This window comes from Prionailurus viverrinus, chromosome D1 (genome assembly GCF_022837055.1).
Source record: "Prionailurus viverrinus isolate Anna chromosome D1, UM_Priviv_1.0, whole genome shotgun sequence".
NCBI lineage: Eukaryota > Metazoa > Chordata > Mammalia > Carnivora > Felidae > Prionailurus > Prionailurus viverrinus.
The window spans coordinates 38,965,756-39,228,205 of NC_062570.1; the positions used below are offsets into that span (position 1 = coordinate 38,965,756).

Below are 262,450 nucleotides of genomic sequence, written 5' to 3' on the forward strand. Positions count from 1 at the left end.
GGCCCGGGGACCAGATGGTGACCCAGACTCGAGGTGCAGGGAAGGCATTTCTTATTTTCTCATCCCAAGGGCTTCTTCTCCTCAACTGAGAGCTGAGCCAGAGAAAATTAGGTCAACTAGCAGCCAGAGACATGATTTCCAGTCGAGAGAAGGGACTTTCAGACAAAAATGCAGACTCTCTGGAGCTCAAGTCACCTGGTTTGGAGGAGCTTTTGTGCCCTTTTAGGAAATCCATGCGATGTATTTGAAGGAGCACTAGACCAGGAGTCAGGAAAAGTGGGGTATAGTGCCGGTTACTAGCCAAGCAGCCTGAGATTAGACAAGTCTCTTACCCTCCCAAGGACTCAGTGCCTCACCTACTGGTGGGAGAAAACATGGCCTGAGCAGCAGTCGGGCTGAGGATCGAACCGGAGGGGAAACGTGTACAGCGTTCTTTGTGGACGCGTGACATAAACAAAACATTTTCAAGCACTTCGCATCCCTCAAAGAAGACGTGTTGTTTAAAACAGGCGGTGGCCAGTCTGGTGGCAGGAAGCAAATGCCACCCTCTGAGCAGGCAGCGGTTAGATGGCCCAGAAGGCACACAGTCTGGCCTTGGTGTTCCGCTCATTCTGGTTACTGGGTCTGGAGTCACACAGCTGGCTTGCAACTCTGCAGAGAACCCGAGTCAGTCTATGCACAGAGCGCACTGACAAAAAAAAATTTTTTTTAATTTTATTTGGTTTTTTTTTTTCAACGTTTTTCTTAATTTATTTTTGGGACAGAGAGACAGAGCATGAACGGGCGAGGGGCAGAGAGAGAGGGAGACACAGAATCGGAAACAGGCTCCAGGCTCCGAGCCATCAGCCCAGAGTGGGGCTCGAACTCACGGACCGCGAGATCGTGACCTGGCTGAAGTCGGACGCTTAACCGACTGCGCCACCCAGGCGCCCCTAATTTTTTTTGTTTTTGAGAGAGCACAAGTGGGGGAGGGGCAGAGAGAGGGAGACAGAGGATCTGAAGCAGGCTCTGGGCTGAAAGCAGTGAGCCTGATGTGGGGCTCGAAGCCACAAACTGTGAGATCATGACCTGAGCTGAAATCGAGACGCTTAACTGACTAAGCCTCCCAGGCGCCCCTCAGAGAACAAATTGATTGGGCCAGGTCACTCCGACAGCTCTCCATTCTCTGCATGGAATCGGTCAAGCTGCCTCTGGGGCAGGATTGCATCGACAGGCTGAGCATCGGCTGGGAAACCTCACCTGACGCAGTGCCAGGGTATAGAAAAGCTGGGAACCCAGGAGCTGAAACCACAGATTTAAAGGTGGCCATTTTTAGAAAATATTTTTAGGTTTATTTATTTATATTGAGAGAGAAAGAAGAAGGGAGAGAGAGCAAGCTGGGGAGTGGCAGACAGAGAGGGGGAGAGAGAGAGAGAATCCCAAGCGGGCTCTGTGCGGTCAGCGTAGAGCCCGACGCAGGGCTCAATCAATCCCACGAACCGTGAGATCATGACCTGAGCCCAAACCAAGAGTCAGATGCTTAACCGACTGAGTTACCTAGGTGCCCCCAAAGGCGGCCAATCTAAGTGCACAGTGTGGAAGAGATCACTGGCCGTTACCAGCCTCACAATAATAGCGTTTACGGATATCGTTATTTCTTGAGTGCTCATCACGTACCCGGTGCTGCTGTGCCAAGTTCTTTACAAACATCTCCTCCTTGAATTCCCTGCAAACCTGCAAGAAGCCATTGCCATTTTACCTGTGAGAACGCCGGAGCTCAGAGCGGTTTAGGTAACGTGGCCAGAGTGGCACAGGCAAGAGAGCTGGAATTCGAATTCGGGTACACGTGACACCCAAGACCGAGCTCTGAATCACTGTGTCAGCGAGCCCCAGTCAGTAGCGGGCACCGGATTCACCTGCAAGCCTTGCTGAGACCAGAGCTTCTGAGCTCCGTGCCCAGAAAGGCACGGGCTCTCCGTGCCCAGATTCGGGGAGTCTGGGGAGGGCCTGGGGATCTCGAACAGGCTCCCCGTTGCCGCCGCCGGCTCTGGGGAGCAGCACGAGGTCGTGCGCCATGCCAAGCGCTTCTCAGACTGCAGGGGAGTCCAGCAGCAGGGCCCTGCTGTGCACGGGCTGCCGGAAGGGCCCCCCCCCCCCCGGCCTCAACACCCTTTCCAGAAGTGAATTTCCCCCTTCAGAAGCCTCGCCTGAGCTAGAGCTGGCAAACATAGGGGCTGTCAGCTCCTCGTTCACCTGATGCCTGATCTGTTAGGTCATTAACCTCAGAAGTGCCAGGACCTGGAAGGATCCTCTTATGGAACCTCGCAAACGGGAGGGAGCTCTGGGGTTCCCCTGCTGTCTCCTCATGGGGATGTCACCAGAGCCGGCACAATAGGCCGTCAATGATCCCAGGCTCGAGGTGCGCATTGCTGTGGTAGGAGACAGTCTTGTGAGCCTGGCCGAAGGGTCTTCAGAGGCTCCGTCCCCGCCTTGTTTTGTGGACTAGCTGGCTGTTCGCGTCAAGTTCATCCCGCCCCACTCCCAAATGCTCGAACTTCTGTCTTAGCCTCCGGTAGCCAGTCAAATGTAGTGAATTAATAGATATGTCCGCAGTCTAACTTCTGCATGAAGGTCAGAGATACAGGACGATAGTCAAAACCCACGCTGCACAGAAAACAGCAGAGCACTCCAAAGACAGGCTTTTCCCGCTTTGCCCTTTTCTGAAATACCGGCTGACATCAAGTAGCATCATTTTGCCATGAAAAGGACAAGAAACACCTTCAGCCTTTATATAGGCTTCAGACAGACAGACAGACACACACTGTCATCCGAGCCCACGTGTCCTCAGCACTCCCATCGGGCCACCACCAGGGAGGCTCAGGGTCACTGCAGGGGGGCCAGCCCCCCCCCCCCCCAACAGTCTTGTCTCTGCTCACCTCCACCCCACCTGAGCCCTTTCCACCACGGCCACACAGAGGCCTTGTCGTGACCTGGAGCTCTGCTAACAGAAAGACTGTGACGGCTCCTAGATGTTAACGACCCCACAGTAACCCCTCATCTCAATCTTCCTCCTTCCTGGACTTTTGCTTTCGTGCATGCGCCTCCCCTGTCCCGGCCCTCATCAAAATCTCCGTGTCCACACTCCTGTGTTCTCCCCACCTCCCATCTCTCAGCTCGTCTTCATGTCCCCTGTCCCCTGCACTGCGGTGTTGATCCTGTGGACCGTCACTAACTTGACCGTTGACACTTGTTTGGCACTCCTCTGGCAGAACTCTGACTCTGGATGATGTCGGTCCATCCGATTTCCCCTTTCTTACTCTCAGACCTCAGAACATGGCAAGAGACCGTCATACTCAAGTGCAGATTGAGGTCATTGCAAATGAATACAAGGTCTCCCAATTCGGAAGGGCCTCGGTGCTATCTGGCAAGGCCTTGACAGGCCCCTAGTAAGCAGCTCAGTCCCAGGCCACAGCCCTCCCACACGCAACGCTGGTACAAATGACAAAGTCGCCCCTTTTTATGGGCTACGCACAATGTAGGGCTGGGTGCGGGGCTGGGATTGCTTTGGAAGAATATCTTTGCAAAATTCAAACCTGCACACCCGCACTGGCCCTGCCTTTTCTATGTTTTTAAATTGTTTAACGTTTTTATTGAAAAGTTAAGTTCAATAAAGTTATTTATTTGTCTTTATTTTTGGGAGACAGAGAGAGACAGAATGTGAGTGGGGGCAGAGAGACAGGGAGACACAGAATCCAAAGCAGCTCCGGGCCCTGAGCTGTCAGCACAGAGCCTGATGCGGGGCTGGAACCCACGAACACGAGATCATGACCTGAGCCGAAGTCAGACACTTAACAGACTGAGCCACCCAGGCGCCCCTGCTCTGCCTTTTCTAGTCCCTTCAGTAGCTGTTTGAGAACTTTCTTCTGGCCATCACTTCCACTGACAACCTTGCCTTTACTTGATGGGGTAGAGACCACCAAGTATGCTCCCCATAAATTCCCCTTCCCCATTTTTTAAAGTTTATTTATTTATCTCGAAAGAGAGAGAGAGAACATGTCTGTATGTGCGCATAGGGGAAGGGCAGAGAGAGAGAGAGGGAGAGAGAGAATTCCAAGCAGGCTCCTCTCTGTCAGCAAGGATCCCTACTAGGGGCTCGATCCCACAAACACTGAGATGACGGCCTGAGCAGAAATCAAGAGTTGGACGCTTAACACACTGAGCCACCCGGGCGCCCCTCTCTTCCCCATTCTTAACAAATCTGTCTGTACGTGCACGCTCGCCCTTCTCCTTTTTCTTCCGTTATCAAAAGAAGCGTCTCTCCTACTCATTAAAACAAATCCTGTGTTTGTGGTTCCCTTTCTCCCTCTCCCTCCCTCTCCCTCCTCCTCCCTGAACCATCTTTCTAGTTGTTTCTCTTCCCATCCCACCCGGATTTCAATACATCCAAACCTCTTCCATTAAAACAAGACTTCTGGGGCACCTGGGTGGCTCAGTCGGTTAAGCGTCCGACTTCGGCTCAGGTCATGATCTCGCGGTTCATGATTTCAAGCCCTGCGTCGGGCTCTGTGCTGATGGCTCAGAGCCTGGAGCCTGTTTTGGATTCTGTGTCTCCCTCTCTCTCTGACCCTCCCCCCTTCATGCTCTGTCTCTCTGTGTCTCAAAAATAAATAAACGTTAAAAAAAATTAAAAAAAAAAAAAACAAACAAGACTTCTGCCCCATCTTCCATGCAACCCAGCCACTGCCCTATTGCCCTTTCTTCCTTTAGCCAATACAATCACGTTAGGATAATAAAGCTTTTCAAACAGAATAGAACGCTGTCCACTCATGCACCATCTTATTTCCAGCCAGGCTTCTCGAAAGAGTGACTGGTCCTTACAACCCCCTCCTTCCATAACCCCTGAGATCTGGGGTTCCCCCTCAATACTCCAGTGAAACTGGATCCTCTGGTATTTCCATTGACCTGACAGCCAAGTCTACCAAACACTTTCCAGTTTGTAGCTCCCTGCACACCTCTTTCCCCTTCAATTCTCTGTCCTTCCTTGCTTATATGTTGTGGTTTCTCCCAGCTTTACTGCTACTGGTCGGGCTCCTCTTAGCTCTGCTTGTCCCCTAAATGTTCCATTGGATCCTATGTATTTTTTTTTTTTAACGTTTATTTATTTTTGAGACAGAGAGAGACAGAGCATGAACGGGGGAGGGGCAGAGAGAGAGGGAGACACAGAATCAGAAGCAGGCTCCGGGCTCTGAGCTCTGAGCCATCAGCCCAGAGCCCGACACGGGGCTCGAACTCACGGACCGCAAGATCGTGACCTGGGCTGAAGTCGGCCGCTTAACCGACTGAGCCACCCAGGCACCCTCATTGGATCCTATCTTTACCTTTCTCCCTCTTATTCTTCCCCCAAGCATTTCCTGACATCCCACCACCCCCCACATTGAGTAAGACACCTCTTTCCCTTGTTTCGAGAGCCCCCAACCCACCGAATTATACCTGCCTGGTTAATTATTGCCATTCTGGAATAAACTATGAATTCCTCAAGGTCAGGAGCCCTATTTTTATTGATATATTACCAGCGCCCAGCCTAGTTTCTAGCTCACAGTAGGGCCCAGTAAATAAATGTTGGGGCCGCCTGGGTGGCTCAGTCGGTTAAGCAACCAACCTCGGCTCAGGTCATGATCTCATGGTTCGTGGGTTCAAGCCCCACTTCGGGCTCTGTGCTGACAGCTCGGAGCCTGGAGCCAGCTTCGGATTCTGTGTCTCCCTCTCTCTGCCCCTTCCCTGTTGTGCTCTGTCTGTGTCTCTCTCAAAAATAAATAAACATTTTTAAAAACAATTTAAATAAGTGTTGAGTGGAAGTCCTTCAATACTGATGTCGGGAGAACAGGCCCATTCCCACCAGTGAAAATCACATCACCAAAACTGTGTGAGGGGATGTCTCCAGCTTGGCTCTGAGGGGGAGCAAACCGAAACAACTCTTCATTGTCCCTGCCAATTGGGGCACGAATAGGGAAAAGTCCAGAGAGTTCCCAAGCCTCATTTAAGCGCAGAATTTCAGAGCTTCCCAAAATAGTAAAAGCATTCATGCTAGAGGGATGGATTTGTGTTTCAGACGCTCACTCTGTTCCTGGTCCCCAGGCCACGGAGGCCAACGAGCCACAATGAGACCCGGAGATGGGAAAGAAGAGGAAGCACTGAGGACAGAGAGTTTTCACAAATCGCAAGGAACTGAATGGGACCAGTATTTCCCCGTGTGAGTTCTGAGGCTAGGAGACTCCCCTCCGAGTCCAGCTGCCCCGACCTCAGGTCAGCCGGTTTCTCTATAAGGCCTGGGGTGCGGATCACTGTTTCGCGGACTTTGTTAAATTGCTAAATTACCAAATTTTTCTGTGGAGCTCAGCTGTGAGACCCAGCCGGTGCTGGGGATCCTGGATCGGTTCTGGGGGACAGAAGGCTGGAAGCCAAGTTGGGGATTACGAAGCCACAGCACGTAATGAAAACAACTGCCACTTACTGAGGCCCTCCTATGTGCCAGGCACCGAACCAGGCTCTCTGCATAGCCTCAGTGCTCCAACGAGCCAGCAAAGCAGCTTGTTATTGAGAACGGCATCCGGGACACCCAGACCATCCCGATGCCTCCACATGGCTGCTTGGCCATATTTGGAAAGCACCCCCGTCGCCATCATCTTTGGTTTTTAAAAAATTCTCTGAGCTAGGCGCGGGGCAGCGTTCCCCTTGCACAAGGAGAAAACAACAGTAGAGAGCATCTGTAGGACAATGCAGGTGACGGAGTCAGATATGGGCCCGCCTGCACCGTCTGCCTCTAGGGCTGGGGCTCCCTTTGCACTGTACCTGTCCCGAGGGGGTTGTCCCCACTGACCCATGGCATTTCTAGATGGGTCTAGATTTCCCACTGACTCACAAGTGTGATTAAGGGCACAGCGTTCAGAAGAAAGCTGAATTTCTTCGCTTGTCAGGACTTTAAGGTGACCTTTAAACAAGCAGCCAGCTGGGTTCTTAGTTCACAGTAATTTAGAACGGTTTAATGCAGAGGTTTTGAAAGCACAGATGAACACAGAGAGAAATATTTTGCAGGCGCAGTTCCCAGAAACAGCCAGAGGAGAAACCGGAGCTCCCAGGGGGCGTGGGGCTGGGTCAGGAAGCCGGCCCAGATCTCTGCTGCCACCAGCTTCTCATCCCCAGAGTCAGGCAATCCTTGTCCCTCCTGGCCCTTTCCCACACTGACTTTCCGCTTCCTCCAGGCGGCAGGGTGGGGGGGGGGGAGCCCAGGGTCTCCTCTGGCCTCCTGATCTTGGACCGGGATGGGGAGGAAGAAGGCGGAGGGTGTGTGTGTCCAAATGCTCTGCCCATGGGAAAGAGGAGGGGGTGTGGGAGAGGGAAGCAAGGAACTCATTCACTGCTCTGTGCTGTAGCAGGCTGGCTGCCTCGTGTTATTTCGTGTCCCGTGCTGTATACAAGGGTCCTACGGGGCAGCTGGATCTGCTCCCATTTCAGAATGAGGAGACTGGGGCTCAGGCCTGGGCAGGGTATAATGTGAGGACTAGGGCACAACTATGAAGTGGAAGGGCTGGATTTAGGACGTGTCTAGTTTAAACTCTATACTCAAAGCAAACCTCTTTCTCCTGAGGATCTTTCTGGGTATTCGTTGAAGTATATGCAAGCCCAGCACTGTGCATGGTGCCTGACCCCAATCCCGCCCCCCCTGCCCCGCCTCTCCCGGCAGTACTCTGAACATGAGAGCACACTCTCCCTGCCCCGCGCTCTGGACTTGCCTCTTCCGTCTGGTCTTCTGTCTTGCTGTTCTTGAACATTTGGGAGAGTCACGGAATTCCCAAACACAGCAAACCTGTCTCTCAGCCCTTCTTCCCACCCGGCCTCCCTCCTTACATATAATACCCTGTGCTCATCCCCAAAAGTACCCTCCTTAATACCCATCACCCATCTAGCCCATCCCCCCACCCACCGCCCCTCCAGCAGCCCTCAGTTTGTTCCTCTGTATTTAAGAGTCTCTTATGGCTTGTCTCCCTCTCTGTTTTTATCTTATCTTTGCTTCCCTTCCTCTATGATCATCTGTTGCGTTTCTTAAATTCCGCATGCGAGTGAAATCATACGGTATTTTCCTTTCTCTGACTGACTTATTTCACTTGGCTCAATACCTTCCAGTTCCATCCATGTTGTCGCCAATGGCAAAACCTTAATGGAGAAAAGGCAGAAGCAAAGCAGGGAAATTATTGATTGGCTCTAGCGTAAAGCCTAGCTGGCTATTCGCGATCACCTGCCCTTAGGTTTTGATTTCATAACCTTGAGGCAGTGACAGGCTTAGATTTTGGTTTGCTTACTTAGAACTCCGCAACCTTAGAGCCACCTCAGTCTAATGGCCCCTCGGTTTTATTAATACCACACCACTCATCTTTGAAGGCTCGACTCAAGGGTTGGTACCTCTGTGATGCCTTTCCTTATCTCACCGTTCACTCAAAGATAGAATGGATTCTTTCCCTCTTAAGCCCCCACTGTGGCCTGTTCAGCTTTCCACCATAATATGTGTAATATCTTGTTTCTCTTGTATTTACAGACCCATCTCTCCCATCAGATTATAAGCCCTTTAGGACAGGGACAATATAGTGCATAGATTTTGGGACTTTTGCAACCTTTTTCAGGGGACTTACTAGGTGCCATTTTAATTTAAAAACACATGTTAGTGCACAGATGCTATATTGACATGTGTTCACTGCAAAAACTTGAAGCAATAAAGATAACAAGAAATTCCTTTTTGACCCCAATTCAATCTCACTACCCTTCCCTGAGTAATCAATATGGTATACATACTTCCAGGCCTTTCTCTGTGCCTTTACATACCTCACCTACAAACATAGAGAAGTGTATACTCTTGAGGTAGTACGTAAAAACAGAATTGTATTATTAACTGCTTTACAACATGCCTTTTTTTCACTTAAAAATGTCTTCCAGGCATCTTAACAAGTCAATACGCATAGGTCTGCCCGATCCATGGTAAATGCCAGTATTCCACAGTGTGAAGAGGCCACAGTGGATTTAACTAGTTCTCCATTAATAGACATTCATGTGGTTTCCAATATTTTGCTATTATAAGTAGTACTGCAATGAATATCCTAGGACATCCCTCTCAGAATACAAGGCTGAGTGTTTCTCTATGTCAGGGTCTCTCAACCAAACTGTATATTGGACTCACCGGGGGAGCTTTTAAAAAATGAACATACATCCAACAATCCTCCATGGAGTATGAACAAATCAAATCCAGTACGAGATAAGGAGAATTACACACCACAACCACGTGGATACAAAGCCAACTCACTATTCCAAATGAATTCCACATGCTAGAAACAACGAGAGGAAAAATCATGGAATCCTATCAAGAGATGCAGAGAAGTGTTTGACAACGCACTTTGGGGTTCAACACCCATTCATGATAAAAAGTCTCAGAAAACTAAGGGTAGAGAGAAGCTTCCTTAGCTTGATAAAGAAAATCTACGAAAACCTGCAACTAACATCAGACTTAACGGTGGGAAACTAGATGTTTCCCCCTAAGATCAAGAACAAGGTGAGGATGCCCTCAGTCATTACTCCTGTCAACATTGCACTGCAAGTCCTAGCTAAAGTCATAAGGCAGGAAAGGGAAATAAAAGGAATACGGATTGGGAAGAAAGAAAACTTTCTTCATTTGCAGATGATGTCTGTGTAGAAAATCCCAAAGAATCCACAGAAAACTTCTGAAACTAAGAAATGACTATAGTAAGCTTGCAAGGTACAAAATCAATTGCTTCCCTATATAGTAACAATAAATGATTGGATTTTAAAATAAAAAATGAACATCATTTACATTAGCATGAAAGAAAGAAAAAAAGGAAGAAAGAAAGGAAGAGAGAAAGAGAGAAAAGAAGAAAGAAAGAAAGAAAGAAGAAAGAAGGAAGAAAGAAAGAAAGAGAAGAAAGAAAGAAAACAGAAAAGAAAAAAGAAAAGGAAATGGCTGTAAATATAACAAAATTTGTGAAAGATCTATATGCATCTATCACCCAATGCAGATGATAAAAATATAAGAACTAAATAAATGAGAAATATGCTATGTGCATGGGTAGGAAGTCTTCAATAATGTTAAAATGTCAGGTCTTTGCAACTTGATCTATAGATTTGATGCAATCTCAGTGAAAATCCCAGCAATTTATTTGTGCATATCAATAAACTGATTCTCAACTTTATATGGGAAGGGAAAAGACTGTGAATAGCCCACACAATCCTAAGGTGGGACAAAGTTGGTGAACCAACTCTACCCAATATTAAGCCTAACTATAATCTATAGCAATCAAGACTGTGGTATTGATACAAAGAACCGAAAAATAGATCAATGGGACAGAATAGGCCAAAAAGAGACCCACACAAATACAGTCCACTGATGCTTGACAAAGGAGCAAGGCAATTCAACGGAGAAAGGAATGTCTTCTGAACAAATAGTGGGGAATGATGGGACACCCATATGCAAAAAAAAAAAAAAAAAAATGGATCCAAAGTAGACTACATCTTTCACAAAAATTAACTCAGAATAGGTCATAGACCTAAGTGTAAAATGCAAAACTATAAAACTTCCAGAAGATAGCCTAGGAGAAAATCAGGGTGAGCTCGGGCTTGACTTTGTAGATACGACACCAAAAGCACAATTCCTAAACGATTTAACAAAAAGATGGTCATTACAACCAAAAACTTCTGCTCTGTGGAAGACACTGTGAAGAGAGTGAAAAGACACGCACAGACTGGGAGAAAAATCTCTGCAAAATGCATATCCATTGCCTGAAATACTCAAAGAACTCTTGACGTTCAACAGCAAGGGAGGAATCTAATTTTTAAGGGACCAAAAATCTAAATAGACACCTCCCTAAAGAAGACATACAGATGGGGAAGAAACATACGGAAACACGCTCGACGTGATACGTCCCTAGGGAATTGCAACTCAAAACAAGACAACACTACAGACCAATTAGAATGGCTGAAACCCAAAACACTGACAGCAGCAGATGCTTGCAAGGAGGTGACACAACAGAAACTCTCGTTTATTGCTGTTGGGAATGCAAAATGGTACAGCCACTCTAGGAGACAATTTGGCAATTTCTCGCAAAGCTCAACATAAGCGTGCCATATGATCCAGCCATGATTAGGCTCCCAGATATTTACCCAAAGGAGTGAAAACTTATGTCCACACAAAAACTGCACATGAATGTTTATGGCAGCTTTCAACTTGGAAGCAGCAAAGATGTCCTTGCACAGGTGACTGAGCAAACAAAACCATTTCACATCCACACAGTGGAATAGAGCGCAGCCACAAGGAGAAATGAGCTATCAAGCAATGAAGGGACATGGAGAAACCTTGAGTGCTAAGTGACAGAAGCCAGTCCGCAAAGGCTGCATGCCGTACGAGTCCAACTTTAGGATATTGTCGCCATCGCCGCTGCCATCGTCATCATCATCATCATCATGTTTGCAGGCCCATACCGAGTTCAGAAGGCACCACACCGCAGCGGTGATCCCATCTCATTCGCACAAGGATCCCACAGACAGGAGAGGAGAGGTCTTGATCCCAGTTCACAGATGAGGGAGCTGTGATTTGGGAGAGGGCCCTGCTTAAGGTCCCACAGCTGGTAGCAAAATCACATCTCTCCATCCCAGATCTTCTATTACACGTCCTTGCCTCCAGTCCAGCCTCCGAGGCCTTGACTAGGCCTCAGACGATGGTGGGGGGGAGGGTGCCGGGGTATGTGACCATGGGACTTGATGCGTCATCCTGGAGAGGAGTGTAGAAGACAGTGTGGAAGAGAGTGGATTCAGGGGTTCCCTGTTCTCTCTGGGACCCGGATCAGCACTGCTCTCCCTCGATCCCTCCCTGTGGCAGGCGCTGACACTCGCAGCAGCACCCAGAGACAAGACAGCAGGATGCTTATTACTTATGTACTGAGAGCACATCAGCAGATTCCTTCTACTCCACTTGCCGGGAGAGGGTAGGTCAAGATGTGCCAACCTCTGCCCTATCGGCCCTGGGGGCTGATTCGCTGGCCACAGACGTGCCCGCTTGCAGAAAGCAGAGAGAGGATTTTCTTTAGGTAAGAGAGTTCCCCTGAGATGTCCATAAATGGACACAGTGGAGCTTTGCTAAGGAAATGTACAGAGGGGCGGGGAACGGGAAAGAGGAGAGAGTCTCTTTCACTAGCCTCTGGTCACCATGGCAACATTGTCACCTTAAAAGAAGCATAACTGATCATTTTAAGTCGGAGGGGTTTTGTTTGTATGTTTGTTGTTGTTGTTTTAACAAATATAAACATCCACTGGATTCCAGCCTCTTCCATAGATGGAATTCTGGAATACACGAATGGAAGGGTGAGTCTCAATACCCAGGCATAGAGTCTTGGTGACAAATGTGTATCTGAGCCTGGAAACCCCTGATTTAATCCCCTGACTCAGAACATGCTTTTTTTTTTTTTAAATGTTTATTTTATTTTTGACAGAGACAGAGACAGAATGCGAGTGGGTTAGAGGCAGAGAGAGAGGGAGACACAGAAGCAGAAGCAGGCTCCAGGCTCTGAGCTGTCAGCACAGAGCCCGAGGCGGGGCTCGAACTCCCGCTGTGAGATCATGACCTGAGGTGAAATCGGACACCCAACCGACTGAGCCACTCAGGCGCCCCCATGCTTTTTTTTTTTTTTAAATGTTTATTCATTTTTTTTCTGAGAGAGGAAGCATGAGTGGGGGAGGGTCAGAGAGAGAGAGAGGGGGACAGAGGACCCAAAGCAGGCTCTGAGCTGTCAGCAGCGAGCCCAGTGTAGGGTTCAAACTCACAAACTGTGAGATCATGACCTGAGCTGAAGTCGGATGCTCAACCCACTGAGCCACCCACGCGCCCCAGATCATACTTTTAAAAACTGTTGAACCTGTTGGTGGGAACTGAAAGAGCCGTATCTTGAAAGCTCCCACAGGGAATGACTGGGGGCAGGAGGGGTGGGTCTGGCCTTCCCAGAAGAAGCAGCGGGGCTCACCTACCAGTGATGGGAGGCAGGCAGACCTCACAGCTATGAACAAGGATGCAAAGAAGCAACTGTGTGGGACCTGTGGTGGGCTGAGTAATGCCCCCCCCAAAGATGCCCACACCCCAAACCCTGGATTTATGAAGATGTTACCGTGGCAAAGGCACTTTGCAATCGTAACTAAGGCTCTTGAGACGGGGGAGGGATCATCCTAGGTTATCCTGGTGGCTCAAAACAATCACAAGAGTCCTTATAAGAGGAAGGCAGGAGGATCAGAGTCAGAGAAGGTTATGTGACAACAGAGGAGAGGAAAACAAAGATAAAGAAATATGACAAAATGGAAGCAGGGGCCACACGCCGAACATTGCAAGCAACTTCTAGTGGCTGGAAAAGGCAAGAAGACAAATTCTCCCCCAGAGCCCGCAGAGGGAGCACAGCCCTGTCAATACCTTCGTTCTGGGCTTGTGACCTCCGGAACAGTAAGAGAAGAAATGTGTGCTGTTTTAAGCCACCGAGTTCGTGGTAATTTGTTACAGCAGCATTAGGGGACTCATAAGGGACTGATTTTCAGTCATGGCATGAGCCACTGTCACAGAAGCAAAAGGACCAGCCAACAAGGGCCCATCGGTGAATGATCAGACTCTGAACCTCCATGTGCCTGGCATCTGACGGCAAGACGGGCCCCTTGGAATGAGCAAGGCTATGCTGGACCAGGGAAAGGACGCTTGGGCTATGGCCCTCGGGCGAAGCACGCAGTGCTCGGGAGCTTCCTTTCCACAGAAAGGCAGAGGGGCGCGGATAGGGAAGGGGAACATGAGGTTTTTTAGAACGCTCACCATCATCAGAAGTATCAAGTGGCTTTCCTCATCCGTGCAAACAGTAGGGGAGGGAAAACAGAACAACTCAGGGAGGCAACTGTGGTCAGTACTCACCAACAAATGTGATCAGCTAATCTCCTCTGCAAAGTTAGGGTGGCCATTAAGTTTGGAAACAGTCACATTCCTGTAGTGTATTTTTTTTTAACGTTTATTTATTTTTAAGACAGAGAGAGACAGAGCATGAACGGGGGAGGGTCAGAGAGAGGGAGACACAGAATCTGAAACAGGCTCCAGGCTCTGAGCTGTCAGCACAGAGCCCGACGCGGGGCTCGAACTCACGGACTGCGAGATCATGACCTGAGCCGAAGTCGGCCGCTCAACCGACTGAGCCACCCAGGCGCCCCTCTTGTAGTGTATTTTTTAGCCGGTTGTTATGCACATGCACGCATTCGTAGGTACCTCCTATCTCCAGAATCTGTCTTTCATCCACATACACATGTCTCTCTTAGCTGGGGCCATCCTCATTTGTTATTTTAGGTATGGTAACAACCTCCAACTGGTCCTCCACTCTGGCTGTCCTCAATTCCATCCTCTCCATTCTTTCCAGAATGCTAATCTTACTCCATCATCTCCTAGATACAAACCTTTCCATGGCTTCCCGTTGCCCTCAGGATAAAAGTCAAAATCCTTCACTTCTCTGGACTAAGGTCCTCCAGGGCAGTGGTTTTCATTGGTTCAAGTAGAATTCTCCAGCATGAGAACAGGGCTAGGCCCCTACCTCATGGTACAGGGCTGTCCTATGGGAACCTCCAGACCTCATCTTCCTTGACTTCATTTTGAGACCACTCCAGCCGTGCTAAATACCGCTGATTCCTCAGCGGAGAGCTGTGCCCCATTTCCTGGGTCTCCGGGTCCCACTCCCTTGAGTCGTAGCCTCCCATTTACCCTTGAGGAGTTAAATATCCCCATGTGTTCAGAGGCCGGCCCTAATCTCTAGGTTAAGATCTCAGAGTTTTAAGTTCTTACAGTGCCTTGCACTTCCTCTCCCATGACTCTAATCACGCTTTACTTTAACAACCTGTATGCTCAGGCTTCTCAGCCTTAGCACTATTGACATTCGGGACCAGATAAGTCTTTGTTGGGGGGGGGGGGTCCTCCTGTGCCTTGCAGGATGTCGAGCAGCATTCCTGTACCAGCCCCCTCCCAAGTCACAATAATCAAAAATGTCTGCGGACATTGCCAAATGTGCCCTGGGAGGCAAAATGGCCCCTGTTGAGAACCACTGCTGTATGAAAGTAGGGTCTATAATTATCTTGTTCACCTTGGCATTCCTAACGTCTGGCAAAGTACCTGGGTCACAGCAGGCACTACCAACTAGTTGAGTTATGAAAACTCATGGGTACCCATGCCTTTGTAGCCACTGAACATGATTTTATACGTCCTCCAGGCTGGCATACAGATGCATGCCCCTTCCCCTCCAGGGTCCTCTCTGTCCTAGGAAGTTTTTTTTTTTAAAGGCTTTCCCTGGGGTGCTGGTCAACCTCTGAATCCAGATGAGGATTATAGACATTCTACCGATCTTAAAAATCTGTATCCCCCCGCCCCCAATATTATACCCTCGCTGACGGATGGCTAGTTAGGTGAGCTCTGAGCCCTATACATTAAGGATTCAGCATACTAAAAAGCCATTTGAAATCATGGAAAAGCTCAGCAACCCCAGGACTCAGTTCTACCATCCAAAGCTCTGTGCCCTTGGGCAATTCACTCTCTGGGCCTCAGTTATTTCAGCTGGAAAATAAAGAGCTTGGCCTGGGAGATCAGCAGCTTTTTCTAAACATCTGGAAAGCTGTCCTTAAGAAAATGGCATTATGGAAACTACCGACGAATAATAGAACACCTAAGAAAAAAAAAATCTTAGAAAAGGAAGCAGTCCGTCAAGTCCAGTCTCCCCCATCCCCCCAGGATGCTCTGCTGTTCCCGATGGGATGTGCACTGCTCTGACTTTGTATTACGACGTCTACATCAGGTTAGTTCTGCAGCTGGATCAGGAACCCCCTGTGTGGGATCAGGCAGGAACGCTGTGGTGTTCTTCTTCACACCCTTCCAGACACATTTATTTGTGTTACTCAGAGCTTGTCGTGAGCAACAGTCACTATAGGCACCCACACATTGCCCATGCATAGGCGGAGCTCTGCACACGTCCATAGTGACTCATTTAATCCTCCCACCAGCTCACAAGGTAGGATCTGTTGTTATCTCCACTTTACAGGTGTGGAAACTGAGGCACAAGACACTGAAGAAACTTACCCAACTTTCACAGTTGGTAGACAGACAAGCCCGCACTCCAGCCCAGGCAGAAGGGCTCCAGCGTGCACCCACATGGTCTCGAGTAGCTGTTCAGTCAATACCCGGTGACCAGTCAATCGGCTGAATGAATCAATCTGTCAGGAGAGGCCTTCAGGCCTCAGGACAGGCCCCAAACTCTGCACAGAGCCAGGGAAAACACACTGCGGGAAAGGCATCCGGGGAAAGTGCTGGCCACCCCAAGAGGTATGTTTTTAAATAGTTAGAAAGTAGGACACCCATAATTCACAGGCTCCCACATGCACACCTAGTACTTAAACTTACCAAGATTATATAACCAGCCAAGCACAGACACCCTGGCCTCAGTGAAACCAGCAGTGCCCCGACTGAACCCCCAAAAACCCATATCTCCCAAAGCTTCATTCATGCTCAGATTCAGGAGAAATTCCAAGTATTCATTTCGGAGATTTAAAGGAAACAAGCAAAAAGAAAGCCTTCCCGGCTGGCTGCGTGGGGATTTTCTCCCCAAACGGAACACACGTAATGACCCACATCAGTTATTCACCATGTGCGAAGGGGCAGCCTAGAGGCAGTGACGTGAGCCTGTGGCCCAGCTACACTGTTCACCAGCTGGGGCATTTGTTTTGATTGATTGATTGAAGTTTATTTATTTATTTATTTATTTATTTTTAAATTTTTTTTAAACATTTATTCATTTTTTGAGAGACAGAGACAGAGCGTGAGCGGGGGAGGGGCGGAGAGAGAGGGAGACAGAATCTGAAGTAGGCTCCAGGCTCTGAGCCGTCAGCACAGAGCCCGAGGCGGGGCTCGAACTCACAAACCGCGAGATCATGACCTAAGCCGAAGTCGGACACTTAACCGACTGAGCCACCCAGGCACCCCTGAACTTTATTTATTTTAAGAGGGAGAGAGAGCAAGCATGCATGTGCACACACGAGAACTGGGGAGGGGCAGAGAGAGAGGGAGAGAGAGAATCCGAAGCAGGCTCTGCACTGTCAGTGTGGAGCCTGACGTAGGGCTCGATCCCATGAACTGTGAGCCAAGATCAAGAGTTGGATGCTTAGCCAGCTAAGCCAGCCAGGCGCCCCAGCTGTGAAATTTATATGCCGAGGCTCCGGGTGTGTGGCATCACACTAGTGATAGTACTGTCGACCTCATCGAGCTTGGGAGGATGAAATGTCTGTGAAAGTGACGGAGTGGGCGTGGTCGGAATGGTTCACCTTGTCTGCCCCCTCCCTCACGGGCGTGGAGACTCCAGCTGGTGGTCGGTGCCTGCACCTGTCAGTCCATCCTGTGAGAGGCTTTTCCTGCCTATTGCCTGAAACTGCCCTTTTTAATTCAGGATGTCCTCAGAACTGCAAAGGGACCAATGGAGCAGAAACAAGCCCGTATTGTGGAGTCACTGTGGCCTGTCTTATGAAATCTGGGTTGGCGATCGCGTGGTAGCTCAGAGCACGGGCCAGGAGTCAGGCAGGCCCGGGCCGAGTATCAGCCCTGCCATCACATGTCTTCAGGCAAATGACCAACCCGCCTAGGTCACAGTTTCCTGTCCCCTACAATGCGAATGCTGATAGTAACCACTTCACAGGGCTTCCGTGAGCATTAAACGTGAGAGTGTCGGTGCATTTCTTAGCCGGGTCAGCATCCCGGTCATCATGGGAATGTACAGACATCTGCACTCAGCGCACAAGCAGCAGAGGGCAAATTCCAAGCCTCTGAAACGAGCCTCCCCTGGTGAGGCAAGCGGCTCGGGGTGCGCACGTCCACCCTGTCTCTGGGTCCCTCACCAGGCCAGACCCCATCCTGGAACACATCCGTCCGCAGCAGGGAGGACTTCCTTGAGTCACGGTGGGTCGGCGGCTGCAGATAGTTGGGGTCTCCGGACAGTCAATGGTTTGCTGTCTTTGCTGTGCCAACGTTAACAATGGCACATACTTCCGTTGCTCTGGCTCATTCCGTTCCCGTTTGCAACTGCACAGCCACTCACTGAAAGGCATGTTGGAGGGGCGCCTGAGTGGGTCAGTCAGTTAAGCATCCGACTGTCGATTTCGGCTCAGGTCATGATCTTACAGTGGTGAGATCGAGCCCCGCGGCAGGCTGTGCGCTGAGTGAGGAGGGTGCCTGGGATTCTCTCTCCCCCTCTCTCCCTGCCCCTCCCCTGCTCGTCCTCTCTCTCTCTCTCTCCCAAAATAAATAAGTAAACATTACAAAATAAATAAATAAAAGGCAATGTTGGAGATGCCTTTAATCACCCTAGTGTCTTGCCAAAGGCCTGGATCAAAAGAGGTGCTCCATTAATATTTACTGAACAAACTACCTCCTACAAAATGCTTACAAATACCCGCACCAAGTGTCTGCTGCAGCTATAGTGGAAGAAGTTTCCTAGACTTCTCGGCACTGCCTGGTTTCTCAGGAGACTTTTTTCTTCCCTGGGCATCAAACGTACTTAAATGCTGCAGCTAGAGCTAAAAAGAACTTGTTCCCTTTCGATAAAATGTAGCTTCGTCCTCATTTTTCAGCTTAACCGTTTCATCTTCAGTATGAGGGGATTTCAAATGTACTTTGAAAACTGGGAAGACCCATAAAAGCATAATTGCTACTGTTTCATGTAACAAACTAATAGAGGTTTCAGGCAAAAGGAGCCTGGGTCCCTGCTAGTCCTGATTTTCCAAAGGTCTAACCATTTTTTTACACGGGTTCGGTGTAGCAAAGTTATATTTGAAAGAAACAAAGAAAGAGAAACACAAGATCAAGAATGCTTTTGAGTGATTCACTGAACAGTAGTTTGCTAGGAGTCGCATTCCTGCAGGCAGCAGACCTCAGTCACATCAGTGAACGGGTAAACCAGAAGCTCTCACCAGGCTGGAGCTCCCCATTTGCTCTGGCTGAAGTCAGTATTTAGAAAATACGAAGCACAGGGGTGCCTGGGTGGCTCAGTCCGTTGAGAGGGTGACTCTTGATTTCGGCTTAGAAAGATCGAACCCTGCATTGGGCTCTGCACTGACAGCGTGGAGCCTGCTTGGGATTTTCTCCCTCTCTCTCTGCCCCTCCCCCACCTTCAAATAAATAAACATTAAAAAAAAAAAAAAGAATATACAAAACACATCTTACCCATCTCCGTGATGCTAAGCATCTCTCATACAATGGCCACAGGGATCGTTCTAAAACAGATCCAGTCGTGACTCCTGGGACACTGCTCCTCTGGTTTTCCTTCTACCATTTTTTTTTTTAACATTTATTTATTTTTGAGAGACAGAGAGAGACAGAGCAGGAGCAGGGGAGGGGCAGAGAGAGAGGGAGACACAGAATCTGAAACAGGCTCCAGGCTCTGAGCCATCAGCACAGAGCCCGACGTGGGGCTTGAACTCATAAACCATGAGATCATGACCTGAGCCGAAATCAGACTCTTAACCGACTGAGCCACCCAGGTGCCCCTCCATCTACCATTTTGATTTTCCTTCTCTGTTGCTATCAAAAGCTCACCTGTCATCAGCCCTTTCCGTGGAGTTCATCAGGGCTTCGGCCTAAGCCCTTTCCAACACGTCTTCCTTGTGCTCTTCTCCAATAGTTTCAAGTATATCTAGAGGCTTAATTCCCACCTACAAAGAGATGACCCAGTTATTTCTAACTCCGGTCCAGATATCTCCTCTGACCTCTAGATGAACTCATTCAATTGCTTGCTTGAGGCCTTCACTTAAATATTTCCATGGCATCTCAACCTTCATTTCATCTTCAACACATGAACACTGTTCATCTTCAACACAAACTCATGGTACTTTTTTTTTTTTTCAGTGTTGTAGCCAATGACCCTGCCAATTGTCTGGCTGCAGGAGCGAGACCCAACTGTCACCTCCCGCACAGTCCTTTCCCTCCAGCCCCATGTCTGACCATCATCAAGCTTCCTCTCCTTCTCCATCACTACTGCTCTGGAGCAAATGTCCATGATTTGTCTCTTAGGCTATTACAACAGCCTTTCAACAGATTTCCATTTTTCCCCCTGAATTGCAGATCTGATCAGGTTACCAACTCTCAACAACTATTAAAAAGAAAAATCTTTTCCCAGGACTCCCTGAAAATAAAGATCACCTGGAAAATCTTTTAAAACAGTTTCTGGGGACCCAATACATATTTATGGAATTAGAATCTCCAGGATAGCTGCTTAATAATCTGTTTACTAAATAACCACCCCAGTAATTCTCACTGTCAACAAGTTTGAGGCTCTAAAATGGCCCATGTGACCTGCAGTGTGTCCACAGCCCTGGGTCCTGCCTGCTTTTGGGGTCTTACTTTCCTCTGCACAAACTTTTCCCCAGAGCTCCAGCCTTCCTTGCCTTCTTTCGTTTATTCAGTGTAACACGCTGTCTTGTACCCCCTGGCCTTTGAGGAGGGTGTATTCCACTCTTGCTGGAAGCATCTGAGCTCTATGGATCTCCGACACAGAAAACCCACAGCTTAGACGTCTCGCTAAATCTCTTTGGGCGGCGATAACAAAATACTATGGCCTGGATGATTTATTTCTGTTCTGGAGGCTGGGAAGTCCAAGATCCAGCAGCTGGCAAATTCAGTGTCTGGTAAGGCCCAAATTCCTGGTCCATAGATAGCACCTTTTTACTGCGTCCTCACACCGTGGAATAGGCAAAGAAACTGTCTAAGGTCTCTTTTCTAAGAGGCACTAATCCCAATCATGAGACCTTCACCTTCATGACTTAATTCACCTCCCAAAGGCCCTGCCTCCTAATACCATCACTTGGGAGGTTTCAATATAGGATTTTGAGGGAAACACAAACATTCAGAGCACAGCACTCCCCAGTCTTTTATCAGATCAGTTACCCCCAATGCCTGTAAGCTCACTTGGTAGAGGGCTGTAGATAGGGTTTCACTGGCAACCAATAAATACAACCTCCCACATTTATCTTAACTGTCCTTTCCAAGAAAATAGGACCCCAAAGTCATTTTCTTGTCGATTGGTCTCTTAAAGCCAATTCATTTTGCACCAGGCACAATGCTGTTTTATTTATTTATTTATTTATTTAATGTTTATTTTTGAGAGAGAGAGAGAGAGCATGAGTGGGGGAGGAGCAGAGAGAGAGGGAGACACAGAATCTGAAGCAGGCTCCAGGCTCCGAGCTGTCAGCGCAGAGCCGGACGCGGGGCCTGAACCCACAAACCGTGAGATCATGACCTGAGATGAAGTCGGACGCTTAACTGACTAAGCCACCCGGGCGCCCCAATGCTGTTTTATTTAAAGTTAGCCTAAGCACCATACCGATGTCATCCTCCTTCTTTCTTCCTTCGGAGAGAGATTATGTCAATGCTTTTAGTTCTCCCTTGCTTGAGCAAAAAATAAATTCAGCGTGGTTTTCCCAATTTTAACAGTTTGAATATGCTTCCCACTTCCCACCTCCCCTTCAAAGGCTTCCTGTGGCCTTGGCTGGTCTTTCCCAACTCACCCTTCATTCACCTTAGCTCGTTGCCAATTCCCCAGAGAAGTATCTCAGAGCCCCTGAAAGGCCTCCTCATTCCCAGTGCCCTTCACAGTGGGATTTTTACACTCCTTTGCAAGGGCGGTATTTGAAAGCTGTCCTGCCCTAGACCATAAGCTCCAGGAGGGCAGAATCCTCCTGTTCTCACTCTCTACTGCTGGTCCAGCACTGGGCCAGGCAAGCCTCCCACAGGTGAGAAGCCTCCATATTCCTTGAATGAATGAATGAATGAATGAAGCTCTCCCTTTGTTTTAAAATATCCAGTGATTCGTCATTGCCTGTGGATAAAGGATGAACCCCTTCCTACTCCAAAATGAACATAAAAACATCCATGATGCTGCTTCAGATGTCTTACAGCCTGGCCTCCTCCGTTCATGCCCCAGCACTCCCCTTACTATTCTCCTCTCCTTCCCTTCTTGTTACCACCGTCCATCATTTCCTATGACTCATTCATGACTTAGAAAAAATACAGAAGAACATGTTAAAACCCACACTCTGGGGATGCAATAAGTGAAATCTCGATGCCAAGGAAATCATATAAAATGGATGACCCAATTCCTTCAAAAAATTAGCTGCTGGATTGGGGGTGGTTGGTGGGTAGGGGGAGAAGGGATGGGGAGGCAACATGTAGATTAAGAGATTTAAAAACACATCAGCCAAGGGGCGCCTGTGTGGCTCAGTCAGTTAAGTGTCTGACTTCCGCTCAGGTCATGATCTCATGGTTCGTGAGTTTGAGCCCCGTGTTGGGCTCTGTGCTGACAACCCGGAGCCTGGAGCCTGCTTCGGATTCTGTGTCTCCCTCTCTCTCTGCCCCACCCCTATTTATACTCTGTCTCTCAAAAATGAATAAACGTTAAAAATTTTTTTTAAAAAACACACCAGCCGATCACAGTGAGTGCACCTTGCTTGGACCCAGGTTCAAACCAACGGTAAAAAATAAACATTGATTACATTTCTGGGACAAATGGAAGTTTGAACCCTTCCCATTTGGTATCAGGAAACCACAGAGATTCTTTAGGTGATATTAGTATTGTGATTGTATTTTTTTTTAATATCTTTATCTTTCAGGGAGACATCCTGAAATATTTATGGATTAAATGACATCATGTCTGGGAGTCGCTTCAAGATGATCCAAAAAGGGGGAAATCGATGAGGATCTGGATGAAGGGATAAAGACAGAGGAGGTGGGTTTGATCCAAGCGTGCAAAGGCAGAAGTGGCCAGGCCTTCCTTCCCTAGGCTTGGGAGGCCAGTCCACCCTCCGTGTAGAGGGGAGGTCCCTGGGGACCCACCCTCTGCCAACAGGGCCCCCACTCCCTCCCTCTGAGCCCCACCTGAACTCACTCTCAACCTGCCCATTGACACAGAGACAAAAGCAGACATTCGCCTGCTCGTCTGTAAGTGCAACTTCATCATTCTTAGGACGAAGTCCAGACCCATTGGTGTGGCCCACGGAGCCCCTTCCACGTTCCCCATGTCATCTCCCACACGGCACCCCGGCCCTCCCCTGGCTCTGCCTGCTTCTTTCCCTGGAACCTGTCTGGTTCCCCCAAGCTCTCCCGGGGGCTTTCTCCACCTCCTCCCACTCCCCACCCATCTCTCCAAATCTCGGTTTAGGTGTTATCTATTCCAGGAAGCCTCCCTCAGAGGCAGACTGGGCACTGGGTGACCCAGATCCCCTTTCTAGGAAGGTCCTGCCACTGGTCACGGTGATGCATCTGCAGACAGCATCAGCTCTCAGTTCTTTGCAGCCTCCATATTTAGTGGCCAAGCAAGGCGGAGGCAGGGGAAGGCCCAGCATTGTCCACTGACTGGGGCCCTGTGACAGGCAGTCTTCTCTCCAGAGTCCCACGCCCGGCTGGCCGAGGCTTTGTTGGCATTGCATTGCCTCGGCCCAATCCCGCCTCTCCCGTCTCCTTTACACAATTGTCATCCCACTAAACATCCTGCGCTCTAAACTCTGTCTCAGCATCTTGTGACCGAGAACCCAACTTGCCATCCTGTCTCATCGAAACTGCTCAAAAGCATAACGTTGCACAAAAATAAAAATGGCTGCACTAATGCTTCAACGAGGCTTGATTTTGGACTAAGCAACCTTTTCCCTGTCTTGCTCACACCTCCCCTCCTCGCTTCCTAGCCTTTTGCTTCAGGAACCTGGTACCACGTGGAAAATAACCAGGGGGCTGGCGGTAGGTACACAGTCCTGCTGAAACTAGCTACGGGTTGTCAAACTCCCCGGAGCCCCTCCTCCCAGAAGGCTCGCAGTTTTTGAAGACCTTGGCCTGTCGCGGCCTTCTTTCCCTGGCAAAGCAATAAAGCTATTATCGTTCCTCTTCGTCTGAAACTCTGTCTTCGTGTTATATTTTGCTTCCGAAGCGTGGAGGCTGGTTTCCCATACATTATCCCACACCTCCTTCTGGCCCCGGTCTGGGTAAATGGCTCTTCTAGTTAATTGGAGAACAAGCCTTTTCTCATTCCTTTGTGTCACTTTCTCTTCCCGCCCCTGCATCATAACCGTTGACGTAAGAGTCTGTATCCCACACTGAACCAGAAGTCCACCAGACAGGCCTGCCTTGGTGTGCTTGGGACCCAGGACCATTCCCCGGCGAGCAGGAAGCTGGAAATCAGTATCCGAATCCCACCATTCCTGGTATTCATAAATGACTTTGAGATCCTCCTCCTGTTGGCCTGCTCAGTCATTGATAATGAAACGAAAGCATCGGCGTTTCCAAGCCTCAAGAAGACTTCGGCAGGAAGCAGCATTTTTCCAAAGAGGTGGATCCTTCAGAGAACCTTGCTAAAATGAGGTCTGCGGTGGGTGTAGCCATTCTTTGGGTCTATTAATAAATAAGTTTGTCACCTAGGCAAGACATCTGGGGACATTATCCTACAGATATGTTCAAAGAAGAGTTTTTAAAACGCTCATAAAAGCGGAACAGTGACTGGAAAAAGACATTCCCTGGGGAACGGAAACGCTGGGGATATATATACATATATATATAAGCCTTCCAGCATTTCCTTTAATAGCCAAGAGGCTCTCTGGGGCCATTTTAAGCCCATTTTCCCTAAGTAATGTGCAGCCAGAAAGAGGCTGCCTGGATTCTTCCTTAGTAGCTGTGGGAGAATCAGGGCACAGAGAGAAAACCTTCTGTTTTATCTCTGTATGCTCTCCTCTCTTTCCTAGGCCACCCCTCCCCTACAAGAACACCTGCCAAATCTCTGTAGCACAAAATTAGTAATAATAATACCCTGACATTTATTCAGTACTCAGTGGGTGCCGGGCCTATACCGGGGAACTCACTGTGGGTTGTCTGGGTAAACAGGTTGCAGGTTGCCAGCAGCAACCCTGAGGGACTAATGTCATCCCCAAACAGATGCAGAAGCTGAAACTCAGAGGTTGAGTTGCCCAACCCTTGTAGGAACTTTGAAAGCGAGGAAGGTGTGAAGCTAGGTATGCGTGACGCCATCGTCCATCCTCTGGGGCCACGGGTAGAATCACCTTGCAGAGTCAGTGCCTGTCTTATCTGTCTTATGGACAGAGGCTGCTCTTAGAGGCGAGACGAGACACGGCAAGGGTGGGGAGGGGGCAGGGGAGTGGGGATGAGGCAGCTGCTGCCCTAGGCCTATGCTCTGCTGTGTCAGCAGAGCCCCAGTATATAGAAGTCCTGGAGGCCTGCCTCCTAGGATTTTCTGAAATATGCTAAATGCATTAAAAGTTCTGGGACTGATTCCAGTGTGTGTGGGTGTTAGTTTCCACATACTGCCCAGCCATTCTCAGGACACCAGCTGGGTGTCCTACAATGTAGCTCAATTCTGATGCTAACTACTCAGACTCCAGTTTGAGGGTTTGGTCCTACGGGACTGTGCCCGCCCCCTGCCCCTCCCCCTCCAGATGCCAGTCGCAAACCCAGGTTATCACTTTGTGCTTCTGACCAACTGGCTACAGCTTGGAGGTGCTAGTGACCCCCTCCTAGGGCTTGTTAAGTTTGCTAGAGCAGATTTCGGACACTCGTCCAGGTTCTAAATCAGAGGTTCCCATGACTTTCTTCTTGGGCTCAAGCAATTTGCTAGAACAGCTCCCTCACAAAACTCAGGAAACCTTTTACTCATTAGATTACCAACTTACTACAAAGGGTATTAGAAGATTCTGGTCAATAGCTAGATGAAGAGGGGTGCCTAGGTGGTCAGTTGGTTAAGCGTCCGACTCTTGATCTCGGCTCTGGTCATGATCTCAGGGTTCGTGAGCTTAAGTCCCGCGTCGGGCTCTGAGCTGGTAAGGTGGATCCTGCTTGGGATTCTGTCTTTCCCTCTCTGTGCCCTTCCCTCTTTTATACTCTCTCTCTCAAAATAAATAAACTGAAAAAAATAGCTACATGAAGAGATACTTAAGGCGAGGTCCTCAATAAAGGAGCTCTGTCCTCATGGGGTTTACTTGGAGATGTCCTCGTTCCCAATCTGGAAGCTCTCCAAACCTCCTCCTCTGGGGTTTTATGGAGGCTTGATTACATCACGAGCCAGTCCCCAGCCCCTCGTCAATCCCCAGAGGTCAAGTGGGTAGGACTGGAAGTTCCAACCATCTACTCCGGACTGGTTCTCCTGGCAATGAGCCCCCATCCTTAGGTGCTTTCCAGAAGTCACCTCATTAACATAAACCCAGTTGTGGTGAAAAGGGGCTTGCTAGGAACGACAAGACACCCATTTTTACCTTTACGGCTCTGTTTTCAGGAACTGAGGACAAGAGACCAAATATTGAAACCAAAGATGCTTCCATTGCTCTTATCTCTTAGGCAATCTCAAGGACTTGGGGAGCTGTGAGCCAGGAACAGTGGATGAGGACCAAGTGACGTGAGAAATACATTTTGGTCATCTGAGGGACCAAATAGGTATTTCCTATAAATCGCAATATCGCATGCATCTTCTGGGAGTTAGAGCAGTTGGGCAAGAGCAGCAGAGAGGAGGCATAATGTAATGGAAGAGAGCATTACACCTGATTAAATCCCAGGATAGCCAGTTCCTGGTCATGTGACTCTGACCTTGCCTCATTTCCTCATCTGTAAATGGGGGGTGGTTTTGTACCTTACACGTAGGACTGAGCGGTTTAAATCAATTAGTAATTCATGTACAGTGCACCATAAATGGTGGTTCCCTTCTCATCAGCATATGGTCTCTCCACAACCCCACGGAAAACTCACAGTGAGTGACCAGTGGAGACTTGGATGAACCTCGGGGCCTCTGAGAGAGGTGATTCTATGGTCACCTCCATTTTGCCCTCCAGACATCAGAAGATGACAGCAAGGCCTCAGTTATGTCTTCCCTGGTTGCTATGACTGTATAAAGGGTTGAAGGTTGGACAGGTGCCAGGAGCAAGCATTCATTGGTTAGCAGGGTTTCCAAGTCAGGATCCGGGAGAGAATGGTGGTCATTGCCACGGTCTGCCACGCGAGGGCGCCGCTGTCAGAGCCGCAAGCCCTGAGGGCGCCCAGTCAGTTCCTCTAGTTACCTATTTTTTAAAGGCGGAACAGGTGGTCAACTTCTTGGTGATACTTCCATGTCATATGCAGGCAGAATGTCTTTCCAAAATAATTTTTCCCGACGTCCGAATGCACTGATCAATTTCAAGGTTTTGACCTAGTTATTTCGAGGCAAATTTCCAAAGAATCAGTAAGGCTTACCAATCACTTTCTGAGAGTAGCTTGACTCAGAGAAGGAAGGGCTAGGAGAGTGATGAGAACGGATGCAGGGTGGGTTGGGGTAGGATTCACGGGAGGACAGGTCACTGGAAAGGGAGGAGCAGAGGAAACTGAACACAAGTCCCGGCGCCAGTCCAACTCTTCCTCCACTGTGATGAGAAAAACACACAGGACTTAAAAGAGTTCCCATTATCCCACTTATGGCTGGGCAGGGGAAAGGGAGGGAGGGGGTGCACGTCCTTCAGGGACAAGCCCCCTCCCCACCACTGATTTTCAGTATTTCCATCTCACCTCAAGAAGAAAACCCCTCCCCCTGGGTCTTAAGCAATAGCTCTTTCCTATTTACCTGTTCAAACCTGTGAGCAAGTTGGACAGGGAAACAGCACCACCTCCATTCTATCAGAAACTGAGCTTCAGAGAGCCCAGTGACCTTCTCCAGATCATTCAGCTAGTGAATGACAGAATCAGTTTGGACCCAGGTCTGTGTGACTCATCCTGAGCAGTATGGTTGCACAGGTTGTGCATTATACAATTGTAAGAAGGGACATGCACTTAGGGGTCTCCCTAGATGTGTAGATATATGTTTTCCAAAAAATAGCAATCAAGGGTCTTGAGTGAAGGTACCCTTTTCCTAATTTTTCAAAGTTACCATTTGAGCCCTCAGAAGTCCTAGCATGGCTTCAATCATTCCTCTGTCTATAAGTGGAGCCAATGGGCTGTTTCTGAAGTCTGGAAGATCACCTTGAGGGCTGCCCCTGCCCAGTTGGCCTCCTCATGCGCTAGTGCTCAGGCTAATTCCAAAGTCGACTGAGAACCTTCTGAATCCCAGCTAGGACTCTGGGTAGGGATAGAGACTGGAGGTCAGAGGAAGATGCCCTTTGGTGAAGAAGAATTTGGTAATAATAATAATAATAGAAAGAAAAGAATCCATTCTCTACTGACCAGGAAAGGAACAGAAGCACCAGTAAGGTAATAAGAACATGGATTCTGACACCAGCCTGTGGACCAAATCTGGGCTCTACCACTTACTAGCTGTCTGGCAGGCAGTAAGCTCCTTAGCTTCTCTGAGCCTCAGTTTCCTCATCTGCAAATGGTGGGTAAGGAGGGGTTGCACATTTTCAAAGATTGTTGTGAGTATGAAATGAAATAAAGCATGCAGAGAGGGCTTGACATAGTGCTGGGCACAGTCAGGGCTCTGCAGATTTCAGCCGCCATCATTGCTATTGGATATCAGGTCAGCAATCAGAGATGCAAACCCAGAGAGTGGGGCTGGGAGCGTGGAAGTCACGGACCTGGAGCTGAGGACCCCTCTGCAGTCCTGGTCGCAGCCTGAGGAGACTGGGCAGCTGGCGAAAGCGAGCCTCATTCCACCAAGGCCCATCCAAGACATCCCACCCCCAACTCTTAGTAGGCAAGGCGTTGAGAGAGACGAGCTGTCCTGGGTGCTGACCCTTCCAAGCTCTGCCCTGCCCAGTCCTACTAAGTATGCCAAGAATGCAAGGTCCTGACTGCTCTTTGCCCAGACCAGTTTTTCAAGATTGTGTTTGCAGCAAGCCAGCACCCTAGAGGGATGACGTAATGTCTCCCACCCGATGGAGAACAGGCATGCTTGCCGCTCTGTAGAAAAGCAGTAGCTTCCTCAAGGTTAGTGATCCTCAGCTTTGACGCAAACCCACTTTCGAGGACAACATCGATCTGTGTGACTTGGGACCAGAGGAGACTGATGCCAACATGATGCTCACACTGCTTTGCGTGCCACAAATAACCAAGTCCTTTGTCGCTGACCCAGGACTGCCACGTCTTCTGCCAGGACCCACGAAAGCGTATCAGGCTAGCTTATTATCTCCAAAGGAGATCTCCCAGGGCTTTGGGAGCCTTCTGCTTGGAAGGAGGGGCGGTGGGGGGTGGGGGGCGGTGTCATTTAGATATTGTTTTTATTATTGAAGCTGTGTCTGACTCTCAAACACATTAGGGGCAGCGTAAGAGGAAAAAAACACATTGAAATTCATCAACGCGGCTGCCCCTCCCCACAAAAGTCCGCTTGGCACCAACACAACCTTGGATGGGGCTTTTGGAGGCAGGCAGGCAGGTGGGTTCGCCCTGGCCTCGGGGAGCAGCAGGCAGGGATGCTTTATTGATACGCAGTGGTCAGCCTCTCCTGCACCCAGGAATGGGGCTGAGGCTGAGTGGCTTGAATTTCCAGGGGTTTGAAAATTATCCCATGTCACGAATCTTCAGCATCAGTAAAGATGAAGGTAGGGAGGGGTGCCTGGGTGGCTCAGTCGGTTGAGCGTCCGACTTCGGCTCAGGTCGTGATCTCATGGTCCGTGAGTTCAAGCCCCACATCGGGCTCTGTGCTGACGGCTCAGAGCCTGGAGCCTCCTTCGGATTCTGGGTCTCCCTCTCTCTCTGCCCCTCCCCAGCTCATGCTCTCTCTCTGTCAAAAATAAATAAACATTAAAAAAAATTTTTTTTTTAAGATGAAGGTAAGGATTTGAAATCACAACTATCAAGGGTCCCCTGTTTTTCTTTTATTAGCCATTCTGTGTGTGTGGGCTTTGCTGTGAACCGCCTGGAACCCTTGTGGGAAAGACGAGAGATAAAAAAACAAGCTGACCAGCAAACGTCAGCAAGACAAAAAAGCCCACATTCAGATTCTTCTGATCAATGCTGGTGAAGTTCCAGGGATGTGAGAAAAGGGATTGACCCGGATTTTCGGAACATGAAGTTGGCCTGCTCTTTGAAAGCTGTGCGTAAACACAGGTTCTGTAAAACTCCCACTTGAAACGCACCGGTGGGAAGTAAGGGACGTGCCCTTGTCATGGTGCTCCCGAGAGGGACACGGCCTCCCATCAGGAAGGCTGCGGTTTATTTGTTTTTAATTTTTTTTAACGTTTATTTATTTTTGAGAGGCAGAGAAAGACAGAGCACAAGGGGGGAGGGGCAGAGAGAGAGGGAGACCCAGAATCCGAAGCAGGCTCCAGGCTCTGAGCTGTCAGCACAGAACCCAATGCGGGGCTCGAACCCGAGAACCGTGAGAGCATAACCTGAGCCAAAGTCAGATGTTTAACTGACTGAGCCACCCAGGTGCCCTGGAAGTCTGCGGTTTAAAGCCAGGCCTACCTGTATGTAGCCTTTAATGTGGATTTTTGTTTTTCAAAAGGGAAAGGAAAGGAGCAAAAGGTGAATTTAGCTCCAAGATAGCCTGCGGAGTTGATAATATAGGAAGAAGGGAGGGGGATTCTCACACTCAGCGGGTCTTAACCCAGGGAGGGCGGGGGAGGGGTGGTCCACAGTGAGGACACCCAAGAGTCTGGCTTTGAAGTGTTTGGAAGGAAGGTTCCACGGAAGGCTGAGGGGTGAGGCCATGATCTCTAAGGATCCTTACTGCGGGGCGTGGGAGGCGGGCTGCTGCAGCTGGTCCAAAAACCCTCTCATGTGAACATCACTCAGGGCTTGGAGTGATGGCTCACCCTGGGGACCAGACCAGCCAGCCAGCTCGGGCAGGGGGAGGCACGTTTTACTTCACAGAACCGAATCACCAAAACACCAGAACAGCAGTGCCCCTGGGGGGGAGGGGACCATGGGCAGGAACTCAGCTGGGGTGCTCCCAGGGGCTGGTCCTCTCCACCCTCTCTCAGCCCTTCTCCGTGACCCTGGGCACCTGCCCTCCGGAGCCTAGCTCCACTTCCAGAGAAGGGGTGCGGAGGGGGTGAAGAATGTCACGGAGGACTTGGTAACTGAACGGCCCCGCCCCGATGCCTGTGTCATCTGAGGTGAGCAGGAACTTAGCCTGGGTCAGTGGCCACAGAAGCAGGTGTGGCCTGGGCATGCCAGCCCCACCAGGCCACGGGACTAGAGTCCCCAGAAGAGGGGGTCCTGGGCACTCCAGGAACAGCGGATGCCCCCCACCGTGTGTAAACCAAAGGGAAGGGCCACCCTTCCAAGCTCTGGGGTCTCGGCTCCCTGCTCACTCTTCCGAAAGTACCCGTGGAAGCTTCTATGAAGCCTGCCAAGCCCTCTGGGGAGCTCCAGGCATCCCTTCACCCTGGCCTCAGGGCTGATTCCTTGCAGTCACTTGCCCTGTGGTCGGAGAAGAAGCTTCTCCATGGAACTTTAGCAGCAGCAGGATGATACTTCATGCGGGGCACTTCTCCCGGGTGATGAGAGACTCTGCACAGGGGCTCAGCTGGTAAAAAGAAAAAAAAAAAAAAAAAAAGGCCTAATTTGGAGTCGAAGGCAGGTCCCTCCTCTCAGGTGCCTCCCTGAGCACCTGCTCCTTTCGAAGCAGAAGTGGGGTTGGCCGGGCAGGTGGTAAAAATGCTGACCACTGCGGGGGGCTCCTTCTTCCTCGTTTGCAGCTCCTTTTCCAACCCAAAGTGCCCAGGCCTACATCCAGAGCCCCGCCCGGCATCACTGGGACGCAGCCATGTGGGCTCCGACTCAGGCCATCGGTGGCATCCCTGGCTTTGGGGCCAGTGTCCATGAAGCTGCACTGTGTCTGCACACTCTTCCGTCTGCCCCTCACCCCACTCCCCATTTCGTCTTCGTTTATCCCCTGCAAGTGGCTGGGCGGAGTAACCCGCCCCCACCCCCACAAGGCGAGTATAAACAAGCCGCTCTTGTCCCTGGGCAGAAAACGATGCAGATCCCCAGAGCATGAGATCTCCCGGTGCACAAGTCAATGCCACGGAGCCGCTGGCACCAGCCTCCTGGCAAGTAACAGTGGCTGCAGCCGGCAGGTGCTGCTTCTGCGCCACGGTGTGCACGGAGACCGCCCAGGCTTGTCTTACACTCCTGCTGAGAACCTCGTGTTACAGAGGAGGACACTGAGGCACCGAAAGGTTAAGTGACTGGCTCAAGTCCACACAGCTAGTGAGTCGTGGGGCTGGGTTCCAGCCCAGCCTGTCCGAGGGGGCTTTCCTAACCGCCCCGTGGCCGGTGCTGCCCCATGAGAGCGGGGGGGTGGGGGTGGGGGGAGCATCAATTCATCGGTTCCTGTTATCATGGTGGATGGGGAAAAAGGCAGGAAAGTGGGGGCCACGGGGTGACGTCCCCTCTGCGATGCTATTCAATTCCTTGAATTCCTTATTCAATTAATAATAATACCTGTCTCACAAGGTTATTGTGAAATTAACTTAGGGCACGTGAAGTGCATCTCCCAGAGCCTGGCACTCGGCAAGTGCCAGCTGATAGCTCTGACTCCCGGGTATTTGTGGCGACTGCCACAGGAAACGCTGGTCACCTGTCACCTGTGATGCAGATACAAGGTCTTCAAGATCTTCAAGAACTGTTCATCTTCAAGATCTGGCCTTTAAGATCTGTTGGTTCAGCCTCCTCTTCAGCTCATAAATCGCCCTCCCTTTTTAGTGGTGATAGCATTCTGGGGCAGAATAATGACCTTTGAACTAGCCTGCGTCCGTGGTTTCCTTCCCACGGCTGAGGTGGCAGCAGGGAGAGGGAAAGATGCCCGGGGGCCACCGGCCTTGCACCCGGAATCCAGCCCCATTGCTGCTTGGTGTATGGCTTTAGGCAGACCACTTAACCTCTCCAAGCCCTCCTGGGATTTCCTGGGTGTAAAGGAGACAGGATTAATACCTCCCTCTTGGGGCACCTGAGTGGCTCAGTCGTTAAGCGTCCAACTCTTGATTTTGGCTCAGGTCATGATCCTGCGGTTCATGCGATCAAGCCCTGGGTGGGGATCTGTGGGGATTTGCTTCCTCCCTTCCTCTCTCTGCCCACAGACACGAAGCTCTGCTTAGTTGAGCGCCTGACTGACCCACGCCAAGCCCATCGCCTCTCCGTTTACTGATACCCGGGCAGGGAGGGGTGCAGGGCTCTGAAAAGATGCCCACACTGCATCAGCACAGGTGGCCGGACTGTGCTAAGAGGGCTGCAGGAGGGCCCAGCTCTAACCTGGCTCTGCGGGCATTTCACCATGACCTTGGGAAATTGCCCCTATTTTCTGCCTGGTTTCTCCCAGCTGTGTAGAAATGAATCATGATAGCTGTCTCTAGGCAGTGTTACTAGCATAAAAGACCTACTTAGGCTCTCTCGAAGGAAGGCATTGCATCCAACGGGAGGGATTGTTACTGCGTAGAGATTTCGCATTTGCCTGGTCACTCACTGAATGCCCGGCATCTCTGTGCAGAAGACAGATGCCGGTGGTGGTGCTTCTTATTTGTTCATTTCCAGAAGCCCTAACGCTGTGGGCTTTCATCCCCCCCCCCCCCCCCGCCCCTCCCAGAACACTATGCTGGTCTCGATCGAGAGGCACACACGACTGGAGAAGTGGCTGGCTTTGCATTTCTGCTTATGACTTCCGTTCGTTACTGACACCCCACATCGGCGGTGCGCGCCCGGCGAGCCGTGGCAGGCGCCCGAGCCTGGGTTCACGAACGCAGAGAGGAGCCGCAGGGACGGGACAGAGTGGAGAAATGGGAAAGGGGGGTTTGTCGGGATGTCAACTGTTGACATCTAATTAAAACAACTTTCTAAACATAAGTAAAGATACTTATAGTTACTGCCTCGGACTACCTCCCTTCCAAGTAAAATCAGATGGAGACGATAAGTAGATGAGAGAGAAAGGAGGGCAGAGGCCACCACCGGCTCCTGCTGGACCCCTCCCAGGGGCTCTCAGTGGGACAGGACAGCAGATGGTCTCGGCTGGTGGTGGTGGCACTCTTAGAGCTCACACGAGAGGGAAAAGATTGGGTCTGGGCTCTCTAAACGTGTCCCCACTTCCAGCCTGCCGCATGCAAACTCCGGCGGTGCCTGGGTCTGCTCGCCCCTTGGGGGCTGGGGACCACCACGCGTGACTGGGCACCGTCAGCTGAATTCCCTCTGGATGCCGAGGGTGGCGGTATCTGAACAGGTATGTCCAGGGATCTTGGCGTACATGCCCCGACGAGGAGCACATTATCTCCTATACGTGTCTTCTGACCTCACGCAAACATGGGGGATGCATGATGTCGTGGGAAAATCTTGACTTCTCACCACCCCAGCCTGGGCTCAGCCTCCGCTCTGGCACTTACGTGGGTAAGTGTGGACCGTGGGTCATGTGCTTCCTTGCCCTGATCTCCCTGTACTTGCTGTCCTGATGGATGTAAAATGCTTGGCACACAGTAGGTGGCCAGCTCTCCTCAGGGCAGGGATCTCCAGAGCAATCTGCACCCTCTGGCTTCCCTCCCCACCACCCCCTGCCCAGGATCGGAAATGGGCTGGGCACATCATTAATTTTCCGTTGTAAACTGACAAGTGAATCACGAATCGGTGTTCTGTTTACAGGCTATCCTAAAGCTAAATATTTGCAAAAAGCTGAAAGACAGTCTGCAAAACGCAAGTGCCAGGGACAAAGGAGGGACCGATGCCATCAATGTCACTGAACACAGCCAGACCGGGGCTGGCTCTGAGTTGATTATGCCAGGAAAATGTGTTCTTCTCTAGGTCAGAAGGTAGAACATTGGATGGAAAATCAGCTCCTCTGTCAGAGACTGAGGTTTTCTGGATAGAAACAGGCCAGGCCAGGCCAGACTGGGCCTGAGCCATCAGCTGGGGCCATGGCACGGTCAAGTCCTTGGGATCCCAATGTCATCACATTAATCACCAGTTGTGCTTGGACAGGCAAGTGGAAAAGCTACGAGGCACTGGAGGAATCAGAGACGGCCCTTGGTCAAGGCTGACATGTATTGCAAGTTTCGGCCTCTTAGAAGAAAAACTGCACGTCTCCCCAGTGTCCTCACGCCCCTAGCTCTCCTTTAACTGCTGGGGGAATTGCCGTGGAAAAGCTGGGTAGCAGCGAAGGAGCACGCTCCAGATTTCAGTAAACCCCCCCTCTTCCACACAAAGGAGCATTATGCAGCCACCAAAGATAAGAAGAAAGTATAAGTTGGTAGAGAAATCTGCCTATGATCTAGGCAGTTTGAAAAGCTGCCTTTGAAAAGCAAGTTTTGCTTGAGTTTGAAAAGCAAGTTAGATGAGGGCCACCCGGGGGGCTCAGTCAGTTAAGCGTCTGACTTCGGCTCAGGTCGTGATCTCGCGGTTCATGGGTTCGAGCCCCGCATTGGGCTCTGTGCTGACAGCTCAGAGCCTGGAGCCTGCTTCGGATTCTGTGTCTCCCTCTCTCTCTGCCCCACCCCTGCTTGGACTATGTCTCTCTCTCTCTCTCTCTCTCTCTCTCCTCAAAAATAAAAAAAACATTAAAAAAATTTTAAGAAGCAAGTTGGATGAAATAGCATGATCTTATTTTTAAAATTAATATCCGTTCATACAGAGCTATGAGCCTGGCTCTATGGTTGTATACAACAGTTAACAATGGTGACTCACAGGGGTTTAGAGGAGACAGTGACTTCTCTGTTGCACACTGTGTATCATTTGTTTATATAACAAATGTGCATTACTTGCATAATTTTTTTTAAATTTTTTAAATGTTTATTTATTTTTGAGAGAGAGACAGAGCATGAGTGGGGGAGGAGCAGAGAGAGAGGGAGACACAGAATCCGAAGCAGGCTCCAGGCTCTGAGCTGTCAGCACAGAGCCCAATGCGGGGCTCGAACCCACGAACCGTGAGATCATGACCTGAGCCGAAGTCCGACGCTCAACCGACTGAGCCACCCAGGTGCCCCTACCTGCATAATTTTTTTTTTTTCAATGTTTATTTATTTTTGGGACAGAGAGAGACAGAGCATGAACGGGGGAGGGGCAGAGAGAGAGGGAGACACAGAATCGGAAACAGGCTCCAGGCTCTGAGCCATCAGCCCAGAGCCTGACGCGGGGCTCGAACTCACAGACCGTGAGATCGTGACCTGGCTGAAGTCGGACGCTTAACCGACTGCGCCACCCAGGCGCCCCTACCTGCATAATTTTTAAGAAAGATTTTTACTTTAGGTTCCTCTTCCAGTTTCCCTGAAAACATTCACTGATCAGAGGCTTGGGGTAATTCACATTCAGCACAAATTTTAATGAGCAGCTACTCCGGACCCCAGACAGAGGAGCGGACAGACATCCATGCCGGAGGATGCCACGATGCTCAGGGCTGTCACGCATGGGGGGGCCTCTGGTGTGCAGGCACGTTACAACTCTTTTCTCATTCAATCCTTAGGGTTGACTCATTCAGTCAGCAAACATTCCAGCACCCACTCTGTGTCAGGACATGCGCTAGGTCCCTGATTCCCATTAGTGAAGAAATAGACATGGTACCCGCTCCAAATCATCTTACAAATGAGACATTTTGAGGACGTAAGCGACTTTGTTAAGATGACTCAGCTCAGAATGGAAGAGGGGCAATTAGTTGTGACCCTGGTGATCTGGAACACCTCCCTGAGGGAACACAGCATCTGAGCCCCACCTGAAAGAATGAATAAGGCTTGGACAGATGAGAAGGAACTCCAAGCCAAAGGACCTTGTGAGCAGGGGCCAAAATGAAGATGCAGAGAGCAGATGTGGGCCGCGGTGGTGATTCCAGAGTGACTTGAGGGCAGGGTGGGAAGGGAAGCAGAGGAACCAGCCCGGGGAACGGGCCAAGGTCATTGTGTAGGGCATGGACGCCTTATTAGCAGTTTCAGCTTTATCCTGAAGGCCACAGAGAACTCAGAATTTTGTTGTTTCCCTCAAGGGGGTGATGTGATCAGACAAGCTTTAGAAAGCTTGAAGGGAACGGTGCGGCCCAGAGTCTCTGGAGCCAGTCTGCCTGGGTTTGGATCCCAGCCCGGCCGCTCACAAACTCTAGAGTTTTGGGCATGAGACTGAACTTTCCTGCCTCTTGGGTTCTCCCACAGTAACATGGGGAGGGACCAATAGAGCCAGTCTCAGAGTGATTGTAAGAATTCAATGTCCGTAATACAGGCAAGGGTGACAGGAGTGTTGGATGCACGATGATGATAAGCCAATGTCAGTCATTACTCTCATTTCTCTGTGTCTGTGTCAAGGATGGAGTGGATGAGATGGGAGGCGGGAGGTGACTGCAACTGTCTGAGTGAGATGAGGTCTTTTTAAAAAATCCTTATTTATTTATTTTGAGAGAGACCGGGGAGGGGCAGAGAGCAAGGGAGGGAGAGAATCCCAAGCAGGCTCCACACCACCAGTGCAGAGCCTGACACGGGGCTCAAAATCATGAACAGTGTGATCATGACCTGAGCCGAAATCAACAGTCAGATGCTCAGACGGAGCCACCTGGGCGCCCTTGAGATATGAGGTCTTGAACTGTGAGGAAACAAGATGGGAAGGCAGGTGGGCAGGACAGGGGAATGGCTGGCCGGCCAAGAGGGAGGGTTGGGGAGGAGCCCACCCTTGTGCGGCCACAAGCAGGACAGTGAATGTGGCAGGGAAGGCGCCAGGTTTGGGCTGAGGCCACGTTTCGGGTGACTGGGAAACCCACACAACGCATAGAAGTCATTCAGTACAATCAAGGATTTCCTATGACCAAAAAACAAAGGCTCGGCATCTCTGGACTGCAAATTCTGAGGTCTTAGGACGTGGCTGAGAAAAAACAAGAATGGGACCCCCAACCCAAGAGCAGGCCCTGTGACAGCATCTGCTGCAGGGTCCGTTCTCCCCCTGTAGTGCCCACCAGGTGCACCCTGTGCTAACAGAGTCAGGTCGCTCTGATTTAAGTCTGTCTCTTACAAACAGACCGGAGGCTTTGATCCAGCCTCTCCGTCCGGTTCGGGCCTTCTGCCGGAGAAACCACATTTCCAGAAAGAGCCTCAAAAATGCTTTTCCCCCCTTTTTATTTAATATTTATTTATTTTGGGGGGGGGGGGGGAGAATCCCAAGCAGGCTCCATGCTGTCAGTGCAGAGCCCAACATGGGTCTTGATCCCACAACCCTTGGGATCATGACCTGAGCCAAAATCAAGACTAGGATACTTAACCAACTGAGCCACCTGGACGCCCCCAAAATGTTTCTTTCAGTTAGCCATGTGCCTACCGATTCTCTTTAGAGCCATTGAAAACAAAAACAAGCAAACAGACGTTAAAAATAAAAAGCCACGAAAGTCCAAGGCCACAACACAGTACATGAAGAATGGGGGTGTAGAAACGAGCAGGCCTGGGCCGGATGCTAGGGAAGAAGCACGCACTGTGCTTCTGGTGAGCCCACGTCCTCGTCTGAAACTCCGGTCACGATGTATGGGAACACCTACCTTGGGGGCTGTTCAGGCTAAGTGATATTCAAAAGCCAACTCAATAAACGTGAGGTCTTCTCTCCCTCACACAGAGGGGTGAAGCCAATCAAGGTGTAAAGTCACGTATTCTTATTTTCCAATCAGAGGAGTAGGAGTCACATCATGTTTCTCCAAATTATTGACGCCGTTGTCTGTGAAAGCTACATTCTCTGTATACGCATCGGGGCCTTGGGAGGGGGCACCCTTTGACCAAAATCCACACCAGACAGGAAGGGCCTCTCCCGGGCAGAGAAGGGAAGAGGTTGGAGGGTCAAGAGAGCTCAGCCTCACCTGGGCACGGTATCGGACGTCTGCCGGGCGGGAACACGCGGTTAAGCTTGATAAAACGGTGACAGAAACAACAAAACAGCAGCACTGTTTAATGATAGAAAGCTCCCTTTATTTCATCATTACAGACTCTTTTTTTAAGAAAGGAATTTCAGGGTTCCTGATTCATTTCTCATTTGGGGACAACTCCTCATTGTGATGAGCCTGGGCGATCTAAAAGGCACCGTTCCCCTGCCACCCGTGTGTGGAGGCCCCAGCCCGGGATCTCGGGACAGGGGCGACGTTCCTTCAGGGTACCATGGTGCGTGGGGCAGCCACATAGAACTGGTGGGTGGAGGGGTCTCTCCTGCGGTGTACAAGCGGCCGAGAAAGGCCAGAGCTCCGGGGGGCCTCGCGTGAGCTGCCGGCACTTGGTCAGGGTGGGGAGATGGCGGAGGCGGATGCGGGCTTCGAAGGGTCCTTAATCTGAGCCCCAAATCAGGTGCAGTCGTCAGGCTGTCCTCCCAGGCACACGGGGGCTACAGAGCTGCGAAGTTTATCCTCTTGGCTGCACGGTTTCTATCCTCGTGTGTGCAGAGATCTGGGGGCCCTGCAGGGAACCCCTCTGCAGGGCAGGGAAGACCCCAAGCCGATGGGGGTGTGTGTGAGCCCTCCCGCCTCCCCTCACCTACCCCCCCTCCCCCTTTTACTGCAAGCGCATGGACTCTGTGTCAGGCGGACCTGGGTTCAAATCCCGCTCTGCAATCTTCACGTTACTTGCTCAAGGTTCAGTCTGTTTCCTCGTCTTTCAAGTGGAGATAATCAGGCTGTTGTGAGGACCGAGGAGGTGATGCACGTTCAGTCATACCAGCCATCACTGGGGAACTAGAGGAGCGTCCCTTGCCCTCCCTGAGCTCACTTCCAGGAAGTTCCTCCCATGCGAGGGCCCAGGGTGGGTGAGGAGAGAGGCTCCCCAGCAGAGGCATGACCAGAGGACAAGCAGAGGAGAGGTCCTCTGGATCAGCGTCCCCAGAGTCACTCTCTCTTTGGGAGGGGGCTTCTTGTGGGGACTCTCACAGCACTTATTCAGTTCTCCTGCCTCAGCCGCTCTGACTCCCACCCGGATGGCACCAGGTCACCATATGACCCCTTGTGTTTCCTGTGACCCCAAGACCCAAACAAGGCAGATCCGTCGTGAGGTGCAAAGACGCATCCGACTCCATCCCGGACTTAGCCGTTTGGGTTAATTTTCCGAGTGACCGTGGTCGCCGACAGACTCGGAACCCAGGATCCCCAGGGGAGGACACTCAGATGTGATCAAAGTCACACTGCCTCCCCGGGCCCAGCCTCCCTGCATTTCCCCTTTCCTGGTTTGTCTGGAGGAGCTGGGAGTGGGCGGACGGCAAGCTCCAGTGGTCTGGATGACTCATTTCCTTCTCAGAGTCAAGAGCGGGTGTCTGTGGAGGCACGAGGCCCACGAGGGGGGGCACTGGATGCCTCTGGAAGCAGAACAGCAGGTGACGCTGCCTCCGAGCAGAGAAATGACATTAAAGTCAACAAGTACATGAGCCTTTTGGGAAAGAAAAGAGCAAGCGCCAGGGAAAGAAGAGCCATTTTATCCCTTTATTATATACAATATTAAGGCACAAGTTTAAGCAGCAAAGAATAGGAAAATCTTTGGCTGACCAACAGTGTCAACGTTTGCTGTGGGGGACACACTGCGTTCTTGGATTTCCCCCCCACCCCCACCCCCATACACAGACCCCCTGGCTGGGCAGCTCTGCGTACCCTCCCCCCCTTCAATATAGACCAGTGAGGTGCCAAGATGTCACGCTAGAGTCCGCTGGAGGGAACCGAGCACTCTGCCACCAAGCACAGCAACCACGTACGTGGCGGGCGGAGAGGGTGACGGCCCTAGGGCCGTCCGAGTTCTGGCTAAGGTCGGTGCGCGTGCCGGCCCTCGTTTCACAGAATTTCACACAGATCCTGCCAGTGCCCCCTTGAGGAGGGGGCCCCACTGTCCCTCCACCAAAGGGGAAAACACCTTAATTCAAAGAAAACCACTGTGGATAAATGTGCTCACATTCCGGTTAGTAATAAATACTTGCAGGTGTCTAGATGCAAACAGAATCCTAGGCAAAATCACATGTAATTTGGGGCAGCAACAGTTTGGGAGCTGATACAAGAAAATGCTGTGTATGTACCTCCTTACATTGAGAGCAGGAGTTTCATTCTGTGACGAAGCCAAGTTTTATGACAAAGAAACACCCCAGTCATTGCTTAACACGACAATAACATGCACTTAAGTATACATGGGCTTTACAGAGCACTAAGGAATATGCACTTCTGTCTGCGTGTATGCAAAGATGTGAACGCGTAACAAGGCATGGCAAGAGAAAAGATTTTTAAAAGCAAACCCACCAGAAGTTACACGTACTGATGACTACCGTCCTCCTCAGAAGAGGCCCCTTGGAGAGGCGCTAGGAGTCCAAAGACTCATTCCAAGGAACATTTTTGGGATTTCCTTTTTAAATGCTGTGGCCTTAATCACCCATCTTTATTTATTCAACTGGGATTATTTCCACACTTAAATCCATCCTCAAAGGATGAAGATTTCTCCTCTGGAAGGATAATTAAAGGAACGTGCTAGGCCCCAAAGGCCGTTCTAACAGAGGCGTTCGCAAACTGTTTCCACTCGAGCAGCGGGGCGGTGATGGGTACAGTCCCCCACAGGGTCACCGTTTGAGGAAGGGGTGACATGAAACATTTGGATCTTCCGGATTTTAAGAAAGGAAACCCGACGCACAACCTTGTGCTCAAACCTCATATGTTCGCACTGACATATACACAGGTCTTTGTATATCATTAAATTACTAAGCAAGAAAAGGATATACTACTTAAAAGGAAGAGTGAAAGTTGCTCATTAGTTCCAGAAGAAATCCGTTTACTGAAATGCTGACCTTTACATGCTCCCAGTTGGTCAGCTTCTGGAAGCTTCTTAATTACTCCACCCATCTCCTATGGAGCCACGCATCAGAGGCAAGCTGATTAAACGAACCTCACATTGAATAAAGACATTTTGAACACATCGATTAATTAGCAAGAAAGAAGAAAAGAAAAGCAATATTTATAAAGCATCTACCCTGGCTGCCTCTGGCTTGAGGAAGCCAACCGTGGGCTGGATACTCTCTGGCTCGGCGATGGCTTTACCATTTAGGGATATCTGCAGGTTCCCACTTACCACGGCCACGGAACTCCTTCGCTCAGGAGTACAAGTTCATTTGCAGCAGCACACAGAAGCATGCTCCCCCGACTCCAAGTGCAGACTGGAGCAGGACTTTGGTTTTGGAAAACACACCTTTTCTCGGTATCCGACCCGAGCCCTGTGCAGTCAGGTGCCCGACGCGTTCCCAAGAGCTACCCTGCAGGACTGAAGAGAGAACGGCCCCACTGCTCTCTGCCCTCTGACCAAAGCCCTGCGTGAGACGCGGCGGCCTTGTCCTGCAGGTCTGCCTGGAACGGGCCAAATTCAACAGTCACTGGCAACCAATCTCTGGGAGGCAGAAGAAAAGCCAAGGGAAGAAAATACTAATGCACTTGCTCTGAAATGAGTTGCTGGATTCTCAACAACACCTCTTCCATATGATACCCTGGTCAGCATGCAGAAACTGCTAGACAACCCATTCCAGGAGGAAGCAGAATTACTCTGGCATGTCTTCACACAAAGCCAAAGCCTTTACCCTCCCCTGGGACAGGACTCGTGAGTTCCATAATCAGACACCACTGGGAAGTCCAGGCCTCTGGACAACGTGCCAAGCGTTTTTAGATGGATTTTGTAAACTTGCATGGGATAGAACATGAAGGCTTCCCTCTGTACCTCGTGTTTATGGGCAATTCTAGGAGTTCTGAGCTTCTAGTCCTATTTCTTAGCTCCCAAGAGGTGTGGCAGGTGTAGGGGTGCGTGTGTGCGTGTGTGTGCACGCGCACATCGCAGACGAGGCAGAGCGGGCCAAGGCGCGACATGAAAGATGGCTACCACCCAGCCAAGCAAAACTCCCAGTCCAGCCTGTGATGGAGCACAGCTCCTCTCTCAGGCCTTTGGTTCAGACGCCACTACTGTGAGGCTTTGGGGAGGGACTGAACCTCCCTGAGCCCTGGTTTCCTCCTCTGTGAAATAAGGAGAAACTAGCCTTGGCCCTCCGGGTGGCTCAGAGACTCGTTAAAAGGTACTTACCACCCTGCCTGCATATAGTCAGCACTAAAAAACAGAGCTGGCATTATTTTTCTGAAAATCAAATGAGATAAAGGATGGTAAACTGCAGAACGCAGAGCAGGGGCTCAGTATTTGCAATCCCTTTCTCCTATGTGCAAGCAAGGCTTCGAGAAAGCTGCAAACATAAAAAGCCAGCATCAGGGGTACCTGATGGGGCAGGAAATCTCCCAGAAAAGAAAAAAGCCCCACATCTGAAAGCTAGAGATTCCTTTTCTTACGGAGGAGTCTTAGCGAGTTGGAAGAAATAAGACTGACGGAGACCACAGCACGCTGAAAAAAAACCAGTGATGTTGTTTGCGTTTGTATTAGACAATTAACACTCTGGATCTGGGCAAGCGAGACTGGTGCCCGCAGGTGCCAAAGGGTGTGTTGCAACAGAAAGATGGGGCTTGGGGAGACTGAGGCTGTGGCTCTCGCTTTTACCCATGTCTAGGGGAGACAGCCCAAGTTTGGGGTGGCCCAGGTGTGGGTAGTGGAGGCTGGCAGAGAAGACTCGCCCTCTTATCTCCAGACTCTTTCATGCCCAGTCCGTTCCCAACATTCATCGGGGCTCAAAATATCCTTAAGAGAAACAGCTGCAATCACCTAAGCTTCACCACCGGTAAAAAGTGATGGGGAGCAAAGATTGGGACGGTGCCTCCTGTGCCCCATCCCCGCCCGCATCCACACTCGCACAAGCCCGGGGCATTAGGCAGGCTGCTCGGCCCCCAGAACCGCTCTGGGCCCCCAGAACCGCTCTGGCTTCCCGGGGCGGACGGGACTCGAGGAGGAGGAGGAGGAGGAGGCAAGAGGCGGGAAGCACCCAGCGCCCAGAGCCCAGCAGAGAGCAGAGCTCAGGAAGAGTCAGTGCTGCAATGTCACACTCACTATGCCCCCTCTGGCCGAGGCCACAGATTTCCTCCCTCCCCCTCTCCAGTCCGCACCCGGGTCCTCCTTCTGCCATTTCAATCTGGGGAGGCTACGACACCACCCACCTTGCACTTGGAAGACCAGCTCTAAAATAAGCCAGCCAAGCAAAACTCCCTGAGGAGTGTGGTCTTCAGGGCTCCGTTCAGGTGGGACTTGAGAAAGCCTCAGACCCATGCCCTTTTTCTTCCTTCCCTTAAGCGAGCACAAGGGGAAGGACCTGGGATACAAGGATCCAGCTGATCTGGAGGGAGAAAAATATCAGGACCCCGCAAGAGCATCTGACAACCTGATCAGCTTCTCGTCTTTCCTGCCTAGTACCTCTTAGATGTGTCAGACATGCCACCACACACAGGGGTCAGAAGCTCACCACCTTGCCCACTCCCGGCTCTTCAACATGGTGCTTCCGTCTTACTTTGGTCAACTTGTCCCAGAAGGAAGCCTCGAAAAACGTGCCCGCACCGTAGATATACTGGCCGGTTAGGTTACAAAGCAAGCTCACGACAGAGAACGTCTTCCATGTTTTCACTGACGTGTCACCACGGAAATCTATGTGCTCATCAACAGCGACCAGAAGGGTGCGAGAGGGTGGAGACGATGGGGAGTATGTGCACGAGCCACAAATTCTAGAAAGTGGGACAAGCTGCCTGGTGAGACTCTGGATGCCACCAAGTCAAGAGTCCTCCATTTCCTGGAGGGCAGTCCTGAAAAGTCTTAGCCCAACAGAGCAACGGGGTGGAAACGGCAAGGTCTATGCAAGGGAGCTGATGTGAGAGAGAAAAGCCAGGGCCTCAAGCTGAATGCGATGTGTCACAAGGACCATGGGATCTTGCGCCTGATCAAAACTTACCTAGTTCACAGTCACAGTGAGATTAAGGGCTGCAGCCCAAAGACTCCAGAGTGGAGAAAGCAGCCAGGCAGCCAGCATACGGCTCTGTCCCACTGGTCACTATTAAACAGAGATCATGATGCTGCTCTCGTAAATCCCAGACCTAAGGAATTCTGCTGTGTCTTATTAACAAGAAAAAAAAAAAAAACAAGTGAATGAAAAGAAGAGTAAAGTGAAAGAGAATGAAGCAGAGGAAGAGACGAACTCAGAGCAGTTAGGGAGTTTGAGCACCAAAATCATAATGCTCCCATCCTGTTTTGTATTTTTACAAAACAGAATCCAGAAAAGCTAAGAAGCCCCAGAATCTCCTGAAAACCCAAACCAGGCAGATAGTTAGGTGAGAACCGCCTTCTTAATTCCCTTCACCCAAGGACACTTCTTCTCACTGCCACACCCGCACACATTCACAGGACACCCTGGATGGCGCAGGTGATGTTACATTATGCCGAGATGGGCTCTCTGAGACTTCTAGGAGGTTCTTCTTAATAAAAACAAACATGCTAAGAGGCAAGGAGAATGGGGCTGTTTCAAGGAAGATCCACGTTCAGGTTTATATGTTTATAACCAAAGAGCAGGTGAACACAGACCCCCCCCCCCCCAGAGATACATTTTCTATACAATGAAAATCCCACTTCCTGTGACTTCCTTGTTTCCAGACCTACACGTGTCTTCTCTCTTCCACCATAGGCAATACAAATCCATACGAGTGTCTTCACGTAGGTCTTCTGAATTTTTCTTTTAACATTTATAAAAAGTGTCCTCACTAAATTTAAAATCTTTATCAGTTCATATCATTCCTGGTTTCCCATCCACAACTTTCTTGATCTGTCTCCTCCCTCTCGACCACGTTCCTCATTCGTCAAGGTCCCACTACAGAATTCCGCGGGGACGCCAGTGTTAGATGAGGACTTCCATCATCTCTCCGTCAGGGAACTCGGGCTTGTGGAGCAAGCTGCTGACGCGGCCTTTGTGGTCGGGGGACTTCCCGTGGCCAGGAGGGTTCTCTGCCAAACAGAAAGGGACATCAGCAGCCTGCCCTGCAGAGGGGCCGGGCCAGGCCGGCTCTTTCTAAAAGGAAAGCATTACCAATACCCACACTCAGCACCAGCGTTTGTAGGTGAGGCCACAGAACCCGGCCCCTAGTGGAGAAAAGCAGAATGATGGGCCCCGGGATTTAGATGCAAGTCTCAGAGCCAGGGTGCTGATGGGAAGGGGTAAGTGGGTGAAGCGGGCGTGGGGCTGTGTGCCCAGAGCCCCCACGGTGCTCTCCCTCCACTCTATGCAAAACCACCAAGCGCTGCACCTACAAGCCAGGTCCTTTCACATGCTCCTTGCCTTCCTTGGAAAAGTACGTCTTGAGAACTGAATGTTCGAAAAATGACAATGCTGTGTTTACCCGCCTATTTTGGAGGATGCAAAGAAAGCAGCCCCGTGGAGGACATGGTTACTTTATGCCCCTGAGAGCCCCACACTCTCCAAAGAACGCAAGAGGACTATCCCATGACTGAGATTGGTCCAAAGGCACGTCTGGTCTTTGCCCAGACGCCTCTGGACTCAGGGCCAGCCCACCCCACGCAGGCTGTTTTTTACTTTAAAGCACCTCATTAGTGCTGGCCTGAGTGATGGGCCAGAAGTCGACCTGCCCTGTAGTTAAATCTGCCTTCTCCTTCAGGCAGGAGAGTACCCCAACCTTGAATCCCTGATGAGTAAACCTCTCGAAGGCAACATCTATGTACCGGGTGCCTGGCTAGCTCCCAAACAGGCTTTGGGGAACTGATTCCCTCACACCCCGCAGTGGGTCCATTTTCACCCCTCTGGGAAAGGGCTGATCACAAGCGTGTGTTAAAAGGGTACATTCAAGTTGTGTACTCATGTAAATGGTAATAAATTAAAAGCATCTACACACATTTCATTCCCGTAAGAATACAGTGCATGAGGGTAAGCATAATCATTCAAAAACCCCAGAGAGCGAGAGCCGATGAGACCCCTGCTCCCTCCCTAGCTCCCAACCAAAGGCTGGCTCCCTCTCAGGCCAGAGTTGTGGGCTTGTCTAAGGATGAGCGGAGCTAAGAACTTCCTACCTGGTTTCTCTGCAGGTCCTTTGGCCACCGGGTGTTTCAGGACCGGGCTGTTGGAAGGGGTGACGCTCAGCCTGCCACGGTTGGGCAGAGAGGCCATGCTGGGCCAGAAGAGTTCGGCGCTCTTGTCCGTCTGGGTGCTGCTGTCCTTGCTGCCCGTCTTAGCGTGGGCACTGCTGGCCGAGGCGGTGGAGGCTGCGGGGGACAGCGCCGTGGTGGAGGCCGTTGAAGTGTGCTCAGGGAGGTCCTTCCCCAGCAGCAACCCTGAGGGCGCAAACACAGCTTTTTCAATGCCATTCTTTTCTTTTCTTTTTTTTTTTTTTTTTAATGTTTATTTATTTTTGAGAGAGACAGCACAAGCAGAACAGGGGCAGAGAGAGAGGGAAACACAGAATCCGGAGCAGGCTCCAGGCTCTGAGCTGTCAGCACAGGGTTCGACACGGGGCTCGAACCCACGAGCCACGAGATCGTGACTTGAGCCAAAGTCGGCCACTTAACCTACTGAGCCACCCAAGCGCCCCTCAATCCCATTCTTTAAACAAAAACAAACAGAACCCCCCCCCCCCCAAGTCTTGGACATGATTTCCTTCTTGACTGAGGACTGCTTCCTTCATTCACTTACTCATTTACCAAATGCATTTATAAGCACTTCTTATGTGCTTGATCAAATGACAGCGCTGAGAAAATTAAAAAAATAAAAAGATTAAAAAAACTACTCCCTTCTCTAAAACTATACAGGTTTTTTTGGGGAGGAGAGAAGTTGTTAAGTAAACTGCTTATGATGTAATATGATGAACAGTAGGATAAAATTATGCCCAACATAATCTTAAAATAAAAAAAAAAAGAAAATTAAAATTTTGTAAATAAAGAAGAAAAAGAGTTGCCTAATAGCCAGTTTTGAGGGACAGGGGCATTCCTGGAAGGCTTTCTAGAACGAAGCTATAACAGGCCCAGGAGGGCTCGCCTTGAGCAGCAGGTATGTGCTGAGGACACACTGAAGGCTCCTTTGATCTGACACATGGTCCCGGTGACCCGCACTCTGTTGAGCGGTCCACAACACCGCCCCACTCTTGGTGGCCCCCGGCAGGCGCAGGTTCAAAAACAAACATGCTTCCCAGTCAGGGCAACACTTGTGCACATTACTCTCCAGAGGCGATCCCTTGCAGTGAGGGGACAGCCACGGCCCCCAGGAAGCGGGAAGCCAGCTAGGCTTCTAGACAGAGCCACTTAAAGTTTATTTTTTATTTATTTTTGAGAGAGAGAGACAGAACACAAGCAGAGGAGGTGCAGAGAGAGAGGGAGACACAGAATCCAGAGTAAACTCCTGGCTCTGCGCTGTCAGCACAGAGCCCGACACGGGGCTCAAACCCGCGAACTGTGAGATCATGACCTGAGCCGAAGTTGGACGCTTAACTGACTGAGCCACCCAGGTGCCCCTGGACAGGGCCACGGAGCCCTCTTCCTCCTCTCTGTCCCAACAGCAGGCTGGGGTGGAAAGGGGACATGCTGGCCAAGAGAAAACCTTTGTGTTCCTCAACGGTGAAATACAGCACACATTCAGGAATGTGCCGGCACTCCACAACACTAGCCTATAGAAAAGGCGGTGAGCACACTCAAGGATCTGTTCGCCAGGGCTATGTCAAGGTGCCCACTCCTAACACAACGCAGGGCAATTCAGTTTGCCCACAGCGGTGCTTCTCCAAATGCAACTTGCACGGCAAATACTTGGATACATTGTTAAGATAAAGATTTGGTTCACTGGGCGGGGCCTGGGATTCTGCTTCCCTGAGGAGCCCCTCAGAGACCCGACCAGAGGCCGCTGCTGGTCCCCGGACTGCATTCTGAGGGACAAGCGTCTTCGGCTAGGTGCTTCACACGCATCAGCTCGCTTTTTATCTTACAGCGCTCCTCTGACACAGGTCCTGCTGTTTTCTTCTGTTTTACAGAAAAGGACACAGGAGCTCAGAGAAATTAACACCTCCATGGCTAAGAAGTAGCAGAAACGGGACTCAAGTGCAGCTGGACCTGACTTCAAGTCCAACGTGCATTCCTCCCCGCTCATCACCCTGCCTGTCGAACCTCCACAGTCCGATGGGGGACGTTCTGGTGGAACTGAGTCGCTCACCAGTCACCCCGCTGGGGAGCCCCGAGCCTGCAGGAAGGTAGACGCCGTCACCTCCACCTGCTTCCAGAGCCCACGGGGCAAGAGACGGCAGAAACATTTTGGGAACTGTGAATGCGTGCCCCTGCCCAGCCCCTCCGAGAGGCCCCTTCTGTTTTCCTGTGATGTGACCCCAATCACAACAATGAGGAAGAATACCCGTGCGGAGAACACAGCAACTCGTCCTGCGGGCCGGGTCCTCAGGCTCCCGGGCCCGGTTTAGGCTTGCCGAATGCCAGCGGCCACAGGCACAGACACCAGGGAAACGCCTGCCTGGCTGGATGTCACCAACTGCCTGTGCCAGCAAGGGCTCCATCACAGCCCAGCCCACCTCAGACTCCTTCACCAGACCTGACCGAGCACTGCCCCCAGGCTCTGTTAACTGGGGTAGGGAGCTACGTGTCCTCGGGAGGGTCTTTGGTGATCCTAGCTGCTGTCCACATGTCCTCTCTGAAGTACATTTCCTTGGAGGGGAGGGGCCGCTGAACTGCCTTGTGGAAGGACTTCAAACAGAGACTCTGGGCACCTTTGATCCCCCGACTCTGTCAGGCCCACCCTGGAAGGTCTCCCCTTGGCACAAAGCAGCCAGGCTCCTCTGGGGTTCCATGCTGAGGGAAACTGGCTCTCAGCTCCACAGATAAACAAAACACACCGGGACCCAGGGAAAGGCATCAAAGGGCCAGACCCTGGGAGCTGCCGGAGCGCCGGGGAGGAGCGAGGAGGACGGGTCTCTGGGGGTGCTGCTGCTTCCTCTCCAGCCTCAGCTACCTCAGTCAGCGGGCCTGCCCTCACCCTAGGAACCCTGCTGTGGCTAAGACCACATCTGGAGAACTCGCCCCGAAATTGTGCCCGTGCAACCACAGCACCATGAAAACTACCACCACCCACCCCGTACGCTCGAGAGCACCATTCCACAGCACCGTCTCCCATCCGGCCCTCACCTCAGCCGCACGGTACAAAGCAGGGCAGACAAGGCCTTGCTTTCCCAGACGCAGGAGCAGAGGTGGAGCCAACCTCAAGGCCCGACGGCCCCGGGCTTTTCCCATTGGAACGTGTTGTGTTGTAAGCGGTCACTTCAACTTTCAGCAATAATGATGATAATCATGACGTGAATCAACCCACGGCTAAATGCTACCCCTGGAGGACAGCTTTGTTTCCATATAGCTCATTTAATTTCTCCAAGCAAGTAGGAGTGGTTATCCTCCCCAGTTCACACACGAATAAACAGACTCAGAGATACTCGCTGACATTTCTGTGTCCCATGAGGGGCAGAGGCAGCGTGCCACAAAAGGGTCAGGACCCTTTCCTCCGGATGCGCTACCCTCACCACATGTCTGCAGCTCCTGCTTTTCCGACCCTGGCCCGAAGGAGGCACGGGGCTCACCTATGCTCCCCTTCCAGGTCTTCTCCTCCTTCTTCTCCTCGGCCAACTGGCCGCTGGTGAGGGAAGTCTGGCGGGAGTGTATCCCGGTGGCCGCAGCAATGGACGGCACGGAGCGGGCAGGCCGCAGGCTCGAGGAGTCCGTCTTCCCGGCATCTTTACGGGATCGCTGCTGAAGGACCTTAATCATGGCATCCTTCTCTATGATTTTGGCATGGAGATTTTTAATACTGTACAACAAAACCAAACCAAACAGTCATCATCGAAAGCTATTTGGCTGGAAGAATTTGAAACGTTTCTCTCAGGCTGCCCCAGGGACTCGAACTGTAACCCAGGGACGAAGAGCTAAGTGCATGGTGAGTCTTGGGCACTTACGATCTGCAAATGGTAGAAGATGGACCTTTCGTGGTAGACCAGAGGGTGCACCTTCTCTGGCCTCTCAGGGGACTCTGCGCCCTCCTGGGATCCGAGGACAGCCAGGCAGAATGGCTGTGGCCTCCCAGCAGGGACCCCTTCCCCCCTCCCCACCCCCCCCACCCCCCGCCCCAGGCCAAGGTGCGCTCAGGGACCAAGTCAGAGGGTCTTGGGTCCCGGTGGCAGGGGCGGGAGGGGCAGCATGGAAACTCGGAAACCCTGAAGCCTTACCCAGGGTGGGCGTTCCACTAAAGTCAATTTCCCCATTTTCTGAGGAACGAAAAGAAAAGATGGACGGGTTTTCTGGGAAAAGGCTATTTTCTCCCCTCATGGCCAGAACTGAGGGTCAGAAAGTGCTACGTGTCTCTTCGTGACTCGGCTCGTGACTGGGCCTGTCAGCTGTTCAGAACAGGGAGGGGCCGGTGGGCCCCGTGGGGACCTTGAGGAGAGTGGCCACAGGGGAGCCCGGTGGCGCAGCCAGGCACAGGGCTGTCCCTTACGTGTACTCCATGTCCTGACACCTCCTGGTGGCCTGTGCCACGTCCTCCTCCTCCTGCCAGATGTGCACCTCCAGCGAGCTCTCGCCGTAGCTGCCGTTCCTCGAGTGGTTGATGATCGTGGTGTCCCTGGGAACACAGGACACACACAGACAGTGAGGCAGGTGCCCCCGGGGAGGCGCCCGAGGGCACCACACGAAGGTCTCTCTCCACAAACTCCTTCACCACCTGAGTCCTCTCCTAAACCCTGGCCAATGCTCCCCCTAAACCCGACAGATGAAGACAGTGTCCAGGGAAAACGAAATCAAGTCCGCAAATCAAAACTCCCTGCCCCTTCTACTAACGGCATTGTGCATTAAGCTATTTGGCATGCAGTGGACCCCAGACATCGGGTGCTGTTGTTACTGTACTGGTGTATCTCCATTTATTCTCTTCCATACTTATGCATTCTCAATCACAGGCAAAGTTTTATTTCCATTTCTCCCCCACCCAGCAGTGATTTCCGTATTTTACAGCAAGAAGGAGACTCAGCACAGACATGAAACGGACGCTGGTCCTCCCGGATGGTGAGGCTCAGCTGGAATCTTCCTTCACGCTTGCAGGCTAGCTCACTTCTAGTTTTCTGAGCCTCTGCCTAGGATTCAGGTCCGCTCAGTGTGACAGTCGTGCTGGGGAGCAGGGCAGAGGATGAAGGCGGCACACGCCTGTCCTCAGAAAGTCCAATTAAGAAGGTGAGCAAGGGCGGGGCACCTGGGTGGCTCAGTCGGTTCAGTGGCTGACTTTGGCTCAGGTCATGATCTTGCAGTTGGTGAGTTCAAGCCCCGCGTCAGGCTCTGTGCTGACAAGCTCCGAGCCTGGAGCCTGCTTCGGATTCTGTGTCTCCCTCTCTCTCTCTGACCCTCCCCTCCCCCACTCACACTCTGTGTCTCTCTCTCTCTCAAAAACAAATAAACATTAAAAAAAAAAAAAAAGAAGGTGAGCAAGGGAAGGGACAGACAAGGTGAATGAAAATGCTGGAAGCAGGCGTCTGTCTGAAAACAACTGGTCAAAGATCACTCTTCCTGTCACTGGTTTTGGTAATTTATTACTCCTAATTAACCATGATCAGTAAAAACAAGATAACTGATGGGGCACCTAGGTGGCTCAGTCAGTTGAGCGTCCAACTTCAGCTCAGGTCATGATCTCACGGTTTGTGAGTTCGAGCCCCGCATTAGGCTCTCTGCTGTCAGCACAGGGCCCGCTTCGGATCCTCTGTCTCCCTCTCTCTCTGCCCCTCTCCCACTTGCACTCTTTCTTAAAAATAAATGAACAGTTAAGAAAAAGATAACTGAGCCACCTGAAAGTCATCTGAGTATATCTCAGAGCGAAAGGTGTAGTAATGTCTCTGATCAGTGAATGTTACATTGATAAGAAAGGATCTAGCCGAAGATTTCACATCTCTTCAGCTTCATATTCCAATGGCACAGTCATATTTAAAATCTGAACAGCTCTTTTCTAGAACACTCAAAACCAGCAACGAGAACGCCTTCTTTCAGCTCTGTGACGACAGCCAGCAACGGATGAGCATTTCCTTTCTGCCAGGGACGGGGTAAGGCACGCTGCACGCGGCCTCTCACATGGTCCTTATAGCAACCTGTGCAGTTGGCATGACTGTGTCCTTTTACAGGTGAACCAATAGGTTAGGTGACTTTGTGAGAACACTCAGCGAAGGTGGAGCCAGATTCAAATCCCGAGGTTCCCTCCATGCCCTCAGCTACCACTCGACACCACCAAAGCTTCCGCGTCTTTGTGAAGAAGGCCCCAGCAAAAAGGCATGAAGAGAATATAAACCAATGAATATAAACATGACAGTGTGTGGCATTTGTGTGAAATGTGGCTGAAAACAACCACAGGGCCAACTAACACAGAAAATAAGCAAAAGCTTTAAACAAACTGACAGACAAAAGAGCACTTGGGAAGAAGGGCTCTGGAGCACCAGGGGTTGATGGGCGGGGGTTTCTGCTGTGTCGTCACATGGGCAGAATTTTGAAGCCAGTTCTGCAGGTTATGGATTCACCCTGGAGTGCACAAAAGTCATCAACACAGAAATTGGTGGCGAGGAAACATTTCCAACCGAGTGGCTTTGGGCAAATTCATACAGAGCCAGAGACAAATTAAAACATTTGTGTTTATACTGTCAAGTAAGGACAGCAAGAACAATCAGATCAAAACAAGTTAGAAAGTGTAAACACACTACAAGGCTCTCGAAAAAATATTTCGTTGCATCGAAATCTGTAAAAAGCTTCAAAACCATAAAAAGGCCCAACCTCTCAAAATTCTGATCGTTGGTGCCAAAATGCACCAAGATGGGAAAATCACTCGGTATTACAAAAATAAATTTTTAAAAATTCACTGCTTTGTAAATGTGAAGCATGCATCAGAGGCTGGCAAGTTACAAAACCAGCGGCTGGTCATTTTTACCGGTTCACAGGCAGCCATTCAGCATCAAGACGAGAGCTCAGAATTTTGGCCTTCCTCAAAAATTCATTTTCCTTTTCTCCCTTTCTATCAAGAGGAAAGCAGTGCAAAATTACAAAGGTTTTCCTTGAAAAGAACATCAAGACTGGAGTGACTACCTGACCTCCTCTGAACTGACTTTCCCCAAGGCCGTGGGAGGGAGTGGTGGGGAAAGGGAAGGTAATTTCCACAGAATTAGTAGATACTCAGTAAATACACACCTCTGGCAGCAAAGAAGCGGGGAATGGAGGGATGGTGGAAGGAGCTTTGATTCACCTGCCCATCTGCGACTCCAAACAGGGCAGAAGACAGCGGCGGGGCTGGTAAACCCCACAGGACTCCCGTTCTTTGAGGGCAACAGACCAATTTCTCCTGCCTGGACGATGACGAGTAAGGCAGGGCCTAGCACAGGCGAGTGGCTGAAGGTGGACTCTGGTCCGACACCCCCCCCCCCCCCAAACGGTCCCCCTCTGGTACCCACCACAGGGCGCTTCTGATTTGACATCCCAGTTACACTTGTCCTCTCAGGGCCCAGGATCCCCCCCACACACATCTAACCTGATAAAACAGCAGAAGCGGAGACAACATGGACCCTTGTGGGGTCCCCACGTGTGCCCTGCTGTGGGGCTTTGGTGTCCTCGGCCAGCGGAATGTGCTGTGGCTCTCTGCTCGTAAGTAGCCAAGAATTATAATCTCCCTTCCGGGGATCGGGTGAGTTTTGAATGAAGTAAGGACTCCTGGAAAGGCTTAGGCAGAATCACACCTACGGGCAGCAGTCGAGGCAGAAGCCTTGAATGTGGGTGTCCTGCCTACGCGGCGTGCTCTCCGTCAAAACGACACGGCGTGAACGACTCCCAGGGCAATCACCGACAGCTGTGCGTTAGCCCAAATCTGGCAGAGAAGGCCAAATCCCCCTGTCGCTTAACGACGGTCTGCGTTCTTCCTCCAGATACAGAGGTGACTCAGCAGTGCCTCAGAACACGAAAGGCTGAACGTAAAAGCCTCTCAACTACGTAAAAATCAAGGCTTCGCGGTTCTCACCCACGGGCACGAGGACTGAACTGGAGGCTGCAGATTCCTCCAGGTCTCGGGCCGCGACTCAGGCTCCGTCACACGACGTGCCTCGCGCTGGTCTATTCCTGCTCCCAAGTCTCACTCAGAGGGGCTTAGGTGGGCTCTTTTCCCTCAAGGCACAGACATACGTAGGCAACACGTGAGCCCTAGAAAATGACCCCCAGTAGTCATTTTCCACACGGGTCTGCAGGTCTCCCCAGGTACCAGTGTGTGGCACCCAGTGAAGGCACCTGTGTCCTTGTGGGTGGCACTGGTCTCTCTCTCCAAGTCCCTGGAGGTAACATCTGGGGTGCTGGGGGGGGGTCTTCTCTACATGAGTTATGAGACCTTACAGAGCACCCCCATATGCCCTCCACCCCGACAGGCCTTCTCTCCCTCGTTGAAGAAACAGCACATCCCCCCAAATGTGGGACTGACCAGATGATCGGGTTGCATCCCGAGTCTTTACTCCTCACCTGGTTCAGATCCCACCCTCCCAGATGGTATAACTACAGCCTGTATGTATCAAGTCCAGTTCTATGGGTGCTCCTTTGCGATTTGAGGATCTCTTCCATATATGTTGACCCCAAACATGGAAAAATCCCAAATGACTCTGAATTAAATGCCCACAGCATCTACGGGCCCACAAAAAACTGGCGGGGGAGGGGTGGGGAGGCAGTGGGGGCCCTGGCTGGTGGTGGGATGCACGGCCACTCAGGTCCGGGCTACCACATGCACAGGTGAGACCCTGCTCATACAGACAAGCTGACGGTTCAACAGAACTCCTTCGGGAATTATAGAGCATCCTGAGCTAATTTTTTAAAAACGGTTATTTGTTTCGAGAGCGAGCGAGCGAGCGTGTGAACAGGAGAGGGGCACCAAGAGTGGGAGAAAGAGAGACTCCCAAGCAGGCTCCGAGCTGCCAGCACAGAGCCCGACGGTGGGTCCCCCTGTTAGAGAACAGCCTCAAATACCCTTTCGCCACACCCTGCTGGAGGCCCACAGAGTTCTCCGCTGCGTGGATGTCCTTGCAGTGTGTGAACGAGTCCCCCGGCCGCACCGCAGGCCGGCCTCACCTCTCAGCCACGGCAGTGGCTGCGGCATTCATGGCGAAGTGGCGGATGGTACTCTCCTCCAGATACTTCTGTTCCCACTTGGTCATGTCGGCCTCCAGGGCCAGGATCCGTTCCTCCTTCTCCCTCACAAGTTCCATGAGGGCTGGGGCATTATACTCCGGCACGCTGGCTGGCTGGCCGTTCCCATGTTTCTGCAGAAGCAGGAGAAAGAACACCTGGATCCAGGAAAGGGCCAGACCGTGCACACGGTGTGCAGCGCGCACGCTTCGCGCCCATCCCGCGGCACGTTCCCACGCCGCCCTCACGCTCTCTGCTGCCTCTCCGGCGCGGGTAACCCAGACTCGACAGCTCCCACCGCCAGGCCGCCTCACCTCCCAAAGTCTCCATCTCATTGCACTCTCACGGAAGAGCCTGGGAGACAACATCCTCCCAGTGTTAGAGATGACGGAACGAGGCCTCTGAGAGGCGAAATGAACTGTTCGGTTATCCCTCGGCTACTCAGGAGGAGGGTCGCACCGGGGGGACTGTCTGGCCACACAGCTCGGCACGACTACAAGCGGCTTGTCCGGCGTCCTGCCGTTCGTTTATCCCAAGAGCGAAAACAGGAACTAGGGCTTGGCCTGCTGGGCTAGGGCATTTTCCCTGGGGGCCAAGGAAGTGGTTCCCACTGTCTGTTGCCCCTGGAGGCTGGGAGATAAGATGTAAAGGCAAAGGAAGAGGGAGCCAGATGCCCTGAGGTACATGTCCCCCCACACTTCCCATCTGGGACACAGAGCAAGGAGTGCTTGCGCCACAGAGGGGCCTCAGAATCAAATAAGATAGTGCATATGAAAGCACTTAATGCATCTGAAAGGGCCAGCCAAAGTAAAGTGCTACCAGAAACCTCCAATGCAAGTCGAGCTGGTCAGCCCTTTCTTTTCATCTGTGTCTGGAAGATAGGAAGTAAAGCGGTGGTCACAAGCCGAGGATACTGACATTTCAGATTCCCCCCCCCCCCCCCCCCCCCCGCTTTTGACTCAGGGATACTATTTCCTCTGAACAGCACGACTTCCAGGACGGCGGGGTTTTGAGGAAGTTCTGCCTTCAGGAGAGAATTTCGCCCCAGTTATTCTACGTCCTGGGACGCACACTGCCCTCGTGTTTTCCAGCGATCACAAACTGTAAATGGCAGGGCTGGTTGCAAGGTGAGGGGTACCTGAACACTTTACCCTGAGGCACACCCACTACCCAAAGCAACAGCTCGCACGCGAGCTGCAGTCACAAGAGTCCAATCCTACCACAGAGGTGACAGCAAGTGGGCCCAGGGGCTTTCTAGAACCCATATGTTTCTAGTCAGTTTTTTAAAGCTATAATTACAAATATTCTAGAATCTGGTGGTTGCTTGCCAGCAACCAACGGTTACGCAAGAATGGAGCAGAAAGCACGTAACTGTCCTCATCAACCTGTACAGGAAGCCGCTGAACCCCCCCCGCCCCCCTCTGGCCAGGCACTGGCCTCAAGCAGGGGGACAAATGAACCCGTCCATCGAGATGAGAGGCTCCCCTGCTGTTAGAAACTCTCTAAGAACAATATCCCACAGCCTGGCTAAGCTGCTATCTCTGCTTGTCATTTTCTAAATCCCTTGTTGACGTCACTGCAGCTGGCTTATTTCTGCAACATCCTTCTGACCTCCCATGAGATCACGGCACCTCTTCCCAGGGCCCTTCATTCAGGTCATAAAGAGTTATCTAAATAAATGCATGAATTTCAATGTTCAAGAACACAGAGATAGCACGGTCTAATGGGTACATATCCGGGCCAGAAAAACAGGTTGAGGGTCAGGTGGGCCAGCTTCTGCTGCCCACTCACTAGTCCACAATATTTACTGAACACATACCCTCTGCTTGGGGATACCACAGTGAACAATACACATACAATCCTTTGTCCTTCGTGTTTTCACCTGGGAGAAATGTCCTAATTAGCTAATGACCTTGGGGTGGCCTCTTAACTGCCCTGTGCCTAATTTTCCTCTTCAAGAGCATCCCCCCCACCCCCACCTTCTCTCTTTTATCTCCTAGGACTGCTGTGGTAGCAAGACGTGAAAATTATTTTGAGCTCTTTGCAAGAAAGATAAAATTGTGAATTCTTAAAAATGTTCATTTCCCTTCCTCTTACCTTCATTTCTCCTTTACCTCGTCTCAGCCTCAAATGATGCTAAGTACTATTTTACCTCCCAAGGTGGAGAGGGAGTACTTATAATAACAAAGATAATGGAGTTGAGTCTGCTTTCACAGCACTCAAAATAGAAGATCCAAGGATAAGGAATCTAACTGTAGGGTGTGGGTGGCACATTAACTGAAAAAGAAACTTCTTTTTTGCTCTGAGTATTGAGACGTGCCCTTTTTGTCAGCCAAAAGCTCGTAAGTATCCACCGGGTGCCAGCACAGTACCAGGCACCAGAGAAGCCTGCCCGCAGTGTGGGGAGGTTAAGATCTCAGTAACTGAGAAGAACTGAAGGGTGGACCTTAAGTACCAGGGAATATGGCACAGGTCAGATGGATGTGAAGTCCAGAGACAGACTCACCCTTCCTATGAGCCATCAACTAAGCCAAGATGGCGGGAGGCTGGGTGGGTTCCTTAATTTTCTGGGCAATCTCACTAACACCTCCTTCCCTGGCCAAGTACACACACCCAGAGGGAAATGTGTGCGCCTGCCATGGGAAAGAGCTGAGCTGGACTGAACAGATGCTTTCAAGTGTTTTCAAGTATTCCAACCACAACCACTATGCTCTATCCAGCAGATAATTCCATGGAGCCCTGTCTAGTGTTTCCCTGGTTCCCAACTTAGAACACACCCTTCACCAGCTGCAGAGAGGGCTCAGCCCACTGGCTGAGGACACACAAGCCCAGGCTCTCTCTAGAGCCGGGGGCCTTTGACCAGCGTGTAATGGAGCCCAGCCCAGCTGCAGAACTTTCCGGCATGACTTTTCCCCTTGCTGAGGCACACACGGGCCCTAGGCTGGTGCGTTGTACTCTAAGCTATTAACAGCAAAGTCATATGGACAGCTGTTATTGGCAGAAAGAAGGAAAGGCAAAACTAGGAGCTTATGGCCAATATTATAGTCTAGTGATAGTCCTGAATCCTTCCTCTCTTTTCCTCTCAACACTCACCGGTGACCACGCCCTACTAATTTCACCCTCTTACTGACTCCCCCTTAGAGTCCCACCCACAGCCTGGCTCCCTTAACTTCAGCATTCACCCCTCCAGACCCTCCCAGAGGGCTCTTTCTCCAGTCTTGTACCATGTTCCTCTCTGCCTTAAACACCCTCCAGTCACTGGTTCTCTGCTGACTACAGGAAAAAGTACAATCTCTCAACCTGACCAAATGCCCCCTCACAAGCCACCTCGCTGCATTCTCCCCCGGCTAGCTGTACCCAGCCGTCCGGAACTCGCCCCGCTGTTTCGTACCTCTCTCCCCTACGCAAAATCCTCCTCCTATCTCTGATGTTCTTTCCCCGGAATGTCCAACGAACTCATCTCTTCAAAGTCCAACTCAAGGGTCCCCCTCTGTGAGGCTGTCTACAGCCACATTCCGCTGTGCCCTGCGCCCCGGTGGCCACCACTTTCTCTCTTTTGTCACTGCAATGCGCGGACTGCCTGGTTCCTCCACTGGCTGCTACGTTGGCTCACTGGGGATGGAGTTGTCATTCACCAAGGCACAGTGCATAGCCTGAAGCACAGCAGGTGCTGGCTGCAGAACAGGTGCTGGGTGGATGTGTGGCCCCGGCCTCACCTGCTGGGCTCTCAGCCTCACCTGCTGGGTCCCCGGCCTCACCTGCTGGGTTCTCAGCCTCACCTGCTGCGTTCTCAGCGCATCCAGCTCTCTCTCCAGCCAGGTCCGCAGTCTCCGCTCCATCTGCTCTCGCTTCTCACACGCAGACTGCAGCTGGCTCAGGGCCTGCTGGAGCTTCTCAACCTTCTCCACATAGGCTTGCTTCTCTCGTAGCTGAGCAGGGGACAGTGAAGAGCAGCAGAGAACTCAGACCGGCAGCACTCAAAGCTGGGGTGGAGGTGGGGGGCTGGATTACCTGGGGTCCTATCTGAACTGCAAGTGCATGTGCCTTCCCTACCGCCATCCCCCTGGTGTGCTGGGGCAGAAAGGGTTCAGACAAAGGCCACCAGGAATTAAAGACCCTACTAGGGCGCCCGCTTTCAGTAGCGTGTATAGCTCTGAGCTCCATCCTTGGTAATCGCTTAACGATCACAGCGTTTGCAGACACTGAAAAGGAAGCCAGTAAAGAGTTTTCAGTGCCACAAGGAAAACCTTGTTCTATAACGTGAAGTAAAAAACCCAGAATCAAAAACTATATACGTGCTCACAACTCTGCCTGCCCATCTATCTACTGTCTATGCATAAAAAAAGACTGGAAGGGGCACCTGGGTAGCTCAGTCAGGTAAGCGTCCCACTCTTGATTTGGGCTCCGGTCATGATCTCATGGAGGTTCGTGGGATGGAACCCCGTGTCGGACTCTGTGCTGACAGCTTGGAGCCTGCTTTGGATTCTCTCTCCCTCTCTTTCTGCCCCTCCCCCACTCATGCTTGCTCTCTCTCTCAAAATAAATAGGTAAATAAATTAAAAAAAAAAAAAAGACTGGACGGTTAAGCAGCCGACTTGGGCTCAGGTCATGATCTCGCAGTCCGAGAGTTCGAGCCCCGTGTCGGGCTCTGTGCTGACAGCTCGGAGCCTGGAGCCTGCTTTGGATTCTGTGTACCCCCCTCTCTCTGCCCCTCCTCCACTCGTGCCCTGTCTCGCTCTGTCTCTCAAAAATAAATACATGTTTAAAAAAATTTTTTTAATTAAAAAAAAACTGGAAATTACTTAAAAGCATCACCATGTTTATGTGTATGGCACAACAGTAGCTTCTCATCTTCCTTATTCTTTTCTGCAATTTTCAAATCTTCTATAATAACTGTAGGTGTATGTATACATGCATGTGTACCCATTTGTGTGTGAATAAATATAAAATGTCCTATTCAGATATTTGTGGAGTAACTTTCTCCTAAAAGACTTCAGAGCCCTTTACAGAGGAGTACTTAACAGCCCCAAAGACTACCGTAAACTGAGGAGACGGAAACTAAGGTAAAAAGGATTTATGTAAACGTCCCATCAGGCACAGATTCAGAATCATGAAAACTTTGTTTTCTTCCAATTAGGAGTCTGGCCCGTGTCCACAAATCCCAGGCCCAATTCTAACTTTCTGGGAAATGGCTCATGCCAAAAACCAGGCTGAGGTGTTGACTTGATCTGGTTGTGGGTGAGAAGACACCAGATGGTATTTCCTGTCTGCACCTGGGTGTGCTGATGCCTTGCAGGTGATTCAGATCCTGAGTTCAACCCACGATTGCACCGGCAAGCTGGAACATGCTAGTGATTTAAGAGCTTGCTGCAAAAGGCGGTTTCTCAACTTAGCACACAGCACCGTATTGAGCTATACCTGTATCCCAGCCAAAGCCACTGAAATAAAATGGAGGTGCTTCTGACCTTTCGTGGCAGGGGGATAGGGGGCAGCAACCTTACAGCCTTCTCTAAACCTGCTCTTGGCATCAGTGTCCATCAAACTCTTTCCTTCACTGTGCTTTTGATGACTTGTTTCAACCAAACAGACACTGAAGGACCCACTAACTGCAGGTTCCTGTGCCAGAAGAGGACTGATCTGAGGAAACATTTTGTGAGTATCATTCATACACTACTTACAGCACATCCTACACTGTATACAGTTTTCTGCGCGTGCAGCCATTCGAACAGAAGGGCCATGAGATCTGTTCATTGTGGTCCCTGTTGGGCAGAGGACACAGTATGTCCCTAATGCCTGCAACAGTACCTGACATCCTGCAAAGTACTCAACAAATGTTTGCTAAACAGAGAATTGCTATTCCTAATCAATAGCAAGTTCCTTGAAGGCACGGATCTGTCTCTTTCACCTTTGTATCAGCCTTAAGTCTAGCAATGAGGATATTAGGTTGAGTGTGATTAAGAGTAACAGTTAAGGGGTGCCTGGGTAGCTCAGTCAGTTAAGCGAGTGACTCTTGATTTTGGCTCAGGTCGTGATCTCATGGTTCATGAGTTTGAGCCTCACGTGGGGCTCTGCTCTGACAGTGTAGAGCCTGCTTGGGATTCTCTCTCTCCCTCTCTCTCGGCCCCTCCCCCACTGCCCTCTCTGCCTCAAACTAAATAAATAACATTAAAAAAAAAGAATAACAGTTTTAGCAGCCAACATTTTTGGAGCTTCTCCATACCAAGCATGTGCTCTACATGCAATTATCTCGTTGAATCCTCCTGATGACAGTAAGAACACAACTGCTGTATTATCTCCATTTAAGAGAGAGAAGACTGAGGACTGAAGAGGTCACAGGACTTGCTCAAGGTCACAGACTGACACATCATAGGGTCAGGGTTCTAATTCACCATAGTCTGGCTCTGGAGTCAAAGAAGTCAGGGTAAGCACTCAATATGAGCTATCTGAACTGAATGAAGACCTTTCAAAAGAAACTTTAATGAGAACAGGGAGTCATGCTGGAAGGGGGACAAAGAGATTTTGGAGGAGCTCCATGCAATCAAAGACCTTCTGTAACAACAAGAAAAGATCCATACCAGTGATTATAAAAAACCTGTCTTTAGGGAACTCACAATTAGCTTGTATTTTATTAGAAATATTACAATGAAAAGATTTAAAAATTTTTAATTCTCTTTGGCTCCATATATGGAGATGGAGCCTGAATAAGAAATTTCAGTGACAACTTTAATGAGGAGTCCTGGCCTCCCTTTCTCCAAACAGACCTTGTGTCCTTGAGGGATTAAGGTCGCTGTCTGCAGCAAATGTACTTCCTACTTAATGAGTGGCAACAGAGAATCCTCTGGGACTGCTGCTTGGGGTCCTCATGCTAGTCTTAAAATTGCGGTTTCTGCAGAGGCGCCTGGACGGCTCCGTCGGTTAAGCGTCCAACTCTTGATGTCGGCTCAGATCAGGATCTCACGGTTCATGAGACTGAGCCTCGAGACGGGCTCTGTGGCACTGATCCTGCTTGGGATTCTTCCTCCCTCTCTCTCTCTGCCTCCTCCCACCCTCTCTCACGTGCACACTTGCTCTCTCTCTCTCTCTCTCAAAAATAAACATTTTTGTAAGTTGCAGTTTCTATATTAGGATTCATGGGTTTAAAAGGCTTCTAATGGGCAAGACCTTTGTTGATTTAACAGTCTCCCCCTTCAGCTGCTTGAACCTTGAAGCCGAAGGTGCTGGGACACCTGGGTTACCCAGCGTCAGGACATGTCTTCTGAAGGAGCGGCTTTTCGTTTTCAGCCACAGTTGGATTGACAAGAGCACTGTTTTCTGCGTGCCAAGCACCCAGGTCAGTACTTTGTGTGGAATATGAGCTTCTATTTTCCACGTGGCTCTGGGCAGGGCAGCCCCCGTAACAGTGGGGATTTGCCACCTCAGAGAGCCCACAGGGGTGGTCCAGAAGGCTCCCATCTACCTGCCCGGGCCTCTCCTTTCCTGCCACCGCATCCACAGCCTGAACCTCAGAAATGGCCGTTCAAGTCCTGAACCTCAGAAATGGCCGTTCAAGTTCTTCCACAGTAGGCTGGAAAGCAAAGTCTACCTCACAAAACTTAATCTAAAGGGTTGATTTAATCAGAGACCGCTACATCCATAATGCTTGAGAGGGCTCAAAATTTCCTGCATTAGGGGAGTCAACTGCCCAGCTGAGCCAACTTCTGGAAACTGGAGCCTGGTTTGCTGAATGCCACCTCCACTTTTGGGGGGACACTTTTGCCCCCTCCCTTTTTTTTTTTATTAATGCAATCAAAAGCCCAGAGACAGAGCAGATAAACTCTTTTTTTTTTTTAAATGGTTAGTCTCTTTTCTCCACAGGCACCAGTGGTTTCCAATCCCTCCATTTATTTCCAGCCCTGGACACCTGCCCACCAATGGGCGGCAGGCTGGCTTTCAGGCGGAAAGTGTGCTCTCTCACGGCTGTCTTTCATACTCTGCCTAGTTCTGGGCTGTATAAACTGTGTTTGTATGAACTTTTATTTGGGAGGCCTCCTACATCCCTCCCCCTGACTTAACGCCTTGGAGTTGGCTCCGGGCAGGGGTGCTGGTTAGGAAAACGAAGCAGAGGCCCTCAGGGTTATGTCTTCACCCCGTCTCACCTCCTCCTCCAGCTTGATGACCCTGGCCTGGGCGTTGCTCAGAGCCTGGTCCAGGATCTCGATGTGTCTCCGGTGGTCCTCACTCGCGGTCCGCACTGCTGCTAACTCCATTTCCAACTTCTCCTTCTCCTTCAAGAATTCTTTGTCTAAAAGGGAGACAAGAACAAAACCACCTCTATCAGAAAGCCCTCACCCTCTGGGCTCACGGCCAGTCTACATCTGGCAAGGATTAGAAACAAAAAAGCCTGCAGAGAGCAGAGGGTTGAATTACTGCTTTTGCTCCCTCTTAATAGCGGTGATGTGTGCGGTAAGGATTTGCTCAAAAACCGCTGTTAACTCTCGATACATTTCGGCTCACAGTTCCAGAGATGAACGGTACACAAAGAACCAGTGACCCACGTTCTCTGTAACTCACTTCTGTACAACATTTACTTTAATGCTTCACATTAGCCTTGTACCTACGATTTCATTTTATGTTCAAACCTCCCCTGCTTCTGTCTTCTGAACCAGTGATGAAAGGGCAGGCAGGACCAACAATAATACTAATATTCTCATTCACAGAAAAATAAACCAAGGCCCAGAGGGTTCAGCTCTTTGGCTGAGGCCAAGAACAGAGGGGAGCTCTAACCCAGGCCTCCAATCTTGGGCTGCATCCTCTTCCTGTACGACCCAGACCCCCACGTTTTCTCCTAATTCTGTTCAAGAGGGGAAAGGGAAATTGCTTTGGATTTAGGGACACTGCTTTGGATTTAGGAAACTGTTTTCTTCTCATTCAGGGGCAGTATATCTGATGGCAATCACTGTCTCTTTGCACACGGACAGCAAGGGCCACCCTGCATTCAGTAGCTTCCACACCACCTTCCGGTAGACTGACCACCACGTTAGTTTAAGCAGGGATGGCCAGTGGTGTCACGGGAACAGTATTACTCATCGGAGACATTTTCCCTGTTAACAAAAGCAATACATTTTATTTTGAAAATAAATCCGAATCTTTGGTCACGTTGTACGTAATATGGAAAAACTTGAATGAACTCAACGTGAAAGATTAAGGGATTGGGTAAATAAACTACTTAAAACCCTCCAATAGCCTAGGTTGCATCCATTAAAAATTAAATAAGATATTATTAGTGACACGGAAAACCACTTCATTATTGAAAAAAAGTGGTTACATAAATCCTACTCATGCTATTCCATCATTGTGAAAAACAAGGCATATGCAACAGCAGCGGCGAGAGTTAGAAGCTGATTTCAACGGGCCCGCGTCACTCGAATGCTTCAGATAGGTTATCGGGATCCTTCGGCAACCATGGTCCGGAAGCTACACCAGCGGGTGCCCATGGTTTCACTCATTCGTATTTCCTCGTAGAGTCATCCATTAATTCAACAAAGAGTTATCAAACACTAAGGACCAGCCTAGTGGGCATGGAAGCAATGGAAAAAATGCTGTGCTTAAGGAGCAGGAAACGTGCTTTTGAATACAGGGCAGGAGAATAAAAAAGACACTTTAAGCCTACAAATAAGCATTAACAAACTCATAATTTTAGAGCCGGAAGGGATCATAGGAAATACCCCCTCTGGTTCTGCCTGCTACTTTATGAGTGCAAAAAGGAAAGCCCAAGAACGAAGGCACTTGTCCAAGGTCCCCCTGCCAGCTGGCACAGAGAGAGAGCCCAAACCCGGGTCTCCTGATGTCTCAGCACAATGTCCTTCCCCCTTGACTACACTGCCCCTGCACTGTGAGGTCACGGTGACAGGATCCGAGTGCAAGCAGAACAGCTTTGGAACTGGCAGCCTGGGTAGCCTTGTACAGCTAAGTGGCAGAAACAATGGCATCCCCTGGAAACAAAATGAAGCCACGAAGATCCTGACCCCGAACACAGAATTACTTGTGGGCTATTTGTGTGCCTCCTGGCAATGGCCAACTGACCTCCCCACTTCTCCCTTTCAGCGGCATCTGACACTTCTTTCCCAATCAGTGGAGAACGGCCACGCGAAAGGCCCAAACGAATGGGTCAGTAGCAGCCCACTGGCTCTGCGCCCCACCATCCACAGCCCTGAACAACCCAGAGCATTTCACTCTTTCTATGCAAAGTCAATGACATCTGAACACTAGCTCCATGGTTTTGGGCAACATCTCAACAGGCAGGGTGCCCACTTGCCTTGTCCAGGCTCTGGAGGGCACCCAGGAGTTACTCAGCATGCTTGGGAATGAAACGCTGGATTTCAGGGCTTCTGTCTGCTTATCAGCCTAAGCGTAAAAGTTTTTCTCTTTGTTGAGGGCAGCCAAGGACATGTTGATTTTGACCAGAAGAGAGTAAAACGATAGACTGAGCTCAAGATTAGAAGCCGCTCGAGTTCGGCAAATTGATGATCACCATTTTTTCTGTGTCACAAGGACAGCTATTCATATTTCTGATTAAGTATCCTTCCCCTCCTATACACACACACACACACACAGAGGCAGACACACTGGATTCTAGCATTTACTATTTACTTGACATCATACTGTGGTTAAGGCATGGACCTCAACATCAGAAAAGAACTAGATTCAAATCCCAAGTTCACCACTTTCCAGTTATGAGGTCTCAAGCATGGTTAACCTCTCTCTGAGACTCAGCTCCCTCATGTAATCAAATCACCTAATGGAACTATCCGATGAGAGAGATAGCACCTATATCACAGTGTTATCAAACATGACTCTGTTGGTAGAGATGAGGCATATAAAGCCTGAATATCCTAGATATCTGTTTTGATCATTATTGACTCCCTGAGCCTAGAAGAGTGCCTGGCTCAATATCATTGAATGAATGGATGAATTTCTACTATGCGGCAAGTTCACTGCCAACCATATAATAAACGGTAGTTAGTTCTCGTTAGCTGCTAGCTATCTCCTGACAGCCTTTGTTCCACAGCTGTCCACTCTGCCACTGAAGCCATGCTGACCATGGATGTCCCTGGTTCCCTTCTCTGTTGAGGCTCCCTGAACCCCACACGTTGTACCACCGGACTAAGACGTAGGTATTGAATGAAGACTCCGTTAGCTCTGGACTGCTTTGCTGTCCTCTGAAACTCACACGTCGAAACATCTCTATTGATGACCTTAAATTTCAGGCTGCAGCAATATCACTTAGTATCACTCACACTGGCTCAGAACTTCTTGTCCACTGATAGGACAATGTTCTCAACAGCAGCAACAGTAACAAACTCTGCTCATGTTTGTTGAACCCGAACTGTGTTCCAAGAATGGGGACTTAATTCCCTCTAACTATTCCCATTATTCTAAATTTACTGTGTAATTATTATTCCTGTTACTATTTCCACTTTCCAAATAAGTCACATGCCCACAGGAGCGGGACGACTCTGTCAACGGCTGAGGCAGAAAGTGCTTTTGTGCCGAACTCAAGTTCACAAGCATGGTGCTATGTGCCTCGCCTGTGCAAGCAGGCAGAGAGAAGTGCAGAATACAAGACGCAGAAAGTACCGGAGAGCTCCATGATGCTCATTATGGAAGACACTTAAGTATGTCACAGGCCATATCACATTTCTCCAAAGACAGAAATCCCATCCACATGTATATCCATTTGTAAATATTAATTAATTAAGCATCTATTACATGGAGGCATCAGAGAGTACCGTGAAAAGCTTGGTTCTAGAAGCAAATTGCCTGGATTCATGTCCAGATCTACCACTTACAGTTCTGAGACTTTGGGGGTAAATGAACCTCTTTGTGCTTCAGCTTCCTTGCCTTTAAAGTGAGGATCACAATAGTACCTACATGGAAAATGCATATGGTATGGAGCAGGGCGCCTGGGTGGTCCAGTCAGTTGAGCATCTGACTTCGGCTCAGTTTGTGATCTCATAGTTCGTAAGTTGGAGCCCTGTGTTGGGCTCTCTGCTGTCAGTGCAGAGCCTGGAGCCCGCTTTGGATCCTCTGCCCCCTTACCCCCCTTTCTGTCCCTCCTCTGATTGTGCGCTCTCTCTCTCTCTCAAAAACAAACATTAAAAAAAGTAAGTACCCGGTAAATGTCAACTATGATCATGCTGTGGTTATTGTTGGTGTTCCTAAAACTGTGATAAATTCGGGGGCTGCGAGATGAGTAGGTTGTAGCGTTTTCCTCTCAGTCAGGCAGGAAGACACAAGGACACACGCAAAGGCAATGTGACAGGTCACACTAACATGCTTGCACAGGTGCTGTGAGAACACAGAGAGAACATCTAATTCAGGCTAGTGTGTGAGGAGAGGGGTATCAAGGCAGTGAGCCTGTGGGGGCGCGTGCTGGCTGTGCCCCTGGAGACACAGGACTGAGGGGTGTCAGAGCTATTCTAAAAGGTCCTCTCTTGGGAGATGCCAAGGAAGAGCCCCATGGGTGAAACCACTGCATAAGAGAGTCACTTCAGCTTATTATTAGTTAAGCCCCATGGGGTATCTCAAGAAATACCAGCCTCACACTGAATTTTTGGTTGGGCTCCAACGTATATACTGAGAATTCCTAGAACAGGCAAGTTGACACAAGAGAACTCTTGCCCAGAATGGTCCGTTTACTCAGTGGATATGAATTACCCTGAACTGCGTGGAGCAGCGGGTTGTTTAGCACATGGCCCCAAGCCCATTTACACAGAGGATGTCTGCTCATACACTGTTTACTCTGGAAACCACAGCGGTGGCACGGCTTTGCCAGGCTAGCCTGGTTCGATTCCGGCACTTTCACACACTGGTTCACCTTGGACACGTGAGATGTCCTGGACTCCATCTCCTCAAAAGGAACAAACAAGATCCACTTTGCGTGACCGATGTGAGGATTAGAGTGGCTATCCGCAAAATACCTCCCACGGGGCTTGGCACATAACAGGTACTCGATAAATAACAACACAAGCTGACGTCTTACTGGGGGCTTACCATGTCTCAGGCACCATGTCTTCTGCTTTATAGCAGGACCTCACTCAATCCTCCTAACAACTTTGTTCGACAACTGAGAAAACCAAAGCCAAGTGAGCTGTGACACTAGTACAGATCAAACGGTAGTCGCTTCTTTGCCGCCACCCACAAGGTTAGTGTCTTTCCTAAGGAAAGTGCAAATGTGGACGCAAACTAGAACTGGCCCGATAATTCAAAGATGCTCCCTCCTCTCCATCTTACCTTCTCCTCTGCCAGTTCTAGGGAAGGTCCAAAGTGGACAGTCTGTTGAAAGTGTTTCTGCAATTGCTACCTGAGTCAGCTCGACAGCCGACTGAGCCATGGGATGGTGAGTGTGTGTTGGGAAATACAGAGGATGGGGTACGTGGGTGGGACCTGACAGTGGGGGTGCCACGGCGCCGTGCGCCACACTGCTAGTTTAGAATTCGGTGCTCCAACTTATGGCTGGAGTTCATGCGGGAGCAAAGCTGTGACCTGGCTCTTCTCAACAGGCATTAATTTCTAGGCCTTTCCTGATGTATGGGTTTTTGATGAGCTTTTACCCTGAAGCCAATATAGCTGGAGGGGCAGGAGAGACCAGCTGCTGCCAGCGTGGCCGAGGGTTGACTAATTTACTGGAAGGTGTGGAAGGTAAAAGATAAGTCTTCCTTTCTCCATTCTCTCCTTGCAGCCAGAACCAAGGTTTAACCCATTCCCTGGCTGGTTCTGTGGGGATTTAGATCTGTCCTGGATTGGGTGCACATTCGTGTGTGTATGTGCATAGATATAAACACAGACCAAGCCAATTCTGTTCGAGTTCCAGATCCCATGTGCTCACACAGACGCACACAACTAGCCCATTAACTGGCTGGTTCTGTGCGGTTATTTCCCTGGTACTTCTCAAGGAAGATTCTTGTTGCCCTGCATGTGGCAAGAGGACGCAGTGGTGATGGAGCAAAGGGAGGAGAAGGCAGGCACGGCCCAACACACCCTCTGAAATGCCAACAACCTGCACTCTCGTTCTGACTGATGAGACTGATTGTAGGAGTACAGCATCTGGCTGCTCTGAGTAACGAGAACGTAAAGGACGCTACCAGAGAACAGGCCATGGACAGTGGGAGTCAGAGGAGATGGGGCTGACAGTCCCCAGGCCCTCTGTACCACAGCAGAGGGCCCACGTCCAGCACCCGTGGGACAGGGCCTGCAAGAGGCAAGTGCTTCCTCACTGGCTCTCCATGGAGCAGCCAACTTTCATAGACCTGGTTTAGACAACACTCAGTTTAGAAGAGCCATTTCTACAGTGCTCTACCCACAGAGCTAATCTGGCAAGTTGCCATGAGTGCCCTACAAAGCCCCCCTCATCTGTCCCTGCCTAGTACTCCCCATTTGAGGGGGTCAAACCTGAAGGGCCACGTGCCCAACCTAGGCCAGTCAGAGTCTCTCGTCCGGGAACATGCAAGTGGGAGCCATGGAGAGGCGTGATGCTGACGTGGTAACCCAACTCTTAGGCTAGCAGCCGTATTCCAGCATGTGCTTTGGAGACATGGAGAAAGCCATTCTCTAGAGAATGAAGAATCAAGCAGGTGAACATAAGGGTGGATGAGAATCCACGGTGAGAGAGGGAGGAAAACAGAGCTGTACAGACAAACATAAACCCTTAAATGCAAACTATGCCTTGATTTATGGAAACCCCGGCCCCTGACTATACTTCCTGCCTGAGGGCTCCATTGCACACAGATGCACTTAGAAAATAGCCCTCTTATTTGGGCTTTAGCTACTAGCTCAGGCACATTTTACTTTTCATAATGAAAGATCACTAAGACACTCTACTCTTCTTTCTTTATACGTCCACACCCTTCTCCACCAAGAAAGGACTTGGTAGTTTGGTTAACACCTTAGGAGGATGCTGACTAACAGTAATGGCGTCAATTCTGTTAACTAGAAACTCCTCTGCACCGCTAATGAAACAGATTCCCTCTTGCAAAAACGTGTCCAAATACTTATTTGCCATATTCTCTCCCTAAAGTTTCTTCGCCTGTTTCTTCTCCTCTAGGATGCTTCGGCTCTGGATTCCCTGGCCCCGTATCTTATTAACACTGAACAGATGTTGGGGAGAACTCTATTCCAAGGGCCAGCTACAAGCTATGAGGTAAGGGAAGAGTCAAATCCTTTTGGAAGTCCCGTTGACGCTAAGAGTAATTTCTTTTTTCTGAGGTCGTGTGAGTGCAAAGACAACAGGAGGTATTTCATTTAGTTCCCTATTTGCAAATTATTCAGGTTCATTCTGCCTCAGAGATATTTTACACGGGAGTGCATTCTTGACATCTGCCCTCACCCCCTCACCTCAGTTTGAGAGTCAGACTGATGAACCCAGAAAGGGACCCCCCCCCGCCCCCTGCCAAACAGGGTGCTATTTACATTATAGAAGAGTGAGCTCTTGACATGAGACTTATTTGATGTAAAAGATGAAAGATGGGGCGCCTGGGTGGCTCAGTCAGTTAAGCATCAGACTTCGGCTCAGATCATGATCTCGTGGTCCGTGAGTTCGAGCCCCGTGTCAGGCTCTGTGCTGACAGCTCGGAGACTGGAGCCTGCTCCGGATTCTGCGTCTCCCCCTCTCTCTCTACCCCTCCCCCCGCTCATGCTCTGTCTCTTTTTCTCTCCTCAAAATAAATAAACATTAAGAAAAAAAAAAGATGAAAGATGATCCCCCTTTCAAAGCCACGCTAACTAATTCAGAGATGAAAAAGCAATGCAAAGCTGACCCCATAAGCTGCTTTTCTGGCTTTTTGCTGTCTTTGTAAAATCGGCTGATACGGTTTCTCAGGTAAGGAAACTTGTCATCTCAGGAAAGGGTCTTCAGCTCTGGCAGCCACAGTGTGCAAGTGCGGGTTGCCATGGTTCCGCCGGGCGAGTGGAGACAGAGGAGAGGGTGTGAGTGGGCGGCTAAGTAGGTCTGTTGACACACACACTGAACAGTCCGGTGGGGGCTTGTTTTACATGGCTCCGACAGTGAACTGTTTTCAAATGAATTCTCAATAGGGAAGTTAAGATCGGGAGTTCAAACCCCACTGTTCTGCAGAGCCTGGGCAGAGAGAGATGGGGAGGGGAGAGCAGGGATGTGGGGGGCCAAGTAGGAAGGAGGCGGTTCTGAAAAAGGCACCCCGGCCCAATTTAATTAAATTTCTTTCAATTTACAAGGAAAAACAGTTTCCCTTTCACATTGTACTATGGCAGCAAAATTACTCTAAAATACTAATCAGTTTTCAAGGCCCACCCTGAAGGTTACAGGCTGCATGAAGCTTTTCTGATTCCTTCCATAAAACAGATCTTTCCTGAACGAGAGAGCCCGAACACATACACTTTGCTGGGGGGGGGGGGGGGGAGGGAGGGGAGAAGGGCGGGGGGGGGGGGGCAGCAGGTGTGGGGAGTGGTCTTAATGAGCCCGTACCATATTCTGCCTTGTAGTCCACACACAGTGGCCGGTGTCTGTCTAGAATCTTCCTAGCGGGCTTACTTTGTACCACATTTGTAGGATTCTAAGAACCTAAGAAAACACGAGTTTCCTAGGTAAAGCTGTGGCAGGTTTAGGCAACAGCTTACTGAGCAAGACAATGCTTCTGATACACGATCAAGTTCTAACTCAGTCTTTAAAACTTTTTAAAAAATGGGGGCACCTGAGTGGCTCAGTGGGTTAAGCGGCCGACTTCGGCTCAGGTCATGATCTCGTGGTCCCTGATTTCGAGCCCTGCATCGGGCTCTGTGCTGACAGCTCAGAGCCTGGAGCCTGCTTCGGATTCTGTGTCTCCCTCTCTCTCTGTCCCTCCCCCATTCGCATTCTGTCTCTCTCTGCCTTTCAAAAATGAATAAATGTTAAAAAAAAATTTTTTAAACTTTAAAAAAAATGAAAGTTTCAGATACTTCTCACTGGAAGGAGACAAAACCTAACCAGAAAATATTCTATTCATCTAATGAAGGAAAACAATACAGTTTGGTCTTAACATACTTAAATTTTTGTTACTTTATAGAAGTTATCCGTTGCATGTTAATATCCAGGCCTCAAAGTGAGTTTGCAGCGCCGAAAGTAAGCTACCTTAGCTATGATGTGGTAAAAATATTTGAATATCAGTAGTCCTTTTCAATATAATTTTCCTTTTTTTTTTAGTGTTTATTTTTGACAGAGAAAGACAGACACAGAGAGAGATAGAGCACGAGCAGGGGAGGGGCAGAGACACGGAGACCCAGAAACCTAAGCAGGGTCCAGGCTCTGAGCTGTCAGTACAAAGCCCGACGCGGGGCTCAAACTCACAGACTGTGAGATCATGACCTGAGCCGAAGTCGGAAGCTTAACCAACGGAGCCACCCAGGTGCCCCAATATAATTTTCTATAAATACAGTCCTCTTAAATAAAACATAATCTCTTAAAATATAATGTTCCCTACTACAGTCATTCTTCCTGTTGCATTTCAATCTTGGAAACTGTACTTACACATTTAGGTATAATTTACAGGTGCTGGTTTTTTTAACCTACCTAAATTTATGACCCATGCAGCTTGCTAACTTGCTTGACTGAGTAAACACCCCTGCATCTGCTCAGCTTCCAAATGTACTGTTCAACTTGCCACTTTATTTATTTATTTTTTTACTTGAAATAAAAATGTACTGCTACTCCTGTATCATTGCCGATGGCAAAACGGCAAATTCGGCAATGAATAATGCCACATAAATATAGGATACACCGGGCGTGTGGTTTTGACTGCACGCATATTTCGTGAATCAATTATAAACCAAATTTTCTCTAACCACCAGAGAACAGAAGTCCGTTTCTTATTTTTGTCTTTTCTTAATATAAAAAGATGAACCACAGACACTTCTGTTCAGTGTGGCTCCCCGTGTAGAAAACATCCATAAAACCTGGACATAACACAGAGAGCAATGATGTGAATGCGGTGGAAAGGGATGCAAGCAGACACATGGGGGGAGGCGAGGGAAAGGACTACAAGGTCTACATGTGCTGGACCTTGACTGAGGTGGTTGCTTCATCTCCTCACACTATACACCTGATATGTGTAAATTTTATTATACATATATATATATACACATTATATACTTATGTCTGTTTGAATTAAGACATTAATTATAGCATCATTAGAACATGTACATATAGAAAGCTATGGTTTTAAATAGGCCCTTTAGGGGGGCGCCTGGGTGGCTCAGTCGGTTAAGCGTCCGACTTCGGCTCAGGTTCGTGGTTCGTGGGTTCAAGCCCCACATCGGGCTCTGTGCTGACAGCTCGGAGCCTGGAGCCTGCTTCGGATTCTGTGTCTCCCTCTCTCTCTGCGCCTCCCCCACTCATGCTCTGTCTCTCTCTCTGTCAAAAATAAATAAACATTAAAAAAAAATTTTTTTAATGGATGCTTTGAATGGCAGCTAAGACACCAAGGCCTGGCCCAGGTGGGCATTTATGCTGAGGAAGTTGTTTTCCCTGGGGAATCAAGTGGTCCCTTCTAGGACTGATCGAGGGGAAAGAAATGTGTTGCCTGCAATTACATCTTCTGCCTTCCTTATTTTTAATGGTCTAAGACCAGAGTTTCTGGACTTAAAACAAACATTTTGTCCCCTCAAAGTTCTCTGATTCCATTGAGATCCAGCTGTATATGCTCTCACTACAATCCATGGACCAAAAATAGTTTTGAAAACGAATTGTCAGGAGATGCACCGCAGAATTACCCACTGTTAGGCTGCTTATTTTGTATCATCTCAAGAACAAAAAGTTTAATTTCATAGATATTTTGAGATATCTTTTTTTTTTAGACTCTAAGTTCTATTCTAGTCTCAATGATTCTTTTGTTTTTGTATTTGAAGAGAGATTCTGGATTATCCAACAAGGCCTTCTGTTATAACTGGCGGGGGTTCAAAGATAGATATAGAAGTCGGAAGTCCAGAAGATTAATTCCAGTAGTTAGAACTTACTCGAGAAGACCCAAGCATTATTATCATAAGTCACGGTGCTGGCCTAAATAATTTGTGACCAAATAACAATTCTAGAAAGGGACTGTTTGTCTGCCCTACTATCCCGGATTCTTCTTGAGGTAAAAATGTGAAATCTTTCATCACCCCCAGGGCCCAAAGAGATGACCTTTGCAGAAGGGGAAGAAAAAACATAATGAGGAAGCTCTAATTGTCATCGTGGTTTAAGCCTTTAAACACCTACGGGGCCTTGGGCAAACCACTGGACCGTGCTTGGCTGAGGTTTTTTCGTTAGTAAAACATGCAGGCTACACTCAATGTGTCCTAAAGTCACTGGGAGTCCCCCGCTGCCACCCTTCACATTACAACCTCTCTCTCCACCTCCCAGTATATAAAAAGGGCATCCCACGCCAGCTCAGTATGTTTGGGCTCCAGACTCAGAATGACCTGGGTTCAAAACCTGTCTGCCCCACTTACCACCCTGTATGACCACGGACAAGCTACTTAACCTTCCTGTGCCTCAGAGTCCTCATCTGCAAAATACCTAGAATACAGACCTGACAGGTTGTTTGGAGGATGAAAATACGCAATGTACCTACAGAGGCTAGCAGAGTGTGTGGCACACAGTAAGTGCTCAATTAACGCAGGCAGCTGTCACTGTTCTTCCACACAGGCTGGCCTGAACCAGGACCCGCAGGACAGATTAAAGGAGGCAAACTGCACCCGTACCTGAGGATAAACTTTTAACCGTCAGCTCAGCAGCCTCTGAAGACCCTGTCACTCACAGCAGCAATCAGATGGCCTTTTAATGAGCTTCGGTTCAGAGGATACATGCATTGCTCCTGACCAGATTTGTGACCTTCGAGGCCCTCTCCAAGATCTGCAGACCTCATCTCCCAGGAGGCTGCTTAGGGCAGGAATTTCTGGCACTGATGGGAAAGGCACCCCTAAGACCTCACTATCCGGGCAGTTACCTACCATTAACCATTGGCTAATCCTGCCCAGCCCTCCATCATTATCAAATTCCTGATCCTCACTGGGAGCTAAGCCTTGTGTCTGCATTTCTACGTGTCTCGGTTTATCTAAAATGATAATCATCATGCTTCCCTGATTCGGGATTAAGTAAAAGAGGACTGTGAAACTCCCAGGAAAGCAAATAACAATTACATCTTGATTTATTAGTTAGGACAATTCACAAAGTGAGATCTAGGGAATGCTTCAGGAGGGTTTCATTTTCCATGCTCCTTTTACTGAGGTTCCTTCTTTTTCTTTCCTTCCATGACTAATACCTGGGATAGAGGTCAGCACACTACGACCTATGAACCAAATCCCACAGCCTCATTCTGTAAATCAGGTTTCATTGGAACTCAGCCACACCCACGTGCTTATGGACCATCTATGGCAGCTTGCAGACTACAGGCACAGAGTGGAGCAGTTGTGGCCCCTGAGGTTAAAATTATTTACCCATCTGGCCCTTTACAGAAAGAGTCTGCTGACCTGTGGCCTAGAATACAACTCGTACAGAGGAAATAGCCAATAACTGCTTAGTTAAATGAGAATCATCATCATTTTATTCAGTAGCCAACAAATATTTTAATTTTTTTTTTTTTACATTTATTTATTTTTGAGAGACAGAAAGAGACAAGAGTGTGAGCAGGGGAGGGGCAGAGAGAGAGGGAGACACAGAATCAGAAGCAGGCTCCAGGCTCCGAGCTGTCAGCATGGAGCCCGACGTGAGGCTCGAACCCACAAACTGTGAGATCATGACCTGAGCCGAAGTTGGACGCTTAACTGACTGAGCCACCCAGGTGCCCCATCAACAAATATTTATTAAATGACTCTAAGTGCCAGGCACTGTACCAGGGTCTGGAGATAAATGAGCTGGGACTACAACAGTGAGGGTGACTGACAGGGCCCCAACCCTCACGCTGCATACAGTTTAGGAAGGGAAGACAGACCATGACCATCCCCACAGTTATTTATGTACAACCGTAATGGGCGTTTACAAGGGAAAAAGTACCAGGCGTGGGAGGAGGATATAAAAGGAAGACTTCACCCTATTCTCAAAGACTTCTCTGGCAATTGCCTTTTGAGCTGAGACCTGAGATCCTGGATTTCCTGGTTCTGAACTGCCAGGGAAAGCGAGGGTTTCCTGATGGCACATGAAATGCAAATGGACTTCAGCATGTTTTTCGTTTTGTGCTCAGTCCATCCGTCCATCTACGTATTAGTACAAGAAACATGGACCCTAATAAAGTCAAAGACATTTGATTTTTCAGTCCCCTAACAGGAATGCCAAGGAGCTACACGGCTTGAAAACCAACAATGTGAAACTCATAACCCACATTCAGTTGTGAGAGGCCGGTGTGAACACATGATCAAGAGGCAGTTCTTTAATCAGCTCTGGTTCTTTAAACACAGAAAATCAGCCAAATTGAATAATGTTAATTTTCACACTTGGGGAGACTTGATTGAACGTCAACAGATGCCCTGCAGCCTGGGCGTGCTGCTGGTTGTCATGTAGGTTTGAAGTTTCTCAGTGCTGCCTGTCAAGGTTGATCGAGTGGTGTGAGCATGCACATGCTCTGCTTTCCAAATTCAGCAAGGCATTCTTTGGGAAGGCAGCCCATCGCCCCGCCCTGAAAACTGGCAGGTCCTTCCAGAGAACGCGAGTGCTGGAACTGATGGAGGATGCACAGATGCACGCGCCACAGAAGTAATGCAGAATAAATGCATTTTATAAAGTCTTTGCATTTCCCGTCACTGGTTATCCCACAGAGCTCTGTTGGTTGAATTAGATTTATTCTATTTCTTTAGATGAAATGGAGGTACAGGGAGATTAAGCATCTATCTTCAAGTCACTGAGTACGATAGTGAGGGACCAGGATTCAGATCATGCAGCACCCGATCCACGATTATTTGCTTGAGCTTGTACCCACAAAACCTTTGATATTAAGGACTGCACAGTCCTATTAAACATAGGGATCGTCTCTAAGGAGCATCGGTTAATTCAGGGCAGGACCATTTTCTCAACTTAAATGACATTGCCTTGGCAGGTTTCATGGACAAGTCCTTCCTCTTCACGCAGGCACTGATCTGTGGTGTCTGGAATGGCCTATGGATTGGTCAGCATAAACATCTGGCCGACTGCTACAAAATGGTCAACTCTCATCTCCAACACAACCACAACGGAGTAAAAGAGAAGGAGTCAAGGGAACCAAAGTCAACTCTATTAATACCAATGTTCAGGAACAATACTATTAAATATTACTGTCCTTATTAGTAAAAGATTCCCCTTACCTGGATATCCTCCTACCTGGAAAAAAAGGAAGGAGGGAAAGAACAAGGCTAAAAGGGAATTTGAGCATTTTTAAATTGCTCCTATTCTGATAGTTCTTTTTAATAATTTGCCTAATGTCTCAAAAATAACTGAGGATAACCCAGGTTATCTCCAAACATGACTGGGAGATAGCTGAAAAGAACATTTCGATATGGATGCTCCATCAGGAGAATTTCTAGCCTAATGTTACAAGGATTTCCCACTTTTATTCATTCCCTCAATACACACTTACTGAGTGCCAGGAACATAAAAAGGTTCAAGGGCTTGTAGTGCGGGTTGGAGATGGGTACTGTTGACTATTGGTAGAGAATGCCTACAGCTCTCCCACCTAGAAGAGGAGATCCATGCAAATAAATCGCACCCATATGGAATGCCAGTAAACACTGCAGTAGGGGCTCAGGAGAAGCTGTGGGCACCGGCAGGCCCAGAGGAGGGGTAAACCAGTGCACCCATAACCTAACCTGTCTTTCCCAATGAAACCTGATGGGAACTCACAATTCGAGGAAATGAAACCCAATGAGGATTCAGAACAATCTCCTCATGCTCTACGTGGGTCAGCTGAACCAATGTTTCTGTCATTGTAAATTCTGCTTGGTGTTTCACACAAGCCCTTGCAGGAAATACAAACATCTCAGAGGGATGTTCTTGCAGGAAATTATGGTAGTTTCCTTTATATGCTACAAAAGACAGAAAATCAAAGTACCTAAAACAGGATTTAAGAGTAAGATGATGATTACAAGACACATGGAAAATGGCAAATTACTGTTATTTCTAAAATACGTTGGTCACACACATTTTTTTTGTTAATTTCCAAACCCATGAGAATTATAAGAAAAATCAAATCCATATGGTTCTGACTTAGGTACACTAATTTTTCAACAACTTGGACAAATAACGGAGTGTTCAAAACCTTTTTTTTTTTTTTTTAAGAGAGGGACACCATTTAACAGCCAGAATCTAACTTATAACAGACTGAAATTTAACCAAATATGCTCGACCTGTAGGGTCTAAAGAACCCTGGAGGGGCAGAGATAAGTTCTCGCACACCATGGGACATGACTGGTTTCATCCTGGAATAACACACATACTCCAGAGCTAACCAGCTCCCACTCAACCCGAGAACGTAGTGAGATCATCTCTACTAGTCTAGTTTCCATGGATCTAATATTTCATTTTGGGTTTTCTGGCCTAATGGCATGGGAATTCTGCAGAGCTAACAATTTTCAGAGAGAAAAAAGAGTTAAGCCGTTGTACTTATGGAGAAGACAGAGCTAAGAATGACGACAAACATTCCCGGGGCTCTGCCTTTGGTGGGCAGTGGCCTGCCTCTGCTGTACGTGTGTGCGCACGCGTGAGGACGTGCACAAATGCATGTGCGTGACAGACAAATACATGAATGGGAAGACCAGGGGTCCCAGTAAGTTAAAGACATTAAACGGGACAAAGAAGCCCCAGTTTCGCGCAGACAAAATAGGGATTGGCTAGATGCCCTGTTTTTCAGGAGAATTTGTTTGCAAAAATATTTAGAAAAATAAACGAGCAAACCCAGAAATCAACCAAATAAAATTTGGTTTTATCTGAATTCCTCCAAAGACAGGGATGCAACACCATGAGGTGATAGAGAAAAACAACTCCGCGCAGTCACCAAACTCCTAAGCACTTAATTAAGTGCAGTTTTTAATACCGACAGATTTCACGATCAAGGGAGGCTCAATAATCACCCTGTTTAATGTTCGTTTCAATCTGAAGAGCTACGTAGTGACCACCCTGGCAGTCCACCGAGGTCTTCATCAGGCTCCAACTTAAGAGCAGAGAGTTCAGGCCTCAAAGGAAAACTCCCCTGGGCAGCAGAGAGATTTAGTGATCTGGCCAGGAAGGAGTTTCTCCCTCTATTATTAGAGAGAGCTTTACAGAAATCCTACTGACCAATGTACTGCAAGAGTTCCTTGGGTGTTCTTGGACCTGAACTCCTAGATCCAACAAGAACACCTAGCAAAAAAAAAAAAAAAAAAAAAAAAAATCAAACATACCAGACTCTACTTTCCCCTTCCCTCCAGTGTCTCCATTGGCCAAGGTGTTTGTCAGGGGCTTGGCGACTTAGCCTTAGCTCGCTGCCTTGTGTTACTCAGAGAAGTCACTACTATTTGGTCTGCAGTCTTGCTTTCTCTTAGCCACGGGCTAGAATCTCAAAAGATTCATTTGAAAAGGATGGCTGCTTTTGTGTGTGCAATGCTTATAATTATGATTACTAAGCATTGAAAAAGCATTCCAGGGGTGCCTGGGTGGCTCAGTCAGTTGGGTGTCCGACTTCGACTCAGGTCATGATCTCACAGTTCGTGGGTGCGAGCCCCACGTCGGGCTCGGTGCTAACAGCTCGGCGCCTGGAGCCTGCTTCTGATTCTGCGTCTCCCTTTCTCTCTGCCTTTCCCCTGCTCGCATTCTGTCTCTCCCTCTCTCAAAAATAAAACATTAAAAAAAAACTTAAGAAGTATTCCAATAATAGAACTTCTAAAACAATACACGGATAATGGAACACATTAATAACGATGAGGAGGGGTAGTCATGCCTGCCATTCTGTGCCCACATGCTGAAGCCTGCCAAGGGGCAGTGCCCATCACCAGCCTTCTGGGCATGTCTGCCCCTACTGTTACACCTGCTCATCTAGCGAGGGGCCGCAGCATGAGATGACTCAACGTGCTCAAACCATTCCTCATTATCTAATCCCAACATGCTACTCCTGCTTTTTACTGGTAAAGGGTGACCATCCATCTTATTGCTCAGTCACCCCTTTCTCTCACGCTCTCACTGCCATTACTCAATTGGCCACCGAATCCTACTAATTTCGTCACTTACTTCTCTCTCCTCTACCCTCCATCACTATTTCTGTTTTAGTTCAGGACCTCTTGTCTAGATCCTAAAATACCTGGAAATTAGTCTTCTTACCTCTAGGTTAGTCCTTCGTGAATTTCTCCTTTACTGTGCCTCCCTAACTAGCTTCCGAAATATAATAAGCCTTGCAAACAGTGAAATCATAAACACATCTGAAGAAAACATAGGTGAATATTTTTATAATCTTGGTGAGCGACAACCATCTCTAAACATGATATAACACCTTGATGGCATAAATAAGGTTACTTAAAAAAAATCTCCTGTAGGGGCGCCTGGGTGGCGCAGTCGGTTAAGCGTCCGACTTCAGCCAGGTCACGATCTCGCGGTCCGTGAGTTCGAGCCCCGCGTCAGGCTCTGGGCTGATGGCTCGGAGCCTGGAGCCTGTTTCCGATTCTGTGTCTCCCTCTCTCTCTGCCCCTCCCCCGTTCATGCTCTGTCTCTCTCTGTCCCAAAAATAAATAAAAAAACGTTGAAAAAAAATTTTTAAAAAAATCTCCTGTAACATAAAGAACACTGTAATCGAAGATTAAAAAACAACTGAGGAAAATATCGGCAACATGTAGAGTACATGCTAATTTCCTTAGTTTACAAAGAGTTCTTACAACTCACTAAGAAAAAAAAAAAACCTACCTGCAAATTTGAAATAACATCTCAAGTCCATCTCTTGCCACACCAGGAGAGGAAAAGCTAACGCAAATAATTATAAAGCTGTGATAAAGGCACAAGTGTCCTATAAAGAGTAGGCTTTGAAAACTTTGTTAGATATCACTGGTAGCAAACCTGCTTCAAATGCCCTGATTCAATTACATTACACATCAACACTGAGATACCTTCAAGCAGTTGAAAAATGTCTCTGGGCACTCTTGTTTATGCCTTTGGAACACAGTGGAGCATGTTTGCACAGAACAAATCATTCCCTGTAAAGCTAGAGGCCCTCTTTGCCTGCGTTATTAATGTCTTAGCTTTCAGCCAGGAGGTTCAAGTCTTCAGGAACATTTCTCAGCTCACACAGCACCAAATCTTATTATTCCATCAGCACAGTCTGGGCTGGGAGGCTGGAGCTTAATGCCCATCAGATGAAACTAATTGGCTTTTCCATTTTCACTTAAACTATGTGACAAAATAACATCCCCTGACAAGAAGGCAGGGTACCAGCAGGGTGACATTGCTCACGTGACTGCCAAAGACACGCACTCCACCTAGGCACATGGTCATCCAAAAGCAAGGTGTTACAATCCTAAACGCAAATAGTACAGGTGACTCTTTTTTTTTTTTTTTTTTTTTTTTTAACGAAAGCTCAGATGAGATGGTGGATGGACTGCACCCATTAGAAGAAATAATATTTGTTAGGAGAGTGAGTAATTCAAGACGCTGACGTAGTTTTTTTTATGTAAATCTGGAACACAGGCCAATTCACCTATTGCCAGACACCCAAGGAATCGGAGGCAAAATCCCTTGACGGGGTTAAGTGTCCATTTCCCAAAACAGAATTAAAAAACTGAAGCTGAGACAAATAAATGGGGTGGTCCCAAGAGTAAATTTGGGGGAAACAACGGAAATTGAACCCAACCAAAGAGTACTGGGAATTAGAAAATTGAACCAACTATTTCCCAGCCTTGAAAACGTAGGGCTGTACTCAGGACCCAAGCATCAGAACACCACCATTATACAAGGGATGGCCAGTGTCTGGATACACAGGACTTACTGAGACTTATGATACAGAAATAAATTTGATTTTCTAAACAGCTTAACTGGATTTTTACATTTCTGACATACAATGGATTTGCAGGAATTCAAACCATGACCGATGGTTTCTCAAAACCCATTTGTTTCTATCTTTTGCCTCTGGTAAAATGAATAAAATATTCTCCCAATGAAGCCAAAGGCACAGGAAGCCACTGAAGATTTTATTCTGCGCTGCGCTGGGCTCAGTGGCTTTTGGAAACGGGCACCACATACGAAGATACAAGGTGAGGCCCTTCGGTGACTCGATGCTGCCAGAGGCGGCCAGGCCGGAAGTGCTGAACCTAAGGAGCACAGAACATGCCAGGAGGACCCAATCCTGCCACGAGCCTCCTTCCCTCTCCGTGGAGCAAAAGAGTTGTGCCTGACTGAAAGTGGTGAGTGTCAGGAAAGACTGCCATGTTGCTTCTCTGGGAGGATATTAGAGACAAACTGTAGGTCAGAAGGACAGAATACACATTGCCGAAATAAAACAAATCAACCTTGGCTTCATCTCTGGCAGACGTAGAAGGGCCTCCTCCGAGGCCCAACAGCTCATTCACTAAGTGAACGAACCAGAAGCCAACGACCTACTTACAAACCTGCTTAAAACTAGTAAGATTCTTTCCGCAGGCCCCCAGTTTTTAGGAATACCAATGTCGGGACAGATAAATGTTGGAGACTCACTCTGGGAAGCATAAAGCCCCTCTGCGGCTCTGTCTTCGTGCCCGTCGTAGTCCCTGCTGGACAGTTGCCTGTTGGCGGTCTCCAGTCGATCTGCGTGCAAAGAGGAAATGGTCACAAAGAAATGCATATGGATCTAAGACACCATCCAAACAAGAAATGACGTGGGTGCCAGGAGCTGGGTATGCAGAGATGCTCAGGCAGGGGCCCCAAAGTGAGTAACTCTTGGGGAGGGGCAGTGTGCTCCCAAACACCCAAAGGAAAGTCTCCAGAGGGCACGCTGTGTGCCTTCATGCCATCTGATGTCAGGGTAGGCAGCGGCGCGAGGCAGCCGAGCACAGGTTCTGAGAACTGCATCACTCATCACTGCCTGCAAGGCCGGCAAACCTCTGTTTTGAAGCCCCTGAAAAGGGGTTAAGTCTCCTTGGCCTCAAACCCAGCCCTAGTTCTATCCCTCACCACCAGCCCTGTGGTTAGCCAGGGACAGCTGCCCGTAGCTGGGAAGCAAAAAATAGAAATAACAATTCAAGAAATACCAAACGTTTTTTTTAAAAGTCAAAATGACCTAATGGATAAAGAGTCTACCTACGAGGTTCCATGTCTGCTCAAACTGCTTGGTTAAGTCTTCACTTTCTCAGTGAAATAACTCAGAAGAAGTCTTTGTTGGACGTGCACGAGTCCCAAGACAAAAGGATTTGTAGGAATAGGAAAGGGAGGCTCTAGGTCCTGGAGACCGCCATTAGGACATTATTTTGGCAGCCGAGGCAATTGAAAAATGGCTTAGTTGACTGAAAGACAAGGAAAATTTTAGGGGTTGAATCATTCTGCGTGTTGGAGACTGCCAAGATCCCGCTGCAGGTGGCTTCCAGCTTTCGGGGAGTTTATATATATCTACATTTATCACAACTGTGGGCTTTTTTTTTTTCCCCCCTCCAAGAGGGATGCTGTCTAGCTCCATCTTCTCTACTCTATCTAGCAAGCGCGGAGCGGTGGCTTTCAAAGAATGCCACCCAATGACTCAGCCCGATGTGGGAAGGGTTGTGCATCAAACATTCGCCTTTGCGTAGTCACAAATCACTGAGTACTTGTATTTTATTATTTTTTTTAAATTTTGAAGTGATGTTTTTATTTTTATCTTACTGAATAAATTTGCCATGGACTAGCAAGTACTTTTAAAGCGGAGAAGGAGCTGCACACACACTCCCTCCCTTTCATGGGCTCGTGCACGGAGGCCGCCATTTCTCAGACCCAGTGCTGCAACCCACAGCCCACAACCTACAAAGGAGAAAGGAACAATCCTGCTCTTTGAGTGCCCCTGCCCCGCGTGGTTGGACTTTCCAGGACCATCGGACAGTGTGGACCTGAGGCCAGGCAGCCAGCTACAAGGGAGTCTAGGGCAGAGAGTGTGTGGGTGGAGCTGGACATGCCTCGCAGGTCTCTGTTGAAATCATGAAGTCTTCGGATCTCGCCTTCCAGTTTGTTTCGCATCGCCTTGTCCAGCGATTCTCGCTTGGTAGTAGACTTGACCAGGCTCTCATAGGCTTCTGAAATCCTCTGAAGCTCTTTTTCAAACTGAAAGAAAGAAGTGGCATGAAAGTCGGATTCCTGGCATGCCCACGGGTGCCTCTGTGACACTGATTCTTTAGCATTCCGAGTGCGAAGGCTCTGTCTTGGGTGCAGTCTGCCTGCCCCTCCAGTCGCACACCTCCCCAAACGCGTAATCGGTTCCACTCCCTCTCTGCCCTCTAAGGGCCACGTTAGGACTCTGTAAACAGCAGGTTCACAAGGCTGGCTGGACTGCCTAATGTCACCTTGTAGAAGTTTCTCTGTACACTTACCAGGAAGGGGTGAATGTAAACATAAGTTCAACCTCCTATATTTTGTAAGGCAATTTGCAACTATTTTTCTTCTTCTCACTTTAGGTAAGGGAAAAGTATTCATGTGCAGAAAAACTAAAGGGCCACAGCTAGAACCCACATTTCCAGGCTACAAGTGCAGTGGTCTTCCAGAGCCCCTCCTACCCGGCCCCAAAGGAACATCAAATCCACGCAAGGAGAGGCATCATTACTCAGCATGTTGACCCCTTTGTCTGTGAACTTACCCACATAAGGACAAAGGACTCGGATCTAATCATATACAAATGCACCACAGGAAACCTCTTTATGTGAAGGAATTGAACGATATGGGGTTAGAACCATTCTTTTTCCATTTTTATTTTTTTTTTTTTAGTTTTTTTTTTCAACGTTTATTTATTTTGGGGACAGAGAGAGACGGAGCATGAACAGGGGAGGGGCAGAGAGAGAGGGAGACACAGAATCGGAAACAGGCTCCAGGCTCTGAGCCATCAGCCCAGAGCCTGACGCGGGGCTCGAACTCACAGACCGCGAGATCGTGACCTGGCTGAAGTCGGACGCTTAACCGACTGCGCCACCCAGGCGCCCCATCTTTTTCCATTTTTCAAGAAGTCAAGAGGTGTGCCTGTAATCTCGGGCGCAGGTAAATCTATAACAAGTAGCCGTACCTGCTCTAACAGGAGTCTCCTCTAACAGCATGCTTTCCAGGTAGGTGTCAACAACCCCCATTTTATTGCTGTGTAACATGCACGCAGGAGAAGGGAACACGGAACATTGATGAACTGCTGCTCCGAGTCAGAAGAAGCAGAGGCCCAGTGGGGAGGGCTGAAGCACTAGCGCCCCTCACTGGGCACCAAGAGACCTGCATTGTGTTTTCGGTCCCTTCACAGGAGACCTTGTGTCACCATGAGCCAGGCACCCTAACTGCCGGTACCTCAGCTGCTCCGATCAGAAAGTCCCTGCTGGGACCCCTGTAAATAATGCACGTCCTGACATAACAGACATCTCTCGCACATTTTCGATGTGTCCTTGTGCCAAGGATACAGAAATTAGTAAGATAATTCCCGGTCTTTGGGAGCTCAGTCTAGTGTCGGCCTCTCCCCAGGCACGTGCACTTCTCCAAAGCAATGGGAACCGGGGGGTGGTGGTTCTGTAATGCTCTGACAGCCTAGCGATAAAGTCATTAATTCTGCAGGGGTGAGAAATGGTTTCTTTAGAAAAGATATCAGGGAAAACGCCACTTAAAATGAGTCTTGAAGGATGCACAGAGTTTGCCCAAGCAGAAAAGGCCAAATGGCTTTGGTGTTGTGGTCAGAAGACAGGGCGTGAGCCACAGCACAGGGCCACAAGAGAAAGTGCATGTCTGTGACATGACAGGTAGTCCAGGGATGAGAGCCAGACATGAGGGCGGGAGCTAGTCCCGAAGGAAGGACTTCAGGGGTGAGGGGGAATTACAGGGGTAAGGAGGGTTGGGGAACGGAGGGGTATCTAAGCAGCTGGGCAGCATGACCTTATCTGAGGCTTTATAGAGATACAAAAGGGAGAGGGGGTGGGGGGGACGTAGGGGTTGGGGGAGAGTGTAGGGAGAGGAAACAGGAGAAAACAAGTCCAGGTAAGAAGCTAACGTAAATAGTTCAATGACAGATGACAAGGGTAGGGAATTATGACAACTGAAAAGGCAAATTCCAATGACACTGAGGAGTGGAGTCAATAGGGCACAGGGAGTGGTCGGGATGGCAAAGGAGAAGGAAATCAAAGACAACGTAGACATTCGGATCTGGGAAGACAGAGTAGTAAGACTTAACCAAAGTAAGTGATTCTAAGAGAAACGGGCTTAGCAAAGCCAAGGAAAGCGGCCTGGTTTGGGAGGCACCGACCTCCCTGCAGAACAGCAGGCAAGGATTTCCAGGTAGCAGGTAGAGATACAGGTCTGGAAGCCCGGAGAGCGGCTCGTTCACTGGGTCCCGATGACAGCTGATGTCATACAGCGGGGACGACTTAGGGAGATTGACAGAAGACGACAGGGCCAAGGAGGGGGCGTCAACCCTGTGCAGTACGTGGGGCAGAGGAGCCACTGGACAAGAATGAAGCTGGGGGTGCCACAATCTTACGAAGAGAGAATGTGGTCAGTGCCCCAGAGGTTACAATGGAGCCGAGAAGACACGTCCGAGAAGAGGCCAGTGAAGAGGTGTGGAGAGCATCAGGGCTTCTGTGGGATGGAGGAGCCAAATGCCAAGGCCCCTCTGGGCACCGTGTTATTCTCCCAAAGGCCTCCGGCTACCAGAGTCGATTCTCTCAGAGTCCCCTCATTTCAATAGGCCTTTCTGTTTCTTCCCAAGATCTCCTGAGCTGTTGGGAATATGGCAGCCAGAGAAGGGCACATCCTGACTCCTGTTCCTAGCCCTCCCCCAAATCATGTTCCTTCCTTTTAATTTTGTCTGCAGAAGAGTTGGCTTTGAAACATATCACCATTTCTATGCTAATTTCATCTATAAAAGATGGCCTTTGTTTTCAGACAGATGGGCATGCCTCAGGGACCGTCCCCTTGAGGGCCAGAGGGCATCACCTAGTGCTGGGAAGCCTAGGGCAGCACAGACCCTGAGGGAGGCATCCCCCCTGAGGTGCTCAGTGCTTCAAGTCCAGGACAACGAAGAAGTCAAGCCAGAAACTGTCCTCAACTACACCGGCCACTGGAACTTCGCTCCAGCTGCTCTCACGGACTTCCATCTGCAGGATTCATCTGACTGGAATTCGGTTGTGCACGTGAACTTTACATCCCTGATTTGACTGTCAGCTCCTCGAGTGCAGAAAATAAGCCCTTACCGCCCTAAAACTCTGCCCTGCCCACGACAAAAATACAGACCGATCCATTAATCTTTAAATGTTGTAAGTTCCCAAAGACAGACTTGGGCACTGATGAACCATACCCGATTGTGGATTCTTTCCTTTCACTGAAAGAGCTGCCCTCTGCATACTATAAAAGGAAACTAACTGGGGGATCCCTGTGACAGCATGGTTTGCTATCTTAAATACTAAAACAACGAAGAACTGGGATACGGTTAACTCGACTATAGCTTCCAAGTGAGAAAGGGTAAGGGTTTCAGTTCAGTACAAGGTATTTCCTGATGGAGACGTTAGTCTCCTTCAGTGTGGTGAGGGAGGACAGAGCTATGACTCAATGTAGGAAGTTTAGGAGATGCAGCTTTTGATTCCACATAAGGGATTATTTCCTAACTACTTTTGTTTTCCAGAAGGACGCCCGGTAGGGAGCTTCTCTCCTCTGTAGGCATTCAAGTAAAAAATGCGAGCTCTCCTTTCAGGCACATGAAGCAAGGATTCCTCAAGAGTGGGAAGCTAGACTAGAATCATTTTAAGAATTTTAAGTCTAAAGCTCTATGATTTGACTGCACACTCCTTCAGAACGGGAACCCCATACCCATCGTGTCCAGAACATCTGAATCCCCCTGATATTTGTTAAAGATAAAGGGAAGGTTGGACAGGCTATGCAAACACCTGGGCTAGTGATGGTCCGAGTACGATCCTCTGAACACAGCTCTGGGTTTGCCTTCACAGCCCCTATTTTCCCTTCCAGCTGGATGTCAGGAAGCTCTTAGGCCAAGCCGCAGAGCCCCTGAAAGCACACAGAGAGACGCTTGCCCCAGGAACAGAACTATGAGCAGAGTGAGAAGCCCGGAGAAAATCTCAGCCACTCCAAGCTCTAGATACTGGTGTTTCCCTGTGCCCCTTCATGTGCACAGTCCAGAGACCCACAGGACAAAGACTGGCCTTCCGTCCAAGCGGCAGACGACCCAGTCAAAGCCACCGCTACTGCGCTGACAAAAGAGGGTCTCCCCTAAAGCAAGCCTGGGGGAGCCATAAATACCTGGCCCTTTCCCTTCAAATGCCCATCTGTGCCCTGACGGCTTCTGAGGCCAACCCTCTCAACAGCCCACAGTCTAGTCCTGCTAGAAACTCTGTCCATTAATTAGGTTTCAGGGAAACTGGGAGGAAAGAGAAGCAAAATGAGCGACCCAGAGGAAAAACTAAAAACAGCCACTCCTTCTGGGGGTCCTCAACCATCATTCCAACACCAACAGCGATAATCACCACCTTGCGCCTCTCTGGAAACAGGGGCTTCCTATCTAGGCCGCGCTCCGGCAGGCTCTGCGTTTAGTTGTTCTTCCCTGCTGTGTTCCTGGCACGGGATGCAGAGGGTAAGCCCTGTAATTAAAAATTCATCTATTTCTGGTTTTGCCCTTACCATGAATCTCTGCGAGCGCTCTCAACGCTGTGAGGGCCCCGGGATGGATGTTCCTGTCGGCACAGGGCGCCCACATCCTCCGGCACAGTTCGTGTCTCCACCCAAAGCTGGGTCATCCTCACTGCCAAGTGAGGTCGTCACCTCATCCGACAGTCCTCTCCCCAGGCCTGCCGACACACAGCCGAGCAGTGCGGCCGATGCGGAGGCAACACCTGGGGCAAGGCCGACCTCGGGGACACAAGCCACGAAATGTTAAGGTGCAGATTGCAGGCAGCCCTTGTGTCTCTCAGTCCCAGTTGTTGACAACAGCTGGGGAACTCGTGATGAATACGGCAAGTATCCACCAAAATCTGGGTGTTCAAACTGGCAATTCCAGTTTGACATATGGCTGATTAAGGGCACGTAATAATTATAGAACCATTTACAATATTCAAGGGACTGAAGGAGTTTTGAGTTCCAGAAAGGAAACAGCTTTTGATTTTTCCTTTCTTGGTCATCAGAATCCTTTTGGCTGTGAAGTTTAATAATCACCCCCTGTGCAGGGAAACTGAGTCACCGGGAGATTGATTTTGTTTTTCAAAACAGAAATGTGCGCTGAAATCAAGAAAGAGATGTGCGTGGGGCACCTGGGTGGCTCAGTCGGCTGGGCGTCCGACTCTTGATTTTGGCTCAGGTCATGACGCCAGGGTGATGGGATTGAGCCCTGCTGAAGGTTCTCTTTCTCTGTCTCCCTCCCTCTGCCCCTCTGCCTCTCTCTCTCTCTAAATCTCTAAAGTAAATTAAAAAAAAAAAAAAAAAAAAAAAACCCACAAAGATCTTCACGCAAAAAGACCCAGAACTGAACTGCCCTCAGCTGGGTCTGCGTAACTCCTGGACATGTCTGCCATACGGCTTCGTTGGGGAGAAGAATTCGTTATTTCCCAGGAGGGGCTGAGTAGCTCCTTCCCAGTGTTCGACTGCACCCGGAAGGAAGTTGCCCCAGGACGTGTCAGACACAAGTTTGGGCCTGAGCAGTGACTTACAACCAAGGCCACGAGACAGCATGCTGGTTTCCCAGCTTGTACGGTCCGAGCAGGGTGGGAGTGAGGCCGCCACCTTCAGGCAGCCCATTTGTTTTTGGCTCTCATCTTCTCCCTCCAGGAAAGGCATCTGGAGCTCTCTGGACCAAGTCTGGTCTTGACTCCAGGGAGCTCCAGACCTCTTCAGTGGAAGCTCTGCACAAACGTGCTGAAGCAGATTCTGTCTGTGAACATTTGCACCACCAAACCCACTGCTCCCCACTGGGTACCACCAGGAAATCAGAGGCGCCCACTACTCTGAAAACCGGACCAGCGACAAAGACTCCACCTTACCTGAGAGGTGAACGCTAAATGGGCCAACCGGGAGCATTAACTGACATATGGAACCAAACGGCAAGGCTCCTGCAGTCAGGCAGGGTTTATATTCCTACCTTTTCTATTTATAAAAGCCCCTGATTGTCCACGACAGAGCCAGGGACTCAGACTCTTACAAGATCACTTCTACCACACATGCCCCCTCGCCTCCAGAAAGGAAGCTAGTGCCCTGTGGCTCTGCTACCCTAAAACATCCTATCGCCCTTTGCCCCCTCACCTCTTCTGTTCTACCACAAGCATTTCTGGTGCTGACACATGGGGGTGGGCGGTCACCATGAAATCACTGCCTACCACAGTTCATCTTGCATAAAGTCTTCCTGACTGTGGCTCTCGGCATAAAGCCCTAAGAATGAAGGCAGCCACACCCTCTAATATTCCCGCTGTCCTCCTGGGGAAATACTACCCACCTCTGAGTCCCAGGTCCAGGGCCACCCTCACTGTACCTTCTATAACCACCTGACACCCTACAGCAGGTGTTAGCTTAGGCAACCCTCCCCCTTTTGGACGGTAAGCTCCTCCAAGGCAGGGCCTGTGTCCTCTTTATTCATCTCCCTAAAGCTTTGCACGGTGCCTGGAATACATGGGGGTCGCTGCTGGCGAGTCAAGCAGCGGGGAAACAACTCTGTCCCTTCCCCTGTCCTTCCCTCCGGAAGTCACCTACCTTATGGAGCTTGTCGGCATTGTCGTAGTAACCCTGAAGCTCCTGGTGCAGCACGCGGTTCTCCTCGGTCAGGATCTCCACCATCTGCTGGGCTCGCTCCACGATGGCGAACGCATCCGGCCCGAGCTGCTGGCTGGGGGAGGCGGCGGGCGGGGGCTGCGGGGCCGCCAGGGTCATGGGCAGCGCGAGCGGCACGGACACGGAGTGCAGCGGCCCGCCGGCGGAGGGGTTCTGGGAGGACATCGGGCTGTGCGGCTGCACTGTCGACGGGAAAGGGAGCTGGCAGGGGCGGCTGCAAGGGAAGTGGACACCGGTCATCACACCCGAGAAACGGGAGCAGGGGGGTGGGGCGGGGGGGGGGGGGGGAGTCACAACAGGACGCGTCCTAGCGACTGGCCTGGGCTACCAGAGGCCATCAGCGCACATCTGGGTGCTGGCGCCAGTAGAGCAGGTTGGGTCCTTCACCCACAGGCATTTAATGCGTTCTCCCTCTAATCAGCACTGTTCTGGTCGCGGCGGATACAAGGTCCCTGCTCTCGTGAGGCTTACATGTTCGGGGACAAGCTGATCGGCCAGGTAGAGCAGAGTAATGTGACTGTGAGTGGCTACATGCCTAGTTCGTACAGAGAGGTCAGGGAGGGAGACGTGGGTGCTTGCGTTGAAGTCTGAATGACAGCTAAGAAGGACCCTGCGGAAAGGAGGAGGAAAAGGAGTCTCCCAGGTAGGGGAATCAGCTAGGGCACGGGGCCCAGGTCAGGATTTAGCACAGGCACCAATGAGTACGAAAGAGAGCGCACACGCAAATACCGAGTAGAGTCTGCAAGTAGTGTGAGATATGACCAGAGCCACGAGCAAAGGCCTTTGTCAGCCAAGGCCAGCCCTTGGTGTAGACCGCGGCCGCAGAGGAGCTGCCCCACTGACTGGTCTGCAGATGGGATGCAGTGGCAAAATGCATGAAGGGCGCCCGCAGGGAGGCCTGAGCGTGGTCTAGGTGAGAACCGTGAAGTCTCACAGGGCGGCAGCGGCAGAGAAATCATGGATGGATTGGGGATATGGCTGGATAAATCATGGACAGGGAGAGAGAAGGTGAGGAAAATTTAAAAATTACTCCTGGGGGCGCCTGGGTGGCTCAGTCGGTTAAGCATCTGGCTCTTGATTTCTGCTCAGGTCATGATCTCACAGTTCGTAGGTTCGAGCCCCGCATTGGACTCCTGGCTGACAGCATGCAGCTTGCTTGGGACTCTCTCTCTCTCTCTCTGCCTCCGCCCCTGCCCCTCTCATGCTGTCTCTCTCTCTCTCAACATAAATAAAGGTTAAACAACATTACTCCTAAATTTGGGGCTTTACACACATGGACAGAGGTACCATCCAGTGAAATGGACAAGTCTTGGGGAAGGGACAAATCTTTTGTTTTGATTTGCCAGGGTGAGGAGGTCTGGGGATCTTAGCCATATAATAAAGATAGTTCCGGGGCACCTGGGTGGCGCAGTCGGTTAAGCATCCGACTTCAGCCAGGTCACGATCTCGCAGTCCGTGAGTTCGAGCCCCGCGTCAGGCTCTGGGCTGATGGCTCAGAGCCTGGAGCCTGTTTCCGATTCTGTGTCTCCCTCTCTCTCTGCCCCTCCCCCGTTCATGCTCTGTCTCTCTCTGTCCCAAAAATAAATAAAACGTTGGAAAAAAAAAAAAAAAAAAAAGATGGTTCCAAGCCCAGGCACTAGCTTATCTGAAATCTTGGGCTGCCCTCTCTGACTTCACTCCCTAACAATCCCCTCCTCACTTCTCTGTTCCGTAAGAATCATCGCATTTTCTCTCAGCCTAAGCCAAGGGCTCCTACCAACAACTCACGCAGGTATTAGCACCAAAGACAGTCATGGTGGCCAGTTCTCCAACTACGGCTGTCTTTCTTCTGCAGACTCAGGAAGACAACTTTTCTTGTTGACCTCCCTAACCTTTAGGATTCAGTCTGGGAACTGGAGTGAGCAGAATGGTCAGCAACCCTAAACCACCCACATTCTGTATCCCAGGGCAGAGTCCTCTGGAGATCCCGCTACTTTCCAATCCTTGACACTCAGCCCCTGTCACCTCCCCTTATTCCTGGCCAGCCGGAGCCAAAGCCCCCACTTTCCCCAGGAGACTGTGTGGCCTTCTATTTTCCTTTTAGGTATACTTGCTGGAATGTTTTTGGACCCTGTCAGGCTCCGTGCCGCTTATTTTGTAAGCATATCATACAGTCAGGAGCCCTCCGAATGCCGACTCCTGGCACCTAAATGTCAAACTCTAGAAGAAAATTTGAGAAGGGCCACCTTAGCCCTCCCTGCACGGATATGCAGACGTTCGTAAAGACGACCTCAGAAGAAATGCAGGAGAGCCCGACAACGTGACCTACCACAGGCCTCGCTTTGGCAACAAACACCAGAGCCTCGCACCTAGGCTCAGGAGGGATTGCCCAACTAGGTTTCCTTAGGCCTTCAGTCAGGAAGCCCCTTCTATTTCCTGTTGAAATGGCTGGGATCTGAGTTCTGCAACGCCTGGTGGAGAACGATGGAGCTCAGTTGGGTTCTTTATTCCTTAAGTGGGCTCCACCTTCCAGCCATCCTCAGAGTTCAGAAGGAGTGTTGTCACGGAGGGGGGGGGGGGATGTAAACCACCCCTCCTCCCTCCCTCTCCATACCTGTGACATAGCTACCTGCCCGTCTCTTCAGAAATAAAACGCTTCGGCGTTTTGATGAATTTGTGCCCCTTCCACAATGAAGCGTGTATATGACTATGTGTCGTCCTGTGTGTATGAGGTCCAACTCCGTGGCAAGAGTGGAAAGGCTCTGAGTGTCATACTCCCTTCCCGCTTCATCCAAGGCAAGGGACACATGTGGCGTGTCTCCTTGGAGGTGAGGTGGGTACAGATGAACCTATCACCTGCTCTCCAAACCATGGGGCTTCCCTTTGACCCAGGCAGCTTCGGACTAGGGCTTCTATCTTTTAACATTTATTAAGCTCTGGGATTTGGGACTCACTCTGGTCAGTGGTAGGCTTATCTTCTCATCTTTCTCTGATATATAACAAAAAGGAAGTGTTTTCTGAATGTCAGCCTAAGTTACCCATGATGGTGACTAGTTACCTGAGTGGCAATGCAGGAAAAGGGTGTTTGCCAAAGTCAGGCGACAGAAAAGAACTTAGAGAGAGACAGAGCATGAACGGGGGAGGGGCAGAGAGAGAGGGAGACACAGAATCGGAAACTGGCTCCAGGCTCCGAGCCATCAACCCAGAGCCTGACGCGGGGCTCGAACTCCCGGACCGCGAGATCGTGACCTGGCTGAAGTCGGACGCTTAACCGACTGCGCCACCCAGGCGCCCCAAGAACTTACTTTTTCAAAATGGGAACTCTTCTACTAAAGAGAACATTGGCCGCATAAATAACTCCGTTACACATTCGATAAACACCACATTACAATGGATGATGTGCAGGTAGGTCAGCAAACTTCTATTCATTGGCTCCACTACTCAGCCAACGCGTTGGTGGGCTCAACGATCTGTACAAGGCAGATGTGGGTTTAGTGTGAATGAGGGGGACACGGTGTTGGGACAGAACAGGAAAATGTCACATGAGATCATACTAAAAACCACCTACCCTTAGCTTACAAAGATAATGCTGTTGATTGGCCATGACCCTGGCAATGGGGACACAGAGAAAAGGGAAAAGGACAAGATGGGAACCAACAGTTAAATGAGAAACACCTGTGAACAGAATGCGACGCTACAGGGATTTGTGCACCTCTTTCCCCTGCAGGTTGTGAAGTCAGAGAGCTAGCTTATTTGACACCATGCGTCTTGGGTTTCCTGGGACAATGCACAACTTAGCTCGATGCTAAAGGACTTAGGGAGCTAATAATATGTACAAAGCCAGGCACAAAGGAAGTACTGGTCAAATAGTTAGCCATAATCACCATTAACTATTATCACCTGAATCCCACAGCCCTTAATACAAATCCTCCCACCGAGCAACGCATGCGTAAGTCCCAATAAATTTTTTTCTGTTATGGCTAATACTTATTAGCATTTTTTGCATTTATAACTGCCTTATAAAATAGGTATCAATGTCAGACTACTTAGATGAGAAAAACAAAGCGCAGGATGGTAACTTACAAAATATAACAGAGATAATAGGAACATAAAGAAGACCCAAGTCCAGGCTTTTGATTTCCAGAGTCCATGCAGTTCACTATTTCCCTATACTGGCGAGAACAGGGAGGGAAGGCGGCCACCCTTTGGTTCTTTGCTCCTGGGTTCCCGTGGCCTTGTCGGAGCAACCATACCATGGGGGTGTCCATGATCCACACCCTAACACCAAGCATCACAGCTTCTGTAGGCTCGAGCAGCCTCCGGGGAAGCAGGAAGGCTGGAAATCTGCTTCTGAGTTGTTCTCTTGGACTGTTCCTTACATTCAACATTATCAGCTTCCACGGGCTAATGTCCTGTCTACAGAGAGCGTTCTACTGGCACTTATTGGGGGCCTAGGCTATCTGGGAGGCACCACATTTCATCACCTTACCTAATGCTCACAAAAACTGAGGCCAGTACCATGAACCAGGTCCCGCTCCTTTCTGAAGGAATGCAACGAGCCTTGGAACGCCACAGAAAGTGACCTTTTTCCATCTGCCACCGAACCGACCAGTTACTTAAATATGTCTGAGCAAAGCTGAAAAAGCCTCTTGTCCCCAAGTCCACAGTGATGTATTAAAAAAAGAAAAAAAAAAAAAGAATCATAGCATTTAAAGAGTCACATCTTGACGAAAGAAGGGTCATGTAGGGAAGCCTTGTAGACTGGTCCTCCATCATCAATGACTCTGGACCATGCTGCCCGTAGCCTGACCCCAGAATTTGCTCCCCATTTCTTTCCTCCAAGCTTACAACATGCCTAAATCACAATCCTGACAACCTACAATCACTGGACTATATCATGTCTTTTGTTCTCCTGAATTTGTATTTAAATATATTATTATTTAATTTTTCATACATGAGCCTTTTCTCCCAAATTTTTAGCATGTATCTTTTTTTTTTTTAATTTTTTTTTTCAACGTTTATTCATTTTTGGGACAGAGAGAGACAGAGCATGAACGGGGGAGGGGCAGAGAGAGAGGGAGACACAGAATCGGAAACAGGCTCCAGGCTCTGAGCCATCAGCCCAGAGCCCGACGCGGGGCTCGAACCCACGGACCGCGAGATCGTGACCTGGCTGAAGTCGGACGCTCAACCGACTGCGCCACCCAGGCGCCCTAGCATGTATCTTTTTTGAGGGTAGAAAATTATGACTTCTATTAAGTTGGTACTCCATACATTTGTGTCAACTGATTTAGCCCCTAAGCCCAAGAGCAAGTTGGGAGACCATATATGCTTGATGAGCTTTCAAATAATGGCTAAGCCTTCAACATTACGCTATTAAAGAGGAGACCTCTGGTGTTTAGATTGGCTCTGGATAATTGGTTCATGACAGAATCTCAAGTCATGAGATTGCCAATATAATAAATAACATGGCTCCGTGTTATTGCCCTTCTTATGTATTTGGGGTCACAAAATGCAGCTCAAAATGGGAGCGACGATGTTATTTGGACTGCGGAAACAAGGTCACTGAGGGCATCTAATCAACAATCCATTTGTTCCTCTGTGCCTACTGCAAACCTTCACAGACGAACTTATTTAAACTTTCGTATTTGTTAGCGCCTGTCCGTAAATGCACCACATTAGCATTTTACGTCAACTGCATCACTTAATTCTTACAATCTTGGGCATTCACTGATCTCATGCCATACATTATCCTACTTTTAAAGTATGCAACCTTCAGGATTCACAAAGCAGAGACTTCAAGGCCTTTAGAAAGCCAAAAAATGGACTTTGAACCGGGCTTGAAATCACCCTCCTTGCACCACACGAGGGCTAACTCCCATGTTAGTACAAGAGAGCACTGCTCTTTAGTATGGGGTATCCTTTTTCTGCTTCGACTTCTTTCTAACCAGGTACCCGTGGAAAAGTTTTTAACTTCCTCACCTTTAAGTGATGATGATAATATCCACCTGACAGGGTGGTGGTGAGAATTCAGTGAGATAAGGAATACAAAGCATTGCACACAGTGTCTCTCTTTAGGGAAGTACTTAATACCTGTTAGCCTCTCTTATCACGCACCGCCAATAGGTGTTAGGAGAAAGGCAAGAGGTACCACCCTTGAATGTCCCTTCGCCTTCAAACACCACGGTCCCTAATCCTCAAGCTCAGTAAGGGATCAAGGCACACTCCAGCCCACAGAATCTCCGACTTCTGAGCAGCTGTCCCGCAGCGGGATGCAGAATGAGAGCATCATGTCAAGGTAGTGCCTGGACCCATCAGGACATTCTCTCTCGGACACGGCCCTCCCTCCTTCTGGACTTGTGCTGTCCCAAAGAGTAGCCAGGAGCCACAAGGGCTACCAAACACCTGAAATGTGGCAAGTCTGGATTGAAATGCGCAAGAAGGGTAGAACGTGCATCAAAATCTGAGGACTTAGGACAAGGCATGTAAAAGAGCTCATTAATAGCTTTTTGTTTTATGTCGGTTATCTGTTGAAATGACAACAGTTTTAACTAACTAAAACATGTTTTTAAAGATAGGTTTTTAATGGGTTAACTAAACTAGGTTTGAAAATTAACTTGACTTGTCTTCTTTCAACTCTTAAGAAAACATGGCTGCTAGAACATTTCTAAGCAGACACGTATGGCTCACACTGTCCTTCTGCTGGACAGCACTGCTGAAGACCCTGCTATAACGTCCACCAAAAGGCCTCATTTTGGAGATAATTCCAGAATTCAGTGACTGTCAGAGCAATTCATGCAAACAGATCAGCAGTCCCCTCTCTGCGGTCCCCGCATCCCCAAGCAGCAAGGGTGATCAGCAAGCTATATCCAACGTATGAAACTGTATGTTCATCTGCAATTAGGCCATCCTGCGAACATTTATAAATCTGGCTTTTGTGATGGACAAAATGTTTCAAACCATGATACGAAAATAAACATCAGTGGATAAATGGATGGAGGATGTAATCAAGGAATTCAAAAGAGAAAATGCAGACGGCTAAATACGTTTTCCAAAGCAAAGTTATTAATAGAGAAATAAAATCAAAATAACCTTTTTCAGCTTACTGACATTAACAATTCAGTTTAACAAGTTCTAACTGAGTCCCTAAGAAAGGATTTTTGTTTTTTGATAAATTTGTTTTTAATGTTTATTTATTTTTGAGAGAGACAGAGACAGAATGCAGGTGGGTTGGGGCAGAGAGAGAAGGGAGGCACAGAATCCGAAGCAGGCTCCAGGCTCTGAGCTGTCAGCACAGAGCCTGACGCGGGGCTCCAACTCATAAGCTGTGAGATCATGACCTGAGCCGAAGTCAGATGCTCAACCGACTGAGCCACCCAGGCACCCCAGGATTTTTTTAAATCCTCAAGATAAGACACATATTCGAATTTCACCTAGTATGCGTGAAAAACAGCATGCAGGAAAATGACTGGAAGGAATTATAACAAAGGGTCAGAGTGACTAATGCTAGTGATGGGATTATGGGTTTTTTTTTTTTTTGTCCTATTTTTCTTTATATAATTTCCACAACGAACATGTATGGTTACTCAAAACAAAAGTTCATTGTCTAAGGAATACATGAACTTTACAAAAATTAGAAAATAAAGACAAGCCAAAAAATCTGCATTGTTATTTTAATAATCAGAAAGTAAACAAAACGAGGTAAAGGAATGAAAAAATGAAACGAAATAATAAAGAGCTCCTTGGCTCATGGTGAAGAGGTTCAAATTTTAAGACTTCTCCTTAAGCAAAAATACCTATTTACATAGAGTTTTCCAACCTAACAGTATTTTCTTATAATTTTCTGACCCTCAAAGCAACACAGAGAACAGAGTATTTAACAATGGTTAGTCTTTTTTTGGCAGTGAAAAATCAGTTAGTTTTAGAAAACATCAACCGTAACAAGTTGCAGATAAGGAAACTGAGGCTCAGAGAACTTAACACAACTGACTGCAAAACAGAAGAGCCAGAACTCAAAACTCCTCAAATCTTCTCTCAAACCCACAGCCTCCCCACCCAGACCCGTTGGCTGTGTAGACACCGGTAAGACTCGTAAATGCCCAAATTAAGACTCCAGTCTTGCGTAAACTAAGATCAGATTTATTGCTATGCAGGATGGATACAGACAATCCTCTTGTTTGAAGAAGTCACTTGTTTAATGCATCATAGCTGGAATTGTGTTAGGTTTCCTGAGAAAGTAACCTGAACTTGACCCTAGCCTTTGAAATTCCCATACTGCAGAGCCATTTCTCAGAATAAACAGCATTTTACCTAGCTCATCCAGCCATAATCCAGCTTAAAAACTGTAGAAACTCCTAAATTCGAATGCTGGTATTCAAAACACACGTTTAGCTGGTGGAATTTAAACGAGGCTCCATAGCCTCATTTTTGTTAAGGGCAATGCACAGTCTTTAATCCAACAACTCTGGATCTGGCTTACCTTTTGTCCTACATAGCAATTCATTTTCATAACTGGATGAACCACAAATCGCCACTCTGGAAACACACTTACTCTGAAAATTCTCCTTCCTCCTCCAGGCATTTCCGACTCAAAAGTACGATGGGACCACCAAACATTCTTTCTTGCAATACGGCACATTCCAAACCTCAAGCCAAGCCCACCAAGTAAGCCCTGCTCTTTAGCATGAATCTTTATGCTTGTTTGTGTTTTAAACTGCACTCTGGCTGCACAGTTGGATTGACAGGAGTTTCCTGGGGAGAGGTGTTCTCTCTCTTTCATTTGCCACATGTGCTCCTTGGCTGTGTCCCCTCTTGCTCCCTCCCTCCTCCCTGAACCCTCATTTGGCATGTTCCCAGAGAATGTCCTCTATCCTAAATAAAGCCAGCCCTGGAGGTTTCTTGGGGGGGAGGGGCGGGGGGGGGGGGGAATTCACAGTGCACTTTTTAAGGAAAACATGAGCGGTTTAGGACATTAGTTACACCCACAAGTTCCCTCTCTGACTACAGGAAATGGCAAGCCCCTGTCCTGCTGGGAAGAGGGTGGTGGAGATGACGGGCCCTTGGGGAGAAGCAAGCCAGCTTCTCTGTGCAAGAAGTCCACAGCACCTCTTGCTCCATCATCTTTTATCAGCCTCGGACAGCGGGCTGGGTCAAACGCCACCATTTCAGGCCTTTATAACGTATCCACCTACATACTAAATATCAAATTAATACATTAATTAATTAATACAGATGAATAAAATATTAGTAAACAGTCACCACTCTTTTCTCTGCTCCTGGGAAGCTAGGAAATCAAACCCCCTATGCTGATGAGGCGAATCAGCCAAGATACAGGACAAAAAAGGGCAACGGACACGTGGAAAGAGAGTGCTCTCTTCGTGGACAGGAGTCATTTTTAGTCTTTTTCCAAATCGATACTGACTGAGCCATAAAAGTTAGTCATTATTTAAAAAAAAAAATTTTTAACGTTTATTTATTTTTGAGACAGAGAGAGACAGAGCATGAACGGGGGAGGGTCAGAGAGAGGGAGACACAGAATCTGAAACAGGCTCCAGGCTCTGAGCTGTCAGCACAGAGCCTGACGCGGGGCTCGAACTCACGGACCGCGAGATCATGACCTGAGCCGAAGTCGGCGGCTTAACCGACTGAGCCACCCAGGCGCCCCAAAAGTTAGTCATTAAAACAGTACCCTCTCTTCCGTAACTGAAGCATTCTGCTAAAAAGAGGCTAAGGCAGACAACACTGCCTCGGTCCCCCCCTCCAAATGAAAGTAAGCCAGAAGCCAGCTGTAGCTCACAGCTACAGACGTCGGCAAGCTTAAGTTTGCTCCTAGGCCTTCTAAGATACCTGGAGACAAAGGGGGCATCTGGAGGCCTTTCCCCCTAGAGTCTGGAATACGTCATCAGTATTCTAGACCTCCTGCAAAAAACAGAAGTGGGCAGAGCACAGGCTGGACATCAGGTGTGATATATACATCTGGTTAGAAATTCGCCAGAGGAGACCTACCAAATAAAAACCGTATTTTTGCCTCTACTGCAACATACAATGGGGTGGCCGAGGGCTCACTTTCTGGGAGCTGCAGCGTGTGGCAGAGAAACCCAGGTTTGCTCACTGGCTCCTGCACTTCCCACGCTGGTGCCTGGGACTACGTTACTTTAACTCACCTCTAAGCCTGAGGGTTTACCACGCACATCATGGACCTCCCCCCACACCATATGACAGTGACGGTGACACCACCCACCCCTCAGAACTGCAGGAGAGAGCTAGGATGAGGTAACCTACACAGCAGGCCCAGCATACAGAGTTCTAGAAACTGGAAAATCAGGGCAAGCATTAGAGGAAACAGGTCTTAGTGTACTCTGAATCCATTATAACATGAAGATCATACGAACAAAAAACACAGTTGATTTTCAAGACCAAATCCATCTAACTAGTAAAATAACCCCCCAATAACCTAGCTTATAATTGCAAATTAAAATCATTAATGCCATCTGCCTATTAAATTAGCAAAGTTTTTGTAACTGTAGTGACTAATGTTGGTCAAAGGGCAGTGATACAGGCACTATCATATTTTTACAAAGGTATCTGGAATCACAAGTCATTAAAGGTTTGCTACAATGTACCCAATAATTTCAACTCTAAACAATGATTCCTAAAAAAGTAAACCAAAAGTTCAGAGACCCCCCTCCAGAGAACAGGTGGGGTGAGAACAGATAGGGTAACCACCCACTGAGCTGAAGCAAGGAGGGAACCTGGGCTCCAAAGACTCTTTAAACAGACTTTCAACTGGTCCTTCTGTTTTTATCTCCACCTTCAAACTCATTTTCAGAAATACTATCAATTCTTTTTTTTTTTAAGTTTTATTTATTTTGAGAGAGAGAGAGAGAGAGAGAGAGAGCAGGGGAGGGGCAGAGCGAGAAGGAGAGCGAGAATCCCAAGCAGGCTACACTGTCATGGCAGAACCTGACTGGGGGCTCAATTCCACAATGGTGAGTTCATGACCTGAGCAGAAATCAAGAGGTGGTCACTCAACCGACTGAGCCACCCAGGCGCCCTGAAATACTACCAATTCTTAAATGTTTGGACTCTTCTCCAGAACAGTCAGGCTGCCTCTCAGCCTCTTCCATTGTGCATTCAGGAAGCCACTCTCCCAGATCCAGGGTTAGGGTCAGGGTCAAGGCAAAGGTCAGGGCTAGGGCCAGGGTGAGGGATAAGGTATATGCCTGGCACCCTGTAGCCCAGAAGCCCCTCAAGAGGCCCAGGGCTAGTTTCAGGGTCAGGATTAGGATTAGGGTCAGAGGTTAAGGGTTAGGGGCCAGGGCATGAAAAATTTGATATGCATGATGATGTTCATTACATTATTTATAGAAAAAATGATGTAAGTTATATGTTCTATAAAATATTACACAGCAATAAAAAGGATGGCTATGGAAATTACACATTGCAAAAAGAATGTGATACAAAACTACCTAAAAAAAGCTACGATACTAAACTAAATATAATCTAGGATTACAACACGTGAAAAACTTAATGTGTATAGGAAAAATATTAACAGTAATTGTATTAAGAAAGTAGGACATTTTGAGTAATTCTTTGGCATCTTCGGTTTCCACTTTTGGAAATATGGTCGGATTTCTTTGGAAAGCAAACATGCATTTGATTAACGTACTCCAAGCGCTGGGACAGAGGTCAGCTCACCCACCAGAACCCACTCACGCGTTCGCTTCCATTCACAGTACAGTCCCGTACCCCAAGTCACTACTTCTAGAAGTGTCCTGTTTCCACAAACTGAGTCAGAATGAACACCCAAATGCTTGCCTTTTTTTTTTTTTTTTTTGACGCACAGTTCTACATAGAACAGACTGTCCAATTTTCACCTTGTCCTCCTTTGTATCCGTCCATTTCCACTTCTGGGTTGAAGGGTAAGAAGTATGGAGCAGAAAAAGAACCAGAGCCTTCATCCGTGGCTGGCTCTTGTTCCCTGGAGGTCCCCCCAGCCACCTCAGCAGGACCTCGGTCTCCCCGTCTCCATCAGCCTCACCCACAACAAGGGCCAAGGTGGTACAAGTCAAGGAGGCTTTGACTGATAGGCTCTCCATGGGGGTTCCCACCAGAGAAGACTAACACGCTTTACAACAGACTACCACACATGTCTGTCTTTAGCAGATCAGGGCAGGTGAATTTATAAGCTATGGTGAGTCAGTACTCTGAAGGCCAGAACTCCAAGTTCATACTCCTCTTATCATAAGCTCTACACTCTTGTCTCACTCGTCTTTTGGACCTTTCCACCTCTAGGCAAAAAAATCAGTGAAGTCTGAACAAAGTAAAGGGTTGGACAAAACCACTGAATGAATCTTCACCACATGCTGAGCCCATTTTTTGCATCACAAGGCAAGGCGATGGACTCCATGATCTCACTCAGTGGCTTTTCCTTCACGTCCAGGAGTCTATTATGTATTGACTCATCAGGCTTCTGAAACCATTGCCATAAATGACAAACAGATAGCCCTTTCGGCACAAGAGAATGTATCCATGAAATTAAAAGGAGCCCTGCTCATCTCTTGGCTCAAAGAAAACTTGAACATCACACGCTGCTGAGTTTCAGATCCAACCCTTGAAGTTCAGACCACGGTAGATGTGTCTGGAGCAGGGCTGGTGTGGATACAACTTTGTTTACTCTGTCAGCCCAGGGCTGTGCCGCCGGAGCCATGCTGGCTCGCCATGGCCAGGCTCACAAAGGGCCCTTGTAGCTCTGGGGCCAAGCCTCAATGGTCTGTCTGTTACGTCCCCTGCGCCATTTTGATGTGCCACGTCAATCCGGCTGCCAAGACTGGCAATTGGCTCAAATCCCTCATACATTTTTTCTTTTTAACGTCATAGCTTTGAGACAAATGACACTTTCCACAAATAACTGGGTACATCTCCTGTTGGCGTTTCCCTCCTCCCCTTCCCATATCTCGCCACTCCATATCGCACGTACTGCCAAATGATGAAAAGCAGAATGACCCACTTTAGGCACTGCTGTAAAGCCAAAGGGAAGTAGGCTTCATGTGGGGATATTCCCACCTTCTACCAAGCTCTAGAGGCTAAGTTAAATGTGGCTTAAGGAACTATAAAAGGGTAAGAGGCAAGAGCCCCGTGGGCCCCATCTTGGATTCCTCAGTGGGGTCAGGCTGTGCCCCCTTTAGCAAGAATGAGTTCTGCAGCCCGTCAGAGGTCTAAAAGGTATCGTACTGCTCCCAAGCTGGCATTTCTGGCCCAGTGTGCGGAAACGTGTCAGCAGCTGGGAAGAAAAGGGCACGTCGGCCGGCTCTCTTCCTGCCAGGGCCCAGTCACACCCTTTTCGGAAGATGGACAGCCAAGGTATGCCCTGCGCCCAGTCGCTGGGGTCGCACAGGGAAAACTCGACTCGTCTGATTTAGAAACAGATAAATAAGGCCCTCTGTGAAAATGAAGACATAGCCAATAACAGGTAGTGGCCCCTTGCCTGTTCTTCTCACGCTCCACACTCTCCCCAAGAAGCTCGGCAACATCAAAATGCCGGGAACTCCCAAATTTGTATCTTCGGACCCAATTTCTCTCTTGAGAGCTTGGTTTCCAATTGCCCTATGATTCCTCAGCTTCCATACCTGATCAGTCATTAAATCCCACCAATTCTGTTTCCGCGCCTCTCACAGTATGTAACGCTCCCCTACCCCTCCGGCCTCAAACTTGACCCCAATTCCTCGCTGGACCATTGAAATTGTTCCTGAAGGTCCGCATGGTCCCCAGTCCTGTTCCTCTGCTTCATCACCACCCTTCACTGCCCCTGAGGTCAGCCTAATAAACATCACCAGAGTGTCGACTTGAAAACACTGGCTTTCCCGATCGCTTACGGCTAAATTCCAAACTCCAGAGTAGGACTCCCAAAGCCCTCTACCAGTCGGTCTCCGCTCCCTGTTCTAACACACCTCTGCCACTGCTGGCCAAACTGCCCCCACCAGTGGCACTGCAGCTCATTCGAGGCAAACAGGCGGCGCGCCCCCTGCACGGCGCACCCCCTGCACGGCGCGCTCTGCTACCTCCTCTCTTCGCGTGATTTCCCCACAGCTCCTGCTCGTCCTTCAAGACCCTGTTTGGAGGTCACCTCCCCTGTGGGGCTCTTCCACCGCCCCTCCAGTTGTGAGTCATGCTGTCTCCCTGGTTCCGAGCACACAGCATGCTGCATGGCAGCGATGGACTCAGAGGCTGGCTCCCCCGGGACAGCACCCTCAGGTTCTGGAGGGCAGGGAGTCTTTCTCTATCTCTGAACTTGGTACAAGGCTGCACAGAGTTTACAGTCAGCAAGTGCTGCTGAATGCACGGGGTCATCAGAAGAGGGATTAGAATTAGCACAACGGAGGGGAGAGATTTTGACGGTCGGGACACGGGAGCCTAGCTCCAGAAGCCTCGGAGCTGTGGGCTGTGGAAATGTATGAATCTCTCCAGGTTTTAGTTTCTCATCTGTTCAATATGGAGGGGAGACTACATGATTTCTATGGCCTCTTTAACTCCTCGGTTCTAGCGATCAGACTACGTTTTCCTTTCCAATCTACAATGAAGAAAGGCTCCATAAAACCCCACGGTAATAACATGCTCCGGGAGTTGGACGCTCTCCGCAAAGCCAGCCAGGAAAATTGCTGCCTTGCCTGGCCACTGGGCACAGCTCCCCAGGAGAGCCAACAACGGAGTCTCCTCCCCTCAACTCAGAAATCCCCAGTCGCCTTCTGTTACATTTGGAGAATATCCCTAGTTGCTCTCTGTTCTGTTTCACTCTACGTATTTTGGCCAAGAAGTGGCTTATTAAATATTATGCACAGGAAAAAAAAGAAAACAAAACTGATGGCAAAACCTAACATGCCTTGAAAATAACAAGCACTAAGAACATAATGGGTTGAATTCTGACGCGCCAGACTAAAACCTCTGGGCTTGATAATCACCTCGTGACCCCGTACTCCGGGGGCGGCTGGTACCTCAGCACGGCCACCTCTGTTCTCGCAGGCTGAGGAGCAGGGTATGGCTTGACCATCTCGTGGAGCATTCCCGGATGCTGGTCACTGTAGAAAAGTCCATGCTCCTGGGTCTTGCTGACCGGGGACATCATCTGCTTGGTCTTGTAGGGGTACTCAGGCGGAGGACCCCGGGGGTCCAGCGCTTTGCCTGCGGGCTGGGCGGGGGAGGGGCCCCCTCCCGCCTTGAACCCCTTTCCGCTCCCTGAGCCAGGGAGGTGCTGCTTAGCTCCGGTCCTCTCCAGGGACAGCTGCATGATTCTCTCACTGAGTGAGCGGACGTGGCCCTGCTTAAGCTCTTTGAGCGCCTCGTCCTTATGTGCCTGCCCGCTGTTGGCGCGGTTCACCGTGGGCCTCCCCTCAGTCCGGGCCTTCTGACTGGTGCCCCCAGCCATGTAGTAGCCATGGCCGATAGCCCCCTGCTGCTGCTGCTGCTGCTGCTGCTGCTGCTGCCCTCTGAAGAACTGGGACTGGGCCTTGGCCTCCTCGTAAGTGGGCAGCTCCTCATTGTTCTGCTGAGGCTGTGTGGGCCGCACCTGCTTCTCCATCACCGTGTTGTCCACCTGGTGTTCTTGACCCTGCGGTTCCTGGCGTGCCGACTGGTAGACCATTTGTGGGTCTTCTTGGGTGAGGTTTTCCGTGGAAGAAAAGTTGTTTGGAGGGTGGGCTGGTCCTGCACTCCCTGTGGCCTGGTGCTGAATGGCCAGCAAGTTCATGTTCTCGGTCGGGGTACCATACCGCAGTTGTTCCTGGATCAGCCGCTGCAACACTGTTCCAGCTGCCGCATCCTCGGAACCTCTCATTTCCACCTCTGAGATCCTCAGGAAGTTTGGGGAGTGGAAGTTGCACAGAGGATCCTCAACTGAAAGATAAACACAGGAGAAAAGGTATCAGGATATTCCACAGGAATACCGGCCTGCTGATGCATAGTGAATAATGAACATTTGAGCCACAGTAGCACTTAAAGACAAGATTTCAAATACCCTGCCACCTCGATTTACCCCGCAGTTTCTCAGGAAGTGTTTCTCCAATTCAAAGCGTCTCTACCACTCTCCACTGCCAGGCCTCCCGCTTCCTGCTGGACCTTGCTCTGTCCTTCCCCTCTCCCCTTCCTTTAAATGCCCCACCGGCCCCTTCCCATCCGCACACAAACATGCCAAATCTTCCCCATCTTAAAAAATAAATGCAAGCCAAAAACCAAGATCAAGCAAAAAGGAATCCCCTTTTCTTGGCCCTACCCATGTCCCCCTAACTGCCGCCCATGTATCTCTCCTCCCCTTCTCTTCTGATTGCCCTCAGTAAGCGATCTGCACTCGCTGGTCTCCCCTTTCCAGATGCTCCATTCAACACCCTCCCTGCTGCTCTGATTAGCAACTGAGCCCAGTGAGGATTTTCCACCTCCTGTAGTATGCACCTCACCTCTCTGAAGCATTCTGCACGTTGATCGTCTGCTTCTTGAACTGCTCTCCTAATTCAGCATCCAGGTCTCCCACTCCCAACACCCGCCCTGGTTCCAGCCCCTGCCTCTCCGTGCACTTCTCTGACTCCCTTTTCTCCACCTGCTCCTTAAATTCTGGTGTTTCCCACAACTCTGCCCTGAATGCCCTCCACCCTCACTCAACAGAACTTCCTCCATCATCACACCTGCCACTGGTCTTCAACCACTGACTCAGGACCCGCACCTACAACGACCAGCAGACGGTCCATTAGTTCTTCAAACTCAACATGCCTTCCGCACCCCCAACCTCACCCTCACCAAACCCCATATCCCTGCCTCATCTACTCCTTGCCAAGCCAGAAACCTGGGAGTTTTCCAAAATTCCTTCCTTTTCCCCTACCTCCAACATCCAGGGTCAGCCTGTCAATTCTACCTCCTGAACATCTCTCCCAACCTTCTTCATTCCCATCCCAATCTCCAAGTTTATTATTGATAACCACAATATAACCCCAAGAACCATTTGAAAAGTGTATATGATGTGTCAAGTTTTGTGCTAAATTCTCTCCATACGTTATTTTGTTTATTCCACATAAAATCGTATGAGGCACATAAAATCATACGACACAGATATCCATTTCCCCTATCTTACAGATGAGGAGGGAGGTTCAGAGAAGGCAATGACAGATGTCACAGGAGCAGCAAAGGCCAGAACCAGGACCTGACTCATTCTGCAACAAAATCTGTGTTCATTCCACAACACTGCAAAGCCCTTGGTGTCTCAAACCCAGACAATTCCAGCAGCCTCCTTATCTAGTTCTCTGACACGCCTCTCATTCCCACCTCCAAACCCACCCCTTAGACCTCAACCTATCTTCCACGTTACCCTGAAAGACTGTTTGAATAGGAACACCTAATAATATCACTCCCCTGCACAAGATTCCTCAGGGGTTAGTTACCAGATGAAACTGACATTCTACCCTAGGATGTAGCAGGTATGGCCTTACTTATCCAGCAACAGTGCAGGCCACCAGCACCTAAGACCACGTACTTCCCAGACATGTCAGTTCCCTCCTGCCTCTAGGCCTTGGCTCCCTCTCCCTAGAAAGGTACACCTCACCATGTCTCCTTGGGACATTCCTAGACGTGCTGTACGTGATAGCTTCACAGCTGCCTCTGAGTTAATCGTGTCCTTCTGCAGCCCAGCAGGCTTGAGCCCTACTTCTCCTAAGTCCCCACTCCATTTGTCAATATCACCATTACAGCAATGATCACGGTAGATGGAAATGGTTTATTTACACAAGACTCTCAGCTTCTTCAAGGCAAGGATCATGCCACCTCATCTGGCTCTCCCTAGTGCGCAACCCAGGGAAGCGCGTAATGGGGGAGCAAACAAGCGCGTAATGGGGGAGCAAACATTTAACCAGCAAAGAATACCTAATGAATGCCAAGAAATATACAATGTATCCATCTCACAACAATACTAATAAGTAGTGTACTGAGGAAATTATACAGCATGAGGACAGTAAAAGTTCTAGCTCTTACTACCGGCATGACCTTGGCATGACCTTGAGCAAATCGTTTACCGTCTCTGAGCTCAATCTCGTCTGCAAATTGACAGAACAGAACTCGACCATCTCCAAACAGCCTCAGTTCTACGATTCCACGCAACGATGGCTCTGTGTTTCTATATGTACAGAGAACACATCATCTCCCCTCAAAACATCTTTCTTCCCCAAGGTTGCCTCTTTGTTTTGTGGGTTTCTTTTTTTTTTTTTCTAAGTGACATCCTTATCATCTATGAGTCATCCAGATAGAAATTTCAGATGAACTTTTGGCCCTTTGTCTCCTTTTCTCCCCACATTTGATCAATTGCCAAGCTGGTTTTTCTCAGTCCACAGTGAAATGAGAAAAAATAAAGGTGGTGGGGTATGCTTACAAAATACATAGATATACATATACTTGCACATACACATGTGCATATATACAGATATATGTCATTGGCTTTGTGCCTTTTTTTGGCATGGGCTATCAAGGGTTACATCACTTTTACTCTTTTTGGCATTAAAATATGAGAAAAGGTGGCACTAGATGACATTTTTAGTGTCTCTGAGACAGCAAAAGACCGCAACCCTAACTTCTATGCCCTCAGCCACGTCCTGGGTTTGGGCTCTCCTTACCACTTGCCTAGATGTCCTGAATAGCCTCCTAATATCACTTGCCTCTGATCTCTTTCTTCGATCCACACTGCATTTCTTATCTGTCTTCTTCTACTAGAATTCAAGAACCGGACAGCACAACTTTATCTGTTAATATTCACCTGCTGTATCTCCAGTGCCTATAATACAACCCTGACACACAGAAAGCATTCAGAAAATACCTGCCCAGCAAATTCAAAAACTCTGCAGGCTGGTTCCTAAAGCTCAGCTCTGATCATATCACTCTGCCTCGCCCCCGCAATCCCAAATCACACCTATGAGATCTCACGCCAGTTTTTTGGCTTCTCTGAACCTCTCTCCTCTGTAAAATGGGCAGGCTTCATATCTGCTTCGCAAGACCACATGTGCAGTAAAAGCGAACTTACTCCCTACCTTCAGAGAATGTATATTATAACTGACACATAAACCCATATAAAACTGACATATAAACTGACATATAAACAACAATAAAAAATTTTAAACACTAAAAACAGATTATTCCAAGTCCACATAAGATGAATTGCCAAATAACTGTAATAGGCGATGAAGAGATCCATGAGGGCTGAAATGGGCCACACGTTCACTGTGCAAATCCTGACTGCCAATCTGTTACATCCGTTCTGACAGGTGCCGAGGCAGAAGGTAAAGAGAGCACAGTCCTTACCCTCAGAATAACTGCTCTGAAATTTGAAAGCAAATTCAAAGAAAAATGAATGCTGTGAATAACTTGAATATAAATTTAAATAAAAATATATTTCCAAAAGAAAATGATTTTGGGGGATGAATAATAAAAGGAATGGGGTCTCATCAAGCACGAAAACTGCTGAATTCCCTTTTCATAAGCACATTTGCCAAGAACCGTGAGATCCTTCCCTACAGTGATTTTAAAGATTCCCTTCCAGTTTTACCAATCTCAAAAGCCCTCAAAAATAGGCAGGAAGTTTTCATAGAGGAAACAGCTCCCTCCCTACTATAGTTTTGGATTTCTTCTGAGCTTCTGAATTATTTGCAAAAAAGAGATCAAAGTGAAAGCAGAGAAGGAAAAAAGATTCTGGGAAAGGGTACAAAAAAAGTATTTAGGAATCAGAGAAAAATTAGGGAATAAATGGTGTAACTCTCAAGTTCCTGCAATAAGAACTCTGCTGAGAGTCACATGATATCGTAAAATAGTCTGTTGACGCCATAGCAAAACCATTAAAAATAAGGCACCTAATAATAAACAATCAATAATACAACTGGCTGATTCTTAAAGCGAGGATAGAGAAAAAATTATGCAAAAAAAGGCTAAAAATCAGAAACATCTGATCATCTTGCTTTTCCAAACCAAATGCCGGTAAAAGAACTTACCAACTTTTTCCCTGATGCCACCTTTTGCCTCCACCGTCAGAGCAGATGTCTCGCGCCTCCCAGAATAGAGCTGGAAATCTGGGAAAAAGTAGTTGGGGTCTTCTAGAATCGGGGTGGGACTATCGGAGCGGTAACAAACAGGAGAGGGTCCTGGGGAAAAAGCAACGTGCGTATTAGTGCCACCGAAGTCCTCCTCTCCCTCCTTCCTGTGTGACTCATGAGAGCCCACGAGGCATTTTCCCACATTCGACTCGGAGCTGCCTTTTTGATTCATAAAATTCCAGAGTTACCATTCAGAATTATCGCAAGGCCAGCCACCCACCAAAATGACCCATGAGGTCAGAATAACAATCTTCGAGAGACACTGAGTGAAGTCATGACGCTTTTACACAACCCGGTTCCAAGGGCAGCAGCAGCAACACTGACAAAAATCAAGCCCTCTGCAGAACTGGATGAGTCCCAAAGTTTGGGCTGGTCAAGGTGGGGGACAGAAAGGAGGGAGGTGGGGAGGCCAGCAAAGGAAATACCAAAACGGGGAGAGCAGAATACCTAAAAGATGCAGAGAGGGGTTGGCTATTTTGCTAGACCATGTGTCAGCACGAGCACGTCCCAGCCCAGGACAGAGCGCTCTGCTCAAGGTTTCTGGAGCCCCATGTGGCAGTGTGGGTCCGGGTCATGGGTTCCGGCCCTCTACCAAGCACCGCCTTTCCACTTTATCTCCGTCACACACAAACCAGAGTGCGCTTCCTGTTCCAATCAAATGTGACACAGTACTCAATCCTATGGGCACTGAACATGAGATACCACTACAATAACACTGATAGGCACATACAACATCGTGGGAACACTCAGCAGCCCGGCCCCTGCTCTCTTCCCTCCTCGCACTGACTTCTCTGCTTGGACACCACATTTAAGGCTCTTTTTGGCAAAAGTAGCTTAGTTACAGGGCACCTGGGTGGCCCAGTTGGTTGATCATCCAACTCTTGATTTTGGCTCAGGTCATGATCTCACAGTTTGTGAGTTGGAGCCCCGAATTGAGCTCTGTGCTGATGGCTTAGAGCCTGCTTGGAATTCCCTCCCTCCCTCTCTCTGTGCTCCTCCCCTGTTTGCATGCTCTCTCCCTCTCCCTCTCTCTCTCTCTCTCTCTCTCTCTCTCTCTCTCTCTCGTTCAAAATAAATAAACCTGGGGGGGAAAAAAGTAGCTTAGTTTACTCCAGGGGAAGAATCATGCTTTTCTTTTTAAATTAAAATCCTTGACCAAATGATAATTCCATTAGAACAAAAATGTTTTTCAGCTATAACCTCAAACTAATTTGAAAGTAATTTGAAATTTCTTGCTGGGTTTTTTTTTTATCAGCTCTTTTCTCACAAGGCCAAAGCTAGTAGTAACTAGTTATTGAGGCCATAGATGGGGATTTAGTCATCATCTTCCTCAGTTTCTTCAACACACAAAGAAGGGTTTGCAACTCCGCTCACATATATCTTAGGCATGTGTGGGCTAGAGTGAAAAAAAGAAACGTTTTGACAGCTAGGATATTTATCTTGTAAAGCTAAAATAATGTAGTAGTGCCTCTCAACCTAAAGATGAATATAAACCAAATATGAATGGTGTAGTACATGGAGATCAGTCTAACATTGTAGTTCCAATGCCTATGACATTACCTGTCAGGGTTCTCTCTTTGGTCAAACTGCAAAGACTACCCTGGAAGAAACTTGCCCCTTTCTGGACCTCATCTTCTGCATCTATAAATCTAAAAGTCTCAGGCTAAAATTAAGAATCACAGATGACTTAGATCCCAAGGCAAATTCTGACCTGGCTTCTACTTCAGCAGGTGGAAAATGCTGGTGGAAAATTAGAGAAACGCAGGGTGCAACCCTGGCTGCCATGACAGTTGCCGAGGAACTTTTAAAATCCTAATACCCAGGCTTCCTCCAGGCCTAGTCAAGCGGAATCTCGGGGGATAGGGCCCAGGCACCTGTATGTAAAACTCCTCAACCGATTCCAGTGTGCAGCCAAAGCTCGGATGCCCTAAGCTGGAGGGAGAACGGTGCACACTGGCAAAAATCCCCCAACACGAAAACACCTTTCTGCGCCCTCAGCTCCCCCCTCCCAAATCAGCGCCAGAGAGGTGTTGAGGACCCACGTACTTCAACAAAACAAAGAGTGGTGTTTTCTCATAGTGGATCTGGGTCAGGAACGGCCACGTGGAAGCACATGTCGCTTTGGGTGACACCGTCTAGTCACGGGACTATAAATTTTAAATGAAAACGGAGAGCAAGCTGCTAATGAAACTGAGGCCTAATTAAGGGTATATATGTGTGCGTGTAGATGCATACAAAGGAGTGCGCAGGGTGTGTGTGTGTGTGTTTCTGTATAGACATATGCTTGCAACCTAAGAACCTAATTAAAACCTCTACACTAAGCCATTCTCATCACCACAATGAGACAGTTAGGGACCATGAGAACAAGCCCCAAGTGGAAAACATTATGTACCTCGGGCGCTTCTGTTGGCTGTTACTGTTAAACCGCTTCTTTTAGAGAGCAGAACCAAGACGCGGCCCCGCGTACAAGCTGGACTTAAAACAGAGGACCCTGGCTCCTAAAAGCACCAATGAGCTGCCTGAATTGCCTGCCAATATCAACCAATCAGGACGAGGCCCTTCCAACCAATCAAGATGAAACACGTTTGGGGGCACCTGGGTGGCTCGGTCAGTTAAGCAAGGGACTCTTGATTTCCACTCACGTCATGATCTCATGGTTGGTGGGATCGAGTCCTGCGTGGGGCTCTGCAAAGAAAGTGCAGAGACTGCTTGGGATTCTCTCTCTCCCTCTCTCTCTTTGATCCTACCCTGCTTCCACACTCTCTCTCTCAAAATAAATAAACAAATTTTAAAAAGAAAAGATGAAGTACTTTCCCCCCTTCATTAGCATATTAAGCCAGAGTGGGAACCTGAGGGGGAGTTTTCACTCTAGAACTTTTACTCCCTTGTGTCCCAATGGGCCAGTCTAACCACTCTCTGTTAGTGCTGAGTCTCCTTCAGCTCAAGCTGTAGCCCCAGTAGAGCCTTGCCTGTGCCTTTGATTTTGGGGTCCAGCCTCAAGTTTCTATCCTTGTGGAGCCCCAAGAACCTGACCCCAGTAACAACAATGGTACAAATTGATTTTCCACATCTTTATCCAATGGCCTGCCACATGAGAACAGGTTCAAGGGCTCCAGGCCACAGAGCATATAGAGATACATATCAACTATCATTTAAGGCTTCTTTCTTTCTGTACGCTGGGGTGTCCCACACATTCTTGGAGAGTTACGTTCCCACCGCTGCCCCCACTCCTAGGAGCTGAAGAAAGAAAAGCCCAGCAGATGAGCAGACGGCCTGGCAGGCAGACAGGCCTGGTATCATAGCTCCACCGAGAGAACCAAGAGAAGCTCCCAGCACTGACATACCCTACAGGGCTCTTGCTATTTGTGGCTTCGTCACCTATAAGACAAGGTAAAATGACAAGAATGTGTGTCACTGGGTCTGCATCAGATTGCTGGGCTGCAGAGCAAAAATGCAAGGGAGGCCTCGCCCTTAATCCCACAGACACGTAATCCTTCCCTGCCTATTGAAGTTCAGAATCTCCACTAGGAACTCTTTATGGCACAGAGCGGGTCTGTTTTCTTATGCGAAACGCAGGGTACAAGATCTACCCAATGGGGTCAAGGCTCTCTGACATGAAAAACTGGAAGTAAACGTGTGACTTATGTTACACGACATAGGACAACATATGAGGGGGAATGCTGTTGGCTTTGTTAGCGTTCTCTACACCCAGGAGCAAAACTAGGAGAAGCCACAGGCACTCCCAGGTACCACACCCACCCAGGAAGCCCCGCCTCTAGGGCGTGGCTCCGGCCCAGGGGCTCAGGAACAGGGCGTATTTTAGGGCAGCACGCAGCCAATCAAGGATCCTGCTCCAAGGTGTGTGATAGGCACACGCCGCAGCACCACGGGCTTCATAAAGACTGTTTCCACACCGGGTCCTCCTGACTTACCAATTTGCAGTCACCTGCTTCTTTCAAACCAGTCCTTGTCCCAGAATTATCACTGACAGCTTTAGTCTGCATGGGGAAGCTGGCAAAAGCGATGGAAAACCAGCTAAGGCCAGTGTAAAGGAGTCCCCCGACTACAGGGTCCCCTTCTGGCAGCTCCTATATGGCTCGTGCCCTGAAGGAAAGCCAGGGATCTGTTCGTGCTGCACTCCACAAAGGGTGAGGTTCTGGAATTCTGCTTTGAGGGGTCACCATTCCTGCCTCATAGTGACTGTGATCCATCTCACCAAGAACGGTCCCTTCTTCTTTACAAACCCTGCATGTCACGTGTCGACAAGAAGAATCTTTTGCTTCTATGAGCGTGACTGCTTATTTCTAAAAGTGCTGAAGCTTCCTTCCCATTATGGTTTTATGCTGTTACTTTCTCTGTAACCGTCCAGAGGCCTTTAGGTAATGTGACCCTGAACAAGACTTTTTGTTTTCCTTACTCAATACAGCACTAACAAAGGGCATCACTGTCGAAGTTAAAATGAATTAAGGTAAAATGAAGTGAGTCTTCTGGGGTGGGCACGGGGCACAGAAACCTGGCGATCGCCTCTCATCTGCTCCACCTCCATTGTAGCTAGTTCCTTCCCTAAGATCAGATCGTGAATCTGTCAAGAGGCTAATGTAACAGGCTCAGAAGTGTCCTTTGCGTTTAAACACCGGAGGACGCTCAAATTGCCACCCTATCTTCATCCAACACTCACAGAACTAGGAAAGCTCCTGTCCTCAAATCCCACTTCTGGAAGGCCACTAGCTTGCACATAACTGTTTTGGCGAGGGTCTCAAGTTCAAATTTTGCTTCGTTTTCAAGGCCGCCTGCCATCTGGCTGCTCCTCTGCTGTCAACAGCCTGGGTGCTCTACTCAGCATCCCAGCGTCCCGTGACCATGTCACCCCCATTTTCCAGGTTCCAGCCAGGAATGCCTTCTGCCTGCACACTCCTCTCCCCAGGTCCTTTACGGTTCACCCCAACAAACCTCTTCACTCCACCTCCTGTAGACACCCCCCCACACACATACACACACACTGGCCTTCCTTCCCTCACCTATGGTACCAGTTATGATGTGAGCTCACAACTTAGCATTTAAGCATCAACTGCTTTCTTTTTTTTTTTTTGTAAGAGGCTCCAACGCTGGGTGGGGCTTGAACTCAAGACCCCAAGATCAAGACCTGAGCTGAGATCAAGAGTCAGACGCTTAACAAACTGAGCCACACAGGTGCCCTCCAACTGTCTCGTATTTTATAGCAGCCATTTAATATAGCCTGGTGCTACCGTCCTGGGGAAGCTGGAAGGCAGGCACCACCCACATACTTGCCACTTTCTGCAAGGAGGATGTGCAAGGGATACCCCTCCTACTCCTTGCTGGCCGATGCAGAACACGGCACCGTCTTCTGGAATGGGCCCAAGTTTAAGGGAAAGGTCAAAGATCCCCCCAAAGCCAGTCTCCGGGAGTTCCCCATGACCCCTTGCACTTTTCCTTAAATGAGGGAATGTTCCTTTAAATGTTCCATGAAGTGTTCCCTAACATGAGGGGGGCACTTGCTTTCCCCTGCAGGCCAGAGGCCCATTCCTCACACCCTCCACGAACCGCAAAACAACTCCCAGGTGTTCTTTCCCCAAAGCCCAAAACTTTTCTCCCAGGCCCACGGAGTCCAAACCCCCTAATGCATTTAAAAACCACTTCACCCTTTAGATTAGTCTAGCCGCCTATAACTTTGTAACAGACATTTTAAACATAGCAACAAACAATCCTGTGGCCTCTACCTTCCCTTTCAAAGAGCTAAGGAATTTGCTGAGTGTGCCAGTCGCCTCAAAGTCAAATGTAAGCAACCAAGCCTTTTGATTCTGGCAGGACTGGAGGTTTTTCCGGGGGGAGTGGAATACTCTGCTCAGGGAGACAGATGCCCTAGGAAACAATGTTTTGAAGCGGCCTGGAGAACCCATGACCAGTGCCTGAAAAATAAAGGCAAGTCTGTTCACAAGTACTCTTGCGAAACCCAGCTAGCCCAGGTGGGTTGGCCAGTTCACACTCCAGGAGCCTGAGACCTGAGTGCAGAAGCACGGACAGGTCAGGGCACCCTCTTCTAGGAATACGTGCCTGCAACACACGTTTTTAAACAGGAAACAGGAATCTCCACGCACTGGAATATCTCTTTCACCCAAGGAACCATTATTTGAAACCCAAGATGGGGATGGAGAGAGGTGGGAGGGAGGAAGGTTTCCAAGATTCCCAACCCCTAAAGTCCACCTCAGCACCCAGTGTGAATTCTGATCCCCGGAACCAATCTTGTCTATTGTGGCGAACAAATAAAATAATAAATACACTAATAGCTATTTAATTTAGACTTTCTCAAAGTGGAACTTGTGATTAATAACTTTAAAGGCAAGCTTAACTTGGTAATGCTTTTTTGGGAATATTGGAGACATCATCAGTGGGAACCAAAACGCGGAATGTATGCTTACCCTTTCAAGTAACAATGCAGTCAACAGAGCACTGTGCTAGGAGCTCTAAATACAAGAAATGAGTAAGACCGTCCTTGGCCTCAGGAGATCATGCTCTTCTAGTTCTGGAGACCAACGTGCACACGTGCACACCCAGATTTCCTTGCAGAGTAAGTGCTCGACTAAAGGGACACAAAGCTTTGGGGGCCCAGAAGTAATCCATCACTACCTGTCGATTAGGGAGGTGATAGCGAGCTGAAATGACAAGAAGAAAGAGACAGGTGCGCTGAGCAGAAAAAAGTGAGGAGGATATTAACCTGCTGTGGGGTGAGGAGAGGGTGCCAAGAAGGAGAGGTCAACACAGCCAGGTAAAAGGAGAAGCACAGGGATTGAGTCATGAAAGTGTTTCATCTTGGGTGCCTGGGCGGCTCAGTCAGCTAAGCACCTGACTCTTGGTTACGGCTCAGGTCGTGATCGCACAGTTTATGGGTTGGAGCCCCGTGTTGGGACTCCGTGCCCGTGGCGTGGAGCCTGCTTGAGATTCTCTCCCTCTTTCTCTCTCTGCTCCTTCCTGGCTCGTGCTTTCTCTCTCTCTCTCTCGAAAATAAAATAAACATTAAAAAAAGAAGAAGAAGAAAGTATTTCATCTCTTTAAGGAATGGAGAGTTCAGTGTCACTTGGATATGGGTAAGGAGGAGGACGATTCAGGAGCCAGTATTTAAGGGAGCTTTTTAATAAACTTTTTAAATTTTAGTTCGTTATTTTCGTAACACTAGAGAAATGCAAAATAATTTCGAAAATAGGTGATTCAACTACCCAGCATGTTCCTGAGAGTCAATCACAATACTCTAAAATACTTTCAGTGTTAGGAAACCCTGAACTCACTGTGTAAACCTTGGGGGTAGGTTCTGGCTCCCATCACAGAAGCCAAAAGTACCCTTCTCTGTTCTAGCAGCAATAACAGCCTAAGCTCAAGTCAACTGGATATTCTAGCCAAAGACTGTGAGTCTTGAGGAAAGGACACAGGGACAAAAGGTGCAGGTAAGTTACCTGTGGTAACAGTATCACCAGGAGTTCCAGGAGCATCGGTCCTCACAAGACAAACACCGTGTCCCCGGCTGGGTTCCTGGTGTATTTTCACCTAGGTTCCTGCCCATTTTCTGGGCCTTCCTGTTAATATGTGAGCTGCCTAATATACTTCCAATAAATTCCTCTTTTGCTTAAGTTAGCCGAAGTCACTTTGTGCTCATAATCAAGCACTTCTGATAGAGACTTACATTTAAAAAAAATTAATTGTTCTGACCCCCATCATAAAAACTCAGCATTGTCTGTATCCTAAGTACTACATGACTTAGCACAATCTGCCTTGTTGCCCCAAATACCCTTTGCACAAACCCCAAAGAAATACTTGTGATCCCTCAAAGGTTCCTTCGTCCGGAAGGTCTTTCTTGCCAAGTCGGAAAACTTTTTCTTTGGCACATACTCAATGCTCAAATATGTATGCTGACGGGGTGCCTGGGTGGCTCAGTCAGTTAAGCATCTGACTTTGACTCAAGTCATGATCTCACAGTTCGTGGGTTCAAGCCCTGCGCCGGGCTCTGTGCTGACAGCTCAGAGGCTAGAGCCTGCTTAGGATTCTGTGACTCCCTCTCTCTCTCTGATCCTCCCCGGCTAGTGCTCTCTCTCTCTTTCTAAATAATAAATAAACATTAAATTATGTGTGTGTGTGTGTGTGTGTGTGTGTGTGCGCACGCGCACACTGTCTGAAAGTTTTCTGAAGCTCTATCTACTGCCACTTCCTCTGGGAAGTCACCTACTTCTTGCCCCCGAATGTTTATATGCCACTCATCTGTGCTCCCATCACATTCCATGCATGTTTCTGCCACTATTAAACTGCCTATGTATTTAGTTCGTCTTTTTCTCTCCCTGTTAGCTCGTAAGTTGATCAGCAGCAGAAGACCATATCTTATTCACCTTTGTCTCTCCAGTATCTAGCAGAAATAAAATCACAGTAAGAGCTCCAAACACGTTTATTGAATCAATGAATCATCTGCGTATGTTCACAGTACATGCTAGTTTCTAGCACATAACGGGCACTCAATAAATATATATTGATGGAATTAAGATACATTTTTAAATAACCAGTTATAAGCATATTCTTAATTCTACAGAAAGTAGCTCAAAGATGATTCTGTCTCTTTCAAACCAATCAGGAGACCGAGGCTTGGTAAAAGCTACTGGGGAACAAAAACGAGAGAAAGCCACCTAGTGCTAAAACACGTTAATTACAAGCATACTATGATCCATTTCCTGTAGGGGCTCTGTCCACGATTCTGAAGTGACATCACAGGGAGTCTGCACAGGGAGAACACAAGCCAGCTCTTAGAGGAAGGTGCTCTTTCATTCTGCTCAACCCCTGCAGGTGAGCCCTGTGTCCTGGGACTGTGCCCTAAATGCAGGCTTTGGCGCGTGCTTCTTCAAAAGGTCTGGGAGCAGGACCAGAGTCAACAGACCTCTCTCTGGGGGTGCCCAGTCACCCACCATAAGAAGGAATCATCCTAGTCCCTACCTATCACGCAGAGTCACCACAAGTACACATGAGTATCCCATGAGAAAAAGATTTTATCTCCAAAGAGAAAATCATCTTTTAATTTTGGATTTTAACATAAAATCCAAAGGCTGGTTAACTACCTTGACTCAAATTGTACATAATATCATAATTTTTATTTCAGGTAGATATATTTGGTAGTTAACCTATCTAAAACTAGAAGTACCTGGACTCCAGAAATTCTTTACTTCAGATAACTTAAAAAAATTTTTTTTATCAAGATATGCTTGACATTGAAAATGATGTACATGTTTAGGGGCATCTGGGTGGCTCAGTGGATTAAGCGTTCGACTCTTGATTTTGGCTCAGGTTATGATCTCTCGGTTCATGAAATCGAACCCAGCGTCGGGCTCTGCACTGGCAGCATGGGACCTGCTTGGGATTCTCTCTCTCCCTCTCCCCCTGTCCCTCTCCTGCTCTCTCTCTCTCTCTCTCTCTCTCTCTCTCTCAAAATAAATATTTTTAAAAAAAAATGGATAATTTAAAAATGTACACATTTAACATAGACAACTTGTCGAGTTTGGGGGTAAGCATCCACACATGAAGCCGTCACCATCATCGAGACCACAGATATACCCATCACCTCTCTAAGTCCTCTCCCACCTCCTTTATTAATATGTGTGCGTGTGATAAGAATATTTAACATACTATCTACCCTCTTAGCATGTTTTAAGCATAAAAAATACAGTATTGTTAGCTACAGGCACTACAGTATATAGTCGATCTCTAGAACTATGCACTCGGGTGCGTTTTAATAAATAAGCCCTATATTTAATTAAATAAGTGAAACTTCAATAATCTTTAATCAATTTCAGGACCAGAAACGTATTCTTTTGGGTGGCCCTGGCATACATTATGTTCCCATTGGAAAAAAAAAAAACTTACTGGCATGTGAGCTCCATTGCTTTCAAATGTGTTTCTATCACTGCAGGCAGACAGTAAGTACTTAATCTTTTCTGAACAAAGGAAAACAAACAGGATGAGAAACCTTAAAATAAACCCCAAGACACAAGATGGCAACATGAATGCATAATTATGCTTCTCAAGGCTCCCTCTCTGAGCCACAGAGGACAAGAGCAGCTCAGACCTGCCATCAGGTTCCTTCCACCGCCCTCCCCGTCTCCTTAATACTCACTGTGTCTTCTTGTGCTCACCTCCCTCAGGAGTCAATGTTGACTCATAACTGGACACGATAATTCAAATCAACCAATGTTCCCCCAAAACTGAACATCCCTTTAGTAATAAGAGTATAATCAACAGTAGAAGGAGCTACCACTTGTTGAGGGCCCATTGAGTGTAGGGACGATATAAAAATCATCATGTGTAATTGTCAACACCCTATTTCCGTTTTGTAGATAGGGACTAGGCTCACAGTGGTTAAGTAATGCCCAGAGGCCCAGAGCTAGCCAGCAGCACAGACAAAATCAAAGCTTTTTTTGCAGCGTCATTCTGCCTTCCAAAAATTCCGCAATAACGCACACTTAATTCTGAGTCCTCTTTTCCTGACTAATTTCTTACATTAAAATCAGGAGAGTTTTGGGGCGCCTGGATGGCTCAGTCGGTAAGCGTCTGACTTCAGGATGTTCGAGCCCCACATCGGGCTCTGTGCTGACAGCTCAGAGCCTGGAGCCTGCTTCGGATTCTGTGTCTCCCTCTCTCTCTCTGCTCCTCCCCCACTCACACTCTGTCTCTCTCTCAAAAATAAATTAAAAAAAAATTTTTTTTTTTTAATTTTAAATCAGGAGAGTTTTAATGATACGCTCTTGCTTGTGGGCAATGGGGAAAGGTACTGGGAAAGTTTTTCTCGGACTATATGAGGCAGAGAAGCATCCAGAACTATTTCATTTGTGCTCTTTTTCACAAAAGCTTCAAGTAATAATAGCACGCTCTCTGCCAATCACCAGAACACCAAGGCACTTGATGAAGCTACCCCTCCCCATCCCTTCCGTTGACCACATATTAAGTTTCACGATGGTGTCTCCACTTTAACAGTGGATCCCAAGGCTGTGCTGTGTCAGTCGCCTGTGCTACGTGTTAAAAATGTCACTTCCAGGGGCGCCTGGGTGGCTCCGTTGGTTAAGCGTCCGACTTCGGCTCAGGTCACGATCTCGCAGTCCCCATGAGTTCGAGCCCCGCGTCGGGCTCTGTGCTGACTGCTCAGAGCCTGGACCCTGTTTGAGATTCTGTGTCTCCCTCTCTCTCTGACCCTCCCCCGTTCATGCTCTGTCTCTCTCTGTCTCAAAAATAAGTAAACGTTAAAAAAAAAATTAAAAAAAAAAAATGTCACTTCCAAGCTCCATGTCAGGCCTGTCGGGATCTCCACATGTGCAGACCAAATGTATTTTGGCCTCACTTGACAGCTGATTTGAATACAGAGTCACGTCTAGGAGGCTTACGCTTCTCTGCCATACAAGTTCTGATATGACACATGCACTCCAAAAAAGTTGTGATAAACTGAAATCTTGTCCATCAATCACACTTGAAGCCAAAACATGACGGATCTGATGAACGCAAACAGATGAGTAAACAACTCTTCCTAAAACAAACAAACCAATCAACCTGAATCGGTTCTTCTGGTAAAGAATTCTTTGTGTAAATGTGTTACTTTTTCATAAATTCAGAGTAAAGTCAGCAATTGTAGTGCCCTTCTAATTGCTAACCTGAATGACCAGGTAAGGGAATATGGCTATTTCAGCTACATCTCAAGTATTGTTCTAAAAATACAATAAAGCGATTATACCAAAAAATACATCCAGGGGCACCTGGGTGGCTCAGTGAGTTAAGCGGCCAACTTCGGCTCAGGTCATGAGCTCACTGTCTGTGGGTTTGAGGCCCGCATCGGGCTCTGTGCTGACAGCTCAGAGCCTGGAGCCTGCTTCGGATTCTGTGTCTCCCTTCTCTCTCTGCCCCTCCCCTGCTCGCGCTCTGCCTCTCTGTCTCTCTCAAAAATAAATAAACATTTAAAAAAAAATAAAAACAAAGATATCTAATTCCACATGATAAGATAAAGCCTGAGAAAATGCCTACCATATTACAAGGCAAATGCTTGCTAAATCTGAAACTCAAAAAATCACACAGCCACTACGTCACAGTCATGTAAGATAAGCAGCTAATTTTACAGGGAAGGAAGGCATAGAACATAACATTCATCGAGCAATACATGGTACCAACATTATCTCAGGTAATTCTCACATCTCTGAGAATTAGGCCTCATTATCTCCTTTTTACCTAAACATAAACATAAATGACACGCTCTGGGTCACACAGCTCACAGCCATAAGGCTGAGATGCAAATTCGGTTTTGACTGTTCCAAAGCATTCCGCGGAATTTAAGCGGTATTTTAAAACACCTAGGTACTTGTGGTAGTATTTGGTTTCTTTTAATTCCTACACGTTACAAAAGATCATGGGTCTGGTGAACTTGATTGGCAGCAAAATGCAGAAGTACTCACTAATTCATCCATCTGTCAATCCATCCGTCCGTGCTTTCATTCACTCATTCATTCCACAAACATCTGTGACATTAAGCATCTGCCAGGGGAAAGATAGTGCCCGGTATGGGAATCCAAATCTGCCAGGCCAGACTTCTAAGGCAGACAACTGCCCAACAGTGGCCCAATGCGGTGATGCAGGCAAGCTCAAGGTAGCACGGACTGGCGAGCAGGGACACCAGTGTTCAGGTCCGTCTCGGGACACGCACACCTAGATCTGTAACTGCGCTAAGGGGCTATGCTTACCTCTTTCTTCTCTTAGGCCTCAATGCTTTGGATCATGGACCTCTCTAAAACAATCTGTCAAGAGCTACATAGTTTCTCCCTAGGTCTAAAAGAACGCATACACACTGATTTCGTGGCATTCACAACTCTACGAGGATTATCCTCACTTCTCAGGTGCAGAAACTAAGGCACTGAGGATAACTTGCACAATTAGTAAAGGGCAAAACCAGGATTCAAACCCAGATGGTCTGGCCCCAGAGCGTGCAGTGTTTACCACTACACCAACGGTCTTCAAACTTTTTCGTTTCAGGACCTCTTTACAGAGGACCCAATAAGCTTTTGTTTCTGTAAGCTGTATCTATCCCTCCTTACCATATCAGAAATGGAAACTGAGAAATCTTAAAATATATGCTAATTCATTTCAAAACAACAATAGTGGACCCATTCTCAGTTACACGAAACATTTTTATGAAAACTCATTTCTAAGACAAAAGGCAGTGCGAACAGTATTATTTTACAATTTTGCAAATTTCTTTAAGGTAAGGCTTACTAGACTGCTGGATTTTCATATCTGTTCCTGCTGTCAATCTATTGTTGTAGGATTTTTATTGGAGAAGATCAAGGAAATGTGGCCTCATTCGAACATGTAATTGGAAAAAGGAGGAGTATTATGATAGCCATTCCAGATAATTGTGACTGTTCTTTGAAGCTACACCAAAAGTCAACAAGTACTAATTTCTTTTTTTTTTTTTAATGTTTATTCATTTTTGAGAGACACAGAGAGACAGAGCTGTCAGCACAGAGCCCGACATGGGGCTCGAACTCATGAACCATGAGATCATGACCTGAGCTGAAGTCAGACGCTTAACTGACTGAGCCACCCAGGTGCCCCAACAAGTACTAATTTCTTAAAGGTGGTTGCAGTGTGAACTATAAAACTGTATCAGTGATCCTGCCTTGGATATTCCTCTATATTCTAGTACATTAAAATCTACTGGTCCATCTCTCACTTTGGAGGGAGTTCTCTTTTCCATGATTTCATAATTTCATACATTGGTCATTTGGAAAATCATGGTTCACTGCACCATGCAAATCCTCCACACATGCAAATTTTTCAAGTATGTCATATCAACAAAATCACCTTTGTTAATATACAATGGATTGCAATCGTCAGGAAAGTCTTTGGCATTTTAGGAAGTTGTCAAGTGCACAGTGGCAAATCCAAGTTTTCCAAAATTCCAGTTTTTACTGGAAAGCCTGAGTTTTATCACTGGCAACAAAGAGTGTCCATTGGTTTTCTTAAAGTGAAGGCTCCCTTCACTCGTTTTTGAGAAAACATCTAGCAAATACCCAATAAACCAAGAACTCGGAATTACCATGGTTTGTGGGTCATTCTCTCAACTACAAATGGCGTCCCACAAGAAGAGCCTTTAGCTAAGCTCCCCACCTCAGTTTGCAGCAGGAGCACATCCTGTGTGCTTTCCATTTCATCATGCGAGGCATTAAAAAGGTGCACCTGATGTTGGAGATTGACTACCGTGTGTTCTGGTAAGGGGCAGACAGACCACTGGTACAGTCAGTGCCCTTGCCTTGATCCATGCAAAGTTCTCCCCAGCACTGCTTTCGTACCATCAGTACAAATGTCAGTACGGTGGTCATGTGTCTTCGTGTTATTATGAAGATCGTGTTTTGATCTCAGGAACCCCCCAGGGTTCCAGGGAGCACACTTTGAGAAACATAGCTTTCCATTCTATAGCCTCTTCTGTGGGGAAGGGACCAAAAGTCATGAAACTGAAAAAGAACGTTAAGATGAAAATGGCTGCAAAACCAGCTATAACTGAGAGGGAGTTGCCTCCCCGCCTGGGCAAAGAGAGGTGCCTGCGGCCCCTGGAAGTGGGGAGCCTTGAAGGCACACAGAGACCCTTTGATGTGAAGCACGGCTTGAACTCTACCTGTCAGACCAACGGACTCCAATAACTAAAGAAAATGTATCAGAGGAGAGGCGGCAGCCTCTCTAGAAAACACCTGCCCGTGAATACACCTTCTTGCCCTTGAGGGATTTTTATAAAAGGGAATACAAATCAACAATGATATTTCCCTAGAGGACAAGGCTCCATGAGATTACTTTTAGGAGGTGTGGAGAAAAGAAACTGTAATAACTTGCCCGGCAGGAAGTCAGGCAATGCTGGGACAAAAGGAAGGATGTTAAGACATGATGACGGAAGAGAAGACAGTGATGCTATTAAGCCAAAAGACCAAAGTATTAAAAGATTTAAAGAAACAACAAAGGTAGAGGAGACAACAGCCACCAAATGGAAAGGGGGAAAAACGGGCCAATTTGTTTTGATTTGTTTTGGCAAATCTGCTTCTTAAACAATCTAAGAATCCAGGCTCTGTGAGCAAATGAGTTAACTTCTTGCTTCCTTTCACCTTATCAGTTAAGGGAGACAGTAATTGGACCTCCTACTTAGGGCCGTTATAAAGATTACATACGATAATGCAAAGGGCTATGAATGGTATTCCAGCACATAATAAGTGCTCAGTAAATTTTAGCTTTTTTTTTTTTTTAAATCGGAGTGGGGAAATGGAACAGGAATCAACGATATAAAATTCCCTTTCAAGAAATGATCAAATCCGTGAGCTTTTTAAAAACAGCAAGATGCTCAAGCAGATCAAAGATGAAGACATTTAAAGTTTTGTCAGACTGTTCAGCTGATTGACAAACTAGACTAAAATTACACTTTCAATTTTCTAAGCACTTAGGTTGAGAAGCCTTAAAATATACAATTTCTCCAGGGCACCTGGGTGGCTCAACCCATTAAGCATCTGACTTTGTCTCAGGTCATGATCTCACAGTTGGTGCACTGGAGCCCCGCATCAGCCTGTCTGCTGTCAGCAAAGAGTCTGCTTCAGATCTTCTGTCCCCCTCTCTCTCTGCCCCTCCCCCGCTCACACTTTTTCTCTCTCTCTCTCTCTCTCAAAAATAAGCATTTAAAAAATATACAATTTCTCAGGGCGCCTGGGTGTCTCAGTTGGTTAAGCGTCTGACTTCAGCTCAGGTCATGATCTCTGTTAGCTGTGCTGACAGCTCAGAGCCTAGAGCCTGCTTCAGATTCTGTGACTCCCTCTCTCTCTGCCCCTCTCCCACTCACAAACTGTCTCTCAAAAACGAATAAATGTTAAAAAAAAAATTAAAAAAATATATATACAATTTCTCTGAAAATAAGCTTAATGGTGCGTCCTACTATCACAGACCAAAATGAAAGAATACATGGTATTATCCAAAGGCTCTTCCAAAATTCCTAACTTGTCTACCACCTAGGCATACAAGTCAAGGGCTAGGTAGACCTGGAGAAGGTATCAGGTACCAGGCTCTAACCTGAATACCCTCAGCTGCCTAGGGAAACTCCTCTTCAGCCAGAAGGACAAGGGGACACTTATTAGGAGGTTACAGGGGAGTGAGTACGATTTGTCCTCTCTTCTAAGCATTACAAATAAGAAGAAATAAACCTCTCCTCCTGCTCCACGGTGAATGTTCCATAAGGAACGTTTCCGGAGACTGAGAATCTCAGGTCTGAATCAAACACAAAGGTCATCACTGTAAGCATGGATTTCACTGCTGTATTGATGAGTTGTAAACTTTGTTTAATGGAGATATATAGTTATTGATCAACACATTGCACTCAATGGTGAAAAACTGAGAGCTTTTCCTCTAAGATCAGGAAAAAGACAAGAATGTCCTCTCTCTGACCACTTTTATTCAATACGGTACTGGAAGTCCTTGCTGCAGCAATCAGGCAAGAAAAAGAAATAAAAGGCATCCAAGTTGATAAGAAGTAAAACTGTTACTATGTGCAGATGGTAAGATACTATATAGAGAAAACCCTAAAGATTCCACCAAAAAAAAAAAAAAAAATTGACACGAATTCAGAAAAGTTGCAGGATAAACAGAATTAAGAGTCCGGGTTTTTGTTTTGTTTTTTTAACTTCTTAAACTGAACGAGCAAACGGCACATCATGGAGTCCTAAATACTTTTTCTACATGATTAAGGCAGACTTTGCAAACAAATCATCATGCATAATTAGCACTAATTTTCCACTGTTCTTCCCAGATTGTACAGCCCCCTCAAATCAAAGAGGAAACTGAAAGGCAAATGTAGACACAGTCTGCGCTGCCGCCACAGAACGTGTCTCCGATGACCCCCCTGCCACACCCCCACCTGGTAGCTGTCCAAAGGCTCCTCTCCCTCAGCTGGGAGAACCTACTGACTCTGATCTGGTCCTGGTTATGTGCGCCAGCTACCATTCCAGCCACGCGAGCTTCCTGAAGTTCCTCAAAAGCTCCGCAGATGAACACCGCCGTGCCATTAGACCCACCTCCCACAATCCTGCAGGACACTAAACCGCACTCGCTCAATGTAAAGAGATTTCTAGAATGAGACACCCCCGCGCTTCTCGTAATTCCTTGGTTGCATCTATAACCCTCATGTCCTCCCAAGCTCCCCATCAGGGAACTCTTCCCCTGCTTCTAGAAGTCATGGTATCTGTAATTTAAACCCACTCCCTCTTAATCAGCTCACGGTGAAGATAAAATCCTTGGAAGGCGATTATAAATTGTTTCTTGTCCTCCTAGCAGAACAAACGCAGTTCATTTGCCTTCTGTTTTCGAACACCGCACTCCATTACATGCCTTGTAGAATATAAATTCCATGGGCGCAGAGGGCAGATATCCCAGGCCTAGTCCAGCTCCAGGCACGTGACAGAGCCTCAAATGGCAGACGGAGGACTGCATCTTTCCACTGTAGCAAATGCTCCACCTCAGTATGGACTTGCGTGGTCCAGAGTCACTCAAGGCTCTGCATCCCAATGTCTGCCTAATGTATAGTCTGCCCCAAAATGAGAAATGTCATGATCCCTGAGGTTCAACATGTACCTTCCTTAAGAGAAGCTGAAAATATTTCAAAGCAGTTTCAATTAGAAGATTCGTGACTACTGCCTAACTACGAAACTTAACACTACAAAATCTGTTCACTTTACGAGCAAGTTTAATTACACATAACACATTGTACCTTCTTAAACTAATAAAGTGATCTTAGTCACTTAACAGAGGCTATTAAAATGTTAATATCTGCATTCATTCCAATTGTTGTCTCCCAATTCCCAGAATCCATTTTGGAGAAAGTTGAAGGTAAGAAACTTCAGACTTTCAGAAAATTTTACTTCTAAGCTCGGGACTGAGATAATCCATATCTCAGAGTAGACCTTTTTAGATCTTATAGTCTTAATTTTTTGTTTGGATGAATATTTTACAGGATCAAATCTCAAAGTCAGCTCAAGTAAACGTACTCCCCACTTTTCATGCCCCTGCCGCTCATGTATGATCTATCAGGCCAGTCTATCAGGTTTCCTAAAGGGTCATGTCCTTTAGCAAACCTCCTGCTTTTCTGACACTCCCATTACATTTAAGGTTTGTGATGCTGTTTACATTACTTCCCCAGGTCTCTTAATTTAAGCTACTGTGATTTCAGAAGGCATTTCCTTCCACTCTTCTAGACAAAGGAGCTAAATTGGTGTTACATGCACTCCGCTGTGAATTTAATGCTATCTCCTAGGTACCGCATCCACTGGTTTCCAAAATTCTGAGAGCACCTTGTCTATTTCTCCTCCTCTTTTAAAGCCCATTGTTCAAAAACAAGATCCCAGGCAGGCGATCTTAGAGGCCCTTCTTCCCACATCACCAGTGTGAGCAATCAACCAAACTGCAGCGATAGTTAGAGACTGGTCCCTTGGGAAACAGGGCCTTGCCAGAGAATTTCACACCTACCCCTTTCCCTCAACCCCCCAGACAGAGGGAGCTTACTCAGAAGAAACTTGGTGCCCAGAGGCCTTCAGGGTGCAGTTCCTGTCCGGAAGGGAAAGGCCTGTCTCACACCTGCCTTCGGGGGTCACGTTCCGGGGTCACACTACCCAGAGCAGCCCTTACGGCTGAGAAGCAGCAGGTACATGTGAGATGCCTCCTTCCTCCCTGGCCCAGGGCCACAGGGCACAGCACAGCCCCACCTAAGGCGAGAAGCACAGCAGCCGGAAGACAAGATATCTATCATCCTTGTTCTTGCTCTGCCTGTTCCGAGAAGGGTGGAGGAAAGAAGCGAAAGACAGGGTAGATGAGAAGAGGTGCGAAACAACAGAAGCAGGAAGACCTGCTGTGTGGCAAGCACGGGTTCCCGGGTAATAGCGCCTCACTAGCTGGGGTGTAGATGTGCAAAGGAAGGTGAGGCACGCCAGACGGATTTGGGAAGCCGACCACAGGGACCCGGATGTGAGGCAGGGAAAGGAACCTTACAGTGTACAGAACTTTCGAAGGAGGCAACAGTTAGGATGATGCAGTGTGGAACGGTATCTGAGCAAGCCCAGACACCGGCGGGGATGAGCAAAGGCCCGCCACACACCCCCCCCCCCCTTCCCCTTGCACTGACAAAGGCTGGTTCAACAGTGGAACAGACCCAAGGCGGAGGAGTCCAGGCTGGCTCGAGATCTCCCCAGGAGAACCTCTCAGTGCTAACTCTGCACTGGCGTTTCCATTTGCTTCTCTCAAGGACCTGGGAGAATCCCAGGAACGGAATCAAGGCCACAAACATCCCTGGGAACAGCCTCCTGTAAGAGCCTGCTAACCTGGTAAACTCTACCTACTCCCGGCATACCCCAAATGCCTCGCTGACCCACCCTCCAAATGAAATGAGCCTCCAGAGATGAGGTTCAGGGGCGCCTGGGTGGCTCAGGTGGTTAAGCATCCAGCTTCAGCTCAGGTCATTATCTGACGGTTCGTGGGTTCAAGCCCTGCGTCGGGCTCTGTGCTGACAGCTCAGAGCCTGGAGCCTGCTTCGGATTCTGTGTCTCCCTCTCTACCCCTTGCCCACTCACACTCTGTCTCTCTTTCTCTTTCTCTCAAAAATAAATATTAAAAAAAAAAAAAAACAAATACGAGGTTCAGGTTGGCAGAGGGTTTGCCCTGTGGTCTTTTCTCCCATTCAGTCCACACAGGACTTCAACGGGGAAGTGATTCATTTCAGTCAAAACTGTGTCACCTTCCCGTCCTATGAAGCCCCATAATGTTGCTGTCAATCAAACCGGGATTATCATGTCTCTAGCACAGCACTGACCAGTGGAACTCACTGCAAGGACAGAAATAGCTGCTGGCATATGAACTGTGCCTAACAGGACTGAGGATTTTTAGTTCATTTACTTTTAATTAACTTTGATGGCCAACATGTGGCTAGTGGTTACTGTGGACAGTGTAGACCCAGAACTCAAAATAAAAATAGACGGCGGTCAGGGGCACCTGGGTGACTCCGACGGTTAAGGGTCTGGCTCTTGATTTCAGCTCAGGTCATGATCTCGTGGTTCATGGGATGGAGCCCCGCATCGGGGCTTAAGATTTTCTCTCCCTCTCTCTCTGCCCTCTCCCTATCCACGCCCCCTCAAAAAAGACAAAAAACAAAAAACAAGAAACAGACGGGGGACAGATCACATCTTCCAAAGATGCCAGAAAAAAAAAAAAAAAAAAAACTTCATGGAATTGTATTTCTCTACCGTGAAGAAGTGGACTCTTAACAGTCCCGCATCTGTTCAAGCTATTTTCCAGCACTGAACCCTTCTTTGGTCATTACCACGTCCACACATCAAGTATCTATTTTGAAGGCCCTCAGAGACCCTACCCCCACCTTCCGTTTACTGCGGGAACCTTCTCCACGAAGGCCCTGAGGATTTCCTGCGGTCTTTACAAGCCCCGCAGCACCAGTGAAATTCAGCATCAAGAGAAGCAGTTCATCCCCACGTCCAAGGATACTGTCCTGAAGGGCAATCAAGGGCGCTCCAAGTAACAAATGAATTCTGAACCATGCTCTACCTTGTATTTAGTCCTTTCGTATGTGTTATCTCACTGAAGCCTCACAATTACCTTTTGATGGAAGTACTGAGTCAGCACATTCACTTTACAGAGGTTAAGTGACTTAGCCAAGGCAATATGGCTTGTGGATGGTAACAATACACGGTAACTTGGAATATCTCCCAAGGACGGAGGAGGATAAAAGACAACAGAGGGAAGGAAAAGTCGGCCTGGAAAGGGGGAAGGCACAGAAGAATGATTAGAGCCGAGCATTTGGTTATGCAGATCAATTCATCACCTTAGAAATCAATCTAGCTCAGTCTCTGTCGTTTAAACATGAACACATGCGGTTCCAAAGAGTTAAGCACCTCAGTCGAGGTCCAATGAAAAGGAGACTATGCTCTAAAATACTGGTTCCCAAAGTGTGGTCCCGGGACCAGCAGGAACAGCATCACCTGGAAACTTGTGAGAAATTCAGATTCTCAGGCCCCTCCAAGAGCTAACTGAAACAAAACTCTGGGGGCGGGGCTCGCAGACTGTTTTGTTCAAACACAGCATCACCTCATCACCCCCATTTCAGAGCCATTGCTCTAGAAGTGTATATCTAAGGTCCATTCCATTTCCTCTGGGAAACAAACAACATGGCCATCAAGGGAAAGGAAAGGGAGCTGCCGGGTGTGAAGCATCCTGGTGACATCAGCCCTGACCTAACATACACCTAGGCTAACAGGCACTGTGAACTCCAGCCAGCACACAGACCTCCCGCCACCTCCCGTGGCTGGGGCAGAGAGGAAACTGTTCTTTACTCAAAAGTTTGGGTTTATAGGCAGGAAAAAAAGGTCTATTTTATAGCCAGTACTAGATCGGGCATAGAGTACCCTACCTTCTAACCTCATTCAATAAATAATACTTGGTACATGATAACAATGTTCCCAACTGTGAAGAGCTAAGTTTCTATGAGTAAAAATTGGGATTCCAGTTTCTCGGAAAAAGGAGATAGATGAAAATACACATAACATCATAAAGCCATGGGTCTATAATAATAATAATAATAATAATAATAATAGCAGCAAGTGTTTACTGAATGTTTTCAATTTGCCCAACATGGTATATAGGCACTGTTTCTCCTGCAACTCCAGGAGGCAACTGTTTCCATTTCATCCATGAGGCTTTAACAGGTCAAATGCCCTAAGATTACACAGCAAGGAGGAAGGAGGGTCAGGAAGCAAGCCAGGTCTACTGTTCCTAAACAATCCAAAATACTACCTCCTTTTCCATTTTAACACATTCTAATTTTGAAGCTGTTTAACTTCATTCAGACTCTTTATGTTAGTGAGTTGTCAGTACTGGATCGTTATTATTTTTTTAAGCTGTTATGCCACGTACAGTTCAAAAAAGCCCTCAACCACCCAGTTTACCCCAAGTCCTTCAGCATGTGCTCAAGAACCAGGGTAACTCACACTGAAGAATTCATGGCAACACAGACATCCAAAAACTGGATCAAAGGCAAGAATCGATTTCATTCCCACCATGCTTGGGCAACGTGCCCAGGAAAGCCCTGACCCCCCCGATTAAAGCGAGCCCTCTCAGCTCAGTGCTCCACGGCACAGCATGCTTATCTCCTTTACTGTACATAATACATGGAAATGTCCACACAATGACCGCACTAAGGGGTGAGCTCTTAAGAGTGGGAACATGCCTGATTCAACTGTGTGCTTCTAGAACACTAAATACATAATAAACACCTAAGGGATGGTTTTCAAGAAGGGCAGCAAGACATACACATTCTTTTTTTTTTTTTTTAATTTTTTTTTTAAATTTTTTTTTTTTCAACGTGTATTTATTTTGGGGACAGAGAGAGACAGAGCATGAACAGGCAAGGGGCAGAGAGAGAGGGAGACACAGAATCGGAAACAGGCTCCAGGCTCTGAGCCATCAGCCCAGAGCCTGACGCGGGGCTCGAACTCACGGACTGCGAGATCGTGACCTGGCTGAAGTCGGACGCTTAACCGACTGCGCCACCCAGGCGCCCCAAGACATACACATTCTTAAGAGGGGGTAAAAGTGAACTACAGTTTAAATACACTATATAAAACTATGAAACAAAAAAAGAAAACGTAGGAGAAAATCTTTGGGATGGAGGCCGAGGCAAAATGTTCTTAGATTTGACACCAAAATCACAACCCATAAAAGTAATAAAACAAAAACAAAAACAAACAATACGTGGGACTTCATCAAAATTAAAAACATTTGCCCTACAAAAGATCCTGTTAAAAAGATAAAAAAGGCAAACTACATACTGGGGAAAAAAAAAAAAAAAATATATATATATATACAAGCCATATATATGGCAAAGGATTCATATTTAGAATATATGAAGAACTCTCAAAGCTCAACTGTAAAAAAGAAACCAACAACAACAAGAAAAAAACAATCCAGTTAGAACATGAGCAGACATTTCACCAAAGAGGAGATACAGATGGGAAATAAACACATGAAAAGATGTTCAACATCATTAGCCATTAGGGAATGCAAATTAAAGCCAGGATGAGACTAGAACACTTGTTGGGACAGCTACAATAATAAACCAATGCTGGTGAGGTTGCAGAGAAACCCAATCTCTCCTACATGGCTGGGGGGAATGTAAAATTGTACAGCCACTCTGGAAAAGTTTGGCAGTTTCTGAGAACACAAAATATACACTTAACCATTCAAAATCCAGAAATCACACTCCTGGGCATTGATCCCGCAGGAAGGAAAACATGTCTGTACAAAACCCGGTGCACACATGTTCATAGCAACTCTTAATTGTAAGAGCCCAAAGCTGGAAACAACCTAAATGTCCTTCGGTAGGTGAACGGTTAAGCGAGCTGTGGTATAACCATACCATGGAATACTACTCAGCAATAAAAGGGAACAGACTCTTGATAATGTGACAGCTTGAGTGGATCTCAAGGGTGTTCTGTTGAGTGAAAACCCTCATCCTCAAAAGGTCATATGCCACATGATTTTATTTAACTTATGTTTTTTTTCTTTTTTAGAGAGAAAGGAAGAGAGCACAAGCAGGGGGGAGGAGCAGAGAGAGAGGGAGAGAGAGGGAAAATCCCAAGCAGCCTCCATGCTCAGCGCAGAGCCCAACAGGGGGCTCAAACCCATGACCCTGGGCTCATGACATGAGCCAAAATCAAGAGTCGGATACTCAACTGACTAAGCCACCTAGGCGCTCCCCACATGATTTTATTTATGTAACACTCTCAAAATGATAGATAGAGATGGAGAAGAGATTAGTGGTTATCGGGGTTTAGAGACGGGTGCGGGGAGGAGAGAGTGGATGCCACCATGAAGGAGTGGCACAAGGAACATCCTTGAGGTGATGAGATAGTTCTGTATCTTGACCGTGATGGTGGTTACCGGAATCTACACGTGTGAAAAAATTGCTTAGAAGGATATATGCACAAACACAAATGTGTGCATGTAAAACCAGTGAAATCTGACGATGCTCTGTGGATTGTACCAATGTCAATTTTCCAGTTCTATTGTACTGTGGTTATGTAAGATGCTACCAATGGAGGAAAATGGGTGAAGAGTACACAGGACCTCTCTACTATTTTTGCAACTTTCCATAAAGCTATAATCATTTCAAAGTTACAAGTTGTTTTTTTTTTTTTTTTAAACAAAGTGAACTCCAGGCACTTAACTTAAAAGCAAAACCAAATGACAGAAAAAGAGGTGGACTGGCCAGTGAGATTCCAAACACGGATTTAAACGCACACAGTAGGACTATGTGACTTCATTTTTTTTTTTGAAGTTAAATCCAATTCTCCACAGTCTTAACAGGGATACATTTCCTAACACCTTAGAGCTACCTCCCTATCCCCCTCATAAAATAAAGTAAAATAATTTTAAAAAAGGAAAAAAAAAAAAAAAGCCTGATGTGTGAACCCCTTTGGGAAACCAGGAGTCCTATCCTGTCCTGGAATGAACAGGCCTTGTTTCACAAGAACAGAGGCCAAGGGCCTCACAATTTAGAGAACCCGGCAGGGTGCCAACACACAAGCCCAGGCGTGGCTTCCTTCAGCAAAACTACAGTACTGACCTACCCACAATGGCCAAGATTTAAATTTTGCCTTTCTTCCAAGACAAAACAAAGTCAAACCAACAAAATAAAATTTAAAAAAAAAATCACTAAGCAAACAAACAAAAACCTCAACAACCTCAGACTATTTCCAACCAACCTTATAATTAAATATGTCCTCTTGGTTGACCTCCAAAATACCCCTTGCTTTTCAAGTATTCTATTGCCTAGTGAATTCTGGGACACAAGAGCCTACCAAAATTAATGAAAAAATGGGAGGAGAAAAATTATTCAAAACGCTAGAGAATTTCCTGACCAGAGCTGCTTCCGTATGCATTTGAAATGCAGATAGCCACAGGGAGGTTTGGGGGGGCGGGGGTGCTACTTGGGGAGAATTTTGCATATCAGAACTACTAACAGGTCTTATGGAGTTAACTTCCTTTTATTTGATTGGCCTGGAAAAGCTTTCAGATTTTTACAATTTTCACTAGCAAGTCCCTTATTTCAGAAGTCATTATTTAAAAAAATAAATAAAAATAAAAGCCTTACGTGATACAGTACTTTATCATTTTCAAAGCAGCTCCACAAATTACTATGGAGAAAAACAACACTGGTACCTAGGGGCTGCACTTTTCCGCTAAACACTCACCAGCCAGGCTGCCTTCCAATTTCAATTAGTTCGGCCATCTTTCCCCTAGGCCCTGGGTCCGCTCTTCTCCACAGGGGCAGATATCAAAAAAAAAAAAAAAAAAAAAAAAGAAAGCATAGTTCTACCCAGAGAAGCCTCCGGACTCACTGGCCAAGGGCAGACACTCTCAAGTCTAATCAGCAGAGTGCCTTCTCATAAAATTACTCACATTTCTGCATTCATGTGCTTTTCTTAACGACAGCACTTTTAAATCTCATTTAAACTGAAAGTCCTCCATTAGCTTCCATGAAAAGATGTATTTTTAAATGCTTTGATCTCCACATGCCCTTCGGTACATTAGTATTCTTCGCTCTCCACCATCAGCACAGAACCTAAAAGACCAAGACTTCTGTGCATTTTAAAAAGAAGAGGGAGGGAGAATAATTATAAGTGCAGCACCTTCTCGCCCTCCTATCCCCTTTGCAGGGTTTACCAGGTTTCCTTATTTATCTTGAGAAATGTATCTCACAAAAGCCAAACTATACCCATCCAAAAACTAAACATCCCCCCAGATCCCACCAGGGAGAGTGGAGGCATCTCTAAAACCTCTGCTGGACATCTTCCTCCTCTTCACTGTGGTCAAATCAGTGGTTTCCAACCCTTTACTCCTCTGCAAAACAGCTCAAAATGTATTCAAATATTGTTACCACACAATTCCCATAAAGAATGCTCGTAGTAGATGCACTACAATGCTCAGAACCCCATCCTGGGAAATAAATTTCACATTGGTCTAGATTCTTCAAGAACTTGCAATCCAGAGAGCTCCCTTAATCCTTACCCTGGATCTGACATCTACAGAGAGCTACTGGGGTCCAGCAGCCGTGGGCAGTCAGGAATGGGGGGCAGCTAGGAGTGGGGGGGCAGCCAGGAGTGGGGGACAGCCAGCAGTGGGGGGGGCAGCCAGGAGTAGGGGGGCAGTCAGCAGTTGGGGACAGCCAGGAGTGGGGGGGCAGCCAGGGTTGTGGGGCAGGGGGGAGGGGAGACGGGGGGGGGGGCAGTCAGCAGTGGGGGACAGCCAGCAGTGGTGGGCAGCCAGGGGAAATCTTAAGTCAGTTTGGCAGGGACCGACCCATGTCTGTTCAACATTTCAAGCCTTGACTTTTCACTTCCCGAAAAGGAAGGAAGTTTTTTGGAATAGTAGCTATTAATATTCCTCTATTCTGGTTTTACTCGCTTATGGCAAGTAACGTTATTGTTTGGGGTGTTCCAAAGAGCATCTTCGGGTAACACAACTGACTCTCGCGACCGCCTACCCACGCCGTCACCAAGGACTTGATAGGCAGTACAAAAGCTCGATTCTCCTAACATGCCTCAAAAGAAGGAAATGGGCAACCATGTCCGCACTTTATCAGGGCTGAGCAAAGGAGATGAGGGACCAAGGACACAAAATGTTCGGTCCCAAGCGCAAAGCCTCAGGAGGCCGCACGATCAGGGCGCCCGTCTACTGAAGCCCCAGTCCAGGTAGGTGATCCCGTACATTAGCCGGGCATTTTCCAAAGCACTTGCCATCTGAAGACAGTAAACCAACACCCAAGCCAAAATAGCAAAAAACCTTCAAACAAAAATGGAAAGGGAAAGTCTTGCCCGCCACCAATCAACACACTACAGAGCAGGGCGTGGCGTGGCGCGGCGCGGCGCGGGAGCTGCGGGTGGGGAGCCGGGATTCTCGGCCTGGGCTCCTAAGGGGGAAACTTGGAAACGTCGCCGCGAGCTCAGTCCTGGAGGCTGAGGCCCTGGAGGTGGGTGCGCGCTGCGTCGTGCGTTCCGCCGCCTGGTCCTCCAGCCCTGCAGCCTACGGAGCAGATTCGGCCCCTGCCCCAGCGCAGGGCGCCCGGCTCCGCTTGGCTGTCATCGGCCGACGTGCCAATCTCCCTCCTGCCACAAATGTCACATTCCAAGAAAAACCAGTTCCACTTGGAAAGTTTAATTTCTCCCCCATGAAACCAGATTCTTTTCAAGGCAGCACTAACAGCAAGGGAGAGCTAAGTCTAACTCCCCAGTTTCTGTCGAAGAAACTTGTCTGGGGAGAACAAAGGAGGAGCAGCTAACGCGATCCGAGCCCCGGGGTCTGGGGCGCGACCCCTTCGCCGCCCCCACCCGCCAGAGCCGAGACTTCCCCGCGAGGAGGACGGGTCCCGCCGTGGCGCCGCATCCCGTGGGGCGGGCCCTGGCGCGCGCCTTTGTCTCGCGCGGAGGGTAGCGGCCACCGGCCACCCGCTTCCGCCCCCTCCCTCGGCGGCCGGGGGACCCGCGCGCGGGCGCGTCTCGGAGAGTGCAGCCATATGGCAGCGCCCCTCCGGTAAGGCCAGCCTCGCCTCGGGGGGCGCATCCGCACCCCGGGGCCCCGGCCCGGCGGGCCCACACAACTTCCCGGGCTCGGATGGGGCGCGGGACGGCGCGGCGATCCGGCCCGCCGGCACCGGGGGCCTGCAGGGAGGCTCGGGAACAGAGTTCTGCTTTCTTTCTTTAAAAAAAAAAAACAAAAAAACAAAAAAAAAAAAACCATATCTGGGTGAGGGAGAGCAAGATTGCGGTGGCGGACACTCCCGGCCACCGGCGCCCAATCGGCTGCCCGAGTCGCTGGGGAGCGGGGCCGATCTCAGCCCCGGGGCCCCGAGGAGGAGCCCCGTGCCCGGGGCAGCAAGGGGTGGAGGAGTACCGGTCGGCTGGGTCCCTCGCGTGGGAGACTCGGGGGCGCCCTCCCCGCGCCCGGAGCGGGGACTGGTTACCTTTCACGGCAGACTCACAAGTTCCCCGGCGCAACTTTGCCCTCCACATGAGGCGACCATGGCTAGCTCAGTGGCGCGGCTGGGGAAGGCGGCCGCCGGGCAGCGTGCAGGGCATGGCGTGGGGCAGCGCGGGGAAGCGACGCCCGACAGTCAGCCCCATTCACACAGGAAGGAGAGAAACGCCAGGGCTTCACCTCCAGCCCCGAAGCCGACAGCCGCTGCTGGGTCCTAGAGCGTCCCGCGCGCTCCGCCGCCGCCCGCGCTCCCGGCTCCCGGCTCCCCGCTCCCAGCGCTCGGGCCGGGGAGGGTCGTCCCGCCCGTCACTGTAACCCTACACTCCACCCCCGCCCCGGCGCCCGGCCGCTGGGCCCTAGAGCCCGTCTGCAGCCGCCCGCCACCCCTCCCGGGCCGGGACGTCGCCCTCTGAAATTGCCCCGAGCTCAAGCTGACGTGTCTCCCTCGGAGTTTAGGAGGGCGACAGCCGCCGTCGCAGCGTTCCCTGCCGCGGTTTAATTAATGTCAGACTCAACAGTTCTCCCTCCTTCGGCTTTCTCTTCCTTCCCACCAGGCCAACTCGGGCAGAAATCGGTTTCCCGGTCTGCTCTCAAAGTCCAGATAGGTTATGTTTAGGATTTTTTTTTTTTTCTCCTGAAGTGGAATTTCCAGGTGAAAAGCGGCCACATTCTCTGTGCATTCCCCAGGCCCCGGTGCGTCGATCACGCACTGGGATTGGGCGGCCAGCAGCTACATTCGACTCTGTTGACCGGCAGAAGGGCCAAAACAGATCTTACAGCCTCAGAAGGTAAATGTGTTGGCAGACTGTACATCCTGTGGTCACAAACCCACAGGCTGTTATCTGCCCCGGTGGAGGCACAGAAAGTAACTCTGGAAAACTGGTGCCGATTCTGCCACACCTCTTAAATCAGGCTGTACTAAGAAATCCTACTCACCCATCCCATTACACTCAGTTATTCTGGGCAGACCTCTGGAGCCTGGATCTGGGGACCTGGAACCACAGGACCATGACATTTCTCTGAAGCTCTCAGGGACTAGCTCTGCTACTCTGGAGGCGAGGAAGCCAGGGAATAGAATAGTTGTTGTGGAAGATGTTACCTGGACAGTCAGTGCATAGCACGCCTCTTACCTGGCGCGTGTCTCCTCTCTTTGCCCGGTCACTAGACCAGGATTTCTTCCGGGATTCCTGCCTGGATTGTGGCAATTACCCAATTAGTCTGGAGCAGCCCTACCCTTCCAGTCAATTCTGGTGGATTATATATCCTGATTCCAGACTATTCTGATTCCTCTGATGGCTCACTAACCTCTACTTTCAAGATAAAACCCAAATGCAGCAGGTTAACAATCATTTACCAAATACCTACTTCGTTTAAAGTCAGCTATCCCAGGACTTGATAGCACATAAATGAAACAAAAAGAAACAACAGCTAACTGGCCTTTTAAGGATTTATTTAGATAAGATACGCAACCAGAAAACCGGAAAGCGCTGGAGAAGCCTGAAAAGTGTGGAGAAAACTGACTACGTGCAGGAGAAAGGAGAGCCTTGAAGGGTGGTGGGTTTCAGACAGAGGTAGCATGTGTAGGAATTTAGTATAGTCTGAGGAAGAGATAATAGATGGAAAAGGGAGGGAAAGAAGGAAGGAAGCTAACACTAATCGCCCCCATTAGATAACACACTATACCCTAGGAGGCAGCGAAATTCAATAGTTATAAGCATCCACTGGAGCAAAACATATGGGTTGAGTTATAGCTCACCTGCTTGCTGTGTGACCTTGGGCAAGTCATTTACTTCACAAACTTCAGTTTCATTTGCAAGGCAATAGAAATAGCCATCACACGGTGGCAGTAAGGATGGAATGAAGTAACAAATGTAAACTACTTAGCATAATGCATTGAAGTGCTGAACATATATTTGCTGTTATTAATTCCAGCAACCCTTCGATAGCCCCGTGAAATAGGGAGCCAATCTGGGAAACGGTTACAGGAATCAATGACATGTGAAGCTGGAGCAAAGGGGATGGAAAGGAAGAGAGATACCATGTAGATACCAAGTCTTTGGAGATTCCAAATACAGGGAAGATACCAAATCTCTGAAGCAAGATTTTACTTTTTCCAGTGACTAGACAGGAGGAAGAACAAAGTAAGCAAGCTAACCCAGGTTTTGAGCCTGGGTCATAGGAAGAATGGCCAATGGGTCATTGGACGAATGCTGGGAGAAGCCGAGTTACGAGGGGGGACTGGTTTGAGAAAGATGTTCAAAGACTTACTGTCCTCTGGGCAAGAGGAAATATGGAACAAGAAACTGGGGAAGAAGCGGAGAACAGAGGTGTAGAGAAAAACAGAAATGAACCTATGAAGATCGGTTTACTTGGACAATGTCCAGGGCAAAAAATAGGGAAAGGAGGAGGAAGAAGAGGAAAGGCTGGACAAGTAGAAGAGTGGGAAGGTTGGAAGGCAAGGAAACCAGAGGAAGTTGTGAGATGGCCCCTCTATCAAGGGCTACAGATTCCCAGACTTCCCATGGAATGGCAGGCCACCACTTGTGGGCTCAACAATCTGCTGACTGGAGTGACTGGACCCAGCCTGGGCTTTTCAAATTGATACCAAGTAATAATGCCAGGGTCAAATGCATGGCAGGCCAATTTGTCCCCTCCATGCACCTTAATTTCCTCAACGATTAATAATCGCCACATCAAATACAAAAAATGAATAATCTTCCATATCAAATATGAAAAACATAGACATAGCTGAATCTGTTGTTCAGGAACTAAGCCCGGAGAAAAAGACTTAAATTTGACTAGCAAGAGGTCGTGGATAACATTTTACACTAGATTTGGCTGCATGTGGTTGGGAACAAATAGAAACAAGGTATATCGACAACAAAACCTGAAGAAAAAACTGAAGGCAGCTTTACTCGCAGTAAGGTTGCAAACCGGGAGGCGTCTGTATTTTCTTTGGATCTGAATACCCACTTAAAGGTCAGCGTTCTTTCTAAAGTGACCCAGTTGTCTTTTACTCACTCCTAGGAAAGTTAAGAAGGCGCTGGAACAATTTCAGCACTCTTAGGGACAACTCAAAGGACAGTCTTTAACGCCAAACAGGGCACGTACTGGGATGTTCCAGACCAGCACAGAGACTGCCAGAAGAATGAGGTGACAGAGGCATCCAGGGAGAGGAGAATAAACACGGTCTTTAGAGTAAGTCCCGAGTTCTAGTCCTGTGTCCACCTATTTCCAGCTAGGGAGAGTAACATAGCGTGAGCCTCAGCTTCCTCCTCTGTAAAATGGGAATAATTACACTTCCCTCATTGGCTGATTATGAGGATTAAATTAGGTAATACATGGGGGCGCCTGGGTGGCTCAGTCAGTTAGGCGTCCAACTTTGGCCCAGGTCATGATCCCGCATTTCGTGGGTTCAAGCCCCACGTCAGGCTCTGTGCTGACATCTCAGAGCCTGGAGGCTGCTTCAGAGTCCATGTCTCCCTCTCTCTCTGCCCCTCCCCTGCTTGCACTCTGTCTCTCTGCCTCCCAAGAAATAAATACTAAAAATATATATATATTTTAAATAAATTAGGTAATATATGTCAAGGGCTGGACACACAATAGAAATTCAGGAAAAGAAACCCTTCTTCTTTTCCTCCAGTGATTTGAAATACCAAGGAATTGAAACATTCTCTATTAAAATGCAAACCTCCATTCCCCTCACGCTTCTTCTCTGCACCCTCCAAACACCCTTTAAAGTCCTTATCAACTACCACGTTGGCTAGGATGTGCCCCACAAATGGTCCTGAGCTTACTCGCAGGGAAACAACAGACGGCAAAAGGAGAGTGGTCATGACCACAAAAGAGACCGCTACTGCACAGCATCCCCTACAACAGATGACGCTACATTCCACAGTTCTCAATCAGTGCCTGGTGGGTGCACAAACCAATGGCTGAATGTAGCCAGGCTGTCCTTAGCAAAATGCCTGTTTTGCTTGCAGAACATGTAAGGACATTTTTTAAGCCCAAGTTCTGTAGTACTTCCCAAGGTGTGACTTGTAAACCAGAGATGTATACATTTAAATTTCTGATGCCCCCCACCTCCAAATTCTAGAGATTCAGGATCTCCAAGGGTGACATCCTAGAATTCACTCTAATGCCCGGCACACTGAAGTTTGAGGGCCATGAACAATGGTCTCCGACTGGCTCCTTGGGGTCATGGTACTCTCATGGTTCTCCCTCAGAAGCATGCACCACTACATCAGAGCTTAGTATGATAAAGGTAAAGGATGATGCACCGGTGACATATTAGGGGATAAAAGTAAAGCATTATGGGAGCACAATGGAGTGACTTGATTCTGTACAGTAGGCAAAGGGTGGGTTCGGAGAAATCCAAGTGCTGAGAACGAGGACACTACTAACAGTTATGGACACAGGAAAGGAAAGCACACACTGTCGTGCTCCCCAGCACCTTTCCTTTGAACCTCTTCCTCTTTTCATAAACATAAATGGTCATGCCCCCACCCCCAGATATGATGATCGCCATATTATCGCCAGGCAAGAGGATTTCTTCCAAGCTTTTCTTTCAGTTCTCTGTTTTACGAAGACAATAGTTGTAATTTTTTTTCCCCTGCTTGTTTCCAAATATAAAATCATGTCCTCGAATAAGCTTTTTCACATGGCACAGGCTTCCTCCAGAGATTCTGACACTTGCCCTGCCCCCATCTTGCAAACTGTTGGCAGGAGCAAAATAAGGAGACTGTCGGGAGGGCCTCAAGTAGAGGGGCAGAGGAATATTGTGTGCAGACAGGGAGGGGTCAAGGGATGAGCCCCTGCCAGGCCAGACTGACTAAGAATGGAAGAGCGAAGAACAAAGAAGAGGCAGATACACAAGCTGAAGCACCTCTGAAGTTCTGGGAATACCAGGTGCCTTAGAGATGAGGGAACGGCTCCTCGGAGAAACTCAACGTCATATAACAGAACAGGTCATTTGGAAGCCCTGCTCCATTTGAAGCTTACCCAAGGACTCTGCTGATGATGAAAAAATTTCCCTACAAATATTTATTAAGTACCTACTAAGGGCCAGGCTCTGTACTGCCGTCCTACCTGGGCGTTAGGCTCGTTTAGTAAGTTACAGATCTGAGGCCTGTCTGTCTGGATGCTTTTAGCTTCACCACCCATAGTGACACCAGTCTCTTCTTGCCCGTGGCTTTCTCCTGTGAGTATATTAGTGAGTATGCGCTAAACACATAATTTGATCCATATAAAACACAACAAGCATGTCCAGGGAAAATGCACTTACACGAAATAGCTAAGGAGGAAGAATGGAGACAATGGCCTCAAACAAACCTGGGGTCACATCCTGACTCAGTAGCTAGGAATTCTTTATAAAGAGGCTGGCAAGTAGCAGGTATTTAATGAATAGTAATCATTTTAATTATTAATCGCTACGCTTAGTATAGAAATCTTAGGAGTATGAAAGCTCATACTTTTTGGTTGGTTGGGGTTTTTTCCAGGGTTTCTCAGGGGCAGTGCTACTGACACTTTGGACCCAATAAGTCTTTGTTGTTAAGGGCTGTCCTGGGCATTGTAGGGTGTTTCTAGCAGCATCCCTGGCCTCTGCTCTGCAGATGCCAGGAGCAACCACACCTCACCCCAGGTGGTGGCAGCTAATAATGTCTCCACTCATTGCCAAATGTCTCCTGTGGGGTAAAACTGCCCCCAGTTAAGAAACACTGAATGAGTTGAGTAACTAATGGTGCCCAGTTTTCAGGCTCCCAAGCTTCTAACCATATCGATCATTCTGTTGAATTGTTGGGGGAATCCAACTTCAAAAGAATAGGAAGCAGCCTCAGTTCTGTTCATCCAATGAACATATCATAATATGGCAATTTCTTCCTTTTCCTCTTTTCATGAACAAGAAACTAGTTATGTTTTTCTCTATTTCCAATGATGATGTAGACACATTTGGGATGTTCCTCCCTAAAACTGGAATCATACTGAGTTTCTAAAAAGACAGCAACATAAAATCACTAGTAAAAACAAGGATTGTGAGAGTAACTAGAGATAACTTAGGTCAGAATGTCTGTCTTCCAGATGGTGCGTAGTCACCATTCTGAAAAGGATGTTTGGGTGTTTTATTCTGCAAACATGTCCTTAGCTACAAACGACAGTGAGAAGGATGGTCCCTCCACAACCCATACAGCAGTTCCGGTTCTTTTCCTTCTAGAATATGCACTCAAGATGGCATGCCTTTTACTTTAAATGCCAAAGACAGAGAAGTATGGATGCTCTCACCATTCCTAATGGCTTCAGCCATTCTGGGTGGTTCAATTTAGGAGAAAAATATCATTCTACAGCATGAAATCAGACTTGGCGGAAAGTTAAAACTCACATCTTTTTTTAAGTTTATTTATTTTTGAGACAGAGAGAGAGAGGCAGAGAGAGCATAAGCAGGGGAAGGGCAGAGATAGAGTGAGAGATTGAGAGAGAATCCCAAGCAGGCTCCTTGCTGTCAGTGCAGAACCTAACACAGGGCTGAATCCCCCGAACGGTGAGATCACGACCTGAGCTGAGATCAAGAGCTGGATGCTCAACCAACTGAGCCACCCAGGTGCCCCTAAAATTCACATCTTACCTGATAGGTTATCCATCCAGAAATCAGAGAGTATTTTGTGTGTGTCCGCGATAAAGCCAGTATCACACTAAGCAGAACAGAGTCTTTAGAAAAGTTGAAGTAGAAAGGGAAATAATTAGAAATAACTAGAAACAATTAACACCTTAACAGAAGGACCAACTGAAAGGATTAACTGAAATCGCACTAGCGTTTGACAGAAGGCCAAGCCACTGAGAGCTGCGATGGTGCGTTCGTTCGTTTGTTCATTCAAAACCTATTGTTGATCGCATTGACTAATAAGCCACACTCTGCTAGGTGCGTGAAGACTGTGGTATGGGCTCTGTCCTACTGACGTGTATACAAATACGTCTGTACTTACACACTGGTCTATGTGTGATGAAGAATGGGAGTGGGGCACAGTAACAGAGGCTAAGGAGGGAGAAGGTGGCTACTTAGAGGGCTGGAAAGGGAAGGCATCTCCAAGGTGGTGGCAGAAGAGGCGGGGAGCGCCCCGGCTGGGAAAACAGCACCTGCAAACATTCGGAAGCGGAAGCGGAGAAGAGCTCGGTGAGAGGGAAGGACGGGAAGGAGACAAAGGGAGGAGAGGGCCTGTAGGGACGGGCCCTGGAAGAGTTCCATAGGAATGTCACCAGTCTCCCTCACCCAGTGTCTGCGAAGAGTACCTTGCTCTTCAACCCTTAGGACATAAGGTATGTACAATATGAGTTTCAACTTAAGTGGGAGAGACAAGGAACATCAGAAAATGAACAACTTGGGACAAACAATAAGGGAACAAACAAATGGAAATAACCTGAAAGTGAAATCCACGGTCTGTGTATTTGGTCACAGTATCTGCACGAGAGGTGCCGTCTCTCCAGAGGCTTCGATTGAATCCCACTGAAAACAGGGACAGACCCAGGATCCTCAGTGCCAGCAGGGCAGTGGTTCTGAACTTTTAGCTGCATCATAATCACCTGAAGAGCTTGTTAAAACAGACTGCTGGGTCCCACCCCGCATATTCTGATTCAGTAGGTCAGGGTGGGCCCAAGAATTGCATTTCTAACAAGTTCCCAGATGCTGCTGATGCTGCGGGTCTGTGGACCGACCACACTTTGAGAGCCACTGGTCTCAGACCTTTGGGGCCCCATGTCTCTATGCACTCCGAATCCCAGCCTAAATGAGGGAACAGGCCTCTTGCCTGTCGTAAAAGAATGATCAAAACCCAGCGTTCTGTCTTGAACTAAAATTACTTGACTTCATGAAAGTTCAGTGTTTCTTCTTTTAATAAGTAGTGTACAATAGCATCCACCTCAAAGTGTTATGAGAAATCCATGAGTCAGTTGCATGTAAACTGTAAACTCTCAGCCCCGTGCCTAGCAAGCGGCACATACTCCATAATTCTTAGCTTGTTATTACTAACCCGTCATCCATTTTCTTTCAAAATACGGTCATTTGAAGAGGAGATTTCATTTTTGTTGTGCTAGACACACAGTTTCTTTTCGTTTACGTTTCTTGAGTTGGGGAATATTTCATTGGTAGATCCAGGAAACCCTAAGACCCAGGGCATCTTAATTTGAGCCCCCTCTGCCACAATTAGGGAAAATACCTCCAGATTACAGACCAAATGGAAAAAAATGGGCTAGAGTCGGTATTTTAGGTAAATCACGAATATTCAGTAAGTATACACACAATGAGTATTGATGAATGGAGTGATCGTAACGTGGATGGGAGGTTGAGGTCAAGGGGTCTGCACTGCTCAGGCTGTATGTGAGGCCATGCGCCTCGCTGCCCTTCAAAGCCAGGTTACAGTGAAACCTTCCGCCACTAGAAAGCACTCAGCAGATGTCGGACAGGATGGCATGGAGAAACCAGAGAGTATTCAGGACAGTACCTTGCGTGGAGAATATTAAGGTACAAACATTTGTATGTGTGAGTCTAAATGTAAAATGTATCCTGATATTGGGTCACAGTAGGAAAAAACGTTGAAAACTCTAGACGACAAAACACAGACCACTAGGTGCAAGCGGCAGAAAATCAGGTTTTCGCTCCCTCCAAGGAAGCTGTTAGAATAATGCTTACCACAAAGCAATAGAAACCAGATTTTCTCAGGTGGTGGGACCCCCACACCTATATCACCCCTCTGGCGATGATCTAACACAGGCTGAGTGACGATGCATTATAGAAGGAGGGCCCTGGGTCTTACTCCTGTGTGGACACTAAGATCTGCTGACTCTCCAAAAGGGAATGAGATCGGACCTGAGCTTCTGTTACAAGAGAGAATGGCGAACATCAAAACCTTAACATCCAGACTGCAGACGCCATCCAGCCTCTCTAGGAGAAGGAGTTGCTCTGTGTTGATATATTACACAGACGGAGCACGCATCCAGTCCCTGAAGTTGTTTAGGTTTTCTACTGCAGGATTAATTTCCAAAACATCCTTTTCTAATTGAGGTGATAAAACAACTCAGACATCAGCAATCAGGCCTCATTGATGGAAGCCCCTAAGTGGAGTCCCATGGGGATTGAGTACCTGGTGATAGGAGCTGAGCTGTGTTTTATCACACCTCCTACCAGAGCAAGCTAAAATCCAATGCAAAGAACAGAGCGTCCCCAGGCGCTGCTCCCACACCTAGAGCTGCCAGATAAAACACGTGACACCAGTCGGATTTGAACCTCAGGAAAGCAGCAGAATTTGTCCAGTATAGTATGTCTCAAATATTGCAGAGGACACGCATATACTTTTAAAATCATATTCTGTTTACCTAAAATTAAATGTTAAGTGGGGATCCTGTATTGTTGTTTGCTAATTCTGACAAATCCCTACCTACCCTGGGTTATGTCTCTGTATCTGCCTTAGAGGATTCTTCAGGCTCTCATTTGGTAAACAGTGCAGATGTCGGCACCAAGGAGGTGATGGTGGTAAAAGCAATAATGATGCGAAGAATCACAAAAGGAGTGAAATTCACATGAACCTGGTGTTAGCTGAGCCCCACAGAGCCAAACATAAGAGCCTTTTGAGAGCGGGACAGATTCCATGAGGCATCAGGACATGCACACATTTGCGGAAGGAGTGGATGGGGTTCCAGTCCTACTCTGTAGAGTGTCCACGCTAAACCTCAGGCTGGGATGAGGGAGAAGATTCAGCTTCGTTCATCCGCTGTCTGTTACCCAGCACTCTGGACGCGATCCCTAGAGGAGGGGCGGACTGTGGCTGGCTCGTTATTCTAAGGCAGATGTGACACTGTTCATGCCCGGTACCATTGCTCTAGCGGATCCTGCTGTGAAGAACGGATCTCTTCCAGGAAGCCTGGTTGGCCTCCCCTCAACCCCCATGACTGAGTCAGATTCCTCTTCCCCTGGGTCCCATGCTCTCCTTGTGTACTTCCCTTTTCCTACTTACCGTAATAATAATTACAACCACACACAGAGTGCCGACTATGTGCTAAGTACTTTGCATACACCGTCTTATTTAATCCCTCCCAATTAGCCTATGAAGCCGGTGTTTTGCACTCCCATGTCACAGATGAGTAAACTGAGGCCTAGAGAATGTAGATAACCTGCTCAAGCTCCCCAGTCAGTAAGTACCCATGGGCTTGGAGGAGCCAGAACTCCACACTGTGAATTTTCTGTTGATTGGGTTTTCTCCCCCACTTAGATCATCACTTCTTTGAGGGAAGGATTGTGTCATTTCCCCCTCGTGTCCCCAGGCGTAGCCTGCAGTGTGTAGCAAGTTGTAAACCAGGGGAAGCCCATATGTTTACAGTCAGATAGACCGAGGTGCAAATCACAGTTCTGCCATGATCTGCCACTGAGAATCAGAAGTCTGGGATCTTATAGCTTACTCTGGGATTGAAGGCGGTGGGTAAGAACCTTAGCAGTAAACAACAGAGCCGGACTCAAGCCCTGATTTCTACCACTCACCAGGTGTGATTTGGCAAGTTATTGAACTTGTCTAAGCTTCCGTTCCCTATCTGTTAAAGGAGGGAAATAATAGTACCTGCCTCTCAGGATTGTTTTAAGATGGCTGACATAAATGTCTTAGCAAGATACCTAATACGTGGAAAGCACTCAACAGACATCAGCTCCTTTTAATATAGTGCAGTTTTAAAAAATGTTTACTTATTTTGAGGGAGAAGAGAGAGAGTGTGCAGGCATCAGTGCACATGCAAGTGGGGGAAGGGCAGAGAGAGAATCCCAAGCAGGCTGCACTCTATCCACCCAGAGCCCCATGCGGGACTCGGTCTCATGAACCGTGAGATCAGGGCCTGATCATGAGTCGATGCCTAACTGACTGAGTCACTGAGTCAGGCGCCCCTATTATAGTGCATTTAAAGCTGCCATTTGAACCGGAGTAAATAAATTTTGGTTAACCCCTAGCATAAGTATTGCACGTTTTAGATATAGTTTTTATTCAGGAGATCCGAACTTGGGAAAAATAAACCCCATCGTGTAAGTAGTTTGGGGGAGACTTATTTAAAAATTTTTGTTTTCAACGTTTATTTATTTTTGGGACAGAGAGAGACAGAGCATGAACGGGGGAGGGGCAGAGAGAGAGGGAGACACAGAATCGGAAACAGGCTCCAGGCTCTGAGCCATCAGCCCAGAGCCTGACGCGGGGCTCGAACTCACGGACCGCGAGATCGTGACCTGGCTGAAGTCGGACGCTTAACCGACTGCGCCACCCAGGCGCCCCATGGGGGAGACTTATTTTTAAAGAATTCATCAAAGGAGAGTTTAGTCTTTTTAGTATGTACACAACACTGGAAGACTTCCCAGAAAAAGAAAGAAATATCCATGAGAAGGTCACACTGGGAGTGTGGAATCCGGGCTACCGTGTTCCGTTGTGTGGGCTGTTCACTGCACAAGGGTGCCAGGCTGAGGGAGTGAATGAGGCAGAGGTGGAGGGCTGAAATCCAGCTTGCACTCTGCCCACTAAATTGGGAATACTGGCTCTGCTCTTCATCTACTTGGAGGGGTTAGTTTTTTCTAATTTGCTCAAAGGCACTGTTTGAGCTTGTGGTGGCTTTAACTTTATACTTTTGTGGTTGTTTTCCCTTTTATCTTCTTTCACTGTCACTAGATGAGCAGAATAAGAGAGGAGAAACAGAATGGAGTTCAGAAGGAAGATATACCTGAAAGTGATGAGGGAGATGGGGGTACAGCAGAGGCAGCAAAAAAGAACAACACTTATTAAATGCTGGTCATTTGTCAGGCACTGCCCTAAGTGTTTTAGATGTGCTAACTCATTTGATCTCGTTATATTCCTATACGACCAGGAAAACCACTGGAGTGAAGGAAGCAGGTGGTCACAAGAGGTTAACCCACACAAGGGTCGGTCCCACAGGACAAAAAATCACCTGGAATACTCCTTAGTCCATAGCAAATGTTTGGAATCCGGAATCCCTCTTTTGAGAGTGGGGGGAAAATGGCTCTTAGAGCCAAAAGGGAAATATTTTTTTGCTAAGGAGATAGTCTCAAGTTCTCTGGCTGGACACCCACAAAAGCTACAATAATGGACTTCTCTTTTTGGTCAAGAGCCAACGAATAGTGTGAGAGACAGAAACACAAATGCCCTGGCAGGTTACAAATCTCAGCAGTAGACTTTCATCATTCAGCTCCCCTCCAACCCCAAACTTTCTATAGCGTTCATTTCAGACCAGGTTCTGCACCCACAGGTCCTTCCCTCTTCTCCTAAAAACCTGAAGTTTCCATCAAGTGTTTACTGTTAAACAGTGACCTGAAAGCAGCTATAGCGTCCACGGTTCCCAAACCTCTGAGTTTGAAAATAAATCTTGCTACCAGGTGGTCAGTGATCTTGCCAACTCTGGATTTGGGGGTACAGAGGTCACAGAGAGAGACAAATTAAGCAGAGATAAATACACATGCATATTTGACATGAAACTAACCGCACATGTGTGCCATGACGAACGTCCGTAACTAGCAAGCCTTTAAGGAGTGTGTTTCCGCAGGCAGCAGCTAGGGACAGCAACATCGCCCCTGAACATCTGTCTCCACCATTTTGCCAAAGAGCACTCCTTTTTTTTTTTTTTATCCTTTTTTATAATCTGACCTGTTCCATTCTCTGGCAGAGGGCCCTATGAAGGCAAGCACTGCTTTTTCTGTCCATATTCCAACTTAAGATGGGAAAAGGAAGGAGGGAACAAGAGAAGGAAGGGGGAAGAGACAGACATAGGGAAACGGGTAGAGATGAGGCTGGGGAGACAGAGAGACAGAGAGTGAGAAGGGAGAAAGGAGGAAGGGGGCAGGAGGAACACAGAGAGAAAGAGAGCACACAAGGGACACCGAATCATTTTAATGTGCCTGAGCCCTGAGCAAACCTGATTTGAGAAAAACACAAACAAAAAGAACATACTCCAGAACGATCACCCAGTAGGAACGTGACCCAGAAATCATAACCACAGGATTCCTGAACAGACCAAGCTGGTTATTTACACTCTCTAGACTCCAGGAGCACTTAACAATTGATGAAATATCATTGCTTATAAGTAGTCAGGTTGTGTTTAATATTCAGGAATAAGTGAACACAGGCCTATATATTTCTAGTAAAACATCTTGCTGGCAAGGAAAATGCCTTTTCCATATTCTTGTGGTGTGTGTGTGTGTGTGTGTGTGTGTGTGTGTGTTCTATCCCCTTATTCTAGATCTCCTTCCTTGCCCTTTCTTCTGTTTAGCCAAGGTAGATAACCATTTATCCCCCAGAATTTATTGTCATTTTCCCTTTCCTGCTCCCTCTCTCTCCGAACTAGAACACCCTGAGGTAAAGCTTCATCTCCCTGGCAAAGCACAGTATCGTTTTGCAAACGAACATCAGGAACATGGTGATGAATTTTCTACTTGAGCCTGAGTCCACCTGTCCTTAGTTCCATTTTCAGATTCCTCTCCAAGCTCCTACTGTCCTGCTCCAAATCCTGCGGCTGCAAAGGTCTAATTTCCTTTCGAAATAGCGTGAGCACCATCGGGAAACCATAAGAGGTTTCCTGTCCCAGGGACGCTAGGCTGTAATACGGAGCAGGAAGAGCAGGAAGCGAATGAAGGAAGCTAGGAGGCGTTTTTCTGGTTGTTGCTTCAGATCCTATTATGGAAAATTCCTTTGGAGCATACTGATCGTTATTTGTTGGTCTAAAACAAACATACACATATATGTTTGTTTATATATATAGTCTATATATTATGTAGATGTATATGTATACGTGTGTGTGTGTATATGGTATGTATATGGTTAAGAGCACCTACCATTCATGCATTTATTCAACAAATATGCATGCAACAGCCATATACTGTATTGCCAAGCCCTGAGCTGGTTACTTTTACATAATTTATTGTATTACACCCGCAACCAAATTCCCCTGGGAGGAGGGCAACTTGTGTAGTCTCCTCCCCAGGAAACTGACATTGGCTCTGGAGCCAAAGATGATCTTTTCAGTCTAAGGTTTGCCTCTAACTAGCTGTGTGATTTGGGGAAGATAATGTAACCAGTGAAAGCCTCTGTTTCCTCCTCCATAATGTGAAAATAATTCTTTCTGCTCGTGGAGTTGTTCTGAGGAGGAAATGAGCTGATATCCCCAACCAGATCAATCATGGAAGACACTGAGTTGCCCAGATTTAGGGCACTACACTGCTGACGAATCTTCCGTGGCCGTTGTCTGGGAGCCAGGAGGCCTGACCACACCCTGCGGCAGGGTGAGGTTTCCTGTGAAGGGAATTGAATTTCCCGATGTCAGTCATCCTGAGAAAGCTAAAACAGGGTGAACACTCCCTCCCTCTCAGCAGCTATGTTTGGGGTTTGGGTAGGAGAAAGGCCGGACTGGATAGATTCCAAGGGTCAGAGATCTGGGCTGGATCCCAGGCTGGGGTGAATCGCCCTGGCTGTTTTGGAGGCCAGCCAGAGTGGGGCAGGTAGCCAATCTGATGCCAGCCCCTCAATGGGTCTGGGTTTGTACAATAACGAGAAGGACCCAGGCCCACTCGGAGGCTAAAACGGCATAGAGAAGCGTGGTACCCTCATCCCCCCGGGCAACAGAGGGTAGGATGCTGGGAAACCAACCAGGCTTGCAGCAAGTGAATGCCAAGCCTCCAGGTTCTGGTATGAGCAGGAGACAAGGGCAGCAGCAGCCACGGCCAGCGTCGTGTGGCCACCGGTTTCCGAGGACACAGAGCAGACATCATGGTGTCCACTGGCCTCAGTGAGGTGTATCTGAATTCTAGATCCCCTGGCAAAAGGCTAGAGCCACCAGAACGGACTCGGGATGCAAATAAGCACTCCTGAGAATTCCTGGACATAAACTGGAGGGTAGCTTTAGAGAAAGACTTAATCTGTGTATAATATGGACAGTCAAATCCTCAGAAGTCTTTATATTTGAGGGTATCAATGTGCGTGAATGATTCAAACTCCAAGCTGGGAAGCTGGGTAGACAGTTTGTGTATGTAAAGCACCCATCACAGTAGGTGAATAATCAGCCCAACATCTTTCTTGGCTTTCACCCCCATATAACGGGAAGGAAGAAACTGTGGATGCAGGAGACATTTGACTTGGAACAGATTTGCTCCCAATTTTCGAGTCTGGCCGTATCCTCCTCACATAGGGTGGGGGAGGGGAGATGAGTGGCAGTGTTATTTGGTTCATATGCCAAAAATGAAATCTTTCAGAAGGTTCTGACCACGCTCGAAGGTATCAGAGCCATTGCCTAGGGACGTGAAAACAGTAAACATTTAAGGACGGCTGCTACATTTGAGCGTCAGTCCTACAACGCATTTACTTCCCACCCCCATGGTCGGAGCACGTCCTATTAGCATCCCCATCGTGTCAGCCAGGGTGCGAGCAGGAAATGGATGGTGTGCCCAGATGGTGCCAGAAGAGAGTCTGATGAAGGCACCGCTGATTCAAGTGTGCCGAGCAGGGTTAAGGGAAAACTGGTGAGGAAGCCCCCTAGAGGTAAAGTGGGGAACTGCTGCCACCCTGGGTCAGAAGAGAGGACTCCAGAATCCAGCATGATGTGATGCTACAAGAGAGGGGGACTCTGGAGGAGCTGTGGCCTGGACCAGCACAGCCTGCCAGGAAGGGAATAAGTGCCCTGGCTCTTTTTCTTTACACCCGCCTCTATCCTGCCGAATCCAACTGGATATATTCCAGACGATATATTCCGAAAGGTACGTTTTCCAGGGCACACAGCAGAGTGGCAAAGATGGTATTGGGTCTGGCAGAGCATCAGAAAATAGATGACACGGGATTTTAGAGACTAGGAAATGAAGCTATAGATTAAGTAATTTGCTCAAGGTCAGGAAGAAAGTAAAATTTAAACCCACACAGTACGACTCAAAGTACATGTTCTTAACCACTAACTCATGCTTCCTATAATTCATTTAAAAGATTACTAATTGGGGCGCCTGGGTGGCGCAGTCGGTTAAGCATCCGACTTCAGCCAGGTCACGATCTCGCGGTCCGTGAGTTCGAGCCCCGCGTCGGGCTCTGGGCTGATGGCTCAGAGCCTGGAGCCTGTTTCCGATTCTGTGTCTCCCTCTCTCTCTGCCCCTCCCCTGTTCATGCTCTGTCTCTCTCTGTCCCAAAAATAAATAAATGTTGAAAAAAAAATTTTTTTTTAAAAAATAAAAGATTACTAATTATCCAGCACCTCTTTCTGTCTGCCCCCTACCCAATCATTCTGCTGTTGATGGACTCCACCTTACGCCCACCCAAATTTCCCAGCCTCCTTAGAGCTAGGTATGGCCATGGGACTAAAGCTCAGGCCAAAGGAACATAGGTGAAATGATGTGTGCAGCTTTCAGGCTGTGCCTTCCGTTTCCTTTCTGTCTTCCCGATGGGCCGGAATGTGGATGTGATGGTGGGGCCTGAAGCAGCCACCCTGAACTGCGTGGAAGCAATATTTCAGGATGTTGGAGCACAGAGAAGCCACCATAACAGTACCTGCCTATGTTCTAAGTGAAAAAGAAACTACCTTGTTTCTTATTTAAGTCACTGTCCTTTTAGCTTTTGTTATAGCAGCCAAACCAGTATCCTAAATAATACAAAGACCCGGCACCTACGTGGCCAGGATATGGCTCAGCCATCGTGGCTGAAGCAATATGACTGGCAGAGACTGCTGATGATCCCAGTGTAAGTGTTCTCTCCTTCTTGGAATATTACTAGACTCCACTGCCTAGCCTCCTTCCTTCTAGGTGAGGCTACGGGCCAAGTTCTCACCTTGGGAATACGAAAAGTGAGTATGTTACCTCCACGTGGAGACAAGTCAACATGACTGTAACACAAACAAGAAACACTGCCTTTATCATGTTAAGCCACTGACGTGTGTGTGTTTGTTACAGCAGTTAGCCCATCCTGACTAATTTTATACTGAACAAGCTGCTGTACTCTGACAGACAGAAATACTGTATTATCCAGAGCTGTGAACTCATCTCCTATTTTAGGAAGGAAGGGGGGGAGGCTGGTAAACATTTAAGTTATCATTTTAAAGACGTTACACAAATGTCATCATTTATTCTAATAGAGCCCATACATCCTGCTTGAATGAGGAGAATAAGAATTGCACAAGGAAAACTCCTTCACATGGTATATCAGCCCTCAGCAGCATGGCTCCCAAGAATGGTATTTTCTTTTTTTATACATAATTTTTTTTAATTTACTTATTTTGAGAGAGAGAGAGAGAGAGACAGAGAGAGAGAGAGAATCCCAAGCAGGCCCTGTGCTTTCAGCCCAGAGCCCAATGTGGGCCTCGATCCCATGAACTGTGAGATCATAACCTGAGCCAAAATCAAGAGTCGGTCACTTAACCGACTAAGCTACCCAGGTACCTTCCAAGAAAGCCATCTTCAAGGGCACTCCTTTAGGGACTCAGAGGAAAGTTCGCAGGGTCTGAGCACAGACAGCAACAACTGAGCTCAATGAGGCACGCCAGAGGGTCAAGCAATCCCAAAGGGCAGCACATCAGGAAAAGTGAAGGGAACGTGGGATCTGTCTGCTTTTGGGCGGTGGAAGGGGACTTCCCCCCACTCTTTATAATGTCCGAATTTCCTAAAATAAACAGGTGTTACCTTTATAGCAAAAAATGTTTTTAAAACTTCAATTTTTAAGAAAGGTAGAAAATAAACTGGATAAGCCTAACGGATGAACAAAGGAGAGAGATCTAGGCACAGGTCAAAGGATTCGGTCCCCAAGGCATGGTGATAAGAAGCAGAGGATCCAATCTTAGAGATAGGTATCTGAAAAGACACAGTATCCCAGGGTCCGCCATCACTCACTCGTTCAACAAGCATTTACTGATGCCAGGCTCTGTGCTGGCTGCTAGATTTACAGAGAATGAGGTGGCCGCCATCTGGGCCAGTAACTCACAACCTGGCTACACACTGGAATCACTGGAAATGTGATTTTTAAAAAGCACACTGCCGCCTGGGGCCACATTCTAGAAATTCTGATGTCCTTGGTCAGGGTGAAGGCTTGGTTTCAGGACTTTCGTTTTTATTTTTTTAAGTTCTTAAAATTTATTTTGAGGGGGGGGGAGAGCATGGGCAGGGGAGGGGCAGAGAGAGGGAGAGAGAGAATACCAAGCGGGACCCCTATGCGGGGCTCAAACACACAAACCGTGAGATCACGACCCGAGCAGAAATCAAGAGTTGGACGCTTAACCGTCTGAGTCACCCAGGCACCCCGGTTTCAGGACTTTTAACAGCAACCCTGATTCTGATGTGCAGGGTTGAGAACCACTAGGACGACAGGACACTTAGGCTTAGTGGTGAATGAAGGGTAGGAGCCAGCCAGGAAGAAAAGGAGGAAAGGAGGGAGGGCACGTAGCCACGGGGAACAGGGCTGAATTTAGAGGACTGCCGCATGGCTCAAATACAACTACAAAGTTATAGTGGGTGGGGGTGATGCAGATCATGGAGGTCTTCCCATCCCTAACCAAACATCTATCCTCCAAGTAGTAGGGAGTCAGTAAAAGTTACTAGACAGGGGCAGACATGGTCACATCTGGGTTTAGAGAGCTATCACTTCTGCCTAGGGATGGGATTATAGAAAGGCTATGAAGAGGTGTGGGCTTTGCCTTCTTAGGAAATGAAACCACGGGGGCGCCTGGGTGGCTCAGTCGGTTAAGTGTCCAACTCTGGGTTTCGGCTCAGGTCATGATCTCAAGGTTCATGAGTTTGAGCCCCACATCAGGCTCTGTACTGACAGTGCAGAGCCTGCTTGGGTTTCTCTCTCTCCCTCTCTCTCTCTGCCCCTCCCCTGCTCATTCTCTCTCTCTCTCTCTCAAAATAAATAAACTTTTAAAAAATCCTAAAAAAGAAAGAAAGAAAGAAAGAAAGAAAGAAAGAAAGAAAGAAAGGAAAAAGAAAATGGCACCACCACAGAGAGAGGGCTTATTTCTGGATTCTCCATCACAGGCAGCCTTCAATACAGCGTTCATCTAGAGATAAGACTCTTTTTTCTACTGTCTTTTCAAAACCTCCCTTTTTTGTAACTTAATTTCATTACACGATCTTGCTGCAACACTGAGGATAAAATGCTAAGGGCCAGTGCAGTGCACTTGGAGACTCAGATGAAAGTTTGGAGGTGAAACAGACTACCAATCGTGCCACAAGAAAGCAATGGGACTGTCACCAAAGATCTCAGATGGAAAACCATTCCATGTGCTACTGCAGGGACAAATCACTAAATAACTCAATTGACTGGATCAGCATCCCTGACCATCTGTTTTTGGAGACTGGGTAAGTTGCAGAGAAATTTCTAGAAATAAAAATGGTATCGGTTAATAGGTGGGACAATTGACAAGAGCCATTCCATCCTTCACGCACAGGAAATAAGTACCTTTCAAATGAATAATAGTAACAGCGAGCACTCCCTGAAGACCTGAGCATACAACGCATGGTACTAGGGCTTTCCATACACCATCTACGACATCCATGCAAGGTCTCCAGTTGGGCCAAGGAGATAACCAAGGCTCCGAGCGGTTCAGCCACCTTCCCAAAGTCACAAGTAAATGCAATGATAGAATTCAAACGAAGTTTTTATGACTTCCCTCTACCTCTTCTTCAGGTCCCTCATCTGCTGGCCAGGGGTTGAATCTGTGCTCATCTGTGTTCCAGAAAGAATGGCTTCTTGACAAGCTCATCAACTGCCGTAAGAGGCATTTTTCCCACTGTGTGTCTAAGAAAAGCACCAAAAACTATCATGACTCTTTCCAAGGGAGAAATGCCAGCTTTGTCTTTGATCTGAGCAGCAAGGAAGCAACGCAGTCCCATCCAGTGAGCTGCTCTGACAGGGAGAGAATAACCCTTTGGAGACACCATGCACGCAAACAGCATGGCCCATGAATATCAATAATAAACACCCATAGCTGTGTACTTCCTTTGGCTCAAGGCTCCTCGCAGCATCTCAGGATACTGGAGCTGGATGACACCTTAGGGGTCACCTGCCACAACCCCAGCTTTCCAAAGATGAGAAAACAGGCTAGTTAACATATTTATCAAGAACCCTGGTCTCAGGCTCTCAGACTTGTGTTTTCTATTCTCAGTCACCCTGCAATCTCAGAGCCCAGGAGGAAACCCCATGGCTCCGATATCTCCTCATGAGAAATTGCGCTTTTCCCCCAGGGAAGCTGAAGAGAAATAAGGTTGCTTCCTTATCCTCTACCGCTAATTTGAAGGGCTCCCCCTACGTATCAGTGCCTCATCACTGAGGGCAGTCCAGTCTGTTGCTGCCGGAAGTAGATATGGAGACGAAAGAGGGTCAAACACCTGGGCCCTTTCTGGTGCCTAAATCATTCCGTGACTGCAAACAATTTAGTAGGTATACAGGCGGTTTCTCAGAGCAAGGAATGCTCAGCCCATATAGAATGCTTATGCTGATCTATAATTTAAGAGAACCAAATAGCTTCTGTCACACTGTGGAGTGCCAGGGCTGGTGTCATTAATACACAATTACACACGAGCAGAGCCCTTCACCACATATCCGCCCTCTTAATAAATCACTTCATGCAAACCTGTGGTGTAGATGTCATTTTCATTCCATAAAAGGATTCACTATAGTGAGCCTTTAAAAGCTAGTTTTGTTTATGCATTTAATCTGCGATTCCATTTACAGAGATAATGATGGCCTCGCAACTTGTCAGACACACACCTTCTGAATAAAACAAGGCACTCTCCCCTGTCTCGGAATGCCATCCTCCATGCAGACCTATTTTGGGTGCATGAGAGTCATCGCTGAGGTGGAGTTTTATTTCAGGTGGAGGGGGATTTGGTAAGGACCAAAAGAAAGAAAAGGGAACCCATCGCTGAGCCACCAAAGTGAGACTGGGTGGCAGGAATATTGAGAGGGATCCTGACAATGCAAATTTCCTTCTCTCCGCACAAGGAAGTCTGTCTGTGACAGGAGGGTCGCAATTCACCCACCACAAGTCTACACTTACAGGTTCAGGCACAGGAGGACGAAATGCCCCCAGTTCCCAGACACCTACAGGGAGGGACATAGCTCCCAGGTGGTGACTAGACAGCCCTTGGGGGCGCTCAACTCAATTCAGTAATGGACTACTCTCACGAGGTCCTAATCGGGCAAGGTCCTTTGGTTGGGCAGAGACAGCCACCAATGTGTCCTTCCAGGTAGGATGACCCAGCTGCTTCCAGAGGCCCCAGGTCGGGAAGTTTGCTGAGCCTCGCTCCTCGCCACCGCCCCCCCCCCCCATGCCACATCTGACACTTCCCCTGTCACCCCCAAGCACCCCTGGGGGTGCCTCCTGACCCTATCCCTCCTCCCCTCCAGCTGATTCAGTCCTGGCACCCCCAGACTCTCCGTTCTTGAGCGGAATTCTGAGAAGAGGCAAAGGGCTAGACTTACCTAACTCCTCCGGGCTGTAGGGCTCGGGAGAGGCTTCCACAAACTCACTGTCTGGAGTAAGAGGAAAAAAAAAAAAACAAACAGAAAACAAAAACAGAATCGCAATCACTCAGGGCAAATCGATCAAGCATCTGCTACCGCGCAGGTCCCCTAGAAAAGCGCGGGTTTCTCTCTCGCAGAGATCGGAGTCCGTAAACCAGGGGGCCAGGCGGGGTTCGGGACACCGGATCCAAAGGGGTTAAGAAATTGCCAAAGAAACTTGCCGGGCCCATTCGCACCGGGGACCGCGCGCCTCCCAGGCTCGGGCAGGTGCGCGCCAACTTTCCGCGGGTGCGACCCCGCGGATCCCCGGGCCCGGCGCGCCGGGCCGCGACCTCATCCTGTCGCCCTCAGCCCGCGAGGCGCATTGCTGCGTCCACCGGGCTCGCGTCGACGCCCCGGCGCCGAGAAGCCCCAAAGTTTCGCGGCGGGTACCGGAGGCCCGCGGGCGCGCGGCGGTGGCGGCGGCGAGCTCCCCGCGCCCACCAGGCCGGGCGCCCCGCGCGCATCCCCGCCGCCCGTTGCTAGGCGACCGTGGCCGTCACGCTCGGCAGCGGCGCGCGCGCTGCCTCCCAACTCCCTGTTGGAGGGTGTCCTCCCCCGCCCCCACCCCTTTGGCCGTTTACTAAAAACTGGAGCATAACCAGTTCTAAAACGATCCCTGCCTTCTTGTATTACGTCTGCCCTACCCCGATGCTTGGGAAATCGTTTGTTCCGTGCTTCTCACGAGGAGAAGCCGGATTTTCAGAGCTTGAATATGTCCTGCACCAGGGGAGAAGTAGCTTCATGTGCCCCCAACCCCTCCTTCCTTTTGAACAGGAATTCTAACTGCAGTTCAAACAATATTTCCTCCCCTTAAGAGACCACCTGGTTCGAACGGTGAAGGTTAGTAGGTCTCCATTTCACAGGTAGTGAGACTGAGCCTCCGAAGTTAAGTAACTTAGGGATGACTGCACAGCACTGTGAGGTGTGTGTGTGTGTGTGTGTGTGTGTGTGTGACCGTCTAAGGAGAGCAGAGCAGAGCAGAGCTGCTTCTACATAAAAAGTTGAGTGGTTTCAAATACAGAATGTAGATTCAGAAGTTATGGTCTCAGAGTCCATGTTGTAGGTCCTAAAGCAATTCATGTTAGATTGCAGGAACTTCCCTCTCCGTGTCACTGGCCTGAATAACTTGGGCAGATGCATTTTGTATTTCCCCCCAGGACTTCCTGACTGCTCTGCCTGGGAGGGCCCTGGGCTTTGGGGATGTGCTCCAGAGAGCCAGCCCGCACGGATGCCAGAAGGAGTTAAGAGGAAAGAAGGAGAAAACAGAAAATGGTTGTCCCTTCTCCTGTCCCCAGCTTTGGAGACTGACAGTGGGAGTCCGCAGTCTGGGCAACCTCCTGGGAGCCGTCTACAGTCTCAGAGCAACCAGATCACCAGCTGCAGCAGCTGGAGGGCCCCTGGATCTGTGCCAGTGTGCTCTAATTCTATAAACACTCAGCCATCTCTGGGTTTTCCACTGTCAGCTCTTGGTTTACAAATTACCTGGGAGGACGGAAAGAAGCCACTGTGGCCAGCATTGCTTACGCAGGAATGCTGGAGCAGCAGGGTGGGGCTTCATCCATAAGCGGCCTGGCCTGTCTCTCTGTCCTCCTCTTTTCCCCCTACTCCTGACAACGGGAGCTCCCAAGTGCATGAAGGGAACGTGCTTGGGTGAATGTTTGCATGTGTCACTCCAACCCCTCCCACTTCCTAGAATCCCCCCATCTGCCCTCAGGAATTCATGGCTCATCACCACCACTCCTACTTATTGCAGCCGTCTATAGACCCTTGGGTTATTCCAACTCATTCCTTGAAGATGTGGGTACTTGGATCACTGTCACTCTCCCCAATACCATTCCTGTTATAATTCTGATTTCTGAATCTACACAGTGGATTCTTCTGTCCTCTGGTCTCTCAGCTCTTCAGCGTCCTCTCCTTTCCTTGACTTCGTCCAACTCTCCAGGCTCCCTGCTCTCACAATGACATCATCCATAATTTCGATGTCAAACATTCTACCCTCCACCCACCACCTCCTACTTTTCCAGTCTACTCTGTTATCTTAATCCAATGGCTCTCTGACCTTAGCAGCACCTATGATTTGCTATCTCATGACATCTCTTCCCCCTTTATCCACCTTAGTTTCCAGGTACATTATTATCTTTTCTTTCCTTCATACACTTTCAGATTCAACTCCCCCCACCCCCTTCTCTTCTTACTTACTACTTACCTGGAAAAACCACAACCCTGATAAATACGAATTCTCCACTTTCTTTCTATCAGCACCTGGCTAAACATGGTTGGAAGAAGCACGGCATCAGGCTTCCTGGCCTTATTTTCAGTTCCTGATCGCCGATCTCAAGTGGACCTTAGGATAGCCCAGCAATCACTCTCCGTTCGCCTATGTTTCTTCCCCTTCTCCTCTCCCATTACCTTGGGTGCACCATCCCTTCTCCATCTAAGGCCACTTCTTCCATTGTGGATCAGATCCTGTCCCTTCTCATGTGGCTTTTCCCCCTTTCTACCTAAACTACTGTTTTCCTCTGTCCTAGGTGATTCCCATTGGAATACAGACATCCTACTATATTCACTCTTCCCTGACACCACCTCTCTCCCCAACTACCACTCCCGCCAGTTCTCGGCTGCCCTTTACAACGAAATTCATCAAAAGAATTGTCTACACTCATTGTGTCCACTTCTTCCTTTTGTTTTTGAAGGCAAACAAACTTCTGTTCATCACTCTTCCAAAGTAGCTCTTGCCGTGGTCAAGACTGGCTTTGCTATTGCCAATTCCAGTGGTTCTAATAGCAACTGTTGATCCACCCATCCCGTGTGTGGATGGACTCGTGTAGACTGTCTGCGGGATTAGTCTCCTCCCTCTCCTCATCTTATTGAGAAGCAGTTAGTCTTTGCGTTGTAAGGGAGGCCATCTATGAGTGCTTTGGGGTCAGCCAGACCTTGGTTCTAATATCTGTTCTGCTACTAATTAGTAGTTTCATTTCTGCAAGCTTCAGTCCCTTTAAAAATGGAGAAAATAATCATACTTAACTCATAAGGTTGTGTTCAGAGTGCAGTAAACTAATGCACATAGACACCCCCCCCCCCCAGAAGAGAGACTGTCACATTGTGAAAATCAGGTAAAATTAGTTATTACGGGATGGCCAGTTCCTTTACAGCTGAGAAAAAAATGGGCTCTTTTCTTTCTTTTAACAACTTTGAGTTACTGAAAGGAGTCACCAGCCACAGAATATGCTTCAAATTAAGGGCAATGTCACATTGCCCTGACTTTTGGTTGTGTTCTAAAAGAATTGGCTTGGAGATTGGTTACATGGAGTTGGGAGAAGGTTTTCCCCATGGGAAGAGCAATACAAATGTTCTACTTGACGACTGGGTTCTGGAGCCTGCCAGATTGTTCTAACTCACAATGGTATCCCTTCAATTTGTACCTATAAATGGATGCCTTGTAAGCCAAAAAATTTCCTTATAGCACTTCAGTTGTTTGAATTTCTTAATCACCCGAAGGTTAATGAGAAAATATTTTCCTTATGTCATCATTTGCTGTTGAAAACAATTAAATATATGATTCCAATTTCCTATCTTAGGAAGCAGAGCAGAACAAACAATAGTATTTCCTGTTCACCAAACAAACATTTGTGGGGAATTTACCATACTTCCAGCACTGTGCTAAGCACTGCAGATACAAAGGTGGTCAGGACAGACTCCTGCCCTCCGGTCACTTACTGTCTAATAAGGGATTCCGTGACAGAGGACCTTACTGAACCTCAGGCAGTGTCCAACGTGCCTACCTAGGCTTGACCTTTACAGGCCTCTTATAAAGAAATGGTGCTGCTGGAGGGTCACTGATCTATAAAGGACAGTGCACAAGCTTATCAGTTGGAAGCTGAGCTCTGTCCATTTTTAGAAGGCACTCTCAGGATGATACTAAACCTCTCAGCACCTGGGTTTCCTGACAGTAGCAAAGTAGGGAAAGTATGAGACAGACCGCACAGTGTGCCTGGCACAGTGGATGCTTAGTAAGTGTTACTTCTCTCCCACATAGAGGGCCCGACCATGCCAGAGTCCGCTAGGAGGAGAGTGATCCTTCTGTGCCGTGGCACCTGCAGACAGGAAGAAGGAGCTCTTCCTTCTGTTTCTGTGGCAGCATTTATTAGAGGGTGGGACATGTGGAGAGAAAGTGGCAGGGAGGAGATATTTCTGGGGCTCAGGGTGAACTATTTCTAGAACTCAGGTTTTCCATAGAAACAGATGACATAGCGGGCTAATAATGTCCACTATTACTATTGCTTGCTACATCATGAGTTGAATGGGGTTTGGGAGCTAGTCTGGGAATCCGACCTCTTTCTTAAATATCTATATCTAAATCTCTATCTCTATCTCTACCTCTATTCATATATATAAATTACATGTTACTATATAAACAAATAATACATGTTCAAGGTAAAGGAAAAATTATTTAGTACAGATGAGTATAAACTATAAAATGAGTTCCTCTTTCCCATCCTATCCTAGTCTCCATCCCTAGACTGAAACACCATCCACAGCTTCTTGGGCGTCCTGGGAGAGATTATTTTAGTCATATTCAAATGGGTATATGAACTGTTTCAAACAGTTACATATCATACTCCAGATTCCAAACTAAAGGCAATAAGTTTCTAAGTGAACTTTTGGTCCAGCTCCAATCATAAGCTGGGGCAAGGAAGCATGCAGAAACCACGGATAAAAGGTCTTATCTACTAGTGGAAAACAGTAAAACTTTGAACAACATGTAGACTTTGGAAGGACGATACTTTGGCTATCTGGGAGGCTCCATGAGACTCCTCACTCCTTGGTGAATGAAGTATGGCCAAATGGCACCACTGGCTATAACTCTAGGATCAGAGGAATTCTTAGCCCCATCTCTCGAGCTAAGAGCACACTGCAGAAGCTTGTGGGGTGGCTAGCACAGTGCTTTGAGCACAGTGGCCATCACGGATAGCCTGCTGAGGGTGCAGGAGATACAGCGGTGGCCAGGGCTATGCCTGCTGCAGTCTGGGAATGCCTTCATCCCCTGGCCTACTCTGCTGTCCAGGCGGCAGGCCGGTCTGGACTGCAGGCTCCACTTGGGGCAAAGGCCACAGGGTGGGACCCTGTTGCTGTCTCCAGCCTGCCTTTTATGGGCTGCTCTGACTCTGGGGTCCCCAGGGTCTACACAGCTGCTCGGTCAGTGGAGAAGAGTTGGAGATGAGAGTCTTATACAGACACAGCTTCTTCCTCTAAGAAATGCAGGAGGGGCTGAATGCCATGTGGGGAGACTTATTTGCAGCTGAAGTATGTTATCAATTACCTTTGCAAGGAAGAGCTGCACCAATTCGACAAAACCAAGTTTGAGCAACAGCCAGAGGCCACTAGGATCTGTCCACAGCCTTCCCAACCCCGGGCCTTGGAAGGACACTGATTTCAAGCATGAAAGACAGAAAGAAGTGGGCTGAGCCCTCCCTCTGCCTTCCTCTCCTCCCCGGCCTTGCCCTTTGCTCATCTTCTCTGCAGGTAGCCTTCTGTCTCCCGGAGGCTCTCTGCTAGTTAACAGCAGAGCAGCAATGCCCGCCCCCCCTTCCCCACCCCGCTTCTCCCTGGGGAGCATGGGCAGGACTGATTTAGGGAGAGAGAGTGCGGCCGTGGCTGCCTGAGCACAGCACGATTCTCTTCTGTTATACAGTCTCTTATCTGTGTCCTCTTAGGACAGGCCAACCAAGGACAAATGTATGCCCACCCGTAAGGTTTCACCAGAAAGAAACTGGTACTTAATTGGTCACAGCATGAGCTCCAGGGCCGAACTGGCGCAAAGGCCATCTCCCCTCCTCCTAGGGTTTAATATTTGTACATATATTTAGTATATATGTATATAAACATACATAGTTGCCTTATTTCCCTTAAACAAAAATCAAAACTTCGGACAACTGTTCTAAAGAAGGCGTTCTATAACTTCCAAAAGAAAGAAATGGGCTCTACAAGAAAAGCAACTATCTCACACCTGGAAAAAAGTCATCATCCTCAGCAGAAACAATACAAACCAAGAGATGAGATGCTGCTAAGTCTGCCAGGAAGCCAAGGATTCATTTTCTAAAAATGCTAAATATGTTCTCCGAAAAATCCAAATACCAATGCGCTAGGTGCTACTAACAAAAGCAAGGTGTTTCACAAAATGCATAAGCCAATTGTATTCGTCCAGCCCGTTAGGGTTCCTATTACTAAGTATGGAACAGAGATGAAGATTTAAAAGACTCCTCACTCAACATCATATCAAAGGAGATAAACTCCGGCTGAGCCAAGAAGCTACTGGAAGGTGTATGTGGACATGAATCAGAATAAAAAACCATTCCAAAAATACACACAGAAGGTCCCTGCAGAGGAAAATCACACACTTCCAACTCACACCCAGTTGGATCTACCGGGTGAAATCAGACAAAATACCCTGTGTTGAGATTAAGGGCAAAAACATTTGCTGCAATTGAAGTCTGTGACCAAACTGCGACAAAAGAAATCCGTAGGATGCATGTGAGTCTCCGCTGAGATGCGGAGACCTGCCCTGATCTTGAATTTTCCACCCAAGCATCCTGGACTGTGGCCTGAGAGGAACTCTCTTCTCTCAGAGACTGCAGAGAATCCTCTCAGCCTGCCTGAGGCCTTTTGCCTTTCACACTGGAATGGCATTTCCAAGACGATATGGCCTTGGCAGTCAACACAGCATAGGTACTGGAAGGAACAGTAGAGGCCAAGGTGCAAGCCCTAGTCTTGCCACTAGTCTTTGGGAAGTGTCCAAACCTGCCCAGACCGTGAACTCTTCTGTAACACGAAAAGCCATTTATGGAACTTGTTAAAACAAATGCCAGGAGAGGGGGCGCCTGGGTGGCTCAGGGGTAGGGTGTCCAACTTCCACTCAGATCACGATTTCACAGTTCGTAGAGTTTGAGGCCCGCGTCAGACTCTGTGCTGATGGCTGCTTCAGATTCTGTCTCCCTCTCACTGCCCCTCCCCCGCCTCAGAAAAATAAACAAACATTAAAAATCGGGGCACCTGGGTGGCTCAGTCAGTTGAGAAACTGACTTTGGCTCAGGTCATGACCTCGCGGTTGGTGAGTTCGAGCCTCGGGCTTGCTGCAGTCAGCCTGTCAGTGCAGAGCCTGCTTCAGATCCTCTGTCCCCCACCTCTCTGCCCCTCTCCGGCTTGCACTCTCCCAAAAATAAATAAACACTAAAAAAAAAAAAAAAAAAAACCCTTTTTTTAAGTGCCAGCAGAGGACTGTGGATAACAGATTCCATCGTGTTAGTCTTTTTACCGCACCATATGCAAGAGAAACGTGCAAAAAAGAAACAAGCCTCACAGAAAGGTGGAGATGCCACACAGCGTTGTCCTTTGAAACCGAACAAAGAAGTAAAATGGACACCGCATAGCCCAGCGGTATAAAGGCCCGAGTTCGAACGTGAGCTCTGCTGGCATTTAGCCGTATGACCTTGGCTTCACCATCTTGCCGCTCCAAGGCTCCGTTTCCTCGTCTGCAAAATGCGGATGATGCAAATAACTCCTCGTGGGGATTTCAGTGAGAATCGATAGGAGATAGAATAACGCCCGCAGCAGTGTTTAGCGCACACAGCGCTCTCAGAAAATGTTCCTCCTTTCCTTCCTGCCTGATGTGAAAACTCTCCCTGACCTTGAGAGAAACCGGAAGGGAAATCTGCTCCTTCCTGTTTTTATAACCATAATGGAGACAGCACCGCGGCATTTCTACCACGCACCTGGCCTGGCCTGCCGGGTTAGGGTTCCCAAACTTCCTGGCTCTCCCCTGAGGAGACACATAAGCAGGTGGATTCCACTGGGAAGAAGGGACAATAGGGTTCCCGAAGGGCTGAGTGAACGCATTTGTAACAGGATTTGGAGATTCGCCGAGGAGGGCTGCGGAGGCCGCCCCTCCTGCGCCAAATCCCCACACGTGTGGTGTGCTAGCTGGCAAATGCAAGGAGCAGCCACATCAGCCTGTGACGCAGCGATCGGAAACAGAGCTCTGGCCAAATGCTGGCCCCCTTCTGTCTGATGCGTCAGGCACTGCAGACAGCTTCGCTTGGAAAATGGGTTCCAGCCCTTTCAAATAAGTTGGAAAAACCACCGGCCCAGGTCCTCAAGGGCGTTTTTAGCAGTGGAGGAAGCAAGAGTGGCAGAGGGACTTTCCTCCAGAAACTTCATTTCACCCCCAGACATCCTGGGTTCTCCTTGCCAGCTTCCTGAAGGCTGTTCCTACTCTAATGGGCGCCCGAGACGCCCTCACGATAACACAGAGGCAGATGTTGCGTGGATCTGGCCCTGCCCCAAGGCCGATGACTCACCGGGATGACGGAGCCTCCCTGGCAGATAACACGGTTCTCAGAGGATTCCATGAAGCCAAGAACAAAACCCAAAGGCCTGGACACTCCAGGACTTTCCCTGGTACTTCACTAGAAATGGAAACTCTGTTAGCCCACAATGGGCATCCCACAATGGGTGGGAGAGGTGGGACAGAGGTCAGGGCATGGAGGAAAGATGCTCAGAAGCAGGTGGGTCAAGGCCTAGGCAATGCATTAGCTGAAGTGGCCGTGGGAGGGTCTTGGATGATAATCCACACGTTGCAACAGCACTGTTGGTTTTCTGGCCCTGCTCCGAGCTACGGCTCTTTTCTTCCATGACAATGAAATGACTGGCAATAAACGTCTGAAACTGGCCTACCAGAGGCCTAAACTGAGAAGGGGGTGCTGGAGGGTAAAGCGAGGAGTGATAGCCATAGAGTGGCATGGGGTCAGGCAGATCGAAGTTCAAATACCCACTCTGCCACTTCCCAGCTGAAGGATCTTGCACAAGCCTCTTGTCAGCCTCTTCGGGCTCAGTTTCTCCATTCATAAAATGAGAAGAAGGTTGTGAGAATGAATTGAGATCATCTATATCTATATAAAAAAGGCTCGGCATCATGTCTGGTGCAATGTATATACCCAATGAATGACTGCTCTTTATTTATTTTGGTGATGACGCCAATTGTGACTTAGCTTTGGCCCAGCGGGGCTTCCACTTTATTTCTGAGTGCAAGTTCCCATTCTGGCCACTTCTCTAGTCCTCTTAAGACCTGAGCCCTTTCCCTGAACCACAGCCCAGGCCTCTGAGAACCACCCTAATACTAGCTGCCCATAAGGATTTCTAGATTTCAGCTCCCTTGATTCTTTGTCACTGTGGTTCACCCACATACCACACCACTGCCATCCTTTGCCTTGGACACCTCCATCATCACCTACTGAGGGTCCGAACTGGGACCACATATCTGGTATCTGTTGCCCACTAGAGGTAAACTCCTCCATCAGCCCCCGAAGCTTATCAATTACCTGAGACCAACGCCTCCCCATCAGGCAGTTCTAAGACACCGGTCTGGTTCCCCTTCCTACTAGCCAGCCGTGCCCTGAAGATGGGAGATCCATGGCAGGGTCAACTCATAGCGGGATGTGGTCATTTGTGGAGTTGGTGGCAACAAGCAGTTTTTAGCCACCGGCTTGTCACAATGGTCCTGAAAGCTTCTAAAATTCTGTGACAGGTGATTCTATTGCCTAGGTTACAAAAGCACCAGCAGACAAAGCACATCTACTTCCTTTCTCTCCTCTGACTTCAGACTTTGGTGAACAAGCCTGGAGCGGTGAATGGAATGCTATGGGTGTGCTCACAGTACCATGAAGTGGTGCCGTGGTGCCGGGAGAGGTGTGCACAGACCAGCTGGGTCACCACAGTCAAAGGTGGCTCTCGGCGAGGGAGAGATGCTCACAGGATGCGGTCCTACCCATTTTATTCATTCGCTGAGCCACACGGCCAGCCTGCCATTGTATGTATACGCATCAAGTATTCGCTAGGCTGCTTGTGAAAGGGATGCAAAGGCCAATGAAGCAAGGCCTCAGGAAGCCCAGAGGCTGCCCAAGCTATGCACCGTCACAACACGGTAAGGCAGGCGCCGTGACACGGGAACCTGTAAGTTCCGCGGCCGCGCTAAGGTCAGACCTCTCGGTCAGACCAGGGTGGAGTGGTAGGTGGCGGCAGGGAGAGATCCAGAATAGATGACTTTGGCTGAGGCTTCACTGATGCGTGGGAACCTGCCGGGCGGAAGGCAAATAGTAGTAACAGCCCGCGCAGAGGCTCACGCTGTGCGAGAGCGTGACATGACCAAGGATCCAGAGGCCGGTCAGTGCATCAACAGAAGGGGTTTGCTTTTAGTAATGAACAGCAGGAGATGAGTCTAGAGAGGCAGGCAGAGGTCTGATCAGGGAAGGCTGTGTGTTGAGCGAGGGAGGTTCAACTGTATTCCATGGGCTGTGAGGAGACACCGGCATAAGAACCTCTAACAAGTGGTTAGGTGGAGGTGTGACAGGGCACAGGAGGGAACAGCCGTTGGCTTCTGGCTGAACTCATCCAAGTTTTCTCAAAGTTTTGTCCTTCCCTTTGGGCAGTCTCCCATTGTGTGCGGTAGGCCCTGTCGGAAGATGTACCCTGGGGCAGAGCTCTATAAGTTACCCATTTTAGAGACGGGGTGCAGCAGAGTGTGGTCTGGTGATCTCCCCAACCATCTTTCTCCCTTGTGTTCCCAGTGCTTGGCACATAGTAGATACTCAATACTGGTTGAATGAATGTATAAACGACAATGGGAGGCATAACCTTACTAAAAACCTCATGTGAGTGCATTAGGGGCCTTTATCTCCTTATCCACAGAATGGTTCCTACCGCCAAAGTAGATCTCCATTAGAGTTGGAGGATTAGGGGGGGGGTGGTTCTTAGACCTGAAAGAGGCCCACAAGTCTGTGTGAGGGTTACCTTTGTATGCGCCACTCCAGGAAACTTACAGCATCCCCATCACTTAACACTGAGTTGCATTAATCAGATGTCAGGCAAGAGAAAAGAGAAAGTGAGCTGACCTACTCTGTTTCTACTGGTTGCATTATCCTCAAAGCCAGTCTTTGCAGGGCTGTTGAGAGGAAAGGAGACAAGATAAGCAGGAATACAGTACCTGACACATGTTAGGTGCCCAGAGATGTGTGACTAACTTCCTCCCTGGCTAGGGTAAGGGCTCAGTAAATGACAGCTCGCATTACTCATAGTCCTTATCACAGCCCTACGAAGTAAGCATTCTTACTCTCATGTTAGAGCTGAGAATACGATAGGCTTTCTCAGGCCACGTAGCTTATAAGTAGGAAATTCAGGATCTGAACCCAGGTCTGCCTGACTCCAAAGTCCATTCCTCTCCTCTCCTCCTGGCTTTTTTTGAAAAGACAAACAGCACTGGGCACGTACTGAGCACAGCTGGGTTGACACAATGAATGCAGGAGTTGAAGAGTACCACGTGTATCAGGGACATCAAAAGCAGCCATACCCCCTCTGGTGTTGGCAAAATGATGAATTCCAGCATGAGACAACCAGGTTCCCTCCTCCAAGGGCCATTTTTCACCAAGATCCATGTTTCCAACAGCTCTCTTGTACGTGCAGCTCTTGGAATCTCCTGAAATAAATAATGAGCACAAAAAAAGGGAGATGAATTACCACTGATGCTCTCCTGGGACAGAGAAGCCTTCTGGTAAGAAAGTCGTCATTTCCAGTTCAGTATGTTTCTTTAGCATGCAGAGATTGTGGTCAAGATCTGGGCATGGCCCAAATATGAGATCTTCCAATGAGGCTACTCAAATCTGCAAACCATGGTTTCCCTCCCCATTCAGTTAACAAATGTTTATGGAGCAACCATCACATGCCAGGCTTTGAGCGAGAAACTTACTGTGTTGAGTTCTGCACATAATATAGACTTCTAGAATTTCAGGGTAGGATACAGTAGAATCTCAATTTCATAAAAATAATCGGTATATACTTCTATATATGCTTAGAACACAGACTGGAAAAATTTTGAACCAGAAAATTGGAGGTAGCTACTAATACATTGGAATTATGAGTGCTTATTTTCTGTGTAATTTTCTGTATTTCCACAATAAACGTGCATTACTCTGATTGTCTGAAAAATGTATACAGTAAGTGTCATTTGAAAGAAAAATACCAGGGCTAAGAAGGATCATGGAGACCAATTTTTCATTTCCCCTTGAAAACCATGACAGAAAGTCACATGTCACGAAGGGTCCTGGCTTTCACGAAGAGGTCACCTCACCAGGTACCTCTGAGAAGTCCAGCCTGGGGAATCTCTACTTGTATCTGGGAAGATTACAACTCATGGCCAATCTTTTGCTTTTTCATTTCAAAGAGGTTTTCATAAAGCTCTGCATGTAGCAGGTTCTCAAATCGACGTGGCCGAATAATTGGACGTGACTGATTGACTTAATCTAGAAATGCAGTGCGTAGGCTATCCACCATGTCAGAAACCCTGTCAGCCTAACTAGGATGGCCACCAATTATCAGTTGTTGCAATCAGACCAGCTGGCTTGCTTTGATCTCTAGAACACTGTCGAAAGTTGCCTTGAAGTTTCCTGCAGGCACGGCACATTGACTTGTTGTCTTTTGGCTGTCTGCCTGGCGAAGTCTGGTGCTCTTGGGAATTGCAACGAATAACGAAAAATCTCTCGTAAAATACCAGGTGGTACCAAAGATTGTGCTGTACTTTACTGGGTACTGGCTCCCTAGGGATTTGTTTTCAATCCAAGCACCCAAAAGTTTTAGAAGGGAATCCTAGACCAGAGGGGATACAGCACAATGACGCAGCAAAAACATTGGACTTACGAATAGATCCAGATTTTAGCCCTGGCTCTGGCACAACTGAGTGATTTGGGGCAAACCACTTACTGTCTCTGGCTTGATTTCCCCAACTTTAAATGAAGGAATTAGGACCAGATGTTGGCAAAGGCTTGTTCAGTCTTCCAAAACTTGCAGCTTATAATAATATGCTTTACATACAAAGGCGACCTATCCACCCACATCAGTGGGTGGAGAAAGCTGTGTTATTTATCCATTAGCAAACTGAGACATCAGCCTGAGCACATGAGAGGTGGCTGATCAAGGCTAGAGATAATCTGCCATCAGAACAAGACATGCTCTCTGTGCAAAACTAAAAACATGTCTGGAATAGAAATCCAATCCTGAGCCGTGATCACGCCGGCATCGTCATGTAATCAAACGACCTAAGTATTCAACATCTTGTACCTTCACCGGTCATGAAATAACATTAATAATAGTACTACATCCTTAAAAAGCAACTTTTATTTACAGTAGACTGGCCATTCAAAACCATTTCGTCATTAATTCTTGCAGTATCTTTGAGGAGTTGGAGATTCTAATAGCTTTATTTGGCAAAAATCGAGCTTTATTGATTACTTGGACAGTGGTTTTCTTCACCGCTCTTGGCCCAGTGATCTAGGCACCCCCTGCCCCACCAAGGAACCAGGTTTGTAGGATGATCTCTCCTGGATGTGTGAGGTTAGATTCTCACATCTGTGTATTTATTTTATTAATCTGAGCTACATAGGCTCATATTGTTTTATTAACTTCAACCTACAAACCCCGCTGGTTTCTCTGATGCTTGAATTTCACACCCCAGCTTGGGAAAGCCACACACAAAATGTGAACTGAAATTGCATCAAGCACAAGTATTTCGAGGAAGACTTTGATCAATCCCATCTGTTACTGACACCCTAACACTATCACTTCAGTCACGGGAAGGCCCAGCGTTGCTCGTGAAACTGTGGAGCCTAGGAAACATTTTCCAGGCCTCTGGCCATAATTTATTCAAGGTTTTCTATAGAGTGGTGAACTTCTATCCATGTCTCAAAGACTAAGTCTGCACAGAAGAAACTAAAACATGCAAAAAATCTTTAAAGTTTATTTATTTTTGAGAGAGAGAGAGAGCAAGGGAGAGACAGAAAGAGGGGGAGAGAGAGCAAATCCCAAGGAGGCTCTGCACTATCAGCATGGAGCCCAACCCAGGGCTTGAACTCATGAATCATGAGATATCATGATAGCAGATATCAGATATGATGACCTGAGCTGGAACCAAGAGTCCAACACTTAACCGACTGAGCCACCCAAGTGCTCCTGAAAAGACAAAATTAATGCAACCTTGGGAACGGGGAGTGAGGAAATACTTTAAAGGATAAGGTGGGGTGGCGTGAGTGGGAAAGCCTGTTCAAATCCTACAGTTGTAACTGACTTTGAGAAGCATTTTTCAAAGAGCTATCTGTTGAAAGTGCTGCTATAAACATTGGGGTACAAGTACCCCTATGCATCAGCACTCCTATATCCCTTGGGTAAATTCCTAGCAGTGCTACTGCTGGGTCATAGGGTAGGTCTATTTTTAATTTTCTGAGGAACCTCCACACTGTTTTCCAGAGTGGCTGCACCAATTTGCATTCCCACCAACAGTGCAAGAGGGTTCCCATTTCTCCACATCCTCTCCAGCATCTATAGTCTCCTGATTGGTTCATTTTAGCCACTCTGACTGGCATGAGGTGGTATCTCGGTGTGGTTTTGATTTGTATTTCCTTGATGAGGAGTGACATTGAGCACCTTTTCATGTGCCTGTTGGCCATCTGGGTGTCTTCTTTAGAGAAGCATCTATTCATGTTTTCTGCCCATTTCTTCACTGGATTATTTGTTTTTTGGGTGTGGAGTTTGGTGAGTTCTTTATAGATTTTGGATACTATCCCTTTGTCTGATATGTCATTTGCAAATATCTTTTCCCATTCCAAATTATGGAAAGAGCCTAAATGTCCATCAACTGATGAATGAGTAAAGAAATTGTGGTTTATATACACAATGGAATACTACTTGGCAACGAGAAAGAATGAATTACGGCCTTTTGTAGCAATGTGGATGGAACTGGAGAGTGTTAATGCTAAGTGAAATAAGTCATACAGAGAAAGACAGACACCATATGTTTTCACTCTTATGTGGATCCTGAGAAACTTAACAGAAGACCGTGGGGGAGGGAAAGGGGAAAAAAAAGTTAGAGAGGGAGGGTGGCAAACCATACGAGACTCTTAAAAACTGAGACTAAACTGAGGGTTGATGGGGGTGGGAGGGAAGGGAAAGTGGGTGATGGGCATTGAGGAGGGCACCTGTTGGGATGAGCACTGGGTGTGGTATGGAAACCAATCTGACAATAAATTTCATGTTAAAAAAATAAATAAATAAATGTTAAAAAAAAAGAGCTATCCGTATTCCCACGTTATTGAAGCATTATTTACAGTAGCCAAGATATGGAAACAAAGTGTCTTATTAATGAATGAATGATTGGATTAAGATGTTTTCTTTAAACATACACAGTCACATAGTAGATCTGGAGGGCATTATGCTAAGTGAAAGAAACCAAAGAGGGAGACAGTAAATACTGCCTGATGTCACTTACATGTGGAATCTATAAAGAAAAAAGGTAGAACTCTTAGATAAAGAGAATAGAAAAGTGGTTGCCAGGGGCAGGAAGTTGGACAAAATAGGGAGAGGTTGGTAAAAGGGTGCAAACTTGCAGCTGTAAGACAAATAAGGTCTGAGGGTCTAATGTACAGCCCAGTGACTCTAGCTGATAACACTATTGTATAAGTGACATTTGTTAAAAGAGTGGAACTTGAATGTTGTCCCCCATAGGTAAATATGTAAGGTAATGGATATGCTAACTAGATGGGAAGAATCATTTCACAACGTACACACACATCAAATCGCCAGTGTATACCCTAAATATCTTTCGATACTATTTGTCGATTAAACGTCAATAAAGCTGAAAAAATAACATAGGAAAAATAAAGAGAAGCACTAAGCCACCTGCATCGTTGGACACTGGGATGTATGGGATGCAGGATACTGTGAATACATAATTGATCTTTCATAAACATTGGTTGATTGAACAGACGCATAAATGATAATGACCAGTGTTTGTAAGGACCCTAGTCAGATATCTGCTACTGTTAAGCTGGCAAAGGAAACCTTCCTGCCCCAAGAGAGTGGTATGGGGCCCAATGGACCTTTGGACTTGAGGAAGTTAACTCGGACTCCCTGATGACCAGAACTCTCCCTAAACAGACATGTCCTCCTCTCTTTTCAGAGCTGCCTCCAGAGCAAGCCATCCTCCCAGCTGCCTGAGCCAGAAACAGACTATCCTTGATTGATTGATTACATCGCGCATCTGATCAATCACCACATTTTGTCCATTCTAACTTTCAGGTGTCTCAAGAATACATTTGCTTCCCTCTGTTCTCAGTTCAGCCACTATCATCTTCCATTGAAATACTACAGCAATTTCAGTGGGTCCCTGGCCTTCCTTTCCTCCAACCCAGTCTCCACACTTTGTTGTATAGTATATTTTTTAAATTTCTTTGTAAAATTTTTTGTTTATTTATTTTGAGAGAGGGCGCACACAAATGGGGGAGAGGGGCAGCGAGGGAGAGAGAGAGAATCCCAAGCAGGCTCCATGCTGTCAGCGTGGAGCCCAAAGTGGGGCTTGATCTCACAACCATGAGATCATGACCTGAGCCAAAATCAAGAGTTGGACACTTAACTGACTGAGCCATCTGGGCATCCCAGTTGTATTAATATTTTTAAAACATACATCTGATCACGTCACTCCTCGATTAAAATACTTCAGTGATTCATTATTCTCAGGGAAAAGTCTGGACCATTTCATACATAAGGCCCAACTATAGCAAAGTATTTACAGTCTCTGAATAAGCAGCCTTCTTTGGTCTTTTGTGTATTCATCCGGCCATTCTAGAGCTCTAGCAAGACTGCCTTCCTGCCTCACCTTGCTAACTGCAACTTATCCTTCACATCTCATCTTAGAGATGGTTGTATGTTCCCACAGACTTCCCTGTCCTTACCTCATTACATGTTTCACACTGTACTGTAAATGTCTGTTAATATGTAGAGTTTAGTTCATAATTTATGTCCTTGAGAACAGAGATCCTACTTATTTGTACCCCTGGCATTTGTACAGGGGCTGACCCAAGGTAAGCACTCAACATATATCTGTTGAATGAATGAATGAATGAATGGTGGTGCTTGGCACAAGCATCTTTAGCATGTTCCTTTGGAAAGTATTCTCTTTGCAACCTCACCCACCTCCTCTGCTTCTTTGGAAATTTCTCCACTTAAAAGCCACACCTTATCTGCCTCTGCTTCCTGGCCCCATCCTGACCTTCTCATCCAGTCTAACCTGCTGAGATTCTCCCACTTATACTCCCACTTCAGTCTGCATACCTGTTCCTCTGCCCAGCATGCCACTAGAGCCCCTGCCCTTCACACACCTGCCTCCCTCTCCAAGCTTGGGATGAAACTACACGTGACTATCCACAGGAGATACCTGCCCACCTAATACAGCCGAATCACACCTAGACCTCTAACCAATATCTCTGGAGTCTTTTCTGTCAGTGGGGCTAGATCTAGAAATACAAATTCAGAAAACCCCTGGCCATAACCTTGACTCTGCCTTTACTGCCATAATATAGTTCCAACTGTAGAGAAGGAATAAATTATGTAGACGTGCCGTATGTGGGGAATCATGTGGTATATTGCATCATCTAGGTATTCGAGCAACAAGGGGTTGTAAAGAATATGAACACCCTCACAGCAAGGAAGTCCATTTGCTGATTACTTATACTACAAATCAAAATATACATAACTTATACCATAAATCAAGATGTATATAGAGATATTAATATAGTTATACAAAATTTATTCATTTGATAAATATTTACTTGGTATCTCCTATGTTTTAGTTACTGTGCTAAATGCTTGGGATAGAACAGGGTAAATGTCTCTCTTTCTTCAAGGAGTTTTCAACCTTGTCTGGGAGACAGATATCTAGACATATCATTACAGAATAACGTACTAAGTGCAAGCATAGAGGCACGCACAAGGTAAATCAAAGATCAGCAAATAATAAAATCTAGAATTTGGTAGGGATCTTAGGGCCTTTAGTCCAACCCTTGCCTTATGCATGAGTATAACCTCTCCAGTATATGCCTACCTGGCTTAAACTTAAATACTATCAGTGGGAAGGACCTCCCTTTCTCTCCAGGCAGCCCATGATATTTGTGAACACTTTGGTCAAGCAACTCATTTTAAAATTCTTCATATATTGATATTTACCAACAATAAATATTGGTGTTGAGCTATTTTAGGACTCCTACCCCTTGTTCTGTTCTTCAAAGGCTGCTTAAAGATGTGATACTTTTCCAGGAATATCAAAAATTGACCCTAGTTCTGATGTTCTCCGAGTCTTACAGATCTGAACCTCCTTCTTCAACAAGTCAGGAATCAGAAGGAGTGTTCCATATTGGTTCTGAGTAGAAGGTATAAATCTATCTTGTCACAGCCAGAAAACAGGCCAAGCAGCTAAGTTACAGTGCAAGAGGGAAGAGGTTCCATGATGGGATCTTCTTCTCAACTAGGAACTTCTGGCTAGCACCTACATTACCTGGGCTCTAGGTGTCTTAGTCAGTATGGGATGCTGTAACAAAGTACCATAGACTGGGTGGTTTATAAAAACCAGAAATTTATTTCTTATAGTTCTTGAGGCTGAAAGTCCAAGATGAGGCTGCCAGCATGGTCAGGTTCTGGGGAGGACCCTCTTTTGGTTGTACACTGCTGACTTCTCATCGCATCTTCACATGGCAGAAGGGGCTAGAGAGCTCACTGGGGTCCTATTTACAAGGGCATTAATCCCTTGCATGAGGGCTCCACCCTCATGGCCTAATCGCACCCAAAGATCCTCCTGATACCATCACTTTGGGGGGTTAGGACTTCAATATACGGATTTTGAGGGACACAAATATTCAGTCTCTTTTACTAGTATCATCTATCAGAGAAATCCAATCACCAGCAACCTTGTGGACCAGGGTATCACAGAGGGCAGTATCCTCTTGGGCTGCCCCAAGAGTTTGGCTCTGATGAGTTTCAGTTTCTAAATTTGGAAGATTCTTTTCTTTCCATCTCCAGATAAACCAAGCACATCAGAGTCTACATTTGGGCTCCTAGTATTCAAGTGATAAAATTCAGCAACACATACAAGACAAGACTCTTAAGCTGGGAAAAAGAGGAGTAGAATGCTCTTAAGTATCCTGTGTAAGAAAATACCTTTTCATGTGAATAAAGGGACATGAAATGCTAGAGGCAGAGTCTTCCTCTGTCTGAAATGGCTGATATTTAGAGTTGCCATGATTCTTCTGGAATTCTTATTTGTTCCAAAGTATTCTTACCAGCTTTGTAGAATTGGAAAGTTTGAGTAACTTAAAAACCATTATTTCAGGGGCGCCTGGATGGCACAGTCGGTTAATTGTCCGACTTCAGCCAGGTCACGATCTCACGGTCCGTGAGTTCGAGCCCCGTGTCAGGCTCTGGGCTGATGGCTCAGAGCCTGGAGCCTGTTTCCGATTCTGTGTCTCCCTCTCTCTCTGCCCCTCCCCCGTTCATGCTCTGTCTCTCTCTGTCCCAAAAATAAATAAATGTTGAAAAAAAAATTTTTAAAAAACCCAAACCATTATTTCAAATAGGCTCATCCAACTAAGCAAAGTATTTGTGAAGGTACCGTGTAGTTTATTGATGTTAATATTTTAAGTACTCCAATAAATAATTTATGCTACTACTCTAAGGAGCTATGGCAACAAGCATATTTTTAGGAAACCTAATGAAGTTATAAAATTGTGAGGTTCCTTGCAGAACTCTCAGTGACTCAGACTTTTCATCTCTAAAGTCAGTCCATTGAGACAGAGCTTAGAAATCCCATCTGCCATGAAACCTTCCCAGGCAGTTATTTCCTTCTCTGTGCTTTGCAGAACTTTTTGTATTCCATTAGGACAATGCTTTTCCATTGGATGATAGTACTCTCTTTACAAGATGATTGTCATGCTCAGTGGGAGGCATGAGGCTCAGCAAGGTTATACGCTTCGCTATATATCTTATCCACCCTTCCATTGCCACCATTAGCCCAGTAGCCCACATCTGGCCGGAAGTGGGGTTAGGCAATGCTTGTTGGATGAATGAGACTGACATACCTACAGCAGAGACTTCAATGAGTCTGTACCTGCAAACTCTTCACATAACTCAGGGTTCCACCAGCAATCACAGCAAAAGATTTGTCATCATATTCTGCCATCCAGGCAGCACAATGCCTAAGCCCATGCTGATGAAGTTGGGAAAAGGAAGATAAATACTTCAAGAAAACTGGGTTCTCATGTGACCCTGGATGAATCACTTCATCTCCCTGGAGCTCTCAGTTTTTCTAGTGTATGAAATAGAGCTTATAAAGTCCATTATTCTATCTTTAACAGAGTTTTGTGAAAATCATATGTCAACTGGAGAATCATCAAAACAGTATACAAACACATAGCACTGTCATCATTCAGCAAATTTGCTGAGAGATATCACCTGCTATGCAGCATTGAATTCCAACTTGTAGTTGCCCAAGTTGCTATTCCAACTTGTAGTTGACATAGCATGTGGGAGGCAGGATAAATGTACAGTCTAAATTTGGGTGAGAGCAAGGACTTTGGGGACAGATCTAGATTCAAATCCCAGGTCCACCATTTCCTAGCAGTGATCCAAGAGCGAAGCGTATAACCTTGCTGAGCCTCATTGTCCCCCTAACGGGATCACAGCACACACTTTGTGGGGTTGCTGTAACGATGAAATGAGACATATCTGTAATGTACCTCATATAGATCCTAGCTGGTAATACAACTCAATAAATGGTGACAGTACTTGTTGTTTAATTTAATATTTATTTTTGAGAGAGAGAGAGAGACAAAGAGAGAGACAGAGCATGTGTGGGGGAGGGGGGGAGGCAGAGAGAGAGGGAGACACAGAATATGAAGCAGTCTCCAGGCCCTGAGCTTTCAGCACAGAGGCTGACGTGGGACTAGAACTCCCCAACCGCAAGATCATGACCTGAGCCAAAGTCGGACGCTTAAACCAACGGAGCCTTCCAGGCACCCGATAGTAGTTGTTTTTATTAAAATCATTATTAACTCCTGGAGTAGATATACTTCTGCAAGTGACTTAGTCCCACCTGCAAAGTCCATTCCATGGGGAAAACTGTGATGGAGCATTAGGAAGCAGTCATCTATCCCTGGAGCAAGGCTGTTGGCTGGACCCCACTTCCAAGAAAAGGACATGTGTAAAAAGTGGCCTCCAGTACACATGTGAAACATGGGCTGTGTGCCAGTCCTAGAAAGGAAGGGGGCTAAGCAGGAAGGAGCAAGAGAGACAAAGAGGCGGAGAAAAGTTCCGTAAGGACTTGCTGAGGCAGAGCCATAAACGATGTCGTCTGCGCGTGGGATATTGTGAAACCACAGGAGAGGATTAAGTGGTTCTATTTCAGAACAGGAATTGAACTGCACTCTATGAGGCAGAGACAAAGAGCCAGAATAAGACAAGTGACCAAAGCTCTGATAATGAACCAAAGTGCCACAGCTCTGATCGAGAACAGGGTATTGACAGAGAACATACTGAAGGCTGCTGCCAGGGTGTTGGGTTGGGGGATGGGCTAAACGGATGACGCCCATTAAGGAGGTCACTTGTTGGGATGAGCCCTGGGTGTTACATGTAAGTGATGAATGACTAAATTCTACTCCTGAAACCATTACTACACTATATGTTAACTAACTTGGATTTAAATGTAAAAAGAATATATTTAAGGAAATTAAATCATTTAATATTTACAGAAAACACCTGTCAGAACCAAGAGAATTCTAAGAAGACATAAAGATTAGGTATAATGTGGTATCCTAGACAGATCCTGGAACAGAAAAAGGCCATTTGGTAAAAGGTAAGGAAATGTGAATAAAGTATAGACTTCAGTTCATAATAACGTACTGTATCAATATTCATTAATTATAACAAATCTACTTTACTAACATAAGATGTCAATACTAAAGGAAACTGAGCGTGGGGCACATGGGGACTTTGTGTACTGTCTTTGCAACTTTTTTCTATAAATCTAAAACTGTTCTGAATAAATCTATGAGCAATAATAATAATAATAATAATAATAAAAGAACTGTGTATTGAAGTGGGCCCCACAGCAAAGGGCTGTTGTCCATCTACAGATCTTTACACACTTGTGCAGGGGAAAACGTCAGAGTCACCATGTAATCCAAGTGTTCATTAGAAAGAAAATGTGAGCCCCATGTGCAACTAAAAATTTTTTTTTCTAATACCCCATTAATAAAAGCAATACAGGTGAAATTAATTTAAATGATGTATTTATTTAATCTGCTCCATTCAAAATAGTATTTCAACCTGCAATCAATATAAAAAAGTGTTAATAGCAATATTAGACTTCTTTTTTTTTCATACAAAGCCTGCAGAATGCAGTGTGCATTTTGACTTAGAGCAGATGCCAATTTGCACTAGTCGTACCTCAAGTTCTCCACAGCCATGTAGGCCACAGACCTAATTCCACTGGAAGATGAATTGCATTCTCCTGAATTCCTAGGCTGGTAAGATCTTTTAAAAGCCCAAATAAGTGGAGCTAAAAAAGACCTTTAGAGATGTTCAGAGTGCAAGGACCATCTATACATTCCTGACGGATTTTTTTCTTTGCATCTTGGCTTGAATTTAAGCAGCTTCACACCCTGTTGGAAACCATCCTCCAATTCCACGTTCACTGAGGACTCAGTGTGTGGCCTGTCAATCACGATCCATGTTCTATCCACTCTCTCATTCTAAGGGAAACTGCCTCGGCCCCCTTCCCCCTGCAACCCCAAGGCAGTTTCATGCAATCACTGTTCCTCCCCATGCCCTCTCTGGCTTGGGTGACCAGGGGTGAGCACATGACTCCATGAACCACTTGGAGGCCATCTTTGTATGGAAGAGCCCATCCAACCAGGCACAGGCCATTGTGGACTAACTGGGCCAGTCAGATCCTCTGTCAGGAAGACAGAGGCAGAATCAGACAACGGATGGGGAGAAGCATCAGAGGAAGACACACATGGAAGAAGAAGAGCTACAAGTGATATTGGGTTTCCAGTCAATCCTTAGGCTTCTTTAATTTCCTCTTTGATCTGTTTTCCAGATTAGGCTTCCAAAAACCATTTCATTTTAACAAAGCAATTCTCCAGATGAAAGAATCTTGAAAGTCTCCTATGGGAGGGTCTTCAAGTAGCCCTAGCTCCTGGAGCTCTCTTGGAACCTTCCAGTACCAACCACATTCTGGGCTCCCGAAACACAGCTGTTTTGCTGTGTTTGGTTTTCCATGAGATTCCTGTATCTTTTATGGTCACGATTATTTTCAAAGAATCCCTTATGTGTCGAGGAAGCCCAAATGAGTCTAAACCTTTCAACAAAAAGGACTACCACAGAGACGGATGCCTTCACACACATGCCAGAACGCTCTTTTCCACCACTCCCCTGTGGACCTGTTTGTACTCAGTCTCACGCCAACACTTAGCCTGACAGAGAAGTGATGGATTACTTTGGGTTGCATTCCCAAGTAATCATATTCTGAAAAGACCTCATCACAGTGGCCTTCTGGGGACCCTTTTAGGCCTCACATCATCTACAACACTGGTTCTCAACCGTGACTGCATATCGGAACCCCCTAGAGCACTATTAAAATATGCTGATGCCCAGGCCCTCTCCCAAACCTATGAACACAGAACCTCTGGGGGCAGGTGTCTGGGCATCTGTGCTGTTTAAAAGCTCCCCAAGTCACTCTACTATGTAGCTTTTACTGAGAAACACTGATATACAGAACATGCCCTTGTTCAGGCTTGGGTTTCTGGCAGAGAAATCATATACTGTTTTTAATTATAAAAGAAAAGCAAATTTTTTTAAGGATACATGAAAAGTAGGGAATGATACACACTGAAAAGTAAACCTCATTCATCAATAGAGTCTCCAAAAGTCCCACTCCCTAGAGGTGATTATTATAGTTTTGGGTGTGCCCTACCAAGAATTATCTGTGCCTATGCACAAATATGTATGTGTACAAGTATACACATGTATATACGTATGCACATGTTTTCATATATACTTACATGTGTATACATATATTTTTATGAATGTGCTTATATATACAGACACATGCATATGAATACACAAACACACACACATGTATCTTTTCTTCCTGTGTATCTTTCTCTTACTAACATACCTTAGTTGTTAACCTAGATATTTACTTTTATTTATTTTTTAAAATTTATTTATTTTTTAGAGAGAGAGCGCATACCCGAGTGCATGGGCATGACAGTGAGAGAGAGGCACCCCTAACCTAGACATTTCTGATATAGAAAAATTATGACAGGATTTGACAGGATGCCTCCTTTCCATAATACAGCAAATTATAAAGCTAACGTAACCAAAACGACGTGATTTTGTTGGTGGAACAGATAAATTATTTATTTGAATAGGATAAAAAATGTTTAAAAACAATCAATGAAATTGATTTGGTATATGAAAAAATTAGCACTTCAATCCAGTGGGGAAAAGACAGACTAGTCAATAAAGAGTATTGGGCTAATTGGCTATTTTTAAAGGTGGATTCCTATTTCACAGTATATATAAATTCAAGACAAATAAAAGATCTAAACAATAAAAGCAAATCCCTAAGCATATTAGAAGAAATAATTTTATCCTGGTGTGGGAAAACTTTGCTAATATATGAAGTCTAGAAGTCATAAAATAAAGGATAGACAGATTGCACTACATAAAATTAAAACTTCTGTAAAAAGAAAGACACAATAAAGAAAAGCCAAATAAAAACGAGTGAAGGAAAACAATATTTACAACATGTATAAAAAGATTAATATCCAGACTATAAAAAAGCTTCACATAGCAATAAGAGAATGACAATCAACAGAGAGATGGGCAAAGCTATAAACTGACAATTAACAGAGTCACAAACGTGAACTATAAATGTATAAAAACATGTTCAGTCTCAATACTCAGAGAATGCAGTTTAGAATAAAGCAGGCTTTTTTTTTTACTCATCACATTGTCAAAGTGTTTTATTTTTTTTATTTTTAGTTTTTTAAATGTTTATTTATTTATTTTTGAGAGAGAGCAGGAGCACAAGCAGGAGAGGAGCAGAGAGAGAGAGAGAGAGAGGGGGGAGACACAAACTCCGAAGGAGTCTCCAGGCCCTGAGCTGTCAGCATGGAGCCCCATGGGGGGCTCAAACCCACAAACCGTGAGATCATGACCTGAGCTGAAGTCAGATGCTTAACTGACTGAGCCACCCAGTGCCCCATCAGTGTTTTAAAACACTGCTTAAAGGGCACCTGGGTGGCTGGGTTGGTTGAGCATCCAACTCTTGATTTTGGCTCAGGTCAAGACCCGAGTCAGGCTCCATGCCTAAGACTCTCGACCTCCCTTTCCCTCTGCCCCTCCTGCGCATGCATTCTCTCTCTCTCTCTCTCTCTCTCTCTCTCTCTCACACACACACACACACACACACACAGAGTTAATTAATTAATTAATTAATTAAATCTTTTTTAGAAAACATTGGTTAATATCAAGAAATGGTGACTTTTTGGAAAAATAGGTATTCTCACATTTTGGTAGATGAATCAATTGGTACAGCTTTTAAAATGGCAATTTGGCAGGGTGCCCGGGTGGCTCAGTGAGTCGAACAGCAGACTTTAATTTCCTCTCAGGTCATGGTCTCGTGGTTCATGGGTTCAAGCCCCACATTGGGCTCTGAGCTGGCAGTGCATAGCCTGCTTGGGATTCTCTCCCCCCCCCCCCCCCGTCTCTGTCTCTTTTCTCTCAAAATAAATAAACTTTTTAAAAAATGGCAATTTGGCATATTGTCTAATATAAAATTGCCATGTCCTTTGATCCAGCAATCTCACTTCAGAGTATCTATTCTACAGAACACGATTGTAAAACAGGTGAACACAAAGATGTATCCAGTGCGGCATTCCTTGTAATGAAAGAAGAAAGGAAACATTTAAATGTCTCCTCATAAAGACTTAAATAAAATAAGGAATAGTTAAAGTGTAAATCCTATGCAGCCACTTAAACAAATAAGGTGACTATAATAATCAATATGAAAAATCATGGTGATGATGTGAGTTGTAGAAAGCCAGGTGCAGAACAATTTGTAAATAGGATCCATATGCATAAAAAAGAAATACACACACATACACTATACACACCCATACACACAAGCACACTTCTAATCATATAGAGAAAAGGCTCAAAGTAGTAGCAAACTTTTAATAGAGATTATTTCTAGGGAAAGAAGAAACAAAGATTTCAGGCTTGGGAGGGTATCATGAGGCTCCGAAGGAAAGAGTCACTTAACGTTATATACTTTTAATGCTTTTTGCCTTTTTTACAACGCATGCTAATTTTGTAATTCTTTAAATAATAAAAAGAAGCAAGTTTTCTCACTTTTAATTTTGCTTGTCAAATTGGGGGCTTATCTTCCTTCTTAAGTTTTTTGGCCATTTGTATTTCTTTTCTTCTGAACAGCCTGTTCATGTACTCGGTCCATGTTTACTCGGTTGGAATGTACTATTGAAATGTTAGGAACTTACATTTAGGAAAATATATTTTACTATGTTACATAGATACTAAAAATAACTTTTCTATCTGCCATTTGTATTTTGATTTCATTTATACGGTTTTCATTTATATAAGATTTTATGTATTGGGATGCCTGGGTGGCTCAGTCGGTTAAGCGTCACACTTCAGCTCAGGTCATGATTTCACCATTCGTGAGTTTGAGCCCCCTGTTGGGCTCTGTGCTGACAGCTCAGAGCCTAGAGCCTGGTTTGGAATCTGTGTCTCCCTTACTCTCTGCCTCTCCACTCACATTCTGTCTCTCTCTCAAAAATAAATAAACATTAAAAAAATTAAAAGAAAAGATTTTATGTGTAAATGTTCCAATCTTTTCCTATATAGTGTTTGGGTTTGGTACCATGCTTCAAACTAAACCTGACGCCATATACAAAACTTGTCTTAAATCAGGTAACACACTTAAAGGTAAAACTATAAAACTTTTAGGGGAAAAAAAACGGGATAAAATCTTTGAGGACTGGGACCAGGCTAAAGTTCTTACACTTTGCAGTAAAAGAACAACCCATATAAGGAAAAATTGATAAGTAGGACTTCATTAAAATTAAAAATTTTTGCTCTATGGGGACAGCTGAGTGGCTCAGTCAGTTAAGCATCTGGTTTTGGCTTAGGTCATGATCTCATGGTTTGTGAGTTCCCTCATCAGGCTCTCTGCTGTAAGCACAGAGCCAGCTTCAGATCCTCTGTCCCTCTCTCTCTCTGCCCCTCCCTTGCTCGTGCATGCTCTCTCTCTCTCTCTCTCTCTCTAAAAATAAATAAATATTTTTTTAAAACTTTTGCTCTATGAAAAATCCTATTTATAGAGAGGGAGAAAATATCTGCAAACTGCACATCTGAAAAGGGACATATCTCTAGAACTCCCAAAGCTCAACAGTAAAAAAAACAATCCAATCAGAACATGAGCAGAAAAATTAAGAGACATTTCACTGAAGAAGACACATAGATGGCAAATAAGCACACGAAAAGATGTTCCACCCCATTACCCATTAGCAAAATGCAAATTAAAATCACAATGAGATCCCACTACCCACCTATTAGAGTGGTTTAAATATAGTGATAACACCAAATGCTGACAAGGATGCAGAAAAACTCTGTGACTCATACATTGCTGGTGGTGACACAAAACATATGGCCACTCTAGAAAAATGTTGGGCAATTCATTTTCAAACTGGAAATGGACTCCCGTAAGACCCAGGTACTGCCCTCTCAGGCATTTATCCCAGAGATGACAATTTATGTTCATGCCGAAACTTCACACAGATGCTCATGGCAGCTTTGTTTGTGGCAGCCCCAAGCTGGAAACTACCCTAATGTCCTCCAATGGATGACTGATTCAACGCACCATGGTGCCTCCATACTGTGGAATACCACTCAGCAATAAAAAAGAACCAACGATTGATACATGCAACAACCTGGATGGATCTCAAGGAAATTATGCTGAGTGGAAAAAGCCAATCTCATGCATGTACGTGCTGCATATGATTTTATTTATATAATGCTCCTGAAATAAAATTATTACGTAGATGGACAACAGACTAATGGTTACAAAGGGTTAGGGATGGGAGGTGGGTTCCACGGAGGTATACAAGTGGTGATGATATAGTTTTGTATCTTGACTGTGGTGGTACTTACGTGAAGTTAACATGATAAAAATTACGTTCAATTACATACATACACACAAGTGAGTACATGTCTAATGGATAAAATCTAACTGATATGGTCTATGGAATGTACCATTGTCACCTAGTTTTGATATTGTGCTATAATTATGCAAAATGTTAACTTTGGGAAAGGCTGGGTGAGCAGGCACACATTCATGAATCTATAAATATTTCATAATACAAGTTTTTTAAAAAAAACATACAACTCAGCTGTTTTTAATGGAATGTCTGCATTATTCTTTGTTTTAAAAATCCATGTGACTAGACAAACCATAAATTTCACGAGACACGTCTGCCTAATGTCAGTTCCTAGATTAAAGTTTTAATAACTCTCATTCACAAAGCATAAATAAAGCAAGAGAACTTAACACTCACATTTTGCTCTCAAGAATCATGTATCCTTCACCCTGACTGTCCTACCAAAGCGGTGACATCTGTAAACTGGTAACGTTAAGATTTCTGGGGCACCCTGGGCTCAGGATCCCAGCATAAGTCACCCGACCTCAATTTCTCCTTAAATAGAGTTTTTTAAATGGTAATAGTTTAAATGTTTTGAGCACTAAACTACTGAACAGAAGGTATGACGAGGACTCACGAGAAATGAGAAAATAGGGTCTTGGCTCGTACGGCACACTGAAAGGAGAAATAATGTCCACTTAAGCTTTTTAAGTCCTTGGAAACTTATCCGGGAGACAGTAAGAAAAAAAAATCGTGGTAGAATATTTCAAATATAGATAGTCAGTCTGATTTGAGTATTTGTTGAACACTTACCTCGGGCACCTGTTGTGTGACTGACAAGCTGAAGCTCAAGGCTTACCAAGGAGCCTGTGGCTTTGGAATTCGTGACAATAACACCGCCAGTGTGACTCCTACTACTACTAAGTGCAACATCCTTAGGTACTGGGTTGAGCACTCTACAAACATCATCTCATTTAATCTCCACGAGGACTTAGTGACGTGGCATTATTATTATCCAGATTTTAAAGATGAAGAAATTGAGAACAGGGATGGTGAGATACTTTCCAAGGTCAACCAACTAGAAAATGTCAGAATCCAGATTGGAATCGAGGTCACCTGGTTTCAAAATTCGTGCTTTAACCACTAATCCCTGTGTCTTCCCCAAGCCTCCTGCTTTAATTCTTTTTTTTTCCCCCCCTCTGGTCTTTTCTAGAGGTCTCAGTGGCTCTCTACCAGACCTCAGGGCTTGGGCATTTCCTTGACTTCTTGTTTGTTCTGTTCTGCCTGCTTCCCTCTTCCCGCTCCCCGGATCCCATGCGGAGGATGGACCAGAGCCAAAAGAGCAGCTAGTGATCTTCTGTCAGAGCTTTGGACAGTGATGGAAGGAAGCCTGTGTGCGCGCAAGTGTGTGTGCGTGCACGTGTGTGTGTGTGTGTGTGTGTGTGTGTGTAAGAGAATTGTTTTCAGTTATAACAGTGAAACCTGTTGGTAAAGTATATGAGCCTCTTTTCCGGGCCTTTTTAACCAAAACATTTTCTCCTTTGTGTTGTGAGGCCTGACACTAGGCACAAAGACTTCTCTGGATAGACTCTTCTACTCCTCCACACTCTCCTGGGGTCCTTCATCCAGGCTGGCTTTTGCAGAAACAAGACTACCACCTTGTTCCAGTTATCTTTCGCTGTGTAGCAACCACCTCTAGACTTAGACAGTATAAATTGTTATTATCTCTCAGGGTTCTGTGGGTTGCCGGGGCTGAGCTGAGCAGTCCCTGCTCAGGGTCTTTCATACGGCTGCCCTTAGCTAGTGGCTGGGTCTGGGGTCACCCAAAGGCTCCATTCCTGGAGCCTAAATTCAAATGGCTGGAGAATCTGGGGCTGGTTGGGCTTCTCTCCACGTGGCCTGTCCACCTAGCTCGCTGTCACGCAGCATGGCAGTCTCAGAGGAACTAGCAGCCATGCCCTGGGGCTGGCTTGTACCAACTTGTACGAGGCGATTCTGTGTATTTCTTTCCAGTGCTGCATCCAGTGCTGTCACTTTGGTAGCTTGCAACCGGCCACGGTGGGAGGGAGTACTTGTCTAGAAAAAACACTACAAAGTCAGGGTTACCCCCACCCCGTCCCCAAGAGCCAGGTTACCAGCACGTGACTTTACATAATGGTTGGCTTCCCCCAGAGTAAGCCAAGAAACCTAGGAGGAAGCTGCAAGACTTCTTAGAATCTAGTCATGGACGTCCCCAACGTCACTCTCTTCTCATTTTATTGGCCAAACAATTCCCGGAGGCTGGCTGTGATTCAAGCGGATTATCATCCGTGTCCCCTGGCGGAGTTGCAAAGAAATTGTACAATACAGGATCTGGCACAGGGTAGGTGCTCAATAAGTGTTTGATGAATAAATGAATGAGTAAAGTCACTTACATGAGTGTGTCACCTAATCTCTATGCCCTTAAAATCACTCAAAAAGTATAAAAGTCTCCTGGGAAGTCTTGCTTCAACGTCAGAGAGGCCAATGATTTTTTTTAAGTCCCCAAAGAACCTAAATCTAAAAATCGCTTGACATAGGTCTACTTCTACTCGGTCCACAGGTACTCACGGACCCGTTTACACAAGCCCTCTGCGCTTATGTACTCAACTGTATTGTACACATGTCAATCGTAGAATGCTTGTTTTATAGATGTTTTTTTACTATTGAGGTTTGCTTTGCCTCCTCCCTAAGTAAACTGCAAATTCTTTTAAGAGAGTTCTTGTGTGTTTCTTTGTTATTCCTCCTTTCTACCGTGCCCCAAACAGACAATTACACGTATGCATACACATGAATACTTACAAGATACATGATAGTGAGAGATTATAAGACTTAAAAGGAATGGAAAGAAGAAAAGGAATTAAGAATTCTTCATTGCTATGTTGCACAGCCTTCTCCTTTAACTCTTCCATTCACCTAGTGATGCTGGCCTTATTCCATTCCATTTCACAGTTGAGGAAAATGAGTCTCAAGAAGGTTTACCAGTTTGGCCCAGGCCACACTAGGAAGAGGAGATGGGATTCAAATGTATGAGCTTTATGTATTCTTCAGGCCATCGTCTCACTGCAATATACACCCCCTACCTTCCCCCATTCTCTCTGCCTCCTTCCTTGAAGCATCTACAAAAGTCATACAGATGCTGATGTTTTCAAACCTCAGACAGAGTAATAACTATTTCAAGTTCCACTCTTGAAATAGCCTTTAAAAGCTTGAAAACACAAAAAGCGTGAAGTGTCTTCCACTGGGAAGGGAGTGAACCTGTTAGCAGGAGACAAACATAATAACTCAGGCAAAGGGTGTTGGTGGGTTGGACCAAGGTAGTGGTGGCGAGAGGGAAAGACATGAACAATTTTGAGGGATATGAAGAAGACAGGATCACCAGGGGCGCCTGAGTGGCTCAGTCAGTTAAGCATCTGATTTCGGCTCAGGTTGTGATCTCATGGTTTATGAGTTCAAGCCCTGAGTCGTACTCTGTGCTGGCAGCCCAGGGCCTGCTTGGGATTCTTTCTCTTTCCCTCTTTCTCTGCCCTTCCCCTTCTCTCTCTCTCTCTCTCTCTCTCTCTCTTTCTCAAAAGAAGACAGGATCACCAGACTAATGATTGACTGGATTGAGCAGGTGCGGATCAACCATTGCAGAATCACGCTGGCTGCACCAGAAAGGTGAGAAGAGAGGGGAAGCCTGGATGGGAGGTTTCCATATTCCTGGAAGGAGGTGGTAATGGCTTAGACTAGGAAAAGAGCCATGGAAGTAGGAGAACGGATGGCTTTGAGAGATAAAATGGAGGTAGGATCTGCTGGATGTATTGCCAAACTAGATGTGGGAATGTGAGGATGAAGGAGGGGTCAAGGACAAAGTCCAGAAATCTGTCATGGAAAACCAGGTGCTTTTTGCTGAGCTAGGGGACACAGAAAGGGGAGCAGATTTCAGATAAGGATGAATTCGGGACATGCCAAGTTTGAGGCGAACATGTAAGCAAGTGCTGGCAGCCAGTGTGCAATTGCATTTAAAACAAAACAAGCATCTCTTATCTAAATGAGATTCTTGGCCCCCTTCGAAGGTGCTAGATGGACGCCCCAAATACCATGCGTGGCAGAGTTCTGTGCCAAGTAATAGAGGGGCTCTGTAATTCTCCATGTTTTCACTGCACAGTGCTTCGACCCCTTCTCCAAAAGCCATTTATCACCCTGCAGGCACCTCTGTCATAATCAAGATGTCTTTATTGAGACTTCCAAAGCTAATAAGAGCTGTATGATTCAATCGGTGACTGTGCCTCATAGAACTCATAGAAGTGCTACAGGGAAATTTCAGGGGTCCTTAGGACCCCAGGTCTGCCTGCACACATGCACACGTCAAAACTCCTGCTGATTTTCTTAGAATTCGTACGGACAGGCACTAAGACATGTTTGCACGCTTCTGCCGCACACAGCAGCACGGCCGTTGTTTACACGAGGTCCCTGCATGTTACAACAGGGAGCCCGGGCCCCTTTGTCTCCAGCTGTATTCTAAGGAAGCAGGGAAGCGTTCGAGCCAATGAAGGCTCTCCAGAGAGCTGCAGCTTTCCTGCACATCAGCTTTTATCATGAGACCCTACAAGGGTTCTACCCAAAACACAATGCCAGCTGTAAGGACAGCAAAGAAGTTAGGACAGCCCCAGACCGAAGGAGATCACTTGTAAGTGTTTCACCAACGTGCTTGTTATACAACTACTAGAATAGGCCCCCGAAACCAAGCCCGGATTAGATTTCCATGCCCACTCTGAGAACCTGACGCTGCAACCCTGAGCCTGAGTGGGGTTCTGCTCATCCAGCCCAGGGCCTGCCAGCCCACCAGGTGGAGAGCAGCTGGCCTGGAACCAGCCGTCCTCCTCACTCAGAGCGTCCCTTGACCTGACTCCAGCTCTACCCAGGGATCCCCTCCCAAATCCCCCTCCAGTCAAGCTCTCCTGGATGGAAACCCACAAAAGAAGAGCTTCCTTACCTGAGAGAAGGTCCCGGCGACCGGCAGTAGAAAAAAACACCAAGTCCTAACAGAAGCGACAGGGACTCACAGGGCAAATCTGTTGGTTTTAAAAGAAGAAAGGTGACTTCATCCCTGGTGCCGTGGAGTTTAAAAGAGCGACGAGTGCTCCCTGGCTGAGCCAAGTCTGTCTCATCGGTGATGACTCCATCCAAATTATGCAGCCACTGCCCAGACACGCTCAGCCTTCAGAAGGTAAATTGCTGGAATCTGACTAGCCCTGTTGTTTTCAAAGAGCTTCCGAAAGTCCTGAACACCAATCACCTTAGCTGGCACCTGGGATACGGAAACCATGCACTTAATTCCCTGAGTGGTATCATTATCTCCCCAAGGATCCAGCTGTCTGAAAAATAGCGTTCTAGGGAAGGAAAAAGAGATATTTAAGCTTCGGAGAGGTAAAAATTCCCGGGGACGGAAGGGAGAGAGAAAAAAAACAAAGATATTTCAGTCCGGAGGAGGGGCAGGGCGAAAGCTGGAAATGGTCACCTTGCTAAGAGGTTTTCAGAGCTGGTGGATTTGTAAGCACATAAAGGTGACAAATGCTAGTCTGGACTTCGCAGAGGGGAAAGTATTCAGTTATGCAAAGGAATGAGTCACTGCATGGAAAGAAAGTGTGACAGCCTTTCTAATGAAGGCAACCAAGTTGTATTTACTTTTTATTGCATATGGTACCACTCAACCAATTTGGGGTCATTGCTAACATAAATAACTCAAAACGTGCCCACATTCCACCAAGAAGATTTGGGAAAAGAGGTGTTTAAGTGAGGGATTTTCTCTTTTGTATGTTAAAGGTAAGGCTGGAGGGATCAGATTTGTACCATGGGATTCAAGGTCATGTCAAGCTACTGAGAAGGCCAGTCACTTCTCCTTGAGGCCATGTTCTCAGGCCAAACCTTGGGCAGGACTTCAGGCCTTGGTGCCGGGGCAAGGAATGGTAGTGGGGTGACTTCTGTTGGAAGAAGGGGGGCAGAGGATCGTGCTTAACAGCCGACTACCTTTTCTCTCTCACACCGCTACTTCAGGAGAGTGGAAGGTGACGTTGGGTCACTCAGCCTGTGTCCAACTTTTTGCTGAGCTATTTTGAGGCTTTGGAGATCTCTTCTTGTGTTAGGTTTCACTCCCGAGAGAGTCAAACGAGAAGAGATCTCTTTCTGTTTAGCTAGAGGTGCTCAGGGCCAACATTAGAAAGGGGTTTTTGATCTGAGAGATTTAAGAAATGCCAATAAGGCTTATGAAAGGAATTTGCAAGTATTCGGGTCAGGGTGTAAATAATGATAGAAGTAGAAAAGGAGCAGAGTTTTTATCAATAGTAAGATAAAAAAAAAAGGGGGGGGGCAGGATCCATTGGTATTCAGTTCATCCTAGTATCCTTAAAGCCTAGCACACAGACTAACACACAGTAGGTACTCAGTAGATAGTACATGGTGTCGGACAACCCCTCTCTGTTCCAGATTTCTAGAACAGATCTGTTGAGAACTCTTAAAGTCACCATCTGGTAAGCTAGGCAGCTGCTGAGAGTATGAGCCAGTGGGTCTTAGGGAATGGAAGACGAACTGGGTCGTTTGTTTTGCTTCAGCTCCTAGGTTCATTGCCAAAGTCAGAATAGAACAAAGAAAGCCAAATGGAACCAGCAGCCTCCTTTGCCCACACTGTCCCTTATATATCAGCGATATTCTAGTGTCCAGGCCCGGGACTCCCTCTTATAGGCAGCCTGCCAATTAGCCTCAACTCTCTTTTGTTCTCAACTTTCTTTCATAAAATTTTCAAACATAGTTCCTACAATTGACATTTTACTATATTTGCTTTATCATATATTGATTCTCTATCCATTCCTCTATCCATCCAGCAACTCATTTTTATGGCATTCCAAAGTTGCAGATATCGATACATGCCCCCAAATAATTCAATATTTGTTGACAATTCCAACATTTGTTTACAATTTCTCTTCAGATAAAATTCATATACAGTGCAATGCAGAAGTCGTCAGCATAGCATTTTGATGAGTTCCTATAAATACATATATATGTGCAGTTCAAACCCCTGTCAAGGGACGGAACATAATCATTACCCTAGAAAGTTTCCCCATGTCCCTTCCCAGCAAACTCCTGGTTCAGCATTCCTAAAGAGAATGAATCTTCTGATTTTTTTTCACCATGGTGCAGTTTCACTTATTCTGGTGCTTCATATAAATAGAATCATAAAACTTGTGTTCTTTTGTGGAAATTTTTGTTCATCCAGCAGGTTTTTAGGACTCTCCCACCCATGTTGTTACTTCTTTCAGTAGTCGGTTTCTTTTCATTGATGAGTAGTATTTTCCTATATGGATATGCCACAGTTTGTTTATCCAGTCTTCTATTGATGGACACCTGATCGTCTAGTTTAGGGCTATTACGAATAGAGCTAATATGAACATTTTTGGACACATACTTTTGTGGATATGCATTCTCATAAGCATTGGGCAAATACCTAGGAGTGGAGTTGGTGGGCCTTAAGGTAGGTGGGTATTTAATTTGTAAGGAATTAGAAGATCTTTTCCAATGTTCTCATACCATTTTCTTCTCCTACCAACAATGTATAAGAGTTTTAGTTGCTTTGTATACTTGTGACAACATCAGTGAAACTTTAGCCATGCCCATGAATGTGGAGTGGTATCTCATTGTGGTTCTAATTTGCATCTCCTTGTTGACTAAAGCTGTTGAATGTTTTTTCACATGCTTATGGGCCATGCTTTTACCGTCCTTTGCGAAGTGTCTTAAATTGAGGTGTTTGTCTTTTGATTAAGGAGTTTTAAGAGTTCTTGATATATCCAGGATACCAGTTATCTGACAGAGACATTTCCCAAATATTTTCTCCTGCCCTATGTACACTTTCTTGATGACATTTCTTCTGGTGAATAGGTATTTAGTTTTGACTCAGTTGATTTATTTTCTTTTTTTGGTTTTTGTCTTCCCCCAAGTCATGAAGATATTCTCCTATGTTTTTTTCTAGAATGTTTATGCCTATGGTCCATAACAAATTGATTTTTGTGGATGGTACGATTTAGGGCAAGGTTGATTTGTTTCCATATGAATATGTGGTTATTTCAACACCCTTTGTTGAAAACCTTTCCTCTCCCAATTGGGTTTCTTTGAAAACTTTGTGAAAAACAAAATAAATATAGAAGCATGAGTCAATTTCTGCCTGGGGTGTTTATTCTGTCCTACCAATCAGTTTGTCGATCCTTGTGCCAGTATCCCGCTGTCTCGATTACTGTAGCTTTAGGGTAAGTCTTGAAGTAAAGTGCTGAAGTAACTTTGACTTCTTTTTTCACTACTTCTTTGAATATTCTAAGTTCTGTGCAGGTGTACAGAAATTTTAGTATCTGTTTGTCAATTTTGACTAAAAAGCATCATAGGATTAGGATTGTTCTGAGTCCATAGAAAAGGTTGGTGATTACCATTTTAACAACCCTGAGTCTTTCAATCCATTAACCTGGTGTATCTTGCCACTTTTTACATCTTCAATTTTCTCACAGCATTGTTTTTATTGATTTTCTCTTTGTCATTGATTTTCGCAGTTTGACTACGGTTTGCCTAAGTGTTGTTGTTGGGTTTCTTTGTTTTTTGTTTTTGGGATTGTTTTTTGTTTTGTTTTTTTTTTAGAGCACGTGAGCAGGGAGGGGGGCAGAGAGAGAGACAGAGAATCTTAAGCAGACTCCATGCTCAACGTGGAGCCCAACGTGGGGCTCAACCCCACAGCCCTGGGATCATGACCTGGGCTGAAATCAAGAACCGGACATTCAACCGACTAAGCCACTCAGGTGCCCCTGTTTTGTTGTGTCTTTTTTTTTTTTTTTAATATTAATCTTCCTTGGTGTTTACTAGGGTTTTAAAGTCTATAAATATATGTCTTTTGCCAAATTTATGAATTTTTCATCCATTATTTATCTAAATAAGTTTCTGGTTCATTCTTTCTCTCTCTCTTCTCTTTCTAGGACTCTAGTTATATGTATATTAGACCTTTTGATATTGTTGCAAAGATCTATGAGCCTATGAACACTTATTAAATCTCTCCTCCTCAATCTGGATCATTTCCATTGATCTATCTTCTAGTTCATTTTTCTATAAAAAATGAATTTTTTTTAGAAAAAAAAATTAGTTCATTTTCTATAGTTCTAAAAAAGAACTATCTTCTAGTTCTTTTTTCTCCCTGTGCTTTTAAAAACATCCAGTAGGGGCGCTTGGGTGGCGCAGTCGGTTAAGCGTCCGACTTCAGCCAGGTCACGATCTCGCGGTCCGTGGGTTCGAGCCCCCGCGTGAGGCTCTGGGCTGATGGCTCAGAGCCTGGAGCCTGTTTCCGATTCTGTGTCTCCCTCTCTCTCTGCCCGTCCCCCGTTCATGCTCTGTCTCTCTCTGTCCCAAAAATAAATAAAACGTTGAAAAAAAAAATAAAATTAAAAAAAAATAAAAACATCCAGTAAATTTTATTTAAGATGTTTATTTTTCATTTCTTACATTTTCATTTAATTCTTTTTTATAGTTTCTATTTATCTGCTAAGATTTTCTATACTTTCATTCATTACAAATATATTTTCCTTTACGTACATGAGCATAGTTTCAGTAACTTCCATAAAGTTTTTGTCTGCTAATTCCATCATCTAGATCATCTCAGGGTTGGTCTCTGTGAATTGTCTTTTCTCTTTAAAAGTAGTCATGTTTTCCCATTTTGTTGTATGTTGAATAATTTTGGAATGTATCCTGGTCATTATGAATGGTATGTTGCAGAAAATCTGGATTCTATTCTGCTCTTCTGAGAAGTATTGACTTTTCTTTACTTAGGCCCTTAAAAGTGGCTGAATTCAAAGTGTGACCTTATCTTCCCATGTAGCATCTAGAATTTCAGGTCAGCTTTTTCAGCTGTAGTTGGGATTTTTAAAATCTGTCTCTTGCATAGGTAGTTCAAAGGTCAACCAGAGATCTGGGTAGAGTTTATACATAGAGCTATAGGGCTTCCCCTCTGCTCTGCATATTCATAGACAGGGCCCTACTCTGAGGACAAAAGCTATAAATCAGGAAACTCATCCCATGTCTGTCTCTTCTTCCAGTGGTTCACTCTCTTCTGGCTTCTTTCAGTTTTTGTTCTCTTTGCAGTACCAGTTGAAACTAACTGTTCTTATATTTTGTCCAGAGTTTATAGTTACTACCTATAACAGGTATGGTCCGATAGGAGCTACTTGGCCATACCAGAAGGCTTCAGTTACCTTTTGAGTCACTTAGCTCACCCTCAACATGATAATTCATAGCTCTTTCTTAGGATACTAAATATGTTTCATTTCAAGCACCACCTCAGATTGATTGGCAATGTTGAGAAGATACTGAGCTTCAGCAGAAAAGACAATAAGCAATGTCTGCCTTTGACATAGGAGGGGAGGTGTAAACCCAATATTTGTCATTTCTGATATAGTTATTTACAAAACAATGCATAACACTCAGCAATTTATGCCTGCTAGAACACCTCCCTAAATCAGAGTACCATATTTGTTTGTCTGATAGTTAATCTTCTTCTTTAGATGTAAACTTCATGAGAGCAGGAAATGTGTCTGTGAAATTTACTCTCCTATGTCCAGTGTCTATCATGTGAGATGGCAGGCTCTCAATAAATATTTGGTGAGTGAATGAGAATCCAGTTTAATGTTTGTTTGAGATTTACTTTTCGAAATTATGTAATCAATGTGAAGAAAGAAATAGAGAACACAGATTTGCAGAAATAAAATAAGTCAAATCGCCTAATTTTCCCCCTAGACATAACCATTATTACAATTTTTTTCGCAAAGCTTTTTGTTACCCTTCAAATTTTTATTCTCAACCTTGGGTGCTTATTAGAATTATCTGAGCAGATTTGAAAAGTCTGTTCATGCCACATCCCAGACCAATTTATTCACAGTCTCAGGGATTGACCTTCACATTAGCATTCTAAAATTCCAGAGATGATGCCAATATGCAGTCAGAAGACCTAAAGATGTCCCAGCCTATCAGAGGTTTTTTCAGATGTTGTTTTCTGTCCCCTAGATAACATAGGCCTTGCCTTCTATGAGAGTTCAGAGAGGGCAGGGCTTGAAGCAATTAAACATGAAACAATTAGAAATCAAAAAGACACATGGGGGCACATTGGGTGGCTCAACTGGTTAAGTGTCTGACTTTGACTCAGGTCATGATCTCATGGTTCATGAGTTTGAGCTCTGCGTCGGCTCTCCGCTGACAGCACAGAGCCTGCTTGGAATTCTCTCTCTCTCCCTCTCTGCCCCTGCTCATGCTCTGTCTCTCAAAAATAAAAATAAACATTTAAAAAAAAAAACCAAAAGGACACCAAACATATGTAGTCAAGAGACAAGATGCATGGAAGCTGAAGTTAAATATGCCAGGAGTGGACACCTGAGTGCGATAAGGGGTGGGCTTGCCTGTTCTTCTTGTTCCTTGGCAAAGCCCTGCCAGTTACACGGAGGGACTCTTCTCCTTCTATAAAGGCTTGGAGAAAGGTGCACTGTGACGTGCTAGAATGGTAGTGATGCTAAGTCAACCCCTCCCTTCTTTGAAAATTTCTTTTTTATAGAATCCTAAGTCCCCAGGCTCCTGGCCTCTGCCTTCTCTTTGTGGGAATGCCGTTTTAATTCTTTACCTGACTTCAGAACTTGAGAAGACCACCTTCGACCAGAAAATGTTCTATGGGAATGTGCCATTGCCGGCCAGGTGGCCTGCATGTCTGGTGAGGAACCTGGGTGAGTTGGACATTAACATCTATCACCACCCTATTTCTCCAGCTCACCCCAGGGGAACTGATCAGAAACAAAGCAAAGAGCCTAGTTTTTGACGTAGGCAACACAACAGAAGTTCCCAAGGGATTGTGAAGTACCTATTCTTGGGCCCCACCCAAGAACCATTAACACAGAACCTCTGGGTGGCAGTGCCCTAGCACTGGTGTGTTTGTGAAGCCTCCCCAGAAAGTTAGGATTTGAGGGGCGCCTGGGTGGCTCAGTCAGTTAAGCAACTGACTTCAGCTCAGGTCATGATCTCACAGTTCACGGGTTCGAGTCCCGCGTCAGGCTCTGTGCCGACAGCTCGGAGCCTGGAGCCTGCTTCAGATTCTGTGTCTCCCTCTCTCTCTGCTCCCCCCCCTGCTCATGCTCTGTCTCTCTGTGTCTCTCAAAAATAAATGCTAAAAAAAAATTAAAAAAAAAAAAAGAAAATTAGGGTTTGACTCAGGGTAGGAAATACCAATGAAGCAACTTGGTCGTGCATTCTCATGGGTTATGAGTGGGTTTGAAATCTCCCTTCCTACTACTCTGGAGGCAGCATGGAGGAAAGTGCCAGACCTTATGTTAAATAAGCTAGGGTTTGACCCCTTGCTTTGCCATTTACTAGCTACGCGACGTTGACCAAGTCACTGAACACATCTGACATTCCATTTAATTAAACGGCAAAAGAGGTGAAATAATAGAACCCACCATTGAGACTCAATGAGGCACCACGTACAAAGGAACCGGCACACAATGTGTACCTAGTAAACTTCGACTCCTTTCCCTCCCTGCACCCCTCGCTGTCACCCCACCTTAGCATTGCCATAGGAGCTATGGGCAAGCTCTGGCTTGGTTTTGTGCTATTTCTCCTTGATCTGACCGTGACCATGATGTTGGTCTGGATTCGCAGCCGCGGTCCCTGGATCTGGCATTCTGAGCCCAGTGTCTGAACTTGATCCGGCTCTTCTTTCCTGCCTTGCAGGTTCCGGGCCCAGTTTCCATCACCTGTTTCTGTTGTTCAGCAATAAGCCCCAAAGGGATGGTTTCTAAAAGCAACTGGCCCCATGTTGCTCCAGCTGGGTTTTAGCACCAGGAGGGGGTGGGGCTAATTTTAGCCTTGTCCTGGATTAACATCCGAGAAAAGGCGAGGCCAAGCAAGTCCAACCTGCCCCTTAATATCTGGGTTGGAGTTTACAGAGAAGGGTTAGGGAGCTTTTGCCACGGGGTTTGTGTACCTGTATCATGCCAGGAGCCTTTTCCTATATTTGGAAATGTATTAAACCATTTGCCTCAAAATCTATTTGGATTTGTGCCTCAGGTGCCGTGCTGAGTGGGAGCAACCACAATATAAACCACAGTTTTTGATATGCTAATGTCTGTACTGAGCTAGGTTGGATTATTAGCTAGTGTTTACCTCGGGGACAGGATCAGACAGGTGTGAGCAGAGCCCTGGGCCTGAGACCCTGCAGGAAAGAGGCTTATGAAAAGATAGACGCGGTTATTGATGTATTTGTGTTTTAGAGGAGCTGAGAAGGAAAGGAGACGGAGCTGTGTGGTGACAGCCTGGTTGAGGGAAGCGGGGATGGCATGGAAGCTCCGAGAACAGGCCTGGCCCAGAGTGGGTGGGTTAATGACCGCTTATTCCATGAGTGCGGAATGAAAGGCTTCTGAGGTCGAGAGCAGATGCTTTGAGGATGCCCAGTGAGTATCTTGTGCTTTGGAAGGAAGGGCAACTAACTCACATTGGGTGTAAACGGGCCCCACAGCAACTGAAGGGATTTGTATCCTCCGGGTCAAGGAAAGATGAGAGGCAAATTAGCTCTTCTATGATCAGGACTATAGACTAACAAGAAAGAAGGGCTGAACCAGGAACCCCCCCCCCCCCCCCCCGCCACCGCCCCATTAAGAGATAAACAAGACAAAGAGGAGTAGTGAAGACAGTTTGGAGTGAGTTAAACTAGTTCCCCATTCCACCACTTTAATGCTGTATGATCTCGGGGGCACCTGGGTGGCTCAGTCAGTTGCGCATCGTACTCTCGATTTTGGCTCAGGTCATGATCTCACCGTTTACGGTCTCAAGCCCCGCGTTGGGCGCTGTGGTGACAGCACGGAGCCTGCTTGGGATTCTCTCTGCCCCTCCCCTTTCTCTCAAATAAATAAAAACTTAAAAAACAGAAATCGTAATGCTGCGTGATCTCGCGCAAGTGACTTGATTACCCTAAGCCACAGTCTCCCCCCCCCCCATATTCACTCCCCACTCACGAACATGAATTTATTCAACCTTCACCAACAATGTGTTGAGCACCCACTGCATGCACCAGCCACCTGGATACTGGAGTGAACAGACAAGCTTCTCACCTGGTGGGGAGGCAGACTGGAGAAGAGGACGTTGTAAAGACAGAGGGTGCTAGGTGCTGTGAGGAGTACCAACAAGACAAGAGAATGGAGACTGATTTGGATAGGGAAAGCTTCTGTGAGAAGGTGTTGTTGGCACTCAGTCCCGACTGGTGAGAAGGAGATCTGAAGAACATTCCAGGCAGAGGGAAGAGCAAGAACTAAGAGCCCCCAAACAGCGAGGAGCTTGCCCAGTCTGAAGAACAGAAAGGAGAGCAGTGTGGACGGAGGACAGTGAACCCAGAGGAGGGGGACTGCAATAAGGTGGGGGGGGGGGTGCTACGCAGGGGGAGGCAGGAACGCACAAGGCCTCAAGGATGAGGCTGAATTTTCTAAGGGGAGAGTGATTTCCATCTCTTGGAGTCGAGGCCAGGCAGGGCAGGAGCCGCTGACATGGGGGTCCTAAGTGTGGGGCTGACTGTGAGGGCAGACCAGGTGAAGGGTCTGAGATTCGGGAGCCCTTGGGACACGGATCCTTAGAATGCAGCCCAGATGCCAGCTGGGGCCAGATAGGTGGGAGCCCTCGTAAGAGAAAAGTCCATTTTAAATCTGGTCTAGGACAGAACCTTTTTTGACTGATGTAATTCAAAACCGACTTCTGGGAGGAAATGAGCATTCTTGATGAAATGATTAACCAATCCATTTTCTGAGCAACTTTAAAGAGATTAAGCTCTGTTCTGGGAATCTAATCGCCCGAAGCCCTCTACCTGCTGTCAGTCAACTGCCTCAGTGTTCAGTCAATTGTTTAAGCAGACGATCCCTTTTCTTTCTGTATCTTAGACTAATAATGAGCTAACTGATCTCTTTTCCTGCAAGATGTCCCTGCCAGCAGTGAATCTTTGAGACTGCTGGAAGCCTTTTCACTTGCAGCAAGACTGTAGTCATTGACAGGTGCCTTCAACTGAATTTTCTCAAAAGTGGTCTGTAACCCCCGGAGCGGGTGGTCAAAAGGCACGGGAAGCCTTCCTCATTTTCTGCGAGTCCATGGCTCTTTTGTCCCCAAGTTCCCGTTTATGCCCGTATCCTCTCCAGCTGCACATGGCCCTCACCATGGGAGTTCTGCCAAAATCCAATTCTCACAGCCCTTGCAACTTGTAAGGAGTAAGAGGAAGCCTGTATGGGTTGAATCGTGTCTCCCATCCACCATAACATATGCTGAAGTCCCAACCCTTGCTATCTCATAATGTGATATCAGTTGGAGATAGGTTCTTTACTGAGATAGTTAAAATGAGGTCAGTAGAGTGGGTCCTTATCTAACATGACTAGTGTCCTTATAAAAAGGGGAAATTTGGAGGCAAACTTACACACAGGGAGGAGAGGTCATGTGAAGATGAAGAGAGAGATCAGGGTGATGCATCTACAAGCTAAGGAAGGCCAAAGATTTCTGGCAAATCAGTAGAAGCTAGAGGAGAGGAAACAGTCTCTCCACAATCTTCAGAAGGAACCAACCCCTCCCCCAACACCTTGGTCTTGGACTTGTAGACTCCAGAACAGAGAGATAAGACATTTCTGTTTAAGCCACCTTAAACTTTGTGATGGCAGACCTAGCAAACTAATACAGGGGTTTAAAATTTTTTGAATGTTTATTTTTGAGAGAGAGAGAGAGAGAGAGAGAGAGAATGAGTGGGGGAGGGGCAGAGAGACAGGAGACACAGAATCCAAAGCAGGCTCCAGGCTCTGAGCTGTCAGCACAGAGCCCAATGTGGGGATGGAACCCACAAACTGTGAGATCACGACCTGAGCTGAAGTCAGATGCTCAACCGACTGAGCCACCCAGGTGCCCCTAATACAAAGGTTTTAAAGGGAATATTACAAAGCCTCCTTCAGCATGGAGTAGCCCAGAATTTTCCACCTTCCTGGTCCCAGGCTCTCTCCGCTTTGCTGTCTCTTTTTGCCCCCCTCATTCTCCCCCACCTCCCTCAGAGAAAGGCAAATTTATCTTCTTGTATGATGCGTAAGGGTCTCCTTCCCATCTGAAACAGCTTACAAAATGTTATTTTTTAAGTACGCTTTTATAAAAGCATAATCCACAAATCTCCAGGGGAAATCGTGATGAAGCCCAGGCTTCCTGCTGACGCTTCCTTCCCTTCCTTCCGTCTCACAGTGGGTCCCAGACGCTCAGCGTGTTGCCCTTGCTCTTCAGCACTGCCACTTGCCAACCTTGAGGTTCTTCTTTCATCCAGAGAAGCCCTTTGAATTTTCATCACCCAAGGAAAACAGGCTGAAGAGAAATGTGGGGAATTAACAAAGATTAAGGTATGTTTCAGATGCTTTTTTCAGCTCCTGACTCCATGTTGACATGAGAACAGAGAGTGCCTCTGGACTTTTGTCTTCTCCCCTTATTCCTGAGGGTGGCTTACACCTCACAGACTTCTAAAAAGGCATTTGACCCCTCTCCCATAAAGGTTCTTTTCGCCAGCACGGGGCCCGTGAAGCAATTAGAGCAGAAAAATGGGTGCCCCATGAGTGGAGTTAAATTTGACACAGAGATAGGCCTTGAGAGGGAGCATGAGATGTGAAAACTGCATAGAATTCAAAACAGCCTAGAAAACCTCCTATAAAGGTATCATTTTGGAGACTGACACACTGTGTCTCGATAAGCCAAACGTGACGGTCGCAACCTGTGCCACCATTTTTTCAGCTAAGGCCGCTGGCTTTTAGGGGCCATGCTGTACAAACATCGTGCCGTCTCCTTTATTCTACAATCCCATTCCGTACCAAGTAGCTCTCACTGAAGCTGACCATGAGATCCTTGTCCCCCACCTCACGTTCCTTCTAGAACACAGCTCTACTGAGCAGGATGGTTCGTGAAGCAGAATTACCCACAATAGTTAAGTGGCTGCTTTCTTGATCTAATCTCAAGTAAATATGGCTGGATTTGCTTCATAATGAACCTTTACTATATAATCATTCAGATAAATGGTGATCATCTTGAAACCCAGCCAGAATTTCTCTTCAGGTGAAAACCATCTTTAAGACAAATTAAAAAAAGAAAAAAAACACAGAATAATTGCCAGCAAACCAACCGCCCCCCCCCCCACCACTGAAAGACAAATAGACAGATGACAGAAAAGCCAGACTTTAAAACTGGTAGAAGGCATTAGAGTGTTATCTGGGGAGCTGGACTTGAGGCGCCAAGGTCTCTGAGGAGAAAGGAAACTCATTAAGGTGAGCCTGACGCTTTAGGCTGCTTTTCCCCTCAAGGAATTTTCCAGCTCATAACCATTTTGAGATGAAAGACGGAGAAACCAAGCGGAAAGCTGTGGCTAAGTAGAGATTCTAGCATAAATCGAAGTTTGAGGCCACCGAGGGAGCCAGGAACAGAGGACGAAGAGAGAAGGGAACACAGGGAAGTGAGCGCTTTTCTTCTCAAAGCACTTGTCTACTTCTGAATAGCATGGAATCATGCTGATCACCAGGAGAAAGCATCCTCAGGGACTGAGAACTTAAGCAGACCTCAACAATCTTGCCATGCTGAGGAGAAGGGAACCTGTGAAACACCGTAGGCTTCCAGTTGCCATTTCCAGATCTATGGCCTAGAAAGAAGGGCAAATTAGAAATAGACCCAACGTTACAAAGCTGAAATGGAGCCTCAAATCCGTCCAATCTCTGTCTAGACTATTCTAGAGAAGTCATTTGGGCTATAAACTCACAGTGGGTCACTGTTGCCCACTGACCTCTCGTTACAAAAATAAGCAGAGGCTCTAAGGCACCTCAAGAAGGCAGCCCTTGGCAGGAATTCTAAAAGAACTGTTGTGCTCTTCCCCAAACTTAGTGATTTCATGAGACACGGTTAGCAGCACCTGTCCCACCCCTCTGAGGGTGGTACACAAACCAGGATTAATAAGATGTATCCCTGTTCTCAGGGGGCTCACCGTCTACAGCAGGAGACCGACAAGCAAAAAGTTAATGGCCACCGAGTGTGACAAGGGTTATAAAATATTTAAAGGGATGTCCTGGTAGCTGAGGAGAAGGGTACCTCACCTATCCTTGAGGTGGGGGGTGAAAAGGGTAGGTGAAGCCAAAGGGAGATTCTCAGAGGAAGTGACTCCTCAGCTGAGCCCAAAGGATGAGTAGGCTTTCCCAGGTGAAGAAGTGAAAGGTAGTAAAAGTTGAGGGAACATGTATAAAGAGAGAGAGCATGGCTTGTCCAGCAAGGAGAAAATAATTCTGTTTCATGCCGATGTATCACGTTGGGAGACTCAAGAGGGAAAACTAGAGAGACAAGCAGGAACCAGACCATAAAGAGCCTCTTATCCCAGAAGTTAAGGAGACCTCAAGCCATGGTCAGCAATTTCAACAAGTCTACTTGAGATGGTGCATTTACCTAGGGCAGTGCTGCCCTAGGACCACATCGTTTTGTTCCCTCTGGGAACACTGCTTCCCTCATATCACGAACTCTCATTGTTAAGGGCACCTGCCTTTGATGAATAATCAACAAAGAGGCTGATCTTGCCATATTGGTGGCACAGTAATGGCTTGAATTGGTTTGAAGTCTTGAAAAGGGAACAGATAGGAAAGACCGTTGGGAGCTAGACTCAGCAAAGTGGCCTTGGTGGATGAGAATGAGGGAGAGGTCAAGGGTGATGCCTGGGACTCTAGCTTGGGCAATTGGATGAATGTTCTTATGAGAAATGATTACACTCTTGGGCCTGGTTTAATCTCCTTTCTAGAGTGAAAGCATCAAGGATTTTACAACCACATGATTTTATTGAATACCAGCTACTTGTCAGGCACCTCCATCATTTCATTCATTCTTCCCAACAGCCCAAAGGGTTACTAGTACTACTTTTACTCTTTGGCAGATGGAAAAATGGCCCTAGATCCCCCGAACTGGGAATAGATGGCTTAGAATTTGAGTCCAAGCGTATGTTACCCTAGAACCTGAATACCGAGCCCACTTTTCTAGGAGATCCTACTTGTATTTGAACCTAAGCCTGCTTTGAGTTGGTCCTTGAATCCATCCACTTTGACGTGGCTTATAAAGCTGGCCCCATGACCTATGGAATTAGCTAGGATTTCTAGGTCCTCTTACACTGGGGGGCCTTACCTACTGTATAGACGGACCCTATTCTAGTAGTTAAGGTGGGCCCAGCCCTGGAAATGGAAACCAGGGGCATGGGAATGGTTCTTAGCCTCCTTCCCTTTGTGAGTCCCCTTCCGGGAGGCTCGGAAACATGAGCTCGTCCCAGCCGTTCAGTGATTGTGCTGAGCTGCCAAACTTGGGTTGAGAACTGATTGGTGTCAGCTGGGAGTGCAGGTGCTGTTCCTGGGCACATGGACTGCACTTGGCAGCATGGGGGCGGGCAGGGAACAGGTTACCACGGGGCTTCTATGACATCTCTCTTCCTCCAGAAAGGGTGGCTGGAAATGCTCTATTGCATACGTCTCTGAGAGGACACCCACCTGTTCCCTCTCTCCCCGAGATAGCAGTCAGGGACATTTTAATCCTTGCATCCGGATGACCCTTATGGCTTATTTCCTGCAAATTGTCTCCACACTCCACCCGCATGTATCCCCTGGGTCTCCTGGCCCAAACCGGGCAGTGAGCGCCATAATACCGATAAGCAGCGACAGCGTAGACCCAGAATTTGCACAACTCTGTCACTTGCATGATCTCACCTCAGCTTCACCACAGCCTTGGGAGACCGGCCGGGTAGGCTTAGCCTTTCCGTGAGTTTACAGCTGGGGAAACGGAGGCCAGCGCAGCGAAGTGAAGCTGGTGCGTGACTGGTCCGGGGCTAGTGCTGCTCTTCCCAGGCCCCCTTAGAACCTAGTATAAAAGGAGACAGGGGACACTGGCTTACACAGGCTGAGGGCTCCACGCCAGCCTCCCAGCCAGCCAGCCAAGTGGGGATGGCTCTCAGGGCTGCAGGGGAGTGAGTGTGGAGGGGGCCGGGGCTGAGGTGGTGCTGGGGAGATTCCTCGGAAAAGGAGAACTTCTGAGCTGGTCCCTCTCTTTGGTGCCTGGAGGACTCATCGTTAAGAGGTGCCTGGAGCCGGTCTGAATGTGTCTGCACAAGCCTACCCCGGTCTCTTCTGCAGGCGCTGTTGGGACAGGTCTAGACCCCTCCGGTTAGCCCACGGGAGAGATGTCACTCATCCTCCAATGCTATTGCCGACAGGCCTGGGGAGAAAGTACTGGAAGTGGGCACCTGCTGTATTTTTCACCCCAGGAGGTTTCCACGTTGAGTTTGAACAGCATCTAATACAAGACAGGCAAATTGAAGCACATTCTCCTTTAGAGGTGATGATTGCTTCCCTCCCCTTGCACATTTATTGTTTATTTGGATAAGGCTTATGTGTCTATTTGAAAGATGCACGTTTCTGTCTCCAGACACAGTAGAATGCCAGCTCCCTGCCCTGGGACCCCAAAGTCCTTTGTGTGGTCTGTGTCTCCATCAATGACAGCTCTCCTCACCTTGGATTAAGTCCCATGCCTCCAAGCCTGTCCCTTTGTATTCCCAGCATTCCAATAAATGGAAAGAAGGAAGGAAGGAAGGAAGGAAGGAAGGGAATCAGTGAAGGTATAAGGGCCCCTGGCCCATTACATTACCTTCTACAAGGGGGCAACGACATGGTTTTAGGCTCAAGAAACCTGGCATTGAACCCTGATTCCGCCATTCAGTTCTGTGATCATGAACAAGTATTTCCACATTTCTGAACTTGGTGTCCTTAGCCATAGAATGGGGATATCAACACTTGCTCTGCCTGACTCAGAAAGATGTTCCAAGGATCACGTAGGAGACATTAAGGCCAAGTGCCTTAGTGTAAGCCTAGGACAGCGTTGCCGCGAGGACCCGCTCCATCAGCAGCTCTGATGGGGATGGCTATATTACGAATCCCAGTTTGGGCATAGGGATTGAGAGAAGCAGAAAAGAAGCAGTGGGCCGGTGGTCTTCAATTCAGGAAGATAGGAGGGTCTAGGGCATCCGGCTGGAGGAAAGCCTTGCTCGGAAATGCCATCTCCCACAATTTCAGCTTTTCTCTGGGCCTTGAGCTTTTATACAGAGGGCTGTTACATTTATGATCTCACCTGGCTTCACACAGCTCTGGAAGGGAGAAACCATTAACTGACGAGCTACAAGGAGTTGAGAGACGGGGTTAAGAGATGTGAAGAGATGACCGAACTCCATGCCTGCTGAGGCCCATGATTATACCCTTTCTCCATGTCGGCCACCCTGATGGGGAGAGAAATTTTGGTTTGGGGATAGAGAAAGGAAGGCTGAGATTATTTTGGAGAACAAGCCACTTCGGGGAGATGAGGCCTGGGGTAACGGAAAGTGCATCAGGACGTGTCTGAGAACCACAGCATAGGACGAGGACCCTGGGTGTCTGAGCAGAAAGTAGAAGTATGGAAATTCACTCATTCATTCATTCACTCATTCATTCATTCTGATTACCCTTCCAGACCAGTGGGAGCTGAGACGTTCAGACCCAGACCAGCAACTTGAGGGCCAGAGTGGGGTGGGGATGAAGGTAGGGATGGGGACGCTGTTGGACCACCCACAGGGGTTGTCAGAGGCAACAGAGAGAGTCAGCAATGACAACCAAAGCCAGATGTGCAGCCAGTTCATCAGCTCGAAGGGACTGGTCTGAGAAAGATCTGGTTCCAAGGCCTAAGGACTGAAGCTGGGGACCCCTAGAGCAGAGTGAGAGGATTTTCAAGGCTGCAGTTGGTCATGAAGAGAGTAGCCTGGGGAACTCCCTGAGAGAGGAGTGAGAGGTTAAAAGAGGTGAGGAGTCAGAAGCGAAAGACACAGATTCCTTGCTGGGACACTGGGAACCACGGGAAGGTTTCAGTGAGGGAAGGAGCCTGACTGCCCGTGCGTTCTAGAAAGAACAGTCTGGCTGCAGCATGGAGGATAAACAGCGGAGGTCATTAGTGGGGAGGACGAGTAGTTAGAAGACTGAATGGATTCGGTGACGATGGCAATTGGGACAAATCCGAAGTATTAAGGAGGCAGAATCCATTGGCTTCAGTAATAATTCGAAACACGGTGACTTGTGAAGGGGAAGATGTCAAGAGTGACTTCAGGAAGATTTGCTGACCCGGAGGCTGGAGAACTCCACCCAGGCCCCCACGGTGCCATTATTTTCCAACTTTCAGAACACAGGCCACTGTCCCCTTTAGGTCTCTGCTTCTACTTCTCGGAACAGGAAAGTTGATCTAGCGAAGTGACTTTCTAATTATAGTCCCCAGGGCCATCCTGCTGGTGTGGCTGGGCCTCAGGGAGAGAGCCCAGGGCTGGAGACAGAGGGTTTAGCTGTGCCTTAGCTCTGCCTGTGACGGTAGGCAGGACACTGTTTCTGAACCTGGGCTTTCATTTGTCTAAATGGAGATAATGTGTTCATTTACTCAAGAAACAAACATTCTGGGCAAAAGATAAAAAGAATGGGACTTGCTCACAGCTCGGGAGGAGGAGCAGACATATAAACAATTATAAAGGAGCTCAGTAAGTGCCGTAGTGACCTCAACTGTATGCAGAGGGAGGTGGCCCAAAGGAGGGAGGGACCAAAAAGTACAGAGGCTGCTTCTAGAGATAGGACACGGGGTACCAAGTAGATCGAGGGAAAGTGGCTTGAGAAAGTCAGGCTGCTCCCCTTCCTCTCTGCCTTTTTTCTTTTCCCTTCCCTGACCCTTACCTCTCCCTTCCCTCCTTTCTAAATAGCAATCCTCTTTCTCACCTGCAGGTGAGCCCCTGAGGGATTCTTCGGAAAGCAAGACTTTGATCAACACCGTGCTATTAACACTCAGCCTACAGAGAGGCGGGCTAGCTTGACATCGAGGGTGGATGCGCCAGTGATGGGCTTCCAGGCACCAAAGCCAGGCCTTACTCCAAATTCTACAAGCTACTACCAACCTATCTAGACTATGTACTGCAGGTTCTAGAGGGCAGATACTGCATTTAGTTCATAGTTGTATCTCCAATGCCTACACCATGCCTGGCACATGGTAGGTGACGAGTAACTGTGTATGGAGTGAATAAAGCTCCACAGAATCTTTCCATTTCAAAGGTCACTGCCTCATGTATTTTTCAGCCTCCGGGTGGGATTGCATCTCAACCACCACACCTGGCGCCTGTTGAGACTCTTGAACAGATTTAATGGCACCCACCTACGAAACGGGCACAGAGGCAGCTACACCTCATGTTTTTTTGTTTGTTTTGTTTTGTTTTTAAATGTTTAGTTATTTTTGAGAGAGACAGAGACAGAACATGAGCAGGGGAGGGGCAGAGAGAGAGGGAGACACAGAATCCGGAGCAGGCTCCAGGCTCCGAGCTGTCAGCACAGAGGCCAACACGGGGCTCGAACTCACGAACCGTGAGATCATGACCTGAGCCGAAGTCGGACGCTTAACCGACTAGGTCACCCAGGTGCCCCTCATGTTTGTTTTTTTTTTAACCTTTTTTACTTGACAAATACACGGTGCCCCAGTCTTAGAGATGAACGTGACCTCAAGAATGTCCCAGCCGCATGGGGGAACAGATCTTGCCTTCATAATTGCCATCCAGTGGAGGCCCAAGGAAGAGGAGACAGGCTCTGTTGCGGGGATCTACATGGGGGATGCTTGAGTTGCGTCTTGAAAACTGAACAGGCTTTTGATGGGGGGCGAGGCTATGGGGCCAGGAGAGAGCCGGGTGGTGGGACAAGGGCATTTGAGGGGAGACATACCCACACATACAGTGCTCACAGCAGTTCTAGTCAAAGTGCAGATCCACGGTGAGATAAAGAACTCTCCCAGCACTGCCTCCTTCGGTGAGGAAGTCTTTCTGTAAACAAACTGTCCTCTGATCTAAACCGTGTGTTTAGTGAGCACTGATTTACATTTTGGCACAAGCTCCTCCGTGGACTCAGCAACAGACAGTTTGTAGACAGGCAGCTGGTCTACCACCCAGATCACTGCTTCCCAGTTTCCCGAGGGCCTTCATACAAACTCAAGGGGTTTTTGGCCCTCAGAAGAATCTTATGAAGTCAGCAGGGCAAGTATCTTAATATTCATTTCACAGGATGGAAATTGAACCTCAGGGAGGTCAGGACTCATGCCGGGGAGCAGGGAAGCAGTGAGGATGGGATTCGAAGCCTGGAGTCCCCCAGGTTGTGTGGGAAAGCACCACTGACTCATGACATGGCTCGTGGCCAGCAAGTCCCTAGGAACAGATGTCAGAGAGGCTGGTATAGGTGGGTAATGTGTGTGACCTCACATGGCATTTCTTCTGTTCCTCTGGCTCATATTACTGTCGTATCCTAAATAGAGGCGAGATGACTCTTCCTTTCCATCCGCCCACCCTGGAGCCACCTCCCACCTGCCATCCGAGGAGAGCTTCCTCCAGCTCAGCCCTTTGGCTGACATTTCGCTACCTGGAAGGGGTTGGCATTGGCCCCACGGGGGAAGATTATCTCATAGGTCCAGCAGGCATCTACTCAAAATAGGCTTAACTTTCCACCAGTGCCACTCTGGGGCGTGTTGTTCTTACCCTGGCCAGGTGTGCCATGGTGCCGTGGTGGGCTGTCCTGTCCTCCTTTGGAGCACAGTTCCCAGGGCAGAGCCTTTGTTTTTTTCTTTTTCCCCCCTTTTTTTTCCAAGTGAAGAAGCCAAGAGCAAGTGGAGACAGATATGGGAAATGTCACATGAGCCAGGAAGAAGGGAGTCTCCAGGCCTCGGAGGCCACAAATTGGCAGCTGCGGTCTGGCCATTCCTTCAAGCAGCAAACTAGTAGGGAAAGATCCAGAGGCCCAGGTCTGTGTTCCGATAGCCATCGCACTGCGGGAACGTTCTGTGAAACTGAAGCGAGCTGCAGAGGGTCAACGGCTCTAACACCTGGCCTCCTGGAACATAGCCGTGGGTCCCGTCCGAGAGGTTCCTGCTTGGAAGGAGGCTCAGGCAGGGATCCTCACATATGTGGACCCTCAACTGGGAAGAAGTCTGGGTCCTAGCCTTTCAGGAGCTGGGTCTGGGATGCCGGAGCAATAGAGGAGAAAACAATTGGAGAGATTCTTGCTATATGTGTCTTTCCTTCACTTTGACCTGAGTCCCATATTCTGCAAGAGTACCATAATGGAGAAAGGAACAGAGCACTCAGGAGGCTATCCTGATCCCAATCCCAACTCTTCTTTGACCCGGAGCAAATCCCCTAACCTCTGTGGACCTCTGTTTTCTGCCATAACTGTCATAGCTGCCTCAAAAATGGGAGATGATGCCCAAAGTCTTTGGGGAGGCATCACACTGCAGCTGGCCATTTCCCTGACCCCAGTGCCTACCACATTACTTACCTCTATAATCCAGTTATTGAGATCCATTTGTCCCCTATACTATGGTTTTTCTTTTCCCTTTTTTCATTAGAACAGCCTTATAAGATCCTCCCACGCTGAGAAATTTCTATCTTCATCTAACTGTGAGCATCTTGAGGTCAGGGTCTTCTTCCTATCTGTATCCATAGAACCTAGCACAGTCCTTACCTGATGAAGTGTCTGCTGAATGGATGACTGATATTTTCCCCCTACAGAACCCCCATGATTCCTAAATATTTCTTTAATATTTAACAAGCAGCTATATTAAGCTTACTACGCACCAAGCATTATTCTGAACGTTAAACGTGTACAAACTCATTCAGTAGGTACTATTATTACCCCTATTTTATGTATTAAAGTCCATGTCTGATAACTCCAAGAGTTGGGTTTCCTACTGGTTTACTTCTGTCAATTTTTCTCTTGGCTTTGACCGTTTTTGTTCTTTCCTCTTGGTCTGTCTGATGATTTTGGATTGAGTGCTAGTAACTGTGGGTGGACAATGATTGGTAGAGGTATTTAAAGGTGCTAGATGATGTTATCATTCTCCAGAGAGGACTTGCTTCTGCTTCTGAAGGCAGCTAAGAGAGAAACAGATCAGGTTAATCGATTACGAGATTAAGCTGATCTGGGGCGCCCTGGTGACTCAGTCAGCTGAGCATCTGAGCCCAGAGCTTGCTTTGGATCCTGTGTCTCTGTCTCTCTCTGCCCCTCCCCTGCTCACTCTCTCTGCCTCTCTCTCTCAAAAATAAATATTAAAAAAAATTAAGGGGCGCCTGGGTGGCTCAGTCGGTTAAGCGTCCGACTTCGGCTCAGGTCATGATCTCGCGGTTCGTGGGTTCTAGCCCACGTGGGTTCTGAGCTGGGCTGACAGCTCAGAGCCTGGAGCCTGCTTCTGATTCTGTGCCTCTCTCTCTCTCTACTCCTCCCCTGTTCGCACTCTCTTTCTCTTTCTCTCCCAAAAATAAATAAACATTAAACATTTTTTTTAATTTAAAAAAAAAATTAAGCTGATCTGAAATGTGCCTCAGTCTGTGAAGACGAGTGTTTCCAGTTCATCTTTGCTCCTAATGTGTTGCTTCTCAGTGTGTTTATCAGGGTCCTTCTACCCTGATGGGCTCTTAATTCCAATTTTTAACTTTCTTTATCGAAGGAACTACTGCAGCTCTGCTCAGCTTCTTGGCAGATATCTGGAAAATATCTGGAAGGGAAAACTGACCCCAAATATAAGACCAAATTCTCTTTTTCCTTCTCTTTGGGGATTTTGACCATTCAAGTCCTCATTTTCCTATTCCTGTCAATACCTTTTAAAAATTATATATTGGGGCGCCTGGGTGGCGCAGTCGGTTAGGCGTCCGACTTCAGCCAGGTCACGATCTCGCGGTCCGTGAGTTCGAGCCCCGCGTCAGGCTCTGGGCTGATGGCTCGGAGCCTGGAGCCTGTTTCCGATTCTGTGTCTCCCTCTCTCTCTGCCCCTCCCCCGTTCATGCTCGGTCTCTCTCTGTCCCCCAAAAAATAAATAAACGTTGAAAAAAAAAATTTAAAAATTATATATATAACATATATATATTATATGTAATTATATATACTTTAAAAGTATATAATATATTGTAATATATAATTATATGTACAATTATATATAATTTTTATATATTTATAAATATACATTAGATATTATAATATTTTTAAAGTATATATTTACATATTTATGTACATATATATATATTTATATATGTACTCTTAAATAGACATATTTCGGTTGACCATGTGTAACTGAGAAAAGCAAACCACTGGATAATTGGGGGACAGCCGTACGAGCTAGTCTGCCAGAGTTGGAAATCTAAAGTACTTATCCCTATTTAACACATGAGGAAACTGAGGCATAGGAATAACTTGTCCACTTACTATGTTTAAGTGAAATATTTACTCATTTATTTAAAGAAATATTAAAAAAAATTTTTTTACAGGGGCACCTGGGTGGCGCAGTCGGTTAAGCGTCCGACTTCAGCCAGGTCACGATCTCGCGGTCCGGGAGTTCGAGCCCCGTGTCAGGCTCTGGGCTGATGGCTCAGAGCCTGGAGCCTGTTTCCGATTCTGTGTCTCCCTCTCTCTTTGCCCCTCCCCCGTTCATGCTCTGTCTCTCTCTGTCCCCAAAATAAATAAACGTTGAAAAAAAAATTGAAAAAAAAATTTTTTTACGTTTATTTATTTTCGAGAAACAGTGAGACAAAGTGTGAGCGCGGGAGGGACAGAGAGAGAAGGAGACACAGAATCCGAAGCAGGCTCCAGGCTCTGAGCAAGCAGTCAGCACATAGCCTGATGCGGGGCCCGAACCCACAAACTGTGAGATCATGACCTGAGCCAAAGTCAGATGCTCAACCGACTGAGCCACCCAGGTGCCCCTAAAGAAATATTTACGAAGCACTCGCCATGTATTATACACTGTCTTGGGCACTGGGGATACAAAGTCAATCAGCTAGCCCTTGTCCTTCCAAATCTCAGTATCGAGTAGATGTCACTGATGATTCGTTGTAGTCAGTACCACTACTGGGGGGGCCGGGGAGGGGGTACAGGTGCTCCAGGAACTCAGGTAAGATCATCTCGGGCTGGCCTCTACTTCCTTGCCTCCAGAAATTTCTCCTCCAGCACATGGTGAATTTCATCAGGTGGCTTACCTCACTTCTCTATGTCCGGTGCCCAGCACAGTGCCTGGAACAAGAAAGATTTTCTATGATCACCTGCTGGATTGTGTTGAATTATTTTCCTTTTTTTAAAAAATGATTATTTGTCTTTTTTTGAAAGCGAGAGAGAGCAAGCAGGGGAGGGGCAGGAAGGGAGGGAGAGAGAGAATCCCAAGCAGGCTCTGCTCTGTCAGCGCAGAGCCGGATGTGGGGCTCGAACTCACGAACCTTGAGATCATGACCCGAGCCGAAATCAAGAGTCAGACACTTAACTGACTGAGCCACCCAGGCGCCCCTGAGTTATTTTTCAAACAGGGAAGAAGAAAGCTAGGATAGGAGGAAGGCCATAAGATGCCAGGGCTGCGTTCAGCCTGGCAGTCAGGGGTCCCTGGCCCACCAACTCTGCGGGCATCTCTCTGAGTGAGTGTGGCAGGCCACCTCCCCTGTCTGGGTCGGTTTTCTCCTCTGCGGATTGAACACGCTGGACTAGATACACGTAAGGCTCCTTCCAGTGAGATGTCCCTGCAGCCGAGTATGGCCCCACAGAGAATGGATGACCACAGCTCACCCCAAAGGTCCCCGTGTGCCTTTTCAGGACCGCAGTACCCTGCAGAAGGTCTGTCAGACAAGACCAAAGCGGCTGTTCGTATGTCTGTGTCCCTGTTTTCTCCCAGGGAAACATGTAGGGTGAAAACGGTTTCCCGAGCTCACCCGGCAAACGCCAGAAGTCTTATACAGGCCAGGCCGGCCAGAGACAGGAGCGTGAGGAAATACTCTTTTAGGTCCTCCTCTAAAAAAGTTGGCCAGCCTACTCTGTCTCCTGCTTCTCCAAGCACAGAATTTGCTTTCCTGTTTCAGCACACAGTTTTGTCTCTGTGGCAAGCACAATGCGTGTCCCAGCTAAAGTGTGGGAAGGAAGCCGGTTCCCTCGCCTAATTTGGCTGAGTGGGGATTGTCTTTGCAGACACCCACCTCCCCATCTCCCTGGGATCTGGACATTCTCCCAAAGGCATCCAGAGAAACAAGTGGACACAGATGCACGCTCAGACCTGCACCTCCTGAGACAGCACCTCCCTCGAAAAGGCTCTGCGGGAGCCGGTACGTGTTAGCTTGAGAGCAACGAAAGGCGGGATAGACATCCAGCCGGTCACGTCCTTTTAGGGATGAAAGACTGGACCCCAAGAGTCGGTCGCTCTCCTGAGGCCACATTGTTGATTTTCGGGCCAGGCCATGGAGTTCGATGGCACGGCCAGACATCTCGGCCGGCCCCCCGGGCGGAGAGCTCAGCTCGAGTCCACTATGGAACCACGTAGCCAACCCTCAACTCCTCTGTCATCGCGGGTCCTGCGTGCAGGTGCAGCGGGGCCAGCAGCACCTGGGCGGTCGCAGCCCAGTCCTCGCCCCGAACACTGAAGTCAGCTGGGGGAAGCATTTGGGCCCAATTATGTATTTCCAAACAGACAGCTCCAGCGGGGGGAGGAGGGGGAGGAGGCGAGGAGGCAGCCAGGGTTGTTTTCGTGGATTATGCAGTTACTGACCTAAATTTCATAGTGGGGGAGGAAAAAAAAAAAAGAGGAAGAACTGCCTCAGGTAACACTGACACGTTGGAGAAAGTACTGAGAAGATGAAATGCCCGCCTGGGGTCTCTGAAAATGTTGTCTGTTTTAATTGGATGTGTCTCTTCTGAACTGGCTGGTGGCAGGCCTGTCACAGGCTCCTTTTAATCAGCAGAATTCACATTTCCCGACTGCGTCTCCACACAGACTAAAGAGCAATGGGGCAGGGGCTGATGGGGGGAGGATGTGGTTCCAATCTGAAATATGATAATTTAGGAGAAGGATTTCATTTCAAATGGAATTGCCAGGCTCCTTCTGCTTTGTGCCTTGGTGAGTACATTTTTTCTAAGGGGGAAGAAACTGTTCTCTTGGAGCAAGAGCCTGGAGTGATCTCCTGGCCCATTTTCTTCTCTTTTTCTGGAATATGCATGCGTGTGTGGGTGTCCTCCTTTTCCAAGGTTTCGTGCAGCAGAATTCAATGCTGCCCGGCCTAGTGGGCAGTGTAGAAAGGAGACGGATGGGTGCTTGTGGCTTAAGGTGGAGAGGCGTTGACACAGGAGACGCCAGGCTTTGTCACTGCAAGGGCCAGGCGGGAGTAGGACGGGCATTGACAGAATTACTGGGATAGCTAAGAAAATAGTCAATCGATCTCTGCTGTGAGATAAGCAGGGGTGCTCAGTCTGTGGATCAGGGCGGGCTTCCTGGAAGAGGTAACTGCTGAAAAGGAAGTAGTCGGGGGAAGAGCTGGAAGAATTACTTCCATACCAGCGGAGCAGAGAAGCAGCTCCTAATGGCTAAGCATGGGGGGAGTCAGGAGTGCCAAAAACAAGAGGCAACAGAGGGTAAAGACTGGAGGGTAGGCAGAGGCCACACCCTGGGAGACTAAAGTGGACCAGACTGCCGAGAGTCACCGGTCCTCCCCTACAGCATCTTCCTAACTATTCCTCCCAGAGGCAAGCAAGGACATCTTCCCATGGTTTTGAAGCTTTTCCCTACCAAGGGAGCTCAGATTCATCATCAGGAGCCCCGGCTACAGGCAGAGGTCAAGTCCACTCAGCAGATACGGGCTGGATCGTAGGTCTCTCTGAGCCTCAGTTTCTTCACTAGTGAAATGGTGATGACAACGAGCTGTCAGGGCAGCTGTGAGGACCAAATGGGAACACGCATACGAAAATGCTCTGCAGGTGCCCCAGAAATGCCAGGGTTTGCCCCGTGGCGACACTGCTGATTGATACTCTGCACCCTGCCTCTCCTACAGGCTTGTCTGGTTTCTCCTCCCCCCCACCTGTACCTCTCCTCCTCGTGGTTTCTCTGAGCTGTGGGAGACTCCTTAGTCTCTTGCTCTGAGGTTCAGTAGAGACACACCCCCCCCCCCTCCTCTGCTGAGAAGAAAGCTGGGTCACCTTTGTTCACTTTCCCAAGATGCCCAGGAAGCAGCTTGGACGTTTCCCAAGCAGCCCTCGGTTTGGCCTTGAAGGATCTGCTGCCAGTGGACTGGCCGGGGAGCAGTCCCCACTGTGCTTTCTTGGCCCGGCCCCAGAGTCTTTCTCCTGCAAGCTACCCGCTAACAAGTCTTGCTTTGCTCTCAGAGGAAGCGCTTTTCCCCAGGATCAGTAAACATGGCTTTTGACTTGCTGTGCAGAGCTCACTGTCCAGCCCTCTTCCTCTTGCTGTGTTTCACTGAGGTCATCTCAGAGAACATTTTGGAAGGCCTCTGTGAGTGTGGCATTTCACTTCTGTGGCTCGGCGTGCAATGTGGCTTGACCATCCGCTCCACAACCTGCAGACGCTCCAGGCTCAGCCCAGGGGCACAGGCCTGTGTGCAGTGCTGACCCTCAGCCCCTGAGTACACGTCACCACACAATGCCTGGAACATCTGTTCATCCTGGACTGTAATGTGAATGACACGTCTTGGTTTGACAGTGCGTAACCTGTGCAGCTGTCCCTGATGGCCCTGGTTACACATTCTTAACAATGTGTTTTTATAGTAACTAATAGAGCTCAGAATTTCACTGCTTGCTTGAACTGAGCAAGCAGTAAGAGCTTAGCAACTGAATAGTAATAGAGGAGAAGGCATGGGATTTGAGTCGGCCTGATGTAGGTGCTAATCCCAGGGCTGGCACTTACAAACTAAGAAATGTAGAAAATCTCTTTAAGCCTCAGTTTGTTCACGTGGGAATATAATAATTTACGGAACTGTTGTGAGAATGATCATTTTACAAATAAAGCACATTTTATTTTAAAAAAAAAAAAAAGAAAGAAAGAAAGTGATGACACAGAGGCTGAGGGCTGGCTTGAACCTAGGTGTTCTGACACCAAATAACATGTAATAGGTACTCAATAAATGCTTGATTAATTGAGAAATCATATCAACAACCAGCCTTCAGGTAGTGATTCTGTGGGAATTTTATTTAATCTACGTAATTGTGAATGATTTCCAAATTTCTAACCATCATAAAAATTAGGAACTATCCAATAAAAGTTAGTAATTACCTTGAACAATATGGGGGTTAGGGGTGCCAACCCCCGCACCATCAAAAATTCGCATATAACTTTTGACTTCCCCAAACCTCCTAATAGCATACTATTGACTGGAAGCCTTACCGATAACATAAACAGCCAATTAACATAAAATTTGTACGTTATATGTATTGTATACTGTATTCTTACGATACAGGAAGCTGGAGAAAAGAAAAATTTTATGAAGAAATCACATGGAAGAGAAAATACATTTATCGTACTAGACTGTATTTACCGAAAAAAATCGACCTATAAGCGGACCCGCACACTTCAAACCCCTGCTGTTCGAGGGTCAGCTACAAGCACAGGCAAGAGAGCAAGAGAAATTAATAGTGATCGCTGATGAATTTGACAGTAAGAATTCTGTACAAATTAGGGCACTGCAAGTAATTTAGAACCCTGCTTTGGTTGACGTTGGAATGAGTTTTTAGGATTTTTCTCCCACCTGGCTATTTCCTGACCACCAGGAGCTGCGTAGTGGAGGAGAAGGCCCCCTGAATCAGTATGCGTGATGAGGGCAGAGACTAGGAGGGCTAAGGAACAGGAGAGAGGCCCCAGAAAGAAGTCACCACTTGAGCTAAGCCTTGGTAAGTAACCAGGCATGATCCAGGTGAAGGAAGGACAGGACGCTCTGGGGGCACACGCGGTGGCAAGACGCTTGGCTTTTTGATCCTGGGCAAGTCACTAACCTGCCTCGGCCTTAATATTCTCTTCTGTAAAATGAGAAGGTAGGACCAGCCCTCTGGCTACAGGTTACAACCATCTGGGGCACAGAGCGAAACACCAAAGCCTAAGCCCCACCCCGTGTCAGTTACATCAGAATTACTAGGGGTGGGAATCGAATGATGCTACTTTCAAAGGCCCCCAGCTAACCAGGAAGCGCAGCCAGGACTGCGGACTGCTGGACCAGGAGGTCGCTAAGTCACTTTCCGAGTTCTTCTCTGGCAGTACACCTTGCAGGTTGAGATAAGCCTGATAGAGCTTTCCCTCTCACTTTGCTTTCACTAATGAAACGTTAATATCATACAAAAAATGAAAAACAGCGGTTGCTTTTTTTTTTCAAGCCATCACAAATGAACCAGAAAGAAAGTGTTGGGCGGGAAGGGGGGGGGGGGGCGGAACAACAAGGGTTTTGTTTCCATACCCACAGTTAGCTGCTGCCTGCTCCTTCAGGCACGCACATGGATGGAATCGTCACACCCGACCACTTCTTTTATTTCACACTGGTGTTTTACCAACCCTGTGGGTGGGTGGCAGCTCATTTACCAAATGTAGAGAGAAAAATAAGTCATGGTCCTCATTGCAGGGACCAGGCCTATCTCAAATGCGCCTGTGGGGTACCTGGCTGTCATTAGTTTGCTAATCAACCACCATAGCCAAGTACCATAAGCTGGGAGCCTTGAAACAAGAGAAATGGATTCCCTCACAGGTCTGGAGATCAGAAGTCCAAAATCTAAGTGTCGGTAGGACCAGGCTTTCTCTGAAGGCTCCAGGAGACGTTCTGTTCCATGCCTGTCTCTTAGCTTCTGCTGTTGCTGGCAAACCTTGGCATTCCTTGGCTTATAAACACATAACCCCAATCTTTGTGGTCACCTGGTCTTTCCTCCGTGACTGTGTCTCTCCTCCTCTTGTAAGGACAGTGGCCACATTGAATTCGGGGCCCACCCGACAACCTCATCCTAACCCGATTACATCTGCAAAGACCTTGTTTCCAAATAGAGTCACACAGGGACTATGGGTTCGGGCTTCAACGTATCTTTTTGGGGGACACAATTCGACCCATACAACTAGCCAATGTGAGCGATTTTCAACTGCAATTTGGTGAAGCCCTTGGGCCATTCAGAAAGCCATCAGTCTAAACACTTGGTGACCTAAAACACCTGATTCTTTGAATAAACCGATCAAGCCAAATGATGAGCTAGCTGCCTAGACACAACTTCAGTGTTCACAACTGAAGTGCGATAAACAAAAATAAAACAGGAGCAAAAATTTAACCCAGATTAGTACGTGAAATCCAAACTCACGAGGGAGGTAAATTCTGGTAAATTATGGAGCATCTTGATTTATGAAAATGTTTTACCGCTTAGCCGGAGACCAACATTTAGACATCACGTTATACTTTGCAAATCACTTTGATATAAACTAACTTTCTCAGATACTCTCAACCACCCTGTTGACACAGATGCTATGAACCCATTTTTACCAAGAAGAAGAAGCTCTTCTAGAAGCATGAGACCCAAGGCTCTTCACGGCCCCACAGACAGCAGGCTCTCCTTCCACTACCAACACCCCTTCTCGGGGTCTTGAGAGTAAGTTCTTCCCATCTTACATAACTGAATTTCTGGAATGTTGATTTGCAGCTTGGTGGGAGCAGAAAACTCCTGCGTGAGACTTAGCTCTGCTTGTGGTCCACCCCAAAGCATTGAAAAGAAGAATCAGATTTTTTTTTTTTTTTTTTTTGAAGAAAAAAAAGAGCTTGGAAAGTTTCACACAGAGCTTGGTGAGTGTTGCCCGTTCTTGGTGACAGACGAGCAGTGTCTGTCCTCACTACCAGCTAACTCCAGTCCCTCGGGGGCCCAGGCAATTACCAACTTTTTGTGCTATTTAAAACAGCAGACTGGGGGTGCGCCTGGGTGGCGCAGTTGGTTAAGCGTCCGACTTCAGCCAGGTCACGATCTCGCGGTCCGGGAGTTCGAGCCCTGCGTCAGGCTCTGGGCTGATGGCTCGGAGCCTGGAGCCTGTTTCCGATTCTGTGTCTCCCTCTCTCTCTGCCCCTCCCCCGTTCAAGCTCTGTCTCTCTCTGTCCCAAAAATAAATAAACGTTGAAAAAAAATTTTTTTTTAAATAAAAAAAAAATAAAACAGCAGACTGGTGATTTACTGTTGGCATTTGACAATACAATTGGCATGGGGCTGGTATGTTTGCTCTGCTTAATTTAGAAAGAGGTCTCATGTGAAAAAAGTATTTCATTAAGAACGAGGTTTCCAGGGGTGCCTGGGTGGCTCAGTTGGTTGAGCGCCCGACTCTTCATTTTGGCTCAGGTCATGATTTCACGGTTCCTGAGTTCAGGCCCCGCATTGGGCTCTGCCACTGACAGTGTGGAGCCTGCTTAGGATTCTCTCTCCCTCCCTTTCTCTCTGCCCCTCCTCTGCTTGCTCTCTCTCTCTCTCTCTCTCAAAATAAATAAATGAACTTAAAAGAAAAAAAGAATGAGGTTTCCACTTGGGAAAACAGTATCACAAACAAGTGCCCGTAACAATTATACTGCTCTTAATATAGTTCTCATATTCGCTCGTGTCTTTCTTTTCCCCGTGAGGTTCACCACACAGGTGATATAGGCCCAGAACCACATTCACTGTCTAAGGACTGGCCTTCAGCAAGATTCCATTGATGTTTTGGGCAAATGCATTCTGAGCACCCAATGTCTCCTAGGTGGGAGGTATGTAGTAAACAAAACAGAGCAAAATCCCCACTTTCTGATGAAGAGAAAGAGAGTTGATAAGCCTACTAAAGAAGGAAGTCATATACAATATGTTAGTAGACAACGGGGTGCGGGGGACAATGGCCTTATAAGCCAACATCAGGACTTCAGCCTCTACTCTGAGAAATATGAAGGTCTTTGAATAAGGGAGGTTTTAAGAGAGTTGGTTTTTTTTTTTTAAACAAAATGACATGATCTGATTTATGTTTTAAAAGGATCATTCTGGCTGCTGTTTTGAGAATAGACAGTGCGGGTTGGCAGGGTGTGGCAAGAGTAGACGAAAAGGAACCGAAAGATCTTGTATATCTAAGAGACACGGGAGGATGACTTAGGCCAGAGTGGCAGGAATGGGGCCCGTGAGCAGTGGCCGTGGTCCGTGTTGAAGTCAGAGCTAACGCAAGTTTCTTGACAGTCTGGATGTGAGGCACAAGGGAAAGAAAGGAATCAATGATGACTCCACGGTTTCTGTCCTAAACAACTAGAAAGCGTTGTCATCAACCAAGATGTGCAAGACTACAAATGGATCAGCGTTGAAGGAGAAGAGGAACGTTTGGAGACCTTTCATGTTTGAGATGTCTTCTGCCTACCCACGTGGAGATGTCTGGAGTTCAAAGGAAGTTGTCAGCATATGGACGAAATTTGAAGTCAGGAGACTGGATACAATCATCAAGAGGATAGAGATATAGACGAGAATAGACCCAAGGAGTGTCCACGCACTCTGGCATTTGGAGGCTGGAGAGAGGAGAAGGAACCAGCAAAGGGAACTGAGGAGTTGCCAGTGAGGGGGGAGGAGACCCAGGTGAGCCTGTGACCCAGAAGCAAGGCCAAAAAAGGAGGAAATGTGACTGACTCTGCCAGGGTGCTCTCAATGTTCTCTGTCTTTCAAAAATAAATACACGTTAAAAAAAAAATCAAAATGCTCTAGAAGTCTGTGGATTGAATTTTGAATTTAGCACTGCAGAGGCCATAGTAGAGTGATGAATTCTTTTTTTTTTTTTTAATTTTTTTTTCAACGTTTATTTATTTTTGGGACAGAGAGAGACAGAGCTTGAACGGGGGAGGGGCAGAGAGAGAGGGAGACACAGAATCGGAAACAGGCTCCAGGCTCCGAGCCATCAGCCCAGAGCCTGACGCGGGGCTCGAACTCCCGGACCGCGAGATCGTGACCTGGCTGAAGTCGGACGCTTAACCGACTCCGCCACCCAGGCGCCCCGAGTGATGAATTCTTAAGAGATCCTTAACTTAAAGGGTATGCCTAAAGATTTGTGTCCAGAAAATCTGTCATGATACCATGAAGAATCCTGGAATTTGCAAATTCTTCTCTCGCATAACTTTCCTCCCTGTTTAATTCGTTCAAAACTTTTTTTAAAGCCAAGAATAAGCACATTCTTAAATTTCTTCAGAGTCTTTTTGTCCCTTTTCACCAACGGCAGAAAGTAGGGGTGCTCGTCGTGTTTTCTGTTCCATCCTGTTGATTTTGCACCTGAGACTGATTCCTGACTTCACTCGCTAGCTGTGTAAATGTGGGGAAATTGCTCCACTCAAGTCTCAATTTCCTTACCTGTAAGATGGGAATTCTAGTAAGAACTCGTGGGAGTTTTGTTAAGGGTTAAGTCAGAAGATGTTTGTGTAACACTGAGTAGGTGACATTGTTGGTAGGGATAAGCAAAGTTTTTCATTTCTCCATGAAATTACTGACTACATGACCAAAGGCAAGGAAGACACAAGTCACTCCGAGAGGGAAACGCTGCGCGATTGACTAAATTCCCTCACTAGCTAGTTGCTTACTTTCGCGAAACATGCCTCCCAGCACGCGCAAGACAAACTGGAGCCTAGGAAAGTTGACAAATTCGTACATGTCAGGGACGTTCCAATTGTTTGATAGCAGTGGAAACCCGTGGAATTTGCATCTGCGGTTATTAATAAGGATCAGTTACACCGTGTGCATTGGTGGCAAAAAAGAGCAAATAGGGAGAGGGGTGTAGCAATTAATTCTCCTTGAGTGGGTTCTCCCAGAAGACTCTTGCATTTAGTATTGATGACTTAAAAAAAAAAAAAAAAAAGATATTCCAGGCCAAGAGAACAGCATGTGCAAGTGAACAGTCTTTAAAGAGCAAGGCGTTTGTGGGTAAATAGTTCATCAAGAACAAAGAAGAGGGTAAAAGGATCAGGGTGGGGAGGGGGCAGTGGGTAATGAGGAAGAGGTTAAAGTGAGCAAATAAGGCAGCGACACCATCAGTGAGGGCCTGAGGGTAATGCCAAGGGGTGAGCTTTCCTGAATGGAAGTGACCAGAACCACTGAAGAGCTTTGCGTAGGAAGCGGCATGTCCAGATTGGTATCTTGGACGGCAGACCGTGAGATGGTCTAGAGAGGGGAGGACAGTGGGACCAAAGGCTGCTGACATCAATTCCAGTTCTCTGGGGGTGACATATTCCATTCTTCTTCAATCTCCATGGATGTCACGCTGATATTCTTCTGTCATACACTTGAAAAAATTTCCCGGTTTCAAATGACATCGCTCTATCCTCTTCCAACTGTGTTGTTCTTTTATGTTGTTCTTGTTCTTTCCACATACTCTGAGACCACCGGAATTACCCTGCGAGATTTCCTTAATCTTACTCATTGGTATTCAATGATTTCCCCCCCAACCCCAAATAATGGTGACAGTTTCTCCGAAGTCAGTGACGCCACCTGGAGTAACAGATGACATGACGGATACCTTCTCCTCTCCAACCCCCCATCTAGGCATGCTGTACCTGTCACTAGAGACCCCTGGGTGAGGATCAAGACCCCCAAAAGGACTCTTCTTAGGGTTCAAAGAGTACCATCATCTTGAAATAATTCCTCCCAGGATGAGGTGTTATGGAATGCAAAGAGCAGCAGCTTTGGAGTCAAGTGTGTGTCTGTCAGAGGCCCTGCCCCTCTATATGGGCATTCTGGTACCTTCTTTAGTCCCAGAGAGAGACAAAGCTGCTCCTGCTGCCCTTTCCTCAGCAGGCCACTGCTGAAAACAGAGATGCACTGTCCTTGGCCTAATAAATTGCCCTAGACCCTCTGGACCTTCTATTAAAGGTCAGTTCCCCTGGGTCTTGCCCCTTTCCTCTTCTGCCAAATCTCAGTTATGTTCTGACTCTTCCCATTATTAGACAAATGCATGGCCATATTTCGAGTCACCGAAGGCCAGCTTACAGTCCCTTCTCTGTGCCCCTGTCTCAGGCTGGCAACACTGGCGTCAGTCACTTCCTAGACATAGTCATGCTTGCTGAGATTTTGGCATCCCAAGATTCCTGTCTCCCGAGAACTTCAGGATTTGGTTTCCGCTGAACATCTTAGGGAAGTGCAATTTTGATTACATGTTTTTCCTACTCCCAGAACCTCCCACCATTATGTGGAACAAGAGAATTCCAGGTTGACTTCTAGGGGCTCTTCTGTCCTCTCTGCCTCTAGGCAGGAAAATGATGGAACAAAGTATTTTGCCAAGAACAATATCTGACAATACCTGGCAAGTCCACAAAATGTGTATTTCACAGCCAGGGGAATGGCCTGGGGACTCACACAGGAACATAAGCAATTAATAGAGACAGACGCACACTCTCCTCTGAGGATCTGGGCCCAAGCCATGGGAGGAATTGGAGCACGGTTTGGGCATTTCCAGGTAAGTTTAATTAAAGGAAAGAAAAGGAAGAAAGAAGTCTTTTTCTTCATCTTTCTCAGAATGCTGTATCTGAATGGAAGGAGCAGATTGTAGCTAAAGGCCAACTTGTGGCTAATATTAAGAGGAGGCGACCCATCTTGATACTTGCCAGAGGTTCTTACTGATGTATCCTAGAAAAATAAAATGTACTTGACAACATAGAGAAGTTGGTGTCACTAAAAGCCAGCATATTTGTAGGTCTTCAAATATATAAGTCATCAGTAGCTGGCCTTACGGACAAAGGCTTTGAAGCCAATGGGATTGAGGGCGAGGGGGCTGCTGAACATAACCAGGTTTCTACTTGGGCACTCAAACAGTCTTGTTCTTTAAATATCTTAAACCATCTCTCGATAAAGCACACGGAACTCATCCTCATTCAAGTATAAATGAATAGCAACAACCTAAAATATGTCTGTGTTTTTGAACAAGGATCAAAACTTTAAGCTAAAAGTAGATGCATTGAACAATGGCGAGGAGGTATCTGGGACAGAGTTGGCCCGATGTTCTGTAAACCAAAAAGCATGAAACGTTGGCCACGGATTTCTTCACTTGTCAGCTGGGCCCGCCCCAAGGTGAGACCCATTTAGAGTTCCCAGCCTATGATACCCTGAAAGCCATTTCACCCCTCCACGCTGCCACACCCTTCTGTTGAATCCTACTGTTCGTTCACCCTTCAACCCCAGCTCAGACATCCCAATCCCCCTCCTCAGACATCGTCCTTCCTCCGGAGGACTTCTGAACCCAAAGCAAATCTCTACCCCTGTACTCAGGATGCTGTTTCATAATGTATTTGTTCACATGCCTGTCTCCTCCACTAGCCTGTGAGACGGTCAACAGAGCATTGTGGCCCACAGGACTGGCACAAAGTAGATGTTCAGAAAATACTCGTGATTTTGAATTGGGTTGAAAATTGGCTGGAGCCCTCAAATCTCTCCCGGTGGGGACGGTTTTCCTCTGGCAGCAATTTTGAAAGCAGATTTTTGTTGTTGAAAACTCCTTGGGTTATCCATTGACCGTCATTTGGATATAGGACAAATGATGCTGGCTTTGCAGGTAAGTGTCAGGGCAGTAATCTCACACATCGGGAAGCCACCATGTTTTATTCAGACCCATTCCACACCAACTCTGAATTGCTTGGGGGGAAAAAAATGTTCTTTCTTACTCTTTCTGAACCAGCAGTTAGGGATTGCATTCAGACATGAGGAGAGTGGGTCTGGTCATCTAGACCCTGCCAGCCGTTGTCCCAGCCCGGCTACCCTTGCCAGGCAGCAATCCCATTTATGAGAGCATACAGCCTCTTTGTCCTCACCCGCAGCTCAGCTGACCCAAGCCTGACTGGCTTCCTTTCTAGGTCTTTCGTGTGTCTCACCCCCCAAGTCCGTACATTTGTGTCTTACACCTCTTTGGGTTTCTCACATCACCTTGCAAAATGATTGGCACATAGTACTCAGGCAATATTTGGTGATTTTCTTTTTTTAAATCAAGCTACTTCTTTTAGGAGCCCTCGATTTCAAATTGAAAAAATTCAAATTCCGTTATTGCTACTGAGAGTGAAGAATGGTTCATTCAGTGTCAGAGTCCCCAGACGTGCCGAAAAATGGGTTTTGAGTAACAGGCCCCCGGACGACACGGCCACTAGCCTTACTGAACGTTTACCCTGTGCCGGGTTCTGCGTTGGTTTTGAACGCATGGCGTTACTTTTCGTAATAGCCGTACGATACAGAAGGGGTGACTCAGATATGCAACACCACGCAGCTGGGAAATGAAATAAGCAGGTTCTGAGCCCAGCTCAGATTCCAAAGCCCGCGTGTTTTCTACTATGCCCTTTTCAACACATGGCAGGACACCAGCCATGAATTGAGTATCACAGAATTCTCTTCTTTCCTGTCTGTCACTCTCTGTAGCATCCTCTATTTGTTTATAAACACTCCCTCCCCTCAGGATTTCGAGGAAAAAAATTAAGAACAATTTTTTTTTTAATTCTAAACAAATCTCTGGACAAATCATGGTCCAGAGCCGCCATCTTGGGCTTCAGAAACTGTGGTAACCCAACGGGCCTAAACCTCAGTATAGTACTTGGAAGACTTTATGTAACACGACATTCATCCATTCGTGTTATCTGACAAGTTATTTATTTTTCCTCCCTGGGGAGAAGTTCAATGCCTTCTTTAAAAAGTCCGATCCAACAGGTGAGTATCGAGTGGGAACGTTTTGCCTGCTTTCCTGATCCTGCGGGAGTCCCTAACCATGCGATATTTGGGGAGTTCTTCCAAGCTGAGTTATTTCTAAGAGCTTTTGACTTCGTTGAGGCCTGGCTGGCCTTCCTTTGTGTGCCGGCTGCGGTGTGGAAGCCCCTGGCTTTGTCTTTGTTCCGTAAGAAGGAAAGCAAACACAAGAAGCCTAAGCCTGGGAGATAATGAACACCATGGAAAGAGGGAGGTCTTTGACCCCTCTTCCTGCCTCACCACCGCCACATCCAGTCATGAAACCCGTCCACTTTCCTGCATCCCCCCCGCCACACTCACCAGATCCTCTGCTTGCTCTGTGGCGGTGACCTCCTCTTTTTGTCTCTCTGTTTCCACTCTTGCCCTCCTCCACCTCCAGCGGTGTCCTACGTGGCAGGCAGAGTGATATTCTGAAAACACGACTCTGTGCGCTTCCCAAGGTGAACCACTGTCAAGGCTTGTGGGGCACCTGGGTGGCTCAACGGACTAAGCCTCTGGCTCTTGATCTCAGCTCAGGTCGTGATCTCACAGTCCAGGAGGCCGAGCCCCGTGCTGGGCTCTGGGCTGACAGCGGGGAGCCTCCTTGGGGTTCTCTCTCCCTCTCTCTCGCTGCCCCGCCCCCCTCTCTTTCAAAATAAATAAATAAACAAACAACAACAACAACAACAAAACACCGTCAAGGCTTCCTATTGCTCTTTGAATCACTACAAAAATCTTTAACCAGAACTCTAAGGCACTTAGTGGTCTGGCCCCTGCCAGACTTCCCAGTCCCATCTTGCCCAATCCTCCCTTATTTTACCCTGCAGCCATATGAACATATCTTTCTAAATGCTGCCGATCTTCTCCTGATCAACAAAACTTTTGGCTTTTAGATGCCAGCTTAAATATTACTCCCTCAGAAGAAAAGTTCCCAACTCTCCAAGCTATGTTAGAGAACCCTGTCACAAACTCTCCTAGAACCTTGCATATCTCCATTACAATCACATTGTCACCAATTATTTCTGGGGTTGTTCAGCTGATGGCTCAGGGTCACCTGCCCTGTTCACCACAGGGCACATTACAGTGCCTGGCACCTAGAAGTACTCTGGAAATATCTTTATGGAAGGAAAGAATGAGCGGGGGACTTGCTGAGAGGAAGGACTGGCTTCCAGGCCTGGTTCTGCCACTCGCTGAGCTATGTGATGTTGGGCAGGGCATTTAATCTCTCTGAGCCTCAGTTTCCTCAACAGTGTTAACCTTAAAAATAAAACTGCCAGTTACAGGGCACCCGGGTGGTTCAGATGGTTAAGCATCCGACTTCAGCTCAGGTCATGATCTCATGGTTCGTGAGTTTGAGCCCTGGAGCCTGCTTCAGATGCTTTGTTTCCATCTCTCTCTGACCTTCCCCGCTCGTGCTCTGTCTCACTCTCTCTCTTAAGAAAATAAAATAAAATAAAACAAACATTAAAAAAATAAAAAATAACTTAAAAAAAAAACGAAACTGCCCGTTATTTTACCAGCAAAATATGCCCCCCCCCCCCCCCCCGCCCTGCCCCGGGAATAATAGAGGAGTCAATCTGGGACAAGCAAAATAACAGCAAAACTGTAGGCAAGTCCCAAGAACAAAGGAGAGTCACACTCTTTTATAGAGGAAAGGGGGAGTTTAAAAGGCTGTTATAAACAAAAAGTCCATTGGAGTGAACCGGAAGTTGGTAGTATAGTGGCTTCTCATTGGCTGAGCTGTGGCTCTCTCCCAATGGCTGGACTGTTGCCAGGGCCTTTCTTCCCCTGATGGGAGGTCTGTCTCTTCCTATGGGATTTGCAATTGACCTCAAGAAGTAGGACATGGGAGCTCCCCCTGTCAAACCCCTCCACTCCATTTTAGTGAGGTTTCCCTGTATTAATTTTCACATCTGCAAAACAGGAATGATGACATTTCTTTGTTTCCAGAACTATCAAGAGAACCAGATGATAAATAGAGCTTAGAGCAACCTAGAACCTACAAAATGTTATGTGGATGTCGTATATGATTACTCTTTTATAATTGGGTTGTTTACTAGATGACTCAAGAGCCCACCACCCAAATCTCAAGCATCTTCGCTTTCCATTTTTCCAGAAAAGTTCTGAATGGCCAGGGGCCTGCTGATGCCTAAACTTGTGGACTCTGGCCAACAGGGAAGAGAGCTGGGTGCTTTCTGCCAAAGCGGAATCTCTGCCAGGTTTCCTCCTGAGAGGCCCATGTCCACATAGAGATGAAGAAAGTTCTATTAGTGAGCCTTGTGCTTACATTTCATGTCAGAGCCAGTGCAGTTTCACACGTGCTTTGTCCTTGGGGCCAGGCATGCCTATAAGTCTCCCTCTCCACCTCTGTCCTCACTGTGGCAGTGGCTGAGCTATTCTTTATAACAAGTCACCAATCCCATGGAAATCAGAGCTGAGTGATGGTTTTCACAAGATTTCGTGGGGATAAAAGGCCAAAGGATAAACAGTGAGAAGTAGGAATACAGCTAATTGACCTCGTAGGGTCCATCTATGTGAGTGGACTGGAGTCATTACAGATCAGATCTGAAAGAGAATGTCAGTTATTATCTAAAGGAGTTAGGGTGGGAGCTTGAATAATAAACAACACAGCTATTCATGCACCTTCTCTATGGTTTTTCTATTGCTGTATAACAAGTTACCACAAACAGGCTAAACCTTATAGTTTCCGTACATCAGAAGTCCAAGCATGATATAATTGAGTCCTCTTTTTAGGGTTTCATGAAGATATAACCGATATGTCAGCCACCCGGGGTCAAGTCAGACTCCAGGTCGTTGTCCAAGCTAGTGCAGTTGTCAGCAAAATTCAGTTCTTTGCAGGTGCAGAACTCATGTATCTTGTTTCTCCAAGGCCAGCAGGAAAGACTGAATCTCTGACCTCTAGACCTTCTTTCAGAGTCTCACCTGATTAGGTTGGATCAGCCCAAGATAATCTCTTGTTTGGTTATTAAAGTCAAGTGATTAATGATTGAAAATTCCCTTCACTTTACTATGCTCTATGGATCAGAAGCAAGTTACAGTTCCCTCCCACAACCTAAGGGGAAAGATTATACAAAAGCATGGATAGGAGTCACAAAGGCCATCTTAAAATTCTGCCTGCCACACTTTGCATTTGCTGAGCCACTACTGTGTGTGTGTGTGTGTGTGTGTGTAAGCAAAAATCAATTTGTTCCAACTCACCTAAGCAAACTCAGAAAAATTTGTTTTAAGGAAATAAGGATGTCTTGGGGACCAAAGCATTTGCTTCATCATTGTATCTGTGGATCAACCTTACCCGATCTGCAATTACTGCTCTACATTTCCAGCCACATGCTGTCTCAGATAGAATCAGTCTCTCTCTCTCTCTCTCTCTCTCTCTCTGTCTCTCACAGTTCTAAACTCTCAGAGAAGGAATCTTGGACCAGGTGTTCATCTCTAGTGCAGTCATCTCTGGAAGAATGGGAAAGACACATGCTACAAGCATAGTTACCACTCATGATGACCATGTAGTGGGGGGGTGGGGGGAACTAGTTATCCTAGAAAGAGGCTGAAGTCCCAAGAGACGTCTGCTGCGCAGTGTAAGCCATTGTCATCAGTGGCCAGAATGTGCATCCTCCACACCATCTTGTATGCAGTTTAGCAGCAAAGCCCTTCAGTTAGCAGTGGAGGGAACAGAATGAGATACGTTTGGTGGTGTCCCACAGATGGTGCCATGTGCTGTATAATCAGGGACGTGTTTTCAGCCAGAAGTGACTTTTCCTGTCAAAATGAGTTCGAAACTACGCTCCCATTCCCACGGCACTTCGAAGCAGGGTCTTCCCCCAAAAGAATTCAGCGGCCACAGAGAACTCAGGTAGAGCAGCAGAGGGCCCAATTTAGAGACAGAAGTACGGCAGCATCTTCAAAACCTCCCCTAGAAATGGCTGAGGAAGAGCATGTTTCGAGTAAGTGCATAAAGCAAAAGAGGTCTGGGTAAGCAAAAGCCCTGAAGGAGGGATGGAATGTTCCAGCACAGACTGTATTGCTCATGTTCTGATAAGAACACAGTGAAACACACAGAAGATAATCCAGACAGGGCCAGTAGTTAAAACTCAGCCACACTCCTCAAGATCTCTTACCAGATTGTATTTATAAGGAATTGGTATCAGAATCCCTTGTGGGTCTTACAGTTGTCTTATTTAAATGTATGCAGTGATGCGTAAACTGGGTGTGTGTTTTCACCCTAGGACGTAGGTGCGTTACCATCAAATTCTTCCGTGGTTGTACTATAGTCTAAAGTTAAAGACCATTTTCAGTGTTGTCAGGATTTGTGTAAATGTGGACACCTGGACCAGATTGTCTCTACTGATGATCATAGTTCAAGATTCTGACGCTCAGAGTAGGCCAAATCAGGTAAATACTCCCAGCCCCATGTCCTTGAAAGACCTTGGTTTCAGTGAGGCTTATTTCAGTGAGGTATTCTACATGCCACAAAAAAAAATTCTCAAGTGGGGATTTGATCTGACGGTGTTAGAGTCCCACTATATTGGGCACATCTTTTTTTTAATTTAATTTAATTTAATTTTTTTTATTGTGAAATTGATTGTTAAATTGGTTTCCATACAACACCTAGTGCTCATCCTGACAGGTGCCCTCAATACCCGTCACCCACCCTCCCCTCCCTCCCACCCCCCATCAACCCTCAGCTTGTTCTCAGTTTTTAGGAGTCTCTTATGTTTTGGCTCCCTCCCTCTCTAACCATTTTTTTTTCTTCCCCTCCCCCATGGTCTTCTGTTAAGTTTCTCAGGATCCACATAGGAGTGAAAACATATGGAGTCTGTCCTTCTCTGTATGACTTATTTCACTTAGCATCACACTCTCCAGTTCCATCCACGTTGCTACAAAGGGCCATATTTCATTCTTTCTCATTGCCACATAGTACTCCATTGTGTATATAAACCACAACTTCTTTATCCATTCATCAGTTGATGGACATTTAGGCTCTTTCCATAATGTAGCTATTGTTGAGAGTGCTGCTATAAACATTGGGGTACAAGTGCCCCTATGCATCAGTACTCCTGTATCTATATTGGGCACATCTTAGCGACAAAATCAAGGCCTAGTCATCTCCATATTGTGATGTCAGCACATATTAGGTTCTCAAAAATTGTTTATTGAATGAAAAATATTACTTATAATTTCCATGTCCTATAATAACTATAATTATCACCTGCTATCTGTCCTAGTAGATCGTGACCCTCTAGAAATGCACTTCCGGGGGCACCTGGGTGGCTCAGTCAGTTAAGCATCCAAGTCTTGATTTGGCTCAAGTCATGATCTCATGGTGCAGGAGAGAGCCCCATGTCAGGCTCTGCATTGACAGCACAGAGCCTGCTTGGGATTCTCTTTGCCCCCCTCTCTCTGCCTATCCCCCACTTGCACTCTCACTCTCTCTCAAAATAAATAAATAAACATGAAAAAAATTCCCTTAGAAGTGCACTGTCCAATATGGTTGCCACTAGCCACATATAGCTCTTCAAATTTAAATTTAAATCAATTCAAATTGGGGCGCCTGGGTGGCTCAGTCGGTTAAGCATCCGACTTGGGCTCAGGTCATGATCTCACTGCTTGTGAGTTCGAGCCCCACATAGAGCTCTGTAACGACAGCTCAGGGCCTGGAGCCTGCTTCGGATTCTGTCTCTCTCTCTCTCTCTGCCCCTCCCCCGCTCACACTCTGTGTCTCTCAAAAATAAATAAACATTAATAAAAGTTTTAAATTAATTCAAATCAAACAAAATTTAAAATTTGGTTCTTTCATCACAATAGCTACATTTCGAGTGCTCAATAAGCACATGTGGCTAATGGTGCCAAAGAAAAATTTTCCCATCGTCACTACAAGTTCTTTGGGACAGTGCTGCTCTGGAAGGTGGAAACTTCATCAGTACCCCTCAGAGAACCTGTATTAGGATTATACAACATTGTGTTCAAGAACTACTTCTTAAACTAATGACAATTATACTCTCCTGGCAAATCTCAGCCTAGTCTTCATTTCTGCATGGAAGTCTTCACTGAGTTCTACTCTAGGGTTCCCGAGACTGGGACAAAACTCTGTCTTATCAAATTCAACATCAAAATGAAGTAAACCAAACTAAACATCAAACTATGTCAAACTAAAGCTCTGTACAGCAAAGGAAACATTTAACAGAGTGAAAAGGCAACCTGTAGAACAGGAGAAAATATCTGCAAATTGTATACCTGGCTTGCAACTACATGTAATCTGATAATGGGTTAATCTCCAAAATATATAAGCAATTCCTACAACTCAATAGTAAAAACAAAAAACAAAAAAACAAAAACTAAAATCACACCTAATAACACAGTTTAAAAATGGGCTAGAGACTTGAACAGACATTTTTCTAAAGAAGACATACAAATGGCCAACAAGTACATGAAAAAAATGCTCAACATCACCAATCATCAGGGAACTGCAAATCAAACTCACAATGAAATGTCACCCCACACCCATCAAAACGGTCATTATCAAGAAAACAAAGATAAGACTACTGGGATGAAGACAGAGTAGGAGGACCCTAAGCTCACTTTGTCTCATAGATACAACTAGGTAATACTCATATCAGTGTAAATAACCCAGAAAATGACCCAAAGCCTGGCAGAACAGACTCCACAACTAAATGTAGAGAAGAGGCCACATTGGAAAGGATAGGAAGGGTGGAGATGTGGTTGAGAGCTAAACCTGTGGCACTGCCCACAGGTGTCCACAGGAGGGAAGGACCCAAAGGTACAGAATGAGGATACAAACAGAATATCATACTGAGGAGCTTATATAGGGAAGATGAATCCCCATAACATTGGGCTTTGAAAACCAGAGGGGCTCAAAAACGAACTATTGGGATCTCATCAAAATAAAAAGCTTCTGCACAGTGAAGGAAACAATCAGCAAAACTAAAAGGCAACCAATGGAATGGGAGAAGTTATTTGCAAACGACATATCAAATAAAGGGGTAGTATCCAAAATCTATAAAGAACTTATCAAACTCAACACACCCCAAAAAACAAATAATCCAGTGAAGAAATGGGCAAAAGACATGAATAGACACTTCTCCAAAGAAGACATCCAGATGGCCAACTGACACATGAAAAAATGCTCAGCATCACTTATCATCGGGGAAATACAAATCAAAACCACAATGAGATACCACCTCCCACCTGTCTGAATGGCTAGCATTAACAACTCAGACAACAACAAATGTTGGCGAGGATGCGGAGAAAGAGGATCTCTTTTTCACTGCTGGTGGGAATGCAAACTGGTGCAGCCACTCTGGAAAACAGTATGGAGGTTCCTCAAAAAATTAAAAATAGAACTACCCTACGACCCAGCAATTGCACTACTAGGCATTTATCCACGGGATACAGGTGTGCTGTTTCAAAGGGACACATGCACCCCCATGTTTACAGCAGCACTATCAACAATAGCCAAAGTATGGAAAGAACCAAATGTCCATCGATGGATGAATGGATAAAGAAGATGTGGTATATATATACAATGGAGTATTACCCAGCAATCAAAAAGAATGAAAATCTTGCCATTTGCAACTACGTGGATGGAACTGGAGGGTATTATGCTAAGCAAAATTAGTCAGTCAGAGAAAGACAAGTATCATATGACTTCACTCATATGGGACTTTAAGATACAAAACAGATGAACAAAAGGGAAGGGAAGCAAAAATAATATAAAAACAGAGAGGGGGACAAAACATAAGAGACTCTTAAATATGGAGAACAAACAGAGGATTACTGGAGGGGGTGTGGGAGGGGGGATGGGCTAAATGGGTATGGGGCACTAAGGAATCTACTCCTGAAATCATTGTTGCACTATATGCTAACTTGGGTGTAAATTAAAAAATAAATAAATTATTAAAAAAAAAAAACCAGAGGGGCTGAATTTTTTGAGTTCTTGCAACCAGTGGGATTTAAAACCTGGAATTTTAAAAATCAACGAACTCTGTTCTGGGAGAGCTAAGAGGGCAAGAGGAACCTGAGTCCCTGCCCTTAAAGAGACAACACAATAAATAGCCTGCGGAAATGCAGCAGAGAAATAGCAGTTTGAAAAACACCTGGGGCATATGGGAAGGAAAGTTATTTACCCATCTTAGAATGTATCCTGGAGAGACAGAGATTGTTGGGGGACTTCTCCAGGAACAAAGGAGGTGGCAGGCGCCATTTTCCTCCCCCGCCCCCCCAGCATAAACACACAACCACCTGCAGGAACCAGTGCAGCACGGACACTCACTACCTAAGTTGCTAACACGGAGCATCTGGCTCCTCAAGCTTTGGCAGATCCACCTCCTCTAGCCAGGCCTATCTCAGTCCTGGCACCGCATGTCCCCTGTCATAGAGGACCAGTGCATAAACATTGCAAATACTGTGCCTCTTGCCCCCTGCACACACTGCAGATCTGACCCCTGCAATATGCTCTTGGTTGGAGACCTTCCAAAGTGTACCACAAGCCTGGCAGAGTGCAAGCAGCCCCAACAGGGGCCAGCACCACTCCAAAGAGACTCCTGCCCCAGAGAGAGGGAAGTTAACCATACAGACCAGTCAGAACTAGCTGTCTGCCCCAGCCCACCGCTGGGGCTGCAGTCTGACTGTAGGTCCTGCCCGCCAATAAGAGCTTCTCAGGTGACAACACAGGGAAGGCACCCTGGAGTTTGGTGCTACGGCAAGTCACAAATGGTCTGGTCTGGCTCAAGTCGAGCCCCAGGCGGCCCAGACTGGCCCACTAACATCACAAGGTGAAACACTGCCCGTGACAGGCAAAGAGAGCCACCGCAGATGACTGGATGGAAGGAAAAAGTGACTCAGTCACAAGAGCAGAGTGCACGCGACACACATAGGAGACACCCCTGAAGCCCAGTTTCTGGTGAACAGAGGACATTGCGCCACAGGACATTACAGGGCTCTTCTTCATGAGGCCACTACTTTCAAGAGCAGGACACATAGCTGACTTTCCTAACATAGAAAAAGACACAGAGTGTTAGACAAAATGAGGAGACAGAAGAGTATGTCCCAAGTGAAAGAACAGGACAAAAATCACAGCAAGAGAACTACACGAAACAGAACTCGGTAATATGCCTAATATAAAATTTAAAGTAGTGATCATAAAGATACTCACTGGACTGGAGAAAAGAATGGAGGGCATCAGTAAGACCTTTACCAAAGAAATAAAAAGAGAACCAATGAGAGATGAAGAACACAATAAATGAAATTTTAAAAAATTATAAAAATGAGAATGGACTTATGGAATTCAGTGACATCATCAAGTATAATAACCCTTGCAATATGGGAAACCAAGAAGGAGAAGAAAGAGAAAGGAAGGCAGAAAATGTATTCAAAGAAATAATAGCTGAAAATTCCCAAATCTGGGAAGGAAACAGAAATTCAGATCCAGAAGGCAGAGAGCCGCCCAGGAAAGTCAACCCAAGGAGGTCCACCCAAGACACATAGTAATTAAAATAGCAAAAAATAATGATAAGGAGAAAAATGTAAAGCAGCAGTAAAGAAAACAGTTACACATAGGGGAAACCTCATAAAGTTGATTTTTTAGCAGAAACTTTCCAAGCTAGAAGGAAGTGGCATGATATATTCAAAGCGCTGCAAGGAAAACATCCTGCAGCCAAGAATATCCTATCCAGCAAGGTTAATATTCAGAATAGAAATAGAGATAGAGATTCTCAGCCAAACAAAAGTTAAAGGAATTCATGACCACTAAACCAGCACTACCAGAAATGTTAAAGGGGACGCTGAGTGGAAAGAAAAGACCACAAGTAAGAGCAAGAAAAGTAGAAAGCACAAAAGCAGTAAAAATAAGGGTACCTGTAAAAATCAGTCCAGGAACTCACAAAATAAAAGGATGTAAAATATGACACCGTATACCTAAAACGTGGGGGAGAGAGGAGTAAAAAACGGGTTCATACTTAAGCGACCATCAAGTTAATATAGACTGCTCTGTGCAGAAGATGTTACATACAGACTAAATGGTAACCACAAATCAAAAACCAGCGATGGATAGGTGAAAAATCAAGGAATCCAAGCATATCACTAAAGAAAGTCGACTAGGGGCGCCTGGGTGGCGCAGTCGTTAAGCGTCCGACTTCAGCCAGGTCACAATCTCGCGGTCCGTGAGTTCGAGCCCCGCGTCAGGCTCTGTGCTGATGGCTCAGAGCCTGGAGCCTGTTTCCGATTCTGTGTCTCCCTCTCTCTCTGCCCCTCCCCCGTTCATGCTCTGTCTCTCTCTGTCCCAAAAATAAATAAACGTTGGAAAAAAAAAAAAAAGTCGACTAATCATGAGAGAAGAGAGCAAGGGAAGAAAGGAACAGAGAAAAACTACAAAAGCCACCATAAAACAAGCAACAAAATGGCAATAAACACACATCTATCAATAATTACTTTGTATGTAAATGGACTAATTGCGCCAATCAAAAAACATAGGATAATGGAATGGGTAAAAAAAAAAAAAAAAAAAAAAAAAAAAACCCATCTATATGCTGCCTACAAGAGACTCATTTCAGATCTAATGACACTTACCGATTGAAAGTGAAGGTATGGAGAAGCATCTATCATGCAAATGAGAGTGAAAAGAAAGCCAGGGTAGTGATATTTATATGGGACCAAATAGATTTTAAAACAAAGACTATAGCAAGAAACAAAGAAGGACACTGTATTGTCATAAAGGGAACAATCCAACAAGAAGATATAACAATTGCAATATTTATGCAGCAAACATGGAGGCACCCAAATACATAAAACAGTTAATAACAAACATAAAGGTACCAGTTGATAGTAATACATTAATAGTAGGGGGTTTTAACACTGACATCAATGGATAGATTATTCAAATAGAACATCAACAAGGAACAATGGCTTTTAATAACACACTGGACAAGAAGGATTTAACAGATATAGTCTTAACATTCCATCCTAAAGCAGCAGAATACATGTTCTTTTCAAGTGCACATGGAACGTTCTCCAGAACAGATCACATTTTAGGCTACAAAGCAAGTCTCAACAAATTCAAAAAGATCAAAGTCATTCCACGCATCTTTTCTGATCATAATGCTATGAAACTAGAAATTAACCACAAGAAAACAATTTGGAAAAAGCACAAATACATGGAAGCTAAGTACCATGCTACTAAACAATGAAAGGGTCAACCAGGAAATCAAAGAGGAAAGACAAAACACATGGAGACAAACTAAATTGAAAACACAGTGGTTCAAAATCTTATGGGATGCAGCAAGTGGATCTAAGAGGGAAGTTTATAACAATACAGGTCTACCTCAAGAAGAAAGAAAAATCTCAAATAAACAAATTAACTTTACACCTAAAGTAGGTAGAAAAAGAAGAACAAACAAAAACCCAGCCCAGTAGAAGGAAGGAAAGAATAAATATTAGAGCAGAAATAAATTATATAGAAACAGTAGAACAGATCAATGAAAACAGTAGAACAGATCAATGAAACCAGGAGCTGGTTCTCTGAAAAGATCAACAAAATTGATAAAATTAGCCAGACTAATCAAAAGAGAGAGAGACGACTCAAACAAAACCACAAATGAAAGGGAAGAAATAACAATTGAAACTACAAAAATAAAAAGACTGTAAGAGAATATTATGAAAAATTATATAGCAACAAATTAGACAACCTTGAAAAATCAATAAATTCCTAGAAACATATAACCTCCCAATACTGAAATCACGAAGAAATAGAAAATTTGAATAGACTCATTAATAGCGATGGAATTGAATGAGTAATCAAAAAACTCCCAATAAACAAAAATCCGGGAAGCGACAGCTTCATAGGTGAATGCTACCAGTTAAAGAAGAGTTAATATACCTATTCTCCTCAAACTATTACAAAAAATAAAAGAGGAAGGAAAACTTCTAAATTCATTCTATGAGGCCAGCATTACTCTGATACCAAAATCAGATAAAGAAACTAGAAAAGAGAGAGAGAGAGAGAACTACAGGGCAATATCTCTGATGAACATAGATGCAAAAATCCTTACAAAATATTAGAAAAGTGAATCTGACAACACATTTTAAAAAGTCATTCAACATGATCAAATAAGATTTATTCCCAGGATGCAAGGGTAGTTCAATATTTGCAAATCAATCAATGTGATGCACCACATCAATAAGCGAAAGGATAAAAACCATATTATTATTTTTTCAATAGATGCAGAAAAAGCATTTGACAAAGTACAACATCATTCATAATAAAAAAACCCTCAGCAAAGTAGGATTAGAGGGAACATACCTCAACATTCTAAAAGCCATCTATGAAAAATCAATAGCTAACATTATACTCAAGGGTGAAAAGCTGAGAGCTTTTTCTCTAAGGTCGGGAACAAGACAAGGATGTCCACTCTCACCACTTTTATTCACCATAGTACTGGAAGTCCTAGCCACAGCAATCAGATAAGAAAAAGGAATAAAAGGCATCCAAACTGGTAAGGAAGAAGTAAAACTTTCACTATTTGCAGGTGACATAATACTCCATATAGAAAACCCCAAAGATTCCACCAAAAACCTATTGGAACTGATAAATGAATCCAGTTAAGTTTGCAGGATACAAAATCAATGTACAGAAATCTATTGCATTTCCATACAATAATAATGAAGCAGCAGAAAGAGAAATTAACAAAATAATCCCATTTACAATTGCATCAAAAAAAAAAAAACCTAGGAATAAACTTAATCAAGGAAGTGAAAGACTTGCACTCTGAAAACCATAAAATATTGATGAAAGAAATTAAAGATGACACAAACGAATGGAAAGATATTCCATGCTCATGGATTGGAAGAACCAATATTGTTAAAATGTCCATACTACCCAAAGCAATCTACAGATTTAATGTAATACTTATCAAAATACCAACAGCATTTTTCACAGAACTAGAACCAACAATCCTAAAATTTGTATGGAACCACAAAAGACCCCAAATAGCTAAAGCCATCTTGAAAAAGAAGAACAAAGCTGGAGGTATCCGAATTCCATACTTCAAATTATATTAAAAAGCTATAGTAATCAAAAGAGTATGGTCTGGCACAAAAATAGACACATAAGTCAATGGAACAAAATAGAAAGCCCAGAAACAACCCATGATTATATGACCAATCAATCTTTGACAACGGAAGCAGGAATATGCAATGGAAAAAAGTCTCTTCAACAAATGGTGTTGACAAAACTGGACAGCTACGTGCAAAACAATGAAACTGGGCCATTTTTCTTACACCATATGCAAAAATAAGCTCAAAATGGATTAAAGACCTAAATGTGAGACTTGAGACCATAGAAATCCTAGAACAGAACACAGGCAATAATCTCTCCGACATAGGCCATAGCAACATTTTCTAGAACTCTTTCCTGAGGCAAGAGAAACAAAAGCAAAAATAAACTATTGGGCCTACATCAAAACAGAAAGCTGCTGCATAGCACAGGAAACAACAACAAAACTAAAAGGCAACCTACTGAATGGGAGGAGATATTTACAAATGACACATCCGATAAAGGTTTAGTATTCAAAATATATAAAGAACTTACACAACTCAACACCAAATAACACAAATAATCCAATTAAAAAATGGGCAGAAGACATGGACAGACATTTCTGCAAAGAAGACATACATATGGCCAACAGACACATGAGAAGATGTGTCACTCATCATCAGGGAAATGCAAATCAAAACCACATGCAATATCATCTCACACCTGTCAGAATGGCCAAAATAAAAAAAACATAAGAGGCATCAAGAGTTGGCAAGGATGTAGAGAAAAGGGAACACTTGTGCAGTGTTGCTGGGAATGCAAAGCGGTGCAGCCACTATGGAAGACAGCATGGAGGTTCTTCAAAAAATTAAAAATAGAGCTACCATATAGTCCATAATCACACTACTAGGTATCTACTCAAAGAGCATGAAAACACTAGTTTGAAGGGACATATGCATGCTTATGTTCATTGCAGTATTGTTTACAATAGCCAAAGTTTGGATGCAGCCCAAATGTCCATGATGGATGAATGGACAAAAAAAGATGTGAGATAGATAGAGATGATATAGATATAGATGATATACATGTCGATGTCTCACATCTTTTTATTATATGTATAATGAAATATTATTTAGCCATAAAAAAAATGAAATCTTGCCATTTGCAACAAAATGGATGGATCCAGAGTGTGTAATGCCAAGCGAAATAAGCCAGAGAAAGACAAATACCATGTGATTCTACTCATGTGTGGCATTTAAGAAACAAAACACAAACAAAGAGGAAAGAGATACAAACCAAGAACCAGACTCTTGACTGTAGAGAGAAACTGATGGTTACCAGAGAGGAGGCGGGGGGGGGGGGGGGGGGTGTGTGTGAAACAGGTGAAGGGGATTAAGAGTACATTTATGGTGATGAGCAATGAGTAATAAATAGAATTGTTGAATCGCTGTATTATACACCTGAAACTAATATAACACCGCATGTTAACTGTACTGGAATTAAAATAAATAAAAGTCAAAAATTAAAATTCAGAAAAAAAAGAAAACAAAAATATAATAAGCACTGGTGAGTATGTGAAAAAATTGGAACCCTTACAAAGTAGTTCCTGCTATGAAAAACATGGAGGATCCTCATAAAGTTAAAAATAGAACTACCATGATCCATCAATCCCACTTATGGGCACTTATTCAAAAGAATTGAAATCAGGATCTTGAAGAGATAATTAGTTCTCCTATGTTCATTCCAGCCCTATTCACTTATATTGAAGGTGTGGAAACAATCTAAATGTCTATCAACAGATGAATAGATTTTGTAAAATGTGATATACGCATGCAATGGAACACTATTCAGTCTTTTTTAAGAGAGGAAATTCTGGGGGCAACTGGGAGGCTCAGTCAGTTGAGCATCCAACTTTGCCTCGGGTCATGATCTCACAGTTCATGAGTTCGAGCCCCGTGTCGGGCTCTGGGTTGACAAGCTGAGAGTCTGGAGCCTGCTTCAGATTCTGTGTCTCCCTCTCTCTTTGCCCCTCCCCCACTCCCGCTCTCTCTCTCTCTCTCTCTCTCTCTCTCTCTCTCAAAGGTAAATAAACACTAAAAAAAAAAAAGGAAATTCTGTCACATAAAATAGTATGGATGAACATAGAGGACTTCATTGAAATAGGTCACAGAAAGACAGATACCTCATGATTTTACTTACATGAGGGACCTAACATAGTCCCATTTATACAACCAGAGAACAGAATGGTGGTTGCTGGGCCTGGGAGGAAGGGGAAAAGAGGAGTTACTAATCAATGGGCATAAAATCTCAATTAATCAAAGTGAATAAACTGTTGGGAGCTTCTGTACAACATCGTACCTATGGAGTAAAATTATGCATTGGGTACTTAAAAATTTGTTGTTGGGTAGAGCTCATGTTAAGTGTTCATACCATGATAAAAGTGAAATAAATAAAATAAAATAAAAATAAAGTAAAAATAAAATAAAATAAAATAAAATAAAATAAAATAAAATAGAAGTTTCTGCTTCATATTGAAATGGCCATCCTTCAGGGCAATGTTCTGCCAGCAGGCAGTAAAGCCCTGGAGAGCAGGGACAGCTGTGATAACTCTGCACCTGCAGCATCTGGCCCATCGGTTGACAGAACAGAGATGCTCAGTCATGTTTATTGAACAAAACCAAACAGGGAGAGGAAACTGCTGGCTTATCGCAATATCTGTTATGTGTCAAGTTGACGACAGGGTAGGGACAAAAGTCCCAGGCTGTGTCTCTGAAGGAGGGCAGGACTCTTGTGTGGCACACCTGGTGGACGGGGCGGTGGGGGGGGGGGGGCAGTGGGGGGGTGGGGAGCAATTCACCTAAACCACAAGCACGAGAGGGTCTTATTTCCACTAATGCCTAGTTTTTCAAGGCATGCCAGGTTCTTGGGCAGCTTTTCATACTCTTGGGCTTCTTCCCTCTCAATTCCTTATGTCTCTAATACTTCTTTTCTTTTTTTGTGTGTTTTAGAAATGCAAAAATTGCAGAGAACTAGCAAACACTTTACACCCTGCATCAAGAAGGGTCCTGATGGGAAATATATGGCAAAGGCATGAGCCAGGTGTAGGAAAACCACAAGAGATAGCATCTCTAAGGGGCAAGGTTGAGAGCCGTCAAGAATTTGACAAGATAGAACTTCCTGAAAGGAGCCTCCATTTCCACAGAGCGGGAGGGGACTGGGCGAATAAATACCCAGAGTCTCTCTCACTTCTCCCTTCCATCTCTGCCCCGTTCCCAACTGGTTAAACTCAGTGGGAGCTGCAGGGCTGGGCAGCTGAGCAGAGAGGGCAGCCCCCAGGGCCACAGTAGGTAGAGGAGGAAGGTAAGCGTGCTTCTTGAGGGCAAAGAATGTCCACATAACCCCTCATCTGGAGTTAAGAAGTGGTGACAGCTTGTTATTTTTGCTTCTCATGTAAAAATAAATAAGTAGAACTTTACAGATAGAGTTGAAAGTCTCCTGGGTTCACCCCACCATTCCACTCCCCTCCCTCATCGAAGATAACCGATGTTATAAATTTGGCGTAGGCCCTTTGTGGCCATGTTCTGTTTTTGGTTTTGTTTTACTTCCATGACTTATATAAAAATAAACACTGGATAGCATTATGTTGACATCTTAAAATTTGTATAAATGTTTTCATGCTCTACATATAATTCACTTTTCTTAATGTTTATTTACTTTTGAGAGAGAGAGTGTGAGAGGGGGAGGAGCAGAGAGAGAAAGGGAGACAGAGGATCTGAAGCAGGCTCCATGGTGACAGCAGAGAGGCTGATGTTGGGCTTGACCCCACGAACCATGAGATCGTGACCTGAGCCAAACTCAGACACTTAGCCAACTGAGCCACGCAGGCACCCCCATATAGTTCACTTTTTTCATTCAGCGGAGTGTTTTGAAGATATGTGCATGTCAGTACATACCAATATGTTTCGTTCATCTTAATTGCTGAATAGTGTTCCACTCTATCTGTTCTCCTGCTGATGGATATTTACATTGTTTTCAATATTCCCTATTCAATCAGTGCTGCAATGAGCAGTTTTACGCCCTGGCTCATAGGGTTTAAACATTCTCAGCTTTACTAGAAATTGCCAAATTACTCTCCAGGGCAGTTGTACTAATTTATATTTTTACCAACAACACACAAGAGTTGCTATTTCTTAGCCTCACCAACTCTCAGTGTTTCAGATTTTAATTTTCGCCAACAGAATGTGTGTGAAATTGTATGATCCTATAGCGTTAGTTGGCATTTGGGGATCACTAATGAAGGCAAGTATCTTTTTCAGATATTTATTGGCCATTGGGTTTCCCCTTCTGTGAATTGTCGATCTGCATCCTTTGCCTACATTTTATTGAATTGTTTCTCTTTTCCTTTATGATTCATAAGCCTGTATGTTTATTCCAGATGTTAGACTTTTGCATAAAATGTGATTTGTAACCTAACTCTCACCAGCTTGGGATGAGGTTTTATAAATATCCGAATCCGCCTAATCATCCTCAAAGAAAAGAAAAAGACCAACCAAAGGCAAGGCTGTATTTGCTCACTTGAGGATATCCACCCCACCCCCCCCCCCCCCCAGTACTGGAGATTAACAGAAACGTGTATAAAATTCAAAGGGGCTACATTAAGTTAAGGCTCGTCTTCTCCTCGGAGTTGCTGTCCCCTTGTCCCCTGGCTCCAGATGGACTGCATCATGAGATGGAATTGCCGTTTTCAGCATTGGCTGTTTTGACTTGACAATGTACTGCATGATGAATTGACATTGTCAGGGAGGCGGATATGTGCAGCATTTTAAGCCGCTAAACTATGTGAACTAAATCCCCCAACTCCTCTCTCAGGCACAACTGCCTGAGGACAGGGTTCTTTCTGAAAACATAAGCTCTGATGACAATTTTTACTCAACGGAGTGCTGCACCTTGCTTTAGATAATGCTTTTTACAGGCAGCACAATGATTTGTGTGAGCACTTCTGTCTGGGGAGAGGTGTGGGAGACCGTACCCACCTACCATTTGTTCACCTGTGCAAATTTTCTCGGGTTTCTCCTCCGTGGCCCAGTCATTCAGCAAGACCATGGGTACACGTCAGTGGATTAGACACAGGGCCTGCTCTTGAAGAATGCACAGTGCGACAGGGAGAAGTATGTGCAAACCAACGGTTAAAATACAGTGCGGTGTTCAGTGCTGTTCGGAGGAACACGCAAAGCATTATGAGATCATAAAAGAAGGACCGGCTAACCATCTAGCTCCTTCCAGACTCAGTTCTGGAATCATCCTGACCCCATTTCCGTAACCTCCCCTCTCTCTTCCCTTTTCACATTACTTGGCACTGTCTGCTCTGGGGTCTGTCCCCACAACAAGGCTTTAAGCCAGGTTTCTCAACGTCAGCACTATTGACCTTTTGTACCGGATATATTTTTGATGGGAGAGGGGCTTGTCTTGTGCATTACAGAATGTTTAACAGCATCCCTGGGCTCTATGTTCTACCTGCCAGTATTGCGCACACACACACATGCCTACATACGTACACACACAACTTGCACCAGTGATGACAACCAGGAATATCTCCGGGCCCAGATGTGCCCTGGGCAGCAAAAGTCCCCAGCTAAGAAGCCCTGCTTTAAGATCTTGCAAGGCAGCACCCACGTTGTCTTTATCTCTGAATTCCCAGTGCCAAGGACATGCCTGGAACTGTACAGCAAACAGAACTTTGCTTGGAGGGATGAGGAAAGGCCTCTAATTTGGATTTTGAAGGATGAAGAGGAATATTCTGTCAACCCTCTCCTACAGAATTTCCTGTGATCACGGAAATGTCTTATACCTGCCCTTTCCAACACAGTAGCCACTACCGCATGTGACCTTTGAGCACTTGAGAATGTGTGACCATGGAAGTGAATTTTTAAATTTCATTTAGTGTTAATCACTTCACATTCAAATTTCAGAGGCCACATGGGCCAGAGGCTGCCATATTGAATAGTGCACTCTAAGCACTGACTAGCCTGCCCCCATGTAAGCTCTACTCACCAAATGGGAGCTTGGGTTTGGATAATTTCCCAGATATGCAGAAACATGTTTATGCCTCCACGTGTCTCTGACTGTTACCCAAGTCTAAAGCAGTATAGAATGGAATAGAATAAAGTAAATATTACCATGCTTCGCTCTGCAGAGTGATAGAAGAGACAGATCCCACCCATCGCAAAGCAACTAGGGATGCCAGGGCCTAAGGCGGATGCTGGTGAAGTTCTCAGACTTGCCCAATTTAGAAGCACCCACTCATCGACCTGTCCTTCCATGGATGCGTCCAACACATATTGACAGCCTACCGTAAGCTCTCATGGAAATCAAAAAACAGCAAAACAGCCGGAGCCACAAATGTGTAATCACCTAACTGCGGTACATTGTAGGGAGGGCGAGGATGGATCTCTGTGTGCGGTACAGTGAGGCCCCAGAGAGGGCAGGTCGTTAAGTGCCTCTCATGGGTAGAGAAAGCTTGTCAGCGGAGCCGAGCCCAGCTGAGCGGAGTCTTACAGTTTGAGAACTAGCTGAGTCTGTTTCCTAAACTCATCTGAACAGCCACCACAAAAAAATTATCTGGAGGCTTGTTAAAAAAATTCTCGGGGGCGCCTGGGTGGCTCAGTTGGTTAAGTGTCCGACTTCAGCTTAGGTCATGATCTCACGGTTCATGGGTTCGAGCCCCGCGTCGGGCTCTGTGCTGACAGCTCAGAGCCTGGAGCCTGCTCCAGATTCTGTGTTTCCCTCTCTCTCTGCCACTTCCCCACTCATACTCTGTCTCTCTCTCAAAAATATATAAACGTTTTTTAAGAAGAAAAAAAAAAAAGAAATTCTCAAGCTTCTTTCCCAGAAATTCCTAGCAGAGAGCTTAGAGTTCGCACTTTCAGCCAGCACCTCAGGCAAATCTAGGAAACAGGTGTTAGGAGGATGGGCCCAATAATTCCCAAGTGCAGATAGGAACAAACAGCATCAGGTCTTGATAATGTCCCTGATGTCTGGCATGTATCAATTTATCATGACTGCAATATAATAGATGGCAGGAATTTGAAAACGTATAGATATTTTTTGATATCAAAACTAATTAGAAAAATGAGAAAATAAAGAAAAATAAAACAATGAAGGAGAAAGTGAAAGCCACCCACAGTCCCACCATCCAGACCTAATCACTATCTGATAGTTCTGCTAAATATTTTGCTTGTCTTTCTGTTTTTACACACACACACACACACACACACACACTCACATACACAAAATTGGGAGGATTCTGTAACCTATTGTGTTTATTAAATAAGCTTTTTCATTCTAGAGTAATTTTAGATTTAAATAACAGTTGGTACAAAGAGTTCCCATAGACCCCACACCCAGCTTCCCATTTGTCACAATTAATGTACCAGTATTGATCCATTATTGTTAACAAAATCCATACTTTATCTAGATTTCCTTAGTTATGTCTTTTTTGCTCTGGGACCAGATCCAGGAAACCACCCCATTGCATTTACTGATCATGTCTCCTTAGGCCCCTCTTGGTTACAACAGTTTCTTAAACAAGACTTTCCTTATTTTTTACGACCCTGACAGTTTTGAGGACTACTGGCCAGACGTTTCACAGGATGTCCTTTCACTGAGATTTATTTGATGTTTTCTCATTATTAGACTGGAGTTTGAACATGCACAAAGCCTCAACCCAGAATTGCCAGCTGTTACCATTTTTGTGACATCCGACCCTTTTTTGAAAAAATGAATAGGAGTGAAGTTAGATCCTTGTTCTTGAGCATCCGTATCTACAATCTGAAAAACACTCCTTGCCTTATAGATGAAACGTCTTAAATTCAGCATGTAACCTTCTATCTGCACTTTCCCCTTTTACCTTGTGTATGTGCACCCCATAAAACCAGGAAAATATATGCTATTTTACGTGTATTTTAAAACTGTAGGGGCACCTGGGTGGCTCAGTTGGTTGAGTGTCTGACTCTTGGTTTCGGCTCAGGTCATGATCCCAGCGTTGTGAGATCAAGCCTTGAGTCCGGCTCTATGCCGAAAGTGGAGCCTTCTTAAGACTCTCTCTCTCTCCCTCTCTCTCTCTCTCTCCATCTAAAAATTAAAAAAAAAAAAAAAACCAATCTGTAACAGGAATGGCATCATGTACACCTCATTCATTTTTCACTCACCATCGTTGAGAACCATCCATGTAAATCTACTTAACCCCTTTCTTTTAATTTAGTTTTCTAGAGTATGAATATCATATATCATATCTATTCCCCTCCTGTACATACACACACGAGACTCTCTACAGTGCCCATCTGGAGGTAGAACTTCTAGTTTGTAGGGTATGAACCTTCCATTATGATTGTACCAGTTCACACTCGAGCAGCAACATTTCCCCACATTCCCAGAAACAGTTAGCAGACTTCAAATTTTTTTTCCAAACATAAGAAAACGAAATTAAACCACACTGGTATTTTGTTTTTAACTTCCCTGATTATTGGTGAACTTGAACATCATCTCAAATATTCATTAACATTTGTCTCCCTGTACTATGAATTGCTTGTTCCCTTTTTTGCCTATTTGACTTTCGATCTCTTTTTCTTTTTTCTTTTTTTTTTTTTTAATTAACTCGATAGCATTTTTAAAAACTTATTTTGGGTAATAATCCCTTCTTGTTGTATATGTTACAAATGCATTATTCTAGTCTGCTGTTTGTCTTTTAGTATCACGATGATCTTGTCATTCAGAATCTGACATTTTGACATAATCAAAATTATCATTCTATCCCTGTATAATTTATGCTTTTTGTATCCTACTGCTTAAGAAGTTTTTTCCTACCCTAATATCCTAAAAATATTCTCTATTTTCTTCTAGTTGCTATAATTTTTTCTATGTTTTTAATGTGTAGGTCTTTAACCTACGTGAAATTCCTTTTCTTTTTTCTGCATAAGATAGAGATCTAATTTTCTTTCTGCAGGAAGCCTAGCTGCCCAGGACCTTTTTTTTTCGAGTAGTTTATCCTTCCCTCTCTGAACTGTAATGCCAGCTCCATTAAATGTCAGTGTCCATATATGCAGTGACCTATTTTGGAACTTCTAATCTGCTCAACTCTTATCTATGGATCAGCCAAAGCCACACTGTGGTACTTATTTAGTACTTATTCATAATAAACTCCGAAGCCCGGTAAAATCAGCATTCCCTTCTTGTTATTCTTTTTCAGAATTCTTTGGATTTTTTTGCACTTTCTTCTACCAGGTGAATTTTAAAACAACTTTGCAAAGTTTTGTAGAAAACCGTGTTAGAGTTTTCATTGGAATTGCACTAGTGTCAGATCTACTTGGGGGAAGATCACCATCGTTACCATACTGAACCTTTCTATTCATGAGACAGTTTCTTTTTTAAGATACGTTTTCAATACAGGTTTTGAAATTTTCTCAGCAAAAAAAATCTTACTTTTTTTGTTTTATTTATTCTTAGGCATCAAGTTACTTTTATTGCTACATTAGATTTTTTAAATTTCTTTGTGCAAATATTAGCTTGTAGGAATTCCATTTGTTTTTGAAGGCAGCTTTATATGATCCATCTTGTTGAATAATTTTATTAGTTCTGTAGGATTTCTTAGATTTTCTAAATAGACCATCATACCACGAACAAATAATGATAATTTGTCTCTTCCTTTTATTTATTTAGTTTTTATGTTTATTTATTTAATTTTTTTTAAGTTTATTTATTTTTGAAAGAGAGAGAGACAGAGTGTGATCAGGGTAGGGGCAGAGAGAGAGGGAAACACAGAATCTGAAGCAGGCTCCAGGCTCTGAGCTGTCAGCACAGAGCCTGATGCGGGGCTTGAACTTACGAACCGCGGGATCATGATCTGAGCCAAAGTCAGGCACTTAATCGACTCAGCCACTCAGGCACCCCAATGTTTACTTATTTTTGAGACAGAGAGAAACAGAGCATGAGTGCGGGAGGGGGAGAGAGAGAGGGAGACACAGAATCGGAAACAGGCTCCAGGCTCCAGGCTCCGAGCTGTCAGCACAGAGCCCGACGCAGGGTTTAAACCCACCAACTGTGAGATCGTGACCCACCAACTGTGAGCTGAAGTTAGATTTTTAATGGAGTGAGCCACCCAGGAGCCCCTGTCGCTTCCTTTTAGATCCATGTTTCTCCATTGCCTTATTGGCTAGAAGTTCTACTGCAGTGCTGATAACTGTATCACCAGTGGGTAGTGGATATCTTTGTCTTGTTCTTGACTCATACTTACTGACTAAATACTTACTTTAGGATCTTTGACAAAATGTATTTTGATATGATAGAGATTTTTGTTAGATGCCTTTTTTCTTTTAAAGTCCAGTGTGTTCAGGTTCCCTTGTACTTAAACTTTGTTAGGAACTGTCTTTGTAAGTCACGGATGGGTTGTAAATTTTCCTGAATGCTTGGAATGCATCTATTGCAGGAAGCACGTGGGTTGCCTCTTTCAATCTGCTACTTGGTGAATGACACTGATAGATTGTCTTCAGTTAAAACTTCTGTGCATTCCTGGGGTAAACAGGCTTGGTCTTATTTTTAAAACATATTCTTCTCTGGTCCTAAACTGGATTTGTTAGTCTTTTACTTGGAGTTTTTACATCTATACCTATAAGTGAGTTTGGCATGTAGTTTTCTGGATTATACTGTCTTTAACACATTTTGGACTCAGATTGTCTCATAAAATAAATTGAATGCCTTTTTTTTCTTTGTCTATTCTCTGGAACAGTGTGTATAAGATAGGAATTATCTGTTCCTTAGTGATCATAATAATACTCAGCTAGAAATCTTTCTGGCTCTGTTTTCTTTTTAAGGAAGATATTTTTTTACTGCTGATGCAATCTCATTATTTTGCTATTCCCACATTAGCAGCAGGTAACACACAGTGCGAGCCCCCTGTTCTCATCCTTGCCTTTTGACAACTAATTCTTATTTAATCAACAGTCTTATGACCTAGATACAATTATTATTCCCATTTTACTTGTGAAGAAACTGAGGCAAAGAGGGGTTAGGTAGTTTGCTCAAGCTCACACAGTTATGGCAGAGCCAAAATCAAACCCAGGCAGTCTGGCTGCAGAATCTATGCTCTTAACCACTAGAGTATAGGAAATTTCTCTATTTCATTTTGGGTAAATTGTATGTTAATTTACATATTCCTAGAAAATTATACCTTTCTCTTAAAATTCCATAATGATTGGCTTAAGAGTATTATAATACTCACATGATATTTTGAAATCTCTACCATACATTTTTTATCGCTAATATTATTTTATTTCACCATCTCCAATAATAAATGAAACTACATTCTTACATAAATTATGTTAAGATGAATTATGTTTTTAGTGTATATGCACCATTGTTTTTTTATTTTTTTAATATATGAAATTTATTGTCAAATTGGTTTCCATACAACATCCAGTGCTCATCCCAAATGCACCATTGTGTTTTTAATGTTTATTTTTGTGAGAGAGAGAGTGCAAGCAGGGGAGGAGCAGAGAGAGAGGGAGACAGAGGATCTGAAGTGGGCTCTGCACTGACAGCAGAGCCCGAAGTGGGGCTTGAACTCACGGCTTCTGAGCTGAAGTCAGGTGCTCAGCCAACTGAGCCACCCTATATGCACCGTTCTTATCTGATGTGTCTATTCATCCTGTTCATTTTTCTTTACTCCTTCCTCTTCTCTTTTCCGGATGTTTACTAAATCGATAGTATCATCTATCCTCTTTTCTTCCCTTCTACTGATTCAGGGTAATGAAGTCTTTATTCTTTTAGAAGAAGCCCGCATACATTTTAAGGTCATGTTCTAACGGACTGTGAAGTTGCTACGTGCAGCCTCCTCCCTAACATGACAAGGACTCGTGTGCACTATAGCTTCCTTCTAAAGGCTCTCACCTCGCAGGCTTACTGCTGCCCATGTTGACTTCTGACCTTCTTTTAACAGGAACAAGGAACGTGTTTGGTTTGATTTGGTTTTCTAAAACGCCCAATACTAATTTAGATTTCCAACATATTTTACTGTTTTCTTTTCTCCTTCTTGCTTTGTTCAGTGGGTTTGCTTTCTGTCTTCCTTCATGAAGCACATTCTTCAGCGGTTCTTCCAACAAGGGGCTGTGGGCAGTAAACACTCGCTGTCTGTACATTTTTTTCATTTATCACTCCTTCTCCAAAAACCATTGATCTGTGCACAGAGTTCTAACTTCATTTTTCTTTTCTCTCACAAACTGAAAGATATTCCATTCTTTCTCACCTGTTCTTACAATGTGAAGTCTACAGAGTTCACTTGCTTCTTTGCAGGTTGTCTGCAAGTCTGCATTTCCTTCTTGAATCCTCTAGGATTTTCCCTTCACTGCTGATGTTCCGTGTGTTAGGTGTGAAATCTCTTATTTATCCTACTTGTGGTTTTTCATTCCACTGTAAGAATGTATGTTTCAATTCGGAACACTCTTAGGCATTCGCTCTTTCAAAGTTGATTCTACCTTCTACCTCATTCTCTGTATTGCCCGAGTCCAGAACTTCCACGAAACGTGTGGTGGGATATCTCCTGTTACACCCTGTGTCTGTCTCTTCATTCTGCATTCAAAGTGATTTCCCAAAGGCTGTTTTCCAATTTGTTAATTCTGTGTTCACCTGTTTTTAGTCTTAACAAATCTATTGAGATTTTAATTTCCAGTGACAATTTTTTTTTAACTTTTCAAAAATGTTTATTTTTGAGAAAGAGAAAGACAAAGCGTGAGCGGGGAGGGGCAGAGAGAGGGAGACACACAATCCGAAGGGGGCTCCATGCTCTGAACTGTCAGCACAGACCCTAACGTGGGGCTTGATCCCAAGAACTGTGAGATATGGCCTGAGCCCAAGTCGGATGCTTAACTGACTGAACCACCCAGGCGTCCCTATTTCAGTGATTCTGTTTTCATTTATAGGATTCTCACTTCATTATTTCTTAAATCCATCAATTATTTTCCAGAATTATTTGGAAAAAATTTGTTTAGTTCTTACTTTACATTAAAATAAAACCTAGGGGCGCCTGGGTGGCTCAGTTGGTTAAGCGTCTGACTTCAGCTCAGGTCATGATCTCACGGCTTGTGAGTCTGAGCCCTGCATCAGGCTCTGTGCTGACGGCTCAGAGCCTGGAGCCTGCTTCGGACTGTGTCTCCCTCTCTCTCTCTATCCCTCCTCTGCTCATGCTCTGTCTCTGTCTCTCAAAAATAAACGTTAAAAAAATGTTTTTAAATAAAATAAAATCTAGATGGATTTATAGAGTTAAATGAATGGAAATTAAAGGAAAAAATATTTTGCAAATCTCTAGATGAGGATAGATTTTCTAGGTTTTAAAAATCCCAGATCTACTTTTGTAATCTTAAAAAACAATAGTGATAATTTGAATATATAGACTTTAAGTGTCTACAGCTAAAGATCCAGCATAAGCAAAATTTAAAATCAGATAGTAAATTGAAGGCATAGCTACAAAAGTATGGCAAAGTATTACTACCTTTAACATATGAAGGACTCCTAGAAATTGATAAGAAAAACATAAAAATATAAATGGCTAATAAACATTCAAATTGTCTTCCTTTACTAATAATTAAATAAATAGTAATAAAACAAATTCTCTGACATCTACCATATTAAAATATTTTGCTTTTAATAAGAATATACAAAGCTTGCTATGAGAGCATAAAATACAATAGTTTTGAAAACATTCTGCAGGGGCGCCTGGGGTGGCTCAGTCGGTTAAGCGTCCGACTTCAGCTCAGGTCACGATCTCACAGTCCGTGAGTTCGAGCCCCGCGTCGGGCTCTGGGCTGATGGCTCGGAGCCTGGAGCCTGCTTCCCATTCTGTGTCTCCCTCCCTCTCTGCCCCTCCCCCATTCATGCTCTGTCTCTCTCTGTCTCAAAAATAAATAAAAGTTAATAAAAAAAAATTTTTTTTAAAAAGAAAACATTCTGCAATATATACTAAGCAACTTACAAGTATTCTCTATATTTTTTTAAGTATGCTACCTTTTGATATACTAATTTCACTTTTAGGAATCTAACCCAAGGCATCAATCCCAAATACTGGGGAGAAAAAACTTTATGCCATCTTCTGAGGGAAAGAGAAATTGGAAACAATCTAGAGGTAAAATAAAGAGGGGGAAAAGTAACTGTTACATCTGTACAAGAAAATACTACTACTCAGTCTTTGAGATTTATGCTTACCCTGTAGTGATCAAAATAGTATGGCACTGGCACAAAAACAGACACATGGTGAATGGAACAAAACAGAAAGTCCAGAAACAAACCCACAATTATGCAATCAATTAATCTTTGCTAAAGGAGGCAAGAAGATGCAATGTGTAAAAAAGCTTCTTCAACAAATGGTGTTGGCAAAACTGGACAGCTACATGCAAAAGAATGAAACTGGACCACTTCCTTAGACCATACACAAAAAAGAAATCAAAATGGATTAAGGGCCTAAAAATCCCAGAAGAGAACATAGGTAGTAATTTCTCTCACATGGGCCATAGCAACATTTCTAGATACCTTTACTGCAACAGAAGCAAAAATAAACTATTGGGCCTACATCAAAACAGAAAGCTCCTGCATAGCAAAGGAAGCAACAACAAAACTAAAAGGCAACCTACTGAATGGGAGGAGATATTTACAAATGACATATCTGATAAAGGCTTAGTATCCAAAATATATAAAGAACGTACAAAACTCAACACCAAATAACACAAATAATCCTATTAAAAATGGGGAGAAGCCATGGACAGACATTTCTGCAAAGAAGACATACAGGTGGCCAACAGGCACATGAAAAGATGCTCAACATCACTCATCATCAGGGAAATGCAAATCAAAACCACATGAGATATCACCCACACCTGTCAAAATGGCTAAAATCAAAAATTCAAGCAACAACAAGAGTTGGCAAGGATGTAGAGAAAAGGGAACACTGTGCAGTGTTGGTGGGAATGCAAAGTGGTGCAGCCACTATGGAGACAGTATGAAGGGTCCTCAAAATATTACAAATAGAACTCCCTATGGCCCAGTAACCGCGCTACTGAGTATTTATCCAAAGATTACGAAAACAGTAATTCCAAGGGATACATACACCCCCATGTTCCTTGTAGCATTACTTACGATAGCCAACCTGTGGAAGCAACCTAAGTTTCCATAAGTAGATGAATGGATAAAGAAGATGTGATATATTGATATGTTTTGATATTATATATTATATATATAATAGAATATTATTCAGCCATAAAAGATGAATGAAATCTTGCCATTTGCAACAACACAGATGGAGCTGAGTATAATGCTAAGTGAAATAAGCCAGTCAAGGAAAGACAAATACCATGTAATTTCATTCACATGTGGAATTTAAGAAATAAAATAGTGACAAAGGAAAAAAAAAAAAGAGAGACCAGAGAAATAAAAAACAGACTCTTAACTATAGAGAACAAATACATGATTGCCAGAGGGGAGGTAAGTGGGGGGGGGGGGGGGGATGGGTGAAACAGGTGAAGGGGATTAAGACGACACTTATGGTGATGAGCACTGAGTGATGTATAGAATTGTCGAATCACTACGTTGTATATCTGAAACTAATATAACACTAACTACACTGGAATGAAATTTTAAAAAGGCTTAGGCCTACAAAAATATTTTAATAAAATATGAAAATACCCAAGCCATATCTTATGTGAAAAATCAAGCGTAGAAAACTACACATATGGTATAGATAAAGGATTAAACGAAAAGTATATATCAAAGTGTTGACAGCATATATACGTGGGTAGTAGTTGTCCTAATGGGGTGTTTTTCGTACCTCATTATACTTTTTTGTACTGTCCAAATATTCCATAATGTACCTCTATTATTTTCACGGAAAACTTTCTCAATAAATTGGAAGGAACTTGATTCGAGCCATAAATTCTTCAGTTGTGCTTGGCTTCTCCCCCTTTGACATGAGCCCTCACCTTATCTTTCCAGTAGGCGCTGATAGATTATCGCTATTATGAATCACTGACTGCATTTCTTATACTCTTTCCATAACTGGAGGCCTGTGTCTCCCTCTTCACTTCACCCATTTTGGCCACACACTGCCCCCCCCAGAAATCACCAGTTTGTTCTCCATATTTGTAGTTCTCATTCTGCTTTTTGTTTATTCATTTTTAAATTCTATTTATGAGTGCAGTCATATAGTATTTGTCTTTCTCAATCTGACTTATTTCATTTAGTGGAATACCCTCTAGATCAATCCTTGTTGCCTCAAATGGCATGATCTCCTCTTTTTTATGACTGTATAATATTCCATTATGTATATATACCACATTTTCCTTATCCATTCATCTACTGATGGACACTTAGGTTGTTCTCATGTCATGGTTATTGTAGACAATGCTGCAACAAACAGGGGTGCATATATTTTGAGTTCATGTTTTTGTTTTCCCTGAGGAAATATCCAATAGTGGAATTACTGGATCACATGGTATTTCTATGATTCTTTTCCTCTCGTGAAGCATAATAATATGCCATTTTTCATTAAAGCCAGATACTTTTTAAAAAAAATTTTTTAACACTTATTCATTTTTTGAGAGACAGAGTGTGAGTGGGGGAGGGGCAGAAAGAGAGGGAGACACAGAATCTGAAGCAAGCTCCAGGCTCTAAACTGAGAGGGGTGCCTGGGTGGCTCAGTCAGTTAAGCATCTAACTTCGGCTCAGGTCATGATCTCGCGGTTCATGAGTTCGAGCCCCATGTCGGGCTCTGTGCTGACAGCTCAGAGCCTGGAGCCTGCTTCGGATTCTGTGTCTCCCTCTCTCTGTGCCCCTCCCCAGCATGCTCTCTCTCTCTCTCTCACTCTCTCTCAAAAATAAATACAACATTAAAAAAAAAAAATTGAACTGAGAGCACAGAGCCCAACGCAGGGCTCAAACTCACAAACTGTGAGATCATGACCTGAGCTAAAGTTAGATCCTTAACCGACTGAGTCACACAGGTGCCCCTAAACCCAGATACTTTAGATTTGATATTTCTAATTCTTGTAATAACAACCCTATGATGCGGACATTGTTAGGTGTCTTTAAAGTAGTGGGGCGCCTGGGTGGCGCAGTCGGTTAAGCGTCCAACTTCAGCCAGGTCACGATCTCGCGGTCCGTGAGTTCGAGCCCCTGCGTCGGGCTCTGGGCTGATGGCTCAGAGCCTGGAGCCTGTTTCCAATTCTGTGTCTCCCTCTCTCTCTGCCCCTCCCCCGTTCATGCTCTGTCTCTCTCTGTCCCAAAAATGAATAAACGTTGAAAAAAAAAAATTTAAAGTAGATACACTGAGGCTCAGAGAGGTTAAGTAACTTGATCCGGGTCATACAGCTAATAAGTGGTGGTTCTGGGATTCCAACCCAATACTGCTCCAGGCCAGTAATCTTCAATTCTGGCTAACCATCGGAATCACCTCCAGAAATTTAAGATATTCAGATAATCAGGCCTCATTTCAGAGTGATTAAATCACTGTTTCTGGAGGTGGGCCCAGACATTTGCACTTCTTTTTTAAAAAAGATTTTAAATGTGGAATGTTCTATTGTTTCCAAGGTTGAGCACCATTGATCTATAACAACCCCTTCTCTTTTCACGGATTGGATAACGGAGTCTCAGAGAGGGGAGATTATTGCATTCCACAGCTAAAAGTGTTGGAACCAGAGTGCAAAAAGATTTCCCTAATCCCATGTTGCCCTCTGGGAGCTTACTGGACAGTTCTGCGATCTCTTGCACCCCCTGGGCAAAGGCGGGAGGGGGGGGCGGGCGCCAGTCTCGGCCCACATGACAGTTCTTGTGTGCCCCCTGCTGGGCTAAAGTGGTAAGGAGCCACTGCCTTAATAGGTA

At 46.7% G+C, this 262,450-nt stretch overlaps 1 protein-coding gene and 1 long non-coding RNA gene across 6 annotated transcripts; one reads left to right on the plus strand and one right to left on the minus strand.

Moving 5' to 3' along the window:
* Positions 1–40,387: 40,387 nt before the first annotated feature.
* On the minus strand, positions 40,388–171,172 carry AMOTL1 (angiomotin like 1). 5 transcript variants are annotated; one of them, XM_047878359.1, is made up of 14 exons: positions 171,080–171,172; positions 161,622–161,672; positions 111,928–112,077; positions 106,879–107,809; positions 91,865–92,156; positions 85,123–85,267; positions 83,699–83,788; positions 64,197–64,342; positions 59,841–59,990; positions 56,005–56,195; positions 51,383–51,508; positions 50,472–50,698; positions 46,930–47,190; positions 40,388–45,852 (listed from the first exon to the last, which is right to left on the minus strand). In XM_047878359.1, exons 4-14 carry the CDS (start codon positions 107,748–107,750, stop codon positions 45,746–45,748), a joined length of 2,607 nt encoding a protein of 868 aa, XP_047734315.1. In that variant the 5' UTR covers positions 107,751–107,809; positions 111,928–112,077; positions 161,622–161,672; positions 171,080–171,172; the 3' UTR covers positions 40,388–45,745. The 5 variants fall into 5 exon arrangements, with proteins under 5 accessions (XP_047734315.1, XP_047734314.1, XP_047734316.1 ...); XM_047878358.1 differs by lacking the exon at positions 171,080–171,172 and adding an exon at positions 121,939–122,009 and having other exon boundaries at positions 161,622–162,155; XM_047878360.1 differs by lacking the exon at positions 161,622–161,672 and having other exon boundaries at positions 171,080–171,171.
* On the plus strand, positions 162,357–177,988 carry LOC125176621 (uncharacterized). Its single transcript, XR_007156345.1, has 4 exons — positions 162,357–162,545; positions 171,361–171,681; positions 173,200–173,304; positions 177,757–177,988. It is a non-coding gene; the product is annotated as an uncharacterized LOC125176621 (long non-coding RNA).
* Positions 177,989–262,450: the final 84,462 nt, after the last annotated feature.

Excerpts from the sequence above, each read along its gene's own strand:
- AMOTL1 (XM_047878357.1), bottom strand. The coding sequence starts at position 140,195 with ATGTGGAGGGCAAAGTTGCGCCGGGGAACTTGTGAGTCTGCCGTGAAA. Across the intron at positions 107,810-111,927 it reads TGGCATCAGGGAAAAAGTTG|TTGAGGATCCTCTGTGCAAC; the intron begins GTAAGTTCTTTT and ends TTTATCTTTCAG. Across the intron at positions 64,343-83,698 it reads GGGGCTTTATGCTTCCCAGA|ACAAAGAATTCTTGAAGGAG; the intron begins GTGAGTCTCCAA and ends TCTCCCTTTTAG.